The 288,358-nt window shown below is 46.1% G+C and overlaps 3 protein-coding genes across 12 annotated transcripts; 1 reads left to right on the top strand and 2 right to left on the bottom strand.

Annotated features, from left to right (window-relative positions):
- The first annotated feature begins 3,190 nt into the window (after positions 1-3,190).
- On the top strand, positions 3,191-47,173 carry ENO4 (enolase 4). Its single transcript, XM_040361504.1, has 13 exons — positions 3,191-3,587; positions 5,009-5,137; positions 12,642-12,826; positions 15,105-15,241; positions 16,919-17,088; positions 20,991-21,119; positions 27,073-27,141; positions 36,023-36,187; positions 36,334-36,459; positions 39,653-39,839; positions 43,286-43,353; positions 46,107-46,224; positions 46,932-47,173. Exons 1-13 carry the CDS (start codon positions 3,444-3,446, stop codon positions 47,006-47,008), a joined length of 1,704 nt encoding a protein of 567 aa, XP_040217438.1. The 5' UTR covers positions 3,191-3,443; the 3' UTR covers positions 47,009-47,173.
- Positions 47,174-55,329: 8,156 nt separating this feature from the next.
- On the bottom strand, positions 55,330-204,307 carry SHTN1 (shootin 1). 10 transcript variants are annotated; one of them, XM_040361499.1, is made up of 21 exons: positions 204,216-204,307; positions 180,438-180,490; positions 166,397-166,457; positions 140,433-140,527; positions 125,690-125,855; positions 121,791-121,888; positions 119,077-119,158; positions 115,171-115,265; positions 112,810-112,956; positions 111,189-111,342; positions 100,777-100,879; positions 98,890-98,972; positions 84,593-84,699; positions 82,221-82,277; positions 78,247-78,300; positions 78,047-78,167; positions 76,460-76,628; positions 55,677-57,183; positions 55,572-55,616; positions 55,422-55,451; positions 55,330-55,391 (listed from the first exon to the last, which is right to left on the bottom strand). In XM_040361499.1, the coding sequence occupies exons 1-18, from the start codon at positions 204,259-204,261 to the stop codon at positions 57,024-57,026; spliced, it is 1,851 nt and encodes a 616-aa protein (XP_040217433.1). In that variant the 5' UTR covers positions 204,262-204,307; the 3' UTR covers positions 55,330-55,391; positions 55,422-55,451; positions 55,572-55,616; positions 55,677-57,023. The 10 variants fall into 10 exon arrangements, with proteins under 10 accessions (XP_040217433.1, XP_040217430.1, XP_040217432.1 ...); XM_040361496.1 differs by lacking the exon at positions 55,422-55,451 and having other exon boundaries at positions 55,482-55,616; XM_040361498.1 differs by lacking the exon at positions 55,422-55,451 and having other exon boundaries at positions 55,527-55,616.
- A 46,776-nt stretch (positions 204,308-251,083) lies between these two features.
- On the bottom strand, positions 251,084-264,351 carry VAX1 (ventral anterior homeobox 1). The gene is made up of 3 exons (XM_040361492.1): positions 263,060-264,351; positions 259,644-259,831; positions 251,084-251,820 (listed from the first exon to the last, which is right to left on the bottom strand). The coding sequence occupies exons 1-3, from the start codon at positions 263,298-263,300 to the stop codon at positions 251,359-251,361; spliced, it is 891 nt and encodes a 296-aa protein (XP_040217426.1). The 5' UTR covers positions 263,301-264,351; the 3' UTR covers positions 251,084-251,358.
- Positions 264,352-288,358: the final 24,007 nt, after the last annotated feature.

Raw genomic sequence — 288,358 nt, 5'->3', positions numbered from 1 at the left:
GACCGTGCAATTGTCAGTTAAAGCAACGCAGTGCCGAATCGCAAAAACTGCCTAAAGGTCCGGGTCTTAAGTGGTTAACCACTTCAGCCCCGGAAGATTTGGCTGCTCATTGGTTTTTATTTTTTGCGCTATAAACAAAAGAAGAGCGACAATTTTGAAAAAAATGCAATATGTTTTACTTTTTACTATAATATCCCCCCAAAATATATTTAAAAAAAAGTTTTTCTCAGTTTAGGCCGATACGTATTTTTACATATATTTGGTAGAAAAAAATCGCAATAAGTGTATATTGATTGATTGGTTTGCACAAAAGTTATTGGGGTTTTTTTACGAAAGGCAAATCCACTTGGCGCTACAAGTGCAAAGTGCACTTGAAATTGCACTGAAAGACTTGGAAGTGCAGTCGCTGTGGATCCGAGGGGGACATGCAAGGGGTATAAAAGACAGCATTTTAGCTTGCACATGATTGGATAATAAAATCAGCAGAGCTTCCCCTCATTCCAGATCTACCCCTCAGATTTACAGCGACTGCAATTTCCAGTGCACTTTGCACTTGTAGTGCAAAGTGGATTTGCCTTTCGTAAATAACCCCCATAGTGTCTACAAGATAGGGGATAGTTTTATGGATTTTTTTTTAATTTTATAATTTTCTTTAGTAGTAATGGCGGCGATCTGTGATTTTTTTTATCGTGACTGCGACATTATGGCGGACACTTTTGACACTATCCACTATATACAGTCGTCTTCTCTCTCTCTCTCCATCCCATCACTTGCTTGCACTTCCTGGAACAGCTAGCACTGATAAGTAGGCCTGACACTGGATCCTCATTGGATAGATTGATAGCAGTGGGAGCCATTGGCTCCCACTGCAGTCAATCAAATCCAGTGACATGGGGGGCCGAGTCCTGCTGCCTGTGTCAATGGACGCAGCAGCAGGACTCAGAAGTGCGCCCGCACGAGTGACCCCATGGACCCCAGAAAAGGAGGATCGGGGCCACTCTGTGCAAAACCCTTGCACAGACAGAGGAGGTAAGTATAACATGTTTGTAAAGCTTTGTTTGTTCCCAGCACACAACTGGGGGGCGACGGGATGTGACACAATGCCCGTCTTTTGCCCGTGAATGCCGGGCCGGAAGTGGGTGCAAATACCTGTCTTTAGAGGGGGGAGGGTTCCGATCAGCGGGACTTCACTTTAGGGTGGAGAACCGCTTTAATGCTCTATTGGCACTGTAATTTCTGTTTTCAGCCACTAGGTGGGGCTGTATGTTCTCTTTAATGAGTTCTATGCAATTGGAAGCTGTAATTGCCCATTTGTTTTCTACTGTTTTGTACATTGCAACTTTGCATTGTTTTGTGCGCTTTTTTGAAACACATATGCTTAAAGGAACACTAAAGTGGAGCACCAGAGACAGTCGCCGAGGAAGACCAGGATCGGGGCTACACTGTGCAAAACGAACTGCACAATAGAGGTAAGAAAAAAATAAAATTCCTTTAGTAACCCTTTAAGGTGAAAAAACATCTACCTTTACAACCCCTTTAACTGCTTGCCGACCAACCGCTGCAGTTATACGGCGGCAGGTCGGCTCTGCTGGGCGAGATCACGTAGCTATACGTCATCTCGCCGAGCAGCCAATAGAGGCGCGCGTGCCCGGCGGGCACGATCACCGTCGGGCACCCGCGACCGCACTTTACAGAGCGAGAACCGGGAGCTGTGTGTGTAAACACACAGCTCTTGGTCCTGTCAGGGAGAGAAATGCCTGATTGTATGAACAGCGATCAGTCATTTCCCCAAGTCAGTCCCACCCCCTCTTCAGTTAGAACTCACCCAGGGACATACTTAACCCCTTCCCCGCCCCCTAGTGTTAACCCCTTCCCTGCCAGTGGCATTTTTATAGTAATCAATGCATTTTTATAGCACTGATCGCTATAAAAATGCCAATGGTCCCAAAAATGTGTCAAAAGTGTCCGCCATAATGTCGCAGTACCGATAAAAATCGCTGATCGCCGCCATTACTAGTAAAAAAAAAATATTAATAAAAATGCCATAAATATATCCCCTATTTTGTAATAACTATAACTTTTGCGTAAACCAATCAATAAACGCTTATTGCGATTTTTTTTTTTTTTTTTTACGAAAAATATGTAGAATACGTATCGGCCTAAACTGAGGAAAAAAATTTGTTTTTTTTTATATATTTTTGGGGGATATTTATTATAGCAAAAAGTTAAAAATATATTTTTGTTTATAGCGCAAAAACTAAAAACCGCAGAGGTGATCAAATAACACCAAAAGAAAGCTTTTGTGGGGAAAAAAAGGGTGTCAATTTTGTTTGGGAGCCACGTCGCACCACCGCGCAATTGTCAGTTAAAGCGACGCAGTGCCGAATCGCAAAAAGTGGCCTGGTCTTTGACCAGCAATATGGCCTGGTTAAATGTTAAAAATGTTTTTTACTTTATTCTGATATAAAAATAAAGACCAATCCCGGACAGACACATATCTGCTGATCTATTAGTCAGGGCCGTCTTAATAGCATCATGGGCCCCTGGGCAAAGTAATGCTCTGGGGCCCCTACAATGATGACAGTGCAGGTAAACAGACAACAAGTAGGTAGGAGGCAGACTGCCTCCCCTGTGTATCTATCACTCTCAGTGCCATCATGGGGCAGCGTGGGCTCAAGGACCAGCTGCTTTGGGGAAAGTGCAGGGGCCCCCCATGCAGATAGGGCCCCTGGGCAGTGCCCAGGTGTGCCCTCTCATTAAGACTGCCCTGCTATTAGTGTTGGTTCATACTGAGGCGACTTGTCAGGCGATGTAGTTGCTCCATTCAGTGCAGAGGAACCATTCTAATCGGAGTGACTCAAGCCGCTCCGACTTAGAAAACGTTTCTGTACTACTTGCATTGACTTCTATTAAAGAAATCCTTTGCAAGCTGCACTGAAGTCATGCTGTGCGAGGCGACTTTGAAGCCTCCCCACTCCTTATCACCTATAGGGGGCAGTCAGCACTCCGCATTGTGGGTTCAGTGGTGTCAGACCTGCCCATCGTCTTTTGCTTCCCCCTTGTTCTCATAGTATGGGGCAGGACAGCTCTGAATGTCTGGCAGGATCATCAGCTATTGTTATTTTCCCCCACTTATGGAGCAGATATAATGACACTTCTATTGGGGAGACAGACCAGAGGGGAGTAGATATGAGACATTCTATCAGATCATCTTCTCCTGCCTTGCTTGAAGCTGATGAGGAGAAGATCACCCGCAGATCCCATCCCCCTGTCCGTACATGTTTAACAGTGTGACATGGGAGGGGCCTCCCCCGTACAATATACACAGGAGGGGCGGATTGGACGGAGCGGGTGAAGCCGCCATCTTGCTGTAGTCCGGACACTAGAGGTCTCGGTGTGGTGGGGCGGTTTCCATGGTGACGGACCGAGCGTCCTGAGGAGACATGAGCCGCACGGAGGGGAGCCGACACCGGGAGGAGGCCATGAGTGCCGCCCAATACTACCGGAGACTGAACATACCGGAGAGGGTGGAGGAGGCCCTGAACACCGGATACCGGCTCAACCCGCCCGACCTACCCGGGTACCTGGTATGAGCCCGGCACACCTCCCCTCCCCCATATACCCCACTATATACGTCCCCTCCCCCATATACCCCACTATATACGTCCCCTCCCCCATATACCCACTATATACTTCCCCTCCCCCATATACCCCACTATATACTTCCACCTGCCCCATATACCCCACTATATACTTCCACCTCCCCCATATACCCCACTATATAAGTCCCCTCCCCCATATACCCCACTATATACTTCCACCTGCCCCATATACCCCACTATATACTTCCATATACCCCACTATATACGTCCCCTCCCCCATATACCCCACTATATACTTCCACCCCCCCCCCCCCCATATAGCCCACTATATACTTCCCCCCTCCCCCGTATACCCCACTATATACTTCCATATACCCCACTATATACTTCCCCCCCCCCCATATACCCCACTATATACTTCCACCTCCCCGTATACCCCACTATATACTTCCCCCCCCTCCCCCGTATACCCCACTATATACATCCCCTCCCCCGTATACCCCACTATATACATCCCCTCCCCCGTATACCCCACTATATACGTCCCCTCCACCAATATACCCCACTATATACTTCCACCTCCCCCATATACCCCACTATATACCTCCCCTCCCCATATACCCCACTATATATGTGCCCTTCCCCATATACCCCACTATATATGTGCCCTTCCCCATATACTCCACTATATACGTCCCCTTCCCCATATACCCCACTATATACTTCCCCCTCCCCCATATACCCCACTATATACTTCCACCTCCCCCATATACCCCACTATATACTTCCACCTCCCCCATATACCCCACTATATACTTCCATATACCCCACTATATACGTCCCCTCCCCCCATATACCCTCCTATGGAAGGGGTGCCCGGCTTTGAAAACAATCAGTGCTCCCCAGCCGTAGGTCCCCCAGACAACCAACTTTGCTCACTTGTAGATGAGAAATGGGGCTACATGTGTGCCAAGTTCCCGGGGCCAGGGTACCTAGGACCGGCCGCACCGGGTCCCCAAAGACTGGAGAAATGATCGTTTAACATGGGAGTCTATGGAAGGGGTGCCCAGCTTTGAAAAATTGGTGCTTCCCGGCCGTAGACCCTCCGGACAACAAACTTTGCACACCTGTAGAGTGGGGCTACATGTGTGCCAGGTTTGGGGTCCTGAGGACCTACGGCCGTCCAGTACCGGATCCCCAAAGATCAGGTGCAAAAAGGTGACTCAAGTATAAGCCGAGGGGGGTATTTTCAGCACAAAAAAATGTGCTAAAAAACTCGGCTTATACTCGAGTATATACAGTAATTTTAAGGGGGATGATTCTATTCTATACTCATTGTAGTTGTACTGCAGATACTTGTACTATATTCCTTCTCATCCCTCTCCTCACTCTTTTTTTGTTTTCAGTCTAACTACTTTGCCGATCTGTCGAATCCTCCGGTGATCAGCAATATCCATGGAAGGAGAATTCTGGGTGGAGCAGGAAATGCGGCCCTGGAGGTTGAAGTGTTTTGCACAGTGAGGAACAATGACAAGGTACCCCATACCCTGTATACAGTATAACTCTACAGAGCTGATTATCATTGTGTATGGATCTATGGTGGCTGCCATTTTGCCCTCCTCTCTCAGAAAATACCAGTTGCCTGGCAGTTCCACTGACCTGGAACAATTGATGGATCCGGAGTTCTGACTTTTGTTTTTACATGCTTGTTTGGGTCAGTGACTTAGAAATGGAGACAGCCAGGGACACGGCATTCTTTAGAAGCAGGCAGCATTTCTGACAGCTCAGTGTATGTAAACCCGAATAATGAACTTCTCTTATTCTCTCCCCTTTATATCTGTTAGAACAAAACACTTACAATGGTATATTTATCTGTTCAATAAGCACAAAATTCACCTGTGGATCCTGCCAGAACTCTGAGAGCCGATAACTTCCTGTGATGAATCTTATCAGTTACAATGTTCCCAGCTATCTTAGGGAACCCCTCCGCCAGCTTTATGGAGAAGAGGAGAAGGCATGTGTTCTGTGATCCTCCCTTAGGGTGACAACACTGCTTCATTATAAATGAGCGCTGTCATCCTGGGACAGGAAGTGTGTTACTGGCAGGATCATCACATGATTGAAGAAAACAAATGCAGCAATCACATGTAATGGAAAGCTGCAATATATGACATTTATTTACATCTGGATTTAAAATCCCTTTAAAGCAGAACTCCAGGTAATAAAGTAATCATTTCATGAAGCATGATGTACGAATAGAGGGGGCATGATTCCAACATAACAAACCCAAACACACCTCAATGATGACCACTGCCTTGCTAATGAAGCTGAGGGTAAAGGTGATGGACTGGCCAAGCATGTCTCCAGACCTAAACCCTATTGAGCATCTGTGGGGCATCCTAAAATGGAAGGTGGAGGAGCGCAAGGTCTCTAACCTCCACCAGCTCTGTGATGTTGTCATGGAGGAGTGGAAGAGAACTCCAGTGGCAACCTGTGAAGCTCTGGTGAACTCCATGCCCAAGAGGGTTAAGGCAGTGTTGGAAAATAATGGTGGGCACACAAAATATTGTCACTTTGGGCCCAATTTGAACCTTTTCACTTAGGGGTGTACTTACTTTTGTTGCCAGTGGTTTAGACAATAATGGCTGTGTGTTGAGTTATTTTGAGGGGACAGCAAATTTACACTGTTATACAAGCTGCACACTCACTACTTTACATTGTAGAAAAGTGTCATTTCTTCAGTGTTGTCACATGAAAAGATAGAATAAAATATTTACAAAAATGTGAGGGGTGTACTTACTTTTGTGCGATACTGTGTGTCCCTTGTTCTGATTTTTTTTTATTTAGGCTGGATTTAAGCTTTGAAATGCAGAAATATAGACCTATTTTGAAATATTAGTAAAAAAAATGTCAAATACAGGAAAAAGGGAGAATAAACAATTCCAACCCCCATTTGATGGAGAGTAAAGGGGTTATAAAGGTTTTCTTTACATAACAAACATGTCATATTTGCCTCTGCTGTGCAGCTTGTTTTGCACAGATTGGCCCCGATCCTCGTCTTCTGGGGTCCTCGGCTGCTGTCTCGGCTCCTCCCCACATCAGCTAACCCGAGGGGGTTAGCTTGTGGGCGCGCTCCGGAGTCCTGTATTCGGCATCTATAGCCGCCGATTGCAGGACTCGGCCCCGCCCCCCCGGCGCCTGCGTCATTCAGTTTGATTGACAGCAGCGCGAACCAATGGCTGCTATCAATCTATCCAATGAAGAGCCTAGAAGTCAGCACGTTCACGACGCATAAGATGCATTAAGGTGAAGAAACACAAAGCTTTACAGCCCCTTTAAGTGTAGTCAAAGTGGTTATGAACCCCTTCATATACCTGATGAAGTGATTGACCTCAGGTGATGATTTCTGCAGTCTTCTCTTCATTCATTCAAAGTCCAAAATGTATGAAACTTGCCTGAGCTGCCAGTACACGGGGGTGGAGATCTGGAGTTACACACCACAGAGCTCAGCTCTGAGAGCTCTGAGAGCTGAATGGAGGGAAGGGACCCCCCCCCCCCCTTTACACAGCACACAGGACCAGAACTGAGGCTGTCAATCATAGGCTATGTGCTGGAGATCCATCCCCTGTCACTATTTTCTCTGGGTGTCAGGATAACTTGTCAGAAGTGATTCATGCTGATAGCAGAGGAATGAAGCAGCAGAAAGAAATGACATTTAGTGCTCTGGATTGAGAGAAGTACACACTATAGTATTCATATTTCATGTCTGAGGTTTACAACCACTTTAATTCCCAGCACAATTTTTCCCTTGGTGATCTTTCCATGGCGGAATATGTGGCTTGATATGGACAGAGGACTCAGTGCACACCCAATATCATTTGATTTCCCCATCAACACAGTCAGTGTTTATGGGCGAATCTGTCCCATTAAGCTATTGTGTTCTCGGGGCGAGGGAGCAGTCCCTGCCAGGAGAACACACAGTGCTCGCTGCGAGAGGCTATAGCTGCTGGAAATAATTGCATAAAAAAATCCAACAGGCTGGTTGCACCCAAGTTGATCGATCCATTAACTTGGGTACAGTCAGCCTGCCCATACATGGTTCGAATCTGTCAGTCTCTGCTGAACTGGCCGAGGTTTGAACTGTCTATGGCCAGATTAAGAGAACAACTCCCACCTACTGATACTCTCACCCCAGCCCTTCGCCTCAAGCAGTCGGTAATTACCTTCTGGCTCTGGGAAAGCAGGTGACCTCCTATCGGAATGCAGCGCTTGGACATGGGCAGCCAATCATTACACTTAAATACCGTCCTGTGAGAGAGGGGAGCATGATTATTATCCCTGTGTAAGCTCCAACGCAGAGCTTACACAAGGTTAGACTCTAGGAAGGTATCAGCGGATGGGGGGTTGGTCTTTTAAGAGTACCTGTCACTTTTCTCTGAATAGGCTTTTCAAAAATAGTCAGCAGTGTCGACTCCAGTACAGTATTTGACTGACAGGTCCTCTTAGACAGCGAAGGGCGCACCATCCCTGGAAGTGGCTATGAGACTGCTGCGTGTGTGAATTTTTGGGGCCCACATTGTTAGGTGTCCCCGTCACTCTCCTTATGATGTTCTTGTGTTAGATGGCCAGTTGGCACCTCTGCTGATCTCCTAGTTTGACCAGTGACAAGTCTCCCTTTAGCTGGGCTACCAGATACTGAGGGGAAGGCTGTGGTTGCCCCATCCTCCAGATATATGGATTAAACGGGGGAAATATTTTTTTTTTCTTTTCCTAAGATGAGCAGCTGTTATTTCTGTTCTTTGTAAAATGCCTGAAGTGGATTGGGTTGGAAACCTCTGATCTATCTGTCCATTGTTCTATAGAAATGATCACACCTTTGTTTCCATCCTGGATTCAGAGTGTGACAAACGCGTAGGGTGACATTGAAGTTATTAGCGCTCTCCCTTTGTTAATGCTCCCAGATCTGATGAAACAATGATGAGCAAATTTCCATTGTGACTTTTCTTCCATTAATAAGCAGAACACAATGACACAAATCGACATTTTCTCTGTCAATAGCAAAAAAAACGGTGAGCTGAAAGCTCAAGGCCACCCGAGGAAAGGGTTTTACCGTCGTATGCAGATGTCTTCTAAATTCTAATCAGCAAAGACGCTCTCTTTACCGAGAGCCGCGCGTGCCACCTGGAGAGCGCAAAATACTACTGTGTCCTCGCTCCAAGGCCTTGCCATCAAGTCTTCATTCAATCTGATCATTTTAATTGATTTTAAATGATCAATAACAGACAACTGATAGGTTACAATAAATTTCCTGCATTGAGCTGATCCCTTTCATTGACGAAAATTTATCAACATTCATGTGAAAGTGATAATTTGAGCTTATTTGAAGAAATTACACAATTTGTTTTGTCTTTGGTTCTGAAATAGACTGGAGCAGTGATGGGGAACCTTGGCACCCCAGATGTTTCTGAACTACATTTCCCATGATGCTGAACTACATGGCAGAGTGCATGAGCATCATGGGAAATGTAGTTCTAAAACATCTAGGGTGCCAAGGTTTGCCATCACTGGACTAGAGCAACCATTCTCATCCAAAGTTCCATGAAAACTCAAGGAGTTGGTTAGGGGTTCTGTGAGCAATGAGCAGTGGTGTACTGATCCCCTGCCTGATGGTGCCTGCATATCCTTGGCACCGTCACTTGGCAGTATAGCCTTTCCTCTCGTCTCTCAAGCAGGCAGGATCTGACTGGCAACTTTTGGCCCAGGGGGCAAGTACAACTCCGAGGCCCGCGGTGCAGCGACTTGGCCCCCTTCTCCTGCTCTCCCTTTTCTTACCCCATCCTAGGCCCCCACCCACTCCAGGTACTCTCTGCTCACCAGGCAGGTCAGGCTGGACAGCACTTGCAGCACGACTGCAGGTTCCCAAACTGGTCGGCTGGGGGCTGCTGGGGAGGCTCAGTTGGGGCTGGCCAGGGGAGGAGAGCCCCTGACCAGCCACGACCAAGGGTGCTCAACCTGTGGCCTGCTGGCCACTTGTGGCCCTCAGAGCCCTCTGATGTGGCCCTCGACATCAAATCAGGGAAGCGCATGCCTGGAGTCGCCAACTCATTGACCATGTTCTGGGCTTGCCGACCCACCATCCTAGAGCATCAGAGTGCATGGAGCCAACAGCAGAGGAAGCTGGCGGCCATGGAGAGAGCTTCCCAGCTTCTCCTCCTCTCCCTCCCCCCGGCATTCAGTGGCTGCAGGAGGAACATGTTTATTATGCTATTCAAAATAATACAATTTAAATTCTGGACCATTTCATTTCATTGTGGCCCTTGACCACTTACCAAATCACTTAAGTGGCACTTGCTCTTCAAAACCTTGAGCACCACTGGTGTACACCATCCATGCCATCCAGCCTTATCCCACACTCTGTAGGACACCAGCGGGGACTTTTATCTTCTTTTCACTAGAAAGCCTTTAGCATGTCTGCAGCAGAAGCGGTGCAACTTTGTTATAGGGCATCAGAGCGGCCTGGGGGGTAACTGCCTCCCTGCCCAGTCCGCCTCTTCAAGCAGGTGACCACTGATACCAATGGGCATAACGAATGCTTGTAAGAATCCCTTCTACTACTTATCATTTTATCATTCCTCTGACTACAAATGTAAGAAGGCTTCTTTCCCACTGACCATCAAATGTATGGGCTCTCCTCTCCTACTGACCACCAATGTAAAGGGGGCTTCTCTCCCACTGACCGCCAATGTAAAGGGGGCTTCTTTCCCACTGACCATCAAATGTATGGGCTCTCCTCTCCCACTGACCACCAATGTAAAGGGGGCTTCTCTCCCACTGACCACAAATGTATGGGCTCTCCTCTCCCACTGACCACCAATGTAAGAAGGCTTCTTTCCCACTGACCATCAAATGTATGGGCTCTCCTCTCCCACTGACCACCAATGTAAATGTGGCTTCTCTCCCACTGACCACCAATGTAAAGGGGGCATCTTTCCCACTGACCATCAAATGTATGGGCTCTCCTCTCCCACTGACCACCAATGTAAAGGGGGCTTCTCTCCCACTGACCACCAATGTAAAGGGGGCCTCTCTCCCACTGACCATCAAATGTAAGGGGGGTCCTCTGTCACTGGTGAAAGGGGGCTTCTCTCTGACCACAAATGTCTCCTCTCCCAATGAACTCAAATGTAAAGGGGATTATTACACTAGCCACAATTGTATGGAGGCTGCATTTCCACTGACCACAGATGTAGAAGGCTCCTCTCTGGCCGACCGCACATGTAGGAGGGCTCCTCTCTGGCTGACCGCACATGTAGGAGGGCTCCTCTCTGGCTGACCGCACATGTAGGAGGGCTCCTCTCTGGCTGACCGCACATGTAGGAGGGCTCCTCTCTGGCTGACCGCACATGTAGGAGGGCTCCTCTCTGGCTGACCGCACATGTAGGAGGGCTCCTCTCTGGCTGACCGCAGATGTAGGAGGGCTCCTCTCTGGCCGACCGCAGATGTAGGAGGGCTCCTCTCTGGCCGACCGCAGATGTAGGAGGGCTCCTCTCTGGCCGACCGCAGATGTAGGAGGGCTCCTCTCTGGCCGACCGCAGATGTAGGAGGGCTCCTCTCTGGCCGACCGCACATGTAGGAGGGCTCCTCTCTGGCCGACCGCACATGTAGGAGGGCTCCTCTCTGGCCGACCGCACATGTAGGAGGGCTCCTCTCTGGCCGACCGCACATGTAGGAGGGCTCCTCTCTGGCCGACCGCAGATGTAGGAGGGCTCCTCTCTGGCTGGCCGCAGATGTAGGAGGGCTCCTCTCTGGCTGGCCGCAGATGTAGGAGGGCTCCTCTCTGGCTGGCCGCAGATGTAGGAGGGCTCCTCTCTGGCTGACCGCAGATGTAGGAGGGCTCCTCTCTGGCTGACCGCACATGTAGGAGGGCTCCTCTCTGGCTGACCGCAGATGTAGGAGGGCTCCTCTCTGGCTGGCCGCAGATGTAGGAGGGCTCCTCTCTGGCCGACCGCAGATGTAGGAGGGCTCCTCTCTGGCCGACCGCAGATGTAGGAGGGCTCCTCTCTGGCCGACCGCAGATGTAGGAGGGCTCCTCTCTGGCCGACCGCAGATGTAGGAGGGCTCCTCTCTGGCCGACCGCACATGTAGGAGGGCTCCTCTCTGGCCGACCGCACATGTAGGAGGGCTTCTCTCTGGCTGACCGCACATGTAGGAGGGCTCCTCTCTGGCCGACCGCAGATGTAGGAGGTCTCCTCTCTGGCTGACCAGAAATGTGAGGTGGAGCCTCTACTACTGACCATTAAAGTAAAGAATTTTTGCATGCTTGGCCATTGACTTGCCTCAGCTATTGCAATTTCCCTTAATTTGTCTTACCTCTACATGGGCTGTCCCCCTTCAGTGCGGCTGCCAGACTCATCCAGCTTACCAAATACCTAGTGTCTGCAGCCACTCTGTGCTGAACTTTCCATTGGCTTTTGATTGACCAACAAAATTTCACGACCTACAAAGCCACATCACCAGTCTTGTTTCAAACTATCACCCAAACCATCCTCTGCTGGTCCCAAGACCTCGTCTCTCTAGTTCCCTGGTCGCTTCCACCCATGCTGGCTTCCGTGACTTATCCAGAGCCTCTTTCATCCCCTGGAGCTCCCCACCCCAAAAAAAATATAATTTTTGGTGAGATACTCCCCAGGGGAAATAACATCTAAAGGGATGCAGACCCTGACACTTGTTTTCTCATTGGAGCCCTGCAAGTGCAGCAGCTGATCATTATAAAATCACTCCCATACAGATTTATGGATACAGACAAACAAACAGCTATTTCTTCAGAAAAGCAAAAGGTAGGAATCTGCAACAAAGTTTGTAAAAATCCTTGCACTGTACATAGATCACCCAGAGGGGAATGTTTTTTCTCAACAAAAGCGGAGTTAGTCTTTAACATGTAAATTGAGCATCTCAGCTGTTTTATTGCACAGATTCACTGGTTATACAATCAGCTTTGTCCGAGGCTCCAAGTCATCTAGTGCTTTTATTTCTACACAGAAAATTTGCTCAGCAGTGATCCCTGCAGACTCTGCGCCTCCTCTGACCTGTTACACAGCGGAAGTCGAGGAGAAGGAGAAGACGATGTCGGTGGAAACAGCCATTGAATGGATCCGGGAGTCTATAGGACCGATGTTGGGAGGGATACAGCCAAACGATCAGAGTAACATCGATCAATTATTGAGGTGTGTATAGCACAGATATCTGTACAGATCTCCCAGGATTCCCACCCTTCCCTGTATTTTATACTCAGTTTTTTTCCCAGAAATCTGTACAGGACTGGTGGTAAAATATTAGACTTCCCCGGCAGTGTTGTGAGGTTTACTGTAGTGAATGTTTGCTCCTCAGTAAGGTGAGTTTCCACATCTAGAGGGGATCTATAGGAGTGGTGACAGTGGTGGCCCGTCCATTGGGGGCGCACAGGTGCCGCCCCCTCTAGCCTCGTAGCCCCCATATATGAATAATGAGTAGATTCATGCATAGTTGCCGTGGCCACTCCCTATTCAGGTGTCCGGCCCCTTTTTGGATGCCAGGCATCTGAATTCTAGCGGCAGGGGTGTTTTTTTTTTTTTTTATTTTTTTTTTTTTTTAAGCACCTGATTAGAGTGATAGGCTTTAATAGGCTTCAAAATAGATTGGACTCGGAGTGCAGAGCACTGAATATGAGCTTGCAATAGAGGAAATCTGGACAGCCGCACTCCAGTGAAAAATGTCTTTATTGAATAAAATCGGTCCATACAGCAATCGAGGACAGTGAATGAATCAGCTGACGCGTTTTGCACCCCTTACTGGTGCTTAGTCATAGCTGTTGTAACACTGATTCTCAATCCGGCCAATCAAAAGCAGGGTTGTGAGACCCATTTTCTGATTGGCCGAAATGAGAAGACTCCCAATTGGCAACTCCAAGTTTCTATAGTTGAACTTTCTGAAATGTCTGGTTTCCTCAACAAGCCCAGAGCTCTACTTTAACCACTTGCTTACTAGGCACTTAAACCCCCCTCCTGCCCAGGCCAATTTTCAGCTCTCTCACTCTTTGAATGACAATTGCACGGTCATACAACACTGTACCCAAATTCCTTAATACCTCTGCGGTTTTTATTGTTTTGTTAAAATTAAAAAAGACCAAAATAAAAAAAACGTTTTATATTTTGTTGTAAAATTTTGCAAACGGGTAATTGTTCTCCTTCGTTGATGTGCACTGATGAGGCTGCACTGATGGGCTCTGGGCTGCACTGATGGACACCGATAAGGCGGCATTGGTGGGCACTGATAGTTGGCAGTGATGGGCACTTATAGATGGCAGTGATGGGCACTGATCAGCACTGGTAGGTGAGACTGATAGGCAGCACTGCTAGGTGGCACTGATGAGGCATTGATAGGTGGCACTGATGAGGCATTGATAGGTGGGCACTGGCAGGAAGCACTAGCAGGCGGTACTGGTGGGCACTGAGAAGGCGTATGTGCCTCCTTCACTGGGGACCGATGTCCCTTACACGAAAGCCCGTGATCACCTTTTTTTAAACAGTTTTAACGAGTTTTGTTTACATCCCATGATCAGCGGTCATTGGCTGACAGCCGATCACGTGGTAAGGGGCTGGGACCGGCACCTTGCTCAAATCTGTGATCACCCGAGTCTCGGTGACGCAGTGATCACATCGTGTGCCGGGCGCATGCAAAAGGGAGGACGTCTATTGAGGGCCTCCCGGAAATTCAGGCCCGCGCTGTGGCCGTCATTCAGCTATAGCGCGGACGGCAAGTGGTACATTTATGCACAAAGTCATTGATGAAACTCACATACCCGTATCAGCCCTGTCACATCCAAGAAGCTGATATATTGTGAGGGAGGTCAGGAAATGTGAAAGCAATATGAAACCCAAAACCAAGAATGTAAAATATTGCAGCTTACTAATCGTGCAATGTGGTGACTAGATTTGTTTTTATTTTTTAGGGTTTTTTAACTCTTTTTCACCTGGTGATCTGGCCATTAACACAACTTATTAGAGTGCCTCTACTCTGGATGAAGGAGCAACAAAAACTCCTTTTAACAGCAGAATTGTTAGTGTGGGGGGAGGGGGGTTTTTGGATGTACTTGCAGATTTGGCTACACCAACACATTTAAGTCAAAGCGGATTGGCTACAATGCACAGCTGCTCCAATTTTAGTAAATAACCCCACTGGCAGGATCACCAGGTGAAAAGAAAGCCTAAAAAATAAAACAAACACAACCATTACACTATAATGGCGGCAATAAAAGGAAAAGTTCGATTTTTGGGTTTAATACGCTTTAAGAGAATGGAGGATCGGATCACCCGGCTCTGCATTACAAGCTTGGAAGCCCCCAACAGTAAGTGTCATACATTCTATATTTACAGTCGGGTGTAGTAGAGATCTCCATATGTGCGTCCGATGTCTCATGACATGCAATTCAAGGGACTCACAAGTGTTTTTCTTTTCTTTTACAAGTGACTTTTACCAGCCAAAGATGGAGGAATCAAGACGGCAAAGAGAAAGTGAGCTCCAATCGGCAGCCTCCTCTACAAAATCTGTCCCATCCCCCCCAGCCTCACCTGCAGCCACCAAGAAGAAGGGCAGTGGGAAAGGTGACTATATGGAGGGGCATTTGGGGAAACTGACTGTATAGAGGGGCAAATGGAGGAAAGATATATATATATATATATATATATATATCTATCACACACACAGTATAGGGAAACGCTTTTCTTAACCTTTTTACTCTAAACCAGTGGTTCTCAACCTTCTAGTGTCGTGACCCCTTGATAAAATTTCCCAAGTTGTGGGGACCCCTAACAGTAAAATTATTTTTGTAGCGTGGGTTGTCAGCACCCAAGCCATGACAAGTAATTTTTCGCCTAAACCACAGACATTTAGCGCTCCCTGAGTCCTTTTAATGGCAACTATAATCACACTCACTGTGTCTCCGGCTTCACTGTGTCTCTGACTTTGTGGTTTCTCGCAGCAGTGACACCTATGCCGAAATCAGGAGATGGGGTCTCCTCTAGCCCATCCCACTACACATTCCTCACCAGTCAGCTGACCTCAAGTCTCTGCCCCAGCCATGCTGTTAACTGAATGGGAACCTGCGAAGAGGCTGAGTGGGCAGCCGTGGGCTCCAGGAACAACCCAGCTGGGCAGCCACAGGCTCCAGGGACAGCCCAGGTGGGTGGCTGCAAAAAGGCTGGGAGAGTGGTGCGGGCTTCAGGAATAGCCCAGGATTCGGTGACCCCTGGCAAATTATCATTTGACCCCCGAGGGGGTCCCGACCCCCAGGTTGAGAACCACTGCTCTAAAGGAACCCTTAAACTAATTTTCCAGTCCAGATAAAAACCTCCCACTGGGAGTCAATGGGAAAGTGCCCCTTATATTAGTGGTCAGTGGGAGATGGTATCTCTTACAGTGATGGTCAGGATGCCACCCCAACAGACAGCTAAAAAATAATAATTTTGACGTGCCACTGGCTCTGCCAAGTTACGTTAACCCAGAACTATGCAGGCACCATCAAATGGGAAATCAATCGACCACAATTCAAGGAACCCCTAGCAACCTCTGGAGGAACCCTAGGGCTCCATTGAACCCTTGCTGAGAATGGCTGATATAGAGGACATGTCCAGGGGAAAGGTGACTATATTGATCAGTGGTGGCCCTTCGCCTCCATAATCCATGCTTCCCGGGCCCCTATTCTACATGCAGAAGCACATGATTAGAGCCAGAGTGTGGGGCGGCCGACTGGGGGGGGGGGGGGGTTGGTTTTTTGCGACAGGATGTCTTGTTTGCCACCGGCCCCACTATATACAGCACCTGCCGCCACTGATATGGATGGACTATGTGATGTGGAGGGTCATATAGAGGAAAGGTGACTATAAGGAGGGACATGTAGGGGGAAAGTAACTATATTGAAGGGTGGGTATATGTATAGGTGAAAGGGTTCTATATTTTAACAACTACTCAATGGGCATGTTCGTGGGCTTAAAGGGTGAGAATGCAACCATTTGTATAGAGGGGTAGCTGCGTCGCCACTCTTAGAGGAAGTAGCCTTTTCAAAAGACAAGAAACAAAAATTCTGAGGTGGTTCACAGCTCATGGGCAGGGGACCACACTATGACCTTTTTTTCTTGGGCAATAAGGGACCTTGTCCCAGCACTGATCACAATATCTCCCTTTCTGAAGTGCTGACATGATGGATAAGGTACCACAATATCTCCCCATAGACAGTAATGCTGAGATGATGACTACAATGCTGCAATATTCTGTCTCTGCAGGTAAAAAGGCAGCTGCAGCAGAGAAGCCGATTCCTCCTGCTGAGCCTCCTGAGCCGATCGTCAGGGGCAGCCTGGCAGTCAGCGCGGTGTCTTTGGCGGTGGCTACAAGCAGTTCGATCCTCAGAGAAGTCCCACTCTACTCCTATATATCTACATTAAGACATGAAGAGGTCTGTATGTTGTGTGCAGCTTTACTCTCACGGAATCTAATTTTAGAGCATATCATTGCTCTTTTCTGCAGATGTGTGGGTCTAAAGTATAGAAATATGTCATCTGCACGTTCTGGTAGATCATAGACTTAAAGCGGAGTTCCACCCAAAAATGGAACTTCTGCTGTCCGGTCATCCGGTAGCACATTTGGCACCTTTCAGGGGAGAGGAGATACCTGTCTAATATAGGCATTGCTCCCACTTTCAGTAAAAGATCACTGCAGTATCCTTTTTTTCGCCATTTGTGCCCCATTGCAGAGATTTCCCTTCACTTCCTGTCCCATAGTCAAACAGGAAATCCCTGCAAATTAAAGGAATTTCCGCCCTATTACCGTATTTATTCGAGTATAACGCGCAAAATTTTATACCAAAAAAATCAAAGTTTTGGGTGCGCGTTATAAACGAGGACTGGGGTGGGATGGCAGTGGCGGGACCGATACCGAGTATTAGCGGGAGTACTCGTACTCCCGCTAATACCGCCGATACTAGAATAGAATACTTCCGCCGCCACCAACGCCGCTACAACGTTAATCACCGCGGCGCGGGGAACATTACAGACAGCTTTCGTTTGAATAGCTGTTTTCCCCGCCGCGCATAGAGACTCCCCCTTGGACGGATCTGTCCAATCGCGAGCAAGGGGGAGTGTCTATGCGCGGCAGGGAAAACAGCTGTTTAAACGAACGCTGTCTGTAATGTTCCCGCGCCGCGGTGATTAACAGTAGGTGGCTGCATATACAGGGGACATGGCTGCACATACGGGGGACATGGCTGCACATACGGGGGACATGGCTGCACATACGGGGGACATGGCTGCACATACGGGGGACATGGCTGGACATATGGGGGACATGGCTGGACATACGGGGGACATGGCTGGACATACAATAAATACAATAAATGATTTTTGGCAATTACAATGATTTTATACCGATTTTTAATCGAAAATTAGGGGTGCGCGTTATACACGTGTGCGCGTTATACTCGAATAAATACGGTACTTTTCTGGTGACAACCCAAAAATTGGGATTAATTTTCCATTCACTTTCAATTTAAATGGTAAACAGGACAGAAAGAGAGGGGGGATCTCCTTAATGGGGCACTAACAGGGGTTTTAATCAATCCCTCTCCACTCTATCCAAAAGTTAAAAAAAAAAGTTTTGCCTTTACTTTAAACAAAGGTACCCAATGCTAATCTACAGCTCCTAGAGAGCAAGTAAGATGGTTTCCCATTCACCCTGGCCTGCACAGTAAAATTACCATGTGGGCAGCTGTCGGTGTGACGGTCAGTAGGGGGCAGTGTGATGCACATTTCAATGCAGCTGTGTGTGTGTGTGTGTGTGTGTGTGTGTGTGTGTTTTTTCTTTTTTTTTAATTCTAACTTTATTGAAATGTCAACACACACAAACAAATATATTGTCACCATGCTTTTCTTTGTGACCCTGCCCAGCCTCCCCACAACCTTTACAGAATGATGCCCCAGCCATTACTGGCTTCTGCTATGTATGCCCCTCACCCCTTTCATTGCTACAGGGGCCACCACGAGTACACACCGGCATCTCCACCACCTTCCCTACCACTTGGTACAGTTATGCTCATAAGTTGACATACCCTGGCAGAATTGATGATTTCTTGGCCATTTTTCAGAGAATATGAATAACACAAAAACTTTTCTTTCACACATGGTTAGTGTTTGGCTGAAGCCATTTATAATCAATCAACTGTGTTTACTCTTTTAAATCGTAATGGCAACAGAAACTACCCAAATGACCCTGATCAAAAATGTACCCTGGTGAATTGGGCCTGATAACATGCACACAATTTGACACAAAGGGGTTTGAATGGCTAATAAAGGTAACCATCCTCACCTGTGATCTGTTTTCTTGTAATTTAGTGTGTGTGTAAAAGGTCAATGAGTTTCTGGACTCCTGACAGACCCTTGCATCTTTCATACAGTGCTGCACTGAGGTTTCTGGATTCTGAGTCATGGGGAAAGCAAAATAATTTTTAAAGTATCTGCAGAAAAAGGTAGTTGAACTGTATAAAACAGGAAAGGGAAATAAAAAATAATCCAAGGAATTGGGAATGCCAATCAGCAGTGTTTAAACTCTAATCATAAAGTGTGGAAAATGAGGGGTTCTGTTGAAACCAAACCACGGTCAGGTAGACCAACTAAAATTTCAGCCACAACTGCCAGGAACATTTTTGGGATGCAAAGAAAAACCCACAAATAACTTTAGGTGAAATACAGGACTCTCTGAAAACATGTGGTGTGGCTGTTTCAAGATGCACAATAAAGAGGCACTTGAAGAAAGATGGGCTGCATGGTCGAGTCGCCAGGAGAAAGCCATTACTATGCAAATGCCACAAATTATCCCGCTTACAATACGCCAAACAGCACAGAGACAAGCCTCAAACCTTCTGGCACAAAGTCATTTGAAGTTATGAGACTAAAATTTACCTTTTTGGCCACAACCATAAACGCTACATTTGGAGAGGAGTCAACAAGGTCTATGATGAAAGGTACACCATCCCTACTGTGAAACACGGAGGTGGATCTCTAATGTTTTGGGGATGTGTGAGCTACAAAGGCACAGGAAATTTGGTCAAGATTGATGGCAAGATGAATGCAGTATGTTATCGAAAAATACTGGAGGAACATTAGCATTCATCAGCCAGGAAGCTGTGCATGGGATGTACTTGGACATTCCAACATGACAATGTTTCAAAACAAAAGGCCAAGCCGACCTGTCATTGGCTACAGCAGAATAAAGTGAAGGTTCTGGAGTGACCATCTCAGTCTCCTGACCTCAATATCATTGAGCCACTCTGGGGAGATCTCACACGTGCAGTTCATGCAAAACAGCCCAAGAATTTACAGGAAATGGAGGCTTTTGGCCAAGAGGAATGGGCAGCTTTACCATCTGAGAAGATAAAGAGCCTCATCCACAAATACTTTAAACTGTCATTGATGTTAAAGGGGGAAATGCACGGTATTAAGAACGGTATGTAAACTTTTGATCAGGGTCATTTGGATAGTTTCTGGTGCCATTTATGATTTAAAAAGAGTAAACACAGTTGATTGATAATAAATTGCTTCAGCCAAACACTAACCATGAGTGAAAAAAATGTTTTGTGTTATCATTCATATTCTCTGAAAAAGGCCCAAGAAATCATAAATTCTGCAGGGTATGTAAACTTATGAGCACGACTATAAAGCAGCTGCAACTTCCCAGGTAGTAAGTATGATGCTGTGTTGCCTAGAAAAACAGAAGGCAGCAGAGTAATGATCTGCCTTGCAAAGTGTAGTCCTCCTGCTGTAGCCCAGTGTGGCCAACTCAGGTTGCTGCAGCAATGACAGGGGAGTTGTGTGCTCCCCTGTCACAGCACTTGCATCGGCCGATCAACTGAATCAATAACATTATTCCACCTAGACCATGCAGGTACACAAGACTGCTCAACCACTTCCACAGGCTGCCAATAAAGGAATCTTGGTTGGATGCCTGATGATGATGTCAAAAGGCAGAAAAGTATGAATTTCTGAAAAAAAACAGGCATGCAAATATATATATATATATATATATATATATATATATATATATATATATATATATATATATATATATATATAAATATTTATTTATTAAATAATTGTTTTGCATAAGGTTGTAGAGAGAGGGAGGATATTTTTTTACGGAGATCAGATTGAACTTGATGGCCAACTGTGTGACTGTAATTACCTTTCCCTCTCCTCGGCAGCTCTTTGCTTCCTACAGACAAGTGGCAGCGGAGCCAGAGCTAGAAAATGAGCTCCAAATTGTGAGATTAAAATAACATTTCTGTTATCTGTGGTCTTCCTCACACAGCCGCCCAGCAAGATGGCGATACCAACCCCTCTGATTACATTGCTGAGCTACGGCAAGTGTTCTCCAGGAAAGCTGAACCTTATGAAGGAGGTCATGATGGTCCCTCGACCGGGGCTGACGGCTCAGCAGGTTAGACACCACCTCATTTATATGTACATATGACACAAACCTCACTTATATTTACATATAAGTTGCTGCAGTGCAACATGCAGAGTGACATGAATTGTTTGAGGGGGGGGGGGGGGGGGGGATCTCTCACAGTAAGGGATTTGAAAATGGGACTTGATTAGATTGGAAAAGAGACACCCAAGAGATGATCCAGATATATAATATACAGTGGATACACTATGGCACATGTGTCAGACACAAGGCCCATGGGCCAAATCCGACCTGCCAGGTAATTTCCCCCTCATCTCAGCAGGTTGCAGCAGAAAGGTGGACAGAACTCCTCCGCCAGATCCTGCACCTCCTTGTTTCCGCCTCCCCTGGTCTCAGCACACTCCCCCTCTGGTCCTCCTCTATACCTTGTACTTTCTGCTTCCCAGCACAAGTTTAAGTGGGTGCACTGTGATGTAAGGGATGGTGGGGAGCTCTTGACTTCTGATGGGGGGGCTCTTGAGCATCTGATGTAAGGGAGTGTGTGTGGGGGGGGGGGGGGGGTACTCTGAACATCTGCTTATAATTATGAGAATAATAAAATTCTATGCCAAAACTCCTTTTTCAATAAATTGTACAATAGTTGTACACAAAAACCTGGGGAATGCCCAGGGAAAAACCAAGCCTACTTACCGACCAGCTAGCAGACAACCAATTAACCTGTCTAACACTATGCGTTAAAAACAGGGGTTCAGTCCGCACGCATTTGCAAACGCATGCGTGAGCCACAGAGCCGCGCCAAGGCACCCTGTAATATCTGTGGTCCTAACACTAAACAATGAGTGTCCCCACAGTGGAGGCACATGCATTTTAATGGATAGATAGGGGCAGGTGGACTGAAGGGGAGCCACCCCTTCTTAAAGGTACAAGAGCACACCAAACACCCAGCATATAGCACAGTGGCTGCAAAGGTGTTGGTGCACTGCTGGACACTACAAGCACCATAGGTGAAACACAAACATGTCCTCCGCCCCCATCTATAGCTGGCTATCGCAGTAAGTAGCATTGGAAGGCTAAAACAGATAACAACAAAAACCTGGGGAATGCCCAGGGAAAAACTTGAATACCTACTTGCCATTATTTTTTCTAGACTGCTTTCAGAGCTAGTAATACTTAACCACTTCAATAACAGCCCCCCCCCCCTTCCCTCTCCTGCCCAAGTCAATTTTCACTGTCGCTTTTTAAATGACAATTGCGCGGTCATGCTACACTGGAAGCATTAAGCACCTAGGTGCAGGAAGTGGGAAGAATAACTATTCTGCCTAGCAACAACACTTTGAAGGCATCTAAAAAAAATTTTTTTTTTGAAAGGACTAATGACATTTTTTTTAAACTACTGATGTAATGTTATATTTATGGGTGGAACTCCACTTTAATATCTAACATCATAATGATGTATTTTACCAGCAGCACCACATAAAATGATGGATCTTTTCAGGCTAATGAAGAGTTAAAGAGTGCTGTGTGAGAAATCTTCACTTGATGTATATGGAGATCACAGAATGTTCCTTGTATGGCACATTTGCATGTACTGACCTTTCCAAGGAGGATTATTAATGGGGGGAGAGGGAGGATGCCATATGGCGGGGGGTTTCTTTGTCTTTAAAATATCCTTTTTATTTATCTTCTTTATATATTAAAAAGGGATTGTTATACTTGTTACTGAGAAAGGGACCGAGTTTGGCAATAGTATAGAAATGGGAAAGCATGCCAACAATATACGAAGGGGATCTTTACAATATGAGCAATTATTGTGGATCTGAACCCAAAAAGTGAAGACACCATTTTTTCGATGTGATTGGTTGCAATCGTTTTTATTGAAAAGCATTTTCATCAAATACAGAAAATATCCGTCAATCCTGCTAGAAATGCAAGTGTCATTGTTGCTTCTTGTGAGCTGAAAAGAAAGCACATACAGTTTCTCACAAAAGTGAGTACACCCCTCACATTTTTGTAAATATTTTATTCTATCTTTTCATGTGACAACACTGAAGAAATGACACTTTGCTACAATGTAAAGTAGTGAGTGTACAGCTTGTATAACAGTGTAAATTTGCTGTCCCTTCAAAATAACTCAACACACAGCCATTAACGTCTAAACCATTAGCAACAAAAGTGAGTACACCCCTAAGTGAAAATGTCCAAATTGGGCCCAAAGTGTCAATATTTTGTGTGGCCACCATTATTTTCCAGCACCGCCTTAACCCTCTTGGGCATGGAGTTCCCCAGAGCTTCACAGGTCGCCACTGGAGTCCTCTTCCACTCCTCTATGACGACATCACAGAGCTGGTGGATGTTAGGGCACATTCACACTGGGGCTGTGAGAGCGTCGGCGGTAGTTTTAGCTGCGCTTTTTGGCCACTAGCGGGGCGCTTTTAACCCTCGATGGCAGCCGAAGAAGGGGTTAATAGCACCCGCAAAGCGCCCCTGCCGAAACGCTTTGCAGGCTCTTCGGCAGTGGTGCCTATTCATTTCAATGGGCAGGGGTGTTTTAGGAGCGGTGTATTCACCGCTCTAACTGTTCCAAAGATGCTGCTTGCAGGACTTTTTTTAACGTCCTGCAAGCATACCATCCAGTGTGAAAGCACTCAGGCTTTTACATTGGTGTGAGAGGAGAGGCACTTTACAGGCGCTATTTTTAGCGCTAAAATGCCTGTACAGCACCCCAGTGTGAAAGTAGCCTTGGAGACCTTGCGCCTCCTCCGCCTTTTGTTTGAGGATGTCCCACAGATGCTTAATAGGGTTTAGGTCTGGAGACATGCTTGGCCAGTCCATCACCTTTATCCTCGTTCACACTGACTGCGGGAACGAAATTGTGTGAGATCATTCATTCCCGCATGTCAGTCCCAACTTCGGGGGTGATTTAAGAGACATCTGTGCAGGTTTCTGCCCAGATGTCAATAAAAATCGCACTCCGAAATCGCCAAAAGTAGAACAGAAACAAGATGCTACCATTTCCAGCAATTGACGCTATTTTGAATCGCATGCCAATCAATGTGAACCAGGACTTGCCCCCAACTTCTTTAGCAAGGCAGTGGTCGCCTTGGAGGTGTGTTTGGGGTCATTATCATGTTGGAATACTGCCCTGTGGCCCAGTCTCTGAAGGTAGGAGATCATGCTCTGCCATCTTTATGTAGAGCAACAATTCTTTTTTTCAGATCCTCAGAGAGATCTTTGCCATGAGGTGCCATGTTGAACTTCCAGTGACCAGTATGAGAGAGTGAGAGCGATCACACCAAATGTAACACACCTTCTCCCCATTCACACCGGAGACCTTGTAACACTAACGAGTCACATGACACCGGGGAGGGAAAATTGCCTATTTAGTCCCAATTTGGACATTTTCACTTAGGGGTGTACTCACTTTTGATCTTAGCAGTTTAGACATTAATGGCTGTGTGTTGAGTTATTTTGAGGGGACAGCAAATGTACACTGTTATACAAGCTGTACACTCACTACTTTACAATGTAGCAAAGTGTCATTTCTTCAGTGTTGTCACATGAACAGATAGAATAAAATATTAATACAAATTTGAGGGGTGTACTCACTTTTGTTAGATACTGTATATGCTTTTTTAATTGTGTAAATGACTAATCTCAGCAACCCACCATGTAATGCAGATGAACAAAGGCAGGCCTTCTTGAAGCTCAGCCTGTGCTACAAGTAAAGTGTAAAAAAGAAAATACTGCGGTCACATCGAAGGACCGGCAAGCTGCAATATACAACATTTTTTTGTTTGTGGGTTAAGATAAACGTTAAATATGAAGTTTAATCTACATATATTTTGCTCTGTCCGATTCCTCCTTTTCCTCATCTATATGCTAATGAATTTTTTAAATAAAACCTTTATGGTTTTCATTACATACCTTATTTTAGACCGTGTGATGTCATCACTGGGTCTCAGTGCAATGCAGGCAGATCCTGGCTGGTGGGAGGGGCTGGCAAGGTGGCGGACATAGCTTCCTGAACACATCACAGTACTTGTCAAGAGTACTCAGCAGTAATGGAAGCAGTTGGCTGGCTCGTGGGCGGAGTTATGGAATTATAAATGCGTTGATGGGTGGATGTCAGTCTGAAGGAGTGGGTGTTTCCAAAACAGGCTGCATTTGCATGCTGACTGCCCTACGTATCACCCACATGTGATGCTGAGCCTCTGTGATTTACAGAAATACAATTTGATGAAAGGGGTGGTCCAAGGATTGTCAGGCTGGGGAGGAAGAGCTAGGTAATACTGGACATCCTGCAGCTGCCAATGCACATTGTGATATATATATATATATATATCACAAACACTTGGCTACAGTCTGAACCCCATACATGACATTACAAGGCACAGGGGTGTTTTATGAAAACGGTGAGCCTGTGTGCAAGATCGTAAGTTGGGCCCTTCTGTCTGAGAAAAAAGTGTGGCGCACGCAGCAGCCAAAATTGGTTGAAGGTTTTATTGTGCTGAATATTGGCCATGCCTTGAAGGGAAGCAGAGTCACGGGTTCAGTAGTATGTGACAGAGTGCAGAGATTAGTAGAGGTAGTAAGGCAGTCTTTTGCCATCGGGAGTAAGTGATGCAAAAATCCGAGTAGTTACACAGAGTGCACAGGTCAGTAGTAATGCATACTTCAAAGGTCAGGAGTAAGTGGCGCAGAGTTCAGGCGGTCTGGAGTAGGTAGCGCAGAGTTCAGGCGGTCTGGAGTGGGTGGCGCAGAGTTCAGGGGTTCCGGAGTGGGTGGCGCAGAGTTCAGGGGTTCGGGAGTGGGTGTCGCAGAGTTCAAGGGTTCGGGAGTGGGTGTCGCAGAGTCCAGGGGTTCGGGAGTGGGTGTCGCAGAGTCCAGGGGTTTCCGGAGTGGGTGTCGCAGAGTCCAGGGGTTTCCGGAGTGGGTGGCGCAGAGTCCAGGGGTTTCCGGAGTGGGTGGCGCAGAGTCCAGGGGTTTCCGGAGTGGGTGGCGCAGAGTTCAGGGGTTCCGGAGTGGGTGGCGCAGAGTTCAGGGGTTCCGGAGTAGATCCTCTATCTCACAGTACATCCTTCCCCTGCACAGCTTACCTGCAGCAGTAAATTCTGTATCTGGTTAAATTCTGGACCCCTTGTGCCTGCTGCGCATGCAACAATTCGGCAAGTTGCATTTAAGTGATCTGTGATATTGCTGGGGAAGGAGCCGAGTGGGCCACACAACAGTTAATCATACAGCTATGACAGATACTGTTGTCTCTAGGTCCAAAAGTATATTCGGTAATTTATTCCTGCTGGGGAAGGAGTCGAACCCTGCAGCTGCCGGGCATCTATATGTAACCAGTAGGCACTACTGAAGCACCGGCTGGTTACTTGACAACTGTCATTTCATAGGGAGAGGAAGGGAAGTTTCATCCGATTCGCTCCTCCACATCACAAGTGGAGGAAAGAATAGGATGAGACATAGTATAGATGTATGTCAGCTGTGCGGTTCAGCTCCCAATTGACTCCAGCCCCAGATATAAAACAGGCGTTTCCCCGTATTGTGCAATGTGTTGGGCACAGTGGGCCTCCCCACCCTTGGGGTCAGTGTGCGCCACACACATTCCACCTTTGGATGATACACTAAAATTACAAGGAACTTGTGGGGGGCAAGGGGTTTCTCTGCACCAAAACTACTGCAGTTTGTTGAACCTTTTTCAACGTTATTAATGTCATTCTAGAAGAACATGACTTCAATCTTGTGTGTAGAGAGGTCAGTGGGTTACCCATGTGCCCTGCTGGCAGCTTATTCAGGCAACTTTCATGTTTACCTACAACCACCATCATGCAGTGAAGAAGATGATCTGAGGAAATCTATATTCTTATATTCTGCTTCTTTGTAATGCTGGCACTTGTAGGTCGTTCCTCTAGGGCTGTTGGGTTCAGCAAGTCTGGTGTCTTGAATAATGTGCTTCTGACACACTGTGGTCTCTTTGCAGGCCGTGGACCTGGCCTTGTCTCTACAGGCACAGATAATAAAGCAAATAGACGCTGTAGCTAAGAATGCGGTAAGTACACAGGACTCACCTTCTATGAGCTTAGCTTCTCAATTTGCATGAAAGTTATAGCTCCTTCAAACTATGTTCTATATACTAGATTGTTTGTTTGTTTTATTTTCCCCTCCCGTCTTTCAGGACAGCCCACAATTGAGAGATACTCCTCCTCTTCCTCTAGGAAACACTGCGCCAGCCCATAAATTTCTCACTCCCCCTGCCAGACCTCAGTATTAGTGTTTCCTCCGGTGGGGAGACACTGTGCATGGGAACCTAGGCCAATTCAGGCAGAGGACTGAGGCCATCTATTTTACCTTAAGGAAGCAGAGGCTTCCAGGTGAATCCTGGTGCGGTGCAGGCCCACCATTAGCCACCCCTTCCACGCCGAGCGCGGCTCCTGGTTGCGGGGGACCCCTATCTCGTCCAGCGGGGCGCAGCGGGGGGGACATCCAGGCTCGCCCTGTACTACAGGCCGCAAAGAATTTTTTTGAACCGAGCGGGCTGGACGGCGGGTGACGTCATTTCCGGCGTAGAGCGGATGTCTCCCCTTTGAACCGCGACTTCCGGTTCCGGGTCGCGGTGCTGATAGGAGGTCCGGGCGGACGCTGGAGGGAGTCGGATCTCGCACAGGCGAGGAGAAAGCTCTCAGCAAGCAGCCACCTGCAGTCATGTCGGCAGCATCTCCAGAGCCAGCCCTGACAACTGACGCTACCTCCAGCGAGCCTAAGGTAAGAGTACCCTGGGGAGGGGCGCTCTCTAGCTTAGGTTTGCCTCTCCATGTAGGGTTCAATGCATGGGGAGGCAAGCCCCCTGGGTGGCCAGGGGAGGGGGAGTCCTTAGTCCCAGGGTTTATAGGGGGCTAGGTGCACTCCCAGGGTTGTAACTAAATTTTTTAAATTTTTTAAATTTTTTAAAATTTTTTATTTTTATAACTGTTGTTTTCTGCCCTTTCTGTGTTTCAGAAAGCCATTGAAAAAACGGGTAGTGGAAGGCATAGCTCAAAGAGGAAGTGTGCCTCCTGTAGGGATGTCCTTCCAGAAACATGGACTAAGGTCCTATGTAGGGATTGCATTCAATCCCTGGTCAGGGAAAATGAATTAGAACAGGAGTCAGGACTTGCAGCCTCTGTTAAAGAACTGTCATCCACGTTCTCCTCATTCAAATCTCTGTTTGAGAGATTACAGCCTTTGGCTGTCCCTACCCTGGTTACAACCCAGCCACAGGCTCAGGGTCCTGCTCCTGTCATACCCATTGCAGCAGCTATGGCAGATGTTTCCGCAGGCCCTTCCCAAGAGGAACAGGTTCCTCCAGATAGTGCCACCTCTGATTCTCAAGAGGGGTCAGAGGGAGAGGACCAGGACGGGGAGTCCAGGAAGCCCTCTAGGTACAAATTGTCACTGGATGAGGTAGAGGACCTCTTAGGGGCAGTTTACACAACCCTTGGTATCCAAACCGACAAGAAACCTCTTACCCTCCATGATCGAATGTACAGGGGTCTGGAGGAGCAAGAGAAAAAGGTCTTCCCAGTACATGATATACTGGTTGAGACCATTAAGAAGGAGTGGCAGGATCCTGAAAGGAAACCCTTTTTTTCCAGATCCCTAAAGAGGAGATTCCCTTTCTCAGAGGATCCTTTATCTGTTTGGAACAAAAGCCCCAAATTAGACGCCGCCTTCTCCCAAGTGTCCAGGAACACGGATTTAGCGTTCGAGGACATGGGGGTTTTGTCCGATGTTATGGACAAGAGAATGGATTCCCTATTAAAGAAATGTTGGGATTCTACTATGGGGAATCTTAAACCAGAACTTGCCGTCACGGTAATGGCTCGCAATCTGGAGCATTGGCTCTCTAAAATTCAGGAGCACATTGAAGCTGGTACGGATAAGGAAACTATTTTAGCCTCCTTCCCTACTATCCTGCAAGGAGTCGCTTATATAGCGGATGCCTCAGCGGAGTCAGTCCGCATGTCGGCCAGATCGGCGGTTCTGGCTAACTCGGCCAGAAGGGCCCTCTGGCTCAAGACTTGGACTGGCGACAGCGCCTCTAAATCCAAGTTATGTGGTATTCCCTTCACAGGGGACCTGCTTTTTGGCCCAGGCCTTGAAGCAGTACTAGACCGCACGGCGGACAAAAAGAAAGCCTTTCCTCCTAAAAAGAGAGTCACAGTACAGGCAGGAAGGGGGTTTCGTCCGCATAAGCAAAAAGGGGCCAAACCAGCGGGCCAAAAGAGGGTTTGGACCCCCAGGGGCAGAGGCAGAGGTGGAGCGATTTTTCACCCTCCTGTCCAGCCCCCTAAAAACCCATGACTTGTTAGTCAGGGTGGGAGGAAGACTGGGGACTTTTCTCCCACAATGGGAATCAATCTCCCCAAACCAGTTTGTCCTGGCGGTCATAAGAGGGGGATACCGACTGGAATTTTCATCACCTCCCCCCCAGAGATACCTAGTCACCCATCTACCCAGGGACAAGGAGAAATCCGAAGCCTTGTTGGGAGCTCTAAGGGAGCTAGAGGATCAGAGTGTCATCCTCAGAGTTCCAAGGGAAGAGGAAGGAAGGGGATTTTATTCACACATCTTTGTGGTAAAGAAGCCCTCGGGAAAATACAGGTTAATCCTAAACCTAAAACCTCTGAACAGATCCATTTCATACAGGAAATTCCGTATGGAATCAATTTATACAGTCAGAGCCCTCCTTCCCCTCAATTGTTTCATGGTATCTCTGGACCTCAGAGACGCATACTTACACGTCCCGATCGCAGAGAATTCTCAGAGTTATCTGCGATTGGCCGTGGACCTAGAGGGAACGATTGTACACCTCCAGTTCCAGGCTCTGCCATTCGGGCTATCCTCCTCGCCCCGGATTTTTACCAAAATCCTGGCAGAACCCTTAGCGTTTCTGCGACTTCAGGGAATATCCATCATAGCCTATCTGGACGACCTGCTACTTTTCGCAGCCTCGCCAGAGCAGCTATCCAGGGACCTGGAAGTGACCAAGAAGGTTCTAACGGACCTAGGGTGGTTACTGAACCTAGACAAGTCCAGTTTAATTCCATCCCAACAGATCACTTACCTAGGGTACCTGCTGGATTCTACTCTCTCAAGAGTGTTCCTCCCGGTAGAGAAAGTCAAGAAGTTGGACAGAGCAGTAGCTTCCCTCCAAAACAATCAACAGGTGTCACTAAGGTCCCTGATGTCAACGCTAGGTCTGCTGACATCTGCCCTCCCAGCCGTACAGTGGGCAGGGATTCACTTTCGCCCACTGCAGGCCTTCCTACTAAGGGTCTGGGATCACAGCCTAGAAACCCTAGACTCCTTGATTCTAGTACCCCTTCAGGTAAAGAAATCCCTCTGGTGGTGGAGAAAGGCCACCAACATTACCCAAGGACGTCTGTGGATTATCCCGGTGTCTCGGGTGGTAACCACAGACGCAAGCGGCAAGGGCTGGGGAGCGCACCTGGGGTCCCTTCCAGCGCAGGGTACCTGGGGTCTCCAAGATCTAAAAAGATCTTCCAATTGGAAGGAGCTGAGGGCAGTGGGCCTAGCCCTCAGGTTCTTTCAGGAGGAACTCCAGGGACACCACATTCAGGTGAGATCGGACAATTCATCGGCCGTAGCCTATTTAAACAAGCAGGGCGGCACGAGAAGCGAAAGTTTGTCGGTCCTGACAGCAGAGATTCTGGGCTGGGCCGAGATCCACACCCTCTCCCTTTCGGCGGTCTTTCTGAGGGGAGAAAGAAACGTAACAGCAGACTTCCTCAGTCGGAGGCAGCTGAGGGAGGGCGAGTGGACCCTCAACCAGGAGGTCTTTCAGCTCCTGAACAAGAGATGGGGAACTCTGGAGGTGGACCTCTTCGCCTCAAGAGAAAATGCGAAGGCCCCCTGTTTCTTCTCCCTGAACAAGGGAGAAGGAGCAAGGGGAGTGGATGCCCTGTCCCAAAGCTGGAAGTTCGGAAGATGCTATGCATTCCCACCTCCGGTACTTCTTCCAGCAGTACTGAGAAAATTCCAATTAGAGCACACCTCTCTAGTCCTGGTAGCTCCTTACTGGCCCAAGAGGGCTTGGTTCTCAGTCCTCAAACAATTAGCGGCAGAACCACCCTTATTTCTACCTCAGCGGGAGGATCTTCTATCACAGGGCCCAGTCCTATGTCCACAAGTCCACAGGTGGAGGCTAGCAGCGTGGCTACTGAGGAAGCCATACTAAGATCCAAGGGATTTTCCGAAGGTTTAATTGCCACCCTCCTTAATAGTAGAAAAAAGGAGACCCGCAAAATTTACAAGAAGGTTTGGCTTCGTTTCAACGAATGGTGTGTAAATTGCCCCTGTTCTGTACAGAGCCCCACGGCTGTCTTAGAATTTCTTCAGTGTGGGGCAGATAAGGGTCTTTCGGTTAGCACCCTTAAAGGGCAGGTTTCGGCACTTACGGTGTATTTAGAAAAACCTCTGGCCACCAGTCCCTGGATAGTCAGGTTCTTTAAAGCACTATCCAGACAGAGACCAGCTCGAGGGCCACCCTTCCCCAGTTGGGACCTGTCTCTGGTATTGCATACCCTAACGGGTACTCCCTTTGAGCCCTTAGATAATTGTTCTCTAAGGGATTTAACCTTAAAAACAGCTTTTTTGGTTGCAGTGACCACTGCTAGGAGGGTCAGCGAGCTAGAAGCTCTATCGATCAGACCCCCTTTTTGTGTTATTTTCCCGGATCGGGTCGTTTTCAAGACCGATCCAGCCTTTCTTCCTAAAGTGACTTCAAAGTTTCACAGGAGTCAAGATATAGTTTTACCCTCTTTTTGTTCCAACCCTTCGGGGGAAAGGGAACGACGTTTCAGTACGTTAGATGTTAGGAGAAGTATCCTACATTATTTAGAGGTGACTAAACCGTTTAGACGGTCAGACTCACTATTTGTTTTATTTTCTGGAACCAGGAAGGGATGCAAAGCATCCAGGCGCACTATTGCCAGGTGGCTAAGACTAAGCATTGAGCAAGCATACACTTTGGCTGGTAGGGATATCCCTACAGGAATTAAAGCACACTCCACTCGAGCGCTGGCAACCTCTCAAGCAGAAAGAGCGGGAGCAACGCCGGAACAGATTTGCAAAGCAGCAACATGGTCCAGCTACACCACCTTCGTTAAACACTACAGGGTGGACCTGGTTTCGGCAGGTGAGCAAGCCTTTGGACGAAAGGTTTTGCAAGCCATAGTCCCACCCTAGTTGGTAAGTTCTCGGTTATCCTCTCAATTGTGGGCTGTCCTGAAAGACGGGAGGGGAAAAATAGAGTTACGTACCGGTAACGTCTTTTCCAGTAGTCTTTCAGGACAGCCCTGGGTACCCACCCGAATAGAGGAAGTCTGATTTCAAGACCAGGACATGATGTTGATATGTAATTGTATGTTATTAACATGTTCTTGTGTCTCCCCAGCTGACCGGAGGTGCTCGTATAAATACTGAGGTCTGGCAGGGGGAGTGAGAAATTTATGGGCTGGCGCAGTGTTTCCTAGAGGAAGAGGAGGAGTATCTCTCAATTGTGGGCTGTCCTGAAAGACTACTGGAAAAGACGTTACCGGTACGTAACTCTATTTTTTTTTAATACTACTAATGGCGGGGATCAGCGACTTATAATGGGACTGTTCTAGTGTGGTGGGCAATCTGACACTGGGTGAAAACTGACACTAATTCAGTGATAATACTAGACACTGTCACTGTACTAATGACACTGGCTGAGAAAGAGTTAACATCTAGGGCAGATGTGTGTAAAGTGTGTCTCTTTGTTTTTGCAGGGATTCCCTCTGTACAGAGCGCTGTGTTGATTGTTCACACAAGGCTCTGGGCTGTGATTGGACTCAGCCAATCAGGGGGTCCTGGCCATGATTCATTGGCCAGGACCTGCTGACAGACTCCTGCTGTGTAAAATCTCAATGGGTGCGTGTACCCTAAACCTGGATACAGGCAGAAATGTACCAGTACATCACTTTGCCTGTTTACAGTAAATTGTGTAGTAGTTAAATATAAAACTAAGATCAAAAACAGAGACATGACCCCAAACTAGCAGGAGGAAAGTTCTAAACTAACATTATGAAGTATTATTTTACCAAAAGAGTAGTTGATGCTTGGAACACACTTTTAGCACATGTGGCAATTGTAAGGCCCCTTTCATGTGGGCTTTCCGATCCGGTCTGCCTGTCAGTTTTTCAGACGGAACAAATCGGACACTCTTCACTCCTATGGAGCGGCGGATGTCAGCGGTGACATGTCAGCTGACACCCCCTCCTATGCGTGAAATCCAGACAGGTGGTGACCCTATTTTCCATCTGTCTGGCAGATCGGATGAAGACACTGCTATGTTTCATTGTCCCAATCTATACAACGTTGCCCTTGGCGTGTTTTAGGTCTGAAGGTGCAGATGCTTCTCTTGAGCTCGGATTGACGCACACTAATGTAGCGGTAGTGGCAGTAACAGGCCAAGGAGTAGCTTCCTCCAAAGTGACTGCACCTGTCACCCAGTCCACCCGATAAGCACGGGGCGACCCAGTAGGCTGGTCCACTTCGAAAAGGTATTCTCCACAGTGTAGACATCGGCCAAAGGGTCGGATTTGGACCGCCAGTCCCTCACACCTTGGGCAGGACACACCGAGCGCCTCCACGCTGCCACTTGTGTAGAGTACGAAAAGCCCCTGCGGCTTCATCCGGATCCCCGTGTCCGTCAACGAAGCTCCCGTTGGAGCGGAACCTGTACTAACTTCAGCCAAGGACATAGCAGGCCTCAGTCTTTCCGATGGACTTGGATATGCCGACATGACTGCACACGATCTTCTCTCCACGTTCGGGCAATCTACACTTTTTTTTTGCGCCAGACACACTCGCATCTCACGCAGGGGTGGGTAACTCCTCCCACTTTCAGTTCTTTTCTTGGCACGTCGCCTCGGGCATGTCACACTGTTGCACGTGCAGCCAACGCCCTTAGCCAAGCAACCTGACCTTAACCCCTTCTTTTGCCAGCACAGTCCAACACCTCGACAAATTCAGACTCTCAATGGTAAAATGAACTCTTGATTCCGTTGTCAGAGGCAACAGCCAATCCCGGGCGAGCCCCCACGTGTAGCACTACCCCGGAGGAGCTGCATGGTTTTGTTTTGGTGTCATGTTACCTCTATTTTCTCGCCGTCAGATGACAGTTGAGAAAAAGTTCAATGTCCACACTTTGCACTTCTTTTTCTTTGATTTATTTGCTGAACTTGGTAAAAGAATAAAATAAGTAGTTGAAGAGGTGGAAGGGTAATAGGTTCAGGTTCATAAGTTCAATCAGGAAACACTCCTGTTTCCAGTAACACAGCTTTCATTGCCACTCTAGCCAGAGTGGGTTTTGCGCACCCGGATAGGTTTCTCCACTAGCCTAGCAGCCGGGATGGCGCACGGAAAATGGTAGTCTCTGCCACAGACCTTCCCACAGGTGAAGATGTTTTTGGTTCAAAATCCTCGTAGCACAGGATTCAGCACCCAGATCTCTCCAGATTCTTGCAGAACTTATGACTGACAGGCTATCATCATCCAGCTTTTCAATAATGGTGCGTCCTTCGATGAAGTTCAAGGCGTCTCCTAAGATACAAGCCTCGTGCTCGGTGCTCTCCAAGATAGGTTCTTTATCGAGTGGCTTCCTCACTCCAGGATGGAAAGCACAGGACCACTCTGCAAACGTAGACCCAGTCTGACTACTGGGCCCACTTGGGTAAATCACAACTCCGGGCCAACGTGGTCCCGGAGCCAGGAACACGCACCCCCGGCCAGGAGGGCCACACAGGGGGGGTGGTGGGATGACAGACCAGCGATCAATGACCCCGGTCCAATCATGTCTGTCCATTAAGTACTTCCCCCCCCAGCATGACGATCAACTCCCACTGATTGGCTGCCGAGGGTAAACACCCAAAGCACCTTGACCTAACTGCTGCCACCCCTGGCCTGGGGTGGTAACGGCACCCCAGACAAACAATAGTGGTCACTTACAGTAGTACAGCCATGGCTGGAACAGGGGCCCAAATTTGTAAAGATCATAACAGTCTGAGTCAACTAACTCTCATGCCGCGTACACACGATCATTTTTCGGCATGAAAAAAAAACATTGTTTTTCAGCATGTCCAAAAAACAACGTTTTTCCAACTTCATCATTAAAAACGATGTTGCCCACACACCGTCGTTTTTGAAAAATTATGAACAAAGCACGGTGACGTACAACATGTACGACGGCACTATAAAGGGGAAGTTCTATTCGCCTTTGGGCTGCTTTTAGCTGAATTCTTGTTAGTAAAAGACGATTCGCGCTTTTTTGTCTGTTACAGCGTGATGAATGTGCTTACTCCATTATGAACGATAGTTTTACCTGAACGAGCGCTCCCATCTCATAACTTGCTTCTGGCCATGCGCGGGTTTAAAACGTTGTTTTTAACAACACGAAAAACGACGTGAAAAAAAGCAGCATGTTCGAATTTTTTTTTTGTCGTTTTTCAGAAGCTGAAAAACGATGTGAAGCCCACACACGATCATTTTAAATGACGTTTTTAAAATCTTTGTTTTTTTTCATGGCGAAAAATGATCGTGTGTACGCGGTATCAGACTACCCTCTAAATTTAAAGCAGCGCCAGCTCAAAAGGAGCAAGCCACTACACTGATAAAACATTTGGATGAATCTTTCCAAACAATCTAATATTTTCTCTGCTATTCTCGGCTGCAATCCCACATAAGTGAAATCATTGTAGCAGTACTCCATCACCTCGTAGAAGTAAACACATCATTTGTGAAATGTCAAGATGCTGCTGGGCCCTCGGTGGGGGGGGAAGAGGTGATGCACTTTTGTATTTAACAGCTTTTATTTTTTTTTTGTTTTCTCGGCTTAATTCCACCAGTCGGTTTCTAAGAACGTGTCTGCACAGGGCTGTCTGGTATTGGCAGGTGACCGCATAGATCAACCTCTGGATTTATTGCGGGAAGCCTGCGAACAGCTTGGCCTAGAACTGGGAACAGACATCTACTTAGCCATAAATTGCGCAGCCCACGAATTAATGGACTACGTAAGTAGCCGATCACTTTGCCTAATTGAAAGTGTTTGCAGATTTTATTTTTGTTAAGTTTGGCTTCGCTTTTGCGTCGCTGACCTCTGTCCTTATTATACAAATTCTCTGCAAAACCCATTTCTCTCTTTTTCATCTCTTCTTAGAACAAAGGCAAATATGAAATCATAAATGGCACATGGAAGAGCCCCGAGGATATGGTGGATGTATACGCGGATATCATTAGTCGGCACCCGGATGTCATGGCATTGGTGGACCCTCTGAGGATGGAGGTAAGCCTCTCCTAAAACAAACTCTAGAATCATTTCCTTCAGTAAGATGACCAATGCTGACCGACTGGAACATTCCATCACAATACCCGCCCATGTCCCATGTGAACATATTTATGTGAAGAATCCTGAAAGTGATTTTAATGAAAAGACTTTTTATTAAGAAATAACAAACATACTTTACTTACCTGCTCTGTGCAATGGTTTTGGACAGAGCAGCCCTGATCCTCTTCTTTTTGGATCCCCTGACGGCAGTCCTGGCTCGTGCCCCCAAAAGCAAGCCTCTAGCTATGGGGGCACTTAAACAGGCTTGCTGCCGAGTGGTAAGCTGTGTGACCATTAACACACACATAGCACTGTTTGGCCCCGCCCAGCTCCCTCCTCGTTGGCTTACTGGCTGTGATTGAGAGCAGCAGGAGCCATTGAGGAGAGAGACCAGGAAAAGGCGCTGCTCTTGTGCAGATTGCTGGATCGAGATGGGGCTCAGGGAAGTATTAGGGCGCTGAGGGTGGAGCTGCAGCCAGAAGGTTTTTTACTTCAATGCATAGAATGCATTAAGGTAAAAAAAAACAGTGAGTCGTTAGAACCACTTTAATTTTATTCTTAAGTATATCAACCTACAAGATAAACATCCCAATGTAACAAACACGATATAAAGGGAAAAGTCTGTGAACCCCTGGCAATCCACACCTATAGGAGCATGTGACACGCCCCCTTCCAAAACTATGGTCATGGCTATGGAGTTCACACTAGTTATGTCTAAATACAAAGCAGCATCCAGAAGGAACGTTACAGTGGGGATTATTCAACACAGTTGGAGAGTGCAAAATCTGGTGCAACTCTGCATAGAAACCAATCCGCTTCCAGGTTTTATTGTCAAAGCTTAACCACCTAAGGGCCGCCTAACGCCGATATACGTCGGCAGAATAGTACGGCTGGGTACAGGTGCGTTGCCCTTTTAAGTGCTCAGCCGTGACCCGCGCACCCGATCGCTGCCGGTGTCCTGCGATCGGGTCACAGGAGCTGAAGAACGGAGAGAGGTGGCTTGTCACTGATCGTCTGTTTCCTGTCATAGGGAACGACGATCAGTGATGTCACACGTCCAGCCACGCCCCCCTACAGTAAGAATCACTCCCTTAGGGCACACTTAACCCTTTAGCGCCCCCTAGTCGTTAACACCTTCACTGCCATTTTCACAGTAATCCGTGCATTTTTATAGCACTTTTCGCTGTGAAAATGACAATGGTCCCAAAAATGTCTGATGTATCCGCCATAATGTCGCAGTCATGAAATAAAATCACTGATCACCGCCATTACTAGTAAAAAAAAAAAAAAAAAAATGATTAATAAAAATGCCATAAAACGATCCCCTATTTTGTAAACGCTATAACTTTTGCGCAAACCAAACGATAAACGCTTATTTTTTTTTTTTTACCAAAAATATGTAGAAGAATATGTATCGGCCTAAACTGAGGAAAAAAAATTCAATATTTTTTGGGGATATTTATTACAGCAAAAAGTAAAAAATATTGATTTTTTTTTTTCAACATTGTCGCTCTACTTTTGTTTATAGCGCAAAAAATAAAAACCACAGAGGTGATCAAATACCACCAAAAGAAAGCTCTATTTGTGGGGAAGAAAAAGGACACCGATTTTGTTTGGGAGCCACATCGCACAACCGTGCAATCGTCAGTTAAAGCGACACAGTGCGGAATCGCAAAAAGGGGGAAGGTCCTTAACCTGCATAATGGTCGGGGTCTTAAGTGGTTAATGACCAGGCCATTTTTTGTGATAAGGCACTGCAACTGACAATTGCGCGGTCGTGCGACGTTGTACCCAAACAAAATTTACGTATTTTTTTTCACCACAAATAGAGCTTTCTTTTGGTGTATTTGATCACCTCTGCGTTTTTTTATTTTTTGTGCTATAAACAAAAAAAATAGCGACAATTTTGAAAAAAATACATTTTTTTTTACTTTTTGCTATAATACCTATCCAAAAAAATTAAAAATGACTTCATCAGTGTAGGCCGATTATGTATTCTTCTACATATTTTTGATAAAAAAAAATCGCAATAGGCGTTTTGGTTCGCACAACAGTTATGGCGTCTACAAGCTACAGCGTTTTGCGCAGGAGAGCCAACCTGCAGCTGTATAACTACGGCGGCTAGTCAGCAAGTAGTTAATTGAACAAGCTAAAATTAGAAGCTGATTGGCTACAATGCACAGCTGCGTCAGATTGAGTGCACCAGTTTTAGTAAAACTTCCTCATTAAAATCTTCAGAAAGATGCAGTTCTTGGAGTGAGACAACTAGAGGAAGCCATACATTACTTGATTTTCTTCCATTCCACCACGGGTAAGAAGGTAAGGAACTTGCTTGAATCGCCCATTAATAGTGTTGATGGGGGAATGTTTCCCTGTAGCGCCATTGTATTCTGCTGGCGGGAGGTGCGAAAACCTTTCCTGGCTGGCAGAATACAATGAATACTGTTGGCAGTAATCGCATGAAGAAAAAACTCGCAGGCTGATTGTACACAAGTTAATCGATGGATCAGCCTGCCCATACATGGATCGAAATTCACACGGTGCCTGCTGAACCGGCCAAATTTCGATCCATGTATGACCGGCTTAAATCTTTACCATCTTGAGATTCAAAATAGATCGTCATAGCGACCTTGGAGTGCAAACATTACCTCATCAGACACCATAGGAAATGAGGTAATTACATGCTTGTAATATTAGACACCGAAGGTCATCCCTGCCAGTCGGTCCATAGATTATTTTATGTCACAGTGAAGCTGCATGGGTAAAACTTAGTCTTCCATACACAATATAGTTTTCTGTCACTTTGGTAAACTGAACTCCAATAGTACAAATATCATCTTAAACTAAAAAAAAAAAAAGTAACGTAAAATTGCCAGCATACTATACATAAGGTTAGTGCCCAATATGTGTCAATAGCGTGTGAGATCAGTACTCGACAAACTCCGCCCTACATGTTTTGTCAGAAGACTTCCGTCAGATATCTATAGGATGTTTGCTGGAGATGACCTACTTGTCGTTATTATAACAAGTGTTATCCTCATATGGAGTTTCCCCTCTTTGTGGCCTCCACTCCTCCGGAAAATATCGGAGGTGGGTGAAGTTGGCTGATGAAGGTACAGAGTATTCAGATGTGTCTGTGTTGTTTGGTTAGGATGTTGCACAGTGGGAGATTCTGGGGAAAACTGTCGGCTCCAGATGTTATTTAATCGCAGATGTTGCATCAAGAACCAAGCCCAGCCTGCCATGTGGTGACCCCATCCGAACTTCCGGAGCCGTCCTCAAATACACCAACCACACAACAATTACTGACCTACTGATGAAAGTCCGGCTGATGGAAGGTGAGAAGTGAACAAACATGTGGAAATGTGTTTAATGTTGGGTAACTGAATCCCTAGAGATGAGCAGAGCATTGTTTTTCATCCTCCTCCAATACAACTCCATGGCCCAGATTCAGGTAGATCGGTGCAATATTTGCGTGGGCAAAGAGCAAAGATTTTTCTCTGCGCCCACGCAAATATTTCGATTTGCCCGCGATTCACGGAGCAGTAGCTCCGTAAATTGCGCGGGCGCTATGCTAATTAGCCCTGCGTAAGGGCGCCTAATGTAAATGATCCCGCCGGGGGCGGGAATCATTTAAATTAGGCGCGCTCCCGCGCCGAGCGAACAGCGCATGCTCCGTCGGGAAACTTTCCCGACGTGCATTGCGGCAAATGACGTCATTTGCTTCTAAGTGAACGTGAATGGCGTCCAGCGCCATTCACGAATCACTTACGTAAACGACCTGAAATTTAAATTTCACGAGCGGGAAGCGCAGCTATACTTTAGCATTGGTTGCCCCTGCTATTAGCAGGAGCAACCTTGCGCTAAAGTTGCCGTACGGAAACTCCGTACCTTGCGTGCGAAGGGCCCGCGCAACTTTTGTGAATCGGTGGTAGTATGCAATTTGCATACTATACGCTGATCACAATGGCCGCGCCCCCTAGCGGCCAACGCAAGAATGCAGCCTGAGATATGAAGGCATAAGGAGGCTTATGTCTGTCATATCCTAGGCTGCATTCGGTGTAACGAGGTTCCTGAATCAGGAGCACTCGTTACACCGGAGCAAGTAAGCACTTGCGCCGCGCAACCTATGGTTGCGCGGGCGCAAGTGCTTCTTGAATCTACCCCCATGTGTACATTTTTAGGATAGTCATATGACCCCAGGGATAGTTTCCAGCAGACAAGGGTGACCTCACACTGTTTTCAAGACGGGTGCAAAGGAATGTTCAGATGGATAACCTAGGATAGTGAACCTTGGCACCCCAGATGTTTTGGAACTACTTTTCCTATAATGCTCATGCACTCTGCAGTGTAGCTGAGCATCATGGGAAATGTAGTTCCAAAACATCTGGGGTGCCAATGTTCCCCATCACTGACTTAGGGAATAAGAAAATCATTGGATTGGAGACATTGCCACTGACCAAAACTCAGGACAAAAATGCAAATTTTAACCCTCGCGCCAGTTTGATATACTTCATGCCAGCCATATTTATCATGCTTTTAACAGTGCCGTAACCTTTGTCGCATCCTTCGCCTTATGCTACAAATATATGTGGACAGGGCTTCAGAAGAGATTTAGGTATCAGTCAGTTGGGGGCAAAGAAGGGTCACCTATTTGGTAACAATTTTATAAAGGCAGTGAATTCTTATGTTGGGAGAAGAGTAAATGATATGTCCAGTCTGGTAAGAGATAACCAGAAGAAACTGCAATCCACAGAGATAATTGCATGTACATTGCTGAATTACCACAGCTACAACTTATGTTTGTCAATATCATTGGAGTTATTTTTTGAAATCCAATATACGTTTATAGTATGCATTGGTTGTATTAATTGATGCATAATTGTTACAATATAGTGCTTTGATTGTATGCAGTTTGTTATTATGGATTCTTGTATGTGCACATAGCATTTTACTGATTTCTCGGTGCTGATTATTTTCAAGTTTTTTGGTATATACACTGGATTATACGTTACACTAGCAGCGCCAATTCCACTTACCCCCAATGTTTTATTTTATGCAGTTTGCCACCTACCTGCTGGTGGCTGGCTTTACTTGGAGGCAGCAGTTATTATTAATCTAGTCCATAGCGCAGAACGTTATTTATTTTCTTAACTTTATCCTTCAGACAGTGCAAGGCATTCAGTGGTGAATGATAGAGCATGGACAGTTGTCAGTCTGCAGAGGCTCTTTTGCTCCATTTATTTTGTCATCGGTGTATATTTCTATATTTCTGATCAGCCGTACATACCCCCACCATAATATACACCCAAGTGGGGATGGGGGGCACACTGTACACCAGGGGCCCCGCCAGCTGTTGTGGAACTACATGAGATATTGCAAGGCTGGCAGTTACAATTACACCGAGGCATGATGGGACTTGTAGTTCTGCAACAGCTGCCCCATGTTGCCTACCCCTGCTGTACACGGTCTGCAGTTCTTGTGGCACGTGTCCTTTTTCTCTGTAGACTACTAATGATCATTGCCACACTGATAGCCATGTGTGCTGTATAAACACTTCTTCCTCAAACCACACAGAAAAAAAGTATTTTCTATATTTCTTCTCTGAATGGGAAAATACTTCACCCATAGCAAGAGCACAGGCTAGTGTCAGTAAGGCACTCACAGATATGGTCCATGCAATTAATGTACAGTCCAGGCATCAGAACCATGGTCCTTAGGATGGTTATCTGGGTTTCTCCTAATCTCTGTGTGGATGCCTTGCACCTATTTACAAATACACACCACACAGTCATGCTGGCAGTATGTAAAATAACGTTTTAAGTCAAATTTAGGGGTAGAAAGTGGAAATTTCTATTTGCCTGGAGTTCTGCTTTAAACATGTCACAGCTTTATATTTTATAATAAATGACATACATGTGAAGTTCAGTCCGAAAATAGGAAAAATAGTACTTCATATACAAGGCCTAGTCTCATACCTGAGCCCTCCCTGTCCCAAGTCATACAACTAGCCCCTGCTGTCCCCATCTCTTACTCGAGGCCCCTGCTGTCCCCATCTCTTACTCAAGGCCCCTCCAGTATCTGCATGCTCAAGGCCCTTGGTGTCCTCCATCTCCTACTCAAGGCCCTTGGTGTCCTCTATCTCCTGCTCAAGGCCCTTGGTGTCCTCTGTCTCATGCTCAAGGCCCTTGGTGTCCTCTATCTCCTGCTCAAGGCCCTTGGTGTCCTCTGTCTAATGCTCAAGGCCCTTGGTGTCCTCTATCTCATGCTCAAGGCCCTTGGTGTCCTCTATCTCCTACTCAAGGCCCTTGGTGTCCTCTGTCTCCTACTCAAGGCCCTTGGTGTCCTCTGTCTCCTGCTCAAGGCCCTTGGTGTCCTCTGTCTCCTGCTCAAGGCCCTTGGTGTCCTCTGTCTCCTGCTCAAGGCCCTTGGTGTCCTCTGTCTCCTGCTCAAGGCCCTTGGTGTCCTCTGTCTCCTGCTCAAGGCCCTTGGTGTCCTCTATCTCCTGCTCAAGGCCCTTGGTGTCCTCTATCTCCTGCTCAAGGCCCTTGGTGTCCTCTGTCTCATGCTCAAGGCCCTTGGTGTCCTCTGTCTCCTACTCAAGGCCTCTGCTGTCCCCACCTCATACTCAAGTACCCCCCCCCCCCATATGTCTCCATCTCATACATGTAGCCCTCAATGTCCTCATCTCTTACTGCCTAATAAAGTTCACAAAGCACCCCCCTTTTTTTTGCTCCTGACCATGAACTGTACAATTTTTAATGGCTCCTTTTTGTTTTTACAGAAGAGAAACGGGTGATTGTTCTAGGGTGTCCACATGAAGAGTGTTCGGGGAGCAGCGTGGCAGATCTGGTATGGTTCTATACAGAGTATCTGTAGGGGGGAACTCACTGTGTAGGGGGATTTCTGAGCAGAGAGAAAATCATCTTGCATCTTAAGTGCCCTAGAATGTGGCTGGTCCTGAGCTTTACAAATGTTCTGCTCTCCAGGCAGACAAGCAGAACATTTCATAAACTGGTCATTTTCCTCATCACCCTCAACGATCAGAACATTTCTGGCAAGAGGAGTTGACTGCCATGGCATGAGTCCCATCTGTCTGTGTCATGCCAACTCCACTGGGTTTTTCCCTGGAGACAGTACACCAACTCTCGTGTCTGTGTGTTATACATGGGCTGTATACAATGCAGAGGTGTATGCAGCTCTCTCATGTCTGCGTGTTATACACGGGATGTATGGGGTATGTGTCTCTCTCACGTCTATTTATGTTTTATCCAAAGGCTGTAGAGACGCACAGAGGTGGACACAGTTCTCTGTTCTGGCTGTAGAGGTGTATATTAACAGACTTCCAGATAAAAACCTGTCTGAATTAAAAGTCCTTTCCTCTCTCCTTGCTTTGAGTGATAGGTTATTTACATATCTAGCTTGGACATGTTTATCATATGTTATGTTAATCATAATATGAGGTGATCAACAGTTCATTGTATATTACCAGGATGTGTTATGTGGGGGAGGGGTGGATTTCTCACTTTTTATACTGTGGATCACCTCATATTATGATTACCATAACATATGATAAACATGTCCAAGCTAGATATGTAAATAACCTGTCACTCAAAGCAAGGAGAGAGGAAAGGACTTTTTATTTAGACAGGTTTTTATCTGGAAGTCTGTTAATTTTCACTTAACAATAAAAGAGGATTGCTCAGAGCTGGATTAACTCTGTGTGGCAAGACTGGGCACAGATGATAGGAAATCTTATACTCTACATTGTGACATCAAAAATGAATAAATAAAAATGTTGGGTTTACATCCACTTTAAGGTGAAAAAAAGGAACCTTTACAACCCCTTTAAGTGGACCTTCTTCCTATCCCGTTTCCTTCTTTTCCCTTCACTGTTCTCAGCCAAACCTGGCATTGCGTGTATGTAGCTCCTTTTTTGTAACCCAGCCTATTCTAGGCATATTTTATGGAATTTGATCCCTCATATGGCATGGTTACAATGGTGATAGTTGCAAGTGCCTTAATTATCGCATCATTTGGGTAAGGAGCAGGGCTCAAGTCCTGTGGGAATGGAGTTCCTGCACTTTTTTCACAGCAGGAACTCAGTTCCCTTTGCAGGACAAGAGCAGCCGAACCGCCCGAGCCAATCCTTCACTAAGAGGCGATGCCCAGCTCGAGACACTGTCGGGGGCAGGCGAACCTTAGTAATCCTTTATGTTACTGGCCGCTTCCTGTATATGGATTCATCAGGTAGTGTGCGGGTATTCCGTCACTTCCTCGATGCCGCAATGTCTCCTGGGAGCTTTTGTCATTGTTCCCAGGAGACATTGCGGAGGTCTATCGCGAGTTATCGCAGGATTTAGAAAAAACGTGCTTCTTTCTAAATCCCACGATAACTCGCGGCAAACCTCCGCAATTTCTCCTGGGAACAATGACAAAAGCTCCCAGGAGACATTGCGGCATCGAGGAAATGACGGAATACCCGCACACTACCCGATGAATCCATATACAGGAAGTGGGCAGTAACATAAAGGATTACTAAGGTACAGTGGATCGAAAAAAAAAAAAAAACCTGCGGTTTAGTAATTATGCAAATGAGCTATTATTTTTTTTGGGTGGGAGTTCCCACACTTTTTTCCCCAGGACTTGACCCCTGGTAAGGAGCATTATTGCCACTAATACGGTTTCATCAGGGTTAAAGGGGAGGTTCACCCTATAAAAAAACAATTTCTCTAATTACACTGGCCCCCCAAATTACAATACGATTATGCCTGTTATGTTTTTTTTTTATGCTGTACATACCTTCGTACCCGTGGCTTCGGGGTTGCGAGTCCCGCGGGAGTGGGCGTTCCTCACATGCTGGTGATTGACGTTTTGACAAAAAAACAGCTCCCCTCCGTCGCGTAAGCCGCGTCACGATTGGCGAAAGGAGCCGAACGGCGATGCGCAGTATAGCGCCGAATCGCCGTTCGGCTCCTTTCGCCAGTCGTGACGCAGCTTACGCGACGGGGGGGGGAGCTGGTTTTTTTGTCAAAACGTCAATCACCAGCATGTGAGGAACGCCCACTCCCGCGGGACTCGCAACCCCGAAGCCACGGGTGAATAGCTGTACGAAGGTATGTACAGCATCAAAAAAACATAACAGGCATAATCGTATTGTAATGTGGGGGGCCAGTGTAATAAGAGAAAGTGTTTTTTAGGGTGAACCTCCCCTTTAAGTTTACAGCAAGACTAGATTCCCAAGAAGTCCATGATCTTTCGTATGTATAGTTGCTTCATCAAGGGGTTAACCGGATGGTGCAACACAACACAACCTCCTGCGTTTATATTACTAGAAAGCTTGAGTAGTATATAAAAAGTTGATGTCTTCCCTAAACTCCAGTCCTCCCACGTTGGAGGTCCCCATGGCGGTGCTGATCAAGGTGCTATGGTCCTACCTAGCCCTGTGTTGTATGTTTCCCCTTTGTGTGCTGGGAGCAGAAGAGGATTGGTCGCTGCTCCATTATATGATCTCTTTGTTTTTATTTAATCTTGCTTGTTTTCTAAAAAAAAAAACGATTAAAGTGTACATGGTCCCTTCAAGTGTGATTCTCTTCTCTCTGCAGAGCGTGGCGATTGGTGCACAGTTCATCAAGTTGGGAGGTCTTCTCCGAGGAGAGAGGACAGCCAAGTATAACCGTCTACTGGCCATAGAGGAGGAGCTGGCGCAGCGTGGGATGCTGGGTAATAAAAAGTCCCTTTGCACACAGAACAGTCAGTGGGAAACCATCAGGAAAAAGACAACAGTCACTACCCGAGTGTCACAGAGTGCCTAACGGCATAGATTTTATACATTACTGAGACAAAATATTTCCACCCCCCATGTTTGTTTTCATCCTCCTGGGTGCTGTTTTTTTGGGGGGGTTTCGGCAAAAATGTTACTAAAAGTTTTCTCCATCCTAATGCAAATTTTATAGCGGGTTCGATGCGTTTAGAAACACAGATTCGCAGGTCATGTAAAAAGCATAGTTATTCCATGGCTCTGGTTCACATCTATACCTTGCGAGGAACAAAAAGGGTCCTGTGCGTTCGATGCAAATTCATATGGTGCAGTGCGAATCTTCTCTTCATAGGCTTCCAATGAATTTGCAGGAAATTCTCAGCACAAAGTTCACATCTCTGATAATTGGTCACTGTCTGCCTCCTGAACTTCCCGTAAATTTTCACCTGTCCACCTCAAAACGCAAGGCAGATTCGCACCTCACACAGGACACAGATCAAAGTCGCATCGCATCGCATTGTAGTATTTTGTGACTCTAGGCTAAAAGCTGCAACAATCCTCCATTTCCAACCGAGGGAATCTGGAGGCGGATGCAGATTTTTATTTTATTGGTTATAATTGAAAAGGAATTATTTGCTGGTTTATTGTCTGTATTTCTCTCTCTCTCCAGACTCTTTCTCTGCATTTGACTTCCCTGTGATCTGGAGCGAATCTCAGAATTCAGAGGAAACCGGACTATCAATATGACCCCCCCCCCCATCACTGATGTACAGCGCCATGGAGCATGTCGGGATCACACTGTATAAACAATGAAAATAGAACATTGAATTCTGTCTCAATGCCAACCACACATGAAGACGCAGCACAAAACCTTCCCGCCTCTCACTGCACCAATCAAAGGTACTGAAAGGAAGCAATATGATTGGATGGTGGGCCTCCAGAGCAGTGATAATACACTAGATTGTCAAAAGTATTGGGACGCCAGCCTTTACACGCACATGAATTATAATATCATCCCAGTCTTAGTCCGTAGGGTTCAGTATTGAGTTGGCCCACCCTTTGCAGCTATAACAGCTTCAACTCTTCTGGGAAGACTGTCCACAAGGTTTAGGAGTGTGTCTGTGGGAATGTTTGACCATTCTTCCAGAAGCGCATTTGTGAGGTCAGGCACTGATGTTGGACAAGAAGATCTGGCTTGCAATCTAATCTTTAATTCACCCCAAAGGTGTTCTATTGGGTGGAGGTCAGGACTCTGTGCAGGCCAGTCAGGTTCCTCCACCCCAAACTTGCTCATCCATGTCTTTATGGACTTTGCTTTGTGCACTGGTCCCAATCATTTGGTGGAGGGGGGATTATGGTGTGGGGTTGGGTTGGCCCCTTAGTTCCAGTGAAGGAAACTCTTAAGGAGTCAGCATACCAAGACATTGTGGACAATTTCATGCTCCCAACTTTGTGGGAACAGTTTGGGGATGGACCCTTCCTGTTCCAACATGACTGCGCACCAGTGCACAAAGCAAGGTCCATAAAGACATGGATGAGCGAGTTTGGGGAGGAGGAACGTGACTGACCTGCACAGAGTCCTGACCTTGACCCAATAGAACACCTTTGGGATGAATTAGAGCAGAAACTGCAAGCCAGACCTTCTCTCCAACATCAGTGGCTGACCTCACAAATGCACTTCTGGAAGAATGGCCAAACATTCCCATAGACACACTCCTAAACCTTGTGGAAAGCCTTCCCGGAAGAGTAGAAGCTGTTATAGCTGCAAAGGGTGGGCCGACTCAATATTGAACCCTACAGACTAAGACTGGGATGCCATTAACTTTCATGTGTGTGTAAAGGCAGGCGTCCCAATACTTTTGACAACATAGTGCTTATCAGAGTGACCAGATTTTATCACAGCAAATGATTGAGAATATCCCTAATATTACACAGAGTTGTGTCAAATTAAAATGTATCTAAACCCCTATGTAATATACTATTGGTTACCAATCCTTCATGTGGTGTCTGCATTAGTCTTATTTGTTTTACACTTTTTTTCCTTTATCTGGTGATATGGCCATAACACACTTCCTGTCTTAGGGTGTCTCCACTCCATGATGGAACAACCAGCACTGCCAGTCTAGAGAGAGGGTGGTGGGTGTTAAGCTGGCCATTGAACGGTTCAACAGGAAGCAGCTGAATTATCGATCCACCTATCGGCAGGCTGATTGTACTAAAGTCGATCTATCGATAAACTTCAATACAACAAGCCTGTTGGGTGTTTTTCGTACGATCACTGCTGCTGGCTACAGCCGACAGAAGTGATCATTGTATTCTGATGGCTGGGAACCCTCCCGCTGTCAGAACACAATAGCGCAGTGGGAGGGATTCCCCCATCAACACTGACTGTGTAGAGAATGAAGGAATTTTCTTTCCTCTCTCAGTGGTTAAAGAAACACAAATGCAGAACGTATGGCCTGCCTTGGATGCACTAGCAGATTTAGATGGACTTGGCTAACAAAATAAACATCAACTCCAGCTAACACTTCTTAAGCAGTGATAAGGTTTTTAATTAATAAAAGCTGACCATTGCAAGCACCCCTGTCAGTGGTAAATGGTTTGTCTCAACCTTCTGACTGCCTAGTTTGCTGGACAGCTGGGTCTGTTGAAAGCACCAGGTGAAAAATAAAGGATATCTATCTGTATCTGACCCCCAATTGAAGTACAGATCCTCCTCCTTGAATATGTCTGTCTCCCTAGAGCAGTGATGGGGAACATTGGCACCCCAGATGTTTTGGAACTACATTTCCCATGATGCTCCACTACACTGCAGAGTGCATGAGCATCATGGGAAATGTTATTCCAAAACATCTGGGGTGCCAAGGTTCCCCATCACTGCCCTAGTGTGTGAGGGGCCCCTGAATATATATACAACCAAGAGCACTTACCACAGTCACCTACCTGTGTGTGTGTAACAATCCACCACTTCATAGGAAATACTTTATCATTAAAGAAGTCCCCCACTCTCAGGATTGTTTTGGTCTTGCAGGAAACAGAGTCCTTTCAGCCATGACTCTGTCCTCCAACAGAGAGGTTTGCTTCCTCTGCACAGGAAGATGGAGATGGGATGGGGATGACAACTTTGGGAAATTCAAGGTGACAACATTCTTTTATGTAACACAAATGGGTATAGCACAGGGATATGCAAATAGCGGCCCTCCAGCTGTTGCAGAACTACAAGTCCCATGAGGCATAGCAAGACTCTGACAGCCACATGCAAGTCACCCCAGAGGCAGAGGCATGATGGGACTTGTAGTTTTGCAACAGCTGGAGGTCCGCTAATTGCATATCCCTGGTATAGCATCTCCCCTTACACAGTAACAAATATTTACACCATGACATTGTACACTGCACAGAACTTACACATGACAGCATGCCGACCGACATATAACAATACACTGGCACACACATAACATACTGGCACGCAGACAAGACAGCACACTGACCCAACATACCGGCACGCAGACACATGACACACACACACACACACGCAGACACATGACACACACACACAGAACACACACGCAGACAGATGACACACACACACACGCACACACATGACACACACCGGCACGCAGACACATGACGCACGCAGACACATGACGCACGCACGCAGGCACATGACACACACACACACACACACCGGCACGCAGACACATGACACACACACCGGCACGCAGACACATGACACACACCGGCACGCAGACACATGACGCACGCACGCAGGCACATGACGCGCACACACACACCGGCACGCAGACACATGACACACACATGACACACAGACACATGACACACACACCGGCACGCAGACACATGACACAAACACACACACCGGCACGCAGACACATGACACACACAAACACACACACACCGGCACACAGACACATGACACACACACACACCGGCACGCAGACACATGACACACACAAACACACACACACACACCGGCACACAGACACATGACACACACACACACCGGCACGCAGACACATGACACACACACACACACACCGGCACGCAGACACATGACACACACACACCGGCACGCAGACACATGACACACGCACGCAGACACATGACACACACCGGCACGCAGACACATGACGCACGCACGCAGGCACATGACGCGCACACACACACCGGCACGCAGACACATGACACACACAGACACATGACACACACACCGGCACGCAGACACATGACACAAACACACACACCGGCACGCAGACACATGACACACACACACCGGCACGCAGACACATGACACACGCACGCAGACACATGACACACACCGGCACGCAGACACATGACGCACGCACGCAGGCACATGACGCGCACACACACACCGGCACGCAGACACATGACACACACAGACACATGACACACACACCGGCACGCAGACACATGACACAAACACACACACCGGCACGCAGACACATGACACACACAAACACACACACACCGGCACACAGACACATGACACACACACACACCGGCACGCAGACACATGACACACACAAACACACACACACACAGACACATGACACACACACACACACCGGCACGCAGACACATGACACACACACACACACACCGGCACGCAGACACATGACACACACACACCGGCACGCAGACACATGACACACGCACGCAGACACATGACACACACACACGCACGCAGACACATGACACACACAGACACATGACACACGCACGCACGCACGCAGACACATGACACACACACACATGCAGACACATGACACACACACCGGCACGCAGACACATGACGCACGCACGCAGACACATGACACACACACGCACGCAGACGCACGACACACAGAGAGGTTTGCTTCCTCTGCACAGGAAGATGGAGATGGGATGGGGATGACAACTTTGGGAAATTCAAGGTGACAACATTCTTTTATGTAACACAAATGGGTATAGCACAGGGATATGCAAATAGCGGCCCTCCAGCTGTTGCAGAACTACAAGTCCCATGAGGCATAGCAAGACTCTGACAGCCACATGCAAGTCACCCCAGAGGCAGAGGCATGATGGGACTTGTAGTTTTGCAACAGCTGGAGGTCCGCTAATTGCATATCCCTGGTATAGCATCTCCCCTTACACAGTAACAAATATTTACACCATGACATTGTACACTGCACAGAACTTACACATGACAGCATGCCGACCGACATATAACCGACATATAACAATACACTGGCACACACATAACATACTGGCACGCAGACAAGACAGCACACTGACCCAACATACCGGCACGCAGACACATGACACACACACACACGCAGACACATGACACACACACACAGAACACACACGCAGACAGATGACACACACACACACGCACACACATGACACACACCGGCACGCAGACACATGACGCACGCAGACACATGACGCACGCACGCAGGCACATGACACACACACCGGCACGCAGACACATGACACACACACCGGCACGCAGACACATGACACACACCGGCACGCAGACACATGACGCACGCACGCAGGCACATGACGCGCACACACACACCGGCACGCAGACACATGACACACACATGACACACAGACACATGACACACACACCGGCACGCAGACACATGACACAAACACACACACCGGCACGCAGACACATGACACACACAAACACACACACACCGGCACACAGACACATGACACACACACACACCGGCACGCAGACACATGACACACACAAACACACACACACACACCGGCACACAGACACATGACACACACACACACCGGCACGCAGACACATGACACACACACACACACACCGGCACGCAGACACATGACACACACACACCGGCACGCAGACACATGACACACGCACGCAGACACATGACACACACCGGCACGCAGACACATGACGCACGCACGCAGGCACATGACGCGCACACACACACCGGCACGCAGACACATGACACACACATGACACACAGACACATGACACACACACCGGCACGCAGACACATGACACAAACACACACACCGGCACGCAGACACATGACACACACAAACACACACACACCGGCACACAGACACATGACACACACACACACCGGCACGCAGACACATGACACACACAAACACACACACACACACACACACCGGCACACAGACACATGACACACACACACACACCGGCACGCAGACACATGACACACACACACACACACCGGCACGCAGACACATGACACACACACACCGGCACGCAGACACATGACACACGCACGCAGACACATGACACACACACACGCACGCAGACACATGACACACACAGACACATGACACACGCACGCACGCACGCAGACACATGACACACACACACATGCAGACACATGACACACACACCGGCACGCAGACACATGACGCACGCACGCAGACACATGACACACACACGCACGCAGACGCACGACACACACACACAGGCACGCAGACACATGACACACACACACACACGCAGACACATGACACACACACGCAGACAAATGACACACACACACACACACACGCACGCAGACACATGGCACGCACGCAGACACATGACACACACACGCACATGACACACACAACATACCGGCACACATGTCCCAACATGCCGGCACACAGACAAGACACTAACAGCACGGGATCCTTTGACACCAGACATATAAAACTTCCACACAAAGGAAATGATGTCATTGGCAGCGTCCGACTTCCCACCCAATCAAACACAGGTTCACTGCAGCCAGTCAGATCTTAGCTGAGTGCAAACAATTCTGGGTTACATCACTGTGTACAGGAAGAGCGGGCCGCCTCCTCGGAACCAATCAGCCTGTAGACTGGACTTTGAGTTGTATGTATCGGTAGAAAGCTGTGCAGACTGCATAGAATGAGAGCCGAAGCAGATTGATCATTCTGACTTTAATTGTCAAATCACAAGCACCAAATCCATGTGAATGGAACAGATGTAGTATCATCCACAAAATCATCATCGCTAAACAATCAACAATATTCACACACACTGAACGCTGTGGAAAGAGGAATGCTTGGAGCGCACTTGTCATATGGGACAGTGCAGTTTACGGTCACACAACACTAATGACACAAACATACAATAATCCAGTGTATAGAGTGAAACATGTGGCCTGCAATCGCCCTGCTGGGATGAGGCACGCGGCGCATTGCATTAGATCAGAAAACTCACATCCCGTAGTTCCAGGGATGTGGGACAGGCTGATGTCCCTGCGGGAAATGACTATAAATGGCTGTATGTTCTTGTTCAGGTGGGTTGTCAGAGAGCAACAACATTGCGGCTCAACCAACTCCCTTTACTTCCCCTTGGCCGCACATCTGAACAAGCCCCAAGTGAGTTTTCAGAGACGGGGTCAGCTCTGGGCTCAGAAAGCACTCTGTGGTTTTATTAAAGGATAAGTTCACCTTTCATAACATGTTACATCCATATTCAGGGTCCTCTGACAGCTAGTAGGGATCTTCTCCCCCTGTTGTCAAAAAAAATATATACTCAGCTGAGCGGGGCTCCAATCACATCACTCATTCAGTGTTATGTGAATGGAAAACTACAAGTCCTGACAGCTTTGGCAGCTCTCGGCTTGTAGTTCTCAATTAACTACCTGGATGCTGTGAGCACTGTGGTAGTTCATTGCTTTTTTTTTTTCCTGTTAGTGGGTACGAGCAAGAAGAAGATACACCGACAGTCTGCAGGAGTCCTGCATGGCATCTGCTGATCACTGGTGCAATGCTTTACAGGCTCCTGCAACAAAAAATAATAAATGCACTTTTTTTTTTCTACTTGGAAATTAAATGTACATTTATTATTTTTTGGAAAAATGTGAACTTATCCTTTAGCTAAATGCAGAGTCCAGTGCCTGAAGTTCACATTCCAGGCTAGTTCCACATGTCCAGTACAGCAGGGTCCTAGTACAGCCTCCAAAGCTACAAAGAAGACCAGCTCAAGCAGCAGCATAGGGATCTTACTTGAAGTCACAGGAAAAAAATATTCAGGTAAAGGATAGCAAAAAATTAGTTAAAGCGGTTGTAAACCCTTTTAAAAAAAATTTTGTTTTTTTTTCTCCTGCAAGGCAAAAGTCATAATGAGCCAATATGCACCGCATATTAACTCATTATGAAATACTTACCTCGGAACGAGGTGTGTAGAACTTACCTGTCCACGCCGAGCGAGATATCATCTTGACTCGGCGTGTCTTCCGGGTATCGCCGCTCCAACGCTGTGACATCACTCCCGCGCATGAGATTTAAATTCGGCAAGGTCCGGCGGCTTCCGGTCCTTTCGCCGTATATCCCCCCTGCGCATGCGCCGCTGCAATCAGCGGCGCATTGCGAGGGGAATATCGCCTAGGTTTAGGAGATATTCTCCTTACCTACAGGTAAGCCTTGTTATAGGCTTACCTGTAGGTAAAAGTAAAAAAAGTGGGTTTACAACCAGTTTAACTTGTTTCAGCAAACTGTGGACAAATTATATAGGAGCTGCTTTACAACGTTTCGGTTTGCCAGTGTATGAACCTCCTGTAGTCACCAGTATAACCCAACTGTTTCTAAACTTTAGTGTCCCTCAATGAATGATGGAGAAACTATCTGAAACTGCTAACATATCGTATTTCCCTGTATGTCAGACTCAAGTGGTGTGGAAGATGAAGATGTGAATTCCCTCTATGTAGTGCATATGAGGATGTGGGTTACCTGTATATATAGTTACATAGTTAGTCAGTCCATCCAGTTCAACCACAAAATAAAAAACACAGTACAATCCCATACACCCAACTCCATACCCACAGTTGATCCAGAGAATGTGAGATACTTGTAGTATGGAGATGAGGATGTGGGGTACTTGTAGTGTGGAGATGAGGATGTGGGATACCTGTAGCGTGAAGATGAGGGTTATCTGTATATTGGACTCCTGTAGTGTGGAGAGGAGGATGTGGGATACCTGTATGTTGGACTCATGTAGTGTGGAGATGAGGATGTGGGATACCTGTATGTTGGACTCATGTAGTGTGGAGATGAGGATGTGGGATACCTGTAGTGTGGAGATGAGGATGTGGGATACCTGTAGTGTGGAGATGAGGATGTGGGATACCTGTAGTGTGGCGAGGAGGATGTGGGATACCTGTATGTTGGACTCATGTAGTGTGGCGAGGAGGATGTGGGATACCTGTATGTTGGACTCATGTAGTGTGGAGAGGAGGATGTGGGATACCTGTATGTTGGACTCATGTAGTGTGGAGATGAGGATGTGGGATACCTGTAGTGTGGAGATGAGGATGTGGGATACCTGTAGTGTGGAGATGAGGATGTGGGATACCTGTAGTGTGGAGATGAGGATGTGGGGTACTTGTATGATGGACTCGTGTAGTATGAAGAGGAAGATTTCTGGTACGTTGGACTTGTAGTGAGGAGGCTGAAGTTGTGTTCAGCATTTCCCGAGGCAGACAGCTCTGCATTGTCCTCTGTATCCATCACAATGTATACTAACTAACCATGCAATGCAACTAAATCCAAGACTGTGAGAGGATTTAACGAGGGGGTATTACTGCTGTGCGGTGCAGATATGTAGCATGGGGGGCGGGGTGTAAAAGGTTTGTTGCTGCAATCATGTAGTGTACATTATATGAGATCCATGCAGTGCAGTATACAGCGTAATGTATGGCGGAAAGTAAATATATAATCTTCTAAGCAAGAAACCATCTCCGGGAGCAGAAGAGGCTTCTGGGTAAATGACACATTTGGCTGCCAGTTTTTCCGATCTCACAGCAGCGTGTTGCAGGCGGTCTCCATATTTCATCACACAAACAAAAAGGAATATTAAGATTTTCATGTAGAGAATGGCAGTAAATGACACACAGTGAAATCCTGAATATCTGTCCCGTCTATGGAACCCTCCGGAGCCACTCACTCAGCAGAATGACATGATGTGATCGGGGTAACTGACACCCCACCCCATGTCACATGACGAGAGACGCTGTCACCCTAAAACACGGGTCTCTCAATGTAAAATGGCATTTCAGCCCTTTATCTCCATCAATAAAGATTGAGAGCGACAAGCCAAATTCACAAAAGCATGTCAGATCCAACAAATACTAATGGTGGCGATCAGCAAACCAGATATAGAAGACTGACCCGGCCAAGGTGATGGAAGGGCCTTATTGGCTAGTGTGCATTGCATTCTGGGAAATCTTGTATCCCATCCATTTACTCCTCCCCACCTGGCAATCTGCCCACCATGTGCAGTCATTTCTCTGGGGCCCAATCGAAAATGCCCTCATATGATTTAGGATTGGTGGCAGACTGGACTAACCTGTTCTGCCGTACAATAATGAGCCTCCATTAATATTATGTCAGATCAAGCAGAGTATTTGTGAATCTGTCAGGGGGTGTAATGAACACAGACCCAGAAACTGAGATGAAAAAGGCGTCGCAACAAATCAAATCACCACACTCTGTGCTTCTAGACACGCCGCCAATACCAGACAGAGAAAAGTTGGTGCCGGGTGTCAAAGGTGCAGTGCAGGTAGTTGTGCTGTACATTGTGCGTGTGCGGTGACAGGCCCCAGGCGTCGCACGGTTCAGGCACCAGGTGAAAGGGGTGATGTCACCTTCCTGAGGTGGACAAGGAGAAAGTAGACAGAATTTCCGACGTTTATTGTCCTTACTAGCAATTAGAACTGTCCTCATCCTTCCCCCGCGGGTTGGCCAGTTTTTCACCATTAATGGGTCCGGTGTCGCCGTTTTGCGCAGCCCTCAGTGCAATACCCGATGTGCTTCCTGTAGTGTCTGCCTTCTCTATAGAGCTCCGCAGGGCCTCCGCAGACCTGAAAACAGAGAAAAACTTGGTGAGTCCAATTCATCAGTTCTGTAGTGTGAATGAGGCAGAAAACACAAGACCACTTCACAATCATTGACCCACTTATACACCGATCTGCATTCACAGACCTAAAATCTGCAACTAGACTACCTCCCCACACAAACGTCAGCATAAAGATAATCGCCTGCGTCTGCTGAGAAATAAGGCAGGCCATACATGATGCCATTTTCTTTCCTGCACACAAAATCGCTCGATTCCCCCATCAACGCAGTCCGTGTTCATCCCTCCCATGGAGCTATTCTGTTCTTCGGGGAGGGGGCACAGGGCGCTATGGTTATTGCTAGCGGTTATAGCCACTGGCAATAATCACATGTAAAAATCTTAAATACAAAAGTAAGTGCTGTGCTCAAATAAATGTGAAAAAAAATAAAAAAAGGACTTAGGCATATAATGGCCACCCGAAGTGGCAAAGGGTCCCAACTGAACGTGTGATGATCAAAATATTGAATGTATGAACCAATGAAATGGTATTGTAAACAAAAATAGACATAATACACAAGGTGAAAGAAATTTGTGCCTAAAAATGAAATTATGTCACTCAAAATTCATAAATGAATCAACATTCGGTGTATAATAGTCCACTATAGGAAATGAGTCCCATGAGTTGAGAGAAGGTCACTTGTGAAGGGACACAAATACGTCTTCCCTCGTTGTGTGGTCCGTCACCATACAGTAAGATTGGCACACTTACCAGAAGGTGTGGACTCATATGCTGTGTATTAAGTCAATCATGCAGTTAGTGCGGGATATTGTTGAGGTGATGCCTCATATCAGATAGATGGTATGGGAATCACCCCGTCCAAGGCTGGATGGAAAGGATCCACTTTCAAAAGCCAGGCTTCCAGTATAAGGTAGACCACATCAAAATGGGAAGGCAGTTCTTGAACATACGTGTAGGAAACAAACAGCCACACATTGTGTAAAACTTCAGAGCCATGCCGTCAGACTGTGGCTGTTTGTTTCCTACACGTATGTTCTTGAACTGCCTTCCCATTTTGATGTGGTCTACCTTATACTGGGAGCCTGGCTTTTGAAAGTGGATACTTTCCATTCAGCCTTGGACGGGGTGATTCCCATACCATCTGATAGTGCGGGATATTGTTGAGGTGATCCCTCATAACTGCATGATTGACTTAATACACAGCATATGAGTCCACACCTTCTGGTAAGTGTGTCAATCTTACTGTATGGTGACGGACCACACAACGAGGGAAGACGTATTTGTGTCCTTTCACGGGTGACCTTCTCTCAACTCATGGGACTCATTTCCTATAGTGGACTATTATTCACTGAATGTTGATTCATTTATGAATTTTGAGTGACATAATTTAATTTTTAGGCACAAATTTCTTTCACCTTATGTATTATGTGTATTTATTTTTGTTTATGATACCAGTTCATTGGTTCATACATTCAATATTTTAATCATCACAGGTCCGTTGGGACCTTCTGCCACTTCAAGTGGCCATTATATTTGTGGGACATAGGTCCTTTTTTTTCCCCATCTTTTCACATATATTTGAGCTCTGCACAAATTTTTGTACGCAAGTTGTTTGCACTATATATCTAGTGAAGCGACAGCTGCCACATGCAGTCTCTGAGGGCAGTTTTTATATTTCCATCTGCATGTAAAAATCTGGCATGCTGGTTGTCTATCAGGCTGGGTTCACACATAGGCGATGCGGGAACCAGCGCAATTCCTGTGCAAGTTCCCACATCGCATGTCACTTGCAGGCAGTTCACACTGACCTCTGCGAACCGCTGCGGGTGTCAAGAAAGTTAATTACACCCCCAGAGCAGTTCGCAGTGAGAACTGTCAAATGGTAGAGGAATTGGTTAACATGCGTTTGAACACCGATGCGATTCCAGTGTGGACCAAAAAAAAGGGTGCTGCACCATTTTGGTGCGAATGCGATGCAATTTCAGCCAGTTTGCATCGCACGTGATCTGCACAGCAATGCGCAGTTTGCACCAGTGTGAACCCGGCCTCAATCGACTTGGGTACATTCAGCCTTCCCATAGATAGTTCGAATCTTGGTCACTTTCTACTGAACCAGCTGAGATTCGAACCGTCTATGGCCAGCTTTAGTCTTCACAGCACGTGATGAACAAAAAGAAAACAAAACCTACTTCCTTCTTTTTATCGCCACCACACACCATAATGAAAACCTGCAAGCTACAATTAACGTTTCAATTTTAAAACGTCATACACTTATACTTTTATATAGCTCTGACATATTCTTGAGTGCTGTAGAGAGAACACTGAACCATTCACATCAGTCTCTGCACCAGATGAGCTTACACTCTAATGTCCCAACACAGTCACACAATTATTATTATACTTTTATATAGCTCTGACATATTCCATAGTGTTGTACAGACAACATTGAAGCATTTACATCAGTTTCTACACCGGAGAAGCTTACACTCTAATCCCCACAGTATTAATATAATTATACTTTTATAGCTCTGACATATTCCATAGTTTTGTACAGGAAAAAAGTGAACCATTTACATCAGTATCTGCACCAGAGGAGCTTACACTCTGCCTGTGGGTTTATATTGGTTGCGCATTCAGATTGTGCGCACACAGAAGAGCTCTCAGAGGATATTTGCATATTCTGTACCTTATGTACTGAGAGATATATATACCATATATATCCATCTCTCTCTCTCTCTCTCTCTCTATATATATATATTTTATAATGCTGTAACAAGGTTTCCACTTACATAACATATGCAATAAGTTTACCTTCTTTTTTTTTTCCTTCTGTAATTTCTCATAAAAACATTTTCTGTGCAATCTTCTCAGAAGAAATAAATTGTGCATTACACAGAAAATAAATATATTTTTTAGCGTTTTCAGAACAAAAATGGTGGTAGAAAAAAAATAATCAACAAAAGCCTCTTTTTCCTGGTACTTTGGAGGTTGATGATCTTTGAAGCCTCCCCAGCCAGACTATTTAACAAGTCTTGTGAATCGGCGTGCAATTGTATGACGGGCGCACAGTCGGGGGCTTGCATTAGCACGTGGCAACCATCCAAAAGCGGATGAGCGGCCTAAACAATCTGAACTCTGTTTCATTTGCAATAAAAATGGACAAAAACTGCAAATCATATTCACCACCTTCAAGGAGAGAAAAATGAAAAAAATTTACATCTGTCAGAGGAAAGCGGCGTGCTGAGGAGGCAGAAAGGAGGAACGCAGCAGAGACGTCAGCGCCTTTCAATGGAGGGAACGCGGCCAAATCCTCTGGAGTCTTTGTGTTCAACCCCGAGGACATCTGAGAAAATGCAATTCATTCCACGGTGCCTTTTGTCAGTGGCCTGGAGGAGGATTTTACACAATTTCCTCAAAATTGAGCATTTTCCCCTCTTAGTTAACCGAGGCAAAGAAATGAATTTCACTTCTAAGTAACTTGTCACTAAGGCAAGGCGCAGAATTTTCTTCATTTTAGTGAAAATGTAATGCTCCGGGTGCCTAAACTGTATCGTTACATGGCGAGGCGATGAGCGATCGCATGACAGGACACAACAAGGTTTTATCATGTCACTGTATCATCTATACATTTTTACAGTCATCAAAGCTCTGACATCAGCCATCGAAGAAACCTACAGGGTCTTGAAAAAGTATTCATAACGCTTGAAATTTTCCAAATTTTGTCATGTTACAACCAAAAATATAAATGTATTTTATTGGGATTTTATGTGATAGACCGGGCATCACTAAACGGCGGGCCAAATGCGGACCGCCTCACTCTCCTATGCGGCCCACCGCGGCACCGCCATTTAGCAGCCTATTCTTCCCCCTCCTGTCTCTTTAATCCTCACACAGAGCCGACAGCGGGAGTTGGGACAGTTCTGCATGGAGGGCGGAGCTGCCGGAGGTCAACAAGCAGGTGTTTGGCTTCTAGGATGAAGAGCGGTCTTAGCAACCAATCACCATCTTGAGACATGTAATGTGGGGGCAATGAGGACAGTAATGTGAAGGGGGCTGAGGATCGTAATGTGGGGAGATAATGTAAATAGGGGCAAAGGACAGTACTAGCAGGGGGGTTGGTGTCAAGAAAGTGTCAGAACATTACTGTGGAGGGGGGGTGATATAAAGGAGGACCTGAGGACACTCATCAAGAGGGAGAGGACTCTGATGTGCATTGGGGACCGAGGATGCTGAATTAGAAATGGGTTCAGATCTGTACATGTGCATTAGGTGCACACGTCGTGGGTAGGTCAGACCATTTTAATGGGTTGCACTACCTGCAAGAAACACTGAGAAAGACGTCTTTGACGTCTTTTCCAAAATAGTGCGGCAGCAACATGCGGTTTGGCTCATTCGAAAGGGCGCCACGGGTAACGACATGATGTTCGGACCTCTGCTGGAAGAAAGTTTTGCTAACCGGACCTCTTGGAATTTTAATTCATTACCCCTGTGACAGACCAACAGAGAAGCAGCCAAGAGGTAACTCTGGAGGAGCTGCAGAGATCCACAGCTCGGATGGGAGAATCTGTCCACAGGACAACTATTAGTCGTGTACTTCACAAATCTGTCCTTTATGGAAGAGTGGCAAGAAGAAAGCCATTGTTGAAAGAAAACCATAAGAATTCCTGTTTTCAGTTTGCAAGAAGCCATGTGGGGGACACAGCAAACATGTGGAAGAAGGTGCTCTGGTCAGATGAAACCAAAATTTAACTTTTTGGCCAAGAAGCAAAACGCTATTTGTTGTGGAAAACCAACACTGCACATCACCCTGGAAACACCATCCCCACTGCGAAACATGGTGGAGGCAGAATTTTGCTTTTCTTCAGCAGGGATAGGGAATCTGGTCAGATTTGATGGAGCTAAATATGGGACAATGTTAGGAGAAAATCTGTTAGAGTCTGCAAAAGACTTGAGACTGGGGCGGAGGTTCACCTTCCAGCAGGACAACAACCCTAAACATACAGCCAGAGCTACAATGGAATGGTTTAGAGCAAAGCATATTCATGTGTTAGAAAGGCCCAGTCAAAGTCCAGACCTAAATCCAATTGAGAATCTGTGGCAAGACTTGGAAATTGCTATTCACAGATGCTCTCCATCCAATCTGACAGAGCTTGAGCTATTTTGCATGGGCATAGGATGGACATAAATGTCACTAAATAGATGTGCAAAGCTGGTAGAGACATCCCAAAAAAGAGAGACTTGCAGCTGTAATTGCACTGAAAGGAGGTTCTACAAAGTATTGATTTCGGGGGGCTGAATATAAATGCACGCCACACGTTTCACATATTTGTAACAAATTTTGAAAAACATTTATCTTTTTCCTTTCACGTCACAATTACAGTTTGGTCCATATATATTTTACAGATAAATCCAAACATGGGAGGGGACAGTGAGGCACCAATACCCATAAACAATTATATATAAGATTAGAATTTGAACAAAATTAACAGCATCAAAAAAAAGGGAAAATAGGACATGATGTGCACAAAATAAAAGAAAAACTAAACATATGTTACACCGATTCTGCCATAGTTGTGACTCCTACATGTTTCAACTCATACAGTCTTCTTCAGGGGGTTCGTATAGACAGAAATAATCATAAATTCTATAAAACAATAAGCATACTTATAAGCATATAAGGAACACAGAATACCCAAATTGTACATAGCCATAAATAACTACATGCATCTTTAAAATATTGGTTTTACAGTTTCAACTTACAAAAAGTCAAAAGATTAGGCATCCTAAAGTATCGCTGGAGAACGTCCAAATGTCCATATATCAACAGAAGGCACAAGGGACAGGAGCCTGACATACAAAATATCATAAATTCAATGAGTAATTCAGCATAGGGAGAAAAAAATAACCGATGGGGTTATCCTAGAACACCATTGATACTCAGTTAATTGTAAACTAAATTGGGACCAATAAAAATGAAGAAATAGCCAGCGGGTATTGGAAAAGCCTTGTTGCACACAGCTCAACAGAGACAAGTGTATTTCAAAATGGAGGTGTTGTATATTGGATAATCCAGAACAATAATCTCTATAAAAATGAGATCTAGAAAGAAGTTACTAGTTGTAGAATTATTTTAAATGCAAAACAAAAGCCATGTCCAATGAGATACTCAAGAGCAGTACAATTAGAACTATAATAAAAGGATTGTATGACTAATGGATCTAGAGAAAAATGGATTGTATATGACTCAGTAGAGGTAGGTGTGCTTGAAAGGAATATTATATATCATCAAAGCCAACACAAGTATATCTTCAGAAACACATACGGTATACAGTGGGCTACGTTAAGAGGGCATAAATAGTTTGATTTTGTCACATGACCATACAACAAAAATCAAAACACAATCCCCCTAATTAAAGTCTGTAAGCAGGGGGTGGAGATAAGTGTGTACCAATGGCAATCAGATATTCCAATAGGGTCCATATCGTAATAAGAAAAAACAAACAATGAGAAAGGCTCATGGGTTGGAATTAAGCTTATGTAGCTGATGCTAATGTGTTAATTAAAGGTTCCAATAGGCAATGGCAGCGGTAGTAATAGCTCTTACCTGAAACCGCATGTGGCCCACGGAGCCGTCGCCATGTCTTCCCCCACCCTAAAGCCAGCAAAGAGACCACTTTTGGCGTTGGCGCCGATTTCAGCTGGAAATCAGGGTACCCGCACGTGTGCGTGCCAAAGTCCCGCACACATGCGCTGAGACACACAAGGAATGTGCACGTATGGGCACATTCCCGAGCGGGAAGTAGGGACCAGGCATGTCCATTATTCATGGGACAGTACAGTCCCAACCTGTAAATGGAGACTCCCAATATGTCCCAACGGGCAAAGGAAATAACCCCCCCCCCTCTCCTTGGAAAACCAAGCATAGGGGCTTTCCGTGCTAGAAGCCACTGACTATTGCTATTGCCTATTGGAGCATTTAATTAAAACATTAGCATCAGCTGCATCTTCTACATAAGCTTAATTCCAGCCCAATATGAGCCTCATTGTTTTTTTTTTCTTATTACGATATGGACCCTGTTGGGGATACCTGGTCACCATTGGTACACACTTATCTCCACCCCTGCTTACAGGCTTTATTAGGGGGATTTTGGTTGTATTTTTTGTCAGTGGCGATAGTCTGGAGAAGCCGCATATATCACACACAGATTCTGCTAATCTATCTTGTTCTCCCGAGTTCTATATAGAAATATTTGAGCTCCATTACTACCCTTTCGGACTGGGGGACCCCTTTTAGCTTATACTGCTTTTACAGAGGGTGCATATTCCTCTGTCCGCTCAGAATCTGGGAAGGGTTTGTTTTGTCCCCCCCACTATATAACAAACTCAAGGTGACTCTCTTGGTAACTATGCCTTATTTATCTTTGCAGATTTTTTTGTTGTATGGCCATGTGACAAGATCAAACTATTTATTTCCTCCAACGTTAGCCCACTGTATATGTGTTTCTGCAGATATTCTTGTCTTGGCTTTGATGATATATAATATTCCTTTCAAACACACCTACCTCTGCCGAGTCATATACAATCAATTTTTCTCTAGATCCATTAGTCATACAATCCTTTTATTATAGCTGGTCCTTTAAGTACTAATTTTACTGCACTTGCGTATCTCTACTTTTGTTTTGAATTTAAAATAATTCTACAACTAGTGTTCTAGGATAACCCCCTCTGTTATTTTTGCTCCCTATCCTGAATTACTCATTGAATTTATGATATTTTGTATGTTGTCAGGCTCCTATTCCTTGCGCCATCTGTTGATATATGGACATTTGGACGTTCTCCGGCCAGCGATGCTATATGATGCCTAATCTTTTGTCGACGTTTTGCAAGTTAAAACTGTAAAAAAATATATTTTAAAGATGCATGTAGTGATTTATGGCTATGTACAATTTGAGTATTCTGTGTTCCTTATGTATGCTTATTGTTTTATAGAATGTATGATTATTTCTGTCTATACGAACCCCCTGAAGAAGACTGTATGAGTTGAAATGTGTAGGGGGGTCACGACTGGGCTTCACAGCTTCTATGGCAGAATCTGTGTAACATATGCTTTGTTTTTCTTCTATTTTGTACACATGTCCTATTTTCCTTTTTTTTTTTTTGATGCTTTTAAATATGTTCAAATAAAATCTTTCTAATTTTATAAATAATTGTTTATGGTTATTGGTGCCTCAAAGTCCCCTCCCATGTTTGTATTTATCTGTAAATTATCTATTGGGAATGGCACCATATATATATTTGGACATTGGGACAATTTTTTTTCAGGCATTTACCAAAACATATTCAAGCTACATTTATATAATGGATATGGGCTAAAAGTGCACACTCTCAGGTTTAATTTGAGGGTATATATATCCAAATCAGATGAAGGGTTTAGGAATTACAGCGCTTAAGAATAGCCATCCCCCCTTTTTCAAGGGTCCAAAAGTAATTGAACAATTGAATTAAAAGCTGTTTCATAGCCAGGTATGGGCTACTCCATTGTTATTTCTTCATCAATTAATCAGGTAAAAGTAAATTCTAAGTGTGGTATTTGCATTTGTAATCTATTGCTGTGAACCTACATCATGTGTTCAAAGGAGTTGATAGCAGAAACATTAGGAGTGGCCAAATCAACAGTTTGGCACATTCTGAGGAAAGAAGAACGCATAGGTGAGCTCAGCAATATAAAAAGGCCTTGATGTCCACAGAGTAAAAAAAGTGGTGAATGATAGCAAAAGGAACTCAGGAGCTTTTGAAGGAAAAAAAAGTGGAATATTCTGCAATGGCCAAGTCAATCACCTGATCTCAGCCCAATTGAGCATGTGTTTCACATGCTGAAGACAAAAGGAAAGGCAGAAAGACCCACAAAGAACAACTGAAAACAGCTGCAGTAAGAGCCTGGCAAAGCATCAGAAAGGAGGAAACCCAGTCTTTGGTAATGCCCATGGGTTCCAGACTTCAGGCATTCATTGCCAGTAAAAGATTCTCAACAAAAATATTATAAATGAACATTTTATTTAGGATTATATTAAGTTTGTCCAATTACATTTGAGCCCCTGAAAATAGGGGGGGGGGGGGGGGCGTGTATAAAAATGGTTGGCAGTTCCTAAAATTTGTACTTGATATTTATGCTCAACCTCTTAAATCAAAGCTGAAAGTCTGCACTTCAAATTCATTTTGGTTGTGCAGTTTTCATTTTATTCTGGTGGCATACAGAGCCAAAAGTATGAAAATCGTGTCCAAATTATATGGACCCAACTGTATGTGCCACTTTTTGTTGGTCTATCACATAAAATACATGTACGTTTTTGGTTACAACATGACAAAATGTGGAACATTTCAAGGGGTATGAATACTTTTTCAAGGCACTGTACGCATTGTAAAAAAACAAAAAACAGTGGAGAGTCGGATGTCTATTTTTGGGGTGCTGTTTATAGCCCGTGGGCAGGCCAGTGTCCCCGAGTTTCGAACATTCGACTTGCAAGCGACTCCTACTTATGAACGGGAGGCTGCATGGCCACTTTTTGACGGCGGGCACATTCGAAGGAACCTTTTCGACGGCGGGCACATTCGAAGGAACCTTTTCGACGGCGGGCACATTCGAAGGAACCTTTTCGACAGCGGGCACATTCGACGGAATATCAGAAAACTGCATATCTGCCATTCTGTGCATGCTGTTCCAACTTACGAACATATTCGACTTAAGAACAAACCTACAGTCCCTAACCCGCTCAAAACTCGGGGACTGCCTGTAGTGTACAGAGTTGATCTGAGTGGCTTTACAATTATTAGTCCACCCCTTCCATTTACAATGGAGGAAGGTGAAGAAGTAGGAAGAAATAAATGAAGGATCATTTATTAGTACCAGAGAAAAAGAAGCAGCAGATTGAGGGGTGGTTAATAGATTGTGGGATTTTCGTTTATTAAAGCTATGGTTCACACCTATGTGTTTTTGCATGCCGCGTTTGTGCAGGCATGGCAGACCATTCAAATGAATGGGACGCCGTGTCTGCATTAACGCAAAAAAAAAAAAGTGCATGCATCTTTTCAAAAATGCAGCCACAGAGAATTTGCATCGTCTTTTCGACCATGCGATTTCCCTGTGCGGTGATGCCATTCAGAATGAATGGCACCCCCATGCGTTGCCACAGAGCAGTGCGTTTTTACCGCGGGTATCACTGCAATTCCCGCACCCAGAAGGGTGAACTTAGGGTCACTCTTCACCTCCTCGTCTCAGCTGCATGGTTTGTCTAATGACCTGTATATCAGGGTTTGACAAATTTGCTTGGAATCTAGGAGCCAGCTAAAAAAGTTAGGAGCCAGAAAACGCGCCCGTCCCGACGAGCTCGCGCGCAGAATCGAACACATACGCGAGTAGCGCCGGCATATGTAAACGGTATTCAAACCACACATGTGAGGTATCGCTGCGATCGTTGGCGCGAGAGCAATAATTCTAGCTCTAGACCTCCTCTGTAACTCAAAACATGCAGAATTTAGTAGAATTTTTTATACGTCGCCTATGGAGATTTTAAAGGGTAAAAGTTTGTCGGCATTCCACAAGCGGACGCAATTTTGAAGCGTGACATGTTGGGTATCAATTTACTCGGCGTAACATTATCTTTCAAAATGTAAAAAAAAAATTGGGATAACTTTACTGTTGTCTTATTTTTTTATTTAAAAAAGTGTATTTTTTCCCAAAAAAAGTGTGCTTGTAAGATCGCTGCGCAAATACGGTGTGACCGAAAGTATTGCAACGATCGCCAATTTATTCTCTAGGGTGGTAGAATTTAAAATGTATATAATGTTTGGGGGTTCTAATTAGAGGGAAGGAGATGGCAGTGAACATAGCGAAAAATTACATTAGAATTGCTGTTTAACTTGTAATGCCAACGGCCACCACCAGATGGCGCCAGCTCACAGAAGGAAGAGCTTGGGACTTCACAAGGCCGCGGTCTCAATTACCGGCCATCGTGGGCCCGCGGCGGGGGCACACAGAGACACAGGATCCTGTGCCTCCGTGCGCCCCCACCTCCCCCGCCGCACGATTGCGGCGGCCAGTAATTGAGGCCGCGGCTTCGAAGTGGCTGAGTGGGGGCCACGGGCTCCAGGGACTGCCCTGTTGGGTGACCGTGAAAAGGCTGGAAGAGTGGTGTGGGCTTCAGGAACAGCCCAGGATTTGGTGACCCCTGGCAAATCCTCAATTATCGGCGGGAGCGGGTGCCAGGTCACAATTTCTTGACGCAATTGCGACCTGGCGCCCGGTCATTGTTGACCCCTGCTGTATATTAACCCCTCACCTCCCTTATCCCACACACCTGAACATTAACCCTTTCATCATGCTCCCTCTGGGTACGATTTGTACATTATAGTTGGGCATACGTGGCTCAGATTTATTTTTTTTGTTCACTCAGCCGGCTCAACAAAAGAAAAACTAAAACAATTTCCCCATCCAAACATTCAAGGTGGATGGGAAAATCCTCCCTGCGGTTGATGGGGAGACTCTCCCACTGTCAGAATACACTGATCAGCGCTGTAACTGAATGGCCGCATGCGTTGATTGAACAAAAATATACCAACAAGCCTGTTCATGAAAAGTCGATCAATAGATCGACTTCTCATAAACGGGAACGGCGCCCACACATGAGTGGAAACTCGCCTGGTGCCTGTGGAAGTAACCAGATTTTAATCCATGAATGGACAGTTCAACCCCTTCACATCTTTCTCCCACGTGGGTATAAGCTTTACATTTAGTGAATCTAGTGCACTATTACTAAGCTCCATGTTTTAACCCCATAAATACCAGCAGGTTTCTTCATTTCCAAAAAATTGTGGCAAAAAATTAGATTACCTTGAGGTGCCTACTTCCAAAAAAAGGGATCATTCTGGGAGAGGGACAAACCAAAGAATTGAATGTCCGGGGACAGATCCTCTTTACAGACACTATATTGTGGAATATATGGAAGGACGAGGGGGCCTTCAAGAGCCTGAGACTCTTTATAATTATCGGCAATCCTCCAGAGCTGTCGGCACCCACTGTAATTGTTTTATTAAACAGTTCTCATCTGTCACATGAGAGCTGCAGAAGCTTCAGGATAAAACTACAAGTCCCAGCCACCTCGGCAACACTACAAGTCCCAGCCATCTCTGCAACACTACAAGTCCCATCCATCTCTGCAACACTACAAGTCCCAGCCATCTCTGCAACACTACAAGTCCCAGCCACCTCTGCAACACTACAAGTCCCAGCCATCTCTGCAACACTACAAGTCCCAGCCACCTCGGCAACACTACAAGTCCCAGCCACCTCTGCAACACTACAAGTCCCAGCCACCTCTGCAACACTACAAGTCCCAGCCATCTCTGCAACACTACAAGTCCCAGCCACCTCTGCAACACTACAAGTCCCAGCCATCTCTGCAACACTACAAGTCCCAGCCACCTCTGCAACACTACAAGTCCCAGCCACCTCTGCAACACTACAAGTCCCAGCCATCTCTGCAACACTACAAGTCCCAGCCACCTCTGCAACACTACAAGTCCCAGCCATCTCTGCAACACTACAAGTCCCAGCCACCTCTGCAACACTACAAGTCCCAGCCACCTCTGCAACACTACAAGTCCCAGCCATCTCTGCAACACTACAAGTCCCAGCCACCTCTGCAACACTACAAGTCCCAGCCATCTCTGCAACACTACAAGTCCCAGCCACCTCTGCAACACTACAAGTCCCAGCCATCTCTGCAACACTACAAGTCCCAGCCATCTCTGCAACACTACAAGTCCCAGCCACCTCTGCAACACTACAAGTCCCAGCCACCTCTGCAACACTACAAGTCCCAGCCATCTCTGCAACACTAAAAATCCCAGCCATCTCTGCAACACTACAAGTCCCAGCCATCTCTTCTAGGTGTGCAAAGCTACACGTTCCAGAAGACTCGGCCAGGTCTATGGAACTACAAGACCCAGCGAGCTCTGATAGATCCGGGGAACTATGAGTCCCAGCCCACTCTGCCAGGTCTGTTGAACTACAAGTCTCAGCTGGTTGTGGCCTGCATACACCTTCCAGTGACTTTTCCAGCACCTCTTTGTTGCAGAGGAAGGATTCTCCTTTTATTTACAGTTTGTCATCTTCCCTTTAGGTGACAACCTACCCTCACCCATCCCAAACAGGTCTCTTTAAGGCAGTGGCTCTCAACCTGGGGGTCGAATGACGATTTGCCCTATCTCCTGATTTCGGCACAGGTGTCACTGCTGCGAGACACCACAAAGTTGCAAACACAGTGAAGCCGGAGACACAGCGAGTAACACTACCTGTGATTATAGTTGCCATTAAAAGTCCTCACTACAGTTCTCAGATCTGCAGGTGACCTTGTTTAACCACTTAAGGACCCCTTCACGCCGATATACGTCGGCAGAATGGCGCGGCTGGGCACATCCACGTACCTGTACGTGGCCCTTTAAGCCCAGCCGTGGGGTTGCGCGTGCCGCCGGCGTGTGCACGTGACCCGGTCCGAAGCTCCGTGACCGCGGGACCCGCGGACGCGATCGCCGCTGGTGTCCCGCGATCGGTCCCCGGAGCTGAAGAACGGGGAGAGCTGTGTGTAAACACACCTTCCCCGTTCTTCACTGTGGCACTGATCACTGATCGTGTGTTCCCTGATATAGGGAAACACGATCAATGACGTCACACGTCCAGCCCTGCCCCCCTACAGTTAGAAACACATATGAGGTCACACTTAACCCCTTCAGCGCCCCCTAGTGGTTAACTCCCAAACTGCAATTGTCATTTTCACAGTAAACAATGCATTTTCATAGCATTTTTTGCTGTGAAAATTACAATAGTCCCAAAAATGTGTCAAAATTCTCTGATGTGTCCGCCATAATGTCGCAGTCACGAAAAAAAAATCGCTGATCGCCGCCATTAGTATTAAAAAAAAAAAATATTAATAAAAATGCAATAAAACTATCCCCTATTTTGTAAACACTATAAATTTTGCGCAAACCAATCGATAAACGTTTATTGCAATTTTTTTTAGCAAAAATAAGTAGAAGAATACGTATCGGCCTAAACTGAGGAAAAAATATGTTTTTTTATATATTTTTTTGGGATATTTATTATAACAAAAAGTAAAAAATATGGATTTTTTTTTTTTAAATTGTCGCTCTATTTTTGTTTATAGCGCAAAAAATAAAAACCGCAGAGGTGATCAAATACCACCAAAAGAAAGCTCTATTCGTGGGGAAAAAAGGACGCCAATTTTATTTGGGAGCCACGTCGCACGACCGCGCAATTGTCAGTTAAAGCGACGCAGTGCCGAATCGCAAAAACTGGCCAGGTCCTTTACCTGCATAAAGGTCCGGGTCTTAAGTGGTTAAGAGCACCTAAGTTGGCGGATGAGAACTCCGCCCAGCACTGCCACTCATCCCAAGTCCCCCCACCAAGGAGTAAGAGACGGAATATAAATATAGAATACTTGAAAGGGAGAGGAAAAGAGGGAAAGAATAAAGAAAAAGGAAGAGAACAAAATAAGAGAAAGAACAAGAGAGACGGCTAGAGAGAGGGATGGGGGGGGGGAAAAACAAGAAATCAGGATAGAGAGAGAAGGAGAACAAGGAGAAGGAGAGGTAGATCCTAAAATGTACCAGAAGGGGTTTTAAGACTGTACTAGTGGGTTTGTGGGTTAGGGGCACAAATTACTTGTCTTGCCCTGGGTGCTGACAACCCACGCTATGAAAATAATGTTACTGTTAGGGGTCCCCACAACTTAGGAAATGTTACCCGGGGGGGGTCACGGCACTAGAGAGGTGGAGATCCTCTGCTTTAAGGGATAACCCTTCTTCTCCTCCCCTTTACAAGCCCCTTATTGAGTTTGTGCAGAGCAGACAGATTGAGCGCGGCGCCGCCTTTCATCGTCCTAACAACCGTGACAGTCACCAGAAAGATGCTTTTCATGCCAATTCAGCCCGGATCCGGCAGACCTTGGTGTGACAGCTATTTCCCTATCCTTTTCTTCCGCAGCCCGATTCAACTTTCTGCCATTTCCTTTTCTCTGCCGTGTTTGTATTATTAGGCGGAACAAAAAAAACAAAAGAAACACAAAAGGTGATCAGAGGTGCGGCATGGCGGTGTGAAGGTTATCGCTTTTCACAGACACAAAATCCCAGAGAATTCTGAAAAGGTAACAAGGAGCCCCCCCTCCCCCCCCATTCCAGAATCCATCAACAAAGCCAACGCCAGACAGTGGGGGGGGGGGGGGGGGCGCCTAAACTATACAGATATGGCTGGATGTGAGAGCAAGGTCACAGTGTTGTGGAGCAGATGGAGAAAGTTTTAGTATTAGTATTAGACTGCCATTTGCCACACCTTTATTCTCCCCGATAGTCCTCTACAGCAGGGCGTCAAAACACTCCATTATCAGGGATCTCTATGACAGATGGACCCACAGCAGTCCCCATTATCAGGGATCTCTATGACAGATAAATCCACAGCAGTCCCCATTATCAGGGATCTCTATGACAGATGCACCCACAGCAGTCCCCATTATCAGGGATCTCTATGACAGATGGACCCACAGCAGTCCCCATTATCAGGGATCTTTATGACAGATGGACCCACAGCAGTCCCCATTATCAGGGATCTCTATGACAGACGGACCCACAGCAGTCCCCATTATCAGGGATCTCTATGACAGACGGACCCACAGCAGTCCCCATTATCAGGGATCTCTATGACAGATAAATCCACAGCAGTCCCCATTATCAGGGATCTCTATGACAGATAAATCCACAGCAGTCCCCATTATCAGGGATCTCTATGACAAATGAACCCACAGCAGTCCCCATTATCAGGGATCTCTATGACAGATGAATCCACAGCAGTCCCCATTATCAGGGATCTCTATGACAGATGGACCCACAGCAGTCCCCATTATCAGGGAGCTCTTTAACAGAAAGTCCCACAGTCCATATCAATCCCCATGTTCAGGGAGCCAAGGGCATACCGACAGCGTAATGGAAGGCATGATGGATCCTGGATGGCATGATCATAAACCATTATCAAAGGAGGGCAACTGGAGAGGGAATTCTCTGCTAAGGATCAGACCTTTTATTTTATTGTCCCAGTGTTCACCTTGCTCCAGTAGATTTCCCATTAATGGAACGCTATCATTGTACAGGAGGAAGTAAAGGACTCCCATACATGAGACAGCAGAAGCTTCTCATAAAGAAGGACTCATATACAGGAGATGGAGGCTCCCCATACATGGGGCAGCAGAGGTGTCTCACATAGGACTCCTATACAGGAGGAGATGGAGGCTTCCCATACATGGGGCAGCAGAGGTGTCTCACATAGAGGGACTCCTATATAGGAGGTGATGGAGGCTCCCCATACATGGCTCCCCATACATGGGGCAGCAGAGGTGTCTCACATTGGAGGACTCCTATACAGGAGGAGATGGAGGCTCCCCATACATGGGGCAGCAGAGGTGTCTCACATAGGACTCCTATACAGGAGGAGATGGAGGCTCCCCATACATGGGGCAACAGAGGTGTCTCACATAGGAGGACTCCTCTACAGGAGGAGATGGAGGCTCCCCATACATGGGGCAACAGAGGTGTCTCACATAGGAGGATTCCTATACAGGAGGAGATGGAGGCTCCCCATACATGGGGCAACAGAGGTGTCTCACATAGGAGGACTCCTCTACAGGAGGAGATGGAGGCTCCCCATACATGGGGCAGCAGAGGTGTCTCACATAGGAGGACTCTTATACAGGAGGAGGTGGAGGCTCCCCATACATGGGGCAGCAGAGGTGTCTCACATTGGAGGACTCCTATACAGGAGGAGATGGGGGCTCCCCATACATGGGGCAGCAGAGGTGTCTCACATAGGACTCCTATACAGGAGGAGATGGAGGCTCCCCATACATGGGGCAGCAGAGGTGTCTCACATAGGAGGACTCCAATACAGGAGGAGATGGAGGCTCCCCATACATGGGGCAGCAGAGGTGTCTCACATAGGAGGACTCCTATACAGGAGGAGATGGAGGCTCCCCATACATGGGGCAGCAGAGGTGTCTTACATAGGAGGACTCCTCTACAGGAGGAGATGGAGGCTCCCCATACATGGGGCAACAGAGGTGTCTCACATAGGAGGACTCCTCTATAGGAGATGGAGGCTCCCCATACATGGGGCAGCAGAAGTGTCTCACATAGGAGGACTCCTATACAGGAGGAGATGGAGGCTCCCCATACATGGGGCAGCAGAGGTGTCTCACATAGGAGGACTCCTATACAGGAGGAGATGGAGGCTCCCCATACATGGGGCAGCAGAGGTGTCTCACATAGGACTCCTATACAGGAGGAGATGGAGGCTCCCCATACATGGGGCAACAGAGGTGTCTCCCCATACATGGGGCAGCAGAGGTGTCTCACATAGGAGGACTCCTATACAGGAGGAGATGGAGGCTCCCCATACATGGGGCAGAAGAGGTGTCTCACATAGGAGGACTCCTATACAGGAGGAGATGGAGGCTCCCCATACATGGGGCAGAAGAGGTGTCTCACATAGGAGGACTCCTATACAGAAGGAGATGGAGGCCCCCTTACATGGGGCAGCAGAGGTGTCTCACATTGGAGGACTCCTATACAGGAGGAGATGGAGGCTCCCCATACATGAGGCAGCAGAGGTGTCTCACATAGGAGGACTCCATTACAGGAGGAGATGGAGGCTCCCCATAAATGGGGCAGCAGAGGTGTCTCACATAGGAGGACTCCATTACAGGAGGAGATGGAGGCTCCCCATACATGGGGCAGCAGAGGTGTCTCACATAGGAGGACTCCTATACAGGAGGAGATGGAGGCTCCCCATACATGGGGCAGCAGAGGTGTCTAACATAGGAGGACTCCATTACAGGAGGAGATGGAGGCTCCCCATACATGGGGCAGCAGAGGTGTCTCACATAGGAGGACTCCTATACAGGAGGAGATGGAGGCTCCCCATACATGGGGCAGCAGAGGTGTCTCACATAGGAGGACTCCTATACAGGAGGAGATGGAGGCTCCCCATACATGGGACAGCAGAGGTGTCTCACATAGGAGGACTCCACAGGTGTGCGCAGTCTATTGCATTAGGGTGTGCACCCCAAAGCTCAAACACACACTACCGATCACGTACAATGTTCATTTAGAAAGGGAAGGGGCCAGTGAATTACATGTTTACCGGCTCCTTCCCTCACTCATCCTAAAGCATCCCCCGCAGCAACAGCCAGTGGGAGAGGAGAGGAGGGAAGACAGGAGCGATGTGGGGGAAACCAGGAGAGTAGGGGAAATCTGTGCTACACAAGGTGATTAGGGTGTGCCTGGGCACACCTTGTGCGCACGCCTATGGAGGACTCCTATACAGGAGGAGATGGGGGCTCCCCATACATGGGGCAGCAGAGGTGTCTCACATAGGAGGACTCCTATACAGGAGGAGATGGAGGCTCCCCATACATGGGGCAGCAGAGGTGTCTCACATAGGACGACTCCTATACAGGAGGAGATGGGGGCTCCCCATACATGGGGCAGCAGAGGTGTCTCACATAGGAGGACTCCTATACAGGAGGAGATGGAGGCTCCCCATACATGGGGCAGCAGAGGTGTCTCACATAGGAGGACTCCTATACAGGAGGAGATGGGGGCTCCCCATACATGGGGCAGCAGAGGTGTCTCACATAGGAGGACTCCTATACAGGAGGAGATGGAGGCTCCCCATACATGGGGCAGCAGAGGTGTCTCACATAGGACGACTCCTATACAGGAGGAGATGGAGGCTCCCCATACATGGGGCAGCAGAGGTGTCTCACATTGGAGGACTCCTATACAGGAGGAGATGGAGGACCCCCATACATGGGGCTGCAGAGGTGTCTCACATAGGAGGACTCCATTACAGGAGGTGGTGGAGGCTCCCAGCACAGAAGGCAGCAAAAAAAGCTTTCCTCTGTTTTGTCTTCAGCCAGGAAAAGAGGAAATTAGATTTAATGAAGCGATTGTAACGTTGTTCCTTTCCTGAAATGCACACTGCGGGGGGATTAAAGGTGATAATAGATCTGTCCTGTCTCTACACATGGGGATCATCTGTTAGATAATTTGGCACAGACTGACATTCACCACACCCAAGATTTCAATCGTTCTCTTAGCATCTTCAATTCTGGAGGTCACGGCTGGGATTCACAAAGGTGACACACATGGTGGAGTCACTTACTGCGATGTCTGCTTTATGTGGATAGGTTTGTTGGCACCCTGTATCTGTGATGTCGGGTGTCCACACTGCATCTCGGATTCAGCGTTTCTGCCCTTCTGGCGTAGGGGTGAGTTGGTCAAGCAGCCCAGGACTGGCATTGACTTGGATTCGGTGGAGGTCAGGGGTCCCGCTGAAAAAAGGAAAGAAAAAAAAAAAACATTGTCAGTTTAATTCAACCGAACAGGGACAAATTCAATATTTGAAATCAGTGGTGTACAATATATGGGTAGAAGACGGTTACCATCTTTTCTTGGTAAATGCCATTTTTTACACGGCATGCTATATGAACCCCCCACCCAAAGTGCACCTTTCAGAGAAAAAAAACGGGAGCTGGCAGCTCTGCCCTGTGGAATGTCTGGCTTCAGTAATCTCAGTCACTGACCCTGAAACAAGCCAACTTACAGTACAGTCCAGACACCGATTTACAGCATGGCCCCCAGTGGATTCTGACCCCCTATGGAAGTGATGGCAAACCTTGGCATCCCAGATGTTTTGGAACTACATTTCCCATGATGCTCACCTATACTGCAGAGTGCATGAGCATCATGGGAAATGTAGTTCCAAAACATCTGGGGTGCCAAGGTTTGCCAACACTGCCATATGATATTGTTTCTCCCCTCTGAGCCCCTAAGGTATTGTTACTCCCCTCTGAGCCCCTAAGGTATTGTTACTCCCCTCTGACCCCCTAAGGTATTGTTACTCCCCTCTGACCCCCGAAGGTATTGTTACTCCCCTCTGACCCCCATGGTATTGTTACTCCCCTCTGACCCCCATTGGTATTGTTACTCCCCTCTGACCCCCTAAGGTATTTTCTTCCCTCTGACCCCCTAAGGTATTGTTTCTCCCCTCTAACCCCCTAAGGTATTGTTACTCCCCTCTGACCCCCCCATGGTATGGTTTCTCCCCTCTGACCCCCTATGGTATTGATTCTCCTTTCTGTCCCACCATGGTATTGTTACTCCCCTCTGACCCCCATGGTATTGTTACTCCCCTCTGACCCCCTATGGTATTGTTTTTCCCCTCTGACCCTCTATGGTATTGTTACTCCCCTCTCCCCCATGGTATTGTTACTCCCCTCTGACCCCCCATGGTATGGTTTCTCCCCTATGGTATTGATTCTCCTTTCTGACCCACCATGGTATTGTTACTCCCCTCTGACCCCCATCAATGCAGGACAGAGGGGCCAAGTCAGCAGCAATGCATGAGTGACTTCACTGGCATACAAGGGCTGAATAGGCAGACTGCAGGTAATGGCAAACATATGCAGGGGGGAGAAGTGACTCCTAAACCAGCCAATCCACACTGATGAGACTAAACAGGTGGTGCACTCCTCATGGTTCTGGTCCAGCAAAGTTCATAAGATGTTTTACGTATCTAGCAGATGGGGCACTCTTAAGGGCTGCCATAAAATATCGGCAATGACCCAGAAGTTCTTTCTGCCTCTAGAAAGGTTTAGGTGGAACTGGGTAGGGGAGGTCGTCCATCACACCTCCAGACAATCATATATTCTCCTGGGATGGTCTCAGGAAAATATGGCTGCCCACTTACTGGATGCATCTTGATCTGTCGTCACTTTGCGGCGCCGCAGAATCCTCTCAAGTTCTGTTTCGGTGGAGGCTGTGCTGATGGTGCCATGTCTCCTCTGACTGGTTGAAGAGCTGATGGTATTCTGCCACGAGACAGACAATCTATTAACTCCATAATCCACCCATAGAGGAAGCATCAGACTGATAGTCTGGGGTACTTACCAACATACCCCGGAGCTCCTGGACGGCACTGCTCTGAGGTTTCACCTCCGGCTGCTAGAAGAAAGAAACACTGCCCGTTACCACCACTGTGCAAAGATCACGGGAACATGGGAAAAATGCATTGGAATGCATCAAAAATGCACCGGACCCCAGTACAGTGAAAGAGAAAAACAGAAAACTATTCTAAAAAGCATCTGGAATGCATCCAGAAATGCATAAAAAAAACACACATGCAGAAACTCGTCCAGAACGTATCTGTAGTGCGTTTTTGTGGTGTGAACCGGCCCCGAGGGCCACTGCACCCAAAATCGATTTTCACTTCTAAGGGCTCTTTCACACGGAGCGGACCGTTTCTGGGTGCGCTCCGTGTGTCCGCCAAAGCTCAGCGGGGATCCCTGCTGAGCTGTCGCCGGATAGGGCGGTCCCCGCACACAGTGCAGGGACCGCTCTGTCTCTGCTCCGCTGTCCCCTATGGGGGACCGGATGCAGACGGACTGTCTGTCCGTCTGCATCCGGTCCGTTCCGCCGAACGGAAGAAAAATAGGGTTTCTTCCGTTCGGAAAAGCGGATCCCGACTGACGCGGACGCTAGCGGATGCTCCATCCGCTAACGGACACGTTCCCATAGGGATTCATTACAAGTCAGTTAAAAGACTTGTAATGAACGGACGAACGGTCCGCTGGTGTGAAAGGACCCTTAGTCCTTCAGTTTTATAGTCCATATAAAAAGTTTATAGCAATGTGATAGGTTGTGTAACCATAAAATGTCCATCCACAAATGGAAGCCTCCCCAAGGGTAAGCAAAATCCATCAGGAGCTCCAGAGTATAAAAGAGAAGAGAGGCGCCTCTAAGTGTAGCAATATGTTGCTAAATGTTGTACCTTCATTAAATGTAACCATATTGCTACACTTAGAAAATTTACACTGAGTCTCCCCAAAAGTCGTGCTGCCCCTGTGTGAACCGGGTCTTAGAGGCGCCTCTCTTCTCTTTTTTACCCAGTTGTGACCTGACGCTACTTGTATATCAAGTCAAAATGTATTAAAAAAAGTATCTTGGCTTGCAAAATGCTCTCAAACCAAGTTACTCTCAAACCAAGGTTTTACTGTAAATGAATCTCTGAAAACCTCAATATAACTGTCACATTGACAGGGAGTAATGGCTGCCAGCACCTGCGACTTTCCCGGATGGCGGGTCAGACGATCACCCAGCAAGGTTATTCAGATCAGGTTATAAAGAGAGATATAATGAATGAAAGGTGTAATGTCAGATGACAGACAAGTGTCTCTTTTATGGCGTGTACAATGAGCGCTCACACTTCTGTATGTACATAATCTATGCAGTTGTAATAAAATGTACATTAAGCAATCTGTTGTATGTGGAATATTCCCCCCACTAATGTAACAACATCTATAGAGGTTCCTGCATGTACTAAAGTGCCTTTCAGGCCTGAAGACGAGGAGGTGGCTTTCACAGATAAAACACTTCACACCTCGGCCTGTTTTGCTTCCCGGCTCCATTGTGCGCCACACAAAAGCCGCTCTCCAGCGCTGAGAGCCGCGCTCCTCTCTGTACCTCCCCGAGCGCCGCTGCAATGTGCGCCTTCAGCTTACCCACTTGATGCGGTTTACAGCAAATGGCATCTTTGTTAACGTCTCAAGGACGTGCTTTTCACAATGTGCCAACACTTTAGGAGGTGGTCATTTATAGAGTCCTCCACAAAGCCCCAACTTTTCCCATTGTTGGTGTTCAAACAGCTGATGATCCCAACCTCCCAATTACTCACCTATGCACCATGCCTGGCGGGAAAAGGAGATTATTGTACTTACCATAAAATCTCTTTTTTTATTGAAAGACACAGGAATGCTAATGTTGCCACCTACAGGAGCTTGGTGACTAGCAAACAGAAAAGGCCAGCCTCTTCTATAACCTTCCTCTACTCAGCATGCATCAGTTTTGTGAGAAAACAATAGAGGGGGTCAGACAAAACACGGGGGGGGGGGGGGGGGGGCAGGACCTGCGTTCCTCATTGGACTTCAAAATGAGTACGGAACGTTCAGGAATTCAAAAACAGTCAGTATGTCCAAAAGCAGCCCAACTGAGGGATGGTCAACGGGCGCTGATATGCCAATAACATTTTAGAGGACTACCCAACCGCTTCCCTGAACAACTGAATATCCGCTATGCATCCAGCAACCGAGACTGTGGGGTCACACTGTAACGGAACTCTAACAGATCTGAACTTCCGGTCTCGGCCGTGACTGGAAGTGACGTCACCTGGCTCCTTCCAACGCGTTGCGACACTACCACGTGACTTTCTCAAGGGATTGAGCACTGGGCTGCACAACTGTCACTGGATCATCACTGGATTTTGAAGCAATCTTTCAGCACCTCTCTAAGAACTTTATTTATTATTTTGGTGTTCACGTTTTGCACTGGACTCTGGGAACACCCATTGTGGTCATATTGAATAATAAACACAGTGGGGCAGATCCACAAAAGGATTACGCCGGCGTAACTATAGATACGCCGGCGTAATTTTAAATTTCCCGCGTCGTATATTTGTTTTGTATCCACAAAACAAGATACGACGGCATCTGGGATAGATCCGACAGGCGTACGCCTTAGTACTCCGTCGGATCTTAGAAGCAATTTTTCGGCGGCCGCTAGGTGGCGTTTCCGTCGAAATCCGCGTTGAATATGCAAATTAGCTATTTACGGCGATCCACGAACGTACGTCCGGCGCATTTTTTAACGTAGTTTGCGTTCGGCTTTTTCCGGCGTATAGTTAAAGCTGCTATTATGAGGCGTACTCAATGTTAAGTATGGCCGTCTTTCCCGCGTACAATTTTGAATTGTTTGCGTCGTTTGCGTAAGTCGTTCGCGAATAGGAATTTGCGTAGAATGACGTCACCGTCGTAAGCATTGGCTGGTTCCGGTTTAATTTCGAGCATGCGCACTGGGATACCCCCACGGACGGCGCATGCGCAGTTAAAAAAAACGTTGTTTATGTCGGGTCACAACGTATTTACATAAAACACGCCCCCATTACATCTATTTGAATTAGGCACCATTACGCCGGCAAAGATACACTACGCCGCCGTAACTTACGGCGCTGATTCTTTCTGGATTTGGCGGCATAAATGCGCCGCTGTACGAGGATCTGCCCCAGTCTGTTCTTATTTTCGGTTCATCAATTACACTTTTATATTTATGATATAGTGATTTTATTATATATATTTTTTTGGTTTATGGTTATTAGAGCATTATTTTGATGCTTCACTCCAAATATTCTATAAGATTTAGTGCCACTATATATATATATAAAAATATAATTGTTATTTTATTTTATATGTGGTGACACTACAGGTGTTGGCAACTTTATCCACTTAGTACTTGTTACACATCTTGGAATATATTTGTTTTTTTTACATCAATCGATACAAATTTATTTTGTACTTTCTTATTTTACACACAGTGTAGAGCACAAGTTACCCATCTTATTTTATTTGGGGGCTGGCTTACATCATTTGTTTGACAGTACCTTAATCGTCTGTAGGCGGCGCTATAACATTCCTGTGTCCCTCAATGGATAAGATAAAATACCTCTGCAGCAATGCAGTGAGGTGGGCCTTTTACAGAAGACGGAACATTAAAACAAACAATCTGGTCACTAAAAGACGCACACACAGTAATGTGGGAATGATTCATTAAACAGAAGGACGAGATACAACAAGTAACTGAACAGATGGAATACTGAACTGATAATAAAAAAGGTGAATTGTGGGGGTTCAGGATGATGCAAGCAAGGCACTCCCATTGAGAGCTGCGTCTTTAATGTAAACAATTTATCTCTCCTTGTAAAAATAATGGGATAAAAAAAAAAAAAAACCTTCTTTTATTTCTACATTGAATGTGAAATGTGACAAGATAGAGGACACAAACAGCACACATCGCATGCCATGCTAAGATCTTACTGTCATCACTTCCTCCTCACATCCGGCGGGTGGCGCTGCTGCCACTGGAGGCTCCTGCTGAGAACGGTATAAGGGGGAGTGGCAAACTATTATCATTGAGCGTCTTCAGGAAAGAGAAAAAGTGTATGTAAAACCGAACAATGATCTCTTATTTGCTCCCTCTTGGTCTGTTAAGTACACAACTCACAACTGAAAGAGCAAAAAATACCTGTTAATCCCGCCAGAAGTCTTGAGATGATAAATTCCTGTGTTCTCTGCGCATGCTGCATTCTTATCAGTACATTGTTCCCAGTTATCTCTGAGGATCAAGGATCACAGACTACCTCCCTATGCTGATGAGAAGGGTGGGAGTTCTGTAGGCCTCTCCTAGGGGGACAATGCTGGACCTCCGTACATACAGTACCATGTAAGAACTGGCACCCTAGGACAGGGCTAAACTGCATTCCTTTTCTTAGGTTTAAATACACTTTCAGGTGGAATGCGAGTAAAAATCTATTAAATCAGCATCAATAAGGAAGTTCTGTCTGGTTTATATTACCCACTTGGGGAAACTATCCCTTACTTCCTGTCTTGGTGATCACAAAGGCAGTGTGAGGAATCCATGCAAAGGAATTCAATAAAGACGCTCCAATGACAGCCTTACAGAGGTGCCGACTCCTCTGCATGCCATCCAAATTATATATATATTAAAAAAAAGAAGGCATAGAAGCCTGCCTGGATTATTAAGGGTGGAAAGGGAGATGCTGGAGTGCTCAGTATGTGCACATCCACTTCTACTTCTGAGATTTCCCCCCTCTTTAGCCTTCAGAATACCACAGCTCTGACTCTGCAGCTGGAAGTTGGCATTTGTATTTAATTTAGTCCTGGACGGGTCAGATGTGGAAAGGTACATGCATGCTCTGTAAGGCTGCTTTCACACTGAGGCGTGCAGCCGCGGTGACGGTATAGCCGCGCTATTTGTAGCGCGGCTATACCGTCGTATTTACCGTGATATTCGGGCGCTAGCGGTGAGGTTTTAACCCCCGCTAGCGGCCAAAAAAGGGTTAATACCGCCCTTTACCGCGCTTTCCCATTGATTTCAATGGGAAGGCACGGTATAGGAGCAGTGAACACACCGCTCCTATACCGCGGTAAAGATGCGGCTAGCAGGACTTTTGGAGCGCTCCTGCTAGAGCACTGCTTCAATGTGAAAGCCTTCGGGCTTTCACATTGAACACTACAGGGGCATGATTTTTCATGCGGTATAGCAGCGCTATTTTTAGCGCTGTACCGCATGAAAAACGCCCCAGTGTGCAAGGGCCTTAGGTGGCCACTTTACATCCCTATGCTGGTTTGAACATAAACATATAAAAGGTTTACCACTTAGATTCCCCTGGCAAGGCAGGGGCTGCATCAAAACCAATATTTTTCCCGAGACCAGAGGGGAGGGCTTCATAAAACCTGAGCCTTTATCTGAGACCAAAGAGGAGGCCTGAATGAAACCCGAGCGGTTATCTGAGACCAGAGAGGAGGCCTAAATGAAACCCGAGCGTTTATCTGAAACCAGAGAGGAGGCCTGAATGAAAATCCCGAGCCTTTATCTGAGACCAGAGAGGAGGCCTAAATGAAACCCGAGCGGTTATCTGAGACCAGAGAGGAGGCCTGAATGAAACCCGAGCCTATATCTGAGACCAGAGAGGAGGGCTGAATGAAACCCGAGCCTATATCTGAGACCAGAGAGGAGGCCTGAATGAAACCCGAGCCTATATCTGAGACCAGAGAGGAGGGCTGAATGAAACCCAAGTCTTTATCTGAGACCAGAGAGGAGGGCTGAATGAAACCCGAGCCTATATCTGAGACCAGAGAGGAGGGCTGAATGAAACCCAAGCCTTTATCTGAGACCAGAGAGGAGGGCTGAATGAAACCCAAGCCTTTATCTGAGACCAGAGAGGAGGGCTGAATGAAACCCAAGCCTTTATCTGAGACCAGAGAGGAGGGCTGAATGAAACCCAAGCCTTTATCTGAGACCAGAGAGAGGGCTGCATAAAACCTGAGCCTGTATCTGAGAACAGAGAGGAGGCCTGAATGAAACCCAAGCCTTTATCTGAGACCAGAGAGGAGGGCTGAATGAAACCCAAGCCTTTATCTGAGACCAGAGAGGAGGGCTGAATGAAACCCAAGCCTTTATCTGAGACCAGAGAGAGGGCTGCATAAAACCTGAGCCTGTATCTGAGATGTGAAATAGAGCTCAGAAATGTAAAAATAAATCTAGAGGAGCACGGAAGGTGACATCACATGCAGTGTTCTGGAAGGGAGCTGTGGAGCTCTTCTGGGGATATCTTCTGCCTTTTCCTTGTCACATCTTTACCATTATCATGGATGACATGACTCACCTGGCTCTTTATTCGCACCGTCTGCTGGACAGGACGCAAATGGACCCCCCTCTTAATTCGATTCATCATCTCATCCACTGCCAGCCGCTTCAGATCATCAACATTCCCTGCAGAAGAGAAGGTGAATGGTGGCGTTAACAGATGGGCTGGAGAGGAGACCGTGGGAATGCTGATGAAAATCACTATCCAAAAAAGACTGAGGAACAAGCAATTCGGAGTTGTTTTATTTCTTTTGTAGCCTCAAAAAAAAAAAAAAAAAAATTGATCCCCTATGATGTGCAAAAAGCACACCAGTAATTAATTACATGCAACCATCTGATCACATCCAAGTTTGTGTCTCTGCCCCTCCCACAATGGGGAGATTTCCTGCAGTAGTTTGTGTCTCTGCCCCTCCCACAATGGTGAGATTTCCTGCAGTAGTTTGTGTCTCTGCCCCTCCCACAATGGGGAGATTTCCTGCAGTAGTTTGTGTCTCTGCCCCTCCCACAATGGTGAGATTTCCTGCAGTAGTTTGTGTCTCTGCCCCTCCCACAATGGGGAGATTACCTGCAGTAGTTTGTGTCTCTGCCCCTCCCACAATGGTGAGATTTCCTGCAGTAGTTTGTGTCTCTGCCCCTCCTACAATGGGGAGATTTCCTGCAGTAGTTTGTGTCTCTGCCCCTCCCACAATGGGGAGATTTCCTGCAGTAGTTTGTGTCTCTGCCCCTCCCACAATGGGGAGATTTCCTGCAGTAGTTTGTGTCTCTGCCCCTCCCACAATTGGGAGATTTCCTGCAGTAGTTTGTGTCTCTATCCTGCTTAAACCAGGGCAAATGGCTCCAAATGGGAATACTGAGAAAGGGCGCTGTGATGTTTTCAGGAAGCCATGTACAGCACCCTTCTGGCCCCTCCTACTTGCCCCGATATGCTTCCACTGTATAGAGAAGCATTGAGGCCCAGCGATGACATCAATGGGAATAAAATAAGGTATGTAATAAACATGGAAAGGTTAAATTTAACTAGCATGCTCATGAGGGGGAAAGCAAGAACTAGGGAAAGCAAAAACATAAGCACAATAAACTTTAGATTTAAAACGTAACTCCACTTATGTTGAGAAAAGAGCATTCCCCTCTGGGGTGATCGATGTACATCGCAGGGATTTTAACGAACTTTGTTGCAGATTCCTACCTCTTGTTATTCTGAAGAAATCCCTGTGTTACTCTGTTCCCCTGTGCCGTGTGAGTTTAATGGGAGTGGTTTCATAATTATCAATCAGCTGCTGCACCTGCAGGGCTCTAAGAGGAAAGTTGCTTGGCTTGCATACCTTTAGGCTACATGTGTCAAACACAAGGCCCATGGGCCGTATCCGCCCGGCAGGCCATCTCATGTGGCCCATGCACCCCTTTTGTAGCTGCGGCACCCCCCCCCCCTTTGTCTCCGTCCCCACCTTGCCGCAGCAGAGAGGAGAGCCCTCCTCTGGTCTTCCTCCAGACCCTACACTTTGAAAGCAATCATAATGCTGATGTGGCCCGCAATGAAATAAGTGCGACACCCCTGCTTTAGATGCAATTTCCTATTGGGAGTATCTCACCAAAAATGACATTTCTGTTGCAGGGGATGCCTGAAATCTGACTTGTATCTTAGTGCAGACTTCTGGTAAGATCAGTGAGCCAATCACACAAGCAGGAAATGTCATGTCTGGGGGGGGGGGGGGGCGTTCTGTACACATTCTAAGTACAGAACACCTCCAGGTTGCCATTTTGCATTTTCAGAAAATTACAGAGCTGCAGATTAAAAAGGAAAGGTCATATTTAATAACAATCAATTACAATATGACTTGTCGCAATTGTATACACTATGGCCCAGATTCTCGTTTCTGGGCGTAAAACTGCGGCGGCGTAACGTATGTCATTTACGTTACGCCACCGCAAGTTTTACAGGCAAGTGCTTTATTCACAAAGAACTTGCCTGTAAAGTTGCGGCGGCGTAGCGTAAATCCCCCGGTGCAAGCCCGCCTAATTCAAATGAGCCGGGTAGGGGGCGTGGATCATTTAAATTAGGCGCGTTCCCGCGCCGAACGTACTGCGCATGCGCCGTCCCTAAAATTTCCCAACGTGCGTTGCGCTAAATGACGTCGCAAGGACGTCATTGGTTTCGACGTGAACGTAAATGGTGTCCAGCCCCATTCACGGACGACTTACGCAAACGACGTAAATTTTTAAATTTCGACGCGGGAACGACGGCCATACTTAACATTGGTTGCCCCTCATATAGCAGGGGCAACTTTACGCGTCGCAAATCTAACGTAAACGTCGTAACTTCACTGCGTCGACCGCGCGTACGTTCGGGAATTCGCGTATTTTGCTAATTTGCATACTCGATCGGGAAAACGCCGGAGGCGACACCTAGCGGCGAAAAAAAAAAATTGCATATAAGATCCGACAGCGTAAGAGCCTTACGCCTGTCGGATCTAATGGATATCTATGCGTAACTGATTCTAAGAATCAGTCGCATAGATACGACGGCCCAGATTAGGACTTACGACGGCGTACATGGCGTTGCGCCGTCGTAAGCCCTTTGAGAATCTGGGCCTAGATTATTATTATTTTTTCCTATTTTTTTTCCCCATGAAAGTGGAGTTACCCTTTAAGGTCAGTTACAGTGACAAAGGGGGACACGTTGCGTCAGAGACGACCTGAAAAAAAATCAGGTTTCTCCCGAACGCAGAGCACGTTCCATGGAGCAGAGCCGGGCTCCGCAGGACACCAACCGCTGGCTGTATACACGTAAACATCACACAAAGCCCTTGTGGGACATAAAAGCTGGCACTGCAGAATGTAATGGCCCCCATTATCTTATTAATACAATGAGGAATTCAGTTCCACATTCAATGCTTTTCCATTGTTGCCAGTGAATGACTTAAAAGCCAGCGCAACCTGTCAGATAACGGTGAGCGCGACCCGCGGGGGGCTCCTTAATTCCTTCAATAAAAAAAATAAAAAAACGTGCAATTCGAAACGCTTACATTTACACAGAACGCCTGCGGTATAACCGGAGTCATTGTTTAAAAAAAAAAAACGTAGAAAGATGATTTTCAACAAGGATTTAAAAACACATTTCAGATGTTGTGTTAACGAAGCTGCGAGCACCCTTTCATTGCCGAGAGACAGGAGATTCCACAGAACAGAAAAAGGGAGAGCGGACACAGAACTCCTCCCCCGATTAATACCACAGTGAGGGGGAAAAGTATTCGATCTCCTGCTGATTTTGCACATTTGCCCCCTGACAAAGAAATGATCAGGCTAGAATTTTAATGGTCGGGTTATTTTAACAGTGAGAGACAGAATAACAAAAATATCCAGAAAAACGCATTTCAAAAAAGTTGTAAATTGATTTGCAATTTAATAAATGAAATAAGTATTTGATCCCCTATGAATCAGCAAGATTTCTGGCTCCTAGGTGTCTTCTATACAGGTAACGAGCTGAGATTAGGAGCACTCCCTGAGGCTGGGTTCACACTACTACACTACTTTCATCCTACTTTGCTCTGCTACATTGGTCCTACATTTATCCTACATTGGTCCTACATTCATCCTACTTTCATGAACAGGATACTACTTTGGTCCGACTTCAATGATATTCAATGGGTTGAAGTAGGATCAATGTAGGACCAAAAGTAGTACAGGGAGCATTTTCAAAGTCGGACCGACTTGTGTAGGACCAGTTAAGACAGCTCTCATAGGGAAACATTGATTTTCACACGTCATGCTACATGAGCTCCCAATGTAGGACCGTTTGTAGGACAAGTGTGAACCCAGCCTCAAAGGGAGTGCTCCTAATCTCAGCTTGTTACCTGTATAAAGGACACCTGACCACAGAAGCAATCAAATAATCAGATATCAATCTCTCCACCATGGCCAAGACCAAAGGGCTGTCCAAGGATGTCAGGGACAAGATTGTAGACCTACACAAGGCTGGAATGGGCTACAAGACCATCGCCAAGCAGCTTGGTGGGAGGGTGACAACAGTCGGTGCGATTATTCGCAAAATGGAAGAAACACAAAATAACTGTCACTCTCCCTCGGTCTGGGACTCCATACACGATCTCCCCTTGTGGAGTTTCAATGATCATGAGAACGGTGAGCAATCAGCCCAGAACTACACAGGAGAATCTTGTCAATGATCTCAATGCAGCTGGGACCATCGTCACCAAGAAAACAATTGGTAACAAACTACGCCATGAAGGACTGAAATCCTGCAGCACCCGAAAGGTGCCCCTGCTCAAGAAAGCACATGTACAGCCCCTCTGAAGTTTGCTAATGAACATCTGAATGATTCAGAGGAGGATTGGGTGAAAGTGCTGTGGTCAGATGAGACCAAAATCGAGCTCATTGGCATCAACTCAACTTGTTTGGAGGAGGAGGAGGAATGCTGCCTATGACCCCAAGAACACCATCCCCACCGTCATACATGGAGGTGGAAACATTATGCTGTGGGGGTGTTTTTCTGCTAAGAGGACAGGATAACTTCACTGCATCAAAAGGGACAATGGACAGAGCCATGTACCATCAAATCTTGGGTGAGAACCTCCTTCCCTCAGCCAGGACATTGACAATGCGTCGTGGATGTGTATTCCAGCATGACAATGACCCAAAACACATGGCCAAAGCAACAAAGGCGTGGCTCAAGAAGAAGCACATTCAGGTCCTGGAGTGGCCTAGCCAGTCTCCAGACCTTAATCCCATAGAAAATATGTGGAGGGAGCTGAAAGTTCGAGTTACCAAACGTCAGCCTCGTAACCTTAATGACTTGAAGAGGATCTGAAGAGAGGAGTGGGACAAAATCCCTCCTGAGATGTGTGCAAACCTGGTGGCCAACTACAAAAACCTCTGACGTTTGATTGCCAACAAGGGTTTCTCCACCAAGTACCAAGTCATGTTTTGTGAAGGGGTCAAATACTTATTTCACTCATTAAATGCAAGTCAATGTATAACTTTCTTGAAATGTGTTTTTCTGGATATTTTTGTTGTTATTCTGTCTCTCACTGTTACAATAAACCGACCATTGAAATTATAGACTGATCATTTCTTTGTCAGAGGGCAAACGTACAAAATCAGCAGGGGAGCAAATACTTTTTCCTTCCCTGGAAGTGGGGCAGGAGACAATTAAATGAACACCATTAAGCAGGGAGTCCATTCAAATGTTTTACATTGAAAAGAGATGTATGTTTTTTTTTAACTACTTGCCGACCGCCCACCATCGTTTTACGGCGGAAAGTCGGCTCCCCTGCGCGAGAGCACATATTAACAAAATGGCGGGTCTCGCGCAAGCCGCTAGGGGCGCGTGCGCCCCCGACTTCCGTGCGCTTGCCGGCAGGCACGATCGCCGCCGGGCACACGCGATCGCTCGTTACAGAGCGGGGACCGGGAGCTGTGTCTGTAAACACACAGCTCCCGGTCCTGTCAGGGGGAAAAAATGCTGATCTTCTGTTCATACAATGAATGCCATAAAAATACCCCCTATTTTGTAAACGCTATAACTTTTGCGCAATATATAAATATATTAAATATATATATTTATATATATATATATAAATATGTAGAAGAATACGTATCGGCCTAAACTGAGGAAAAAAAAAGTTTTTTATATATTTTTGGGGGATATTTATTATAGCAAACAAAATTGTCGCTCTATTTTTGTTTATAGCGCAAAAACTAAAAACCGCAGAGGTGATCAAATACCACCAAAAAAAAGCTCTATTTGTGGGAAAGAAAGGACGCCAATTTTGTTTGGGAGCCACGTCAGACGACCGCGCAATTGTCAGTTAAAGCGACGCAGTGCCGACTCGCAAAAAAAGAGATTTTTAATACAGCTTACCTGTAAAATCTTTTTCTTGGAGTACATCACGGGACACAGAGCGGCATTCATTACTATATGGGTTATATGGAGTACCTTCAGGTGTAGACACTGGTAATCTCAAACAGGAAATGCCCCTCCCTATATAACCCCCTCCCATAGGAGGAGTACCTCAGTTTTGTAGCAAGCAGTATGCCTCCCAAAATGGTCCTCAAAAAAAGAGGGGTGGGAGCTCTGTGTCCCGTGATGTACTCCAAGAAAAAGATTTTACAGGTAAGCTGTATTAAAAATCTCTTTTTCTTTATCGTACATCACGGGACACAGAGCGGCATTCATTACTATATGGGATGTCCCAAAGCAATGCTTACAATGAGGGGAGGGAGAACATCTCCAAGACAAAAGGATTTAATTTAGAGATATACTCAAATCATAATAAATCCAACTTAGTTGAGAAAAATAAATTTTTTTAAATTTAACTCGAACAAGAGGAGCCCCCGGAATCCGAGGGTCTCAAACTGCAGCCTGCAGCACTGCCTGCCCGAAGGCAGTATCAGTATTCCTTCTTACGTCCAACTTGTAGAATTTTGTAAACGTGTGGACAGAAGACCGGGTTGCCGCCTTGCAAACTTGAGCCATAGAGATCTGGTGGTGTGCTGCCCAGGAGGCGCCCATGGCTCTAGTAGAATGAGCCTTTAATGATACTGGAGGAGGCAACCCTTTCAAGCCGTAGGCCTGAGTGATTAATTGCTTAATCCACCTAGAAATGGTGGACTTTGCAGCTGCCTGCCCCTTCTTGGGCCCCTCCGGTAGAATGAACAGCACATCTGTTTTCCGGATCTTCTTTGTAGCTTTAAGATAGGCCTTCATGGCCCTGACAATATCCAAGGTATGCAGCAACCCTTCCTTTCTGGAAGTAGGTTTAGGGAAGAAGGATGGTAATACCAAATCCTGGTTCAAATGAATACTGGATATGACCTTCGGTAGGAAGGAAGGATGAGGGCGGAGAACGACCCTGTCCTTATGAAAAACAAGATATGGTTCCTTACAGGATAAGGCCGCTAGCTCCGAAACTCTTCTTGCGGAAACTATGGCAACCAAAAATACTAACTTCCTTGTCAGTAGAACCAAAGGAATTTCAGCCAACGGCTCAAACGGTTGTTTCTGTAAACTTGAGAGAACAAGATTTAAATCCCACAGACAAAGCGGGGATTTAACTGGAGGTCTAATACGTAAGACCCCTTGAAGGAAGGTCTTAACCAGCGAGTGGGTGGCCAGCGGCCGCTGAAACCACACTGACAGAGCAGAAATCTGTCCTTTGATTGTGCTTAATGCCAATCCTTTATCCACTCCTAGCTGGAGAAAACTTAATACTCTATCGATGGTAAATTTGCGAGAAAAGCCATCGCTTGGACTCACACCAGCCTACATAGGCCTTCCAGACCCTGTAATAAATCACCCTAGAGACCGGTTTCCTGGCTCTGATTAGGGTAGAGACTACTTTCTGAGACAGACCTCTACCCCTGAGAATCAGGGATTCAGCTTCCAGGCCGTCAAATTTAGATGCCGTAAGGCAGGGTGGAGGATCGGACCTTGCGATAGCAGTACTGGCCGTAGAGGAAGAGTCCAAGGGTCTCCCACTACCATCTTTAGGATGAGTGAGTACCATGCCCTTCTGGGCCATGCTGGAGCTACCAGGATGACTGGTATGTGTTCCACCCGGATCCTGCGCAGCAGGCGGGGTAGTAACTGGAGCGGGGGAAACGCATAAAGAAGTTTGAACTGATGCCAAGGGCAAACCAACGCATCGGTTCCGCAGGCCATCGGATCCCTTGAGCGGGATATGAACCTGTCTAGTTTCTTGTTGAGTCTCGATGCCATGATATCCACGTCCGGCACTCCCCATCTTTGGCAGAGTGCTTGAAAGACTTGTGGATGCAGAGACCATTCCCCCGGCCATAGAGTCTGGCGGCTTAAGAAGTCCGCCTGAAAGTTGTCCACTCCTGGAATGAATATTGCCGATATGCAGGGCACATGCGCCTCTGCCCATAGGAGAATCAAGCTCACCTCTCTCTGAGCGGCTTGACTCCTGGTTCCCCCTTGGTGATTTATGTATGCCACGGCCGTGGCATTGTCTGATTGAATTCTCACCGGGAACCCCTGCAATTTTGACGTCCAAGCCCTGAGGGCTAGTCGAGCAGCTCTGAGCTCCAAGATGTTGATGGGCAACTGCTTCTCTGGCTTTGCCCAAGTACCTTGGCGAGTGCAACCATCCAAAATTGCTCCCCAGCCCGTCAGGCTGGCGTCTGTGGTCACTATCTTCCAAGCCACTGGGCTGAAAGACTTCCCCTTCAGTAGATTCTGAGGGTCTAACCACCAACACAGACTTTGTCGGACTCTTGATAAGAGCGGCAACGGGATATCCAAGGCCTGTGGCCTTCTGCTCCATGCTGACAGGATGGCTGCCTGTAGGATGCGAGTGTGGCTCTGGGCGTATGGTACCGCCTCGAACGTGGCCACCATCTTGCCTAGTAACCTCATACATAGGCGAATAGTCGGTTCTTTCTTGCTTAGAACCAGTAGGATTAATTCCTTGATGGCTTTTACCTTCCTCAGAGGTAGGAACACTCCTTGTTGTTCTGTGTCTAATCTCATGCCGAGATATTCCAACTGCCTTGTGGGCTGGAAAGCTGACTTTTCTCGATTTAGGACCCAGCCGAACCTCTCGAGTTATTGGACCGTGAGGGCCACTGCTCGCTCCAAGCCGGGAGACGAGTGGTCTATGACTAGGAGGTCGTCCAGGTATGCTAGGATCGTGACCCCTTGGATCCTTAGCTTGGCTAGGATCGGAGCTAGGACCTTCGTGAACACCCGGGGGGCCGTAGCCAACCCGAAGGGAAGCGCCACGAATTGGAAGTGACGCGAAGCCACCATGAAGCGTAGATATCTTTGATGTGGCTGATAAATTGGAACATGAAGGTAGGCATCCTTTATGTCTATGGACGCCATGAAGTCGTCCTTCTGGAGTGTGGCAGCTGCTGACCGCACGGATTCCATCCGAAATGAGCGGATCTTTAGATATGCATTTACCATCTTTAGGTCCAAAATTGGCCTGACATCTCCATTGGGGATGATGAATAGGTTGGAGTAGAAACCCAGCCCCTGTTCCAGGACTGGCCGGAATCCGAGGCGGATCGTTTGGAATCCTCGACTCCTGGAAATGAGGAGGAGGAAACCTTAGGAAATCTAATTTGTAGCCTGTGGCCACGGAAGACCGTACCCACTCGTCGGGAATGCTGGCTTCCCAAATCTCTGAAAAGAGTCGCAGCCTTCCCCCCACCTTCGTGGGTGGGGGCGCCCCTTCATAAGGTTGGCTTGGGGGCTGGTTTTGCTGGTTTGCGAAACCACTGCCTTTTGCCTCTAACAGCCTGTCCTTGTGATTTGCTGTTGAAGCCGAAGTTTGCTTTTGCAGGAGGCCGTCGATACTGCTTGGCATTAGAGGGCCCCTGCCCAGGGGAATACTGTCGTTTAAACGCAGGCCCCTGAACCTTCTTCTTAGTTGGCAAGAGAGTACTCTTGCCGTTTGAAATGGTCTGAATGTATTTATCTAGGTCTTCTCCGAAGAGTCGTCCTCCATGGAAGGGGAACCCTACCAGGAGCTTCTTGCATGGGGGCTCAGCCTCCCAGCTTTTTAACCATAAGAGTCTTCTCATATGGATAAGGGATAACGATAAACGTGACGCTTGCTGGATAGAATCCTTGATTGCGTCTACCGTAAAACATATGGCCTTAGGGACATCCGAAAATTCTTCTGCCTGCTGGGCAGGAATAAGTTTAAGCATCTGCTTAAATTGATCCGATAATGCTTGAGCGACCCCAATCGCAGCCACAGCTGGCTGTACTACTGCCCCTGCAGTAGTGAAGGAGTTCTTAAGTAGTGCTTCCAAGCGCTTATCAACTGGATCCTTGAACACCTGTATGTTTTCTACAGGGCATGTTAACGATTTGTTAACACATGAGATGGCTGCGTCCACTGCAGGAGTAGCCCATCTTTTGGAAAATTTTTCTTCCATAGGATATAGGACAGAGAACTTCTTAGGTGGTAAGAAGATCTTATCTGGCTTGTTCCAATCTTGGAACAAAACTCCCTCTAATAGAGGATGGATCGGAAACACAGCATTGCTTTGAGGCGCCCTCAGTGAGCCCAAAGCTGAAACCGTCGATACCTGGAGATCTGGTACTGGCAAGTTGAATGCCCTATGGACCAAGTCCGACAATCCTTGAATCCACCAGCTCTCCCTCAGGGAGACTGCCCCAGACTCCTCTGTATCCGGATCTTCGATCCCTGAACCTACTTGGTCCTTGTCCAAGAGGTCGTCCAATTCCCCTGAGGAAAGGACCTCCTCTTCTGAGGGTCCGCGCTCGGGCGACGGAGATCTATTCCGCTTACTGCCCCGCATAGCTGCGGCTATCATTTTACCCATGCTTTTCTGCATCTCTTTTAAAGAGGTGAGTAATACCTCCTCCGTGACCATCTTAGGGTTGGACTGACCCGCGTCAGCTCCAGCCCCAGATCCCGATGGCCCCAAGGCTCCCTGTGGGGAAAGCAGCGGCATAGCATTGTCCGAGACCTCAGACTCTCTGGGGGAATCCCCACCTCTTGTACCCTTGTTTTTTGATGCCATGGTACAATACCGAGGTACACCTGCTACTTATTGGTACCTGGGACTTATAAATAGTTAAATGCCCAAACACCTGTTTGGGGGATAAAAAATGCTTCCTCTCCCCTAGATGACACTTTTTTTTTTTTTTTTTTTCAAAAAAAAATCTTTTTTTTTTTTTTCAAATCTAGGAAAGAAAAAACATTCTGTCCCCCTGAGTAGTATTGCAAGAAAAACTATGAGATGGAAAAGAAACAGCCTATTCCTAGGCTTGAAAACAGTCTTTCTGAAGACTGCAATATTCTTTCTGGCCACTGTGTGTCCTCGGCGCCCCGTGCTTGCCGTTCTGGTCTTTCCTCCTCAGTTCCAAAGTATTGAATGAGCTATATGGAACAAACAAGGAAGGGCCGCCCCTTCCTTAAGCCACTGACCCGCCCTTCCCCCCCAGCAATCTCAAACAGGAAATGCCCCTCCCGACAGGGGGGGGGTGGGGTTGGGAGGAAGGGACCTCTCTGCTCCAGCAAACTGCAGCCTGCAGCCTGGAACCATGAGGAGGTCGGCGTTTTGCCTGCTTTGCAGGCCGTGAGGAGGAAGACTGAATGGAGCATCGCCTGGAGGCTTGCAGGTAAGCACAGCTCTCTGACACACACATATACTTTTATATCACAGGCCCCACTCAATGCTTTTCCAACACTACAAGGGAGGTCACATCTTATGGGGAATAATACATATAGAGCCATCCTATCTCTATGATATGTGACTAGTTTGCCAGATGCAGTGCATAACTTTAGGCATGTCCCCTGTGACCCCCCAGAAAAAACCTGCTAAGAACCAAGTTCCGCAAGTTTTTCCCCTCACTTACCTGCTCCATGCCGCAGGACTTTGCCAAGCAAGAGGCCCAATCTTCCCCCATCTCGGTGGGGATGTCTAGACCTTCAGGCCCTGGGTTTCTATGAAGGATCCACTGTCCTGGGCCCATATAGCACTCTGGCAACAGAAACATTAGGCACCCAAAGGTTTCTAAGTTCTGGGCCCAGGGTCCAGCTCTCTAAAAAGAAAAGCATTATGGGCTATACCCCAAGGGTTTGGGGTCCGGTTACTGACCACTTTAGCGCTGAGGCTTTTTTGGACAGAACCGGTTAGCTCACCTAATCCCAAGGATGTGGAGGCAAGCTAAACCATGACTAACACCTAAGACACTGGCGGAAAAACTGAGGTACTCCTCCTATGGGAGGGGGTTATATAGGGAGGGGCATTTCCTGTTTGAGATTGCCAGTGTCTACACCTGAAGGTACTCCATATAACCCATATAGTAATGAATGCCGCTCTGTGTCCCGTGATGTACGATAAAGAAAGTGCTCTGGTCTTTGTGCAGCAATATGGTCCGGGGGTTAAGTGGTTAATAATCATACTTACCTAGGTGGATGCTGCATCTGTTCCCCCGGCGCCTCCAACACTGAGAACCGAGTGATTGAACGCCGCCGATCCCTCAGTTCTCGCAGCTCCCTGAGTAGAGAGCTGGTGACTGAAGAAAAAAAAAACTTTTTTCTTCATTTCCGTTATAACATTTTGCACATACAGCAACTAATCTTTCCTCATAAATTTAGGCCAAAATATATTCTGCTACATTTCTTTTGGTGAAAATAACCAAATCAGTGTATATTATTTAGTCAGTAGGAAAGTTAAATAGTCCATAAAATGTGATATATATACCTGAAAATTGATAAATCCTGATGTACTGAGGCCCGAAAACACCAGGACAGTACAAAAATTCCCCAAAATGACCCTTTTTTGGAAACCACAATCCAAGCTATTTAGTAAGAGGCATGGAGAGTTGTAATTTTTTTAACATTTTTGGGGGGAAAAATAAGAAATGGATTTATTTTATTTACATACGGTCACCATTGCAGTACAGAGGCATCATGAAACTGGCGTAGCAGTGATCAGGGACGCATATATATATATATATATTTATATTTTCTTTTCTTTTGTTAAAATTAGTGACTGTGACCAGAGCAATACAGGGTTACCATAGTAACATTGAACTACTACTGGGGAAGTTTCTAGTTTTGTTTTTATTTCACTGGTATAGGTAAAGTAACCATTTTTACTGAATGACAAGGATTATGATGCTGGATGTTCCTCCAGCCATGGATAGAGAAGCTCACGGATTGCAGTGGGAAGGCGGAAGTTCAGCTTGAAAGTGGTTGTAAAGGCAGAAGGTTTTTTATCTTAATGCATTCTGTGCATTAAGATAAAAAGCCCCAGCACCCCCTAATACATACCAGAGGTTCCTCTATGTCCACGAATGTCTCAACCGCCTGCTGTCAATCAAAGTCAGCTAGCGAACCGGGGGAGAGAAGGGGCTGGGGCGGGGCTCCTTGTCTGAATGGACATAGGGAGCTGTGGCTCGGCTCCTGAACAGGAGGGAGGGGCCAGGAGCACCGTAGAGGGACCCGAAAAGAGGAGGATCTGGGCTGCTCTGTGCAAATCCACTACATAGAGCAGCTAAGTATAACATGTTCTTTTTTTTTTTTTGTTTTTTATATAAAAATAACAAAGACTTTACAATCACTTTAAAGCTGAACTCTAGGATAAGCAAACATGATTTAAGTATATTCATCATGTATATTCAACATATGTATTCTTCCTTGAATCCTAGAATACTTTGTCTTCCAGATCTGCCCTGTAGTCCAATGTGAGACTTTTCCTGTAATAAAGACCCCTCACTGCAGCTCTGTCCTTGTGCAGGGTGACTGGTCTTGTCTCCGCCCCCTCCTGTAGCCTAAGAAAAGTGTGTGGGCGGCTCAGGCTCCATAGGGAGGGGGTATGTGGACAGTGCATCCACAGCAGTGGCCATAGTGCTGACAGGGGATGGAGCCCGTCCTGTCTCCTGTAAAGTTCAAGAAAGGAAGGGCCTAAGCTCCGGGGGAGAGTGAAACACGTTGGGGGTGTGGCCTGGTTCGAAGTCCAGGCTGAGGTTGCCACTCTATCCATTGCAGTAGGACACCAAAGATGTGTGACTTCCAAGGATCACCCTTCCTTTCTGTAGGCAGCCTGTAGTTGGTGGAGACTTCTGGGTCCCTCCAACAGCTCTGCTCACCGCACAGACTATGTACAGCTCAGTTTTTACAGGGTAATATCTGGGTTGATCAATGCATTTGGTGCGCACAAAGTGGATTTATATCTTTTGTGGCTATTGAGGAAAATATTTACAAGAGAAATTGTTATTTTTTTTCAAAAATCATACTTACCTAGGTGCTGTACCCTACCGGCTCTAAGACTGAGACCCGAGCTGACTTCTCCATTCTCAGAGCTCTGTGAGCAGAGATCCCCCCCACCCGCGCTCACTGGACTATGGAAGGGATGGGGGCAGCTCAGGCTCTCACTGGCCTGCAGAGAGGCTGAGCCAGGTGCCGGTCCAGGAATTTGGGCAGATCTCGACTTTATTGTTGCAATCTTACCCGAGTCTGGACCGGCTCTGTGACCTGACAGTGGCCTTCAGACCGTTGTCTGCTGAAAACGCATCACAGGAGTGCAGAACGAACTGCTCTCCTGTGATCCACAGGAGAAGTACAGACAAATGAGCTTTAGCTGTACTTCTCCTTTAAGTGAAAGTTTTTATGCTCAGAGTTCAGCTTTAAGTACTTACACACATTATTTCTATCACAGTTTGGCCCTGTATGATGGCCCACGGCAGAATCATTATCTCCTTCCAGAAGGATTATCACTCTGGATTTGGCAGACTAAGTAATTTCCCTGAAAATCTGTTTTCCAAATTCACAGACATAATTCTTTTCTTACCGGACTCTGACTGGGAGGCAATTTCCTTCTTCGCGGCGCTGCTCGCCTGCGAGGGCTTCTTCCGAATAATGGACATGAGGGACCTGGGGGGAGTTGGGGAACAGAGGGTGAGTCAGTGTCACAAAACCCCCCATAATTCCCAACACAGCACATATATACCATCAATCACCGGACATGGGGGGCGCCACATCCCTCATACACATCACTTTTACGCAGGGCATACATGTTTTTTTTTTGTTCAAACTTCGGGTGGATCGATTTCAGTAAAACCAGCCTGCCTATAGACTGCTTGAAATTCGCTCGACTCCTGCTGAGACTGACAAATTTCGATCCATTTATGGCCGGTTTAAGGCTGCTCAAAAATGTGTATTCCAGCTGTCAGCCTGGAGTTCTGCTTAAAGCATTACTAAACCCAGGAGCCTGCATTCACTATATCTGATCTCCCACAGTACACAGAACATAGAAATGCAATTATTTTAGTAAATTTTAACTGCTAAATACTAGGGTTGTTCCGATACCACTTTTTTAGGACCGAGTACAAGTACCGATACTTTTTTTCCAAGTACTCGCCGATACCGAATACCGATACTTTTTTTTAAATGTGTCCCCCAAATGCAGCCATGTCCCCCCACAAATGCAGCCATGTCCCCCCCATATATGCAGCCATGTCCCCCCACATATGCAGCCATGTCCCCCCCATATATGCAGCCATGTCCCCCCACATATGCAGCCATGTCCCCCCCATATATGCAGCCATGTCCCCCCCATATATGCAGCCATGTCGCCCCCATATCCAGCCATGTCGCCCCTGTATGCACCCATGCCCCCCCATATGCAGCCATGCCCCCCCCATATGCAGCCATGTCCCCCCCATATCCAGCCATGTCCCCCCATATGAAGCCATATCCCCCCCATATGCAGCCATGTCCCCCCCATATGCAGCCATGTCCCCCCCATATATGCAGCCATGTCCCCCTTACCGTACATGCTGCAGCGCCGTGCCGCCGCTTGGTTAATACGGGCGGGGAACATTACAGCTTTCATTTGAATAGCTGTAGTCTTTCGCGCCGCGCTGCGTATAGACACTCCCCCTTGCTCGGGATTGGACAGTTCACCCGAGCAAGGGGGAGTGTCTATACGCGGTGCGGCGGGAAACACTACAGCTATTCAAATGAAAGCTGTAATGTTCCCCGCCCGTATTAACCAAGCGGGGATGCGGCGTAGTGGCGGGATGCGTCGGCGGCGGGGGGGAAGTATTCTATTTCGGTATCGGGGGTATTTGCAGGAGTACGAGTACTCCCGCAAATACTCGGAATCGGTCCCGATACCGATACTAGTATCGGTATCAGGACAACCCTACTAAATACCTTTTCTCATCAGCAGTATATAGCAGTCTTGTGACTTCTATCAGTGTCTGGTTAAAGCCTGTAGGAGGAGTTTTCATTTGCCTCTGTCCTATGAGGCTGCAGGACCCCTGACCCTCTGTCTGGACAGTGCTGATTGGCCGATCACCTGCACCCTCCCAATAAAAAAAGAAAAACTCTCTAGCAATACACACTAAACTGAGCATAGGCAGAGTGTCCCCAAGGCTCTGTACTATCAGAAGATGGATTGGGGACTGGGGAAGAAGGGTAACATCAGAGAAGACAGGCTCAAACAGCCCTTTTACACAATGCAGAGGATTAATCCCGTAGGCCCCACAATAAGTATAACAAGCATGCTTTACTGCATATACAGACGGATTTTACGGTTGTGGGTTTAGTAACACTTTAAATAAGATGAAAGGCTATTCTGGGGTACCACCCCTTTCATCATACAGGCACCATCACAGCCAAGTCATTTCTAAAGGTGACGATTGATTTCTGTACATGAAGAAGACAGTCTTACCGGATGGGGTTAACCGGCAGAGGAGGCGGGAGAGGTGGCGGCGGTGGCGGAGGAGGAGGTGCCGGATTCTCAGCCTGATGTACTCGTTTCTGGAGCTCTTGCACTGCTCAGAAAAAGACAGACAATGAGTCATGACCAATAACACTGAAGGCGACCAGATCTTTCCTGTGCGGCATTGAGTCTGCGGAGCCCACTACCCCCAACAGGTTCATACACACCCGCCCAATTCAAACTTTCTCCACCTGCCTACCCATGAACTGATCTAGTCAAGCATTATGGGAAGGAAAGCCGGCTGGTCCTATGCAAGCAGGATTCTGTACTAAGCACCCCTCCTGAAAGCACCGTCTGCCTGGCTGTCATATCAATCCTCTGGCTTCCATCACTGCATTATTGCTCTGGATAAATGATCAGCATGACAGCAATTCTAGTTGTATTTGCCCAAGCAGTGATAAGCAGGAGCAGGCCTTGTATTCTCTCATGGCAGGGAATATTTAAACTGGTAAAAAATGAGGCATACAGATGGAAAAAGGCAAAATAATGGAAGAATAATGAAAAACGTGTCCCTGTTTAGTAACGTTATATTATGCCAGATTCAAGGGATTTCAGTTCTGGTCTTGTGGTGAAAAACACACGCACCTTACTGAAATCTACTGAACTTGCCCTGGAGCAAGAGACCATCAGGGATGAGATCTCTCAGGGAGGAAGGGGTGAGAGTGTCAGGGGTGAGATCTCTCAGGGGGGAAGAGGTGAGAGTGTCAGGGGTGAGATCTCTCAGGGAGGAAGAGGTGAGAGTGTCAGGGGTGAGATCTCTCAGGGAGAAAGAGGGGAGAGTGTCAGGGGTGAGATCTCTCAGGGAGGAAGAGGTGAGAGTGTCAGGGATGAGATTTCTCAGGGAGCAAGAAGTGAGAGTGTCAGGGGTGAGATCTCTCAGGGAGGAAGAGGTGAGAGTGTGTCAGGGGTGAGATCTCTCAGGGAGGAAGAGGTGAGAGTGTCAGGGGTGAGATCTCTCAGGGAGGAAGAGGTGAGAGTGTGTCAGGGGTGAGATCTCTCAGGGAGGAAGAGGTGAGAGTGTCAGGGGTGAGATCTCTCAGGGAGGAAGAGGTCAGAGTGTCAGGGATGAGATCTCTCAGGGAGGAAGAGGTGAGAGTGTCAGGGGTGAGATCTCTCAGGGAGGAAGAGGGGAGAGTACCGGGGTGAGATCTCTCAGGGAGGAAGAAGTGAGTGGGTCAGGGGTGAGATCTCTCAGGGAGGAAAAGGTGAGAGTGTCAGGGGTGAGATCTCTCAGAGAGGAAGAGGTGAGTGGGTCAGGGATGAGATCTCTCAGGGAGGAAGAAGTGAGTGGGTCAGGGGTGAGATCTCTCAGGGAGGAAGAGGTGAGAGTGTCAGGGGTGAGATCTCTCAGGGAGGAAGAGGTGAGAGAGTGTCAGGGGTGAGATCTCTCAGGGAGGAAGAGGTGAGAGTGTCAGGGTGAGATCTCTCAGGGAGGAAGAGGTGAGAGTGTCAGGGGTGAGATCTCTCAGGGAGGAAGAGGTGAGAGAGTGTCAGGGGTGAGATCTCTCAGGGAGGAAGAGGAGAGAGTGTCAAGGGGTGAGATCTCTCAGGGAGGAAGAGGTAAGAGTGTCAGGGGTGGTGTTTCTTAGGGAAGAAGAGGTAAAAATGTCAGGGATGAGATCTGTCAAGGAAGAAGGTAAGAAGGATGAGATCTTTCAGAAAAGAAGAGAGGAGACTGTCAAAGATAGCATCTCTCAGGGAAGAAGAGGTGAGAGTGTCAGGAATGAGGTCTCCCAGGAAAGAAAAGGTAAAAATGTCAGGGATGAGATCTCTCAGGGAAGAAGAGGTGAGATTCTCAGGGGTGAGATCTCTCAGGGAAGAATGGAAGAAGAGCCAATATTATCAAGGATGAGATCTCTCAGGGAGGAAGAGAGGAACCTGTCAAGGATGTCTCTCAACTGCTTCCATACCGCGCCATAGGGAAATGACGGCGGAAGGAACCCCTCGCCGATCCGGGTGGACGTCATATGACGTCCTGTGTTCCCGGCGATCTAGGGCGCCCGCGGCAGCGCTCGTGACCCGGTGCGGGTGCCCACGATTGCCGGTAATCACGGCAGAAGTGTGGATCTGTGTGTGTAAACACACGGATCCACCTCCTGTCAGCGGTGAGGAGACCAATGTGTGTTCCCAGTACAGAGGAACACACATCGGTCTCCTCCCCTTGAGAGTCCCCTCCTCCCCACAGTTAGAACACACCTTAGGGAACATATTAACCCCTTCAACGCCCCCTAGTGGTTAACCCCTTCCCTGCCAGTCACATTTACACAGTAATCAATGCATATTTATAGAATTAATCGCTGTATAAATGTGAATGGTCCCAAAAACGTGTCAAAAGTGTCCGATGTGTTCGCCGCAATGTCACGGTCACAGTAAAAAATTGCAAATCGCCGCCAATACTAGTAAAATTTTTTATAAAAATGCCATAAATCTATCACCTATTTTGTAGACGCTATAACTTTTGCGCAAACCAATCAATATACGATTATTGCGATTTTTTTTACCAAAAATATGTAGAAGAATACGTATCGGCCTAAACTGAGGAAAAAAAATTTTTTTTTTTTTAAATTGCGATATTTATTAAATAAAAAAGTTAAAAATAGTGTTTTTTTTAAAAAATTGTCGCTCTTCTTTTGTTTATAGCGCAAAAAATAAAAACCGCAGAGATGATCAAATACCACCAAACGAAAGCTCTATTTGTGGGGGGGAAAAAACAAAGATTTAGGGCCTGATCCACAAAAACCCGGCGTAACTTAATTTTTCCCGTTTAAGTTACACCGCCGCAAAATCTCTACCTAAGTGCCCGATCCACAAAGCAATTACCTAGAAATTTTGAGTGGTGTAACTTAAATACGTCCGGCGGAAGGCGTTCCTAATCTAATGGGGCGAGTCCCATTTAAATTAGGCGTGCTCCCACGCCGGACGTACTGCGCATGCTCCCGACGCGATTTTTCCGACGTGCATTGCGCGAAATTACGTTACGCCGAGTTTTGTGAATCGCGCCGGGAAAAAAAAGAGATGCAGCGGGGAAAAAAATAAATAAAAATAAAAATTTGACAGCGTCGCGGGAAAGAAGGGTCTACTTTTACATGGTGTACTAACTTTACACTTTGTAAAAGCAGCCCTAATTTTGCGACGGCAAACTAATACTTACGGAGAAAAAACGAAGCGTAAAAGCTTCGTGGATCTCCGTAAGTGCTAATTTGCATACCAGACGCTGGATTTCGACGAGAAATGCCCCCAGCGGCGGCTGCGGTACTGCATCCTAAGATCCGGCAGTGTAAGTCCCTTACACATGTCGGATCTTCTGCCTATCTATGAGAAACTGATTCTGTGGATCAGTTCCATAGATAGAAACAGGGATACGACGGCGTATCCCTTTTGTGGATCAGGCCCTTAGTTTGGGTACAGTGTTGCATGACCACGCAATTGTCATTCAAAGTGCAACAGCGCTGAAAACTAAAAATTGGTCTGGGCAGGAAGGGGGTGAAAATGTCCTGTATGGAAGGGGTTAAGGAATAAGAGGTGAGTCTGTTGGGAATGATATCTCGAAGGAAGAAGGGGTGAGAATGTCAGAGATGAGATCCTTCAGGGAAGAAGAGATGAGTAAATAAAGATTCGATGGTAAACTCCACGGACATAAGAGGACTGTCTCTTCTTCTCATATAGAGTTGATTCAGAGAACAATCCTACAAAGCTTAGCTCCAAACACCACAGACATCCCCTCAGTAGCTGACCTTAGCGTGAGGATCTCCTCTACTTTCCCCAGAAATACGGATGAGACCTGGGATGTGGGGGCAAACAAGGAGGCTCAGCCAGTGCTCCTCGCCTTTGTGCCATGTCATCCTACAGGACGATTGTCCACCAACCACAAGTGAACGCCGTCCTGTGCAGGAGGGACCCTGAATCAGATGCAGAGACTTAATTAGCGCTAATCTGCTGACCTCAATAGCATGAAAAGTTCCAGTTTCTGTCTTTTGACAATGTCATCCTCTCATTGCCGGATAAGAGGGCGTTAAGGGGAGACTTTTCAGATTAGAAAGTTGCGATACAACAAAAGATACAACACTAATTACTTATCTACTGCAATATTGCTTTCTGCTAATGAGACCGCGCTTTTCTCTTTAATGGAGGAGATATTGATTGCCAGAAAAACAGAGAGCCAATATGAAGAGCAGACAAGGCACAGAGGCAGCAGGTTAATGTCCAGTTCTCATCACACACAAATTTCCCCAAACCCTCCTCAGTCCTCCTAATCCCCAGAATTACAATGTAGGGAGATCGGAACAAGGGCGAGAGACAATCTCTGCCCACTGACCTGGCAATGTTGTCTGTAATTACTCAGGAAATCTGAACAAAACATGGAGGAGACACTGCGCAGCTATTGTTGGATTAGCCTGCCTCATTTAATTGAGATAAATAATTATCTTATTATTATTACTACATACTTATTAAAAAATATTTTATATTCTTATTTTTTTTTTTTTTTTTAAGATTTTTATTAGATATTCTTATTCTTAATTACTATACAAAAAATAATTATTACTAAACAATAATTATGTTTTAATGATAATTTATGATATGTATTATTGTCCAACTACTATAATTATTTAATGGTAACTACTATAATGAAAAGAAAAAAAAATATATATGATAAATATTAATTGATATAGATACATAACACATTGTATATATATATATATATATATATATATATACATACACACACACATTATATATATATATATATATATATATATATATATATATATATATGTGTGTGTGTGTGTGTGTGTGTGTGTGTGTGTGTGTGTGTGTGTGTGTGTGTATGTATAATATATATATATATATATATATATATATATATATATATATATATATATATATATATATATATATATATATATAAGAGAGAGAGAGACATATATATATATATATATATATATATATATATATATATATATATATATATATATATTAAAAAAAAAAATGTGTTGTGTATCTATATCAATTAATATTTATCATATACATTTTTTTTTCCTTTTCATTATAGTAGTTACCATTAAATATTTATATATAGTAGTTGGACAATAATAAAATAAATTATCATTAAACATAATTATTGTTTAGTAATAATTATTATTATATAGTAATTAAAAATAAGAATATCTAATAAAAATCTCTTTAAAAAAATAATAAGAATATATATATATATATATATATATATATATATATGTATATATATATATACACACACACACACACACCTCTATGATAAATGACTAATAATATTATATGATACATTTTACTTACTCGCTATTGATAATATTACAGCAATTATTTTTATTATTACATTTTCAATTGTAATAATCATTATTTATTAATTATAGAAATATTATACAATAATGATGATTCTTTATTATATCAATAGACGATAATGATGCCAGTAATGCAATTAAATTATAACTCATTAATTTATCTTGTTGCATTAGTCTGCCTCACTGCCAGGTTAATACAATGGCTTCAATACTTTGAGTCACTGACACAGAATACACACACTGGGGCAGATCCACAAAAGAATTACGCCGGCGTATCTATTGACACGCCCCGTAATTTTAAAGTTCCCGCGTCGTATCTTTGTTTTGTATCTACAAAACAAGATACGACGGCATCTGGGATCGATCCGACAGGCGTACGTCTTAGTACGCCGTCGGATCTTTAGGTGCATTTTGCCGCTAGGTGGCGTTTCCGTCGAATTCCGCGTCGAGTATGCAAATTAGCTAGTTACAGCGATCCACGAACGAACGTACGTCCGGCCGGCGCATTTTTTTACGTCGTTTGCGTTTGGCTTTTTCCGGCGTATAGTTAAAGCTGCTATTATGAGGCGTACTCAATATTAAGTATGGCCGTTGTTCCCGTGTCGAATTTTGAATTTTTTACGTTGTACGTACGTTTACGTTGTTGCATAAGTCGTTCGCGAATAGGGATTTGCATAAAATGACGTCACCGTCGTAAGCATTGGCTTGTTCCGGTTTAATTTCGAGCATGCGCACTGGGATACCCCCACGGACGGCAAATGCGCCGTTCAAAAAAAACTTTGTTTACGTCGGGTCACGACGTATTTACATAAAACACGCCCCCATCACATCCATTTGAATTCCGCGCCCTTACGCCGCCAAAGATACACTACGCCGCAAATTCTTTAAGGATTCGAAAAGAAAAATTAAGTTACGGCGGCGTAGTGTAACTCTACGCCCGGCGGAGAGAAGCGCCGATCTATGTGGATCTGCCCCACTGTATCCAGAATTCACCTGCTAAACAATTGCTTCAGGATGGTGACTCTATGGGGGGGGGGGGGTATATACTAAAACTGGTGCACACAGAATCTGGTACAGTAACCAATCACCTTCCAACTTCAGTTTGTTCAGTTAGGCTTGGTTCACACGAATGTGACTCCAAAGTCACGTGACCTGGAATGCAACTTTACACTATGGCACTCAAGTCACAAGAAAGTTGCATCAAAGTAGTGCAGGAAGCTTTTCAAAGTGGCTGCGGCTTAACTGGCATAGATTGGAATGGGTGCCATTGAAATCAATGGGCTGAGACTTGCCATGCGACTTTATGTGTTTAAAGTCACATGATAAGTTAGTGTAAACAGAGCCTTATGCCTCGTACACACGACCGGTTTTCCCGACGAGAAAACTGCCAGCAAAAAATTAGAACCTGCTCTATTTTTTGCCGTCGTGTTTCCCGTCAGTCCTTTTCTCGTCGCGAAAACCGCTCGTGTGTATGCTTTTCCGAGGGGAAAAAAATGCGCATGCTTAGAATCAAGTATGAAACAGGAGCACTCGTTCTGGTAAAACTAGCGTTCGTAATGGAGATAGCACGCTGTAACGGACTGAAAAGCACAAGACTGAAAAGCGCGAATCGTCTCTCACCAAACTTTTACCAACACAAGGATCAGCAAAAGCAGCCCGAAGGGTGGCGCCGTTTGAATAAAACTTCCTCTGTATAGTGCGGTTGTACGCGTTGGACGTCACTGCGCTTTGGTCGAGCAGTTTTGTAAGTGAACGTGTGTATGCAAGGCAGGCTTGAGAGGAATCACGTCAGGAAAAACGTTGGGTTTTGGCATGTCAGGAAAACTGGTCGTGTGTAAACCCCATTCATGAAATTTGACCTGGGCACATATATCTGCAGTGTTTTCTGATCTCTCTTCAAAGCCCCAAGTCCCCTGGCCTTTCCCTGCTCCGTTCTTCCTTATCAGCATGATAACTTCTGACAAGTTCTCGGTCAACTGTGATAAAACCAGGCTCAATTTTGTGTCGGGTGGGTGCTATAAATAGATTAGCAGAGAGCTGATCTATTCACAGCACAGCTCTGCAAGTCTCTGCCTATGGATCAGAATGGGTCTGACGTCTCCGTTTGGTTTTGGGATCACAGAGAGGTTTGAATAAAAACCTGAACCTTGTTCCCTTAAGGGTACTTCTGTGATCACCCCTTGGGACAGCAAGTGATCCAATCCCTTGAAGAAAGGTGCTCTTTTTAGAGGATCTTTGGAGAGGCCTGAACTTCGGAACTGTGAAGATGGGATCTCTCTGAACTCCATCTTGTACCCTAGGGATACTGTGGATTTCACCCATCTGTCCTGGATCTCCGTTTGCCATACCGCAGAAAACTGACAAAGCCATCCCCCCACTCGGCCGAGTGGGGGCGCCTTTTCATGCTGAGGTTTTGGGGTTCTGCTTGCTAGCCTTAGAACCCCACTGTTTTTTGCCTCTTTAAGGCTGCTCTTCCTTGGCTTTTGAGGCTGGCTGAAGATGCAGTTGCCACTGGCTAGAGATAGCTTTACCAGGAGCCGGGGACAGAGAACGTTTAAAACAAGGTCGCTTGTTTTTCTTCTTCTTCTCTGGTAACAACGTAGACTTCCCGCTGGAAATCTTTTGGATATATTTCTCCAAGTCCTCCCCGAAGAGGCGTTCCCCATGAAAAGGGAAACTTGCTAGAAGCTTCTTGCATGGTACTTCCGCAGACCAATGCTTTAACCAAAGAACTCTGCGCATATGCACCAACTGGAGTGCCAGACGAGATGCTTGCTGGATCAAGTCTCTCATAGCATCTATAGTAAAACACAAGGCCTTGGGAAAATTTTCCCACAACCTGGCCTGTTCTGGAGACAACTCCTTAAGCCCTTCCTTTACCTGGTCATTGAGGACTTGGCACATGCCCACTGCGCTACTGCAGGTTGTGCCACTGCACCTGCCAACATGAAGGAGGATTTCAATAAGGATTCCCACCTTTTTTCTGAAGGGTCTTTAAACACCTGTACGTCATCCACTGGACATTTTCAAAGCAACAAGCCGAGGTACCAATATGCATATACTACTGTGCTCCGTTTAGCAATCTACATAACAGTATGCAACTCAAACACACGGGTTCAATGCAAAGGGTAGGTGTCTCTCTTTAGTCGTGCCCACCAACCACCTTAACTCACATGTCCCCAAGCTGCTGTGTCCCAAGGAGGAGCTGCTGTATGTGCTGGCCTTTTCTGCTGCTGCTGGGCGCCATCTTTAAAAGTTTTGACGTGCCCCTGCGTGCTCCCATGATTTCCTGTGGCTTTAAAAGTGCGTGCACGTGCGCGCATGTGCCCCGCGTGTAATGCCGCTGCTGCGGCTACCTGGAGGCATGGGGAGAACTCCTGTACCCTCTCTTTGGGGCTCTTAAATTTCCCCCTTTTCTTTCCACAGCGCTGGGAAGCAGAGCTCTGCAGGAGAAGCGCGTCACTGGGCTCTGGCACGTGTGAGGTCTGAGGTAAGCAGGTTTAACTCTTTTCTCCCTCCGGTGGCCGTTTTTGAGAAGACACCTCCCTGTAAAAATCTTTTGGAAGAGGTCCTTAGATACACTTAGGCTCCTCCTCCCTTACCTTATCCCCGCCGCAGGGTTACCCAATCTTCACCCCTCTCCGCGGGCTTTGTGTGCCAACCTTCAGGGGTATGGGTTCCTACTTAAAGGATACCTCTTCCCTGGGCCTTGTAAAAGACTCTGACCAGGCCTTTTAGCTGCAATAGTGAAAGTGCTGGAACCTCAGAGCCCAGTCCTCCAAGAGAGACATTACAGGCGACGCCTCCTGAGAGAGGCCCGAATCACATCCAATTTTGGCTTAAATTTAGCGTCCTGGATGGACCCGACGGTCTAGCTCTTCTGTCCCTAAGCAGGGTTTGCTCGAGCTTTCCTTCGCACTTTCCCATGCGTCCAATTCTTAGACACTGGCAAAAAAACTGAGGTGCTCCCCTGATGGGAGGGGCTATATGGAGGGAAACTGTCTCTGATTGGTTGTGCCAGTGTCCAATCACCTCTGGTGTCCATATAACCCATTATGTAATGATTAATGGCTCTGTGTCCCGTGGTGTACAATAAAGAAACAGACACTGATTGGTTACTTTGCACAGTGGCACCAGTTTTAGTAAATCTCCCCCAAAGTATGGAAAATGAGCAGCCAGGCATCTCAGGTTTCCAGGAAAAGTTTGGCAACTGCAACCCGCATGATTCTTTCACTACAGGCTTCTTTTAGGCTGGTTTCACACGGTCATTCTCCGCAGTTCGCATCCCCTATGCAGAGCAGACACCGATACATCCCCGCTGTTCTCCCAGGGGTTGTCAGATGGAAAAGGACAGCCTGTCTGTTTGTTATCCAATCCAATGTTTTTGGCAGACAGGATCTGTCTGCTGACATCCACCGCTCCATAGAGAGCTATGGATAGTGCGATCAGGTCTGCCGGACAGCCCGTGTGAAATATCAGCGGTCTAAACAGATCTCTGATGTTCCACCTTTGAGACAGAGAAAGGAGACTGTGGATGAGAGGGGGCCAGGAGAGATCACATGGGGGAGGGGAGAGCAGAAAAAAGCTGGATAGGAAGAGCAGTGGGGTGGGCTGCAAATAGAGGAACCAATCTCTCCATTTCCTTCCTGCAGCCACTGAATGCCCGCTTCTCCTCCTTTCCCTCCCGCAGACGGTATGTTCCTGGTGCAGCGTGGAGGATTCCATCATCCACCTCAAATGTGTAGATAGGGTTTTTTTTTGATCAGCCAGCTGGCTAATTAAAACAAAAACGATCCATCTATGGCCAACTTTAGAGGTGACTGTAAAAGCTGTGCTCTGCCCAGAAATAGCATTGCTTCCAGGACACCAGCAATTGCCGTAGACACCGGAGACATGTGAAGCCTACAGAGACATTTATGCCAAGAAAAGTGTTTGAACTTGATGGACTTGTGTCTTTTTTCAACCTGACTAACTATGTAACTATGTGTAAAACTAATATTGGGAAACATTTTACTAAAACTAATCATATAAAACAAATCTCCATACCTGAGTGTTTCAGGTCTTTTACTAATGACTCTGAACTGAACAGCTTCACCTCCAGATCCTTCTTTTCCTCCTCCATTATCTCCAGCTGCTTCTTCAGACTCTGAATCTCCTTCCTAAGTCGGTCCTCTGCCAACTGATCCTCCAACTCCTTCACCTTATTATACGGAACAAGGTACAAGATTACATATAATGAAATTCAGTCTCCTGAAATACTCTGCACTGCTGGATGTCACCGATCCTTCCTCTAATTCCCATCTCCTGAAATAATCTGCTCTACTGGAGGGCTCTGTTCCTTCCACTATCTAACTCTCCTCTCCTGAAAAAATCGCATCTGCTGGAGGACTCTGCTCCTTCCTCCATCCAATTCTCCTCTCCTGAAATACTCTGCACCGCTGGAGGTCACTGGTCCTTTCTGTAATTCTCCTCTCCTGAAATACTCTGTTCTGCTGGAGAACTCTGTTGCTTCCGCTATCTAACACTCCTATCCCGAAATCATTTTCTCTGCTGGATAAAACTGCCTCTTTTCTATTAGGTAGATTCAGGTATGGACGCGTAACTTTGCGGCAGCGTATCTTAAGGAATTTAAGCTACGCCACCGTAAGTTAGCGAGGCAAGTACATGATTCACAATGTACTTGCCTGCTAAGTTACGTCGGCGTAGCCTGAATCGGCGGCCGTAAGGGCGCCTAATTCAAATGTGTTGGAGGGGGGCGTGTTTTATGGTAATGAGGCTTGACCTCACGTTTTTGACGTTTTTTTTTTTTACTGCGCATGCGTCGGGCGACTACATTTCCCAGTGTGCATTGCGGCTAAGTACGCCGCACGGGCCTATTGATTTTGACGTGGACGGAAACTACGTAAATCCCGATTCACGGACGACTTACGCAAACGACGTAAAAATTTCAAATTTCGACGCGGAAGCGGCGGCCATACTTGACATTACTATTCCACTAGAGCCTAGCTCTAACTTTACGCGGCCTATCTCTTATGTAAACGGCGTAAGTAAACGGCATAAAAGTACTGCGTCGGCCGGGCGTACATTCGTGAATCGGCGTATCTCCTCATTTACATATTCTATGCCAACCGCAATGGAAGCGCCACCTAGCAGCCATCCAAAATATTGCAATCTAAGATAGGACGGCGCAAGCCGTCGTACCTTAGATATGTTTAAGCGTATCTCTGTTTGAGCATACACTTAAACATAGGTCGGCGTAGATTCTGAGTTAGGCCAGCTTATCTGATAAGCCGGCCTAACTCTTTCTGAATCTACCTATATATATATCTTACTCTCCTCTCCTGAAATACTCGGGTCTCCTGGAGAACTCTTCTCCTTCCTCTACCCAATAAGCATTTCCTGAAATTGTTTGTGCTGCTGGAGGCATTTACTTCTTCCTCTATATAACTCTCCTCTCCAGAATTACTCTGCGAGGGGAAAGGTCTCTTCTCCTCCCTGTATCCACTCTCCACTCCTAAAATTCTTTTCACCTTCCTTTAACTCTTCTGTCATGAAATACTCTGAGCTGTGGGAGTACTCAATCCGGTGAGGCTCAATGGTGTTTTAGTTCAGGAGAAGTCGGGTGGGGTCTATGCAGAAGTGAATAGTCTCGGAGTGGTTGGCTCACCTTTTGCTGATGCTGTGTGCGGCTTTCCTCCAGCAGTCCGGTCAGCCTGGCGTTCTCCTCCAGCGCATTCAGCATCTGCTCGCTCGGGGCGCACTCCTGCAGCAGAAGACAGCTCTGTCGCTTCAGTTTATTCTGTTCGATGATCATCTGGAAAATGAAAAAAAAGCTATTGTGATCTTCATTGAAGACAATACCAAACTACAATTTCTGTGATGTCACGCCCTGCCTCCTCACCTCATCCAATCAGAGAACACTTAGTATTCATTGAGAACATGGGAAGAGTGAGCAGCGCTTGCTGAGCAGATGACCTCATGAATTCACAAACAGCCGCAGCCGCTCAGCAGAGGACCCAGAAGCTAGTTGAGATCACTGTAGTAGCGGTGCATACTACAAGGATTTCCAGGTTCTAGAAGGATTAGTAAGGTATGGTATAGGGTTGTCCCGATACCACTTTTTTAGGACAGAGTACAAGTACCGATACTTTTTTTCAAGTACTCGCCGATACCGAATACCGATACTTTTTTTTAAATGTGTCCCCAAATGCAGCCATGTCCCCCCCATATGCAGCCATGTCCCCCCCATATGCAGCCATGTCCCCCCCATATGCAGCCATGTCCCCCCCCCATATGCAGCCATGTCCCCACACACATGCAGCCATGTCCCCACACACATGCAGCCATGTCCCCCCATATATGCAGCCATGTCCCCCCCCATATGCAGCCATGTCCCCACACACATGCAGCCATGTCCCCCCATATATGCAGCCATGTCCCCCCATATATGCAGCCATGTCCCCCTTAGACGCAGCCATGTCCCCCCATATATGCAGCCATGTCCCCCATATATGCAGCCATGTCCCCCTTAGAAGCAGCCATGTCCCCCTTAGAAGCAGCCATGTCCCCCCCCCCCATACCTGGATGCTGCCACGCCGCTTAGTTAATACGGGCGGGGAACATTACAGCTTTCATTTAAATAGCTGTAGTGTTTCGCGCCGCTCTGCGTATAGACACTCCCCCTTGCTCGGGATTGGACAGATCACCAGAACAAGGGGGAGTGTCTATACGCGGCGGGGGGTGAGTATTCTATTTGGTATCGGGAGTATTCGCGCGAGTACAAGTACTAGCGCAAATACTCGGTGTCGGTACCGATACTAGTATCAGTACAACCCTAGTATGGTACATGCATTTCTCACTTCCTGTTTCTCCTCAGTAAGCTTGCCCTTATCATCTGAGCCGTTCTGCCTGGGGGATAGTCAGCCAGAACAGCTTACTGAACAGCTTACGGAGGAGGAACAGGAAGTGAGAAATTCAGACAAAAAATAAAAAACATTTAGAAGGGAAATCGAAGGAAAAGGTAAGTGAACCAACAATGCACTAGCTTAAAGGAACCCATTTAGAAAATAAAAAAACGAACCTTTACAACAACTTCAAGGCCTTGATGGATCCAAGGGAGCACAAAAGGGCTTCTCTAGAACCCCGCTGAGGAGAAGGTCCGCTTACCGTAGGATAAGCTAGCTGTGCTATCTCAACTGTGTGAAAATGTCCTAAACCTCCAAAAAATTTGAATTTTGTCAGCCTATTCACCTTGGGTTTGGCCCAAACAAAATGGATAATTTTATTTTGTAGCCAAAGTATTCTTTCCTTTCGGGACCACTATGGGAAGTGCTCTAAAAAGTAAAGCAGTCTGGGTAATATATTCATTATAACAGAATGAAATCTCCCACACCAAGAAAGAGGCAAGCTGGACCACCTGTCCAGGTCGGCTATAAATTGTTTGATAAGAGATGGATCATTTTTGGAGTATACAGTTTCTATAGATGGGTTCAGGTTAATCCCCAAATAAGGAATAGACTTAATAGTCTACTAAAAAATTCAATATAGCTAGGTAACAGATTGACCATGGATTGTGGTAAGCTAACATTCAAGGTTATGGCTTTATATTGGATCAATGATAAGCCCGAAAGTTTTGAGAACTTATGTAGTAATTGTAGCAAGTTGGGTATTGCTGCATTTGGAGATGAGGGTCTTAGGTAAGTATTGGGTGGGCTTCTGTATATCTTCATGCATAGGATGCATACAAATAAAAAACCTTGAGCCTTTACAATCACTTCAATTCAAATGTTTGCTGAAAGTATCCAAGACTGTACAGCAGTGTAAAAAGCGTTAATAGAGAAATCCATGTTTTAACATGCGGTCACACCTCTCTTGCACCTCCTATGTATATACGGTATGTAAGCTATTTGGATTTGACCAGACATTCTTTCATTTTTACCGACATTGTAGTTCTAGGACACTCTAGACCACAAATGAAGAAGATGTGGCTCTCAAAAGGTGCAGAAGGGACCCCGGCCTTGTGTCTTACCTCCCGGGCCAGTGTCTCTGCTCTCTCACGCAGGTCCTTCTCCATTTCTAAGCTGTTCTGTAGATCTTCATATTCCTCCACCGCCAGGACAGACACTGCAGGAAAACAGACAACTTTCACACAATCATGAACACTGTACTTCTGAGCGTGGCACTCAGCCCCTGCACATGGCTATACTGATACCCATGTCCCTATGGTTTTTGGTATTTTATATCAAAAGGCTTTAGACCTACAAAGAACCATTGGAGAAAAAAATGCAGTAATTTTGGGTCAATTTAACAAGGATATTATTAAATCAAAAAAAGAATGCCAGAGGCACTTTGAGAAATTAAAAAGCTGGCAAGTTTATTGCTCCTAACAAATGGACAAAGAATCTCCTCCTGAGACCTCCTACTCTACGCGTTTCACCCACAAAACTGGGCTTAATTGCACTTTTGAATCTTATGCAGTACAGCCTGGCCCTTTTTTATGAATGTATTTAGCATACAGGGAACAGGACGAGCCTTGGCCTAGCATTGGGTACCTAGTACCTTCGGTGGGAGACCTGACCTGGCTTGGGAAATACGTATCCCGTTTGTTTAAGAAGTTACCTCCACCATGAGACGACATTCATGATAAAAAGCAATAGGGAAATGTCTGGCCTGAGAATTTGGGCATTCTTCCTCCTGACGGTGATCCCTCTAGTGAGAACCATATCTATAGAAAATAATCAGGACCTCCTCCTTCCTGCTGGTGATCTCTCAAGTGATAACTGTGACCTTCTTCCTACTGCTGGTGATCTCACTACAGAAAGATCTATTATAGGGGACTCAGAACCCTCTTCCTTCTTCTGGTGATCCCACTACATAAAGATCTATTATAGGGGAATCAGAACCTTCTTCCTTCTGCTGATGATCCCACTACATAAAGATCTATTATAGGGGAATTAGAACCTTCTTCCTTCTGCTGGTGATCTCACTACATGAAGATCTATTATAGGGGACTCAGAACCCTCTTCCTTCTTCTGGTGATCCCACTACATAAAGATCTATTATAGGGGAATCAGAACCTTCTTCCTTCTGCTGGTGATCCCACTACATAAAGATCTATTATAGGGGAATCAGAACCTTCTTCCTTCTGCTGGTGATCCCACTACATAAAGATCTATTATAGGGGAATCAGAACCTTCTTCCTTCTGCTGGTGATCCCACTACATAAAGATCTATTATAGGGGAATCAGAACCTTCTTCCTTCTGCTGGTGATCCCACTACATAAAGATCTATTATAGGGGAATCAGAACCTTCTTCCTTCTGCTGGTGATCCCACTACATAAAGATCTATTATAGGGGAATCAGAACCTTCTTCCTTCTTCTGGTGATCCCACTACATAAAGATCTATTATAGGGGAATCAGAACCTTCTTCCTTCTGCTGGTGATCCCACTACATAAAGATCTATTATAGGGGAATCAGAACCTTCTTCCTTCTGCTGGTGATCTCACTACATAAAGATCTATTATAGGGGAATCAGAACATTCTTCCTTCTTCTGGTGATCCCACTACATAAAGATCTATTATAGGGGAATCAGAACATTCTTCCTTCTTGTGGTGATCCCACTACATAAAGATCTATCATATGGGAATCGGAACCTTCTTCTGGTGATCTCACTACATAAATATCTATTATAGGGGAATTAGAACTGTCCTCTGGTGATCTCACTAATAAAGAACAATTATAGTGGAATTAGAACTTTCTTCTTTCTGCTGGTGATCCAACTACATAAAGATCTATTATAGGGGACTCAGAACCTCCTCACTTCTTCTGGTGATCCCACTACATAAAGATCTATTATAGGGGCATCAGAACCCTCTTTCTTCTTCTGGTGATCCCACTACATAAAGGTCTATTATAGGGGAATCAGAACCTTCTTCCTTCTGCTGGTGATCTCACTACATAAAGATCTATTATAGGGGAATCAGAACATTCTTCCTTCTTCTGGTGATCCAACTACATAAAGATCTATTATAGGGGACTCAGAACCTCCTCACTTCTTCTGGTGATCCCACTACATAAAGATCTATTATAGGGGCATCAGAACCATCTTCCTTCTTCTGGTGATCCCACTACATAAATATCTATTATAGGGGAATCAGGACATTTTTCCTCCCGTTGGTGATCCCCCTAAAGAAAGATAGGGGAAACTGGACCTCCTGATTAGCTTGCTAGTGATGTACCTTAAAATTCCATTTGCTTTCCCCACTGTTCTAAACACTGTTATCATAGTGCGATCATAACATGTGTATAAAGCTTGTCGGATTTGCAGCACCGCAAAATGGCTAGATGTGGGAAGGCGGAGGGTCCAAGGTCCACACTCAACAATGCAGGCAAGGAGGATAATGAACAGGGAAATTAGGAGGGTCGTTATAACTCCTCATCGCGTCTGCAATCAACTCTGAAAAGCCAAACATGAGAGGTGGGCAGGAAGTGGCCAATCTCCAGAAACAAAACAATAACACCCTCCTCCCTCCGATGGCTGCAAGGCCACGGAGAGCGCTGTGAAAGCAGCTTCTATCACTTCAGAAAATGTTGGGGCTTGCTGGCTGAAATGTGCAGCAATTAGCCTAAGTTTCTAATCCTATTAACCAATGAGCTGCTCCAGAGTCCAACCACAAACAGCCCCCCCCCACCCCACCTCCCCCGGGCCAACACAGCGAAAACACAGTCATTATAATCAGAGGCCATTGCGAACTGCCAGCGCCTCTGCTTTCCCAACGCAGTGCATTAATATTCATGCCACTTTTCCTTCAAAGGACTTTAATTGCTAATCAAAAGCCGGCAATTATTGAGGCAGAAATTCAGCACAGCAGAAGAGACGTGTTAGCAAACAAGTCAAAAGTGTCATCCAAGCAGTGCCAAGTGTTTAACTGGCGCAGAAACATGCCAACAGGTGGACGAGTCCTGCCCTTTTTTATCGAAATCACAGAGGCAACTAAAAGTCAGGGCTGAAGAATGGAATACACAAATATACAAGGAGGAAAGGAAGGGGACGATGACAGTTATATACTAATAGCCTGGAAATCTCACCATTGTGGGAGGGGCAGAGACACAAACTACTGCAGGGAGATCTCCCCATTGTGGGAGGGGCATAGACACAAACTACTGCAGGGAGATCTCATTATTGTGGGAGGGGCAGAGACACAAACTACTGCAGGGAGATCTCCCCATTGTGGGAGGGGCATAGACACAAACTACTGCAGGAAATCTCATTATTGTGGGAGGGGCAGAGACACAAACTACTGCAGGAAATCTCCCCATTGTGGGAGGGGCAGAGACACAAACTACTGCAGGAAATCTCCCCATTGTGGGAGGGGCAAAGACACAAACTACTGCAGGGAAATGTCACCATTGTGGGAGGGGCAGAGACACAAACTACTGCAGGGAAATCTCGCCATTGTGGGAGGGGCAGAGACACAAACTACTGCAGGGAGATCTCATTATTGTGGGAGGGGCAGAGACACAAACTACTGCAGGAAATCTCCCCATTGTGGGAGGGGCAGAGACACAAACTACTGCAGGGAAATGTCAACATTGTGGGAGAGGCAGAGACACAAACTACTGCAGGAAATCTCACCATTGTGGGAGGGGCAGAGACACAAACTACTGCAAGAAATCTCATCATTGTGGGAGGGGCAGAGACGCAAATTATTGGAAATCTCACCATTGTGGGAGGGGCAGAGACACAAACTACTGCAGGGAATTTTAACATTGTGGGAGGGGCAGAGACAAAAAATATTGCAGAAAATCTCACCATTGTGGGAGGGGCAGAGACACAAACTACTGCAGAAAATCTCACAATTTGAGCCTGAGAAAGATGCTAGCAGGTAAATGAACCCAATGCTATTAAATCAAAAAATCATATCATCTTACCTCTATTGTACTTTTCTAGAAGCTTACGCTGGTCAAATACTTCTTTGGTCAGCATGACATTTTCTTTTTTGGTAGCATTCACCTAAAAAAAAAAAAAAAAAAAAGTTTTAAAATGTGAGCCATGGAATTGGTGTGGGGACCAATTCCTATGTATGAGACACTGCGTGGTCATGTGGGGCCCCTTTCTTTGATATGAGGCAATGTACAGTGGTGTGGTCTGTTTCTCAGTATGATGGAGGGGAGGATGCCTCTCAATTAAATAAAATGCGGCAATTTTAATAGATTTTGTCTAATTTTTGTCCTACCTACACTATATTATCAAAAATATTGGGACGCAGGCCAATCAAGTTCCTCCACCCTAAACGCTCATCCATGTCTTTATGGACCTTGCTTCTTGCACTGGTCCAAATCATTTGGTTTAGGTGGAGATTATGGTGTGGGGTTGTTTTTCAGGGGTTGGGCTTGGCCAGTTCCAGTGGAGGGAACTCTTAAGGCGTCAGCATACCAAGACATTTTGGACAATTTCATGCGCCCAACTTTGTGGGAACAGTTTGGGGATGGCTCCTTCCTGTTTCAAGATGACTGCACACCAAGCAAGGTCCATAAAAGACATGGATGAGCGAGTTTGGGATGGAGAAACTTGACTGGAACATGGTGAAGGCCCCCGACTATTTTTTCAATTGCAGTGACACAATAGAGCTTGTTCACACACCTGCCCCTAATCTGTGATTGGACAGTGAAGGAGCAGAAGGAAACTGAAGAGGTCATCTCTGTGTTCTTTCACCCCCCCACTAGTAAGCATTTTTAAGATGTTGGAGTGACAGCTCTGTGCCATTCTGTGAAGCCCTGACTAGGAGGGCAGCCATTTCCGGGTAGTCTTTTCTTTGTAGGCCCCTCTGGAAAATGGTATGGGTTGGTGGAAGGGATGCAGTATGGAGTACCCATAGAAAATCCAGGCTGTATACCTGGGATGAGAAGAGGATTTATATTGTTTTCTTTCAGAAACCTCATCTATTTGCAGAAGAAAAGCACTGCTGTACATTACCATGTACAACAGTTACAGGACACAGAACTATTTATAATGACAGAAACATGAGAATTACCCAATATTCCACCTATGAACGAATGTGAATGGAAGAGCAGAGTACAGTGTATAATTATCCTATGACTCCCATATACAGCACCTCTTGTATGGTGTATAATTATCATAGGACTCCCATATACAGCACCTCTTGTATGGTATATAATTATCATAGGACTCCCATATACAGCACCTCTTGTATGGTGTATAATTATCATAGGACTCCCATATACAGCACCTCTTGTATGGTGTATAATTATCCTATGACTCCCATATACAGCACTTCTTGTATGGTGTATAATTATCATAGGACTCCCATATACAGCCCCTCTTGTATGGTGTATAATTATCCTATGACTCCCATATACAGCACCTCTTGTATGGTGTATAATTATCCTATGACACCCATATACAGTACCTCTTGTATGGTGTATAATTATCATAGGACTCCCATATACAGCGCCTCTTGTATGGTGTATAATTATCATAGGACTCCCATATACAGCCCCTCTTGTATGGTATATAATTATCATAGGACTCCCATATACAGCACATCTTGTATGGTGTATAATTATCCTATGACTCCCATATACAGCACTTCTTGTATGGTGTATAATTATCCTATGACTCCCATATAAAGCACCTCTTGTATGGTATATAATTATCATAGGACTCCCATATACAGCGCCTCTTGTATGGTGTATAATTATCATAGGACTCCCATATACAGCACCTCTTGTATGGTGTATAATTATCCTATGACTCCCATATACAGCGCCTCTTGTATGGTGTATAATTATCATAGGACTCCCATATACAGCGCCTCTTGTATGGTGTATAATTATCATAGGACTCCCATATACAGCGCCTCTTGTATGGTATATAATTATCATAGGACTCCCATATACAGCACCTCTTGTATGGTGTATAATTATCCTATGACTCCCATATACAGCACCTCTTGTATGGTGTATAATTATCCTATGACTCCCATATACAGCACCTCTTGTATGGTATATAATTATCATAGGACTCCCATATACAGCACCTCTTGTATGGTGTATAATTATCATAGGACTCCCATATACAGCACCTATTGTATGGTGTATAATTATCATAGGACTCCCATATACAGCGCCTCTTGTATGGTGTATAATTATCATAGGACTCCCATATACAGCACTTCTTATATGGTGTATAATTAGCATAGGACTCCCATATACAACGCCTTGTGTATGGTATATAATTAGCATAGGACTCCCATATACAGCACCTCTTGTATGGTGTATAATTATCCTATGACTCCCATATACAGCACCTCTTGTATGGTGTATAATTATCATAGGACTCCCATATACAGCACCTCTTGTATGGTGTATAATTATCCTATGACTCCCATATACAGCACTTCTTATATGGTGTATAATTAGCATAGGACTCCCATATACAGCACCTCTTGTATGGTATGTAATTATCATATGACTCCCATATACAGCACTTCTTATATGGTGTATAATTAGCATAGGACTCCCATATACAGCACTTCTTATATGGTGTATAATTAGCATAGGACTCCCATATACAGCACTTCTTATATGGTGTATAATTAGCATAGGACTCCTATATACAGCACCTCTTGTATGAGGTCCACAAGTCGAGATCGCAGCTCCTCCAGCTCTAGAGAGACGGCCTTCTTCTCCTCCTGGGCAGACAGGACCTGTTCATGGAGACCTGTGATAGAAGAATATTATTACAAGGCTGCCAGGAGCTTGGAGCAGTGTTATTTCATCACCTAATCTAAGAAGAGAGGCTAATCATCATGTGTAGAGCGTCACCCCATCCTTCCATGCATGCCCTGTGTCTCTTTTTTGCCCACAGTAGAGGATGGCATTGGTGGGGAGTATGTTTAGAAGTTACATTTTGTGGCCTGAAGTTGTTTAAATAATTCTGGGTTCCCAAGGTTATCTGTAAGATCGACCAACATGACAGGTATTTTTGGTTCCTTCTATTAAAGGAGAAGTACAGCCAAAGCTCATCTGGGTGTACTTTTCCTGAGGATCACAGGAGTGCAGTTCGTTTTGCACTCCTGTGACCCATGTTCAACAGACAACAGGCTGAAGTTCGCTGTTGGCCGACATCCCAGAGCCGGTCCAGGTTGGGGAAAGATTGCGCCCATATGGTCTGGATCCACCCATGAGCCTGGCCTCGGCACCCAGCTCAGCCTCTCAGCAAGCCGCTGAAAGCCTGAGCTGGCCACTCCCACGCCCTCCACAGCCCAGCACTCCAGTGAGCACAGGGAGGGACAGAGTATAGAGCCCGTGACTGACAATCACCAGCTCTCTGTTCAGGGAGCTGTGACAACCAAACGATCGGCGGTGTTTGATTCTCAGTGTTCAAACCGGCAGGGGACCGGTGCTGCATCTACCTAGGTAAGTATCCAAAATAAAAATACTTTTTTAAATCCTTGTGTCAAGTACATCAAGAAGGGAACCCATTTCCCTGAAGGTGGGTAGTGGGCAGGAGAACCGGTGGCCTCAGAGAGTAGTGCAACTTCACCCAAATTTTACATTCTAGTCTTAGAAATCTACAATCAAGACTAGAATGTAAAATTTGGGTGAAGTGCCCATTACCCACCTTCAGGGAAAGGGGTTCCCTTTTTGATGCTGTACCTGATACAAGGATTTAATAGAAAGAACCCAAAATACCTGGCATGTTGGTCGATCCTACAAAGAACCTTGGGAACCCAGAATAACCAACAGGCCCCAAAATTTTACTTCTAAACACACTCTTGGCCAATGACCTCCTCTACTGTGGGCAAAAACGATTATGGCCAGCATAGTTGCTAGCAATAATGTTTCATTTTTTTTAAAGGCAGGGAAGGCTCACCCCTGAGAGAACACAATGGCTCCGCGAGAGACATTTCCCCACCAACATGGGGAATTGAACGATTTTTCGTTGCTCTGTCTATGGCCGGCTTTAGGGATTCAGGACAATGTCACCTTGACACTTGGAGGTCTAATAAATAAAGACACACAGATGATTTGGGTACCAGAACAATGACACACTGATATTTGGGGTCCCAGAACAATGACTCACTGATATTTGGGGTCCAAGAACAGCGATACACTGACGCTTGGGGTCCTAGAATAATGACACGCTGACGCTTGGGGTCCCAGAACAATGACACACTGACAGTTGGGGGCCCAGAACAACGACACACTGACAGTTGGGGGCCCAGAATAATGACACACTCAAGCTTGGGGTTCAAGAACAATGACACACTGACGCTTGGGGGCGCAGAACAAAGAAAAACTGGCACTTGGGGTCCCAGAACAATGACACACTGACGCTTGGGGGCGCAGAACAAAGAAAAACTGGCACTTGGGGTCCCAGAACAATGACACAGTGACACTTGGGGTCCTAGAATAATGACACACTGACACTTGGGGTTCTGCGTGGCTCTGAAACGTTGCATTTCTTATGTGATGTTCTCATTCTTCAACAAAATTTTGGACGTAATAAAACGATCTGTGGTGTGTTACCAAATAATATGTACCTTTGATCCCAGAACAATGACACACTGAAGCTTGGGGACCCGGAACATTGGCACACTCACACTTGGGGACCCAGAACGTTGGCACACTCACACTTGGGGACCCAGAACGTTGGCACACTCACACTTGGGGACCCAGAACGTTGGCACACTCACACTTGGGGACCCAGAACAATGACACACTGACGCTTGGGAACCTAGAACAATTACACACTGACAGTTGGGGGCCCAGAACAATGACACACTGACAGTTGGGGGCCCAGAACAATGACACACTGACAGTTGGGAACCTAGAACAATTACACACTGACGCTTGGGGACCTAGAACAATGACACACTGACAGTTGGGGGCCCAGAACAATGACACACTGATGCTTGGGGATCCAGAACAATGACACACTGACGCTTGGGGACCCAGAACAATGACACACTGACGCTTGGGGACCCAGAACAATGACACACTGATAGTTGGGGGCCCAGAACAACGACACACTGACAGTTGGGGGCCCAGAACAATGACACACTGACGCTTGGGGACCCAGAACAATGACACACTGACGCTTGGGGACCCAGAACAATGACACACTGATAGTTGGGGGCCCAGAACAACGACACACTGACAGTTGGGGGCCCAGAATAATGACACACTCAAGCTTGGGGTTCAAGAACAATGACACACTGACGCTTGGGGGCGCAGAACAAAGAAAAACTGGCACTTGGGGTCCCAGAACAATGACACACTGACGCTTGGGGGCGCAGAACAAAGAAAAACTGGCACTTGGGGTCCCAGAACAATGACACAGTGACACTTGGGGTCCTAGAATAATGACACACTGACACTTGGGGTTCTGCGTGGCTCTGAAACGTTGCATTTCTTATATGATGTTCTCATTCTTCAACAAAATTTTGGACGTAATAAAACGATCTGTGGTGTGTTACCAAATAATATGTACCTTTGATCCCAGAACAATGACACACTGAAGCTTGGGGACCCAGAACATTGGCACATTCACACTTGAGGACCCAGAACGTTGGGACACTCACACTTGGGGACCCAGAACAATGACACACTGACGCTTGGGGTCCCAGAAAAATGACACACTGAAGCTTGGGGACCCGGAACATTGGCACACTCACACTTGGGGACCCAGAACGTTGGCACACTCACACTTGGGGACCCAGAACGTTGGCACACTCACACTTGGGGACCCAGAACGTTGGCACACTCACACTTGGGGACCCAGAACAATGACACACTGACGCTTGGGGACCTAGAACAATGACACACTGACAGTTGGGGGCCCAGAACAATGACACACTGATGCTTGGGGATCCAGAACAATGACACACTGACGCTTGGGGACCCAGAACAATGACACACTGACAGTTGGGGGCCCAGAACAATGACACACTGACGCTTGGGGACCCAGAACAATGACACACTGACGCTTGGGGACCCAGAACAATGACACACTGATAGTTGGGGGCCCAGAACAATGACACACTGACGCTTGGGGACCCAGAACAATGACAGACTGACGCTTGGGGACCCAGAACAATGACAGACTGATAGTTGGGGGCCCAGAACAACGACACACTGACAGTTGGGGGCCCAGAATAATGACAGACTGACGCTTGGGGTCTTGCGTGGCTCTGAAACGTTGCACTTCCTATGTGATGTTATCATTCTTCAACAAAAATTTGGACTTAATAAAATGATCTGTGGTGTGCTACCAAATAATATGTACCTTTGATCCCAGAACAATGACACACTGACGCTTGGGGACCCAGAACTATGACACACTGACGTTTGGGGACCCAGAACTATGACACACTGATACTTGGAGTCTCAGAACAATACCAGACTGATATTTGGGGGTACCAAAACAATACCAACAGACACATGGGAGGTTTAGAACAATGACATTCTGACATTTGGAGGTACCAAAACAATGACATGCTGACAGTTGCTCCCTCACCTTTTACTTTCTGCTGACAGTCAAGGGACGTGCATACTTCCCCGCTGTCGCTGTCAGAAGGGGTGTCTTCGTCATCCAGGCTGATCTCCTCAGTAATGACCTCTGGACCCAGTTTGGCCATGTACAACATGCTAATCCGTTTCAGATTCTTGTTTTCCTTGTTCAGCTGGAGGGGAAAAAACACAACATTAGATTTATCAACAAAGCTCTGTTCATGGCAGCCGTTCCTCCACACAAAGGGTTCCAGAGGTCCCCGGCAACAAAGAACATTTTATGAAAAGTTTGTGGAAATGAAGACCTCACCTGAAGCTGTGACACTACGGAAGAAGGATCTCATCATAACGAACTACATACCCCTAAGAATGGAGATGGACCCCACAGTCCTAAGGATTAATCCCCAGGCCCGCCATCAGATGACGAAGCAACGAGTGGGAGACACAACATTCTCCGAGCTAGCTGTCCTCCACACAACAATGCCACTTATTAAGCTCTCGGTCCTGCTGCCCACACACACAAATATTGTGACCGGCCTGCCAGCCTGACCAGCCTGACCAGCCAGACCACAGAAGAAATCAATCCATTCACTGCCACTCCATGTGTGCCTACAAGTGGCCCAGAGGTGGGAAATACCTGGAATATATTGTGGAATTATCCTTATTGGGTGATACGATTTATTAATGAAATCTAATGCGACCGACTGCTGATGTGTCAATAGAATGTGAGGCTGAAAATTATACTCTGCCGATGTCTGATGATTGTTTTATGGCTTATTTAACCATTTCCTTACTGGGCACTTAAACCCCCCTCCTGTTCAGACCAATTTTCAGCTTTCAGCGCTCTCACTCTTTGAATGACAATTGCGCGGTCATACAACGCTGTACCCAAATGACATTTTTATATTTTTTTCCCCACAAATAGAGCTTTCTTTTGGTGGTATTTGATCACCTCTGCAGTTTTATTTTTTGTTAAAAAATAAATAAAAAAAAAGACAGATTAAAAAAAAAAAAATGCAAACAGGTATTTTTTGTCCTTCATTGATGTACGCTGATGAGGCTGCACTGATGGGCACTGGTGGGTGGCACTGAAGGGCATTGATAGGTGGCACTGGTGGGCACTGAGAACTGGCACTGATAGGTGGCAGTTATGGGCACTTGTAGGTGACATGGATAGGCAGCACTGATGAAGCACTGATTGGCACCACTGGTGGGCATTGAAAAATTGCGCTTGTAAGACCACTGCGCAAAAACGGTGTGACAAAGTATTGCAAAAAAAAAACGCCATTTTATTCTCTAGGGTTTCTGATTAAAAAAAATGTATAATGTTTGGGGGTTCCAAGTAATATTCTAGCAAAAAAAAAATATTTTAACTTGTAAAACACCAAGTTTTTTTTTTTCCATAGAAGGGGGAGAGGGCGGGGAGTAGGGGCTTCGCCCTCTGTGTCTCTCTCCCTCCTATCTCCCTGCTTCTTTTTGGCCTTCTCTCCGCCATCTCAATCCACTTCTATTTTATCTCCGTCCCCTTTAAATGGTTGTTTAAAAATATAGGGTTGGGCATATTTTATATGGGGTAAAGGGACATCCCAGAAAAAAAGTTGTTATAAATATTAATCAATTTTATGAAGGGGCTATATTGAGACCGTATGTGTTTGTCTACTGTGTGTTTTTTTGTATTGAAATTTATGTAATGTTGGAAAAACACCAAGTTTGAAAAATAGGCCTGGTCCTTAAGTAGTTAAATGAGCTATGAGTACATCTTGGGTGAAGAACTAGAATTCAAAAATTGGTTGTAATTGTCCTCTAAGGCTGCATTCACACCTGAGCGTAGGTCGTTCGGTCGTTTTTTCGTCGTTTTGTTCCGGCGCTTTGTCGTATTCATGCTTATTTGCGCGTTTGCATACAGCGTCGTCCGACGTTTTTGTACTTCAACATTTTTTATTTTAGCCAATAGGAAAAATTATCATCTTTTCATCACTTGTTGGTATGTTGGTAGATTTTTTTTTTTATCTTCTGCCTGGGTGAAATGTTCTATTGATTAAAGCGACAAAACGCCCGTACGAAACGCTCGTTGTCGCGCTAGTCGCTTGAATCGAGCGTTTCCATTACTTTCTATGGGGAAAAAAAAGCTCAAAAACGCCCAAACCGCCCGATTCGCGCGACAAAAAAAGGGTCCGGAACTTGTTTGAGCTTCAGGCGTTCGGCGTCAGGCGTTTTGGAGTGGAGATGTGAACCATCTCCATAGACAATAATGTATTTTTTCCCCTCTAGCGTTTTTGAGCGTCACGCTTCAGGCGACAAAACGCTCAGGTGTGAATGCAGCCTCATGTCAACAAAGGGCATCTAGATCAGTGCTCAGACGATGAGTCAGACTCGCACAGGTGTCAAACTGGCGGCCCTCCAGCTGTTGTGGAACTACAAATTCCCATGAGGCATTGCAAGGCTGACCGTTACAAGCATGACACCCACAGGCAGAGGCATGATGGGACTTGAAGTTCCGCAAACGATAGAGGGCTGCCAGTTTGACACTCCTGGTCACCGTCCGATCAACCACCACAGACACAGACCAATATGTGCTAAAATGAGAAAGTCCCTAAAGTACCAACAGCTCTTAGATGCACAGTCACCAGAAATCATGAAAGAACGTTTTACGTGGCATATATGTAGTATAACACCACCTGTATATCTTTACTAAGCACGTGGATATCACTCATGACAATCCCTTCAGTTCCATTTAACTCAATACAAGTGGAACCTTAAAGTGGAGTTCCACCCATAAATATAACATTACATCAGTAGTTTTAAAAAAATGTCATTAGTCCTTTAAGAATTTTTTTTTTTTTTTTTAGATGCCTTCAAAGTGTTGTTGCTAGGCAGAATAGTTAATCTTCCCACTTCCTGCACCTAGGTGCTTAATGCTTCCTAACCTACACCGCACAGACTCCTGGGAATGTAGTGGGTGTAACTTTCCAGGAGTCTGTGCACTCCCCAGTCTCGAAGAATCATGTGACTTGGACAGTACAGGAGCTGAAACCTGATCTGAAACCTATTACACTGCTTATGCAGCACTGAGCATGTGCGAGATCTGCAAGGCTGAAATCCAGGAAGTCATACAGTCTGGCTTCATGATGCCCACACTTAAGATGGCCCCAGTCAATTTCTATTTTATAAAGTGTCTAAATGCTGTAACAACCTAACAAAACAGACCTTAGTTTACAGACTAACTTTACTAGAATACATTAAGCTTGTATATTACAGGGGTATTTATATTTAAAAAGTGAAATTGTGGCCGGAACTCCGCTTTAAATTATGAGCATAATCCGTTCCAGGAGAATGCTCGTAATCCAAAGCACTCGCATATCAAAGCGAGTTTCCCCACAGAAGTCAATGGAAACGAAAATAATTTGTTCCACGCTGACTTCAATAGCATGCAATACCGCATGTGGCCAGAGGTGGGGGGGCCCTGGAGAGCCTTGGAAATGCTCGGTGACAGCTCGGCTGACCTCGCAAAGGCTTGGAAACACTCGGGAAGAGTATTTCCAAGTGATTCTGAGTAATTCCGAACGGCTCCAAACTGTTCCGAGCGTCGCCTGCGCCCCCCGCACCCCTGGCCAAATGCGGTACTGCACACCCCATTAGCTTGAATTGCGACAACACTTGCAAACCGAGTCAGAATTTTTTTTTAAAAAGTCGCTCGCCTTTCAAAATACTCGTTCTATGCATTACTCGTAAACCAAGGTTCCAACGTATATAGATCAGAGTGTCAGTAGAGAGGGGAAAGAGATCTATCCCACAGACTGCATGGAGCTGTGGCCCTAGAATTAAGCGGAGTGGATGGTTGCCCGGTCAGAGGGCATAGGCATAGATTCGCATTGCCATCTAAAAAAAAACAATGGTCGCTATAAAAGCCATTCATATTTATGCGGTGCGATTCTGATCCATTCAAACAACGGTTCCTGCACGAGTTTAGCGCGGATTTGGTGCAAATTTTATCTGCAGCTGTGCCAAACCCCTACAGAAATCGCAATAATTCGCATTAGAATCGCAGCTGTCACTACAGAAATCGCAATAATTCGCATTAGAATCGCAGCTGTCACTACATAAATCGTATTATTTGCATTAGAATCGCAGCTGTCACTACAGAAATCGCAATAATTCGCATTAGAATCGCAGCTGTCACTACAGAAATCGTATTATTTGCATTAGAATCGCAGCTGTCACTACATAAATCGTATTATTTGCATTAGAATCGCAGCGGTCACTACAGAAATCGCAATAATTTGCATTAGAATCGCAGCTGTCACTACAGAAATCGCAATAATTCGCATTAGAATCGCAGCTGTCACTACATAAATCGTATTATTTGCATTAGAATTGCAGCTGTCACTACAGAAATCGCAATAATTCGCATTAGAATCGCAGCTGTCACTACAGAAATCGCAATAATTTGCATTAGAATCGCAGCTGTCACTACAGAAATCGCATTCGATTTGCACCACATCAGTGTGAAGCAAGACTCGGAGGGTGGTGATCAATGGCATATTTCTATATAACCCCCCCTTCCGAGGTTCATACCCCAAGCCGTGTGCCCTCTCACATTCCCAGAGTAAGTAATCAGCTTTCTCTATAGGAATTCTATAAAAACAACAATAAATGTCTAACATATGAAGAAGAAGAAGGCAGAGCTACGATTCCCTCCCTCCCTGCGCTCGCTATGTCCAGAATCGCTAATGAAATTTGGCTGAAAATTGCTGTAATCTCTTCCCAGATGAAGTGGCCGCAATGCATTTTACACCAGCAAAACAACATAAAAAGAGCGATAAAAACATTCTTTAATAATAATACAAGTCTGATGAGATGGAGGCGAGAAAATGACACACTTGGTAAATTCATCAGCCCCGCGGTAATCAGCGCTACACAGGGAGGTCAGCGCTTCCCTCCGCCTCCTATTTGTTTTCATAAACAATCAGCGGCGAATCTCCGGCTCCTCGCGCTCGATTGAAAACACTGAAATGATGCTTCCCATTCAGCCAGGACTATATTTTCTTTTCTTTTTGTCTTCCTCGCTCTGTGGAGATTGCTGCCCATTTAATCCCGATGCTCAGGAGGTATTAAGTAGGGCAGAACAATGGAAGTAATCTCGCAAGATGACACAGTTTCTGTAGAGTCGCTCGTTATGGCGACAATCACTCTGTGGAGACAAAATGCAGCCCCGGGCAAAGATAGAATTACCGGGGGCCGTTTTCTAAAACAAGGGACCCAATTTAACCCTCGGGGATTTTAGGCTGCCAGTCTAAAAAAATGTTTTTGTTTTTCTGGTTGATTTGGGAACTTTTAGGCAGGCCATAGATTATTGCTAGTGGCTATCTATAGTCTCTGGCAATACTCGTATGTAAAAATCCAATATGCTGGTTGTACCCAAATCGATCGATGGATCAACTTGGGTTCAGTCCATAGATGGTCAGCTGGTCCCTGTTGAACTGGTCAAGATTCAAACCTTTGGTGGTTCATCTATACCACGTTCATCTATACCACCCTGTCCCAAGCAGTGTTCCATGAAACCCTGAGGTTTATCCAGAGGTTGCTAGAGGTTCCCTTGAATGGTAGCATATTGACCTTCCATCTAATGGTGCCAGCATAGTTCTGGAGTCAAAGTCACTTGGCAAAACCAACGGTACAACACCAATGATCTTTTTAGTATTCTTCCCACTGACTACAATGTAAGGGGCATTCCTCCACTCACTGACCACAATATAAGGGGCATTCTTCCTCTCACTGACCACAATGTAAGGGGCATTCCTCCACTCACTGACCACAATGTAAGGGGCATTCCTCCACTCACTGACCACAATGTAAGGGGCATTCTTCCTCTCACTGACCACAATGTAAGGGGCATTCCTCCACTCACTGACCACAATGTAAGGGGCATTCTTCCTCTCACTGACCACAATGTAAGGGGCATTCTTCCTCTCACTGACCACAATGTAAGGGGCATTCCTCCATTCACTGACCACAATATAAGGGGCATTCCTTCACTCACTGACCACAATGTAAGGGGCATTCCTTCACTCACTGACCACAATGTAAGGGGCATTCTTCCTCTCACTGACCACAATGTAAGGGGCATTTCCTCCACTCACTGACCACAATGTAAGGGGCATTCCTCCACTCACTGACCACAATGTAAGGGGCATTCCTCCACTCACTGACCACAATGTAAGGGGCATTTCCTCCACTCACTGACCACAATGTAAGGGGTATTCCTCCACTCACTGACCACAATGTAAGGGGCATTCCTCCACTCACTGACCACAATGTAAGGGGCATTCCTTCACTCACTGACCACAATGTAAGGGGCATTCTTCCTCTCACTGACCACAATGTAAGGGGCATTTCCTCCACTCACTGACCACAATGTAAGGGGCATTCCTCCACTCACTGACCACAATGTAAGGGGCATTCCTCCACTCACTGACCACAATGTAAGGGGCATTTCCTCCACTCACTGACCACAATGTAAGGGGCATTCCTCCACTCACTGACCACAATGTAAGCGGCATTCCTCCACTCACTGACCACAATGTAAGGGGCATCTTCCACTCACTGACCACAACGTAAGGGGCATTCCTTCACTCACTGACCAAAACGTAAGGGGCATTCTTCCTCTCACTGACCACAATGTAAAGGGCATTCCTCCACTCACTGGCCACAATGTAAGGGGCATTCCTCCACTCACTGACCACAATGTAAGGGGCATTCCTCCACTCACTGACCACAATGTAAGGGGCATTCCTCCACTCACTGACCACAATGTAAGGGGCATTCCTCCACTCACTGACCACAATGTAAGGGGCATTCCTCCACTCACTGACCACAATGTAAGGGTATTCCTCCACTCACTGACCTCAATGTAAGGGGCATTCCTCCACTCACTGACCACAATGTAAGGGGCATTCCTCCACTCACTGACCAAAACATAAAGGGCATTCTTCCCCTCACTGACCACAATGTAAGGGGCATTCTTCCTCTCACTGAAAAGAATGTAAGGGGCATTCTTCCTCTCACTGAAAACAATGTAAGGGGCATTCTTCCTCTCACTGACCACAATGTAAGGGGCATTCTTCCTCTCACTGAAAACAATGTAAGGGGCATTCTTCCTCTCACTGAAAACAATGTAAGGGGCATTCCTCCACTCACTGATCACAATGTAAGGGGTATTCTTCCACTCACTGACCACAATGTAAGGGGCATGTTTCCTCTCACTAACCACAATATAAGGGGCATGTTTCCTCTCACTGACCACAATGTAAGGGGCATTCCTCCACTCACTGACCACAATGTAAGGGGCATTCTTCCCCTCACTGACCACAATGTAAGGAGTATTCTTCCTCTCACTGACCACAATGTAAAGGGTATTCTTCCTCTCACTGACCACAATGTAAAGGGTATTCTTCCACTCACTGACCACAATGCAGGGCAGCCCTCAAAATTTCCACTCGTCTGCATTTGGCGAGTGGAAATTAGCTGAGGGCAAGTGCAGAGCAGGGGCGGACAATTTCTTGGCTGATCGCTCTTCTGCCAGAAGTGGTGCAATTGCCTCCCTGCTCCCCCCCCCCCCCTGCCGCTCTAATGTCCCGTAAAGTCTTCTTTTCAAGACTTTATTACGTTTTTACATTTTTTGATTGTTACTGAAAACAGGACCACCAGCAGTGGTCCTCATGTCCTCTCCATCACCTGGAGACTGATGTTATCAGACCGATTGCCACCAGTTAAAGGCTTTTACATTGCGGTTTTCTTTCACGTGCGTGTCACAAGTTTTTAATTCATTCTTTTAATAAACGTATCAAAGGATAATACACAGGGCTGGCGCACCCTCTTTTCTCTATTCTTTTTTTGAAGATATTGAGACCTGACCAAAATAACAGGGGTCTAATGACAGCCCAACGACCCAAATACAATCATTGTCCTTCACTGCACACTGATTGGTGAGCTGCAATAGTTTCTCTTCTCACACACAATCAGAGCTCACATCCACTTATCTAATCAGCAGATGACGTGTTCATACAGCCGATCATTCAGATTGATTAAAGCAGGCAGACTCTGCTGATCATGTAATTGTTTGATGTAAAGCGGAATTCCAGGCCAGATGCAGCGAGAATGGAAAATATGGAGGAAACAAAGCTCTGTTCTATAGTAGAGCGCTCAGAGAGTCATCAAGGGCTGGAATTAAATTAGTACACTAATATTGAAGCATTAGAATCCAAGATTCAGCCTCTAATAGGGATGATACCAGCAAAGAGTTTAACTGCTTGGCCTGCACACCCAATTCATGCAATAAAAAACTAAAATGGGAAAAAAAAAGTCTTTAGGATTAACTTGATTAAACTGAGCACAGCCACTAAATGACTAGACAATGGCTCGATGGCACAAGATTGCCAAAGAGTGGCCAACATTAGGGGTAATGCACCCCTAACTCATCGCCTTGCAAACTTAAAGGAGTACAGCCAAAGCTTGTTTGGCTGTACTTCTCGTATGGATCACAGGAGTGCAGCTCGTTCTGCACTCCTATGACCCATTTTCAGCAGACAGGGGGCTGAAGCCTGCTGGCGGCTAACGTCACAGAGCCAGTGAAGGCTCAGAAAGGATTCGCCCAGAACCCTGGACCGGCACAGCCTCTCAGCAAGTCACTGTCCCCTCCACAGCCCAGCGCTCCAGTAATTGCAGGGGATGGGGATGCAGAGCAGAGAGCTGCTGAATGACAGCCACCAGCTCTCTGCTTGTGGAGCCCTGAGAATCAAGCGATCAGTGGTGTTTGATTGCTCGGTTCTCAGTGTTCGAGTTGGCAGGGGACAGATCCAGCTAGGTAAGTAAGAATAGAAACAAACCACATACTTCTCTTTTAACATCACCTAATACCTACGTTGCAAAATCAAAAAAATGAGGCCATGCTCCACGGACATCGCACTGGCTGCTGACTTTAGGCCCTTAGGCCACACCCCTCTTTCATAGTTTGTTACAAAATTTAGTAAACAGGTAATTTTTCACCTTCACTAATGTGCACCGATGAGGCTGTACTGATGGGCAGTGATAGAGCTGCACTGATGAGGTGGCACTAGTGGGCACTGGGAGTCATGATTGTAACTGTCAGCCTTGCAATGCCTCATGGGACTTGTAGTTCCAAAGCAGCTGGAGGGCCGCCAGTTTGACACCTGTGCTAGAGAAAATTTATGAAGGGAGCTGAAACTTCGAGTTGCCAAGAGACAGCCAAGTAGCCTTAGGCCTCTTGCACACTGGGGCGTTTTTCATGCGGTACAGCGCTAAAAATAGCGCTGCTATACCGCATGAAAAATCATGCCCTGTAATGTTCAATGTGAAAGCCCGAAGGCTTTCACATTGAAGCGGTGCGCTAGCAGGAGCGCACCAAAAGTCCTGCTAGCCGCATCTTTACCGCGGTATAGGAGCGGTGTGTTCACCACTCCTATACCGCGCCTTCCCATTGAAATCAATGGGAAAGCGCGGTATTAACCCTTTTTCGGCCGCTAGCGGGGGTTAAAACCTCACCGCTAGCGCTCGAATATCACAGTAAACACGACGGTATAGCCGCGCTACAAATAGCGCGGCTATACCGTCACCGCGGCTCCACGCTGCAATGTGAAAGCAGCCTAAGTGCCGGTTCACACTGGGGCAACACGACTTCCAGCGCGACTTTACAAGGCAACTTGGAGACGATTTGAGCGCGACTTCATCGCTACTTGTTGCGACTTACAATGCGACTTCAAGTCGCCTCCAGGACAGGCGACTTTGCCAGTAGCCAATCACATAATAATCTGCTCTGTGGGAGGGAGGGGCTTGCCTTAGAAAACGATTTTCACTTCCTGGAAAGTTGCTTCAGTTAAGACAGGGGATCGGACTTGGAGGCGACTTCCATTGAAATCTATGGGTACAAGTCGCCTCGAAGTAGTACAGGAACCTTTTCTGAAGTTGGAGCAACTTCAGTAGTGTACAGTAAGACGGCTCCCATTCACTTCCATGTAATTTGTCATGTCGGGCGACTTGGGGCGACACAAGTCGCCCCCCAGGTCGCGGTAGTGTGAACCGGTTTTTAAGGATTTAGAAAAGATCTGTAAAGAAGAGTGGACCAAAATCCCTCCTGAGATGTGTGCAAGCCTGGTCACCAACTACAAGAAACATCTTACCTCTGCTTTTTCCAACAAGGGTTTCTCTATCAAGTACTAAGTCATGTTTTGCTTGGGGATCAAATACCGTATTTATCGGCGTATAACGCTCACCCCAAACTTAGGAAGGTAGTTTAAGGAAAAAAAGTAGTTTAAAGCGGTGTTTCATACTAGCGCGATCTACAGTACGCCTTTCTTTTATTTTTTGGCGCCGTACTTACGGTTTACCGCCGTAGTGAATTTTCAGACTCCCCGCGGGGAATGGGTGTTCCTATGCACAGGGAAGATGATTGACGGCCGGCTATGGCGCGTCACGCTGCCCAAAGATAGCTGAAATAGGACTTGCCTCTTTACGGCGCTATACGGCGCCTGCGCACAGACATCGGAGCTGACTGCGCAGGCGCCGTGAAGAGGCAAGTCCTATTTTGGCTATCTTCGGGCAGCGTGACGCGCCATAGCCGGCCGTCAATCATCTTCCCTGTGCATAGGAACGCCCATTCCCCGTGGGGAGTCTGAAACTTCACTACGGCGGTAAACCGTAAGTACGGCGCCAAAAAATAAAAGAAAGGCGTACTGTAGATCGCGCTAGTATGCTTGATGGCATGCTAGAAAAAAAAATGATTTTTTTAGGGTGAACCCCCGCTTTAAGGAAAAAAAAAATACATTTTTGTCCATCGGCGGCCTTGTCCGACGTCCGTCTGTGGCCTTGTCTGTCGTCCGTCCAGCCTTGTGGGTGTCCGCCTGCGGCTTCCTTGCGCAGGATCCGTCCAGGTGTCCATCTGCGGCTTGCTCGCGGGGTTTGTCCAGTCCATCCGCACCTTGCCCGGGGTTGCAGCGGTGTTCGTTTTTGAATTAGGCGCCGAGCCGAGAGGAGCCGGATTTCCTGTGTGTTCAGCTTCTTTCGCGTGGCTGCGAGCCGAGTGCGCAGTACACTCGGCTCGGTCTATTTCGGCGGCGCCCGGGAACAGCAGCATCGGCGTATATCACGCACCTACGATTTTCCCCTGATTTTAAGGGGAAAAAAGTGCGCGGTATACGCCTATAAATACGGTACTTATTTTACTCACTGAACTGCAACTCAATTTATAAAATTTGTATCGTGTTTTTTCTGACTTTTTAGTTAATATTCTGTCTCTATCATTTAAAATACACCTATGATAGAAATTATAGACCCTACATCTCTCTGTAAGTGGGCAAACCTACAAACTCTGCAGGGGATCAAATAATTATTTTCTCCATTGTACTTTACGTGTGTCTCTGTGCATCTGCATTATCTAAGCCAGGTGTGGCTGTATCTGCATCGCATTCAGTAAAAAGAAAAATCTATTATATTACTAAACTAACACTGAGAAAAATAGAAAACACCTTACTATTTCCCTGAAAGGTAGTTTGAAATTGAAGGCCCTGGAAAAAGTGAACCCGTCTTTGACCCTTGCAGAAAAACCACCCGGGTCACCTGTACATTGTACGCTCATAATACCTCAAGGAAAAGGGTAGATAAAGACAACTGCGAATCAATGTGACACACGAATAAAATTGCATAAAAATGGGACTTTAAAGGTTCCATACAAATTCCAACATTACAACAAATTTTAAACATTCTGCATGGTTCCTGCCAAGCACAAAAGACACAAGACAATATATAGAGAGACAAAGTCATAGCGCACAATAAAACGCATCATAAACCTCCTAGCCTTGACCCACATTCCTACCTGTAAGTGCTTTCCAAAACAAAATGACGAGAGTCAGGTGACACATTTACATGGATTTATAGCACCATCAAGGTAGCGGCGAGGCGGTGGTAGGAAATAAACCAAAAGGCCGTTTCTAAAGTATCGAGAGATAAAGAATTATCCTAGAAGACCTCTTTCACACTGGGACGGGGGGTGCGTCGGCGGTAAGCGCCACTATTTAGCGGCGCTTTATCATCATTTTCGTAGCGTTATTCGCCCGCCAGAGGGGAGCTTTTAACCCCCGCTAGCAGCCAAAAAAGGGTTAAAACCGTCCACAAAGCGCCGCTTTGCCGGCGCTGCCCATTGATTTCAATGGGCAGGGGCGCTTTAGGAGCGGTGTATTCACCACTCCTACAGCACCTTAAAGATGCGGCTAGCACACTGGATTGAACTGGCTTTGGCCGTGAACTTGTCGGCCAACAAACGCGAAACAATGTGTTTTTTCAGCTCTTTAGGCAACTGGGCCAATGTTGTGTTATGCAAAGATACAAAGGAAACTTGGACAGCTGCACTCCCAAAAATGTTCTATTAATTAAAATCGATCACAAAATGAACATGCCACAGCAAAAATGTTCTTTTAATTAAAATTGATCACAAAATGAACATGCCACAGCAAAAAGATTGGAACAAAAGCCAACGTTTCGCATTGTAGCTTCAGTGCTTAGTCATAGCTATGATGAAGCACTGAAGCTACAGTACTAGAACACTTCATATTCCTGATATGTGCCTGCTGTACCATGTACTTGTATGAAGTATCCTGTTCTCTTTGTATTGCTTCCTTTGTGTGAATGTTCCTGTCAGTCCCTCTGATTTCCTATTTCAAACTGATCATGATAAGCATGAGAGCACATAGATTACAGCAATATCAGTTTTCTGGCTGTGCTGGGAGAATGATCAGACTTGTGCTGACACACCACCTGTACAGTCATTCCCTGAGAAGATCAGTGTCCTGCTGTTTCTCCACCCCCACCTCTCCAAGCCCCTTAAAAAACAAACAAAAATACACACACACACACACACACACACACACACACGTCTTGCCTTGCATTTCTATTTTAACCACTTAAGGACCCCTTCACGCCGATATACGTCGGCAGAATGGCACGGCTGGGCACATCCACGTACCTGTACGTGGCCCTTTAAGCCCAGCTGTGGGGTCGCGGGCGAGCGACCCGGTCTGAAGCTCCGCGCCCGTGGGACCCGATCGCCTCCGTTTTCCCGCGAACGGTCCTCCAGAGCTGAAGAACGGGGAGAGGTGTGTGTAAACACACCTTCCCCGTTCTTTACAGTGGCAGTGTCATTGATCGTCTGTTCCCTGACATAGGAAAACACGATCAATGACGTCACAAGTCCAGCCTCGCCCCCCTACAGTTAGAAACACATATGAGGTCACACTTAACTCCCAAACTGCAATTGTCATTTTCACAGTAAACAGTGCATTTTTATAGCACTTTTTGCTGTGAAAAGGACAATGGTCCCAAAAATGTGTCAAAATTGTCCGATGTGTCTGCCATAATGTCGCGGTCACGGAAAAAAAAAAAAACGCTGATCGCCGCCATTAGTAGTAAAAAAAAAAAAATATTTATAAAAATGCAAGAAAACTATCCCCTATTTTGTAAACGCTATAAATTTTGCGCAAACCAATCGATAAACGCTTATTGCGATTTTCTTTACCAAAAATAGGTAGAAGAATACGTATCGGCCTAAACTGAGAAAAAAAAATTCAAAATTTTCACTCTATTTTTGTTTATAGCGCAAAAAATAAAAACCGCAGAGGTGATCAAATACCACCAAAAGAAAGCTCTATTTGTGGGGAAAAAAGGACGCCAATTTTGTTTGGGAGCCACGTCACACGATGTGTCAGTTAAAGCGTTGCAGTGCAGAATCGCAAAAACTGGCCAGGTCCTTTACTTGCATAATGGTCCGGGTCTTAAGTGGTTAAACTGAACTTTAACTTTCATAGGCTGCTTCCAGACAGAGGATCACACCTACAGCCGTCTGTAGATACAAGGACAATATATATACATGGACATACATGGACAATATATATACCGTATTTATCGGCGTATATATCGCGCACTTTTTTCCCCTTAAAATAAGGGGAAAATCGTGGGTGCGCGATATACGCCGATAGCCGCTTCCCGCGCTCAGTTTGAATTCCTGCGCCGACATATACCGAGTGCAGTACACTCGGCTAGGCTCGGCTTCGCTCGTGCTCACGCATAAACGTCACAGAGCGTGAGCGCGAGCGAAGCCGAGCCTTGCCGAATGTACCCGAGTGTACTGCACTCGGTATATGTCGGCGGAGGCGTTCGAACTGAGTGCGGGAACTCGACTTGAGGCGCGCGCTGGAGAAGCCGGGAGGACACCACCGAAGCCGCAGCTGGACGCCGGACCGGACGATGGACGCTGGGAAGACACCAAAACTGTAAGTAATAAAATCATATAACTTTTTTTTTACAGGAATTTCGGGGTCAACTTTAGGGGTGCGTGGTATACACGGGAGCGCGCTATACCGCGATAAATACGGTACATGGACAATATATATACATGGACATACATGGACAATATATATACATGGACATACATGGACAATATATACACATGGACATACATGGACAATATATACACATGGACATACATGGACAATATATACACATGGACATACATGGACAATATATACACATGGACATACATGGACAATATATACACATGGACATACATGGACAATATATATACACATGGACATACATGGACAATATATACACATGGACAGATGGACACACTGTTCCACTGAAGACCATACCCTTGTCTCTCTTCCCTAGCATATCTGATCACTTACCTTTGACGCCAGGGCCTCTGCGCTTTCCCGGCACGACTTCTCGATCTCCAGATTGTTCTGTATGAAGCCGACCTCCTCGATGACCATATGGGAGACTGCAAGGAAAGAAAAACAAATCAGTGAGAGCTCAGGAGACACCTTCCAATACAACGTTCAGGAGACCTCGCCATCCATCAATATGGACTCACAATTCATCTGTACAATACCAGATGATGGCTTCCAAGAATGGTCACATTCGGTGTGTATGACATGGTTCCCACATCTACACAAAACACGGTTGATTTTTATTAAATATTGAGGCTGCAGAGCCAACAGTCTGGTCATAGAAATATATGAATCCAAGTGAAAAATATGGACTCCACCACAGTACAATAAACATTCACAGCGGAGTGCTGCCATTAGATGGCAATATATGCAGGGCTGAGGGATGGCGCAGACAGTGTTAGCGGTTTCCCATGTGTGATTTGTGATGTCACACAACCAAGTCAATGAGCAGTGTCCCCGTGTATTTCTACAGTAAGGGACCTCAGCTTAGAGCGCCCCTCTTTACACGTGCAGGCACCATGTTCCCTTTTGCACATATTACTGAACATGCATTGGACTTCACTGTGCTGACCACTACCAGCAGTCATATAGAGCTAAAGAAGGCAGAGACTGTTGGCATCATTCAACTACGAGGTTCCTAGACATAAAGTTAGGTGTGTGACAAAAAAAAAAAAATATCTCCCATCAATTCATTTTTATCTCAAACCACCCGATGTGCTCAATGCACAGTATTTTTAAACAACTGACCTGTGAATGTGACCAAACTCTCCTTACAATACCCTGCCATACTCCGCAATATAACCACTTCCCACCCGCCGTCCATCATATGACGTCTTTGACTTTGTGCAGGGATATCTGAATGATGGGTGCAGCTACAGGCATTCAGATATCAGATTTTTCAGCCGGCGATTCCTTACACTATAAGAACAATCATATAGCGGCTGTTCCACCGCTTGATCGTTCTTACGAGAGATAAGAAGGGACGTCCCAACCCTTCTGCCGTCCTCCGGTGCTTCTACCGACTCACCGCTACGATCGAAGACAGGATTGTTTTTTTTTATTTTTTTATTTCAGGCTTCCCAGTCTAGAGGTGAGATGTGAGGTCTTATTGACCCCATATCTCACTGTAAAGGAGGACCTGTCATGCCATATTCATTTTACAAAGGATGTTTACATTCCTTGTAATAGGCATAAAAGTGATCAAAAAATAAATTTTTGCGGAAAAAAGTGTCAAACTAAAATAAAGTAAAATGAACAATACATTTTTATTTATTTTTTAAAGCGCCCCTCTCCCCGTGTGCTCGCATGCAGAAGCGAACGCATACGCAAGTCCCGCCCACATATGAAAACTTTGTTCAAACCACACGTGAGGTATCTCTGCGAACGTTAGAGCGAGAGCAATAATTTTGGCCCTGGACGACCTCTGTAACTAAACATGTAACCAGTAAAAATATTTAAAGCTTCGCCTATGGGGATTTTTTTTAAGTAACGAAGTTTGGCGCCATTCCACGAGCGTGTGCAATTGTGAAGGGTGACATGTTAGGTATCTATTTACTCGGCGTAACTTCATCTTTCACATTATGCAAAAACATTGGGCTAACTGTACCGGGTTTTTTTTTAAGTACAAAACATTTTTTCGTTAAAAAAATTGCTGCGCAAATACAGTGCGAGATAAAAAGTTGCAACGACCACCATTGTATTTTCTAAGGTCTTTGCTGAAAAAACACATATAATGTTTTGGGGTTCTATGTAATTTTCTAGCAAATAAATGATGATTTTTATAGGAGAGAAATGTCAGAATTGGCCTGGGTACTCCAGAACGCCTGAAGGTGCTCCCTGCATGTTGGGCCTCTCTATGTGGCCACGCTGTGTAAAAGTCTCACACATGTGGTATCGCCATACCCGGAAGGAATAGCAGAATGTGTTTCGGGGTGTATTTTGTGGTATGCATATGCTGTGTGTGAGAAATAACTTGCTAATATGACAATTTTGTGGGGGAAAAATTTAAGAAAAAAAAAATCTTGATTTGCAAAGAATTGTGGGGAAAAAATGAGAACTTCAAAAAACTCACAATGCCTCTTTTTAGATACCTTAGAATGTCTTCTTTCCAAAAAGGGGTCATTTGGGGGGTATTTATACTTTTCTGGCATGTTAGGGTCTCAAGAAATGAGATAGGCCGTCAGTACTTCAGCTGTGATCAATTTTCAGATATTGGCACCATAGCTTTTGGACGCTATAACTTTCACAAAGACCAAATAATATCCACCGATTTGTACTTATTTTTACCAAAGATATGTAGCAGCATAAATGTTGCCCAAAATTTATGAAGAAAAAATAGGAATTTGCTACATTTTATAACAGAAACAAAGAAAAATTCATTTTTTTTTTTACAGAATTTTCAGTCTTTTTTCTCTTATAGCGCAAGATAGCTGCTCGAAGGAATCCAGGACAAGCCTGGAGCACAAGCAGCCGGCATTGAGGCCGTTCGTAAGTTGGAGTCGTTTGTAACTCGGGTGTTCGTACACATAACTTAGGCTGCATTCACACCTGAGCGTTTTGTCGCCTGAAGCCCGACGCTCAAAAAAGCTAGGAGGGGAAAAAATACATTATTCCCTATGGAGATGGTTCACATCTCCACTCAAATTCGCCTGACGCCGAACGCCTGAAGCTCAAACAAGTTCCGGATCCTTTTTTGTCGCGTGTATCGGGCGGTTTGGGCGTTTTTGAGCGTTTCCATTTCCCATAGAAAGTAATGGAAACGCTTGATTCAAGCGACTAGCATGACAACGAGCGCTTGCTACGGGCGTTTTGTCGCTTTAATCAATAGAACATTTCACCCAGGCAGAAGATAAAAAAAATCTACCAACATAGCAACAAGTGATGAAAAGATGATAATTTTTCCTATTGGCTAAAATAAAAAACGTCGAAGTACAAAAACGTAAGAACGACGCTGTATGCAAACGCGCAAATAAGCATGAATACGCGCAACAAAATGCCGCAAAAAACGACCGAGCGACCTACGCTCAGGTGTGAATGCAGCCTTACTTTCTGAATGGATTTGTTTTGGTTTCTTTGTATGTATGGATTGCATGGGTTGTTACCGACATTTGGTGAAAATGACATGTCAATAGCGCCTTTAAAAATATATTTATCTAGAAAAAATGGTGACATGTTCAATACTTATTTTACCCGCTGTATATATTTTTATTTCACACAATCATGTGCATCTTCTCTTCAGTCTGCCAATCTATTCTAGCTTCTTCTTTTTTTTGCGCAGATAAAGGCGTGGAACGCTGAATTCGACAGCGCTCCTAGAAGAAAACATCACATCGAGTTCACACAATAACTCCTACATCCTTCTCCCTCCCGAAAATGAGTGTCAAGGTCGGGACTGCTAAAAAAAAAAACATGGCTGCTGTTTTGTGGAATTTCAAAGAACCGTGAGCAGCAAGAACAGAATTACCATTGGGCTAAGCCGTGGAACAATACGGCTTACCACAAAAGACAATGCACAATGGGGAATGCTGAAAAAAAAAAAAAAGCACAGTCTTAAAATACGGCTGTCACTTTTCTGCCACCGGAAACGCAAATTTTAGAACTGTGGAAAGAATATTGCTCAATGCCAAGTTTCTGTGGTCAGCCTGAAGGGGGTCGCAACGGTTAATGGCATGCAAACATTTTTTAGAACATAAACAGTTTCTTCATGACCTTGCTGGACACATTTTATTTCAAGTGACGCTCATCAGACACTTGACATGGCAACATCAAGCATTAGAGGTAATCTCCCTCCACAAACGATGCCATGTGATAAAGACAGGCCGAGAGCCAAGGGCATCACATGACAAGTGTCTTTTATCTTTGCCAACAATAAAAGTCCTGTTATAGGCCGCTCACAGCCTCTTGACATGGCTGCCGTAACAGCTTTTAAACACCTTGGAATACTTGGTGATAATTACAGTTTAATTGTCAGTTGTCTCCTTTATTTGTGCAATACGTGTCATCTGAGAGACGTGATAAAGAAATGCATTGTGTACAGAGAAGAGAAGGGCAGACACACACAATTGTTTCTTTGAAATATCACAATCCGTGCTCAAGGTGTACATCTGCTCATCCACACATCTTCAATTCCAGTGTACAGGGAGGAACAATGTACCAGGTGTAACATTTTCTCTGAGAGGAACACACAGTGACCAAGTAACAGAGTACCAGGTGTGACGTTTTCCAGGAGAGGAACCAACAGAGCAGAATGTCAGATGTGACGTGTTCCAGAAGAGAAACCAACAGTTGCCAGGGAAGGAAATACCCATTGTAATGTTTTACAGGAACTGAACCAGCAGTAGGTAAATATATGAATACCAGATGTGCCGATTTCTGGAAGAAGCACCAAAAGCGGCCAAAGAACAGAGTTCCAGATGTGATGTCATCCAAAAAGGGAGCCAACAGCAGCCAAGGAACCAAGTACTAAATGAGCCAGCTACACGTGATCCACCTAGATCCGACGTGCCCAACCTTTTCAAGAGCGAGGGCCACTTAAGCAACTTGGTAACCGGTCGTGGGCCACAATGAGCGGAGCGGGGGGCGGATGACCGGTCCTTGTCCACTCTGCATATGCAGATTGGTCACAGACACAGCCCACTCTACTCTATGGGCCCTTCGATCCGATCTGCCTAGATAGAAGGGGACAGATCCCCCCCTCAGTTCTATTTTCTTTTTAGCAGATCGGATTGGAGGTGGGTGGATGTAAACTGCTACAAGTCCGTTTACATCTGATGCTCCATAGAGGTGAACAGAGGGTCAGATTGGGTTGGACCGATCGTATCACAGGGGACCAAGGCTGTTTTCACACTGATGCGCTGTGGTTTACCCACACCGAAGGTAGAGCGCAGTGCACCAGTGGCTTTCATGCGGGTTAGCTGCACTTTGCCATAGACTTCAATTATATCCTGCAGGCGTAGTGTACCAAACCCGCGGGAAATAACAGAAGTCTATGGCTCAGTGCGGGTAACCTGTGGGTGTTCTGCGCTAGGCCTGCGGATCAGTTTGAAAGCAGCCCAGTAACCACTGCTGAACAAAGGTTCCAATATATACACTGTGGGCCAGATTCACAAAAGGGATACGACGGCGTATCTCCTGATACGCCGTCGTATCCCTGTTTCTATCTATGCGACTGATTCATAGAATCAGTTACGCATAGATATCCCTAAGATCCGACAGGTGTAATAGTTTTACACTGTCGGATCTTAGGATGCAGTACCGCGGCCGCCGCTGGGGGGAGTTTGCGTCGTAAACCAGCGTCGGGTATGCAAATTAGGAGTTACGGCGGATCACCGATGAATTTTCGCGTTCGCTACGTCGCCGCTAGTCTAGTTTCCTGTCGCAAAGTTAGTCGTCGTTCTAGGTGCCCTAACTTTAGTCAGCAAACGTATTGCTGTCTAAAGTATGGCCATCGCTCCCGCGTTGAAATTTAACGTCGTTTGCGTAACACGGAGAGAGAGAGAGCGTGATGACACCAAATTTAACACACCTGCTCCCCATTCACACCCGAGACCTTGTAACACTAACGAGTCACATGACACGGGGGGGGGGGGGATGGACAATAGCTAAACAGTGGCTAAACAGTGTTGTCACATGAAAAGATATAATAAAATATTTACAAAAATGTGAGGGGTGTACTCAGTACCTACTGTACATTTGGACACAGGCTAAATTTTCATATTTTTGGCTCAGTGTGCCACCAGAATAAAATTAAAAGGAAACAATCTACATGAATTTGAAGTACACATACTTTCAGCTTTAATTCAGGGGGTTGAACAAAAATATCAAGTACTAATTTTAGGAACTGCAACCACTTTTATACACAGCCCCCCCCCCCCCCCCCCATTTTTAGGGGCTCAAATGTAATTGGACAAATGAATATAATCCTAAATAAAATGTTCATTTTTAAATATTGTGTTCTTTACTGGCAATGACTGCCCAAAGTCTGGAACCCATGGACATTACCAAAGACTGGGTTTCCTCCTATCTGATGCTTTGCCAGTCTCTAACCGCTCCTCGGTTGCTTTTGCAGTGCGTTTTGGATCATTGACCATCTTTACTAGGGCTGCGCATCTTCACCGGTCTCACGATTCGATGCGATTACGATTATCAAGTCCACGATTCGATTCGATTTGATTCGGCGATGCATCACGATTGCAGCGCAAGTGCGCATGGCTCTCCCCCCAAAATACTAAAGGAGATGATCAGAGACTGCAGACATGCTACAGGAGATGATTAGAGACTGCAGACATGCTACAGGAGATGATCAGAGACTGCAGACATGCTAGAGGAGATGATCAGAGACTGCAGACATGCTAGAGGAGATGATCAGAGACTGCAGACATGCTACAGGAGATGATCAGTGACTGCAGACATGCTTCAGGAGATGATCAGAGACTGCAGACATGCTTCAGGAGATGATCAGAGACTGCAGACATGCTACAGGAGATGATCAGAGACTGCAGACATGCTACAGGAGATGATCAGAGACTGCAGACATGCTACAGGAGATGATCAGAGACTGCAGACATGCTACAGGAGATGATCAGTGACTGCAGACATGCTTCAGGAGATGATCAGAGACTGCAGACATGCTTCAGGAGATGATCAGAGACTGCAGACATGCTACAGGAGATGATCAGAGACTGCAGACATGCTACAGGAGATGATCAGAGACTGCAGACATAGTACAGGAGATGATCAGAGACTGCAGACATAGTACAGGAGATGATCAGAGACTGCAGACATAGTACAGGAGATGATCAGAGACTGCGGACATAGTACATGAGATGATCAGAGACTGCGGACATAGTACATGAGATGATCAGAGACTGCGGACATAGTACAGGAGATGATCAGAGACTGCGGACATAGTACAGGAGATGATCAGAGACTGCGGACATAGTACAGGAGATGATCAGAGACTGCGGACATAGTACAGGAGATGATCAGAGATTCAGAGATTGTGGACATAGTACAGGAGATGGTCTATATTTCTCCTCCATACAGCCCAGTCCCTGCAGTGACAATGACTTATCACAGGTGACACATCAGATTCCACTACATGCCCGTACCCCCCCTGTGTCCCCGGATAACAGCACCCCCTCCTCCTCAGTACTTACATGCTGTTCTGCGCAGTGCGCACACAGGATGATTGGAGGGAACAATGAGGAAAAATACATGATTTTGCCTGTGCATTTTCAGTGTGTTTTTATGTGCTGACATTGTCATCAATACGCCCTTTAAAAATGCACAGATGACAATGAACCCTCAATAAAAATATCAGTACAGCGAGGACTACCGTGTTATTTATTTTCTATTAAAATTAACACATTCCCAAGTCCTCGCTGTACTGACATTTTTTATTGAGGGTTCATTGTCATCTGTGCATTTTTAAAGGGTGTAAATAGGGTGAAACTCCCCTTTAAAAAGTGCACAGGAATCCACATGGCTGCTGGGAGGGGGGGGGGGGCAGGACTCAGGGATTAGATTTCACAATTGACAAAGCCCTGTGAGTTTCACTGCACTGCACTGTCTGCTGAAATTTCTCTGACTCTTTGCACATTCCAGCACACTAGGAGTTAACACAGTGGAATGTGCAGAGAGTCAGAGAAATGTCAGCACAGGCAGAGCATGTGTAGGAATCAGACTGCTGATAAAATACCTGTGATACTAAATGCTGTTATAGCCAGGGCTGTAATGTGCTTTTTACAACATATGCAGAATCATACCTCATGTCTCTGTGTGTATATTACTTTCCCCTCATGTGACTCCATGCTCAGACCTGCCTCTTTCTCCTCTCATCTCCCCTGATGTCCGTTCTCAGCCCCGCCCATCGTCTATAGCTAAAGTAACAGATCACAAGAGAGGCAGGCGGGGCTGAGATCAGAAGAGACTTTGAGACGAGGGATGTGAGAGGACAGAGGAAGAGAGAGGCGGGCCGGACCATGGATCACATGATCGCATGTACAGTTACTACGGAGCTACGAGGTATGAATCTGCATACATTTTTAAAAAAAGCACACAGAGCGATTGCCACTTAATGGATTACAACGCGCATTTATAAAAAAAAACATTTTAAAAGACCTGCTCGGAGCGATCTCCCGGGAGGGGCGGGGCAAGTCGGGATGACGTCACCCGACATCGATTATTGGGGTCACATGCATCGATGCCGAATCGGGGGGCCCCGAATCGCGATGCATCGATGCATCGATTATATTCAACACCCCTAATCTTTACTGTGAAGCACCGTCAACTTTGCTGAATCTGGGCTGACAGTATATATCTAAATGGGTATGAGCTGAACACCCCCCGGTTTGGTTCGCAGCAGAACATGCGAACAGGCAAAAAATGTGTTCGAACACGTGAACACCGTTAAAGTCTATTCACAAACGTGAAAAATCACGTTGACAGAATGGCACGGCTGGGTAAATTTTTTTTTGGTTCGGGGTTCCCCCTTAATATTCATACCAGACCCAAAGGGCCTGGCAAAGGACTGGGGGGGGGGGGGGGTGAACCATGCTGTTTTTTTCAATTACTTTTATCTGTATTGCCAGGACCCGACAATTCATTATAGCAGCGATCAGTTTCAAATGACTTTTTTCCCTTTAGAAATGTCATTTTGTGCAGGGACAGTTCTAAACACGGGGAAAATGTGCTACTTTACAGGCATACTACAGACACCTCCCAGGTATGAAATTTAAAGGAATATTTTACTTTTATTGTTTCACTTTAAGCATTATTAAAATCACTGCTCCCGAAAAAATGGCAGTTTTTAAAACTTTTTTTTGCATGGATACATGTCCCCTGGGGCGGGACCCGGGTCCCCAAACACTTTTTATGACAATACCATGCATATAATACTTTAAAATTAGCACTTTTGATTTCTCCCATAGACTTTTAAAGGGTGTTCCGTGGCTTTTGAATCTACGACTCGAACATCGGGCTCATCCCTATATCTAAACACAGAATTCATCCGGTTGCTTCTGTCTTATCATCAACAAACACCATGCATGCCCATGCCATCACACTGCCTCCACCGTGTTTTACAGATGATGATGTGTGCTTTGGATCATGAACTGTTCCAATCCTCCTTTTTACTTCCTGATACAGATTATCTGGTACAGATTATTCTCAGTTTCATTCGTCCAAAGAATGCTTTTCTTCAAGAACTGGTCTGGGTTTTTTAGATGTTTTATGGGCAAAGTCTAATCTGGCTTTTCTAACCTTCAGGCTTATGAATGGTTTGCACCTTGTGGTGAAACCTCTGTATTTGCTCTTCTGAAGTCTTCTCTTTATTTATTGACTTATACACCCACCTCCTGGAGAGTCTCTTCATTTGTCTGGATGTTGTGAATAGGTTTTACTTTAACATAGAGAGAATCGTGCGATCATCAACCACTGTTGTCTTCCGTGGACCTCCAGGTCTTTTCATGTTGCTGAGCTCACCAGTGTTCTTCTTTCCTTCAGAATGTACCAAACTGTTGATTTGGTCACTCCTAATGTTGCTGCTATCTCTCTGATGGATTTGTTTCCTTTTTGAAGCCTTAAAATGGGCTGTTTCACTTGCATGGACAGCTCCTTTTGTACACATGATGTAGGTTCACAGCAATAGATTCCAAATGCAAATACCACACTTAGAATAAACTTTAGACCTTTTACCTGTTCAACTGATGAAAAAATAATGAAGGAGTAGCCCACACCTGGCCATGAAACAGCTTTTGATTCAATTGTCCAATTACGGTACTTTTGGTGCCTTGAAAAAAGGAGAATGGCTAGTCTTAAGAGCTGCAATTCCTAAACCCTTCGCCCAGGTTCACACTGGGCTGCGGCAGTGAAGCCGTGCGAGTTCAGCTGAACTCGCATGATTTCACTCCCGCTGGCAGTAATGATTTGGGCCGCGATTTTAGAGACATCTGTGCAGGTTTCTGCACAGATGTCAATGAAAATTGCGGGCGGAAATCGCAAAAAGAAGTACAGAAACTACTTTTTGAAATCGGCGTCGCACCGGTGCCATTGCCGTCAATTTGCGGCAAAAACAGCCATTTTTACATGCCAAATCGCATGTCAAAACGCACCAGTGTGAACCAGGGCTCCCTCTGATTTGGAAGTACATACCCTCAAATTAAACCTGAGATTGTGCACTTTTAGCCCATATCCATTATATAACTAAAGCTTGAATATGTTTTGGTGAATAACTGAAAAAATATAAATTGTGCCTGTGTCCAAATATAACTGTAAATGATTTGTACTCAGAGTCTCTGGTAATCGTGCTGGAAAGGTCTGGGGGGAAACAGGCAGAGTGACCTGGGGTGTGCCAGGGTCACGTGGTCTGTATGCCTAAAAGGGGGCATACCCAACTAGAAGTAAAAAAGAAGAAATTGCAAGAAAAAAGGGGAAGGGTGGGTGGGACACAAGAGAAACCGTCAAAAGCAAGGAGGATAGAGGGCGGGTTTAAATACCTACTGACTCCTCCTACAAATTCAGGCTGACCTGCGGTCAGCCTTCCACTTATGTGGGTGAATTATGGCATCTAACACTTCTCTAGATATCAAATTTAGAAAGCCACTCAAAGCTGGAGACTGATCTCCCACCATCCTCCGGTAAGGGGTGCAGGCTGCCAAGAAGCCCATGTGAGGCAGTACATGCAATAAAAAAGCTGTGCTCTCCCAATCAGCCACCTTAGTATAAGCATCAAAACAGCTTCAGCCTGCGAGTCTCTGCCAAAGGCCACCCCCTACCACCGGACGTGTTTCGCCCCACGCACTGGAGCTTAAATCGTAGGGTATGATTAAGCCCTGATGGGTGAGGAAAAATTCATCAGTGGGCCTGGCCTATGGTGGAAACTCACAGGCTGAAGCCTACCAGCACAGGGATTAACGCAACACTAGTGAATCCCGTGCCAGTAAAAGACGGCCCTACATGCAGCGCACAGCTAATCGCCCCATGTGGATGCAGCCTAAATCTTACAGGTTGTTTCTTAATGATTAGGCAACATTTAACAAGTACAATCAAACCCAGCACTGTGCCCATTTCCCACTCTATGATGGGTCTGCATTTCCCCGAGCACCAATTCCGAAAGGCGCCTTGGTCTTCCATCCAGACCGATGTCACAGAAGTCTGGCTTGGTCCCTGAAGAAAGCAGCAAAGAAAATGCAAATCATGAGGCACCAAGCAATCTCTAAAGACCTGCTCACCCCAACCGCAATCCATTTAGGCAAAATTAGACCTCTGGACACAAAGGAGCACTAGTCACTTCCGCTCCAACCCTCAAACTTTCCTCCACTTCTCCATTGAAATGCATATCGCAGCTGTAAAATGACACAAATGGTAATAACCTTGACATTTTTCTCTCTCTCTCTAGGCAAATACTAATCTACAGCAAACGTAGGCCAAGCGAAAACCACTTAACTAATTAGCAGTTGCGCGCCAAAAGAAAAAAAAAAAAAAAATACAAATCAAAGCTGTTATTAGCCGAAGTGTCACATTGGAAGGGCCACCTAATTACAGCTTGATGAGAGCAGCGCTCGCATTATCAACATTATCGCCACGTCCTGACAGCGGCATTGGACGGCCTTGCTAGTGCCCGCTGTGCGGAAACTCCTCCTCGGTGGCTCGGCTGCACCCGACAATCTCCTCGCCGGCCCCCTTCCTCGCCAAATGACACGTTAAGCGTAATTACGGGTAGACATTGTAAATAAACAGCGCTGGAGGTGACAGTCGCACCAAGTGCATGCGACACAGCGAAAGTGGCAGACTTAATTGAGAGTTCTATTCACCAGCCGAGATCATTTCAAGTGCACGTCTGAAAAGGAGTTATTACGACCGTGGGGACAGCGGCATAATGGTATAAGCGCGGCTGACAGAGCGACAAATTAAATTGTATCTTCTGTTGTGTGAAGGCTTGATGAGGAGTGCAGATGCCTTAGTGGTCTTATCATTAGAACAAAATGGTCATGTTGTTGTCAACCTTGCTGGCTCGAATTGAAAAGAAATTATTGTTGAAAGAAGCCCCCCCCACTCCCCCCCTCTAGGTATCCCCCCCCTTTCCCGTTATATCTCCTGAAAAGAAACAATTTTCAGAAAGCCACAAAATCATCCAATAGGCCCCTAAAAAATGCAGCTGCTTGGCATACAGACGGGGCCCCATTAAGCGAGAATCACGCACAATGCGCTCATGTAGTCAGAGACAAATAGAAGCTGAGCCCCGGCCTCGACAAAGGCGTCTGCCGCTCTTTATCACTATAATTGCCTTTTTTACATTGTCGCCTCCATAATTGCGGCTAATATTTTCTTAAAATCCCGACATATTCAAGGCATTCTATCAGAACAGCCACAAGATAGCTTCTTCGTGCCTGGAAAATAAAGCGCCGTTATGACAAAGGATGAAGAGGATCTGCCATGATTCAGGTAGTCGCTGATGATATCCACAATGAGTTTTCTAGAGAGTAAAAGAAAAAAAAAACGGATTTATTGAGTGACACAAAGCGCCAGGTGGAAAAGAAAACATGATTCCCATAGCTCTGGAGGATGTCTTGCACCGCGCCTTTGTAGTGCTCTCGCAACTTTCACCAATGATCGCCATTATCTCGTTAGGCAATTTAACAATAACCTGCCAGCGATTCATTTACTAATGCGATAAAAGGAATAAACATAAGCAAAGTAAATAAATATCCATTTTCTAAATGCAGAAAAAAATCTCTCAAAGAAACAAATGAGCAAGGCATACACGACGCAGCGCTTAGAATGGCGAGTGTGCGATAATATAGATGCTGACATATGGCGCTCGGGGGAGTCGCATTTATCATTTTGTGGAGTCTCCAGTTCTAGAAAGCAGCAAACGAAATAAGGCAACTTTACTAAATAAAGATTAAATAGCAAAATCGTGTCAATCACTTTCAGTGTCTTAAGGCCCGTACACACGATCGGATATTCCGGCAACAACTGTCCAATGGATGTATTTTGTCGCATAATCCGACCGTCTGTATGATCCACCGGACAACTGTTGTCGGAATTTCCAACAACAAATGTTGGCTGGCCATGCTCTTAAATTGTCCGACAACAAATGTGTTCCGTCGGATTATCTGATCGTCCGTCGGACTAAAATCCAAAGTACAAACACGCATGCTCAGAACCAATGCTAACCATCAGACAACATTAGCAGAAGTTGCCCAAAGGGTGGCGCTAAAGAGCAGAAAACCACGTAGTTTCGTGAATGTTGGCTAAAAAAGTTCTGCCATCTGTATGCAGAACATGCTCATGGCCAACGCCCTTCAAACAAAAATCCACAGATTTATCAGCTGGAAATCTGATCGTGTGTATGAGGCTTAAGGCTCCATTCACACCTGAGTGATCTGCAGCGACAGATAACCTTTTCTTTTTGTTTTTTACTCGAGTGTTTTTGGAGCAGCACCATTCGTTTGAATGGGCCTCCCTCCACTCCAAAAGAAGTTCATGTACCAAATCTTAGCACAGAGCAAGGAGCAGTCATGATTTTTTGCCGCAATCATAGCGCGAGTTGTCACTCAACAATCACGGCAAAAATCAAACCGCGTTTGGGGTGCCATTAGGAAATAATGGCATTGCAAACACATTCTGGAATTGCGTGAAGAATTGCGTCGATTCCACCCACGTTCCTGAACCCCTAGGTGTGAATGGAGCCTAAATGTACCGTTTATTTTATGAAGGTGCAAAATTCATTTACTGTGCACTGTATATGTGCGTATATTTCAAAAGTGGCAGTAAAACCCATACATACCACTTTTACCTACAGGTAAGCCTATAATAAGGCTTACCGGTAGGTACTGGAAATATCTTCTAAACCTACGCGGTTTAGGAAACATTTGCCATATATACGCTTGCGCCAACGTCATTGGCGCATGCGCACTGAAGAAACGGAAGGATTGTGCTGCTTCATCAGCAGCGTGCCTTGGCCATCGGCTCCCGTACACATGCATGGGAGTGGAATCACGCGACTCCGGCCAATCACGGAGCCGGCCGGAGTCCACGACCCTGAAGGCAGAGGGGTGAAGATGGACGTGGCCACCAGCAGGGACATTGTGGGCTTTGTTTGCAGGTAAGTGGCACATAATGGGCTAGTATGAAATGCATATTAGCCCGTTATGCTTTTACTTTGCAGGGAACAAAAGAGGAAGTAAAACTCATTAGGGTTTTACTACCTCTTTGAAGCGGAGCTCCACCCTAAAGTGGAACTCCCGCTGATCGGAACCCTCCCCCCCCCGGTGTCACATTTGACACCTTTCAGGGGGAGGGGGGTGCAGATACCTGTCAAAGACAGGTATTTGCACCCACTTCCGGCCACACAGTCTGCGGGCAGAACGTCAGTCCCCCCCCCGTTGTGTTCTGGGAACACTCAGCCCCCAGAACACAGCGGGAGCCAGTCAGACGGCGCAGCGCGACTCGCGCATGCGCCGTAGGGAACCGGGCAGTGAAGCCGGAGCGCTTCACTTCCTGGTTCCCTCACCGTGGATGGCGGGGGGGGGGCAGCAGAGTGACGAGCAATCGTTCGTCCTCTGCTGCGGACGGCGCTGGACTCCAGGACAGGTAAGTGTCCTAATATTAAAAGTCAGCAGCTGCAGTATTTGTAGCTGCTGGCTTTTAATATATTTTTTTTTCAGCGGAGCTCCGCTTTAAATTAGATATTGGATATCCCCCAATTTGTCACTGAGATTCAAATCTGGGCTTTTACTCAGTCCATACGCCCCAACCCCTCCCCCCACCTTTCTTTGTTTTGAGCTATGGATTTCCTAGTGTATTTCATCATTATCCTATTAAAAGTTCCATTTCTGGTTCAGCTTCAACTTTTGGATGGATTCTCCCCCGATCTCATCATGCATACTTTTATATGATGCAGGATTCATTGATGACTCAATGAGGGAGATTTACAAAAACTGGTGCACAGAGAATCTGATGCACACTGGACAGTGCAAAATCTGATGCAGTTCTGCATAGAAACCAATCAGCTTCCAGGTTTTACTGCCAAAGCTGAATTGAACAAGCTGAGGTTAGAAGCGGATTGGCTACCATGTACAGGTGCACCAGATTCTGAGTGCGCCCGTTTTAGTAAATCTCCCCATTTCAAGAAATACCTGTAGATTCTATGATGACATTGTTCTGTTCTTGGAGACTTCTTCTGGCATCAGACCATCAGTTGTTGTTCTGAATTTGCAGGATCAGCCGATTTTAGACACATTTGCATTCATTTGAAATCCACACCATTTATAGATCAGTGGAATGATCAATTTCACATCATTTGGTGATCATTTTATATCTCTTGACAGACTCGTAGGCATCCACAGCCAGCTTTCCTGAGGTCCTTTGATTTTGACACAATAAAATTAAACACAATGGAAAAGAGAACACCAATCCTAGATATTGGAGGTTTAAGGGTTTGTTTTGATTTGTGTTTGGGGGGGGGGGGTTAGTACACACATGCAGTTGAGCCACGTTTTTACCATCCTCTTCACTGACCCTCCCCTATCAGCAGAAGCAGCTCGTCAATTAAAAGCGCACGAGCGCCACCTCGCCTATTCAAGCCTGCAGCCCCTTTCAGAATGCCAAGCGCATGAATTACAGCAATGTTTTTTTTTTTTAAAGCGGGGGTTCACCCAAAAAAAAAATTTTAACATTAGATTCAGCCGAGTTGTCAGAATGACAATCGGCTGTTTTTTTTTTTTTTTTTATCGCCGTACATACCGTATTTTCACCGCCGATTCCAGGTATGTCTTCTGCGGGACTGGGCGTTCCTAATTGATTGACAGGCTTCCGACCGGCGCATACAGCGCGTCAGGAGTTGCCGAAAGAAGCCGAACGTCGGTGCGCAGGCGCGGTATAGAGCCGACTCGCAGTCCGGCTTCTTTCGGCAACTCCTGACGCGCTTTATGCATTTGAATAATGTCCCGCCTTCCTCCTCCTAGACCAGCTCGTGTGATAGACAGAACACTGGCTCTATCACACGAGCTAGTCTAGGAGGAGGAGGGCGGGACATTTATCACAGCGCGCCCAAACTGTTAACACTGTGATCTCCTAGACACAGTGGGATCACTGTGTTACAACCTGCCGTGTAACCGGCGTTGCCTGTCAGGGTCGGGTGGGCCGGTTAAAAGTCGTCCGCGGGCCGCATGTGGCCCGCGGGCCGTAGTTTGAGGACCCCTGGTTTACACCTTCTACATGAGAAGAAACCATTCCTATCCCAGAATGTATGGGATTTGACTGCTAGGTCTAGGACCTTTTTCACTACCAGATCCCCATGATTAGGGGCCTTCCTGTATATAAACTGTGGTTTTTGGGGTATTATAGGGCCAAGTTTTTTGTCCAATAGTAGGACATGCCAGTGTTGGTTAAAAATGGCCTCTATTTCTTTGTATTGCGCATGGAATTGTGAAATATAGCCCCATTCCTTTGAGTTCTTCACTAGGGGCATGGATTCCGTTTTTTCTTTCTCTTTGAGACATACATCTCTAGATACTGATCCTACTTCTATGATTTTATTCAGAGCTTGTGGATTATAGCCTTTTTCTTTGAATCTTTCTGTCAGAACGCAAGATTGGATGAGGAAGTTGCTAGTCTTGGAGTAATTACGTTTTACCACTGAGGATGATGTCCACTCGTAATTGGTAGATCGCTGTAACGAAGGACATGCGCAGTGCAATGTAACAAGACTAAGACACTTCCGCCCTTACTCTGATACGACAGGCAATCTCGGTCGTAGAAGTGCGATGACGCGGATGACGTACGAACGCGTCCGACGTCTATTAGGGGCGGATGTTGAGTATATTTAAATCCGGTCGTTTAGATGGGGTGTCACACCCTCAGACGAAGTCAGGAAGTGACGAAACGCATCAGGGCGGGACTCCCCATCAACCAAACCGGACGTATCGTGTGCGCTCCACGATGATTAACCAGGAAGACGCTGGGGGAACTGTACAACGGCTGTCTTCAGGGTCAAGTTAGTGAGAGCTAATACAGCACACATCTTTTGCCCGTTTTGATTATCTTTTCGGTACGCACATATGTACAAAGGGGGTATCTTTTTTGGGTTAATTAAAGCTTTAAAAAACGATACTGCTCTATATGGATTTTATTTTTCACATGTGTCCACGGAATTGAATATCAACTATCATTAAAGTGGTATCCATAGACGGTGGATGCTGCGGTGTAATGAATGCTGTTTGAAACCTTACATCTGGTGAGTGTATACCCTGAAGGGGACTATATCCCCCCCCCCCATGTGGTGAACATCCCTTGGTGAAAGGAGCACTCTTGTTAAAGCACAGCCATCCCTGTCATCTGCACTGACTGTTATTCATACAAACGCATTGTTTGCAGCGCTGCTGCAGGGCTATTTGTGGACTCGTTTGGAGTTTGTTCATTATTTCTGCAATTTTGTTAATGTTTGAATGAAGATCTAGTGTTTGCCTGGTAAATTATGTGGGAAAAGTGGTCAAACTGGTTACCATATAGAAGAGTTTATGAATCCACTTCTGGGACATTCCAAACTACAATTACACAAGAATTTACTGGCTGGAATTGCAACAGCCTAACAATGTCACAAAATCAACACTTTACCCAGCAGCTGCCAAGCAAAGTCTAGTAGAGGCAGAAGTTGTTGCGCTTTTTTTCTCAGAAAATAGGTGCAGGAACTCAACCCCGACCCCGTTCAGATTTTACAAACAGTAGAAGGGTCTTAAAGGGGCATTAAATACCAGAATTGCATTACATACAGAGTGCAGAGTTCAGGGGGTTACAAAGCTGTCACTTGTAAACACAGAAACCAGACTTCTGTATTTACAAGTGATTGTGGTGAGCAGACACCAAAGGGTCTGAGCCAAAGGTGGTGGAACTGAGTTCCCCCAAGTTCCCCCTGAAAAAAGGCCCTGGTTGCGCTAATAAATGATTATTTTGCTTGATGAAATGATTAGACCCGAATGCTCGGATCACACTGGGGTGGCTTTAAAAATGTCCGACTTTGAAGCCGCCCCACACAGCGCGACTTCAGTGCAGCTTGCAAAACGACTTCTTTAATAGAAGTCAATGCAAGCCGCTCCGAAGTCGCCCCCACGTAGTGCAGGAACCTTTTTCTAATTCGGAGGGTCTCGAGTCGCCTCGATTAGAACGATTCCATTGCACTGAATGGAGCGTAACTTGTCAGGCGATTCAAGTCGACCCGTCAAGTCGCCCCGGTGTGAACCAAGCCTAATAGTAGGTCCAATAGGATAAAATTGTTACTTTGCCTTTATTAAGTGCCTCAGAAAAAGTTAAAAACAAAAATATTTCACTTAAAGCGGGAGGTTTCGCGGCCAAATCGTTTTTTTTTGTTTTTTTTTTAGCATTCAATGTTTTCTTACACAACAAATTAAAACTCACTTGTTTGGTGTCCTGAAATAGCACCTGTCCTTTTTTCGTGCAAAAGAAGAACTTAAAAAAAACGATATAGTGATTTTCCATTTTGCTTGTGGGCATTGTGAAGCCCACAAGCACTGATTTCCGGGTAGCGGTGAATGCTCATCTCCCAGCATTCACCGCTCTTTCTCGCGAATGTGCAGTGTCTACAGTGAGTAGCCCCGTAAACATCATGGTTGCCATCACAACGGGCGGCGTCATTGAAAGTTCACGCCCCGTTGTGATGGCAATCAAAATCAAAAACTATCACGGCTCAGGGCGTTCCGCATTGTCTCCTGGAAAACATGACACTGCTCCCAGGAGACATTGCAGCAAGCTACCAGGAGACATTGCGGCAAGCTGCCAGATGACATTGCGGCGTCGGGCAAAGGAGTAGGAACACCTACAGTACTCCCGCGGGAGGGAAAGCCCGGAAGTGGCAGCTAAAAATGCAAATATAGGGTATTTACACTATTAAAAAGAAATTGTGCCGGTATATAGTTGTTTTATTGTGTGGAACTCCACTTTAACCACTTAAGCCCTGGAACATTTTGCAGCTAAAGGACCAGGCCACTTTTTGCAATTCGCCACTGCGTCACTTTAACTGACAATTGCGTGGTCGTGTGACGTGGCTCCCAAACAAAATTGATGTCCTTTTTTTCCCCACAAATAGAGCTTTCTTTTGGTGGTATTTGATCACCTCTGCGGTTTTTATTTTTTGGCGCTATAAACAAAAATAGAGCGAAAATTTTGAAAAAAAATCAATATTTTTTTACTTTTTGCTATAATAAATATCCCCCAAAAATATATAAAAAAATCTTTTTTCCTCAGTTTAGGCCGATATGTATTCTTCGACATATTTTTGGTAAAAAAAAACAAAAAACGCAATAAGCGTTTATTAATTGATTTGCGCAAAATTTATAGGCCCAGATTCACGTAGGGCAGCGTTACATTGAGCGGGTGTAGCGTATCGTATTTACGCTACGCCGCCGCAACTTAGAGAGGCAAGTGCTGTATTCACAAAGCACTTGCGTCCTAAGTTACGGCGGTGTTTCGTAAATGTGGCGGCGTAAGCGCGCCCAATTTAAATTGTGAAGAGGTTGGCGTGTTTTATGCTAATGAATCGTGACCCGACGTGATTGACGTTTTGAACGAACGGCGCATGCACCGTCCGTGGACGTATCCAGGGCGCATGCGTCGGATAGAATGCCTAAGATACGTCGAACACTGCCTACGACGTGAACGTAACTTACGCACAGCCCTATTCGCGTACGACTTACATAAACGATGTAAAAAGATACACTTGTTTCGACGTCCATACCTTGCATGGGCTGCGCCACCTAGAGACCAGCTTTAACTTTACGCCAGCGTATGTCTTACGTAAACGGCGTAGCCAATTGCGACGGGCGTACGTACGTTCGTGAATCGGCGTATCTTGCTCATTTTCAACGCAGAAATCAACGGAAGCGCCACCTAGCAGCCAGCGTAAATATGCACCCCACGATACGACGGCGTAGGAGACTTGCGCCGCTCGTATCTTGGCCAAATCCATGCGTAACTGATTCTATGAATCAGCGCATAGATACAATGGCGGCCATTTGGACTTACGACGGCGTATCTGGAGATAGGCCGTCGTAAGTCTTTAAGAATCTGGGCCATAGTTTGATGGCATTTTTATTATTTTTTTACTAGTATTGGCGGCAATCAGTGATTTTTTTCGAGACTGCAACATTATGGCGGACACATCGGACACTTTTTTGGGACCATTGTCATTTTCACAGCGATCAGTGCTATAAGAATGCACTGGTTACTGTGAAAATTAACTGGGCAGTGAAGGGGGTTAACCACTAGGTGGCGCTGTAGGGGTTAAGTGTTCCCTGCATAGTGTTTCTTATGGTAGGGGGGATGGGCTCTGTGTCACATGACACTGATCTCCGCTCCGAGTACACAGAGCCGAGATCAGTGTCATTGTCACTAGTCAGTGCGGGGAGATGCTCGTTTACACAAGCATCTCCCCGCTCTATACTTCCGTGAGACAATCGACTCACGGATAGCGGCAGGGTCGTGAGCGCGACCACACGGACAGGCATTTAAAGGGGACGTCCATGCCATTCTGCTGACGTATATATATAGGGGCTGGTCCTTAAGTGGTTAAAGTGATACTAAAGTCTAATTTTTATTTTTTTTAAATAACAAACATTTTATACATATCTAAGGAATAACATAATGACCGTTGCAATTTTTAATGTCACACGTATTTGCGCAGCAGTATTTATTTGTATTTTTTATTTTTTTTATAAATATAAAAAAAAAACACAATATATACCACAATTTTTATGTTAAGCCGAGTAAATACATACCCAACATGTGGAATGACAACAAATTACGGTACTTAAATATCTCCAACGCTTTAAGCGCCTTTACAGGTTACCTGTTTGGAGTTACAGAAGAGATCTAGTGCTAGAATTATTGCTCTCGCTCTACCTCACTGGTGTGGTGCGAACACCATTTATATATAAGTGCGCGACTTATGTATGCGTTCACTTCTGCGCGAAAGCATGGATGGATCCGGGGGAGCGATATAAAAAAAAAAAATTATATTTCTATTTATTTATTTTATTTTTACACTGTATGAATGGAATGTAAACATCCCTTGGAATAGGGCCATGACAGGTCCTCTATACGGAGAGATCTGGGGTCAAAAAGACCCTAAATATCTTTATTTTAAAAGCAAAAAAAAAAAAGTGATCTTTTGCTTTTATTTTTAAATGGTTTACTTTTACACCCTGGACCAGAAGTGACATCATGACATCGCTCCGGTCCTCCAAAGGCCATAGAAGCGATTAAAGACGATCTAGTGTTTTATAGCCTCTGTGACCAGCCGGTCACATCGTCAGATTGTTTCTCGGGCGAGCCGAAGGAACAGTAAGCCCAGAAGACATCGGTAATCAGCCATAATCCCAGTAAACCACAACGTATATATACACTATCTGGTCAAAAATATTGGGACACCTGCCTTTACACACACATCAACTTTAACGCCATCCCAGTCTTAGTCTGTAGGGTTCAATATTGAGTTGGCCCACCCTTTGCAGCTATAACGGCTTCAACTCTTCTGGGAAGGCCGTCCACAAGGTTTAGGAGTGCGTCTATGGGAAGGTTTGACCATTCTTCCAGAAGCGCATTTGTGAGGTCAGGCACTGATATTGGATGAGGTCTGGCTCGTAGTCTCTGCTCGAATTCATCCCAAAGATGTTCTATCTGGTTGAGGTCAGGACTCTGTGCAGGCCAGTCAAGTTCCTGCACCCCAAACTCGCTCATCCGTGTCTTTATGGACCTTGCTTTGTGCACTGGTCCAAATCATTTGGTGGAGGGGGGATTATAGCGTGGGGTTGTTTTTCAGGGGTTGGGCTCGGCCCCTTAATTCCAGTGAAGGGAACTCTTAAGCCATGTCTTTATGGACCTTTCTTTGTGCACTGGTGCGCAGTCATGTTGAAACAGAAAGGGGGCCGTCCCCAAACTGTTCCCACAAAGTTGGGAGCATGAAATTTTCAAAAATGTCTTGGTATGCTGACGCCTTAGGAGTTCCCTTCACTGGAACTAAGGGGCCTAGCCCAAAAACGAATAACACTAGTGAGTGAGTGAGTGAGTGAGTGAGAAACTTATATAGCGCAAACAAATGCGAACTTAATCGCCTCAAGGCGCTATTAAGCATTCCCACTAATAATATGCAAAGTGTTTGGAGGGAAGCTTCAGAATGGCAAAGACATTTTTATTACAAATGATGTGAGCAGACTGCAGTTCCTCTTTAAGTTGTTTAATATATTTATTTTTGTATGTTTTGATTGATGTATTAAACATGGTGGCATTATATGTTCTACCGTTATTCTGCACAGCCATATTATATGTTTTATTGAAGGCCTGGATCCCGAGAAAGCGACAATATTGCGAAAACGCGACTTTTCACTTTTACTGATTGTTCGACCCTAGTTGAGAAGTAGGCAGAGGAATATCATTAAAAAAAGAAAATAATCCATCGTCTCAAGTCCAGCCTCACTGCTCACAGCCAGTTTAGGAATGTTGACTGAATGGAGGACAAATGCCAGCCATATAACATACAGTACATGGGTTGTAATTAGGCCGGTTTAGCAAGGACCAGCTAAATTTCGTCCCATGCATGTGGTACAGAAGTCCATCTACCAATAGATTTCTGTACAGCAACCATGTCAGGATTTTTCCAAACGATCAGTGGCTATAGTAGGCAACGCTAATCATTCAATGCTAATGGCGGGAAGGGCTCCCCACTGTTAGAACACAATACCATAGCGGTAGGGCTCCCCACCATGAGAACACAAAACCATAGCGGGAGGGCTCCCCACTGTGAGAACACAAAACCATAGCAGGAGGGCTCCCCACCATGAGATCACAAAACCATAGCGGTAGGGCTTCCCACCATGAGAACACAAAACCATAGCGGTAGGGCTTCCCACCATGAGAACACAAAACCATAGCGGTAGGGCTCCCCACCATGAGAACACAAAACCATAGCGGGAGGGCTCCCCACTGTGAGAACACAAAACCATAGCAGGAGGGCTCCCCACCATGAGATCACAAAACCATAGCGGTAGGGCTTCCCACCATGAGAACACAAAACCATAGCGGTAGGGCTTCCCACCGTGAGAACACAAAACCATAGCGGGAGGGCTCCCCACCGTGAGAACACAAAACCATAGCGGTAGGGCTCCCCACCATGAGAACACAATACAATCCTCCAATGTGTGGATGGGGGAATCAGCACAATTTTCTTTTCCCTTTAACCCGCTGGGGCAGCCCGTACAAATGGATAGGATGTACTATGTAAGACACAAGGAATAGCATGAAAATTGCGCACACAAAGTTGCGGGCGGGAAAGCTTGTTCCCGCTATGTGATAAGCGCACAGGACCCAAAAGTGGAAGCTCCGCTTATCTGCTTCCTCCCCCCCCTCCGGTGCCACATTTGGCACCCCTCTGTTTGTTGACAGGTAACCATTCCCACTTCGGGGAGACTGCGTCCCAGCGACGTCCCTTCAAAATTCGGCACCCCTCCTCCGCCACCAGGCCAGTTAGAAAGCGTAGAGCGCATGTACAGTAGGGAACCGGCTGTGAAGCCGAAAGGCTTCACTGCTGGTTTCTCTTACCGCTAATGGCGGCAGCAGCACCCGAGAGCCGATCTGAAAATCGTAGGTAAGTATTTGTGTAACTGCTTGAATTTTTACTTAGGGGGCTCCGCTTTAAGATCTAGGAGACTTGTTTAAAAAGATTTACTTACCCTATCTATGCTGCTAGCCCAGATGCCACAGTGTCTTCTCCCTGCACTCTAAGTCTAAGGTCCCGACATCATCAAGACCAATGCAGGGTCAACTGTTAAATATGGTATAGCACCATCTGCTGGGGGCGGATCAGGTAAGATCAGGTGGTTCTCCTTTTCCCTAGAACAGGGGTCTCCAAATTTTCTAAACTAAGGGCCAGATTACTGCCCTTCAGAATTTAGGGAGGCAAGTGGGAGTAGAAAATGCCTCAGGCTTGGTTGTCAGTGGGAATAAGATTTCTTTTTATAGCACTTGTGATCAGTAGGAGGAGGAATACTGCCCCATTATTGGTACTGATGGGGGAACTATTGCCAATTGTTGGTATCAGAGGGAGGCATTGTGCCCCATCATTGGTTTCAGTGGGAAGAATAATGCCCCATCACTGGTTTCAGTAGGAGGAATAGTGACCCATCATTGGTATCAGTGGGTGGAATAGTGCCCCATCACTGATTTGAGTAGGAAGAATAGTGCCCCATCATTGGTATTGGTGGGGGAAATATTGCCAATTGTTGGTATCAGAGGGGGGCATTGTGCCCCATAACTGGTGTCAGTAGGTGGAATAGTTCCCCAATTCTGGTCAGTAGGAGGAATATCGCCACATTACTGGTGACAGTAGAAGGAATAGTGACCTATTGTTGGTGCCAGCGGGAGGAAAAGTGACCCATCATTGGTGTCAGTGGGAGGGAAAAGTGACCCATCATTGGTGTCAGTGGGAGGAAAAGTGACCCATCATTGGTGTCAGTGGGAGGAAAAGTGACCCATCATTGGTGTCAGTGGGAGGAAAAGTGACCCATCATTGGTGTCAGTGGGAGGAAAAGTGACCCATCATTGGTGTCAGTGGGAGGGAAAAGTGACCCATCATTGGTGTCAGTGGGAGGGAAAAGTGACCCATCATTGGTGTCAGTGGGAGGAAAAAGTGACCCAGCATTGGTGTCAGTGGGAGAAAAAGTGACCCATCATTGGTGTCAGTGGGAGGAAAAGTGTCCCGAAGGGACATATATCTGGCCCGCAGGCCACAGTTTGGGAACCCTGCCCTAGAAGAAACAGCAGTACTGCAAGAAATAACTTTAAAAATGTCATCCATCATCTTTGCAATTGCTAAAAGGAGGAACTAGGGAAGCAGATTAAGCTGCAACCTCAGATTCCCCTGTAACATTCAAAGCTTAAAGCGGGAGTTCACCCAATTCCTTTTTTTTTCCTATTTTTCCCTTAGATTCCTGCTCGTTTTGTCTAGGGGAATCGGCTATTTGTTTTAAAATATGAGCAGTACTTACCCGTTTACGAGATGCATCTTCTTCCGTCGCTTCCGGGTATGGGTCTTCGGGAGCGGGCGTTCCTTCTTGATTGACAGTCTTCCGACAGGCTTCCGACGGTCGCATCCATCGCGTCACTCGTAGCCGAAAGAAGCCGAACGTCGGTGCGGCTCTATACTGCGCCTGCGCACCGACGTTCGGCTTCTTTCGGAAAATCGTGACGCGATGGATGCGACCGTCGGAAGCCTCTCGGAAGACTGTCAATCAAGAAGGAACGCCCAGTCCCGCAGCCCATACCCGGAAGCGGCGGAGAAGATGCGTCTCGTAAACGGTAAGTACGGATCATATTTTAAAACAACTAGCCGATTCCCCTAGACAAAACGAGCAGGAATCTAAGGGGAAAAAGTGTTCTCTATGGGTGAACCTCCGCTTTAAGAATGAAAACATGGGGCAACAATAAATATTTTCTAAGTAATCGGACACAATTCTAATAATTTAGAATGGCCATCAGGATTTCTGTATTTCCCAGAGCTGTGATGGCTTCTTGTTAAACCTCTGAAACATTCAGCAACACAGCTGCTACATACTAACACCGAAATCCCAAATGTTCTAATTAGCGTTCCTCCCTATAGTAGCGCATTATTTGTTCCAGCCGGTCACATGCAGGGTCCTGTAACGCGGCTCCTGCTGAATCGGCGCTCCCGTCTGGGTCTGACATACCGGCTCCAGCTGCCTCCGCTGCATACAATCTGCTCCTTTCTCAGCGTCAGCTTTATTTGCAACACTTTGTACAGCACCACGGGACCCAACCGCGCTATATAAATCTTCAATAATAACACCACCAACCCCGGGGCGGGGGTCTCTTTAAGGACTGTCACTCACTTTTGCTGAATTCCTCCAGCTTTCTGACGGCCTCGTCGCGCTCCTGCTTAACCTTGTCGAACTGCAAAGAGACAAAAAAGGACAAAAACTTAGTGAGTGATTGCGGTGCTTTGTTCAGAATTCCAGAACACAATATGAAAAGGACAGAATATTCGGTGCAGAATAGAGGGCATGGCTGGCAGCCAGGGTCAGGGACAAATACTGTCCATTGCATGGAGCGGAGATATATCTATGGTGATGATGACACACTTAGCACAATGACAGGACAGACAGCACTGCACCACTCTACAGGCACAAGCCTTTTATTCCCACACATGTCGCAGCAATTACATTGGAGAAAGTTTCAAGTGTCGTAGAGGATAAAGCCAACTGAGGTATATCTTGCATTAAAGCGGAGGTTCACCCCTACAATATACTTTTTCCCCTTAGATGGATGCTCGTTTTGTCTAGGGGAATCGGCTAGTTGTTTTAAAATATGAGCAGTACTTACGGTTTACGAGATGCATCTTCTCCGTCGCTTCCGGGTATGGGCTGCGGGAATGGGCGTTCCTATTTTGATTGACAGTCTTCCGAGAGGCTTCCGACTGTCGCATCCATCGCGTCACGATTTTTCGAAAGAAGCCGAACGTCGGTGCGCAGGCGCAGTATAGAGCCGCACTGACGTTCGGCTTCTTTCGGCTACTAGTGACGCGATGGATGCGACCGTCGGAAGCCTCTCGGAAGACTGTCAATCAAGAAGGAACGCCCAGTCCTGAAGACCCATACCCGGAAGCGACGGAGACGATGCAACTCGAAAACGGGTAAGTACAGATCATATTTTAAAACAACTAGCCGATTCCCCTAGACAAAACGAGCAGGAATCTAAGGGGAAAAGAGAAAAAAAATTAATAAATGGGTGAACTCACGCTTTAAATTGCATACTGGAGCTGCAGAGCAATAAGCAGTGGACAATTCACAGAACCATATGACACAGCATCAGGGTTTAGAGACCTGGCCAAGAGACGAAGGGCCAGATTCTCGTAGTTTTGCGTAACTTTGTGCGGGCGTAACGTATCCGATTTACGTTACGCCTCCGCAACTTAGACAGGCAAGTGCTGTATTCTCAAAGCACTTGCTCCGTAAGTTGCGGCGGGGGCGTAAGCCCGCCTAATTCAAATTTGGAACAGGGGGGCGTGTTTTTTGTAAATGTGCTGTGACCCGACATGATTGACGTTTTTCACGCCGTCCGTGGAAATCTCCCAGTGTGCATTGCTCCTAATACGCCGCAAGGACGTATTGGTTTTGACGTGAACGTAAATTACGTCCAGCCCCACTCACGGACGAGTTACGCAAACGACGTAAAATTTAAAAATGTTGTCGCGGGAACGACGGCCATACTTAAGTACGCCGCACTTACGCCACCATATAGCAGGGGTAACTTTACGCCGGGAAAAGCCTAACGTAAACGGCGTATCTGTACTGCGTCGGCCGGGCGTACGTTCGTGAATTCGCGTATCTAGCCGATTTACATATTTTGACGCATAAAACAGCGTACACGCCCCTAGCGGCCAGCGTAAATATGCAGTTACGATCCGACGGCGTAAGAGACTTACGCCGGTCGGATCTAATAGAAATCTATGTGTAACTGATTCTATAAATCAGGCGCATAGATACGACTGGCCGGACTCAGAGATACGACAGCGTATCTGGAGATACGCTGTCGTATCTCCTCTGAGAATCTGGCCCTCGGTCTCTTGGCCAGTTAAGTGGGGTTTTTTGTTTTTTAACTAAAAAGGACACAATCTCAGTAGAAACATTACAGAAATTACATTCCACAACCCCAATTCCCAAAAAGTTGAAACGCTGTGTAAAATCTACATAAAAACAGAATGCAATGATTTGCAAATCTCAAAAACCCATATTTTATTCACAATAGAAAACAAGTCAAATGTTTAACCACTTGCCTACTGGGCACTTTTACCCCCTTCCTGCCCAGGCCAATTTCCAGCTTTCAGCGCTGCTGTACTTTGTATGACAAATGCGCAATCATGCTACAATGTACCATGGACGTGCAGTCAGTGGAGGCAGGCGCAAAGCACTTTCCCCGACTTGTTCATTCCCCGACTTAGTTGGGGTAGGTGGTACACTTTAATGGGGGGATGGGTCAGCCACGCCTCGTGACCTTTGACCTCTGGGAACCCGCCTTGTGACCTTTGAACTCAGGGGGACGTCCCTGTTGTAATTCCTGAGTCCTATCGTTATTCTTCAAGGGAAAACCCTAACCCTACCCCCCCCCCCCAAAAAAAAAGAGATCGAGAGTCGTAGTTTGGCGACCTTGGGTCATAGAGACTTAGCATATGTCCTACCCCACCACTGGTAAAAATGTGGAGCTCTTATGACCTATAGTTTCAGAGATATGGGGCTTCCTGTCAGAAGCTACATACAGAGCAGCCAGTTTAAATACAACCTGGCACACACTGTTTGCAGGGGACTGAGAGGATGAGCTCACAGTGACTCTCCTCACTTCTTGTCAGAGGCACTGAGCTCAATGGACAGCTTGGAGGTAAAGTACCATTGGTCCAAGCTGTCCAATAAAAATGCTGCAGTGGAGGCATGCCTTTCACTGCAGTGTGATAGAAGGGGGTGTGTCTAAAAGACAATTACTCCCTTCCAGCCCAGTCCTCTTACCTACAAAAAGAAAAAACATGTGTTTATGTATATAGGGCCAGATTCACGTATCTGGGCGTATCTTTGTGCGGGCGTAGCGTATCCCATTTACGCTACCCTGCCGCAACTTAGACAGGCAAGTGCAGTATTCACAAAGCACTTGCTCCTTAAGTTGAGGCGGCGTAGCGTAAATTGGCCGGCGTAAGCCTGCGTAATTCAAAGTAGGCTGGCAGGGGCGTGTTGTATGGAAATGAATCGTGACCCCACGTCTAACGAATGGCGCATGCACGCGCATGCTCAGTATCACGTCGAATTTTCTCCCTAAATTACGCCGGCTCAATGCTTAGTCGACGTGAACGTAACCTACGCCAATTCCCATTCACGTACGACTTACGCAAACAACGTAAAATACGACGCTGTTCTGACGTTTCCGACATCCATACCTTAACATGACTTACCCCTGCTTTATGAGGGGTAAAGTTACGCCAGTCGTACGCCTTACGTAAACAGCGAATATTATTACGCCGGGCGCAAGAACGTTTGTGAATCGGCGTATCTAGCTTATTTGCATATTCAACGCGGAAATATACGGAAGCGCCCCTAGCGGCCAGCGTAAATATGCACCCAAGATACGACGGCGTAGTAGACTTACGCAGCTCATAGCTTGGCAACAGTGAGGCGTATCTGATTCTATGAATCACATTCGGACTTACGACAGCGTATCAGGAGATAGTCCTTTGTGAATCTGGGCCAAAATATTTACCCACAATCCCATGTTTTTCTCACACAGTGAAGAGGGAGAATGATCTGCCGCCTGCCATATATCTATATGCTATATACATTATAACATACGTTATTATTTATCCATTTACTGTGATATTACTGGTTGGAAGTTATAACTTCAAACTTCAGTCATTTTTCCTTTAAGCCACCTGCTTGTGTACAGATTTTGAAAATATAGTAAATTACCTTAAAAATAATATATAATAATTATTTGCACATTACTTGGTTATGGTAATTAACCCCTTGCCACCCAGGCCAATTCTGACACTTCTCTCCTACATGTAAAAAAAAATCCGTGACACAGTATTTGCACTGCAATCCTTTTAAATGCGTTTTTTGGGGGGGGAAAAATGTTTCATGAATAAAAATCAACACTAACAATTTGTTTGTATAATGTGAAAGATAATGTTACGCCGAGTAAATAGATACCCAACATGTCGCATTTTAAAGTTGCGCACACTTGTGGAATAGCGCCAAACTTCAGTACTTATAAATCTCCATGTGAGACGGTTTAAAATTGTTTACAGGTTACATGTTTAGAGTTACAGAGGTCTAGTGCTAGAATTTTTGCTCTTGCTGTAACGCGACTTATGTAACCTGTGTGTATCTGACTCTGATACTAGCCAGTGCCTCACCAGCCACTGACCTCACTGCACATCCCTGCAATGTATCCATATGAAATTTTTATATATTTTTTTCACATACCGTATTTATCGGCGTATACCGCGCACTGTTTTGCCCTGAAAATCAGGGCAAAATCGTGGGTGCGCGGATATACGCCGATACCTGCTTCCCGCGCCGTGTTTGAATGCCTGCGCCAACATATACCGAGCGCAGTACACTCGGGTACATTCAGCCAGGCTCGGCTTCGCTCGTAGTCACGCTCTGTGACGTTTATGCGTGAGAAGCCGAGCCTGGCCGAATATACCCCAGTGTACTGCGCTCGGTATACGTCAGCGGAGGCTTCAAACTGAGCGCGGGAAGCGGGGATTCAACATGAAGACAGCGCGGGAGAAGCCGGGAGGACACCACCGAGGCCGCAGACGGACGCCGGACCGGACGAGGCCGCCGATGGACGCCGGGCAAGACACCAAAACTGTAAGTAATAAAATGTTTTTTTTACAGGGTTTTAGGGTCAAAATTAGGGGTGCACGCTATATGCCGGAGCGCGCAATACCCCGATAAATATGGTACATAGAGCTTTCGTTTGGTGGTATTTAAATCACCACTGTTTTTTCTTTTTTTACTAAATAAAACGGAAAAAAAAGACCAAAAAAAAAAAAAAAGGTTTTCATAGCTTGTTATACTATTTTGTAAACAGGTAATTTTTCTCCCTCACTGATGGGCACTGATGAGGTTGCACTGGTGGGCACTGTTGGGACCACACTGATAAGCAGGACACTGCTTATCAGTGTAGATGTCCCTTTCACACAAGCTGATTATCAGCTCTTCTCTCCTCACGCTGTCAGTGTGAGGAAAGGAATGCCGGTAACTGGCTTCTGTTTACAACGTGATCAGCTGTCATTGGACACAGATGATCACGTGGTAAAAGGCCACTGACCCTTTACCATGATCTGTGATCAGCTGCGTCCTAAGGACACACCGGTCACAGGGCGCGCGGGCAGCGTGAACACAGGAGAACGTCCTTAGACACCCTCCCCGCAGTGTGAGCCCATGTGTAGCCGTCTTTCGGCTTTAGCGCGGACGGGAAGAGGTTACACAGAGAAAATTTTTTAAAAAAAAAAGGAAACAATTTTGAAATTGATGGCAGCAACACGTCTCAAAAAAAGTTGGGGTGGGGCCATGTTTATCACAGTGTAGCACCCCCCCCCCTTCTTTTAATAACACTCTGTAAACGTCTGGGAACTGAGACCAGTTGCTGGAGTTTTGGGAGAGGAATGCTGCCAATTTCTTGCCTAATATAGGATTCTAATTGCTTAACAGTCCTGGGTCTTCTTTATTGTATTTTTTAAAGATGTGCCAAATATTTCCAAATGGTGAAAGGTCTGGACTGCAGGCAGGCCAGTTAAGCCAAGCATGGTGGTGAGCTGGAAGTATGCGCAGACAGCGTGCCCACCAGCAATCACAGTTAAGGATCTAGGCTTAAGGTGTGAGCAGTGGTCCACACTGCTGTTTATCGCCTATGACAGGTGGACACCATCGTGGTTTCCTGCCATTACTACCTTGCCTGTTCTCTTAGTGGACCTTCCTCATTAAGGGTACACGGTGACACCCAGATTATATCTGGTCACCATTGATGCTGCTGGCCCATTGGGGACAGAGGAGTCTGTCACTTATCATTTAAAGTCATTAGCAGATACCTACCAAGCTGAAGGCCTATGGTGTGAGCAGACGTCCACACTGTTTGTGTGAATCCAGGCCGACACCACCATGGTTTCTTGCTATTCCACCCTGCCTGGCTCTTTACTGTACATTTATCTGTCCTATGCCTCCGTCTCAGATTGTGGTAAGCATGTGAGGAGTGTTAAGCACCCAGACTCTTCTACTACAAAGCTATGTTGTTGTTATAGATGCTGTATGTGGTTCAGCATTGTCCTGCTTAAAAGCGGAGGTCCGCTTAAAAAAATTAAATATTAAAAGCCAGCAGCTACAAATACTGCAGCTGCTGACTTTTAATAAATGGACACTTACCTGTCCAGGGTGCCCGCGATGTCAGCAACCGAAGCCGAGCAATCGCTTGTCTCTCGGCTGCCCCTGCCACCATCATCGGTGAGGAAATCCGGAAGTGAAGCGTTTACGGCTTCACTTCCCAGTTCCAAACTGCTCATGCGCGAGTCACGCTTCACACCCTCACTGGTCCCTGCTGTCTTCTGGGACCTCTTTCTCCTTGAGCAGCTTGATTTCTTGTCCCTTTCTTGATGGCTGATTTACAATCACTTTAAGGGTTTGATGTGGACATACACATGTAGGCTGGCTACGGATCTGACATGATACTAGACATGATTTAGAACACAGCTGTGGCACTAGCCAACTGCCACCTGACGGGGAGACCCCAAAGGTAGACAGACAACCGTGCAGAGTTAGGGGATGTTGATTGGCAGCTTCTGCTCTTCTTGACAACCACTTTCCCAGCCCAACAGATGCTGAATAATTTAAGGTATTCAGCATCTGAAAGATATCCACCATTCCAGAGCTGACCTGGTCTTGGGAGTTAACAGATTTTCTTGCCAAAAGGATATTGATTTGAAGAGCTCTGTAGTGAATAAAAAAGAACAATAATCGAAGGCATCACCTTCATACAGACCTGAATTGAGGGGGCTTTCCCATGACCTCAGGGGTTCCACCTGGGCTTGAGGAGACAAGTATTTCTTCTGTAGAAACACTGCGAGAAGTAGCCTAGGCACTCCAGACGCTGGGTTGGAACCCAGGCCAACTACTACAGGTTAAGCCACCAACCCAACATTTTCAGGACCTATACTGTCTGCTTGACATTTTACTTCAGCTTCTGAGCCAATTGCTCTCTGAGAAACAGCACATATACTCCACACCGGAAATACCCCAGGTCCCCAACAACCGAGAACCAACAGCTTGGTAAACACTCTGAGGACTGTGGACATCTGTAAGGCAATGCCCCAAAAGAATTGTGGTGATCCTCCACTGTGAAGCCACAGAAATCATTGGTGATGCCAGAAAATTAGGATGTGTTGGTACACATCCTTGCTATCGACTGACACCAGAAAGATCCCTGATGAAGCAAAGCAATCACCATGGATTCCATCCAGAATTTCTTCACTCTCAGGAACTTATTGAGACCCTGGAGGTCCAGAATAGGCCAAGTGTCTTCCTTTGGCTTGGGAAGCATAAACAGGTAGATAGAAGTCATAAGATATTTAGCCCTACAGTTAGGGTGAAATGAACCTCTGGGACAGCAGTCCTTTTACAGTTTCAAAGAAATCTGCGGTGCACCTTTGATCAGCAGGGCATATCCAATACTGTATGGCGTTATGTTATATCCCATTGTTATTATTACCTTGTGTGGAATCAGGACATTGTTTTATTAGACCGGCGGATCTTTTTATAACTTTTTGTAATTAAGGAAAAACAAATGGTGCAACGCTCAAAACAGTGTAACCCTTTTGTAGGTATTAGACGGAAAGCCACAATGGGTGCTCTGGCTCAGATGTTCCCTCTTACATCAGTGAGTAAACACAAATTCAGAAGATAGAGCCGGCAACTCCAATGATTCTTAATCCATTTATTAGTACATGAGAAAGAGTAAAATATACAAAACGGGCTCACGTGCTTTGATTGATAAGCCTTGTTTACAGCACAGTTGTGTTGTGAACAAAAGGTTTATCAGCCGGGAACGCGTGAGCCTGTTTGTACATTTTACTCTCTCTCATATAGTAATAAATGGATTAACCACTTAAGGACCCCTTCACACCGATATACGGCGACAGAATGGCACGGCTGGGCACATCCACGTACCTGTACGTGGCCCTTTAAGCCCAGCCGTGGTGTCGCCGGCGCGTGAACGCGACCCGGTCCGAAGCTCCGTGACCGCGGGACCCGCGCACCCGATCGCCGATTCTTGCTGTGAAAATGACAATGGTCCCAAAAATGTGTCAAAATTGTCCGAAGTGTTCTACCATAATGTTGCAGTGACGAAAGGAGGAAAAAAAAAAAAAAAATCGCTGATTGCCGCCATTAGTGCTAAAAATTTTTTTTATAAAAATGCATTAAAACTATCCCCTATTTTGTAAATGCTATAAATTTGGCGCAATCCAATCGATAAAACGCTTATTGCAATATTTTTTACCAAAAATAGGTAGAAGAATACGTATCGGCCTAAACTGAGGAAAAGAAAAGTTTTTTTATATATTTTTGGGGGATATTATAGCAAAAAGTAAAAAATATTGAATTTTTTTCAAAATTGTCGCTCTATTTTTGTTTATAGCGCAAAAAATAAATACCGCAGGAGGTGATCAAATACCACCAACAGAAAGCTCTATTTGTGGAAAAAAAGGACGCCAATTTTGTTTTGGAGCCACGTCGCATGACCGCGCAATTGTCAGTTAAAGCGACGCAGTGCCGAATCGCAAAAACTGTCCAGGTCCTTTAGCTGCCTAAAGGTCCGGGTTTTAAGTGGTTAAGGATCATTGGAGTTGCCGGCTCTACCTTCTGAAATAGTTTTTGTAATAAGGATTAGCGTTTTTTATATGTTTGTAATTCTGCCTCAGTCCCATAGAGGCCACTTTCTTGTTTTTTCATCTCTTACAGCGGTCGTTCCCCACAGGGCCTCTACACCCTTTCAAGGGGATCACTGCCCTGGACCTGTAAAGTGCCATGCCAATGAGGTCTTCTAGTACATAGTACCCTGGATATCGCTGTTCACAGAATCCAGTGCCGATTAGTAATATTGCAGGAAATCCCCGCTCTTGCATGTGGGATATGGGAATAGTTGTCCTTGGCATTCAAGCTGTAAACAAGTGATCCAGATGAAGCCCATCTACACCCATACCAAGGTATGTAGAATAGGCCATAAAATAGGTAACTAAGCCCTAAAGACAACAGCTAAAAACGAAGGGCTAACTGAGCTGGGAGGGGGTTCGCCTGGCCCAGATTTCTGAATTTTTTAGACCTGGAGTCTACAGCATAATCCAAATAACCATGAATATGAAGAGCCCTGTGATCTTTGATTAAAGCTAAAGATACAAAATTCACTTGGATGTATTGAAATGTGGCTGATCAATCTAAGTGATGTACCAAAGATGGATCGCAGTTTGGCTGGTCCCTGCCATAGGCCATAGATGGGTCAAAATTTGGCCGTCCCTTGCTCAACCAGCTATATTTTGAATTATCCATGGCCAGCTTGGTGCATGGTGCATTTCAACCAGCAAAACGTGTCTCCTAGGCTGCCTTTAATAGCAATAAATATGTACTATTAATAATAGAAGAACTTTGTCTTCAGTACTTACAACATGTAAGATTTTGCTTTGTGTTTTGACACCTTTCTGCATGCTTGTTCAAGGTAATTGAAGAAATTTACTGAAACCAGACACAGCCTTACATTGTTGTTGGGTCCGAGCTTGTATTGCCCATGCAAACCCTAGCTCCAGTGACCGCTGCTTCCAGGTATGTGACCACAGTGGAGACCTCCTACACATATGGTGGACTTCCCCACATTTGATAGGCTTTTGGTCTTGTGTCTTTGGCCTGTTACATACCCCATTTCACCTGTATATCCCCAAGGATTGCTAAATTAGCCTTGTTGCACTGCCCTATCCCGGGCTTCTATGCCAAGAGAACAATTGCCCAGTCTTGGAGGAAGCCTATGGTTCCTTTTTAGGTTGTTAGAGATCTTATGATGGCTCTAATACTCTATGAACAGAAGACTAGCATCCTCAAGGAATCTCACGACAAATTTTTAAAGATTTGGGATCCTTGGCTCCAAAAGGCCTTCCCCTCACTACCTCAAGCTAGGATTGGACGCCTGTGACTGACTCGCCTGACAATCCCGAGTCAATATATCCCCTTCCTCTCCTTTTTCTGTTGGCTTCTCTCTTCTTCCTCCTTTTCTTTCTATTTCTTCGGAGGCTTACGCCCCCTCTTACGTTCTCTACGACTGCCCTACGCTCCCCGAGTATGAAATTATATTGCATCATTCTCAGGGATTTCGTTTATCTAGGTTTGACATTGACATCCTTGCGGATTTTCCTGGACCCCGCCTTAGCTGTCTAGGTTTTTTTTTTTTTTGCATATAACCAGTTTCCTTTTATCTGATTAACAATATGTGAATCACTACTCTGAGTCTATGTTGTCACTCCAAGCCCCTGCGTGGGCAGATTGGATGCTTTTTGCTATTCTTTTAAAATATAAAAAAAATATACAGTACATCCGGAAAGTATTCACAGCACTTCACTTTTTCCATACTTTGTTATGTTACAGCCTTATTCCAAAATAAATTAAATTCATTATTTTCCTTAAATTCTACAAATAATCCCCCATAATGACAATGTGAACGTTTTTTGAAATCTTTGCAAATTTATTAAAAAGAAAAAAATCCCATGTACATACAGTAAGTATTTACCGTCTTAGGCTGGGTTCACACTTGTCCGACAAACGGTCCTACATTGGGAGCCTCATGTAGCATGACGTGTGAAAATCAATGTTTCCCTATGAGAGCTGTCTTAACTGGTCCTACACAAGTCGGTCCGACTTTGAAAATGCTCCCTGTACTACTTTTGGTCCTACATTGATCCTACTTCAACCCATTGAATATCATTGAAGTCGGACCAAAGTAGTATCCTGTTCATGAAAGTAGGATGGATGTAGGACCAATGTAGGATAAATGTAGGACCAATGTAGCAGAGCAAAGTAGGATGAAAGTAGTGTAGTAGTGTGAACCCAGCCTGAGATGTTTCTACAACTTGATTGGAGTCACCCTGTGGTGAATTCAGTGGATTGGACATGATTTGGAAAGGCACACACCTGTCTATATAAAGGTCCCACAGTTAGTGCATGTCAGAGCACAAACCAAGCCATGAAGTCCAAGGAATTGTCTGTAGACCTCCGAGACAGGATTGTATGAAGGCACAGATCTGGGGAAGGGTACAGAAAAATGTCTGCAGCATTGAAGGTCCCAATAAGCACAGTGGCCTCCATCATCTGTAAATGGAAAATGTTTGGAACCACCAGGACTCTTCCTAAAGCGGGCGACCTGGCCAAACTGAGCAATCGGGGGAGAGGGGCCTTAGTCAGGGAGGTGACTAAGAACCCGATGGTCACTATGACAGACTTCCAGCATTTCTCTGTGAAGAGAGGAGAACCTTCCAGAAGAACAACCATCTCTGCAGCACTTCACCAATCAGACCTGTATGGTAGAGTGGCCAGATGGAAGGCACTCCTCAGTAGCACGACAGCCCATATGGAGTTTGCCAAAAGGCACCTGAAGGACGCTCAGACCATGAAAAACAAAATTTTCTGGTTTAATGAAACAAAGATTGAACTCATTGGCATGAATGGCAAGTGTCATGTCTGGAGGAAACCAGGCACTGTTCATCACCTGGCCAACACCATCCATACAGTGAAGCATGGTGGTGGCAGCATCATGCTGTGGGGATGTTTTTCAGTGGTAGGAACAGGGAGACTAGTCAGGATCGAGGTAAAGATGAATGCAACAATGTACCTTGATGAAAACCTGCTCCAGAGCGCTCTGGACTTCAGACTGGGGCGAAGGTTCATCTTCCAAACAGGACAACGACCCCAATCACACAGCCAAGATAACGAAGGAGTGACTACGTGGCAACTCTGTGAATGTCCTTGAGTGGCCCAGACTTGAACATCTATAAAGAGATCTGAAAATGGCTGTGCACCAACTCTCCCCATCCAACCTGATGGAGCTGGGGAGGTCCTGCAAAGAAGAATGGGAGAAACTGCCCAAAAATAGGTGTGCCAAGCTTGTAGCATCATACTCAATAAGACTTGATGCTGTAATTGGTGCCAAAGGAGCTTCAACAGAGTATTGAGCAAAGGCTGTGAATACTTCTGTACATGGCATTTGTCTTCATTTTTTTTTTTTTTAATTTGCAAAGATTTCAAACAAACTTATTCCACATTGTCATTATGGGGTATTGTTTGTAGAGTTTTGAGGCAAATAATGAGTTTTGAAATAGGGCTGTAACATAACAAAATGTGAATAAAGTGAAGCGATGTGAATACTTTCCGGATGCACCGTATTTGTACCAGAAACCAGGCACAGCCTTCAAAAAGAAGGCCAGCAATGACAGTTTGTGTAAGATTTCTTTAATTCTCAGCTTCCTCCGTCCTCTAAACTTGGGCAGAAAAATAAAGTTTCATAAATATTTAACATGAATGACTCCAGAATCCATCTGCATTGTGGGAAGGAGGCCAGAGTGAGAAGTATGTACGTGTGATGACAGTGTGAGGTGCAGGGTGTGTCAGTGTGCACAGTGCGATAAGACAATTCCTGCAGATAAGACACACACACACACACACACACACACACACCTCCTGCCTTTTGTTGATCATCCAACAAGGTCAGTGTGTAGAATTGATCTGTACCAAGCTCTGTACTCCCGGGTGACAAAACAGCGCTGCTGGCATGCCTGCTTGTTTGGCGCTTTCCAGAAGCTGCAACCTCAGGAGTGTATCAAGTCAAATGATGTCATACACGGCAGACACTTGGTATCGTGATCTGTCACATGACTTTCATCTGGCTGTATATGGCTGCCATAACGCACATATAACCCAGCAGAGACACAAACTACTGCAGGGAAATCTCCCCATTGTGGGAGGGGCAGAGACACAAACTACTGCAGGGAAATCTCACCATTGGGGGAGGGGCAGAGACACAAACTACTGCAGGGAAATCTCACCATTGTGGGAGGGGCAGAGACACAAACTACTGCAGGGAAATCTCCCCATTGTGGGAGGGGCAGAGACACAAACGACTGCAGGAAATCTCACCACTGTGGGAGGGGCAGAGACACAAAGTACTGCAGGAAATCTCAGCATTGTGGGAGGAGCAGAGACACAAACTACTGCAGGAAATCTCACCATTGTGGGAGGGGCAGAGACACAAAGTACTGCAGGGAAATCTCCCCATTGTGGGAGGGGCAGAGACACAAACTACTGCAGGAAATCTCACCATTGTGGGAGGGGCAGAGACACAAACTACTGCAGGGAAATCTCACCATTGGGGGAGGGGCAGAGACACAAACGACTGCAGGAAATCTCACCACTGTGGGAGGGGCAGAGACACAAAGTACTGCAGGAAATCTCACCATTGTGGGAGGGGCAGAGACACAAACTACTGCAGGAAATCTCACCATTGTGGGAGGGGCAGAGACACAAACTACTGCAGGGAAATCTCATCATTGTGGGAGGGGCAGAGACACAAACTTCTGCAGGAAATCTCACCATTGTGGGAGGGGCAGAGACACAAACTACTGCAGGGAAATCTCATCATTGTGGGAGGGGCAGAGACACAAACTTCTGCAGGAAATCTCACCATTGTGGGAGGGGCAGAGACACAAACTATTGCAGGGAAATCTCACCATTGTGGGAGGGGCAGAGACACAAACTACTGCAGGAAATATCCCCATTGTGGGAGGGGCAGAGACACAAACTATTGCAGGGAAATCTCACCATTGTGGGAGGGGCAGAGACACAAACTACTGCAGGGAAATCTCACCATTGTGGGAGGGGCAGAGACACAAACTACTGCAGGGAAATGTCACCATTGTGGGAGGGGCAGAGACACAAACTACTGCAGGAAATCTCACCATTGTGGGAGGGGCAGAGACACAAACTACTGCAGGGAAATCTCACCATTGTGGGAGGGGCAGAGACACAAACTACTGAAGGGAAATCTCACCATTGTGGGAGGGGCAGAGACACAAACTACTGAAGGGAAATCTCACCATTGTGGGAGGGGCAGAGGCACAAACTACTGCAGGAAATCTCACCATTGTGGGAGGGGCAGAGACACAAACTACTGCAGGAAAATCTCCCCAGTGTGGGAGGGGCAGAGACACACATACATAACTGAAATATCCCAATCTTGGTAATTCTTGTCCGTTACCATAACAAAACTTCTGTATTTTGTAAAAGTAAAGCAATCACTCACCTCATCTTTGGTTTTCTCATTTTCTGTCCGGAGCTCTTCATATTGTTCGATCACTGCAAAGAAAATACAAAAAGTTTAAAGAGAACTTTTAGCACCAGGTGACCCCCTAAAACACCCCAAGAATGACTGAGTATGGTGGCATAAAGGTCCTCCGGCAGTACAGAGCATTGCTTCTCAACCTTTATTCCGTCAAGGCATCCTTTAATATTATGTGAAGCCCACAAGCACAATCTTCCGAGACACGTGCAGCTGAGCGACCAGCATGCACCGCCCATTCTCCCGCATGCGCAGTATCTACGGCTCGTGGCGCCGCACACTTCAGCCATTGCCTGTCCGTGCTCGCTGGTGCTCCTGGGAGATGTGTGTCATAACTTCCCAGGAGTCAGTGAGCAGCGCCGAGGGCTTTGTTGCCATCACAACGGGGTCTTTCGACAACGCTGTCTGTTGTGATGGCAACAAAGCCCTCGGCGGTGCCCGCTGACTCCTGGGAAGTTATGACACACATCTCCCAGGAGCACCAGCGAGCACGGACAGGCGCCAAGGGAAATGACGTCAGGCGACACAGAGAGGAAGTGGCAGAATACAAAGGACCACATAGCAACAGTGCTGAAGGGGTGAGAAAAAAAAAATCTACATGTTTTAGCTGATGCATAATGCTGTTGATTTCTGCAACGTTTTTTTTTTGGTGGAACTCCGCTTTAACCTTAATTGTAGAGGGTTATATACTGTAAGAGCGGCAAGGATGTAGAATTCCCTTCCACATGCAGTGGTCTCAGCGGGGGGCCTCGATAGCTTCAATTTTTTTTTTTTAGATAAGCACCTGAACGACCACAACATACAGGGATATACAATGTAATACTGACATATAATCACACACATAGGTTGGACTTGATGGACTTGTGTCTTTTTTCAACCTCACCTACTATGCAACTATGCATGTATGATCGCGTCCAAAGCTGTATTTTTGGTCCCATTTTTGGATCGTGTGTAGGGGCCATAAGGAAGGCATATGAAGCCCACAAGCACAATCTTCCGGGACACGGTGCAGCTGAGCGACCAGCATGCACCGCCCATTCTCCCGCATGCGCAGTATCTACGCATCGGTGAACTTTTACTTTAATGCACATATCCCAGCTGGGACACAATTATCTCAACTGTCGGAAATCTCACCATAATGGGAGGAACAAAGAATTATATTTGATAACAACAACAATAATAAAGAATAGGAATATTATTTAGATTGCACCATGCACCGGTTTGGCTTAAAGGGGTTGTAATTGTAAAGGTAAAAAAAATTTTTACCTTAAAGTGGTTGTAAACCCCACTTTATGACTTTTACCTACAGGTAAGCCTATAATAAGGCTTACCTGTAGGTATAAAGAATATCTCCTAAACCTGCACGGTTTAGGAGATATTCCCCTCGCAATGCGCCGCTGACGTCAGCGGCGCATGCGCAGGGGGGATCCTCGGCTAAAGGACCGGCAGCCGCCGGACCTTGCCGAATTTAAATTGCGCAACGCACGGGAGTGACGTCATCGCCGCTCCAGCCAATCACAGCGCTGGATCGGCGATACCCGGAAGACACGCCGGAGCAAGATGATTTCTCACTCGGCGTGAACCAGGTAAGTTTTACACACCTCGTTCCGAGGTAAGTATTTCATAATGAGCTAATATGCAGTGCATATTAGCTCATTATGACTTTTGCCTTGCAGGAGAAAAAAAAATAAAAAATTTAAACGGGTTTACAACCGCTTTAATGCATCCTATGCATTAAGGTAAAAAAACATCTGACAGCACCACCCCCCCCCCCCCCCCGAGCCCCCGTTTTACTTACCTCACCGTTCGAAAGTCCTTGTGCGCGTGCTTGTCATCTTTTTCGGTTCCCAGCCTGGCCGTTGATTGGCTAGGCTGGGCAAATTGATAGCAGCGCAGCCATTGGCTGGCGCTGCTGTCAATCACAGCGGATGACGCAGCGCTTTTGCGAGGAGGAGCCGAGACAGCCGTCGAGGGACCCCAGAAGACAGGATTCGGGGGCACTCCGTGCAAAACAACTGCACAGCGGAGGTAAGTATAACATGTTTGTTATTTAAAAAAAAAAAAAAAAAAATCTGCCTTTAGTGTTCCTTTAATCTGCCAATGTCCAGTAGCCTTTGTTAGGATATGAAGGTGTGGTTTAAAGCCACACTTTTATTTTTTGTGTGTGTGTGTATATGATTGAAAGGTGTAAAGGCCATAGTCGGTTTTTGTTCTTCCTTTTGCCGTCATTAAACATCATATACCGAGAAACCAAAAAGAAGACATTGCAATTAAGACAGTGAAATATACAGTTAAATTGACTAACCCGCAACACACAAATGACATAACATATCATTATAGATCAGGAAAAAAGATCCTGTAAACACATGAGAAGAATTTCAGTCCCTCTGGGCCCACAATTACTAGGAGGGTGGAGGAGGCAGCGTGTTCAGACTCCACGCCTTCTGTAGCCTAAAGCTACTTTGTCAAGAACCGCCAAAAACTGATAATTATGGTTTGAACCTCTGCAATGTTATACACAGAACATTATTTTCATTCATTGGAAGGTCCTGGAACCAGATCCCTCACTCCAAGCTCAGATTGTCTGTGATTATTTGGCGGTATGTAAGGCCCCGTACACACGACCGAACATGTCCGCTGAAACTGGTCCGAGGGACCAGTTTCAGCAGACATGTTCGGTCATGTGTACGGCCGACCGGACAATTGTCCGGCGGATCGGACAGTTTCCAGCGGACAAATGTTTCTAAGCATGCTAAGAAACATGTCTGCTGGAAGCCTGTCCGTCGGACATGTTCGGTCGTCTGTGCAGACTGACCGGACATGTCCGATCGGCCGAAAGCCCTCGCATGCGTCAAAGTGATTCGACACATGCGTGGAAGCATTGACCTTCCAGGGCCGCGCATGTCGCGGCGACGGCGCGGCCACGTCACCGCGTATCAGGGGTGGACTGACAACTCATGGGGCCCCTGGGCAATAGAAGATTATGGGGCCCCTGGGCTTACAGATGGCCACCACGCCAGGAGGCATTGCATAGGCAGGGCAGCTAAAATCTCAGGATTTTCACATCAAAAACATGTCGGTTTTGGACATATCAGGGACAGATGTAAAAAAACAAAACACAGATTTTTACATACTGTCCCTGGTTTTATTGAGCCTGGCAACCCTGATGGGGCCCCCTAGTGGCATGGGGCCCTCGGGCAGTGCCCGAGAGTCCCAATGGTCAGTCCGCCCCTGCCGCGTATCGTGTACGCGCGGATTTCTGTCTGATGGTGTGTACAACCATCAGACAGAAATCTCCGGGCGGACATGTCCGCGGAAAACAGTATGTCCGTGTGTACGAGGCCTTAGGCTGTGTTTGTAGGCCACACCAGCTTGGCTACACTTGGAGAAGTCCAGCGGCCTTGATTAGAGTTGTCTTTTCTACATGCCAGGAGAAGAAAGTATTTAAAGTGGTTGTAAACCTCAGACATGAAATATGAACAAAGCAAATCCCTCTACAGTGTGTGCTTGGCTCAATCCAGAGCACTAAGGCTGGGTTCACACCATTACTGGAGATTGTGACCGGCTCTCAACTCTCAATGGAGCTGGTTCACGGTTCTCCGGGGCGGCTTGCACAGGAGTCATGTGTATATTTGGCTCCTTTTCAGGGCCTAATTCAGGAAAAATTCAGCCCCGATTTGTCCCTCAAATAGAGAACAGGGACGCACCGGACCCATGCTGCAAGCCGCATCTGTCTTAGGTGTTATCCAAGCCTTAGGCCTCATGTATAAGTGTTTTTTTTTTTTTTTTCCTTTAACAAACCCTTCTAGATCATAGTATTTTCTTAAAATGGTTGTACCTCCATGGTTTAGGAGATATTTACAATAGAACTAGGGTTGTCCCGATACCACTTTTTTAGGACTGAGTACAAGTACCGATACTTTTTTTCAAGTCCTCGCCAAAACCGAATACCGATACTTTTTTTTAAATGTGTCCCCAAATGCAGCCATGTCCCCCCACAGATGCAGCCACGTCTCCCCCCATATCCAGCCATGTCTCCCCCCATATCCAGCCATGTCTCCCCCCATATCCAGCCATGTCTCCCCCCATATCCAGCCATGTCTCCCCCCATATCCAGCCATGTCTCCCCCCATATCCAGCCATGTCCCCCCATATCCAGCCATGTCCCCCCATATCCAGCCATGTCCCCCCATATCCAGCCATGTCCCCCCATATCCAGCCATGTCCCCCCATATGCAGCCATGTCCCCCCCCATATCCAGCCATGTCCCCCCCCATATCCAGCCATGTCCCCCCATATATGCAGCCATGTCTCCCCCCATATGCTGCCATGTCCCCCTTACCTGCATGCTGCCGCGCCGCTGCTTGGTTAATACGGGCGGGGAACATTACAGCTTTCATTTGAATAGCTGTAGTGATTCGCGCCACGCCGCGTATAGACACTCCCCCTTGCTTGGGATCGGACAGTTCACCCGAGCAAGGGGGAGTGTCTATACGCAGCGCGGCGGGAAACACTACAGCTATTCAAATGAAAGCTGTAATGTTCCCCGCCCGTATTAACCAGGCGGCGGCAGCAGGGATGCGGCTTAACGGCGGCGGCGGTGTTATCGGATGAGGCATCGGGGGTATTTGCGGGAGTACAAATACTTGGAATCGGTCCCGATACCGATACTAGTATCGGTATCGGGACAACCCTACATAGAGCCATGGGCCGTAGATTGTGGCGCAGGCGCATTTAGATACGGCGATCGTGCCGTTTCTAAAGGAGGTCATGACTGGCAGCATTTGAGGGAGTGACATGACGCGATTCCCACCAGTCACAGAGCCAGAGTTCGTGGGCACGGAAAGAAGAGGGGTGAAGATAGCGGGGACATCGCAGGCTTCGTTTTCAGGTAAGTGACATATAATGGGCTACTATGTGATGCATACTAGCCCATTATGCTTTAACTTTGCAGGGAAATAAAGAGGAAGTAAAACCCATCAGCTTTGACAAAAAAATAATCCTGGAAGCCGATTGGTTTCTATGCAGAGCTGCACCAGATTTTGCGCTCTCCAGTTTTAGTAAATCATCCCCAATATATATAAAAGTTTTTGCTTTGGGTCCAATCTGCTTTACGCTTCAGATATTCTATTTCTATTTGAATGAAATGTAACCTGGGAAAATCTGTCATAACATTTTACCACAAATAAAGATGGATGGAATATCGCACACAGTACACAGCCGCTTGTAACAACACCGCAAATTACCAAGAGGGTAAACGGCGGCCGGCGTCACAAAGTGCGTCTGGAAATAAGTGCTCCATTAACAGGACGCATTGAGTGTGGAGGCGGATTGGAAATCGCTTGTTTATGATCGGGTATCGAGCGGTGGACAGTAAACGCTTCATTACATTATGCGGCACAAATCCTCTTTACCAGGAGAGCGCAAATTGCATAGAAAGCATGTGATTGAATCCTCCACAATACACCTAGCGTCCCACCATCTCCCCTCATTACATCGCGCGGCATTCAGGAAGCGCAGGATCAGGGGAGTAAAGTCCTGAAAACCGCCGCCTATCATCCCGCCGACCGGATGTCATTAACACGCTAAACCCAGAGAGAGCACTTATCTACAACAAGGCTCTCCGGGGACCGCATTTCCTTCCTAACGCGGCAAATACACGTCTCAAGAGGACTGGAGAAAATGCCGAGAGGATTTTCACATCTCCGCATCCGGTTACTATTATTTATTTCCATTATTTTCTGTATTTATGGAGCTCAAACATATTCTGTAGTGCTGCACACATAATTCAGGCAGTGCTCCTGATTAACCCCTTTAATGCCAGATGACCCAGGAGCAACCACATTCATATTATATATACAGTATATATATATATAGCGCTGACATAGTCCATAGTGCTGTACAGACAAAAACTGAGCTCCACTCCAGGCTCAGCACCAGAGAAGCTTACACTCTAATGTCTCTCTACAGTCACACTCAATTATTATACATCGTCCTGTATACGAGGCATAAGAATTGTTTTGCAATCCGGCAGGTCTTTGCACTACATGGTTTTGGTAAATCTGAAGAAAATCTAATAGAGTGTATAGGGTGTAAAGCCTGGTATACATGACCGGTTTTCCCGTCGGGAAAACTGCTACGAGAGCTTTTGGCCGGGAAAACCGGCCGTGTGTATGCTCCACCGCAGTTTTCCCGACAGGAAAACTACAGAAGAAAAAAATCACGCCAGGATTCCCAGTGGTCAGGCCCGCCATCAGGGGTACAGGCAGTACACCTGTAAGGGGCCCGGAGGTCCCCAGGGGCCTGGATGGCAACCCCCCTTTTTTTATAACAAAAAAATTAAATATTTTTTTTATTTTTTATATATATGTATTTTTTTTATTAAAGGGCCCAGAAGTCGCCAGGGCCCCAGATGGCCCCCCTTTTTTTATAAAAAAAAATGTAATCTTTTTGTTATATATTTTTTTTTTTTATTTATGTTTTTTCTTTTTATTTCTTTTTTTTTCATTTTTTTTGTTATATATGTATTTTTTTTTATTAAAGGGCCCAGAGGTCCCCAAAGGCAACCCCACTTTTTTTGTAATTTTTATATATATATATTTATATATATATATTTATTTATATATATATATATATATATATATATATATATATATATATATATATATATATATATATATATATATATATATATATATATATATATATATATATATATATATATATATATATATATATATATATATATATATATATATCCTTATCTCTTGTTTTTGTAAAGGCCCCCCCCCCCCCGCTCTCAATTTTCTCAATTAGCGGCGGAACCCCCCCCCCCTGCTTCTCAAATTCAGGCGGCAGCACACCCCCCCCCCTGCTTGAAGCTGTGTAAGGGGCCCCAAAATTCCTGATGGCTACCCTGCCGGTGGTTAACCCGGCAGTTTTCCTATGGGAAACACTGTGGTGGAGCATACACACGGGCAGGATTCTCATGGCAATTTCCCGGTCGTGTGTAGGTGGAAAAAGTTACAGAGTAGGTTCTCGGTTTTCCTGGCAGTAAAAAGTCAGCCGGGAAACCTGTACGTGTGTACGAGGCTTTAGCTGGTAATTAAACGTACTTTGTGCCCTGTCTGCATTAAATTCACATGTGTTCGGGTTTAAAGGGATGAGGTTACAATCATACCCCTCCATATTGCTGTACAGAGAACACAGGAACACCGAGCCAGTCACATCAGTCTCTGCACCAGAGAAGCTTACACTCTAATGTCCCTCCACACCAGGAGTCACACTCTATTATTATACATCTATATAGCTCTGACATATTCCGGAGTGTTGTACAGAGAACACCGAGACAGTCACCACAGTCACACACACTCTGAATGTTTTGACACACAGGGGGTTTTTTACTATCTGGTGCAACTCTGCATAGAAACCAATCAGCTTGTAGGTTTTTATTGTCAAAGCTTAAAAGGGGTTGTAAAGGTACAATTTTTTTTCCTAAATAGCTTCCTTTACCTTAGTGCAGTCCTCCTTCACTTACCTCATCCTTCCATTTTGCTTTTAAATGTCCTTATTTCTTCTGAGAAATGCTCACTTCCTCTTCTTCTGTCTGTAACGCCACACAGTAATGCAAGGCTTTCTCCCTGGTGTGGAGTGTTGTGCTCGCCCCCTCCCTTGGACTACAGGAGAGTCAGGACGCCCACTAGCACACAGCTCCTTTCTCTATCTGCAACGTAGAGAGCATCCTGACTCTCCTGTAGTCCGAGGGAGGGGGCGAGCATGACACTCCACACCAGGGAGAAAGCCTCCCCTTAGAGCCGGTTCACACTGGGGTGACTTGTCAGGCGACTCAGCCGCCTGACAAGTCGCGTCCCATTCTAGTCAACAGAACCGTTGCAAGTCGCTCCGACTTAGAAAAAGGTTCTTGTACGACTTCGGGGGCGACTCGGGGCGACCTGCATTGACTTCTACACAGAAGTCATTTTGCAAGTCGCCTTGCCGAGTCGCCCCCGAAGTCGTGCCGCCCCAGTGTGAACCGGCTCTATCTGTGTGGAGTTACAGACAGAAGAACAGGAAGTGAGGATTTCTCAGAAGAAATAAGGACATTTAAAAGCAAAATGGAAGGATGAGGTAAGTGAAGGAGGACTGCACTAAGGTAAAGGAAGCTATTTAGGGAAAAAAAGAATTGTACCTCTATAACCCCTTTAACAACTTAAGGACTGCTTAACACTGATATACATCGGCAGAATGGCACAATCATGTATCTGTACATGATTGTTAAATGCCCAGCCGTGGGTCGCAGGTGCGCGCCCGCAACCCGGTCCGAAGCTCCATGACTGTGATCGGTCCCCGGAGCTGAAGAACGGGGAGAGGCGAGTGTAAACACAGCTTCCCCGTTCTTCACAGTGGCTTGTCACTGATGGTCTGTTCCCTGATATAGGGAAACACGATCAATGTTGTCACACGTCCAGCCCCGCCCCCCTACAGTTAGAAACACATATGAGGTCACACTTAAACCCTTCAGTGCCCCCCTAGTGGTCAACTCCCAAACTGCAATTGTCATTTTCACAGTAATCAATGCATTTTTATAGCATTTTTTGCTGTGAAAATGACAATGGTCCCAAAAATGTGTCAAAATTGTCTGATGAGTCCGCCATAATGTCGCAGTCACGAAAAAAATCCCTGATCCCCGGCATTAGTAGTAAAAAAAAAAAAAAAATATTAATAAAAATGCAATAAAACTATCCCATATTTTGTAAACGCTATACATTTTGCGCAAACCAATCGATAAACGCTTACTGCGTTTTTTTTTTTACCAAAAATGGGTAGAAGAATACGTATCGGCCTAAACTGAGGAAAAAAACGTTTTTTTATATATTTTTGGGGGATATTTATTATAGCAAAAAGTAAAAAAGATTGCATTTTTTTTTCAAAATTGTCGCTCTATTTTTGTTTATAGCGCAAAAAAATAAAAACCGCAGAGGTGATCAAATACCACCAAAATAAAGCTCTATTTGTGGGGAAAAAAAGGACGGCAATTTTGTTTGGGAGCCACATCGCACGACCGCGCAATTGTCCGTTAAAGCGACGCAGTGCCGAATCGCAAAAAGGGGCCTGGTCCTTTACCTGCATATTGGTCCGGGTCTTAAGTGGTTACCTGAACAAGCTGAAGTTAGAAGCCAATTGGTTACCATGCAGAGCTGCACCAGATATTGAGTGCTCCAGTTTTAGTAAATCTCCCCCACAGTCTTTAGCGAATGTCACATTTGCTCATTTAGAACCATCTGGGTTTGTGGCAGGTTTAGTTTCAGTACTGGGGGGGGGGGGGCATTTTAGCAATGTGATGAAAGAGGGGTGCTCAGGGGAGAACTCAGAAGTGATATTCTAGGTGGGGTGAGGCGGAAATAACACACACAGTCCCAGTGTGATGATAGAACTTGTATTAAAATAATGCAAAGACAGTTCACATTAAACACATAGGAAAGAAAGCCCACCCGAGAACGTTCACAGATCCAGCAGCATGTGGAGAGCAGGAGTCAGCTGAACTGACAGCGTCTGTCGAGAGGGAAAAACGTGGTCTGACTGACTTGTACCCCAGCAAGAAGATGTTCAGGGAAGTTGGGAGCCCAATGCTTTCAGGAACTTTTCCCTGCCACTAGTTCTGTCCTTACCAGGCAGGGTAGCTGTCCCTACTCTACCAACTTGCAAAATGCATGCCAAACCTGGGAACCAGGGTCTTAAAACGGCTCTGCCTGACCCAAGATGGCTGCTAGCGTCACATGGGGTGGCAGCATCCAATGGGATAGATTCCCCAGTGACCCAGGAAACCATAGAGGAACCATGATCCTCCTGACTTCCTCTCCAAATGCAGTGCCGATGTGGAAGAGCGCCACCTGTCGTGGAGAAAGTAGACTGCACCCATCTACAAAATAATCGTTCTAAAGCATGTGAAAGGGCTACAGATGGTGTGGTGACACAGGAAGTGGGAAATCTGCAGACTTTAAACAGAGTTGTGCCCCCCTCTGTCTATATAATGTGGTGAGGGGATGTGAGTGGCAGGAGTGTGTAAACATAAAAAATCAAATAAAAAAGGGATTACAGAAAACATGGTGGGTACATCTTCTCACATACCGCATTTATCGGCGTATACCGCGCACTATTTTGCCCTGAAAATCAGGGCAAAATCGTGGGTGCGCGATATACGCCGATACCCGCGCCGAGTTTGAACACTGCGCCGGCATATACCGAGCGCAGTACACTCGTGTATAGTCGGGCAGTCTCGGCGTCAGCGTGAGAGGAGCCGAGACTGCCCGACTATACGCGAGTGTACTGCGCTCGGTAAATGCCGGCGCAGTATTCAAACTCGGTGCAGGAAACGAGCGGGGAGGACGCCGGACCCGACGAAGAGGACACCTGAAGCCGCAGACGGACGCCGGACCCGACGAGGCCGCCGCGCAAGACACCAAACTGCAAGTACAAAAATCTTTTTTCCACAGGAATTTCGGGGCAACTTTAGGGGGTGCGCGCTATACACGGGAGCGTGCTATACCCCAATAAATACGGTATATTAATTCAATGCAGGAATTTAGCCGCCTAGCCGACCTCCTGTCCTAAATTAACATGCACTATTGCTACCGACTGCGGTCTAATCACTACTAATGCCTGCCCCCACTATCAGTTGCCGATACTGGGAAGGAACAAATGACTTCTGTAATCTTGTTATTGTATGCAAGCATGGATGGACATGGGAGGGGGAGGGGTGGGGGTCGGTGACTTCATTACGGCAATGTGTTTTTTTCTGCTCAACTCACACAGTTAGATGGACAGCGCAGTCCGCATTGTTGTCAGAAGAAGCTCCCAGAGAGTACAGATGGGAAGGTCATATATTTTTTACAGCAGGTATCTACATAGGGCTTTACATACTGATTATTTCCATCAAACCCTGGCCTGCACAGGAGCTTACAATCTAAGGCCCCCCATTTCACATGCATGGACCAATTTGGACAGGAGCCATTCAACCTATCAGCGTGTCTTTGACCATGGGAGGAAACGAGTACTGGGAGGAAATGCTCACAAGCACAGCAAGAACATTAGGGGATTATGGAAAATTAAGGGGGATTATAACGGTGCTATTTAAACAAGTCGTATATTAAAAAAAACATCAAAATTGTAGATATAAACATTTTATTAACCACTTAAGCCCCGGACCAATATGCTGGCTAAAGACCCAAGGGGTTTTTACAGTTCGGGACTGCGTCGCTTTAACAGACAATTGTGCAGTCGTGCGACGTGGCTCCCAAACAAAATTGGCGTCCTTTTTTCCCCACAAATAGAGCTTTCTTTTGGTGGTATTTGATCACCTCTGCGGTTTTTATTTTTTGCGCTATAAACAAAAATAGAGCGACAATTTTAAAAAAAATGCAATATTTTTTACTTTTTGCTGTAATAAATATCCCCCAAAAACATATATAAAAAAAAAAATTTCCTCAGTTTAGGCCGATACGTATTCTTCTACCTATTTTTGGTAAAAAAAAAAATCGCAATAATCGTTTATCGGTTGGTTTGCGCAAAATTTATAGCGTTTACAAAATAGGGGATAGTTTTTTTGCATTTTTATTTTTTTTATTTTTTTTACTAGTAATGGCGGCGATCAGCGATTTTTTTCGTGACTGCGACATTATGGCGGACACTTCGGACAATTTTGACACATTTTTGGGACCATTGTCATTTTCACAGCAAAAAATGCATTTAAATTGCATTCTTTATTGTGAAAATGACAGTTGCAGTTTGGGAGTTAAACACAGGGGGCGCTGTAACATTTGGGGATTACTTTGTGTGTGTTTACTTGTGTAGGGGGGTGTGGCTGTAGGACTGACACCATCGATCGAGTCTTCCCTATAAAAGGGATCACTCGATTCATGCGCCACCACAGTGAAGCACGGGGAAGCCGTGTTTACATACGGCTCTCCCCGTTCTTCAGCTCCGGGGAGCGATCGCGACGGAGCGGCTATAAACAAATAGCCGCGCCGTCGTCCCGGATCGCTCCCCAAGCGGACCCGACCTCCGCATGTACCGGGGGGGGGGGGGGGTCCCGATCGGACCCCCCACCCACGTCAAGCAGAGGACATACAGGTACGTGCTTGTGCCTGTCCGTGCCATTCTGCTGACATATATGTACATGAGGAGAAAACTTTCTATTAGATTCACAAAATGTATTGATTGACTCATACCCCTGAGGAAGGCAACGTTTTGCCGAAACATGTCGGGAGTTTCTGTAACATCTTTTGTCAATTCTACTGGATCTCAAATGTTTTTATAAGATTTTTTCTACTATTAATAAAATGTTTATATCTACAATTTTGATTGTTTTTTATAACCAACTTGTTTAACCACTTGCCGACCTCCTCATGTACATATACGTCAGCAGAATGGCACGGACAGGCACATGTACGTACCTGTACGTGCTCTGCTTGACGTGGGTCCGATCGGGACCCCCCCTGGTACATGCGGCGGTCGGGTTCCCTCGGGGAGCGATCCGGGACGACGGCGCGGCTATTCGTTTATAGCCGCCCCGTCGCGATCGCTCCCCGGAGCTGAAGAACTGGGAGAGCCGTATGTAAACACGGCTTCCCCGTGCTTCACTGTGGCGGCGCATCGATCGAGTGATCCCTTTTATTAGGGAGACTCGATCGATGATGTCAGACCTACAGCCACACCCCCCTACAGTTGTAAACACACACTAGGTGAACCCTAAATGTTACAGCGCCCCCTGTGGTTAACTCCCAAACTGCAACTGTCATTTTCACAATAAACAATGCAATTTAAATGCATTTTTTGCTGTGAAAATGACAATGGTCCCAAAAATGTGTCAAAATTGTCCGAAGTGTCCGCCATAATGTCGCAGTTACGAAAAAAAAACGCTCATCGCCGCCATTAGTAGTAAAAAAAAAAAAAAAAAAATAAATGCAATAAAACTATCCCCTATTTTGTAAACGCTATAAATTTTGCGCAAACCAACCGATAAACAATTATTGCGTTTTTTTTTACCAAAAATAGGTAGAAGAATACGTATCGCCCTAAACTGAGGGAAAAAAAAAATGTATATATGTTTTTGGGGGATATTTATTATAGCAAAAAGTAAAAAATATTGAATTTTTTTCAAAATTGATGCTCTATTTTTGTTTATAGCGCAAAAACTAAAAACCGCAGAGGTGATCAAATACCACCAAAAGAAAGCTCTATTTGTGGGGAAAAAAAGACGCCAATTTTGTTTGGGAGCCACGTCGCACGACCGCGCAATTGTCTGTTAAAGCGACGCAGTCCCGAACTGTAAAAACACCTTGGGTCTTTAGGCAGCATATTGGTCCGGTCCTTAAGTGGTTAAATGGCACTGTTATAATCCCCCTTAATTTTCCATAATCCCCTAATACTATTTTCAAGGATAGTAGAGTTTCCAGCTCATTTTGGAAGGCAAATAACAGCAACCCCCCCCCCCCCCCCCAGGGAAATCTGCCATGAACGTGCACAGCACCTGCAGCTATATCATTATTGGAATGACAATAGTCTTATGTCTTATGTCTGGGGCGCTTCTACTCATCCCTCCCCATACTTTGTCTTATCTAATGCTGAATATATACGAGGGGGTGACGTGGAGACCCCCCCAACAAAGAGCTCAGCTTCCACATTAGAATTGTATTGGGAGCTGAAGGAAAACAGTCTGGTGATGATTATTCTTATTTTGTGACCACAATCCGATCACAGAGGAGGAGGAGGAGTCATGTAAGCTCATCAAATAGAACAATAGAACGCCAAAAATCAATCAGCTGACCACAGCAATTCTCCAGGCAGGTGATGACCTCATAAAATAATTGGCTTGTATTGATCAGTTATGGGTGGATATCAGGGCACTGAACATACTCAGTGACCACTTCTATTTACTGGGAATTCCAAAATCACAGAGACTCTGCACTGCAGCCCCAGACATGACAGAGGATTTCCCTGTGTACACATCACACAGGACTGGGGAGGAAACGATCAATACAGAAGAAACATATAAAACCAATCAGCACCATGGACAGCTCACACTGCACCATACAGCAATCACAAGGATTCTAAAACCTGCAGCCTATCCAATCACTAGAGACCAGTGACATCACTGAGAATACAGCCTATCCATTCACTAGAGACCAGTGACATCACCAAGAATACAGCCTATTCATTCCCTAGAGACCAGTGACATCACCAAGAATACAGCCTATTCATTCCCTAGAGACCAGTGACATCACTGAGAATGCAGCCTATTCATTCCCTAGAGACCAGTGACATCACTGAGAATGCAGCCTATCCATTCACTAGAGACCAGTGACATCACCGAGAATACAGCCTATCCATTCACTAGAGACCAGTGACATCACCGATAATACAGCCTATCCATTCACTAGAGACCAGTGACATCACTGAGAATACAGCCTATCCATTCACTAGAGACCAGTGACATCACCGATAATACAGCCTATCCATTCACTAGAGACCAGTGACATCACTGAGAATGCAGCCTATCCAATCACTAGAGACCAGTGACATCACTGAGAATACAGCCTATCCAATCACTAGAGACCAGTGACATCACTGAGAATACAGCCTATCCAATCACTAGAGACCAGTGACATCACTGAGAATGCAGCCTATCCATTCACTAGAGACCAGTGACATCACTGAGAATGCAGCCTATCCATTCCCTAGAGACCAGTGACATCACTGAGAATACAGCCTATCCATTCCCTAGAGACCAGTGACATCACTGAGAATGCAGCCTATCCATTCACTAGAGACCAGTGACATCACTAGGGGTGCAACGAATCATCATTGATCCGAACGGGCCGCTGCGTTTCGGATCGGCACACCACGCGATCCGCGGATTGTGGCCATAGGAAAGGCCACGGCTTCGTCCAAGCTCCGGAGCAGAAGCCATCTTGGTACACCCGGCGGCGGCCTAGGTGGGATGTGGGGAGATGTAAACATTACAGGGGGGAGATGACGTGGACATTACAGTGGGGGAGATATATGGTGGTGATCTGAAAAATTATCTGATCCGTGACTCTGATCTGAGGAACGATCCGAACCGTGAGTTTTTTGATCCGTTGCACCCCTAGACATCACTGAGAATGCAGCCTCTCCATTCACTAGAGACCAGTGACATCACTGAGAATGTAGTCTATCCAATCACTAGAGACCAGTGACATCACTGAGAAAGCAGTCTATCCAATCACTAGAGACCAGTGACATCACTGAGAATACAGCCTATCCAATCACTAGAGACCAGTGACATCACTGAGAATGCAGCCTCTCCATTCACTAGAGACCAGTGACATCACTGAGAATGTAGTCTATCCAATCACTAGAGACCAGTGACATCACTGAGAAAGCAGTCTATCCAATCACTAGAGACCAGTGACATCACTGAGAATACAGCCTATCCAATCACTAGAGACCAGTGACATCACTGAGAATACAGCCTATCCAATCACTAGAGACCAGTTTAATCCATGTCTTATGAAGAGATCAAATACATCGCTCTTTCTAGATTTTCTTGCCTAGGCTCCATTGTGGATCTATTATTTTAATTGTTCAGAATTCAGACTCAGCTCAATAATTTAGTAAAAGCAGGAAATAAAATGTGTACAGTACTAGGAAGAGAGAAAACCATTTATAGGCAGAGAGCCTCTTTAGAAGGCATTGTGTGTCTGGGGCTGTATATATGAATGGGTGTTAAAGAAGACCTGTCATCAAACATTAATGTCGTAGGCCAAGCGAAGAGTGACCTGCGGTGTTCGGTTACCTACACACTCCATCCAACACACTGTATCCACCTGAAAATAGAGACCTGAATACAAAGGAAGCCATATGGCCATTCTAGTTACTGTTTCTACATGCATACAGCTTTAACATACCATTACATGAAGGTGACAGGTCCTCTACACCATTACATGAAGGTGACAGGTCCTCTATACCATTACATGAAGGTGACAGGTCCTCTATACCATTACATGAAGGTGACAGGTCCTCTACACCATTACATGAAGGTGACAGGTCCTCTATACCATTACATGAAGGTGACAGGTCCTCTACACCATTACATGAAGGTGACAGGTCCTCTATACCATTACATGAAGGTGACAGGTCCTCTATACCATTACATGAAGGGGACAGGTCCTCTATACCATTACATGGAGGCGACAGGGCCTCTATACCATTACATGAAGGTGACAGGTCCTCTTTACCATTACATGAAGGTGACAGGTCCTATACCATTACATGAAGGTGACAGGTCCTCTATACCATTACATGAAGGTGACAGGTCCTCTATACCATTACATGAAGGTGACAGGTCCTCTATACCATTACATGAAGGTGACAGGTCCTCTTTACCATTACATGAAGGTGACAGGTCCTCTACACCATTACATGGAGGTGACAGGTCCTCTTTACCATTACATGAAGGTGACAGGTCCTCTTTACCATTACATGAAGGTGACAGGTCCTCTATACCATTACATGAAGGTGACAGGTCCTAAACCATTACATGAAGGGGACAGGTCCTCTATACCATTACATGAAGGGGACAGGTCCTCTATACCATTACATGGAGGTGACAGGTCCTCTATACCATTACATGAAGGTGACAGGTCCTCTTTACCATTACATGAAGGTGACAGGTCCTCTATACCATTACATGAAGGTGACAGGTCCTCTACACCATTACATGAAGGCGACAGGGCCTCTATACCATTACATGAAGGTGACAGGTCCTCTATACCATTACATGAAGGTGACAGGTCCTCTTTACCATTACATGAAGGTGACAGGTCCTCTATACCATTACATGAAGGGGACAGGTCCTCTATACCATTACATGAAGGGGACAGGTCCTCTATACCATTACATGAAGGGGACAGGTCCTCTATACCATTACATGGAGGTGACAGGTCCTCTATACCATTACATGAAGGTGACAGGTCCTCTATACCATTACATGAAGGGGACAGGTCCTCTTTACCATTACATGAAGGTGACAGGTCCTCGTTACCATTACATGAAGGGGACAGGTCCTCTTTACCATTACATGAAGGTGACAGGTCCTCGTTACCATTACATGAAGGTGACAGGTCCTCTATACCATTACATGAAGGTGACAGGTCCTCTATACCATTACATGAAGGTGACAGGTCCTCTATACCATTACATGAAGGTGACAGGTCCTCTATACCATTACATGAAGGGGACAGGTCCCCTATACCATTACATGAAGGTGACAGGTCCTCTATACCATTACATGAAGGTGACAGGTCCTCTTTACCATTACATGAAGGGGACAGGTCCTCTACACCATTACATGAAGGTGACAGGTCCTCTATACCATTACATGAAGGTGACAGGTCCTCTATACCATTACATGAAGGTGACAGGTCCTCTTTACCATTACATGAAGGGGACAGGTCCTCTATGTTCTCAACAAAGCCAAATCCTACCACACCTGTGTCACAAAATCTTACCTATACCACCTACGACCTACGTGATAGAAATCACAAAACAAATCTACTCTCAATGAAAGCCTGTATTGACTGACTGACCTGAACTCAAAAATCTACCTTTTGTCTTGAATTCCCCATGAAAAACAGCTGTGCCCTTCCTGTGCCCAGGCACTCCTGATATTAGTGCCCTTCCTGTGCGCAGGCACTCCTGATATCAGTGCCCTTCCTGTGCCCAGGCACTCCTGATATCAGTGCCCTTCCTGTGCCCAGGCACTCCTGATACCAGTGCCCTTCCTGTGCCCAGGCACCCCTGATATCAGTGCACTTCCTGTGCCCAGGCACCCCTGATATCAATGCCCTTCTTGTGCCCAGGCACTCCTTAAATCAGTGTCCCACCTGTGCCCAGGCACTCCTTGAATTAGTGTCCCACCTGTGCCCAGGCACTTCTGATATCAGTGCCATTCCTGTGCCCAGGCACACCTGATATCAGTGCCATTCTTGTGCCCAGGCACTCCTGATATCAGTGCCATTCCTGTGCCCAGGCACCCCTGATATCCGTGCACTTCCTGTGCCCAGGCACCCCTGATATCAATGCCCTTCTTGTGCCCAGGCACTCCTTAAATCAGTGTCCCACCTGTGCCCAGGCACTCCTTGAATTAGTGTCCCACCTGTGCCCAGGCACTCCTGATATCAGTGCCATTCCTGTGCCCAGGCACACCTGATATCAGTGCCATTCCTGTGCCCAGGCACACCCGATATCAGTGCCATTCCTGTGCAAAAGGCACACCCGATATCAGTGCCATTCCTGTGCAAAAGGCACACCCGATATCAGTGCCATTCCTGTGCAAAAGGCACACCCGATATCAGTGCCCTTTCTGTGCCCAGGCACTCCTGATATCAGTGCCCTTCCTGTGCCCAGGCAACTGATAACCTCTCACTGCAAATACACAGCTATCTAAGGCACTGCTGTCTCTGTCACCAGATTTCTAGTGTGATTTGGTGATGTCAGTATTGTGCTGCTCACTGTTCTCCTTGCTGGAGAGGACACTGTACCTGAGGACCTGCATTACAAAGCTCTCCCTGCTTTTGCAGCATTCATTTAGTGGATCTGTGCGCACATCAGCTATTCATACAGAAAAGTTAAGTTGCACATCTTATGGCACAGTTAAATGGGTTGTAATCCTCCTGTTTTTTCACCTTAATGCATTAAGGTGAAAAAAATGCTGGCAGTCACCGGCCCCCCAGTCCCCCCGTTTTACTTACCTAAACCCTGGAATGTCCCACAGCGAGGACGCGCAGTCTCTCTGCCCGGGGTTTTCTGCTCATGATTGGATAGATAGCAGCGCAGCCATTGACACGGAGGCCGGGGGGCGGGGCTGAGTCCTGCATTCAACGGCTATGGATGCCAAATGCTGGACACGGGAGCGTGCCCGCAAAAGGTAACCCCCCAGGAGAGCACTTCTCCTAGGGGATTATCTGGTGCGGGGAGGAGCCGTGAGAGCCACCGGGGGACCCCAGAAGATGGCGTTTGAGGCTACTCTGTGCAAAACAAACTGTAGAGTGGAGGTAAGTATGATATGTTTATTACTAAAAAAAAAAAAAACTTTAGTGTCACTTTAAAGGTCCATGAACACCACAACACCGCACTGCAATGCAAGCAGTGACTCATTGACACAAATTGCACCAAAACAAACGGGCTGAAAGGCACACAAATAGGGCAGGCTGCATTTCAAGGCAGTGCTTTGCATGGGAGGCCATGCGTTGTGCCACACTGCAGTGCACATGCATTTCCGTGGTGTGTTGGGGTGAGGATTATAACGAATGGCGCCGTAGGGCAAGAAAGCATGTAACGTGCGTTGTAACAGCACGTGCTCTTCACCTTATCCTCACAGTGTGAACTTGGAGGATGGAGCACATGTTTCTCACAGCGGATCTATGAACAGGAAAAGGCGCCACAATTCGAAAAATGTTCCCTGGAAAAACAGAAAACGATCATCCTCCTGCCTGTCCAGTTGCAGGTAACACAGGTGATGCATGGGGGCAGCTTTACCGGTTAGACAGGACACATGGCATACCTCCCCAAAGCCTCAGCGTGTCCTCCGGCAAAGGTTCAGTTCAGTGACTCCTGTCATCCAACTGACTGCAGAGCCCTGACTACTCTACTTTCCCTGTATGTTCTACCAACCCACCACCCACTAATGTGGCGCGGGTAAAATGTATTCTGCAGCAGGACAATGACCCAAAACATACAGCCAGTCATTAGGAACTATCTTCAGTGGGCCATATTCTGAGTATAGTTACGATGGAGTATCTCAGGATACTCCATCGTATCTCTCTTTTTTGGGCCGCGTATCTATGCGAGTGATTCCTAGAATCATTTTCGCATAAATACGCTGAAGATCCGACATGTGTAAGTCACTTACACTGTCGGATCTTAAATGTAATTACTCCGCCGGCCGCTAGGTGGCGTTTACGTTCAGGTCTCATTTGTTTATGCAAATGAGCCTGATGCGCCGATTCCCGAACGAAATCGCGTCGCGTAACCGTCGCTAACGTCGTTTGCGTAGGCGTAAGGTTACCCCTGCTATATGAGGGGTAACCTTACGCCAGTCCCACGTAGGCCATGTTAGGTATGGCGTCGGGTCCGCGTCGTGTTTTCCCGTCGGGTACGTCGTTTTACTAAGTCGTCCGCGAATACGACTTTACGTCAATGACGCACACGTCGGCGTCATTGATGTTTTACACCGAGAACTGGAGCATGCGCACTGGGCTATTTTAAGCCCGGCGCATGCGCAGTTCGTTAGAATCGGGGGCGCGCTTAATTTAAATAGAAGCCGCCCCCTTGGAATTACGCGGGGATACGCCGGGCCAAATACACTACGCCGCCCCAAACTACGGAGCAAGTGTTTGGGGAATACAGCACGTGCTCCTGTAGGTTGGGGCGGCGTAGTGTAAATGGCTTACGCGCCGCCCGCCTACAATCTACGGGAATATGGCCCAGTGTAAAGAAGAACAAGAAGTCCTGGAAGTGATGGTTTGGCCCCCGCAGAGCTCTGATCTCAACATCATGGAGTCTGTCTGGGATTACATGAAGAGACAGAAGGATACGAGGCGGCCGACATCCACATAAGATCTGTGGTTACGTCTCCAAGATGATTGGAACAATCTGCAGAGTTACGTCAAAACCTTTGTGAAAGTCTACCGAGAAGAAATGATGTTCATGTGAACTCCAAATATTGATATGATTGGAATTTTTCTTCTGTTTGTTTATTTTTATCAATTTACAAAATGCAAAAAAGCAATGAAAACACCTTTTTGAAAGCATTTTTTTAAAGTGTTATTAAAGCTTTGTTTTATTTTTATTTGGCTCCTCCCCATCAAGCAGTGTCCCCAGAGAAAGCCGCTTGCCATGGGGGCACCGCTGCGTGCTCGCTACCGAGCTGCTGCTCTATGCATCCATAAGAAACAGAGACGTGGCTCAGCACCGCCTCTCAGGTAAGGATAGGGGGGGGGGGGGGGGGGGGGGGGGGGGGACGCTGCACACATGTAAACAATCAGCCTTTAGAATCCTCACACCTGCCTAAAACCTTTGCACATGAGCCATATGCCTGGGGGGGGGGGAGGGGGAACCCTGGTCTGGCACCTGTCATGTGACATATGTCTGGAGAAGAACCCCTGGTCTGGCACCTGTCATGTGACATATGTCTGGAGGAGAACCCCTGGTCTGGCACCTGTCATGTGACATATGCCTGGGGGGGGGGAGCCTTGGTCTGGCACCTGTCATGTGACATATGTCTGGAGGAGAACCCCTGGTCTGGCACCTGTCATGTGACATATGTCTAGGGGAGACCCAGGGTTCAGCACCTGTCACGTGACATATGTCTGGGGGTACATTGGGTCTGGCGTCTGTCAGCGGGTCCAGCTCCTGTCATGTGACATACGTCTGGGGGTACCCCGGGTCCAGCTCCTGTCATGTGACATACGTCTGGGGGTACCCTGGGTCCAGCTCCTGTCATGTGACATACGTCTAGGGGGACCAGCTCGTGTCATGTGACATGTCTGGGGGGACCCCGGGTCCGGCTCCTGTCACGTCTGGGGGGGAACCCGGGTCCAGCTCCTGTCATGTGACATATGTCTGGGGGGACCTCGGGTCCGGCTCCTGTCATGTGACATACGTCTGAGGAGACCCTGCCATGTGAGGCACGTCAGGGGGGACCCCGGGTCAGGCTCCTGTCATGTGACATACGTCTGGGGGGACCAGCTCCTGTCATGTGACATGTGTCTAAGGGAGACCCAGGGATCAGCACCTTTCACGTGACATATGTCTGGGGGTACATTGGGTCTGGTTTCTGTCAGCGGGTCCGGCTCCTGTCATGTGACATACATCTGGGGGGGACCCTGGGTCCGGCTCCTTTCATGTGACATATGTCTGAGGGGAACCTGGGTCCAGCTCCTGTCATGTGACATATGTCTAAGGAGACCCTGCCATGTGAGGCACGTCAGGGGGGACCCCGGGTCCGGCTCCTGTCATGTGACCTACGTCTGGGGGGACAATGGGTCCGGCTCCTGTCATGTGACCTACGTCTGGGGGGACAGCGGGTCCGGCTCCTTTCATGTGACATATGTCTGAGGAGACCCTGCCATGTGAAGCACGTCAGGGGGGACCCCGGCTCCTGTCATGTGACATACGTCTGGGGGGACCAGCTCCTGTCATGTGACATGTGTCTAAGGGAGACCCAGGGTTCAGCACCTGTCACATGACATATGTCTGGGGGTACATTGGGTCCGGCTCCTGTCATGTGACATACCTCTGGGGGGACCCCGGGTCCAGCTCCTGTCTTGTGACCTACGTCTGGGGGGGGACAAAGGGTCCAGCTACTGTCATGTGACATACGTCTGGGGGGACAGCGGGTCCAGCTCCTGTCATGTGACATACGTCTGGGGGGACAGCGGGTCCTGTCATGTGACATACATCTGGGGGGGGGGGGGGACAGCGGGTCCGGGTCCTGTCATGTGACATACGTTTGGGGGGACAGCGGGTCCGGCTCCTGTCATGTGACATACGTCTGGGGGGACAGCGAGTCCGGCTCCTGTCACGTGACATACGTTTGAGGGGACCTCGGGTCCGGCTCCTGTCATGTGACATACGTTTGGGGGGACCTCGGGTCCGGCTCCTGTCATGTGACATACGTTTGGGGGGACAGCGGGTCCGGCTCCTGTCATGTGACATACGTTTGGGGGGACAGCGGGTCCGTCTCCTGTCATGTGACATACGTTTGGGGGGACAGCGGGTCCGGCTCCTTTCATGTGACATACGTTTGGGGGGACAGCGGGTCCGTCTCCTTTCATGTGACATATGTCTGAGGGGACCCTGGGTTCAGCTCCTGTGATGTGACATATGTCTGAGGGGAACTCGGGTCCAGTCATGTGATGTGGCATATGTCTGAGGGGACCCCGGGTCCAGTCATGTGGCATATGTCTGGGGGGACCCCGGGTCCAGTCATGTGGCATATGTCTGAGGGGACCCCGGGTCCAGTCATGTGGCATATGTCTGAGGGGACCCCGGGTCCAGTCATGTGGCATATGTCTGGGGGGACAGCGGGTCCGGCTCCTGTCATGTGACCTATGTCTGAGGGGGGGGGGGGGGGGGGGGGGGGGGGACAGCAGGTCCGGCTCCTTTCATTTGACATATGTCTGAGGAGACCCTGCTATGTGAGGCACATCAGGGGGTCCAGTCATGTGGCATATGTCTGAGGGGACCCTGGGTTCAGCTCCTGTGATGTGACATATGTCTGAGGGGAACTCGGGTCCAGTCATGTGATGTGGCATATGTCTGAGGGGACCCCGGGTCCAGTTATGTGACATATGTCTGAGGGGACCCCGGGTCCAGTCATGTGGCATATTTCACACACTATGACCCCCTTCGCAGAGCCTCCATTGCAGACAGCAGTAACCCATAGCAACCTCCTAGAATCCATTGTTAGCTGACTGCAGCTGGGTGGGGCTGCTGGTTGCCACCGGTTACCACACTGACAGCCCGTATCCATGGAGACCATTGTACTGACATGAGGTAGGGGGAGGGGGGTGACATCATGCATTGCACAGAGCCGTCTACCTGCAGCCCCACCTGCCGGAACCCTCACCGGACCCCTCCCCCACCTCATCCCAGCTCTGTGCATTGTAGTCCGGGGTGACCCGGTTCCGGGTGTCTCACCTCGCTCCTTCAGCCCGCTGATGACCCGCAGCTCCTCCTCCTCCATTGTGGATCGGTGCAGAGATCGGTGTGCGGGATCCGGAAGTGTCGGAGGGGGCGGAGCCTGTGAGATCAGCTGGCGATCCAACCCGAGAGCGGAGTGTATATAATATAATATACTCCCCATAGAGGTCTCCTCTCCCCACCCACCGCTATATCCTTCTATGGACCCATCTCACCCCATAAATATATATATATATATACTCCCCATAGAGGTCTCCTCTCCCCACCCACCACTATATCCTTCTATGGACCCATCGCACCCCATAAATATATATATATATATATATATATATATATACTCCCCATAGAGGTCTCCTCTCCCCACCCACCGCTATATCCTTCTATGGACCCATCGCACCCCATATATATATATATATATATATACTCCCCATAGAGGTCTCCTCTCCCCACCCACCGCTATATCCTTCTATGGACCCATCTCACCCCATATATATATATATATATATATATACTCCCCATAGGTCTCCTCTCCCCACCCACCGCTATATCCTTCTATGGACCCATCGCACCCCATATATATATATATATATATATATATATACTCCCCATAGAGGTCTCCTCTCCCCACCCACCGCTGTATCCTTCTATGGACCCATCTCACCCCATATATATATATATATATACACCCCATCCATTCATTATCCTCCATACACCCCCTATAGAAGACATCACCCCCTCCCCATACAGCTCTCCTATGCTGACCCTCCCCCTCCTATACACCCCTATAGAAGACATCACCCCCCCCCCTCCAGCTCCCCTATGCTGACCCCCCCCTCCTATACACCCCTGAAGAAGACATCACCCCCCCCATACAGCTCCCCTATGCTGACCCTCCCCCTCCTATACACCCCTATAGAAGACATCACCCCCTCCCCATACAGCTCTCCTATGCTGACCCTCCCCCTCCTATACACCCCTATAGAAGACATCCCCCCCCCCCCCTCCAGCTCCCCTATGCTGACCCCCCCCTCCTATACACCCCTGAAGAAGACATCACCCCCCCCCCATACAGCTCCCCTATGCTGACCCTCCCCCTCCTATACACCCCTATAGAAGACATCACCCCCCCCCCATACAGCTCTACTATGCTGACCCTCCCCCTCCTATACACCCCTATAGAAGACATCACCTCTCCCCATACAGCTCCCCTATGCTGACCCTCCTATACACCCCTATAGAAGACATCACCCCCCTCCCCATACAGCTCCCCTATGCTGACCCTCCCCCTCCTATACACCCCTAAAGAAGACATCACCCCCCCCCCCCCCTATACAGCTCTCCTATGCTGACCCTCCCCCTCCTATACACCCCTATAGAAGACATCACCCCCCTCCCCATACAGCTCCCCTATGCTGACCCTCCCCCTCCTATACACCCCTATAGAAGACATCACCCCCCCCCTCTCCCCATACAGCTCTCCTATGCTGACCCTCCGCCTCCTATACACCCCTATAGAAGACATCACCCCCCCTCCCCATACAGCTCCCCTATGCTGACCCTCCCCCTCCTATACACCCCTATAGAAGACATCACCCCCCCCCTCTCCCCATACAGCTCTCCTATGCTGACCCTCCGCCTCCTATACACCCCTATAGAAGACATCACCCCCCTCCCCATACAGCTCTCCTATGCTGACCCTCCCCCTCCCATGCACCCCTATAGAAGACCTCACCCCCCCTCCCCATACAGCTCCCCTATGCTGACCCTTCCCCTCCCATACACCCCTATAGAAGACATCACCCCTCCCCATACAGCTCTCCTATGCTGACCCTCCGCCTCCTATACACCCCTATAGAAGACATCACCCCCCCCCCCCCTCTCCCCATACAGCTCCCCTATGCTGACCCTCACCCTCATATATATATATATATAAAACACAGCCATATACCATTGCAGCACCTTCCCCTTATACTAGGTAAGGGTGAGCTCCAGCGTGTTCGCATGGTACACGTGCAGAGCCCGCCAGGAAGTCTGCACGGCGCTGCGCTAATCACAGCCAGGGAGACATTGTCCCGATGCTCGGCTGCAGAGATCGGCAAATGTCTCCCTGGCTGTGATTAGCGCCATGCACACTTTCTGGCACGTGTACCATGCGAACACGCTGGAGCTCATCCTTAAGGCAAGACACACAGCTGGTATAGGGATTGATGTGACTGGCTCTGTGTTCTCTGTACAGTGCTACAAAATACTGTATGTCAGAACTATATATATATATATGTATAATATTACTTAGAGTGTGTAACACTGCTGAGGTATTAGAGTGTAAGCTCCTTTGGGACAGAGACTGATGTGACTGGCTTAATGCTCTCTGTACAACACTACAGATTATGTCAGAGCTATATAAATGTATAATAATAATAGAAATAACAGTGTGTGGCTCTGGTGGAGACATTAGAGTCAGTGGCGGTGCGTCCATAAAGGGTGCACAGGTGCCGCCCCCTCTCTCCTGCCACCTGTCTATTACCATAGATAGATTCATGTAATGCATGAATCTATCTATGGTCCCCGCTGCCACCCCCTATTCAGGTGCCCGGCCCCTTTTCGGGTGCCGGGCACCTGAATTACAGCGGCGGGGTATTTTTTGGAAGCACCTGATTAGAGCCATAGGCCCAGATTCTTGTCCACTGGGCGTATCTCTGCGGCGGCGTAACGTATCCTATTTATGTTACGCCGCCGCAAGTTTTTCAGGCAAGTGCTTTATTCACAAAGCACTTGCCTGTAAAGTTGCGGCGGCATAGCGTAAATCACCCGGCGGAATTCAAATTTGGCAGGTAGGGGGCGTGTAACATTTAAATGAAGCGCGTCCCCGCGACCGAACGAACTGCGCATGCGCCGTCCGTAAAATATCCCAGTGTGCATTGCTCCAAATGACGTTGCAAGGACGTCATTGGTTTCGACGTGAATGTAAATGACGTCCAGCCCCATTCACGGACGACTTACGCAAACAACGTAACTTTTTAAAATTTTGACGCGGGAACGACGGCCATACTTAACATTGGCTGCGTCTCATAGACCCAGGGGCAACTTTACGCCGGGAAAAGCCTAACGTAAATTTAATGCGTCGGCTGAACGTACGTTTGGGAATTTGCGTATCTAGCTAATTTGCATACTCGACACGGAAATCGACGGAAGCGCCACCTAGCGGACAAAAAAAAAATTGCAGTTTAGATCCGACGGCGTAAGAGACTTACGCCTGTCGGATCTAATGGATATCTATGCATAACTGATTCTAAGAATCAGTCGCATAGATACGACGGCTTAGATTAGGACTTACGACGGCGTACATGGCGCTGCGCCGTCGTAAGGCCTTTGAGAATCTGGGCCATAGGCTCTAGTAGGCGTCCAAAAAAGGTGAACAGCGGGCAACTTGCTGGGCGCTCGCAGTTCACTCAGCGTTGTGTTAGGAAAGCGAATATTCATACACTGAACCGCCTCTCAGCCAATCAGGTGCTCAGGTCTGTTACCTGTCATCTGATTGGCTGAAACAATATGCACTGTGATTGGATGCCTATCGGGCATCCAATCATAGCAGAGGACAGGAGAAGACATCGAGGAGCGTGGAGGACATCGCCACCGTGACTCACTGCCCCATGAGACAGGTAAGTGCCGGGTGGGCGGGGGATGCACACTGGCAGCATTTGATGGGCACAGTAGCGGCAATTGATAGGCACACTTGGCAGCAATTGATGGGCACAGTAGCGGCAATTGATGGGCACAGTGTCAGCAATTGATGGGCACACTGGCAGCAATTGATGGGCATAGTAGTGGCAATTGATGAGCACACTGGCAGCAATTGATGGGCGCAGTAGCTGCAATTGATGGGCGCAGTAGCTGCAATTGATGGGCACACTGGCAGCAATTGATGGGCACACTGGCGGCAAGTAATTGTTCACAGTAGCGGCAATTAATGAGCACACTGGCAGCAATTGATGGACACAGTAGTGGCAATTGATGGGCACACTGTCAGCAATTGATGGGCACACTGGCAGCAATTGATGGGCACAGTAGTGGCAATTGATGAGCACACTGGCAGCAATTGATGGGCACAGTAGCTGCAATTGATAGGCACACTGGCAGCAATTGATGGGCACACTGGCGGTAAGTAATTGTTCACAGTAGCGGCAATTAATGAGCACACTGGCAGCAATTGATGGGCACAGTAGCTGCAATTGATAGGCACACTGGCAACAATTGATGGGCACAGTAGCGATAATTGATGGGCACAGTGTCAGCAATTGATGGGCACACTGGCAGCAATTGATGGGCACAGTAGTGGCAATTGATGAGCACACTTGCAGCAATTGATGAGCACAGTAGCGGCAATTGATGGGCACACTGACAGGATTTGACGGGAACAGTGGCAGCAATTGATGGGTACAGTTGCTGCGTTTGATGGCACAGTGGCGGCAATTTATAAGTACAGTGGCTGCATTTGATGGTACAGTGGCGGCAATTTATAAGTACAGTGGCTGCCTTTGATGGGCAAAGTGGGTGCATTTGATGGCACAGTGGCGGAAATTTATAAGTACAGTGACTGCATTTGATGGCACAGTGGCGGCAATTGATGGCATAGTGGCCGAGTTTGACGGGCACAGTGGATGCGTTTGATGGCGCTCTGTACAGCACTGCAGAATATGTCAGAGCTATATTATCACAGACAAGCATTAAGCGATGGGATAATTTTAGAACATGATGGAGTTAATGTCCTCTCGTCCTGGATTCCTCTGGACCGGTTGGCTGTGAATGGGACTCATTTCCCGATACTCCAGGAAAAGTTTGGCTCGGATTCTTTTCTTCGGATCATCTTGAGAAGATTTCAGCCCAAATAAAGTTTAAAGTGGCATGCACATTACTATTATTCCTTGTGGCGAATTAAAGTCATTATCAGGAGGTTTGATGGCCCCTTTTCTGAGTGGAGGCATTATCTACATTATGATGATTATCAGAGCCTCATTTCACTCTCATCTCAATAAGACCATCAGGAAGGGAAAATTAGTCGCCATGAAAACAGCCCAAATTGAGATGACAGAAGAGAAAGGATAAAGTGGGACTGGGCGCAGGGGGCGGGGCTACCTCACCAAGGGGAAAGAAAGTCTTTTTTTTTTTATATATTATTATATTTTATTACTTTACACAGAAATTACGGAATAACACGATTTGTGTCCCCTACAGCCGCCAAGGAACTACAAGTCCCAGCAAGCCATGAGATTGGTCGATTTTGGAAATTTGGTGAGAAACTGCAGGAAGAAGTTCTTCCCATGATGGGTTTTTTTTCGAATTTAAAGCAGAATTAAAACTTCCTATCCTTTTCAGCCAAGGAAATCGCCATCTCAGCGTCTGTTTGATCTGCAACTGCCATGGTGGTGCTGCACATGTGATCAGTGACGACTCCAGACATTTGATAGTTTGACAAGCAAATGTGACAGTTACCATTCCATTTCCCGGCATGCCTTGTTTTTTGAAACAGTTAAATCAATGGGTTTAGTTCCATTTTTAACCACGGAAGGATTTAACCGCTTCCTGACCAGAGCGTTTTTTGCGGTTTGGCACTGCGTCGCTTTAACTGACAATTGCGCGGTTTTTGCGACGTGGCATCCAAACAAAATTGACGTCCTTTTTTCCCCACAAATAGAGCTTTCTTTTGGTGGTATTTAATCACCTCTGCTGTTTTTTTTTTTTTTGCACTATAAACAAACACTTTTGAAAAAAAATTTTTAACTTTTTGCTATAATAAATATTCCCCAAAAATATATAAAAAAATATATAAAAAAATATATAAAAAATATATAAAAAAACACATTACTTTCTCAAAAAAAGTCAGAAGGGCTTGAGTGTGGTGAAAACACGTTGTGGTGTTAGCAGCAACTGGTATATTTTTGATTTGTATTAATTTATTAGAGTTGGGTTGCGTTAATTGAGAACAGATTTTTCAATACATACCTTTGAGATGTTCTTCTGCCGGCTATTGTTGGGGCCCTTTATGTGAGTTAGTGCACCTAAAGCATTTGTTAACCTGAAAAAATATATAAAACAGATCCGGTCCCCTAAAGCATGTTATACAGCACAATGCTTGTGCTGTGTGATTTGGCCCCCTGTAACACCTACAAAACCTGGCTGATCCTGCCTAGCTATGCCCTCCACCCTGTAAGCTGGTGTATCATGGCTGCTGAGCCCTGACAGTGTGGTCAGCATACCTGTCCCCGTCATCCGCAGCCCTGCTCTGTCCTCCTCCGCCCTCCCCTCCCTGCATGTCTGCTCGTGTCAGCGCCCGCCCCCTCCATTTCTGCTGCTCTCATAATAAATATAAAATGCTCCAATACCCTCTGTATTATAACAATAAGTGCCCCTGTGTTATATAAAAAATATGCCGATCTGTACCTACAGTATGTCACAAAAGTGAGTACACCCCTCACATGTTTGTAAATATTTTATTATATCTTTTCATGTGACAACACTGAAGAAATTACACTTTGCAGGCCAACCCCCAGCTGGCACTGCCTGGGCACACTGGCAAGCATTTGGGGTGCCTTGGAGCAGCTCTGAAGCTTACGCATGTATTTTCAAATGTGTGCAAACTAAACCCCTGTTTTTAACGCAAACTGTTAGACAGGTTTATTCAGTTGGTAAGCAAACTGGTTGGCGATTAGAGCGTTGAATTTTCTCTGGTTTTGTTATGTCACCAGAAATATATGACCTACTCTTTTAATGCAGGTTAAACTAACTAACTAACAAGAGGACTTACGTTAAAACATTAGTTTGACCTGAGTCAGTCATATACACTGGGCTGGATTCAGAAAGATCAGCGGATCTTTCTGCTGGCGTAACGTATCTCTGATACGTTACGCCGCTGTAACTTTGGGCGCAAGTTCTGTATTCAGAAAGAACTTGCGCCCTTAGTTACGGCGGCATATCGTATGTGTGGCGACGTAAGCCCACCTAATTCAAATGGGGATGTTGGGGGCGTGTTTTATTTAAATTTTACTTACTTTACTTTTTTTTTAACGCCAATGTAATCAGCACATGCGCACCTATGTGCCATTGCTTTCAGTTGCCCGGGACATTACCAGCGGGTCCCGCGCGCATGCGAGGGAGTGATGTCATTGCGGCTTCGGCCAATCAGAGCGCCGGAGCCACGATACCCGGAAGTGACTCCGGGATGACATGTCGCGGGCCGGTGCTGTGTCAGGCAACGCAGCAGGGGCTTTGATCCCAGATGAGTATTACATAATGAGCTAGTATGAATGCTTTTTTTTTTTTTGCAAAGTGGTTTTATAACCACTTTAAGGGGGAGTTGCAGGGGGTGTGTCCTATGACTACGTTCTTTTGCTATTAGGTGTCCCTCGTTCCTATTTAAATAAGTTGGGAAGTATGTTTAATGGCATCCCAGTCTTAGGGTTTTATTTACTAAAGCTGGAGAGTGCAAAATCAGGCTCACTTCTGCATAGAAACCAATCGACTTCCAGGTCTCATTGCCAAAGCTTAATTGAGCAAGCTGATTGGCTACCATGCACAGCTGCACCAGATTCTAAGTGCTCCAGCTTTAGTAAATCTACCCCTATGTCCAAAGGGTTCAATATTGAGTTGGGCTCATCCCTAAGATGTTGTCACGTACCTGGCGGAAGAGCCTGATATGCAGAGGACGGCCTCTCTTACAGCTCTGACTCCGGGCCCCTGGTAGAGCAGACAGGAGGAGCAAGAGTGCAGAGTCGCACGAGTGCCTGGCAGGATCGCTGATAATTAGAGTTGAGCGAACTGTAAAGTTCGGGTTCGGTACGGACTTTGGGTTTTTCCCGGACCCGAACCCGAATAATTGGAAAAAGTTCGGGTCCGGGAAAAAAAAATGCGCGGAGGTCCCCGCAAATTCAATAACCAGACCCTTTAGGTCTGGTATGGATATTAAGGGGAACCCCGCCGTCAATTTAAAAAAAAAATGACGTGCGGTTCCCCCTAAATATCCATAACCAGACCTTTCAGGTCTGGTATGGATATTAAGGGGAACCCCACCGTCAATTTAAAAAAAAAATTACGTGCGGTTCCCCCTAAATATCCATAACCAGACCCGTTATCCGAGCACGTTGACCTGGCCGGCCGCAGAAAAGAGGGGGGGACAGAGTGCAGCCCCCCCTCTCCTGAACCGCACCAGGCCACATGCCCTCAACATGGGGAGGATGTCCCCATGTTGATGGGGACAAGGGTCTCATCCCCACAACCCTTGCCCGGTGGTTGTGGGGGTATGCGGGTGGGAGGCTTATCAGAATCTGGAAGACCTCTTTAACAAAGGGGACCCCCAGATCCTGACCCCCTCCCCTGTGTGAAATGGTAATGGGGTACACTGTACCCCTACCATTTCACGAAGGAAGTGTAAATTCTTGTAAAAAAAACACACACACACACACCGTAGAATAAAGTCCTTTATTAATAATAAAAAAAAAAAGTCCAGCGGTGATAATCCACTCGATCCCGGCTTCCTGCTCCAACGTTGTCCTGATCCAGCGACGAGTGCGGGTGATCTCCAGCGATGAGAAGATCCATCCGTCCGGAGCGCAGCATCGCCGACCTCCTCTCATCGCTGGACACAGCCCAGCGAATGACGCGCTGGAGCTGTGACATTACTTATATAGGGGAGGCAGGGCCCCCCGTCACGTGACCCTGCACCCTCTGACGTACCCTCTGCTACGTCACTGGGGAAGCCCAGAGTCTTCCCTCTTCCTGGGCTTCCCCAGTGACGTAGCAGAGGGTACGTCAGAGGGTGCGGGGTCACGTGACGGATGGCCCTGCCTCCCCTATATAAGTAATGTCAGACTTCTGAGGCAACTTCCATTGAAATCAATGGGTACAAGTTGCCTACAAGTCGCCTAGAAGTCGGATTGAAGTAGTACAGGAACCTTTTCTGAAGTCGGAGCGACTTCAGTAGTGTGTATTAAGATGGCTCCATTCACTTCCATTGATTTTCCTGACACAGCATGACAGCATATACGTATGGGAAGGCTCCGCCTCCCTGCCCAATCAGGACTGGTTATACTGTAAAAGTAGGTCTCCTCCCTTACCACAGCATTCTCTTTTTTTTTCTCACTGCTACAGGCGGTTATGCTACTGCTAGAAAGCGGGAATTTTTTTTTTCCCTCACCTTGCCGGACACTTCCGGCCAAGCCGCACAGGTTCATGTCTCTCCTTTGACGAAGCTCCCCGCTGTACAGGTAGACCTGAACGCCTATATGGGGGAGACCTCACTCGCAGATACGGTACGACTTCCGGGTACAGCAAGATGGCGGAAACAGGACTTCCGGTGACATACAAACCTATGGATGGCCGCCCGGGTGAAGCAAGATGGCGGCTGAAGAACTTCCGGTCAGGTGAGACGCTGGGGGTGTCTCAGGAAGAGGAGTGCACAAGATAAAACTTTAAAACAGCTTGCGCACAGAGTGCAGCACAAGGTTAGTGCACCAGCAGCAGCTACCAGGCTCTACAACACGCAAATCGGGATCCAGGTAGGAAACTTACACACTAACGTTTCTTGTATCAATGATATAACAAGTGAACTAAGTGGGACTATCTGTGAATTTCAGAATCATGAGCTCTCCTAGAGACCAGCCACGTATCTTAAGGTGAGGGCAGGTAGGTATGTGTGTCTGCATGACATATCCCTTAAAAGAGTGCACTTACTAATTGGCTGTAAATCTGTTTCAGCCCGCAGTTGCCACACTATTCCTCCAAGAGCAAGGAGACACAGCACAGACATGCCTCAAGCTCTGAGAGATCAGCAACACACTCTAAAGCCCGCGATCAAAGCCGGCACAGAGTGGAACACACTCAGCATGGAGATGAGAACAGAGACGATCTCTGTGTAGGATGTGGAAGAGTGGCCCTTAGGCCTCGTACAGACGGGCAAACATGTATGATGAAAACGGTCCGCCGGACCGTTTTCAGCGTACATGTCTGCCCGGAGATTTCTGTATGATGGCTTTACACACCATCATACAGAAATCCACGCGTACTCGATACGCGGCGACGAGGCCGCGGCGACGTGCGCGGCCCTGGCAGTTCAATGCGTCCACGCATGCGTCGAAGTCATTTGACGCATGCGAGGAATGGCGGCCGCTCGGACATGTACTGTAGGTCTGTACAGACGACCGAACATGTCCGACGGACAGGATTCCAGCGGGCATGTTTCTAAACATGTTTAGAAATATTTGCCCGCTCGAAAAAGGCCCGGCGGGCAAATGTACGTTGGAATCCTGTCCGCTCGGCTGTACAGACGACCGAACATGTCTGCTGAAACTGGTCCGCGTTTCAGCAGACATGTTCGGTCGTCTGTACGGGGCCTTAGAGGAATAATTTTGTGTAAAGCCTGTTTGCGTGAAACAGCAATTGATAAAGAGGCCGAGAAGGTTGGAATGATCCAAATAATAAAGTAAACCGTTAAAGAATCTATACATGATTCAAAGCCAACACCCAGTGAACCCAAAGGTACCAGCAAGGGTCAAGAATCGACCCAGAGACCAAGAGACCCGTCCCCAGGGTTGGATTCCGGAGAGGATTCCCAGCTGGATGACACAAAACTAAGTTTTAGATACTCTGCAGTGCAACCTTTAATAAAAGCTGTGAGAGAGGCACTTCAGTGGGAGGAAGAAGTGGCTCAACCCGCGAATGCCAGAAAATATTACCCACAGTTAAAGAAGACAACGCTATCGTTCCCTCTCATAGAGGAGGTAAAGGAAGTGATTCAGGAGGAATGGGAAAGGGTGGACAGGAAGGGGTCACCTGTCAATAGATTTATGTGTACGTATCCCTTTAAGACAGAGGACATGCATAACTTGGAAACTCCTCCACTGGTAGATGCCGCAGTCATGAGACTGGCTCGTCACGTAACGCTTCCGATGGACGACGCATTGTCCTTCAAGGATCTCTTAGATAGAAGGATGGACGCAGACATGAAGAGAACCTATCTAGCTGCAGGCAATGCATGCAGACCAGTCCTAGCACTTGCGGAATTGGCAAAAGCCATCACAGCATGGGCAGAATACATAAAAGGGGAGATACAGTCGGGTGCAGACATGGCGGCATCCCTCGAATTTATAGACAATATCATACAGTCTGGTGACAACATTGTGGAGGCAGTTATTGATTCACTGCGTTGCTCAGCAAGGGCCATGCAGTCTTCGGTCATGGCAAGAAGAGCTCTATGGCTTAAGCCATGGGCATCAGATACCTCATCAAAAATAAATTGGTGTCGCATCCCCTTTAACGGGACTGCTCTATCTGGAAACATGATAGACTTGGCAATATCAAAGGTGACAGGGGGCAAATCAGGGATGCTCCCACAAGATGTAAAACCGAGGCAAAGACGCTTTCCGGGGAGAAAGCAATACACTAACAAAGTAAGGGAATTCAGACCATTTAGGCCTCTCAAAGAGTACAGAAAAGGCACAAAGCCACCCCAGTCAACAGTGGCACGGATGCCAAAGTCTGGCGCAACTTCGGAACAGCAGAAACCCTTTTGAAGGTTTCTCCATCCAGACAGGAGCAATGGAGGCCAGACTACGCAGGTATGCTCGTGTCTGGACGGATCAAATCAAGGAGTCTTGGGTGACAGAGGTTGTTCAAGCAGGATACCGCTGGAGATTTCTGTCACCTCCCGTGACCCCACATTTTTGCCCCACACGTTTACCTCAAGACAGATGGAAACGTCAGTTAATATTTGAATATGTGCGAACACTACTTCACAAGGGTGCAGTGGAACCAGTGGCAGTACAAGAACAAGGGCAAGGTTTCTATTCACCACTTTTCTTAATTCAGAAAAAGACAGGCGACTTTAGACCCGTATTAGATCTGAGAGAACTCAACAAGACGATCTCGGTTCAGACTTTCAGGATGGAGTCGTTGCAGTCGGTAACGCAAGCCCTCACAAAGAACGAGTGGATGCTATCCCTCGACCTGAAGGATGCATACTTGCATGTCCCAGTGCATGCACAACTGCACAAATACCTAAGGTTCGCGGTGGCGGATCAGCATTTTCAATTCATGTGCCTACCATTTGGCCTAGCAAATTCACCCAGAACCTTCTCCAAGGTTCTACTCCCGATAATAGCAATTCTACGCATGAAGCCTACAAGCGTTTCATTATTTGGACGACATTCTATTAACAGCAAAGGACCAACAAGTCCTTTTGAACCACCGTCAAACGTTAATAGACACACTGCAGGAATTCGGGTGGCTTATCAATTGGGAGAAAAGCCAGTTGGAACCGTCTCAGAGAATACTGTTTCTAGGGGCGATCCTGGACACCCACAAAAACACAGTGGAACTTCCCAAACAAAAGATGATAACCCTACAGAACAGGTTAGAAAGTGCATCCAGGAAGCAATACCTGTCGACGTCAAGTTGCCTCAGTATCCTGGGGACGCTCTCCTCAACAATCCCAATGGTGAAGTGGGCACATTGGAGGATGAGAATATTTTAGAAAGGTCTCCTCAAACAATGGCAAAGACGATCAATCAGACAAAAAATGTGTCTAACCTGGGAAATGAAGAGGTCCCTGGACTGGTGGAGAGATCTTCAAAACCTTCACAAGTGTCACCAATTAGTAACAGATCCTCCTCACGTAATAACTTCGGATGCCTCAGCATCAGGGTGGGGAGCACACCACGAAGGGCTATTGGCCCAAGGCAAGTGGAGGTGCAGACGGAAGGAAGTCTCCAATGTCATAGAGTTGAGAGCAGCCTTGTGTGCATTGAAAGCATTCCAGACACAGATACAGGGGAAGAGAGTAACAATACAAATGGACAACAGGGCAGCAGTCACCTACATAAAGAGACAAGGTGGAACGCGAAGCCAGTCACTGCTGAAGGAGGTGACACCCATAATGGAATGGGCACAACAAAACCTAGCTGATCTATCAGGAGTCTACATCCCAGTCCTGCAGAACTTTGTGGCGGACACACTGAGCAGGCAGACCCTAGACCGAGTGGGCACTGAAACATTCAGTATTTCATTGGATATGCAAACAATGGGGATATCCAGACTTGGATCTGATGGCGACTGCAACCAATACGAAGTGCAGACGTTTCTTAGCAAGGGCAAGGTTCCAGGAAGGGAAAGCAATAGACGCTCTCAACGCCAGATGGATCTGCGAGCTAGCTTATGTGTTTCCTCCGATCCCCATAATCTTCAGATTACTCAACAGAGTAAGAACACATTCAGGGACAGTCATAGCAATAATCCCGATGTGGTCACGCAGACCGTGGTTCCCACTGCTGCAGTCATTGGCAGTAGACCCACCCATACCTCTCCCGAATATTCCGGACCTATTACAACAGGGTCAGGTAATGCATACAGACTCGGGAGCCCTACACTTAGCTGCCTGTAGGCTGAAGGGAGAAGGCTAACAGAAGCAGGGTTTACCACAGAGGTGGTGAAAACATTATTGAAGGCAAGAGCATCCACCACTAACCAAACCTATTCGAGAATATGGAAAGTATTCAAATGCTTTGCAGAGACACAACAGTTTAACCCCAGAACACCTTCAGAACCACAAGTTCTAAGTTTCCTTCAGATGGGTTTAGACAAAGGTTTCAGTGTCAGCACACTGAGAGTACAGGTCTCAGCCCTATCGGCACTATCGGGAGTAAGATGGGCATCGCAGTGTCTGATCCGTCAATTTCTAAGAGCATGCAGGGGAATTCGTCCTGTGAAAAGATCGTATGTCCCACCATGGGACCTTCAATTAGTCTTAGACCTTCTATCACAAGAACCCTTTTACAAAGGACAGTCTACAGCGCTAAGAAACATCTCAGCAAAGGCAGTGTTTCTTACGGCGATAACCTCCGGCAGGAGGGTGCCGGACTTGCAGGCCCTAGGCTGCAAACCACCATACTTTTGTCTAATGGCGGACAGGGTAGTGTTACAAACTCTACCACACTGTATACCGAAGGTCAATACATCATTCCATATAAACCAAGAGATGGTGCTTCCAACATTTGGGACGGACACAGCAGGGACACCCCATAGTTTGGATGTTGGATCTGTCCTAGAAACCTACATAGAGATTACGGAGAACATTTAGAAAGACGGAAAACCTATTTGTCATATATGATGGTCACAGAAAAAGGCTGGCAGCATCTAAAAGGACGCTGGCGTCATGGCTAGTTAAGGTCATAAGGAGAGCTTATGTGGCGAAACATCTAGATCCTCCAGCGGGGCTTAGAGCGCACTCTGCGCGTGCGATGGCAGCATCATGGGCGAATTTCAGGAGAGTCACCCCCGAACTCATCTGTAGGTTGACCTTTAAGGCCCCCGTACACACGGTCGGTTTGGTCCGATGAGAATGAACCGAAGTTCATTTTCATCGGACCAAACCGACCGTGTGTATAGGCCATCGGTCTGTTTTCCTTCGGTCCAAAATTTTAAAACATGCTTCAAAACCGAATCGATGGACCGCTGCCCGATCGGACCAAACCGATGGTTAGTACAGAAAAGCATTGGTTCAAAAGCCGGCGCGTCGGTTCAAAACCCGCGCATGCTCAGACTAAATGAGGGGACGGGAGCGCTCGTTCTTGTAAACCTCGCATTCGTTTTTGAGATGGCACATTCTACATTTTTCAAAGGTAGTGTTCCGTTTCTTGCTGAGCATTTGTTTCTTCGCTCTATTGCTAGAATGAACACGTTGTTTAGCTGATGCTATTTAGCCAGCGTTCTTCCATACAGAATTCTTTTGTTTTTTGCTTCTGATCTCCTTTTTTGTAATCATTTTTCCCTAGCCAGATCTCAAAAATATTTCTTTGTACTACACAATATTTTTTTGCTGTTTTGTGCCAAGTTATCACACCGATGTTTTATATACTTTATAATTTTTGTTTTCATTAGCTTTTTTTTGGAGTTTAGCCTGTTTTTTAGTTTTTTATGCCAAGTTATCACACCAATGTCCCCCCCCCCCCCCTTCAAGGAGTTTGTGTCCTTTGTTAATTACACATTGTATTTTTGAAATGTTTGATGGCTATTCACCAGAAAAACACAATAGACAAGGTTGTAACGTAGAATAAATTTCCATTTATTCTGGAAAAAGCTAATAATAAAAAGAATGGAAACACTCAACCAATTTACAACATACATGCAGACTTGTACTTGAATACCAAAGGCACAGTCCACCATGATCAGGGACAAAATAAACAACATCAGGGGTCACAATGTGCAACACAAACCACAGAACTCAAAAGCAGCAGCAAATGCCATAACAGACCCCAAGCTGTGGTACTACACTAAGCTCAGTTTTTTTAAAAAATCAGCAGGAAGGCAGGGATTCACTTTCTGGTCTTCTTTCCAGCCTTCCCTCCAGGCTGCCTTGCAGCAGAACTTCCACGGCCCCTTGCAGGTGGTGAAGGTGGGGCAGCAGGAGTCACAAGATGACTAGCAGGCCGGGCCGGGTCACTCAGTTCAGTGTCCCTGGTCAGCCAGTCCCTTCTGGCCCACCACATGACCTAGTTTATCATATCCTTAGCCAGGCCACGTTGCACCTCTCCCAATTCCTGCAGGTGATGGGACATGGAAGCACTGAAGCTCTCCACGGGGTTCAGGGAGGCCCTCATTAATTCAGCTGCCTCCCTCATGACCTGCATGCTCTCCTCCTCCATCTGCCTCAAGCGCCTCCTTTGGCCTGGTGGGCGCATCTGGAGGGGAGGCACTTGGGAGATGGTGCTGAGCCTGGGGACTGGCTGACATCCACTGGGCCCGGCCTCCTCCTGGCTGCCACTCACCCCTTCCGCCTGGCTGACATTTTGGGTATCTGCCGCCTCCTGGCTGGTCTCCTCCTGTGTAGTAAAAAGGGACATGTTTTAATATTTTGCACAATCAATCACACACATTTCCATGCTCTTGACATTTTTATTTGTACGAATAGAAATTGAACAGACTCTCATTCTGGAACCCTGCATTTGGCATCCCTGACACAATTGTTTGTGCCCCCAACTTTTGGTTGTGTTTACAAGCTTTCCTTGTTGCTATCAAATTAATCTCAATAAACCCACAAGATTTTGCAGCCAAGAAATATGTTGTAAACTACTATACCTCACTGAAGCCCGGCAGATCTGCGTCCTCCATGTCAGCCAGCTCCTGATCACACTCTGCATGGGTGGGGGGAACCGTGGAAGTTCTGGTGGAAGGCCGCCTGGAAGGAAGGGTGGAAGGAAGACTGGAAAGTGAATCCCGGCCATCCATTTGATCCTCCAAAAAACTGAGCTCTGTGTAGTACCACAGCTTGGGTTCCTTTGCAGCATGTGCTGCTGCTCCTGACCTCTGTGGTATGTGTTGTTTGCGATAGGCCTTTCTGTATGTGCCCCTGATGCTGTTTATTTTTTCCCGGATCATGATGCCTGTGCACTCCGGTATCCAAGTATGCATGTATGTTGCAATTTGGTTGAGTGCTTCCGTTCTCATATCGGTCCTATGATCACCGCTGGTCAGGAAGTAAGTGCTTGTGTGCTTCACATGCCCACAAGCAAAATGACAACTTCAGCAACGATTTTATATAAGTCACTTTATTGAAAAACTCGGGCGATCTGCTGCGATTTTGGACACAGTGGGCCGGATTCATGTAGATCTGCGGATCTTTAGATCCGCTAGATCTACCTGGTTTACGATCCGCCGGTGCAATTTAGCGAGGCTAGTGCATGATTCACCAAGCACTTACCTCGCAAACTGCACCGTCGGATCCTAACTCCCCCCGGCGGAATGCAAATTCCGCGGCTAGGGGAGTGTACAATTTAAATCAGGCGCGTTCCCGCGCCGATTTAACTGCGCATGAGCCGCCGCGAAAAAGTCCAGTGCGCATGCTCCAAATGACGTCGCTAGGACGTCATTTTTAGCGGCGGGTACGTCAATTGCGGCCATCGGGATTCCCGACGGACTTACGCAAACGACGTAAAAATTTTGAATCTCGGCGCGGGAATGGCGGCCATACTTAACATTAGCTACCCCTCATATTAGCAGGGGTAGCTATCCGCCGGGAAAAAGCCGAACGCAAACGACGTAGAAAAAGAGCGACGGGCGGGCGTATGGACGTGAATCGGCGGTTTTCCTCATTTGCATATGCGACGTGTAAAAAATAGCGACGACACCTAGCGGCCGGCGGGAGATTTCAGCCTAAGATTCGACTGGTGTAAGTCACTTACACCAGTCGGATCTAAGGGAGATCTATGCGGAACTGATTCTTATGAATCAGTCGCATAGCTCCGACCGTCGGATCTCACAGATCCGACCGTCGGGTCTCACAGATACGACGGCGGATCAGGAGATCCGCCGGCGTATCTATTGATGAATCTGCCCCAGTGTTTTTTTTTACATTGCAGTATCTGCCGGCGCGGCGTAACGTATGTCAGATACGGTACGCCGCCGTAACTTTGGGCGCAAGTTACGTATGCAGAAAGATTTTGCGCCCTTAGTTACGGCGGCGTAACGTATGTGTGGCGGCGTAAGCCCGCCTAATTCAAATGGGGATGTTGTGGGCGTGTTTTATTTAAATTTAAGATGACCCCGCGTATTTTACGTTTTTTGTGAACGGCGCATGTGCCGTTCGTGAAAGAATCCCAGTGCGCATGCTCGAAATTATGCCGCAAAGCCTCATTGGTTTCGACGTGAACGTAACTTACGCAAAGCCCTATTCGCGAACGACTTACGCAAACGACATAACATTTTCAAAACTCGTCGCGGGAACGACGTCCATACTTAACATTAGCTACGCCTCATATAGCAGGGGTAACTTCACGCCAGAAAAAGCCTAACGTAAACGACGTAAAAAAATGCGCCGGTGGGACGTACGTTTCTGAATCGGCGTAAATACCTAATTAGCATATTCCTTGCGTAACTATACGGAAGCGCCACCTAGCGGCCAGCGTAAATATGCAGCCTAAGATACGACGGTGTAAGACACTTACGCCGGTCGGATCTTAGGGAAATCTATGTGTAACTGATTCTCTGAATCAGGCGCATAGATACGACGGCCCGCACTCAGAGATACGACGGCGTATCTGGAGATACGCCGTCGTATCTCGTATCTGAATCCGGCCCACTAAGTCTAATTATTTGTAATATAGAATTGACTGATGAAAGAGATTATTTTTAAAAATTGCAAAATGTGATTGGAACCCCACTTTAACCACTTGCCGACCTCCTCATGTACATACAGTTGTGTTCAAAATTATTCAACCCCCCAATGCTGTAAAGGGTTTTAGGGAATTTAGTGTACATTTGTAATTGTATTCAAAATTAAATCCTACAAGGACTTCTTAAAGAACCATATGCAACTAAAATGACATCAATTGGTTTTGTAATACAGTAGTAAATGTTTATTTTGTGAATTCTTCATTTACACAATTATCCAACCCCTTAAAGACTACCACTCTGAAGAACAGAGGTTCATTGAAGTGTTTTCAATCAGGTATTGAAAACACCTGTGGATGTCAGGGAGCAGCAATAAAGCCTAATAAGCACCAATCAGGCAGCTTTAAAATGACTGTGATACTCAGCTCCTTCTAGACATTTACTGGTGTGGTTACAAACATGGTGAAGTCAAGAGAATGGTCCAGGAAGACAAGAGAAGAGGTGATTACTCTTCACAGGAAGGGCAATGGCTATAAGAAGATTGCAAAGATGTTAAACATACCAAGAGACACCATAGGAAGCATCATTCGCAAATTCAAGGCAAAGGGCACTGTTGAAACGCTACCTGCTCCTGGCAGAAAGAAGATGCTGACTTCGACTGCTGAGCGCTACCTGAAGCGTAGAGTGGAGAAAAGTCCCCTTGTGACTGCTGAGGAACTGACAAAAGATTTGTCAGATGTGGGTACTGAAGTTTCTGCTCAGACAATATGGCGCACACTGCGTAATGAAGGCCTCCATGCCAGAACTCCCAGGCGCACCCCCTTGCTGTCTCCAAAGAATAAGAAGAGTCGACTGCAGTATGCAAAAATCATGTGGACAAACCACAGAAGTTTTGGGATTGTGTTCTGTGGACTGATGAAACAAAATTAGAAGTGTTTGGGCCCATGGATCAACGCTATGTTTGGAGGAGGAAGAACAAGGCCTATGATGAAAAGAACACCTTGCCTACTGTGAAGCATGGTGGGGGGTCAATCATGCTTTGGGGCTGTTTTGCTTCTGCAGGCACAGGGAAGCTTCAGCGTGTGCAAGGTACCATGAATTCTCTTCAGTACCAGGAGATAGTGGATAACAATGTGATGCAGTCCGTCACAAACCTGAGGCTTGGGAGACGTTGGACCTTTCAACAGGACAATGATCCCAAGCATACCTCCAAGTCCACTAGAGCATGGTTGCAGATTAAAGGCTGGAACATTTTGGAGTGGCCATCGCAGTCACCAGACTTAAATCCGATTGAGAACCTCTGGTGGGACTTAAAGAAAGCAGTTGCAGTGCGCAAGCCTAAGAATGTGACTGAACTGGAGGCTTTTGCCCATGACGAATGGGCGAAGATACCCGTAGATCGCTGCAAGACACTTGTGTCAAGCTATGCTTCACGTTTAAAAGCTGTTATAACTGTAAAAGGATGTTGTACTAAGATTGAATGTCAATTGGGGGTTGAATAAAACTGATAATGATGTGAGCACAGAAAAGACATTTGTGGTTATTTCATTATAAATGTTATGTTATATTTGTCTGACCTGCACGTGCCTCTTTGATTTAATTGTAAGCAGGATGACTGAATGATCAAAATCAATGTCAAACTGGCCAAACAATCAATTTCAGTGGGGGTTGAATAATTTTGAATACAACTGTATATGTTGGCAGAATGGCACAGACAGGCAAAGCAACGTACAGGTATGTTGCTTTGAATCTGCCGCCATAAATCTATCCCTTATTTTGTAGACGCTATAACTTTTGCGCAAACCAATCAATTTACGCTTATTGCGATTTTTTTTTCTACCAAAAATATGTAGAAGAATACATATCGGTCTAAACTGAGGGAAAACATTTTTTTATATGTTTTTGGGGGATGTTTATTAAAGCAAAAAGTAAAAAATATTGCTTTTTTTCAAAATTGTCGCTCTTTTCTTGTTTATAGCGCAAAAAATAAAAACCCGCCGAGGTTATCAAATACCACCAAAAGAAAGCTCTATTTGTGGGAAAAAAATTACATCAATTTTGTTTGTCAGTTAAAGCGACGCAGTCCTGAATCGCAAAAAATGGCACGGTCATTGGGCAGCCAAATCTTCCGGGGCTGAAGTGGTTAAACAGCGGTAAAGCGCAGCTAAAACTAGCTGCGCTTTACCGCTAACTCGGGTCTAAAGGGAAGACAAGAGGATGAATTGGAACGTCCATGGGGGTCGGATCGCTGTGTGCTGAGGGACGCTCACCCTCGCCAGGGGAAGTTCGGGAGAGCTCTCAGGGAGACATGTCGGGATGCTGGGAGGTTAATGAAGAAGATACAGCAGTCAGGTGGAGGAGGAATAATGAGCAAAGAGATTTGCAGTCCATTAGCCGGCCCGTCTGATGCGTTGCGCACCCCGAGACGTGTTAAAGTATCCGCCACGCAGACGGACAAATGCTTTTAAAATCATTAATGAGGATCTTGGAGTGAGGACGAAGGCGAGAAGTATGCCGGGATTGGGAGGGGGGAGGCGCGGCGTACCGTCACCTCTGCCTGCTAATGGTCTAATATTAATGTGGATGGAGCTGCAAGTGCCAATCAGTTCAATTATCTGCAGACTTCCGCACACACGGCTCCATCCACAGATGGTTTTTGGGGGAATATTTAGAGACGAACTTCACACCAACAAAATGCGCTAATTATAAATATTTCCTCTGCATGCTTTCCTTACCAAAAGACGGCAAAGCATTGCCAAGCTTAAAGGGTAAGTTTTACTTTTTCACAGGAAATAAAAAGGTTTAGTGTTCCATCTTGGTTCGGGGAGGAGAAAATCTGAAATAAATATCCGCACAAGGCACGATTGTTCGATTATTGGATAGTGTGTACACAACTTTCGACACCCATTTCCGACTTAATTGGCAAATTAAAATTTCTGAAGGGACAAACTCCACAAAATCTCTTGCACGTAAACAGAACAGACACTTTTCGTTTAATGTGTACCGTTTTCGTACGAGAAATATCACAAATAAAAGACTGCGCAAGATCAGAAACAACCCTTTTTTTTTTTTTCGTTTTTTTTTTTATTGTGCAATATTCCATTGAACGTCACTTTATAACCATAAACTTTGTATCATTTTTATCAATATCAATATTATTTTCTTTTGTGATTATTTACAGAAAATTTAAATAGATTTATCATTTTTTTTTTTTTATTCTGTTATTATTTTTTTATTAAAATGTTCTATTATTATTATTAATAATAATTGTATTATTGTTGTTGTTATTTTTACACTTGAATTACAAGTGTCAATTCTGTCAATATTATTGCTATTATGATTTGATGGTATATTCAATTCATACCAGGGGCAGACTGACCATTCGGGCGCTCGGCACTGCCAGAGTGCCCCATACCACTAGGGGGCCCCATCAGGGTTGCCAGCCTCAGTAAAACCAGGGACAGTATGTAAAAATCTGTGTTTTTTTTTTTTTTTTACATCTGTCACTGAAATGTCCCTTACCGACATCCTTTTGGTCTAATAATGCCAAGATTATAGCTGCCCCATCTCTCCAGTACCTTTTCAGTGTGTGTGTGTGTGTATTCTGTGTGTATGTGTACTGTGTGTGTATACTGTGTATGCATACTGTATGTGTGTGTGTATACTGTGTGGCCCCATAATCTCCTATTGCCCGGGGGCCCCATAATCTCCTATTGCCTGTGGGCCCCATGAGTTGTCAGTCTGCCCCCGATTCATACACACACTACATTGCCAAAAGCACTGGGACGCCCGCCTCCACACGCACACGAACGCCAACAACATCCCAGTCCCAGAAACAGCAAATAACCCAAAAATATATTTTAGTCGTAAGAAAAATTTCAAACAGTTTTTCTATCCTTGATTCTGACCTGCTGTGAAACATTGAGGAAAATCGGCCAATCATTCGCCTGGTTTTCTTATAGCGTGTACCCCACTTTAGCCATGGCATACTAAAGAGAAGGGGAGGAAACCTACACAGCTCCATATCGATAAAGAATAGGAATTATTATATGATTTTCGAATGAATAAATGGCAATATTACAAGTGGCCATTCAAAGTCTGGACTATTTGTTATCGAACTGATAAGGTGTTCCAAAAGAACAGAAATTAATGTCTCTTGATGCGTTTCTTGTGAAAAATTTAAAATTAGCGTTCCAGCTTTAATATCCTTTTTGGGCCAAGCTAGCCCAAACAATGACTACTACAGAAATAATATGGCTTATACTGAACTGTTTCCAGGTATAGTCACTGTGACCAGCATTGCTAATAACCCCCCCCCCCCCATAGACCCTGATCACTTGTTTCATCTCAGTTTTCTATCCAAAGGGTAAAACACCACTTTTCACTTGTGGAGTCTGCTTCCTGATTGGATAGCCCGCTACTCATATTGCAGGCATTATTGGTTTTCTTTACAGTCTAGACACCAACCTAATAAACATTTGCGCCACCTGGTGGAAACAGTGGCTGATCGAGTCCCCATGATGAAACTTTTCCTGATTTACATCCTCCATTTATTGGATAATACTGGGATTACCAGAAATAATTCACGAAGTGCGGACGGGTAGATGGCTTCTCACAGCCAGACCTGGCCTTCCATTCTGGGATTGGGCACCCTGTGAATCACCCTGGCACTCTGTGAATCACCCTGGCACCCTGTGAATCGCTGCCAATGTAGCATCCCTTTCTGCTTTGCAAAATATGTCAGGTCACCCTGGAAGTTAGGTCACTGTTAAAACAACTGGCTTTCTAAGAGGCCAGGAGGTTTTTATAGAGAACCTACTTGTTTCCTTTCAGGAAGGCTGTCTCTGATTGAAAACCTCTGTTGGAGCCATACAATGGGAGGAGTCAGAGTCACTGCTCTGTAGGAGAAGTCATTGCTGTACAGGTGAAGAGTGATTACTTTGGGGGGGGGGCACTGCTCTGTAGGAGGAGGAGGAGGAGTCACTACTCTGGAGGAGTCATTGCTCTAGAGGTGGAGAGTGATTACCTTGGGGGGGGGGGGGCACTGCTCTGTAGGAAGAGTCACTGCTATGGAGGAGTCACTACTCTAGGAGGAGGAGGAGTCATTGCTCTAGAGGTGGAGAGTGATTACTTTGGGGGAGCACTGCTCTGGAGAAGGAGGAGGAGTCACTGATATGGAGGAGGAGCCACTACTCTAGGAGGAGGAGGAGTCACTACTCTGGTGGAGTCATTGCTCTAGAGGTGGAGCGTGATTACTTTGGGGGGCACTGCTTTGGAGGAGGAGGAGGAGTCACTGCTCTGGAGGCGGAGTCACTAATCCAGGAGGAGGAGTCACTGCTCTGGAGGAGTCAATTCTCTAGAGGTGGAGAGTGATTTCTTTGGGGGAGCACTGCTCTGGAGAAGGAGGCGGAGTCACTTATATGGAGGAGGAGCCACTACTCTAGGAGGAGGAGGAGTCACTACTCTGGTGGAGTCATTGCTCTAGAGGTGGAGAGTGATTACTTGGGGGAATTGGGCACTGCTCTGTAGGAGGATAAGTCATTGCTCTGGAGGAGGAGTCACTACTCTAGAAGGAGGAGGAGTCACTGCTATGGAGGAGTCATTGCTCTAGAGGTGGAGAGTGCTAACTTTGGGGGGTATTGCTTTGTAGGAGGAGGAGGAGTCACTGCTCTGGAGGCGGAGTCACTAATCCAGGAGGAGGAGTCACTGCTCTGGAGGAGTCATTGCTCTAAAGGTGGAGAGTGATTACTTTGGGGGAGCACTGCTCTGGAGAAGGAGGCGGAGTCACTTATATGGAGGAGGAGCCACTACTCTAGGAGGAGGAGGAGTCACTACTCTGGTGGAGTCATTGCTCTAGAGGTGGAGAGTGATTACTTGGGGGAATTGGGCACTGCTCTGTAGGAGGATAAGTCATTGCTCTGGAGGAGGAGTCACTACTCTAGAAGGAGGAGGAGTCACTTCTATGGAGGAGTCATTGCTCTAGAGGTGGAGAGTGCTAACTTTGGGGGGCATTGCTTTGTAGGAGGAGGAGGAGTCACTGCTCTGGAGGCGGAGTCACTAATCCAGGAGGAGGAGTCACTGCTCTGGAGGAGTCATTGCTCTAAAGGTGGAGAGTGATTACTTTGGGGGAGCACTGCTCTGGAGAAGGAGGCGAAGTCACTGATATGGAGGAGGAGCCACTACTCTAGGAGGAGGAGGAGTCACTACTCTGGTGGAGTCATTGCTCTAGAGGTGGAGAGTGATTACTTGGGGGAATTGGGCACTGCTCTGTAGGAGAAGTCATTGCTCTGGAGGAGGAGTCACTACTCTAGGAGGAGGAGGAGTCACTACTCTGGTGGAGTCATTGCTCTAGAGGTGGAGCGTGATTACTTTGGGGGGCACTGCTTTGGAGGAGGAGGAGGAGTCACTGCTCTGGAGGCGGAGTCACTAATCCAGGAGGAGGAGTCACTGCTCTGGAGGAGTCAATTCTCTAGAGGTGGAGAGTGATTTCTTTGGGGGGGCACTGCTCTGGAGAAGGAGGCGGAGTCACTGATATGGAGGAGGAGCCACTACTCTAGGAGGAGGAGTCACTACTCTGGTGGAGTCATTGCTCTAGAGGTGGAGAGTGATTACTTGGGGGAATTGGGCACTGCTCTGTAGGAGGATAAGTCATTGCTCTGGAGGAGGAGTCACTACTCTAGAAGGAGGAGAAGTCACTGCTATGGAGGAGTCATTGCTCTAGAGGTGGAGAGTGCTAACTTTGGGGGGCATTGCTTTGTAGGAGGAGGAGGAGTCACTGCTCTGGAGGCAGAGTCACTAATCCAGGAGGAGGAGTCACTGCTCTGGAGGAGTCATTGCTCTAGAGGTGGAGAGTGATTACTTTGGGGGAGCATTGCTCTGGAGAAGGAGGCGGGGTCACTGATATGGAGAAGGAGGAGTCACTACTCTGGTGGAGTCATTGCTCTAGAGGTGGAGAGTGATTACTTTGGTGGAATTGGGCACTGCTCTGTAGGAGGAGGAGAAGTCATTGCTCTGGAGGAGGAGTCACTACTCTAGGAGGAGGAGGAGTCACTGCTATGGAGGAGTCATTGATCTAGAGGTGGAGAGTGATAACTTTGGGGGGCACTGCTTTGTAGGAGGAGGAGGAGTCACTGCTCTGGAGGCGGAATCACTAATCCAGGAGGAGGAGTCACTGCTCTGGAGGAGTCAATTCTCTACAGGTGGAGAGTGATTTCTTTGGGGGGCACTGCTCTGTAGTAGGAGGAGTCACTGCTCTGGAGGAGGAGTCACTGCTCTGGAGGAGGATTCGCTACTCTAGGAGGAGGAGGAGTCACTACTCTGTAGGAGGAGGAGGAGGAGTCACTGCTCTGGAGGAGTCATTGCTCTAGAAGTGGCAAGTGATTACTTTGGGGGGGATGCTCTGGATGGGGTAAAATCCCTTAGGGTAGGCTGAGTCATTGCTCTGACCCTTGTCTATGTCAATTTCATCTTGAACAACAGGTGATATAGCGCAACATGTGATAAGGATCAATAACTCCCCCTGGTGGCTAGAATTGAACTTCCACTTGGATCAAGTGGAGTAAGTTCTTGTCAGAAATTGAAAAAAAAAAACTCCAAGGCCCAGATTCACGAAGCTCAGCGCATCAATAGGCGGGCGTATCGCAATGCAGATACACTAGACCGTCGAAACTTAGAGAGGCAAGCAGCCTATTCAGCAAGCAAATGCGCGCTGCGATGCGCCATCGTAATGTAATTTTGATGGCGTAACCCGACGTAATTCAAATTGGGAAGGAGGTGGGCATGATCCATTTAAATGAATCGTGACCCCATGCAAATTAAGGTCCGAACGAACGGCGCATGCGCCGTCACGTGATCGCATCCCCCGCGTCCCACTGCGCATGCGCCCCAATTCGCCGATCGTATTCCCCCCCACGATAACCCAGCCCACCGTTTCCGCCCAGGGCATAAATCCGCCCGGACATGCGCCAGTCAAGTGCAAAAGTACACCTGCTGGTTTTGGTCGTTTGGTGTGGCTACTTTTGCTTTGTTCAGATCAAAAAAGATGTCTGAGGCTGGCACGAAAGATAGGAGGGAAAAAAACTTTCTTATTGAGGAGAAGGCGGTGATTATAGATGCCATGAGGAAGTATAACAAGTTCCTCCACGGCAAGGAAAGTGGCTCGACCAGCAAGGTCCGTAAGGATCAAATCTTGGCACAGATTGCTGCGGAGGTGAGTGCCCTTGGCTATGCCAACCGGACCCCAGACAAGATCGCCAAGAAGATCAACGACCTGCGGCGTCTTGTGAAGGAGAAGGTGGCCAAGATAAAAAAACACAGTAGGGGCACCGGAGGTGGACCAGCCCTGAAACTAAGACTGACACCTGATGAGGAGGTCATTGCCAGGTGCCTGGAGAAGGAGCAGGTGGAGGGCCTGGAGGGCTTCGAGTCAGTTGATCAGCCCTTGAGGACAGGTGAGTGTGTTTTTTCTTTTATCTGGTGTATAGCATGTGGGGGGGGGGGGGGGGGAGTGAATATGTGACAAGTGTGTGGGTCCACCAACATGTTACTGTTTTGTGTCATCCACAGATGTGCAGGATGAAGCGGGCCCATCCTCGGCTGCTGGCCAACCAAGCCCATCCCAGGATACCAGTGTCCACACCTCTCCATTAGAGGAAGTGGAGGAGGAGCACGGGCACCTGGATGATGGCATATATCTGGGGGATGAGACCACCGTCGCTGGACCCTCCCATACCTCCATAGGGGATACCCCCCCAAGGGACTCCAACTTTATTGTAACCCCCCCAAGGGCCTCCACCCTTTTGGGAAGCCTCCGACCTTTTGGGAAGCCCATCCTCCCTAAGGGAAGTTCCCTCAGGGTCCTCCCCATACATTCGTCCCCAAGCCTCACCTGCACCCAGGAAGGCAATTAGGAAGACGAGGGGTGATCCTGATGCCTTAGAAGCCACTTTGGCTATGGACCTGGCCAGGCAGACCCAACATGTGGGTTCTGTTGCATGTGATATGCGCCGGGTGGCAGCCAGCCTGGCCTCCATGCAGCAGACCCAGGCTGCTTTCACTGCCACCATTAGTGAAAATGTGCAGGAGGTCAGTGCCAACAGCACTGCGTTGGTGACCTGCGTTAGGGACCTGGATGACACTAATTCAGGCCTTGTGGCAGAGGTGAGGAGCCTGGGAGTGGCCATACAGGCCAATACAGCAGCCATTGAGGCGGTGGGGAATCAGACCACTGCGGTCCTCACCCGCATAGCCCTGGCTTTAGAGGGTATCCAGGCAGCCAGGGAGAGACCGGGGGATGTTCCTCCTCCCAATGACCCACCCCCCCCACCCGCGGCTGCCCCCAGGCAACAGAGGGCACGGAGCCTTGGCACTAGGCGTAGTACACGTCGGGCCAGATGAGTGCCATTTATATTATTTTATTTTTATATTCTATTTGATTTTTGGTTATTAATTGATACTCATGATATGAGTGATATTTGTTTATTATGATACTCGATTGGAGTTGTATTTATTTTATTTTTATTTGGGATATATATATTGACAAATATTTTCTGAAAAACATACAGCAACATAATTGGAGCCTTGACGTGGCGTTGCTGCTCCCAAGTACCGCACGGTGTACTTCGGTCTAATCCAATTTATTGGTGTTTGGGGGGGGGGTGTGTTAGGGACCACAGTGGGGTGCATGCGTGCATTAGCATTGTGACATGTTTCATGTGCGTGTTGCACGTGAAAATAAGCCTTCCACGAGGCATCTCCTGACTGCTCTTCCCTCTGCAGACGGGGGACCCTCGGGTGGGGGGGGAATGTCTGGTTCGGGGGTCAGGTCATGACGGACTTCAATCTGCAGGCCCCTTCTCATTGCGAAATTGTGCAAAATGCAACATGCCCCGATTATCTGGCACACAAAGTCTGGGGCATACAACAGTGTACCCCCAGACCTATCTAGGCATCGGAAACGTGACTTCAGGAGGCCAAACGTGCGCTCCACCACTCCCCGGGTACGTATATGAGCCTCATTGTAGCTTCTTTCTCCTGGTGTTTGTGGGTTCCGGAATGGAGTCATGAGATGGGGTCCCAGGGCATATCCAGAGTCACCTGTAAGGGAAAAGACAGGAGGATGTTAGTCATGCATGTGCCCCTCGTGATGTCAGCATCATGGGGGGGGGACAGTAATGCCTGACACCCATGTCACTCACCAACCAGCCAGCTGTCCCCATACACGTTCTCTTCAAATTGTCTTGGGATGTCGCTTTGCCGGTAGATAAAGCTGTCATGGGTGGCTCCAGGGTGTTTAGCACAGACGTGCCATATGAGGCCTTGAGCATCGGTTATTACTTGTACATTAATGGAATGCCAATTCTTCCTGTTACGGTACATATGCTCAGCGTCACGGGGGGCCTGGAGTGCCACGTGAGAACAATCAATGGCCCCCACAGTGCGTGGAAATCTGGCTATTTTATAGAAATCGGTTCTTGCCTTCATCTGCTGGACCTCCTGGGTGGGTCTCACAATGTGGTGGGACATCCGTCTCAGGATGGCGGGTACAACTTGGTGCACGCACCTACTCATTGTGGATTGGGACATCCCAGCCAAATTTCCACTGGTTCTTTGAAATGATCCACTGGCCAAAAAATGCAGGGTTGCCATGACCTTGAGCAGTGGCGGCACTGCTTGTGATCGATGTGTTGGGTTGGTGAGGTCATCCTGCAGGGATCGTACTATTTCCATGATGGCTTCAGTGTCAAATCTCAACAAGCGAAACACCTCCGATTCCACCATGCCAAAGAGGTCCATGCGATCTCGGGGTACCCTCTCCTGTGCCCTCCTCCTCCTCCTGCGTGCTCGTAGACGCCGTAGTACTATGACCACGGCTGCCCCTGACATGTTGGCACACAGATGTGTTGTCCTGCAAGTGTTGTTGCTCAGCTCCTCTGTCACGCTGCTGCTGTTGCTGCTCTCCAGCTGACCTGTGCAAGTCCGTTGCAAAGTTACCCCTGCTTTTATGAAGGGTAACTTTAGATCGGGCTAGCAGCTTACGCGCACCGCGCGTAGCCTACGACGGACAATCGTACGCATGTGAATCGGCATTTCGCCCTCATTTGCATAATTGAATAGCTAATCAATGGGAACGAAGAATACGCCTAGCCTAAATATGCGCCTAAGTTTCGCCGGCGGAGGACAGTTGCGTTGGACGGGTGAAGCCTAAGTTCACGTGTATGTGCTTCTGTGGGTACCGCGCATCGATACGACGGCGCACATCTACACTTACGCCGCGTATCTCGAGATACACCGTCGTATCTGCTTCGTGAATCTAGGCCCAAAAGTGTTAAAGGAGAGGGGTGGAGGGGAAAAGCAGAACTTTTTTAGGTGAAGTTCTGCTTTAAATGAGGAGAGCAGCCACCAGCATAAGGGACACTTCTCATTCAATGTAAGCACTGTCCTTCGTGCTAAAAAAAAAAAATACACTTCAGGGCCGATTCCCACTGGTGCGATGTCCGAGATGGGATGTCATTTGCGTCGCACTGTAGTGCAAATCACATGCAATGTCTGCGCAATGCGATTTCAGCCATACAGATAGTATTGCTGAATTTGCATTTAAAGTTTTGCTTTAAAGGATCCCCCCCCAGTGGCGTCGGGATGGGGGGCTGAGAGGGGCTGGAGCCCCAGGTGGGTCCCCAAAAAGTCCCGGGTCTCGGGCTTTCACAATTTTATTATTAGCCCCGAGCCTGAGAAGGGATCAATCTGACCCCAAGCGCAGCCGAGTGACATAGCGGGTCCCGCCTTCTGGAGCCTGTTGCGCCTATGATGAACGTCCCACTGGTCCAATGCCGGGACCGCGGGACGTGTGACGTCCATCATAGGTGCTACAGGCTCTAGAAGGTGGGAATTAGAATGCGGCCATCGCCAGCAAAAGTCCGATGGGGCCTACACACGGTCGGAATTTAGGACCAAAAGCTCACATCGGACTTTTCTTGTCGGAATTTCCGATCGTGTGTACGGGGCATAAGCCACAAAGAAGAAAAAATGGCACATTCAAGAATACTCCTAGCCGGATTCAGGTAGGGGCGCGTATCTTTAAGGCGGCGCAGCGTATCGTATTTACGCTACGCCGCCTTAAGTCAGAGAGGCAAGTACTGTATTCACAAAGCACTTGCCTCCTAACTTACGGCGGCGTAGCGTAAATGGGGCCGGCGTAAGCGCACCTAATTCAAATGAGGATGGGGGGGCGTTTTTCATGTTAATTACTCGTGACCCGCCGTGATTGAAGTTTTTTGAAGTTTTTTACGAACGGCGCATGCGCCGTCCGTGTACATATCCCAGTGTGCATTGCTCCAAAGTACGCCGCAAGGACGTATTGGTTTTGACGTGAACGTAAATTACATCCAGCCCCGTTCACGGACGACTTACGCAAACGATGTAAAATTTTAAAATTTCGACGCGGGAACGACGGTCATACATAACATTGACTACGCCTCCTAGGGGGCAGCTTTATCTTTACGCGCCGTATCTCTTACGGAAACGGCGTATCTTTACTGCGACGGGCGCACGTACGTTCGTGACTCGGCGTATCTAGTCATTTACATACTCTACGCCGAACTCAACGAAAGCGCCACCTAGCGGCCAGCCTAAAAATTACACTTTAAGATACGACGGCGTAGGAGACTTACGCCGCTCGTATCTTAGCCTAATTTAAACGTATCTGGTTTCCAGAATACGCTTAAATTAACGCCGGCGTAGATTCAGAGTTACGACGGCGTAACTCTCTATGAATCCGGCTATCCGTGTCTATCTGAGTCACGTGGACTTTTTCCTCATTGAGTGTCGCAGTGTGACTTGTTCTATAATGATCCTGCCTTTTCTTTGTATACTTTTGCGTCACTTGAAATATTCACGGTAACTCGTGTCTTAAAGCGGCCCTCCCTGTCCTGCAGGGGCCCGGGTATACCCGTACAGCAGGGCAGTCACTCAGCGGTTAATCAGCCACCTATACAGAGCCCTCTCCTCCTCAGACACTTCACCCGCCGCACACACAAGGCTCTCATTTAGGATGCGGCCCCCGTGCAGGTCAGGAGACCGCCTGTTCATCTGCCAGTGGTTTTTGTGTCCGCTGCCGTTAATTGGTCCTAATCCCCTCCTGAGATGTGTTCTGCTACCCTGACCCGGCACCCTATAGGAGCCTTCACTGGAGGAGGTGGCCCATTCATCGCCCCCTGAAAAGCCGCCCTGACCATTCCAACACTTTTCAGTTCTGGAATGAGCGAAGTGAAGGACTGGGGGGGGGGGGGTTGGGTTACCCCCATTCTTCATTCACTGTCAACAAAGACCCCAACGTGTACAATGAGAGTGAGAGAGCGAGAGAGAGAGAGAGGCCTGCCAATCAGAGCCGGGACACAGCACTCTAGAAGTAGGAGAGGCCCCCAAATACTCCTTATGGCCGAATCCATTGTGATGCCTACAGCAGAGAGATTGTCCTGAGATCAGATCTGTGCAATCGGCAAAATTCATCGGCTTTATAATGCGAGGGCTGCCTGACAGGAACTGATTGCAGTGTTTAGATAGGACCCCGCGGCTTGCCAGGGCAAGGTGCTCTGGTGATGTCCAGGAACTCAATGCAGGGATGGTGGGAACCCCTCATAATGGGCACAGCAGGTGTACAGACCCCGGGAAAACAGTGCAGGGATGGTGGGAATATCTCATAATGGGCACAGCAGATGTATCGATCCTGGGAAAACAGTGCAGGGATGGTGGGAACACCTCATAATGGGCACAGCAGGTGTACAGACTCTGGGAAAACAGTGCAGGGATGGTGGGAACCCCTCATAATGGGCACAGCAGGTGTACAGACCCAGGAAATTAGTGCAGGGATGGTGGGAATATCTCATAATGAGCACAGCAGATGTATCGATCCTGGGAAAACAGTGCAGGGATGGTGGGAACACCTCATAATGGGCACAGCAGGTGTACCGACCTAAGAAGTTAATGCAGGGATGGTGGGAACTTCCAATAATTGATCCAGCAGGAGGGCAGACCCAAGAACTCAGTGAAGGGATGGTGGGAACCCCTCATAGTGAACACACTAGATGCACAGACGTGGCAAGTCAATACAGGGATGGTGGGAACCCCTGATAATGGGCACAGTGGGTGTACAGACACTGGAAATCAGTCCAGGGAAGGTGGGAACCCCTGATAATGGGCACAGTGGGTGTACAGACACTGAAAATCAATCCAGGGATGGTGGGAACCCCTGATACTGGGCACAGTAGGTGTACAGACACTGGAAATCAATGCAGGGATGGTGGGAACCCCTGATAATGGGCACAGTAGGTGTACAGACACTGGAAATCAATCCAGGGATGGTGGGAACCCCTGATAATGGGCACAGTAGGTGTACAGACCTAAAAAATTAATGCAGGAAGCATGGGAACTTCCAATAATGGGTACAGCAGGAGTGCAGACTCAGGAACCAGTGGCTGACGCTAATGCAGGATGCACGGGCGCCATCCCCCTAATCCATGCGCCCGGCCCCCTAATCTACATGCAGGGTGCCAGACGCATGGAATCGAATGGCGGTTTTTTTCTTTAAGCACATGATTAGAGTCTGAGGCTCTAATTGGCTTCAAGAAAGGTTGGGCTCGGCTTGGGGAGCAGAGCACTTCACCCTAAGCCACACTAGTTGTGTGACAATAGTGAAGTTATATTTGCTATTGTCTTTCTGCTTCTCCTCCTAGTCCAATCGGGAATTGGGTCCTGAGACCCGATTAGCCGAGAGGAGAAGCCATCGGATTGGCTAGAGCAGAAGCAGGGAGGAAGAGGAGGAGACGCAGGGGAAAGCCACCGAAGCTGCCTGGGACCTGATGGGGTAAGTGTGGAGCAGATGGAATGAACGGACGGGCGAGCGCCCTGAGGGGCGTGTGGGGGCATTGACTGACCGACCAACCGATCAGGGGGGCGGCCGGGTGGCTTTTTTGCCGCCCCCCCAAATTATGGAGCACTGGCTGCCACTGGTGGGAACCTCTCATAATGGACACAGCAGGAGCAAGGACATGGGAAGTCAATGCAGGGATGGTGGGAACTTCTAATTGTGGGCACAGCAGACACTGGAACTTAGTGCAGGGATGGTGGGAACCCCCTTATAATAGGAATGGCAAGTGTGCAAACCTAGGAAGTCAGTGCAGAGATGGTGGGAACTTCTAAAAATGGGCACAGCAGGTGTACAGACCTGGAAACTCAGCAGATGGATGGTGGGAACCCCCCATAATGGACACAGTAGATGCACAGACTTGGAAAGTCAATGCAGGGATGGTGGTAACTTCCAATAGTGGGCACAACAGGAGTGCAGACACTGGAACTCAGTGCAAGGATGGTGGGAACCCCTGATAATGGGCACAGCAGCTATGCAGAGACAGGCATTCAGCACAGGGATTGTGTGAACCCCTCATAATGGGCACTGACCCAGGAAATGAGTGCAGAGGTGATAGAAAAAAACTCTTATAATGGGCACAGCAGCAGTGCAAACCCAGGAACTTGTTGCAGCAATGGTGGGAAACCCTCATAACGGGCACCGTAGATGTGCAGACTCAGGATCTCAGTGCAGGGATTGGGGGGGGGGACTCCTGATAATGGGCACAGGTATACAGACCTGGGTAGTCAATGCAGGGATGATGGGAACCCATTATAATGGACACAGCAGGTGTGTGCCAATCTGTAACTGTGTGGCACAATTGGGGTGTTTCGTACTCCTAAATCCTAAAGCTGAACTCTGGGCAGATATAAAAGACAAACTACTGCCACTCTGTATTCATTACTACGTCATTAAATGTAAATATTTTGATACAACAGGAAGTTTTGAATCAAAATAAAAAATCAATGTTTCTTCAATTTTGCATTTCATTAAAACTTTGGTGAAAAAGCACAACAAACCCTTCCCTTCCCGCGCATCCCAAAACACCCTTCATTCATTTGTGCAGTTAAAACGCTTTTTTGTAAGCAAACCTTTTTTTTCTTTCTTGATCTTCCAGGTTTCCAATAGGCACTGTAAACCACGTCAGATCCAATAGGGTAATTATGCGAGATCTTCCTGGAAGGCACTGGTGACGTAGCCTTCCCAGGGGGCAGCTGTGAGCCCCTGGCTGTGTTACCTGTGGCTTCCTGGGAGATCTTACCCAGGCCCTATTGAAACTGGCATGGTTTAGTATTACAGCGGAACCTTGGATTACAAGCATAATCTGTTCCAGGAGAATGCTCGTAATTCAAAGCGAGTTTCCCCATAGAAGTCAATGGAAACGAAAATAATTTGTTCTGCCTTGACTTCTATGACATGCAATACCGCTTGTGGCCAGAGTAGGGGGGCACCGAAGAGCCTCAGAAAGGCTCAGGCACAGCTCAGCTGAACTCGGAAAACCTTGGAAAGGCTTGGGAACTGAGCTTTTCCGAGTATTTACGAACGGCTCTGCTTGGCTCCGGCGCCCCCGCACCTCTGGTCAAACGCGGTACTGCATACTGCTGTGGCTTGAATCCTGCTCGTTTTGTGAGACAACACTTGCAAACTGAGTCAGGATTTAAAACAAAAAAACAGTGCTCGTATTGCGAAACGCTCATTAACCGCTTTACTCGCAATCCGAGGTTTCACTGTATTCTATACCAAGTGGCACCAAATCTCATATGGTGCATGAGCCAATCTTACACATGTGTCTTATGGGACATGGCATACAGCATATGGATGAATAGACATGTGCAATTTGTTTAGTTTCTAATTCGTTGTTTAACGGAAATTCGGAAATTTTTTATTTCCGAATTTTCGGACTTCCGTAAATTTTGAATTATCGAATATCCGAATTTTCGGATTTCCGAAAATTAAAATTTTCGTATTTCCGAAATTTTCGTTTTTCCGAATTTTTCAATTTCCGAATTTTCTGACTTCAGAAATTTCGAATTTCCGAATTTTTTCATTTGAGAGTTACCGAATTTTTAATTTCCGAATTTTCGTATTTCCGAATTTTTTCATTTCCGAATTTTCGTATTTTCGAATTTCAGAAATTCGGATTTTCGGAAATTCTTAAATTACGAGTTTTTTCTTTTTTTTTATTCTCTAATTTTAGAATTTTAGAAATTCCGAATTTTAGAAATTTCAAATTTTCCATTTTTTATTTTCGAATTTAGATTTTTCTATTTTTCGAATTTTTGAATATTCGAATTTTCGAATTTTTGAATATTCGAATTTTCGAATTTTTGAATATTCGAATTTTCGAATTTTTGAATATTCGAATTTTCGAATTTTCACATTTCAAATTTCGAATTTTCAAATTTCGAATATTCGAATTTTCAAATTTCGAATATTCGAATTTTCAAATTTCGAATATTCGAATTTTCAAATTTCGAATATTCGAATTTTCAAATTTCGAATATTCGAATTTTCAAATTTCGAATATTCGAATTTTCGAATTTTTTATTTTTCGAATTTTTCTATTTTCGAATTTTTATTTTCGAATTTTCGAATTTCGAATATTCTAATTTGCAATTTTTTTATTTTTCAAATTTTCGAATTTTTCATTTTCGATTTTCAAAATTTCGAATTTTTCATTTTCGAATTTTCAAATTTCGAATTTTTCAATTTTCGAAAATTAGAATTTTTTCTTTTTCGAATTTTCGAATTTTTCTTTTTCGAATTTTCAAATTTCGAATATTCGAATTTTCGAATTTTTTTTTCAAATTTTTTCAATTTTAAACTTTCGAATTTCGAAATTTTCAATTTTCGATTTTTCGAATTTTCGAATTTTTCATTTTCGAATTTTCGAAAAATAAAGACATTAAAAATTCGAAAATTAAAAAATCGAAAATTCGAATTTCTACTGATCTTGAGGGGGAACTCCACGCCAAATTTTAACAAAAAAACGGCATTGTTCCCCTCCAAGAGCATACCAGGCCCATATGTCTGGTGTAGATTTAAAGGGGAACCACCTACGCCGAAAAAACGGCGTGTGGGTCCCCCCCAAAATCCATACTAGACCCGTATCCGAGCAGCAGCCCGGCAGGTCAGGAAGGGGGGTGGGTACGAGCGAGCGCCCCCCCTCCTTAACCGTGCCAGGCCGCATTCCCTCAACATGGGAAGGTAGGTGCTCTGGGGCAGGGGGGCGCCCTGCGGCCTCTCCACCCCAAAGCACCCTGCGCCCATGTTGATGAGGACAGGGCCTCTTCCCGACAACCCTGGCCGTTGGTTGTCGGGGTATGCGGGCAGGGGGCTTATCGGAATCTGGAAGCCCCCTTTGACAAGGGGGCCCCCAGATACCGGCCCCCCACCCTAGGTGAATGAGTATGGGGTACATCGTACCCCTACCCATTCACCTGGAGGAAAAGTGTAAAAAAAAATAAACACACTACACAGGGTTTTAAAATATTTTATTAGTCAGCTCCGGGGGTCTTCTCCGACTTCTCCGCTCTCCGGGGGTCTTCTTCTGACTTCGGGGGTCTTCTTCTGACTTCGGGGGTCTTCTTCCGTCTTCTCCGCTCTCTTCTTCTGCTCTCCACACTCCCCGGTTCTTCTCCCGCTCTCCGGTGCCTTCTGCCAGGCTGCGCCGCCGCTATCTTCTTTGTAGCTCTCTCACTAGCGGTGGCCAGCCCGGTCTTCTTCTGTCGCCTTCTTCTTCCCTCTTCTTTTCTTCCGGTGTTGACTCAACGCTCTCTCCCGCTGTAATGCTGGGTGCATGGTGCGCGGCGATTTATATAGGCCTCTTATGACGTCACAGTCCCAGAATGCTCCGGGTGGTGACGTCACCACCCGGAGCATGCTTTAAATCCGCACCAGACCCATGGGCCTGGTATGCTCCTGGAGGGGGAACCCATGCCGTTTTTTTTTTTGTTAAAATTTGGCGTGGAGTACCCCCTCAAGATCAGCAGAGTACAAGTCGCATGCCAAAGTCGGAGCGTGCAAGACTGCGTTCCGACTTTGATCCGACTTCAATGATATTCAATGGAGTGAAGTAGGATCAAAGTCGGACCAAAGTAGTATAGGGAGCGTTTGCAAAGTCGCTCCGACATATGTTGGACCAGTTAAGACGGCTCTCATAGGGAAACATTGATTTTCACACGTCATGCGACATGAGCTCCCAATGTCGGAGCGTTTGTCGGACCAGTGTGAACCCAGCCTTACTCAATGAGAGCTCCACAAGGTCCTCAAGAATAAACAATTATAATCTGGATCAGATCTGTTGTGAAATTTTATTGTTTATTCTCAAATCAAAAAAGCACATGAAGGGGTAGGAGCACGGCGGGTCCAGCAGTCACTTAGTAATTCAGTTTTAAAAAATTGAACTATTCTCAATGGAAAGTCACAGTTACATTGCCAGGCTACACAACACTTTTTGAGAATTATTATTACCTCACTATTTTTGTGAAAATTGGGACATTAGTTTGTCTCATCCATGTAAACAGATACATTCTGCTGGAGAGCTTGTGCTTTGTGAAAATTGGGACATTGGTTTGTCTCATCCATGTAAACAGATACATTCTGCTGGAGAGCTTGTGCTTTGTGAAAATTGGGACATTGGTTTGTCTCATCAATGTAAACAGATACATTCTGCTGGAGAGCTTGTGCTTTTGGAAACATAGCAGACTTGCTGGCTAGATCACCAGATGAAAATAGAAGAAAGAATGCCTAAAAAAGGAAAACGAATGCAGGCATCACATGTAAGGATTGGCAATGTAAGAAATGTTTGCATTTGGGTTTAATACTGCTTTCATTTACCACAGAAATACACAATGCAGCAAAATCAACGGAAAGGTGAGAATTGGCGGAACAAAAAGAAAGCATTTCCCCTTTTCACAGCTTCAATATGAGAACCTTCAATCTCCCAACAGACACAAGAAAGCGTTTGGCAGCTCTGCAGACAATCATCCCCTTAACTCTACAGAGCGTTGCATGAACAGGCTCTTGTGTGACTAGATGGAAACCTAACCTGAATGACATTGCCTTTTCTTTGTGCTCTTTGTATTGTAAACAACTGTCACGCTTGTAATAAAATACTGGCTACTTTGTTCCACCACAGTGCAGCTTATCTCCCGCAGCCTCTTTGCAGCCACTTCCTTTCTGTATGCGATCCAGGGATGGATGTGTGGCATTTCTCAGGGCAGGTTTGCTGATAGTGACAACAGTGGACCATGTCTGCATAATGTGTTTTGAATTGACCACCTGTAGTCTCCACTGGAATTCTGTGGGACACAGTGACAACGCATGAGTGCAATTGGGAGGCAGTGACAGGTCGTTGTCACCTAGGTATGGTATACAACATTTTGGTCATGTAGAGTTTGACCCAAAATTTACAAATTTACAGTCCACTGAACACTGAACAGGCGACCTAAATGGCCAGTCCGCTGACCCTCCAGCTGCTGCAGACAGAAGTCATTCATTTAATGGTGATATCACCCATTTATTAAGGGTCTGGTATGGATTGTGGGGGTAACCAAAAACCATACCAGACCTGCATCAAATATAAGGGTCTGGTATGGATTTTGCATGGGGTACTCCCTTAAAACCCATATCAGACCTGCATCAAATATAAGGGGTTGGTATGGATTTTGCATGGGGTACTTCCTTAAAAACCCTACCAGACCTGCATCAAGGATAAGGGTCTGGTATGGATTTTGCATGGGGCACTCCCTTAAAAACCATACCAGTCCTGCATCAAATATAAGGGTTTGGTATGGATTTTGCATGGGGTACTCCCTTAAAAACCATACCGGACCTGCATCAAGGATAAGGGTCTGGTATGGATTTTGCATGGGGTACTCCCTTAAAAACCATACCAAACCTGCATCAAATATAAGGGTCTGGTATGGATTTTGCATGGGGTACTTCCTTAAAAACCATACCAGACCTGCATCAAATATAAGGGTTTGGTATGGATTTTGCATGGGGTACTCCCTTAAAAACCATACCAGACCTGCATCAAGGATAAGGGTCTGGTATGGATTTTGCATGGGGTACTCCCTTAAAAACCATACCAGACCTGCATCAAGGATAAGGGTCTGGTATGGATTTTGCATGGGGTACTCCATTAAAAACCATACCAGACCTGCATCAAATATAAGGGTCTGGTATGGATTTTGCATGGGGTACTCCCTTAAAAACCATACCAGACCTGCATTAAGGATAAGGGTCTGGTATGGATTTTGCATGCGGTACTCCCTTAACCACTTAAGGACCCCTTCACGCCGATATACATCGGCAGAAGGGCACGGCTGGGCACAAGCACGTACCTGTACGTCCTCTTTAAGAGCCCAGCCGTTGGGTCGCGAGGGCGCCTGCCGGCAGCGCGCTCGTGACCCGGTCCGAAGCTCCGTGACCGCACCCGCGGGACCCGCAGACCCGATCGCCGCCGGTGTCCCGCGATCGGTCACAGGAGCTGAAGAACGGGGAGAGGTGTGTGTAAGATCGTCTGTTCCCTGATATAGGGAAAGACGATCACTGAGGTCACACGTCCAGACCCGCCCCCCTACAGTTAGAAACACATATGAGGTCACACTTAATCCTTACAGCGTCCGCCAGTGGTAAACTCCTTCACTGCATTGTCATTTTAACAGTAATAAGTGCATTTGTATAGCACTTTTCGCTGTGAAAATGACAATGGTCCCAAAAATGTGTAAAAATTTTCCGATGTGTCCACCATAATGTTGCAGTCAGGAAAAAAATCGCTGATCGCCGCCATTAGTAGTAAAAAAAAAAAATTAATAAAAATGCCATAAAACTATCCCCTATTTTGTAAACGCTATACAGTTTGCGCAAATCAATCGATAAACGCTTATTGCGTTTTTTTTTTTTTTTTACCAAAAATAGGTAGAAGAATACATATCAGCCTAAACTGAGAAAAAAACATATTTTTATATCTTTTTTGGGGATATTTATTATAGCAAAAAGTAAAAAATATTTTCAAAATTGTCGCTCTATTTTTGTTTATAGCGCAAAAAATAAAAACCGCAGAGGTTATCAAATACCACCAAAAGAAAGCTCTATTTGTGGGGAAAAAAGGACGCCAATTTTGTTTGGGAGCCACGTCGCACGACCGCGCAATTGTCAGTTAAAGCGACGCAGTGCCGAATCGCAAAAGGGGCAAGGTCCTTAACCTGCATAATGGTCCGGGTCTTAAGTGGTTAAAAATCATACCAGACCTGCATCAAGGATAAGGGTCTGGTATGGATTTTGCATGGGGTACTCCCTTAAAAATCAAACCAGACCTGCATCAAGGATAAGGGTCTGGTATGGATTTTGCATGGGGTACTTAAAACCTTACCAGACCTGCATCAATTATAAGGGTCTGGTATGGATTTTTCATGGGGTACTCCCTTAAAACCCTACCAGACCTACATCAAGGATAATGGTCTGGTATGGATTTTTAGAGGGAACCAAAGGACTTTTTCTTTTTGAGGGGTGACCCTTATAATTCATTGTTGTATGGTAAATTAAATGTTTTTTTTTCTTTGTATAAGAAAGTGCGTCACTTCATGGGCAGGTTTAAAGAGTGCCCCACATATGTTAATTAATGGATTTGTGTATTTTTGCTTTTTTAAATACATTTTTTTTTTTTGCATTGGTACATGTCTCTTACGGCAGAGCCACCAAATAAATATTTGTAAGCTGCAATATAATACATTTTTAATTTAAGGTTTAATACTGCTTTTAAAAAAATTACTTTTTCTTTTATTTGTTGTTTTGGTTCTGTTAGTTTGTATAATGTATTTGTAGGATGTTTTGATTATGCCATTAATTAGTATGTATATTTGTCTATTTGTACAATAATTTTCCAATAAAACTAAGGTTGAATAAGAAAATGACTAAGACCCCTTTTTACACTGAGGCAGTTTTCAGGCGTTTTAGCGCTAGAAATAGTGCCTGTAAAGCGCCTGAAATCTGCCTCCCATTCATTACAATTGGTGCTTTCATACTGGGTGGTGTGCTTGCGGGACTTTCAAAACGCCCCTGCCCATGGCTATGAATGGGCAGCGCTTTCAAAACGCCTGAAAAGCGATTCTGAAGCGCCGCAACATGGGAGTTTTTAACCCCTTTTTTGGGGGTTAAAAGTGCCCCATTAGCGACCAAAAAGTGGTGCAAAAGTGCTGCTTAAACAGCAGTAAAGCTTCGCTAAAACGGGCGGCGCTTTACTGCTAGCGGCCGACGCTTTCAGTGTGTAAGGGGTCTTAAAGAGGAAGTAAAACTATTCCGTAGACTTGTACCTACAGGTAAGTCTATAATAAGGCTTACTTGTAGGTACTATGAATATCTTCTACCTTCACGGTTTAGAAGATATTCACACTTCATGCAACTGGTGATGTTACCGGCGTATGCGCTCTATAGGGACGGTATACATGTGACGTCCCTTCAGAGCTCCGTCCCGTGATCCCTGACTCACGTGCGCATGCCAATCAGACGGCTGGAGGACGCAAACCCGGATAGAAAGACAGGGTGAACATGGAAGTTTTTGTAACAGCTCACAGCGCGGCGGTGCAGGGCTTCGTTGTAAGGTAAGTATTTCATATTGTGCTAGTATGCAATGCTAGTATGCAATGCATACTAGCACATAATGGGCTAGATTCAGTAACACTTACGACGGGCGTATCAGTAGATACGCCATGGTAAGTCCAAATCCGCGCCGTCGCAACTTTAAGCGTATGCTCAAATTGAGATACGCTTAAATGTTGCTAAGATACGACCGGCGTAAGTCTCCTACGCCGTCGTATCTTAGGGTGCATATTTTCGCTAGCCGCTAGGTGGCGCTTCCGTTGATTTCAGCGTAGAATATGCAAATGAGCTAGATTTGCCGATTCAGAAACGTACGTGCGCCCGTTGGATTTTTTTACGTCGTTTGCGTAAGGCTTTTTCCGGCGTAAAGTTACTCCTGCTATATGAGGCATAGCCAATGTTAAGTATGGACGTCGGGACAGCGTCGAATTTTACGTTGTTTACGTCGTTTGCGTAAGTCGTTTGCGAAAAGGGTTTAGCTTAAATTACGTTCACGTCGAAAGCATTGACTATTTGCGACGTGATTAGGAGCATGCGCACTGGGATACGTTCACGGACGGCGCATGCGCCGTTCGTTAGAAACGTCATTTACGTGGGGTCATGTTTTATTTACATAAAACACGCCCACCTCTTCAGAATTTGAATTAGGCGCGCTTACGCCGGCAGATTTACGCTACGCCACCGTAACTTAGGGCGCAGGTTCTGAATCTAGCCCTATGCCTTTACTTTGCAGAAAAATTGGCACGCTTTACTTCCTCTTTAAGAATTGGCATTAACCATTTAGCGACCACCCATCCGATATGTACTGCGAACGAGCGGCCGCTGTAGGCAAAGTGACATACTCATGCATCGCTGCCTAATTCCAGGTTTAGGACGCACGCATGTGTGTCCCGCCCGGCACACACTGTGATTGTACACAGCAGGAGCCTGTTAGCAAGTCCTGACCAATGATTCACATACAGAACCAGCTGCTGGTGTGCAATCACAGCCCAGAGCTCTGTGTTGGTAAACAACACAGAGCTCTGTACAGAGGGAGCGATCTGTCAGTTTCTCATCCCTGTAAAGCAGGTAATATAAAACTTGGAGATCTCTTAGTAAAACCAGCACACATTACACATAGTTAGGCACATAGTTAACCCTTTGATCACCCTAGATGTTAACCCCTTCCCAGTCTGTATCATTGGTACAGTGACAGTGTTATAGTATTATCACTGTAATAATGTCACTGGTGATGTCAGTGGCAGTTACTTAGTCAGTTCCCCCCAGCGTAACTATCACAGTCCCATTATAAGTCACTGATCACCACCATTAGTAGTATAAAAAAATCCAATATATATATATATACCATAGTTTGTAGGAGCTATAATTTTCACGCAAACCAATCAATATACACTTATTAGGATTTTTTTGCGAAAACATGTAGCAGAATACATTTTGGCCAAAATTTAGGAATAAATTATATTTTTTAACATTTTTCATTGGATGTGTTTTATAGCAGATGTTCTGTCTTTTTTTTTGTTGTTTATATTGCAAAAAATTAAAAAACACAGAGGTGATCAAATACCACCAAAAGAAAGCTCTGTTTGTGGGAAAAAAATGATATAAATGTTGCTTGTGTAGAGTGTTGCATGGCCACGCAATCACCAATTTAAGTAGCGCAGTGCGGAATAGCAAAGAAATGACATGCTCGGGACGAGGGTAAAATCTTCTGGAGCTGAAGTGGTTAAAAAATGAAAGATTCTGGGCCAGATTCTCAGAAGAGTTACGACGGTGTATCTCAGGAAACACCATTGTATCTCTGTTTTTGGCCCAGGGTATCTATGCGAGTGATTCATAGAATCATTTTCGCATTGATACGGCCAAGATCCGACAGGTGTAAGTCACTTAGATGTAATTCGACGCCGGCCGCTAGGTGGCGTTTACGTTCAGTTCTCATTTGACTATGCAAATGAGCCTGATACGCCGATTCCCGAACGAATTTGCGTCGCCGTAAGCGTAAGGTTATCCCTGCTATATGAGGGGTAACCTTACGCCAGTCCGCCGTATGCCATGTTAAGTATGGCGTCGGGTCAGCGTCGTCTTTTTCCGTCGGTTACATCGTTTTACTAAGTCGTCCGCGAATACGACTTTACGTCAATGACGCTCACGTCGGCGTCATTGACGTTTTCCGTCGTGAGCTGGAGCATGCGCATTGGGCTATTTTTCCGCCCGGCGCATGCGCAGTTCGATCGGCGCGGGGGCGCGCTTAATTTGAATACAAGCCGCCCCCTTTGAATTACGCGGCCATACGCCGGGCCATTTACACTACGCCGCCGCAAATTACGGAGCAAGTGCTTGGAGAATACGGCACTTGCTCCAGTAAGTTGCGGTGGCGTGGTGTAAATGGCTTACACTACGCCAATGCCGATTCTTTGAGAATCTGGCCCTCTATAATTAAGTTTAGTGATTGGGTTTACATCCACTTTGAAATGACAATGCAAAAAAAAAAAAAAAACATTTTAGCTTCAAGTCCAGCTATTATTCCTTAGACTGCTGTCTTACGTCTGTTTTTTATTTTTTATTTTTTTTTAGCCGTGATAAAAAGTTGCCCAATGCAACCCTCCCACGATACAGAAAAAAACTTTACACAAAGCGCTTGTTTCTATTATTACACAGACGCCCCGGGGCCCATCGGTGGAGCCATGGGTCCTCAGCACACACAGAAAAGAACAGACACAAGTCACCGGTCCACGCACATCGCCTCATTTCCATTTAATTGCGGATCCAGATAGCCAGAAACACATGAAATCTTCCCACATATCAAATAATAATAATTTGGTGTTTAAATAGAATGTGAAAATACATTAAATTTTTTATATATAGTTTTTCTTTCATATATAGAGATGTCAAGTCACTCGCACAACATTAACACAAAACAAACCTTGGACATCCAGAACAAAAAAAAACAGAAAAAAAATTTGGCGGTAAATTTCAGGTGTTGAAATTTTCCTCAATCCAGCTACGTTCCCTTCACTTAAATAGTTTACAATAAAAATATTAGAATAAGATTATGGCGCCGAACAAGGCCGTCCTTCAGCTGCACGGAGGCGCGCGGCTTCTCTGGCTCAGGAGCAGGTGACGCAGGTCCGCGGGGCGCGAGCGCCAGGTCAGCTGATCAGAGTCTGTCATTGTGTAAGGCGCCCCAAGACGCATTCAAGTACTAAGTGACAATTGCTGGTGTAACGTCAGTAAACTGACACCTCCGCTTTTTGGACGCGGAGAATACGTGAAAGTGAGCGCAGCATAAGGTTCCTTAAGACTCTCCCCCAACGTTGGCTTGTGTGCGATTGGCTCTTTGGTGGGACTGGACAGAGTTAATTAGTTGTAATGCTAATTTTTTTTTAATCAGTCACATATTAAAACCAGTGAGTCAATCTTTTATTCTTAACGCAGCATATTCTGCAAAACTTTTTTTATGAAAAAAAATTTGCCCAGAACTAGGGGTTGAGGGACAGTAATGGGAACGTGGAAGGGGTCAAAGAGTGCTGCCAATGCTGGGAAAGGGAAGGGGTGGACTACAGATAATGGGTTCATTTGGGACTCTTTCTGGCACGTTGCTGCGTTATTATCCGTAACACACGACTGGAAAAAGAAGTACAAATAATTCATTCAGGGATGACAGATGGAGATTGAACTTCCTAGAACAACCGATTGTTAGGCCTCGTACACACGACCAAGTTTCTCAGCAAAAACCAGCAAAAAACTTGCTGGGAGATATTTTTTTGCAAGGAAACCGCTCGTGTGTACATTTTCGTTGAGGAAACTGTCGAGAAACTCGACGAGCCAAAAAGAAAGCAAGTTCTCCATTTCCTTGACGGGAATGGAGAAAATTGGCTTATCGAGTTCCTCGACAGCCTAACAAGGAACTCGACGAGGAAAACGATGTGTTTCGCCCGTCGAGTTCCTCGGTCGTGTGTACGAGGCTTCATCCAATTTTCATTTTCACTTTCCGAACATTCCAATTCTGGGCATTGACAGGGGTGATGGATGCAAAAAACGGTTTAGCTGCTCTAAAATGTGAAGACCATAATGGCGTTTGATGGAAGTTCAGACTGGAATTGTGATGAAAACTCAATTCTGCTGTCATATTACACCTTGTGTATTCTGTAGGTCCTTCCAGCTGAGCTGAGTTCCGGGTTTATGGTCAATATTTGGTGGCTGGTTGGGGGTTAGGGGTACAGCGCTTGGAGAAAGGAAACTATGGTAGAGTCCCTCCCTTCGAAATGGGGAGACAGGCAAAAGTAACTTCTACACTCCTAGGAGGTCTGACATTGGGGTGTCTGTGGGTACAATTCCCAAAGTTTGCAACTGGGAGTTGGCGAGGGGCTTAAAGCTCCTGTTTCTGGGAACAACTGAGTGTTGGGGGAAGTTTGCTAGAGCTGAAGAAGTTTTGGGGGTGAAATTATTGGATTGGAAGTCTGTGTTTGAGAGGACAGAATTAAGGTATAGGCCTTTACTTTTGGGGGTCAGTGGTCTCAAGTTGAACTATTCTGAGGTTTTGGGCATCAGTGGCAATAACGATAGAGTGTCTGAGGTTTGGGGGTCACTGGCACTAATTTAAAGTATTTTGAAGTTTGAGGATTGGTGGTATTGGGTTACAGTATTCTGAAGATTGGAGATTACTGGCTTTAAATTTTAATATTCTGGGGTTTGGGGATTGGTGGTAATAAGTTATAACAGTGGTCATCAACCCTGTCCTTAGGGCCCACTAACATGCCAGCTTGTATGTATTACCTCGGGGAGATGCAGACTAGAATACTGCAATCACTGAGCAGCAAATGATATCACCTGTGATGTATTTCAGTTATCTTGCAAAACTGGCCTGTTATTGGGCTCTGAGGACAGGGTTGATGACCACTGAGTTATAATATTGTGAGGTTTTGGTTGATGGCATTGAAGGGGAAAGTACCCCGAGGTTTGAGGGTCAATGGCATTAGTTTACAGCATTCTGAAGTTTGGAGATCTCCGTCAATAAGTTATAACATTCTGAAGCCTCGTACACACGACCGAGGAACTCGACGGGCGAAACACATCGTTTTGCTCGTCGAGTTCCTTGTTAGGCTGTCAAGGAACATGCTCTCTTTTTGGCTCGACGAGTTCCTCAACAGTTTCCTCGTCGAAAAATGTACACACGACCGGTTTCCTCTGCAAAAAAAAAAAACAGCAAGTTTCTTGCTGGTTTTTGCCGAGAAACTCGGTCGTGTGTACGAGGCCTGAGGTTTGGGGATTGGTGAAAGTGAGTTTAAATATTTTGAGGTTTAGGTTGATGGCATTAAGGGGGAAAGTACTGAGAAGTTTGGCAGTCAATGGCATTAATGGTAGAGTATTCTGAGGTTGGGGATTGGTGGCATCAGGTGGTAGAGAATTCTGAGAATTTCAAGGTCAGCGGCATCACATGCCTGATACATTTAGTCGGAGAGGGTCGCCCCACATTAGGAATAGTCAGTCCAGAGATTTCTTCTCTAGAACGTCTTTAGATGCATTTCTAGAGTAGGGTTCAAAGGCTGAGGAGCTGAGGTACCTGGCGGAGAGTTCCTGGAGGTTCCCTGCCATTGTCAGTGGGTTAGAGGATAACCGGTTGGCCACAGTGCCCAGTAAAGATGGCACAGGCATGCTGAAGATGCTGTGCCCTGAAGAGTGCAGTCCAGGTTGGTGAGGGGGGGCATTGGTGACTTCAGGGATGGATGGACCCCCGGGTCCAGAATTGTTGGTGGCCCGCAGTGCTCCTGCGGCACAGGCTGGCAATAGTCCAGGCAGACCAGGAGGGGACAGGAGGCGGCCTTGTTCCAATAGCCGTAGAACGCTGCAGGTGGCTGCAGTTTCTGAGACAACTGACCGCAGCTCAGAGTCCTTACCCTGGTCCTTTTTTTGCTTTGTCCTGCGATTCTGGAACCACACTTTTACCTGTCAAGACAAAAAACAGAACCATATGAGCTAAATTGGAGGAGAGAGAGAAAAGTGGTTGTTCTAGAGAGAAGGGAGAGATAAAGGAGAAAAAGAGACAGAGAAAGTTGAAAGGGAGGGGGGAAGCATAGCTCCCAACTGTCCCTGATTTGAGGGACTGTCCCTGATTTGTCCTTCTGTCCCTCTTTCCTCCTCATTTCTCCCTCATTTGGGTCTGATCTATATAGATGTATATAAAATGCACTTTTTATCTATCAAAAAGTGATTCCCAGTGCTGAACCTTTAATCTGATTTCTAAATTGCTGCATTTGTAAAATCCTAAAGACAGTATAAAGGAACAGTAGTGGTAAAAAAAAAACACTTGTGGGTTTAACCAATCTTGCTTTTTGTACAAGTCTCCTTTAAGGGGGGCGTGGCAAGGGGTGTGTCCTATGCCTGCATACTTTTGCTGATAGGTGTCCCTCATTCCCATCGCAAAAAACTGTGAGGTATGGAAAAGGGAGAGGTAAAAATGGGGAGGGGGGGGGGGGCAGGTTTGAAAGAAATGTGGGTTAGAGATAGAAGACAAACAAGGAAGAGACAGAAAAGGGTGAGATTAAAGAAGGGATAGAGGGAAGAGGCAATGGGTATGGAGATAAGGAGAGAGAGGTGTGGAGGGGGGATAGAGGGAGTGAGAGAGAGACATAGAGGAAGGGCAAGATAGAGAGTGAGAGAGAAAGCTAGGAATAGACTGAGAAGAAAAGTAAATAGAGGGACAAGGGAAAGGGAAGAAGTGTATGGAGGTACTAGAGAGAAGGGTAAAGTGGGGTATAGAGTAGTTGGGGAAGGGTAAGCAGTTTCAGGGGAGAAGGGTATAGTCGGGTATGGAGGAGTATGAGGAGGGGTATGGAGAAAGGAGTGGGGGTAATGGGCGGAATGGTATAGTGGGGAATGGAGGGGTATGGAGGAGTATGAGGAGGGGTATGGAGAAAGGAGTGGGGGTAATGGGCGGAATGGTATAGTGGGGAATGGAGGGGTATGGAGGAGTATGAGGAGGGGTATGGAGAAAGGAGTGGGGGTAATGGGCGGAATGGTATAGTGGGGAATGGAGGGGTATGGAGGAGTATGAGGAGGGGTATGGAGAAAGGAGTGGGGGTAATGGGCGGAATGGTATAGTGGGGTATGGAGGGGTATGGAGTTACTGGGGAGAAGGGTATAATGCGGTATGGAGAAGGGTATGGAATTACTGAAGAGAGGTATAGAGAGGTATGGAGGAGCATAGGGAGAGGTATGGAGGAGAATGAGGAGGGGTATGAAGAAGGGTATGGTGTTACTGGGAGGAGGTATGGTGGTGTATAAGGAAGAGTATGGGGGGGGAGGTATGGAGGTACTGGGGAAAGGTATGGGGGTTTATGAGGAAGAGTATGGGGAGAGGTATAGAGGAAATGGGGAGAGGTATGGGGAGGGGTATGGAGGAGTATGGGGAGAGGTATGGAGGTAATGGGGAGAGGTATGGGGAGGGGTATGGAGGTATGGGGGAGAAGGGTATAGTGGGTTATGGAGGGGTACAGAGGGGTATGGAGGGGTATAGAGGGGTATGAAGGAATATCAGGATGGGCATAAAGGGGTATGGGGAGGGGTATAGGAAGGAGTATAGAGGAGTATGGTAGGAGTATGGGGAGAGGTATGGAGGGGTATGGGAAGGAGTATGGAATGGTATAGAGGGGTATGGAGGGGTATGGGAAGGGGTATGGAGGGGTATAGTGGAGTATGGGGAGGGTTATGGAGGGGTATAGTGGGGTATGGAGGGGCATGGGGAGGGGTATGGAGGGGTATTGTGGGGTTTGGAGAGGTATGGGGAGGAGTATAGATGGGTATGGAGGAGTATAGAGGGGTAAGGAGGAGTATGGGGAGGGCTATGGAGAAGTATGGGGAGGAGTATGGTGGAGTATGGCGGGGTATGGGAGGAGTATGGAGGGGTTATAGAGGGTATGGAGGAGTATGGGGAGGGGTATGTTGAGGGGTATGAAGTAGTATAAAGGTATGGAGGGGTATAGAGGGCTATAAAGGGGTATAGTGGGGTATGGAGGAGTATAGAGGGATATAGAGGAGTATGGGGAGGGGTATAGTTTAGTATAGTGGGGTATGGAGGGGTATAAGGAAAAATATGTAGGGGTATGGAGGAGTATAGAGGAGTATGGGGGAATATGGGGAAGTATAGAGGAGTATGGAGGAGTATAGAGGAGTATGCGGAGGGGTTTAGTTTAGTATAGTGGGGTATGGAGGAGTATAGAGGAGTATGGGGGAGTATGGGGAAATATAGAAGAGTATGGGGAAGTATGGTGGAGTATGGGGATGTATAGAGGAGTATGGAGGAGTATAGAGGAGTATGGTGGAGTATGGGGTAGTATAGAGGAGTATGGAAAAGTATGAAGGAGTATAGAGGAGTATGGCGGAGTATAGAGGAGTATGGAGGAGTATGGGGGTGTATAGAGGAATATAGAGGAGTATGGTGGAGTATGGGGAAGTATAGAGGAGTATGGTGAAGTATAGAGGAGTATGAGGAAGTATGGAGGAGTATGTGGAAGTATAGAGGAGTATGGTGAAGTATAGAGGAGTATGGTGGAGTATGGTGGAGTATGGTGGAGTATAGAGGAGTATGGAGGAGTATAGAGGAGTATGGAGGAGTGTGGAGGAGTATAGAGGAGTATAGAGGAGTATAGAGGGGTATGGAGGAGTATAGAGGAGTATGGAGGAGTGTGGAGGAGTATAGAGGAGTATAAAGGAGTGTGGAGGAGTATGGAGGAGTGTGGAGGAGTACAGAGGAGTATAGAGGAGTACAGAGGAGTATGGAGGAGTATAGAGGAGTATGGAGGAGTATAGAGGAGTATAGAGGAGTATGGAGGAGTATAGAGGAGTATGGAGGAGTATAGAGGAGTACGAAGGAGTGCAGAGGAGTATAGAGGAGTATGGAGGAGTATAGAGGAGTATGGAGGAGTACAGAGGAGTATAGAGGAGTATGGAGGAGTATAGAGGAGTATAGAGGAGTATGGAGGAGTACAGAGGAGTATGGAGGAGTACAGAGGAGTACGGAGGAGTATAGAGGAGTACAGAGGAGTATAGAGGAGTACGGAGGAGTATAGAGGAGTATGGAGGAGTATAGAGGAGTATGGAGGAGTGTGGAGGAGTATAGAGAAGTATGGAGGAGCATGGGGAAATATAGAGGAGTATGGGGAAGTATGGAGGAGTATGGTGGAGTGTGGTGGAGTGTGGAGGAGTATGGAGGAGTGTGGAGGAGTATGGAGGAGTGTGGAGGAGTATGGGGGAGTACAGAGGAGTATAGAGGAGTATGGAGGAGTATAGAGGAGTATGGGGAGAGGTATGGAGGAGTATGGAGGAGTGTGGAGGAGTATAGAGGAGTATGGAGGAGTATAGAGGAGTATGGAGGAGTATAGAGGAGTATAGAGGAGTGTGGAGGAGTATAGAGGAGTGTGGATGAGTATGGAGGAGTGTGGAGGAGTATAGAGGAGTATGGAGGAGTATGGATGAGTATAGAGGAGTATGGAGGAGTATAGAGGAGTATGGAGGAGTATAGAGGAGTATGGAGGAGTATAGAGGAGTATGGAGGAGTATGGAGGAGTATAGAGGAGTATGGAGGAGTATAGAGGAGTATGGAGGAGTATAGAGGAGTATAGAGGAGTATGGGGAGAGGTATGGAGAGCATTAGAGATATAAGCAGTGAGAGAAGATCGGGTGTTGAAGAAATAAATGAAATCGGACATGGAGGAGGCGGACATTGGGGGATAGAATGATATCACAAGGTACTCTCGGGTGGGATATTCATACTGTCGGTGCCTCATTGATCGATCTAAATCGTATGACAATTTGTCCCGGCAGTATAGAATCTGCTACATGTGCCCAGATCGGGGATAGTCCCGGAGATCTCACCCGGAGAACAGATGGAGATGATGGGATCTGTCATCCGATTCGGAGTTACATTGTACAATGTTATATCCCAATCCAGTGAGCAGACAAGTCCCAACTGTACACAGAATATACTGGACATAGACGGAGCGATATCCCCTGTGTATAAACACTCAATATATCCCTATACATCCGAGAATGCATCGCCCGATAATTCTATCTTCTCAGATTCCGGGGAAGTGCCCATACACTACATTTTACTGGAGCCAAACCGGATCCCTCCGACTCCCCACACAAACAGCCGACCGATTTTTAGTATAACATAATAATAAGGAGAATAACTAACGAAATTTTAAAATATGATGATTTACTAATAGAGATTATGTAATGTATTATTATTATTATTATTATTATTATTATTAGTATTATTATTATTATTATGATTATGATTATTTTGTTGTTGTTATTAATACAAATATATTTAAAAAAGTTATGAGAGCTGCATAACAATAATAATGATAAGTGTAAAATGATCAACAAAAGTCGCAGTAGCAAGATTTTAATAATGATCATTATTATTGTTACTTTGTATTTAAATATAAGTATAAATATAATATCCTCACATTTTCTTACTGCTGCTAATAATATTAATAACGACAACAGAAATAATTATAATAATGATCATGATGATAATCAGAATTATAATATTATTATATTTGTGTTTCTTTTATTTATTTATTATTTCGTTATTGATACCAATGATGATGATATTATTATTATTATTATTATTATTATTATTATTATTATTATTATTATTATTATTATTAGAGGAATTGGTACATCAGGTCGGATTATGGATCGCAGTGTGTACATCCCTCCCTTTCTATTTGTATTATATAAATAGTTATAATAATATCATGGTAATATAGAAACAATCGGCGGTGTAATGTGAGGACAGTGCAGATTATAATCGGGAAATAGATGATTCACATATAAGAGAATATGGAGGGAAATAATTAATAGGAAATAAATGATGTAAGTGATGTAGAATATAGAAGACAGAAAAAAAAATACATATTGGGAAATAATTCTGTACATTATGTACATTAGTTAATGCAGCAGAGAGAATACAGAAGAGCCGATATGTCCCACCTGGATATATTATAATATAAAATAATATAATATAATATAAAATAATATAATATAATATAATATAAAATAATATAATATAATATAATATAACATAATATAATATAAAATAATATAATATAATATAAAATAATATAATATAACATAATATAATATAAAATAATATAATATAATATAAAATAATATAATATAGTATAATATAATAAAATAAAGAGGGATCTATATAGGTGAGTGGGGGACTGTACATCGCACTGCCATAGGATGTCATCTATACATTTCTATATTTACTATACTATAAATACTATACTATATACTATACTATATTATATACTATACTATATATTCTATATACTATACTATACATACTATATTATATACTATACTATACATATTATACATTTCAGATATATGAAGAATAATAGACTCCAGGAAGGGGGTTTCACAAAATTCCCCCAGAACTGGACTCGCTCAGGGTCTACGAATATTCTGATATTGGTGTTCTAAAGGTCGGAGGAGAAGAATAAAACCTGACAAACGAATTTTAGGATCCTCCAGAAAGAAATGCAATATAATATAACCCTATGGTATCAATAGACTACAGTGTGTAGATATATATTACATGAATTTTATTATTATTATTATTATTATTATTATTTATTATTATTATTATTATTATTATTATTTTGTTAATGGGGATCATTATAAGAAATTATTACATTTGAATTATTTTATAAATAATATATTGCGTATATCACTATCAGCTATGTCCTTCAGTCTGCCACCCTCAGCAATTGATCAGGACAATTTGATCGGGTGCTGGTCTGTCAGGATAATCGCGCAGATTTTTACACTGATAGTCCCAACAATTATGGGTGGAGAATAAGATGTGTATCTGTATATTAAAGTCCAGGCTCTGTATAATAAAGCCCAGGCTCTGTATATTAAAGCTCAGGCTCTGTATAATAAAGTCCAGGCTCTGTATATTAAAGCCCAGGCTCTGTATATTAAAGCCCAGGCTCTGTATATTAAAGCCCAGGCTCTGTATATTAAAGCCCAGGCTCTGTATATTAAAGCCCAGGCTCTGTATATTAAAGCCCAGGCTCTGTATATTAAAGCCCAGGCTCTGTATATTAAAGCCCAGGCTCTGTATATTAAAGCCCAGGCTCTGTATATTAAAGCCCAGGCTCTGTATGGTGTGGTAAATGCCTTTGAATTATAAGGTTGAGTCTCTGTACGATGTGATAGAAGCTCTGTATAATAAAGTGGAGGCTTTAGTGGAGGTTCTGTATAATAAGAGTATGTTTATAATACGTTGTAAGCTCTGTATTTTATATAGTGGATGTTTTGTATTGTAAGTTACAACTTCTGTATGTTATGATAGGATCTGTATGGGTCTGTATAGTAAGGTGAAGGCTCTGTGTAGTGGAGGTTCTTAGCTGTCTGGTATGATATAGAGGCTGTGTATAGTGAAGGTTCTGTGTAATGAGGTGAAGGCTCTCTGCAGTGTGATGGAGGTTCTGTATAAAAAGGTGGAGGTTCTGTATAAAAAGGTGGATGTTCTGTATAATAAGGTGGAGGTTCTGTATAAAAAGGTGGATGTTCTGTATAATAAGGTGGAGGTTCTGGATAAAAAGGTGGAGGTTCTGGATAGTCGATGGGTGCTCTGGGCAGTGAAGGTTCTGCATAACTGTGTGGACTTTGTGTTGTGTGCTGCAAGTTCTGTATATTAAAGTGAAAGCTCTGTACAGTGGAGGTCTCGGTATGCTATCATAGGGGCTATGTACAGTGGAGGGTCTCTCTGTCTGGTGTCATAGAAGCTCTGTGCAGTGGAGGGTCTCTGGTTTCATAGAGGCTCTGTATGGTGTCATAGAGGCTCTGTACATGGAGGGTCTCTGGTGTCAGAGGCTCTGTACAGTAGAGGGTCTCTGTATGGTGTCATAGAGGCTCTGTACATGGAGGGTCTCTGGTGTCAGAGGCTCTGTACAGTGGAGGGTCTCTGTATGGTGTCATAGAGGCTCTGTATAGTGGAGGGTCTCTGTATGGTGTCATAGAGGCTCTGTACAGTAGAGGGTCTCTGTATGGTGTCATAGAGGCTCTGTACAGTGGAGGTCTCGGTATGTTATCATAGAGGCTCTGTACAGTGGAGGGTCTCTGTATGGTGTCAAAGAGGCCATGTACATGGAGGGTCTCTGGTGTCAGAGGCTCTGTACAGTAGAGGGTCTCTGTATGGTGTCATAGAGGCTCTGTACAGTGGAGGGTCTCTGTGTGGTGTCATAGAGGCTCTGTACAGTGGAATGTCTCTGTATGGTGTCATAGAGGAGGCTTTGAGGTAGGAGGTATTTGAGGTATGGGGTAGAGGAGGTACAGTGGAGGCTTTGCGGGTATGACAGGCTCTGTACAGTGGAGGCTTTGTATGGTATGACTGGCTCTGTACAGTGGAGGCTTTGTGGGGTATGACAGGCTCTGTACAGTGGAGGCTTTGTATGGTATGACAGGCTCTGTACAGTGGAGGCTTTGCGGGGTATGACAGGCTCTGTACAGTGGAGGCTTTGTATGGTATGACAGGCTCTGTACAGTGGAGGCTTTGCGGGGTATGCCAGTCTCTGTACAGTGGAGGCTTTGCGGGGTATGACAGGCTCTGTACAGTGGAGGCTTTGTATGGTATGACAGGCTCTGTACAGTGGAGGCTTTGTATGGTATGTCAGGCTCTGTACAGTGGAGGTTCTGTGGAGGCACTTTGAGGAGGTTGAGCCTCCAGTGGAACCTCATACCTGGGTCTCTGAGAGGTTGAGTTGCCGGGCCAGTTCTGTCCTCTCTCGGCCCACCACGTACTGGCACCTCTGGAACTCCATCTCCAGCCTGTACAGCTGCTCCGCGGTGAAGGAGGTTCGTGTCCGCTTGGGCCGATCCAGGTCCAGCCCCTTCGGAAGGATGATCTCCCGGATGGAGCCCTTGGCATCTGAGGGGGCAGAGAAGGATATCAATTAGTTCCAAAAAAGTTTCATTACTCCACCCCTAATCCCAACAATCCCTACCAGGAGGGACCCCGGAGTCACTTCACTAAATCCCCAATTCTACAAACCATCCATCACAGGGACCCCTGAAGAGTTCTGCTGGGGCCCCCAAAACTCCTCCTGCCGGACCCCAGCAGCCCAGACACTCTGGAATCAGATCATTTTCTCTTTTATACTTCCTCTGAAAACTAATTATTAAATTAAATAAATCAGAAGAATATCGGACATTTCTGTTTATTTATAAAGAGAAAGAAAAATAGAAAGAATTTCCCATCCGATACTCTGTATAAAGAAATCATTTCTAAAATATAAGGCTGGACACTGAACCTTCCCGTACATTTTCTGGATCGACCCGATTAGTATTGATTATTTGACTGCTTCCCGCAATTTACAACCGATTTGTATCATCCTTATAAGCACCAAAATTAGAAAAATCACAGAAAAAATAAGGGGGGAAAAATATAATTTTATAATATATATTATAATTATTTGTATTATTTGTCAGGTGTTGTGGAGGGACGATTATTATTAAAGTTATTATTATTATTAAACTGTCTACAACTATATATTTAAAAGAATAATAAACTTTATATTTGTGGTAGTATTAGCATTGTTATTACATCATCAGAATATCAAAAAATATAATTACATATTATATAATATAATATATATAATCTAATACATAAAAATTGTAATAATAATTATATACTGATAATAATAACAATGAAATAATATTATTAACAATAAAAATAACAATCAAGCAACCACAATAAAATAATAATACACAAGAATAAAGCAATAATAAAAACATAATAATAAGAAAAATACTAGTACTACTACTACTACTGTACTACTATTAATAATAATAATAATAATAATAATAATAATAATAATAATAACAATAATAATAATAATAATAATAATAATAGTACTACTATATAATAAGTAAGTATAAAAGAAATAATAATAACAACAACAACAATAATAATAACCATAATATTAGAAAATCTACTGCTACTACTGCAAATAATAATACTATTACTACTACTACTAATACTACTACTAATAATACTATTACTACTACTACTACTAATAATAATAATACTATTACGACTACTACTACTACTAATAATAATAATACTATTACTGTTAATAATAATACTATTACTACTACTACTACTAATGCTAATAATACTATTACTACTACTACTACTACTACTAATACTACTACTAATAATACCATTATTACTACTACTACTAATAATAATAATAATACTATTACTACTACTAATAATAAAAATAATAATAATACTATTACTGTTAATAATAATACTATTACTACTACTACTAATGCTAATAATACTATTACTCTTACTACTACTGATATTAATAATAATAGTGGTGCTCTGTAGTAGTTTCTCTCTGTATTTTTCCTTCATAAAGAACATTTATCTTTCTCAGGGAGCTCAGGGGATTGAAGTAGACTTCTCTCTGGGAGCTGGAGGCAGATTTTATTGAAGTTATCGAGATTTTTTCCCCAGAATTCAGGTCCACTGTGGGAATATTTCTCATTAGGGCACTAATTAAGCTAATGAAATAAAAGATGTGATTATTGTCTATTATTAGGAGATGTACAGGAAGCCTCCAAAAGAGTCACTGAGAAGAATGCTGGGAGGCAATGCAGGAATTCTGTCCCTGGGGGAGGCTTGGAGGGAGGAAAGTGTGAGTAGATACTACCACTGCTGTACACAGACCAGTATGGGGACAAAGCATGGGCTTCTACCTACCCTGTCTGCTACAGAGGATACAGAGGCTGGTATGGTGGGTAGGATGCTTCTAAACAGGATTAGAGTCCGGTAAGGTGGAGAACATGCTAGCGAACAAGAGGATTAGAGTCCGGTAAGGTGGAGAACATGCTAGCGAACAAGACTAGAGGCTGGCATGGTGGATGGGAGGCTGGTGGTCAGGACAAGGGGCTGTTGGAGGCTGCTTTGGAGAGATAATAGAGAGGGTAAATGATTGATATGAAGGGATAGAGGCTGTATAGTTGGTGGGAGACTGACAGCCAATAGGCAGTGTTTGATATACTGTTTTAGGAGGCTGCTATGGGGGGACAGAGGCTTTCCATGGTGGGTATTAGGTTGGTATGAAAGGACAGACCTTAATATGGGAGTTAGGAGGCTGCTATGGAGGGGCAGAGGCTGGTATGCTGGTTGGGAGGCTAATATTGTGGGACAGAGACTAGTATGGTGGTTAGGAGGCTAGTATGGAGGGGCAGAGGCTGGTATGGTGGTTAGGAGGCTAATATTGTGGGACAGAGACTAGTATGGTCGTTAGGAGGCTAGTATGGAGGGGCAGAGGCTGGTATGGTGGTTAGGAGGCTAATATTGTGGGACAGAGACTAGTATGGTGGTTAGGAGGCTAGTATGGAAGGGCAGAGGTTGGTATGGTGGGTAGAAGGCTGCTATAGTAAAAAATAGGCTAGTGAAAGGTGTAAGAGGTTGGCATGGAGTGACAGAGATTCTGTGTGGGGCTTAGAAGGCTACTATGGAAAGACAGAGGCTGGTATGGTGGGTAGAAGTTGCTATGGAGGCAAAAGCCTGGTACAATTTGTAGGAGATTGGTATGGTGGAACGGGATATGGTATGAGGTTTCTATGGAGGGCAGAGGTTGGTATGGTGGGTAGAAGGCTACTATGGAGGCAATAGGCTGGTATCATTTGCAGGAGCCTGGTATGGAGGAGCAGAAGCTGCTATGGGGATTATGGGGCTTCTATGGAGGGCAGATGTTGGTATTTTTGAGTTGGAATCCAGAAGTCTAAGACTTAATGGTACAAAGGCTGGACTAGGGGAATGGACACCAGAATAGGTACAATGAGTCCAATATTTTAGGCACACAGTCTCACTAGTTGTCAGAATTTAACAAGTAGGTTAATATTCCTCCAGTACAGGTAAAATATTTGATTTATGATGGCCTGTATAGGACACACTGGTTGGTGTGAAGGTGCAGAGGTTGGCATATGAACAAATGATGTGTATGGAGGCATAGGATCTGGTATGTGATATTATGGCATGTAGAACAGAGGTTAGGGAGAAGATGGAGGCAGTCTGGCACTGGGACATACACGCTGGTATTGAGTGACTGATATATGGAGACAGAAGTTGGCACGTTACCTCGGACCAGAATTCTCCTGCAGTAGTCTGGGTCAGTTGCTCCACCGTTCTTGGACTTTACACAGTTGTCGGAGGCTCCAGGAGTTGAGTATGTGGCTTGCTGCTCCTTGAGGTAAGAGTCCCCAAGGCTGCTTTGGCTGTCCCTGGAGTCTTTGCCTTCCTTGTGCCCAGGTTTGGTGATTCGGGGCTCCTCTGTGCCAGGGTTGCACCTAATGTCCATACTGCGCGTTTTCTCAAACATATATGGAGAAGAATTCCCTTTGCCGCCAGGAAAAGGGTCCAAGGCTGAAACTGTGGGCGCTGGGGTAACCTGGTAATAAAGAGGGTCCCCAGCTGGTACCGGTGGGAACTCTGGTGTTGATTTGGGCAATGGGTCCCCAACTAGTATTGAGGTATCCTGGTGTTGATTTGGGAAATGGGTCCCTAGCTGGTACCTTGGGCACTTAGGTACGCTGTTGCAGTTTGGGCACAGGGTCACCAGGTATTACCCCAGGCAGGGGGTCTCCGTGTGCTGGTCTGGGGTCTGGAGGATGATCAGGCTCCTGAGGTGCACGCAGGCTCTTGTATCTGGTGTTGCTCGTGTCCAGTGATTGAGGAAAAGCAGTAAAAAGCTCTCATGCCTCCTTATTAGACACACTCATCATACAAGGGGTCGCTGACTAGATGCTGCCACTGATTACGGGTAATTTTCAAGCCTCCACTTTGAGGTTACCTCATGAATACACTAAATTGTTTGGCTAATATATTAGATCACAAATGGACGGTTCCTGAGCTTGTCCCCAATCAAGTCCAGCTTATCCAGAGGCGCACACACAAGTGATTGGTCTGCTGGAGTCAATCACCATCTCCAGGAATGACACAAACAAACAACAACTTTCCTTTTGTGTGAGAAGATTCCCCGTAGATTGTCAGCCCCTGGGTATAATCACCCGCGCTGCCCTTCAGGACTCCCCAATCATCCTCCTCCTCCTCTTCTGCTGCTGCTGCTGAGCAATTTTCTTTAGAGAGAGCAAAATCAGCTCTTGTTGTGTCCTCCAGTTCCCATCCCCGGCCCTCCTGGACTGGCAAGAAAACTCTTTCTGGGGGCTGCGAAGGGTCCTCACCCATCCAGCTGGGCTCCGAGGTGCAGAGGGAAGTGAGCCTGCCCCATTCACACCCCTCCAGCATGGAGCAGAAAGTTGCCTATTATCCCACCAGAGCACCTCACACACAACGCGCTCTAATCCAATAAAACCATTGATTAGGCCACAATGCCTCATTTCAAACCACTGCCCCCGTGCACAGAGTCCTTGTCACCTTGCGAAAGGCCCCTCCTCGCAGACCTGCTCATTCATGGCTTTTATGAGGAATGTGAGGGAGAAGAATGGCCCGAGAGTTGCTAATTATCTAATAGGAGCTTGTATTATCGCACAGCCCAGGGAGGGTGTCTGCTGGGCCCTTGGGGCAGGGTGAGAGGCTACACACAGCAAATGTTGTATAGGGGCTGATAGTACTGGACCAGTAGAACTCAGAGGGTTCTTGTAGTGACTGCAATGAATGGCGCCGTGCAAAACCCAATAGTAAAGGATAGGAAGTCATCAGCACTCCATAGTGGCCTTTCCGAGGTGTGTTGTAAAAACACATCGGGGTTGATTTACTAAAACTGGAGAGTGCGAAATCTGGCGCAGCAAACCAATCGGCTTCCAGGTTTTATTGTCAAAGTTTAATTGAACAAGCAGAAGTTATGGCCGATCCGAATATCGCACAACAGAACTTTTTTCGCTTAATAGTAGAAATTGAATAGTTAACTAAAGTCACGAAAATTCACGTACGACAAAAAATAAAATCAGAAGTGATGTCACGTGTTGTAATGTATTTTCAGATCACAACTATACTGACTGAACGAAAATCGTACGAGGAAAATTTTCGCGCTTGTCCGATCGAATAATATCGGATGAACTGTCGTGAATGGCTCTCAAAAGTAGTGTACACACGATCTGAAAATTGTCCGATTCTTCCTGGGACCACCGTTTTCATACGATTTTCGGATCGTGTGTACGGCCCATTAGAAGCTCATTGGCTACCATGCACCAGATTCTGAGTTCTCCAATTTTAGGAAATCTCCTCCATAATGCCATATAGGCCAACCAGACAATGGTTCAATGTTGCAAGGCAAGCATCGGCATTTTGATTTATGTGACATTATGGGCAGGAATTAACATTTTTATTTACGCCAGAATTTATTAATAGAAACTAAGATTGGAACTGTGCATCACATTATAAAATGATATAAGCCTATTGGAAAGAATGGGCACCACTTGTGCGCCAATTAAAACCAAAAATTTTGTATACAGTACTTTACATGACTGGATTATACTTCTGAAACTCAATAAAAACGTAATGCTGTAAAAAAAAAAAAAAAAAAAAAAACGGCTTGACTGCCCGTTTCCTACTGCGCATGTGTGAGTCGCGCTGCGCTTTATGAATGAGTGGCTGCTCTCTGGGATACACACACGCGAGGAGGAAGACCAGCCGCGGACTAGGAAGAGACAGATTAGGAAGATCTGCCTAGCAACCGCCATTTCTGGTAAGTAAAAAAAAAAAAAAAAGTTTCATTTTTTTTTATTTTTATCTTTTTGGACCTCCGCTTTAAGGTTTGACCTTATATTACAGTGGAACCTCGGATTACGAGCATAATCCGTTCCAGGAGAATGCTCGTAATCCAAAGCACTCGCATATCAAAATCGAGTTTTCCCATAGAAGTCAATGGAAATGAAAATAATTTGTTCCACATTGACTTCAATGTCATGCAATACCGCATGTAGCCAGAGGTGGGGGGGGGGGGCGCCGGAGAGCCTTGGAAATACTCGGGGACAGCTCGGCTGAACTCGGGAACAAAGTATTTCAGAGTATTTCTGAACAGTTCCGAAAGGCTCCGCTCGGCTCCAATCAGCTCTAGCGCCCCCGCACCTCTGGCCGAATGCGGCACTGCACACCGTATAGGCTTAAAGCGGGGGTTCACCCTGAAAAAAATGTTTTCTTCATCTACCATACAAACGAGCATACTAGCGTCAGCTACAGTATGCCTTTTCTTTTTGAGCTGTACTTACGGTTTAATCCGTAACTTTCGTTTCAGACTCCGGCCGGGAAATGGGCGTTCCTATGAAGAGGGGTAAATGATTGACGTCCAGCTATGGCGCGTCATGCCTTCCGAAAAAAGCCGAAATAGGACGCCGACATATACGGCGCCTGCACAGTCAGCTTCTAGTCTGATGCGCAAGCGCCGTATAGCGCCGCGAAGAGCCGAGTCCTACTCCGGCTATTTTCGGAACGTGGGACGCGCCATAGCCGGCCGTCAATCATGTTCCACTCTTCATAGGAACGCCCATTCCCCGCGGGTGTCTGAAATGAAACTTACGGATTAAACCGTAAGTACAGCGCATAAAAAAAAAAAAGGCATACTTTAGCTGATGCTAGTATGCTAGTTTGGATGGTCCAAAGTTATGTTTTTGGGTGAACCTCCGCTTTAAATCCTGCTCGTTTTGCGAGACAACACTCGCAAACCGAGTCAGGATTAAAAAAAAAAAAATGCTTGTATTGCGAAACGCTCGTTAACCGCGTTACTCGCAATCCGAGGTTTCATGGTTTTGGCAAATCCGCAGAAAATCTAATAGTGTGTATGGGGGTCTAAAAAAAGAAAATGAACAAAGCCATCACATCTATAATTCTTTTCGAAATGGTAACAAAGAATTTTCGTTGGAATTTCGCACACCATTAGTGGGCCAATTTTTGTGCGGCCATCAAATTTGAGTGATCGGGCATGTTGTAAATTTTTTGAAGAACAAACGAATCAATGATGGGAGAATCATTAGAATTATTAATCTAATAAGAAATGTGCATGAGCGGTGTCCTATTTTATGTAGCAAAATTAGGTAAAAATTGAGGGCTTGGTTGGTCGAATTTTCGGATTACATCGGATTACAAAACTCATGAAATTTCAGATTTTTGAAAGAAAATTTGATCAGAACTCGGCCCATGAGAATTGTTAGGCTGCAATTTAACAAATGTTTGCTTTTGGGGTTAATAAAGCTTGAAGTCAGTTTCTAAAAGTTTCGCGTTTTTCACACCAAAAACAAAAGTCATGCATGGGATTTCTATCTAAAAATTAGAAGTTGGGAGTTTCGATTTTTCATTTTGAATAAATGATAAATGAGAGCTTGTTCACACGCCCGTACATTGGGCATATGGCGGCACAAAGTAAAAGACACGTATTGTTGTGGCGCACCCGGGAGTAACAGCTGCAGTTTATTTTAACCCAACAGGATGCATTACAGAATATATTACATTTATTTTTGAAAAGTACGCCCGCGCATGCGCATGTGTAAATGTGAGTTCCAGCGGTTCTATGCGTGTAGACATGTGCAGCGTCTTTTGTAATGCATCTCAATGGACAAAAAAAAAGCTGCAGATGCCACAACAAGTGAATTTTACTCTATGCTGTCATACACCTAATGTCTGGCCATGTGAAAGACACCTAAAGAAGATCCATCCAAATATGCAAATGAAAAGGATGGAAAGTCAAATTTAAATGAAAATAGACTTATATATTTAAGTTAATTTTATATAAATATATATAGGAAATATTTATAATACATAAAATATATATTAATTCATTTATTACTTAATTAATAAATTAACATCTAAAACATTTAAAAAAAATTAGTTGTGATGTAACTATTTAGGGTTAAATTTATATATATATAAATATTTATAATATATAAAATATATATTAATTCATTAATTACTTAATGAATTAATATATAAAACATTTAAAAATAATTGAGTTGTGAAGTAACTATTTAGGGTAAATTTTATATATATATTAAAAAAAATTTAGTTTTTTTTATATATTCATAATATATACATTTTTATTAATTAATTACCTAAAAAAAAAAAAGGCATACTTTAGCTGATGCTATTATGCTAGTTTGGATGGTCCAAAGTTGTGTTTTTGGGTGAACCTCCGCTTTAAATCCTGCTCGTTTTGCGAGACAACACTCGCAAACCGAGTCAGGATTAAAAAAAAAAAAATGCTTGTATTGCGAAACGCTCGTTAACCGCGTTACTCGCAATCCGAGGTTTCATGGTTTTGGCAAATCCGCAGAAAATCTAGTGTGTATGGGGGTCTAAAAAAAGAAAATGAACAAAGCCATCACAACTTTTAGAAATTGGGGAATTAGTCAACTGACTTCAAGCTTTATTAACCCCAAAAGCAAACATTTGTTAAATTGCAGCCTAACAATTCTCATGGGTCGAGTTCTGATCAAATTTTCTTTCAAAAATCTGAAATTTCATGAGTTTTGTAATCCGATGTAATCCGAAAATTCGACCAACCAAGCCCTCAATTTTTACCTAATTTTGCTACATAAAATAGGACACCGCTCATGCACATTTCTTATTAGATTAATAATTCTAATGATTCTCCCATCATTGATTCGTTTGTTCTTCAAAAAATTTACAACATGCCCGATCACTCAAATTTGATGGCCGCACAAAAATTGGCCCACTAATGGTGTGCGAAATTCCAACGAAAATTCTTTGTTACCATTTCGAAAAGAATTATAGATGTGATGGCTTTGTTCATTTTCTTTTTTTAGACCCCCATACACACTATTAGATTTTCTGCGGATTTGCCAAAACCATGAAACCTCGGATTGCGAGTAACGCGGTTAACGAGCGTTTCGCATTAGGTAATTAATTCGCATAATTAGGTAATTAATTACCTAATTAATTAATATATTAAACATTTAAAAAAAATGAGTTGTGAAGTAACTATTTTGGGTTACATTTATATATATATACATATATATATATATATATATATATATATATATATATATATATATATATATATATATTTATTTATAATATATACATTTTTATTAATTAATTAATTACTTAATTAATATATAAAGCATTTAAAAAAAATTGAGTTGTGAAGTAACTATTTGGGTTAATTATATATATATATGTGTATATATATAAAAATATATAAAAATGTAACCCAAAATAGTTACTTCACAACTCATTTTTTTTAAATGTTTAATATATTAATTAATTAGGTAATTAATTAATTTATATATATTTTATATATTATAAAATTTGTATATATATATATATATATATATATATATATATATATATATATATATATATATATATATATATATATATATATATATATATATATATATATATATATATATATGTATATATATATATATATATATATTTATATATAATATATAAAATATATATTAATTAATTAATTAATATATAAAACATTAAAAAAACTGAGTTGTGAAGTAACTATTTTGGGTTAATTTTATATAAATATATATATATATAATATATATCTATATATACACATAGATATATCATATATCTATATATATATATATATATATATATATATATATATATATATATATAAAATAGTTATAATATATGAAATGTATTTTAATTAATTAATTACTTAATTAATTAATTAATAATAATTTAAAAATAAATGTTAAAATATTTCTAATATATAAAATATATATTAATTAATTAATTACTTAATTGGTTAATATATAAAACATTAAAAAAATGAGTTGTGAAGTAACTATTTTGGGGTAATTTTATATATATTTATATATATAAATATTTATAATATATAATTTGTATTACTTAATTAATTACTTAATTAATATATAAAACATAAAAAAAAATAGTTGTAAAGTAACATTGTGCATTTATACCTCTAGCCTTCATATGATCAATATTGTAAACATGTGACAATATGTACGATATATTGTAGCAACTATATATTTTTGTTAAAGCGTTTGTTACCCCAACACTTCTCATTTCTGATATTTGCCTGCTGTACTTGTATGCAAAAGTCTGCTGTTCTCTTTATTGCTTCCTTTATGTGAAATCCCTAGTGTGCCTGCTTGTCTCCTTGATTTCCTTTTAAAAAAAACTGACCACACTAAGCAGGAGAACACACCGTGGTCAGTTCTCTAGCTATGCTGGGAACTCAGTATGCTCTCTTCCAGTAATCAGACTTGTCCTGACACCCCCCCGCTGTACAGCCATTCACTGGCAAGCTCAGTGTGCTGCTGCTTTATCTCCCCCTAGCTCAGATGCAGCTGAAAGAAGATGAAATGAAATCACTTTAAAAAAAAAAGGGAAAAAAGGGATTTTAAATGTTTTTTATATCCATACTAAAATGTTTTGCCTTTAATTTCTATTTTCAACTGAATGGGTTGTTTTACAAGGTGGTCGTTTACAATCACTTTAACAAATAAAATACCACTGGGTCTGGCTGCATCCATTTTAACTGTGGTCATCTGAAGCTGCTGTCTGTTCATTTCCTGGATTTACACAGACACACAGAGGCACACCTCCAACCTTGCAGATTTTGTTGGCCCTCTTATGACTCATTCCCGGCAAACTGTCACTAGAGTGAGAGAGAGGGAGAGAGCTGTACATGATGTCATAAGCCTAGGCTAATGACCAGACAAGAAACAGGAAGTGGGCTGTATAAAGTATTTACTGGCAGGAAAAATTTTGTTTTTTAACTATCCAAAATTAAAACAACACGGGCAAAAAATGTAATAGATGGAAAGATGAAAAAATGACTAAAGGTCCACGTTACTTTAAAACCCTCAGACGTCTTACATTGTCAGCCATGGCTGTAATATGTCACGCCTGCACCAGGCTCATCTATAGAGGATAACGGCTCCTCCTCTATGGTCAGTGTCAGCGCAGATGTCACATGATCAGAAGTCCTCCAAGTACGGCCCGGCCATGGGCACTCTATGGTCTGTAAATGGAGGATGTCTACCGCTGGCAGCTTTGATGAAGAGGCTGATGGGTGTTTTTGGCAGAAGCACAAGTCGCCTTCAAACAGGGGAGTGGCTAATTTATAATACATTTAGCAGCCAATTGTCTGTTTTATTTGCTTAATTCTGGAAACAGAAGCAGGAATTTGGTTTTGTGGAACTGATACTTTCCTTCCGCTGAGTTTTTAGTAATCAGGTTTAGCATGGATGAGCGGAGGAGACAGCAGGACACACAGCGAGATATCCTACTGATATATACCCGAAACGTGTCGGGAGATCCTACAACAGAGGGAGGGGCAGAGACACAAACTACTGCAGGGAAATCTCAGCATTGTGGGAGGGGCAGAGACACAAACTACTGCAGGAAATCTCACCATTGTGGGAGGGGCAGAGACACAAACTACTGCAGGAAATCTCATCATTGTGGGAGGGGCAGAGACACAAACTACTGCAGGAAATCTCACCATTGTGGGAGGGGCAGAGACACAAACTACTGCAGGGAAATCTCAGCATTGTGGGAGGGGCAGAGACACAAACTACTGCAGGAAATCTCATCATTGTGGGAGGGGCAGAGACACAAACTACTGCAGGAAATCTCACCATTGTGGGAGGGGCAGAGACACCATTTATCATTTTCCTTCCAATTCACAATTATGTGCCAATTTGTGTTGGTCTGTCACATGCAATCCCAATAAAATACATTTACATTTTTGGTTGTAACATGATAACATGTGGAACATTTCAAGGGGTATGAATACTTTTTCAAGGCACTGTAAAAGTTGATCACCTTTAGCCCAAGGGAACTGGATAGTGACATTCAGAAAACCTAGAATTCAGAAAACTCAGATCTGCAATATTGATCTTTATCCACGTTGGACATACAAGGTACGCCCCAAAAACTTCCATCCAATTTTCTAGAGCGTACCTCGTAAGCTCTGGTCCCTTTTCACAGGCTGTTGTGCTGCTATTTTCAGCAAGATTACCGCACGTTCCTCCTGATCGCTTATATGCCGATCAAAGGAGTGATATTTGTTCTGCAGATGATGACAGTTTTGAAGGAAAGACAATTACACAATTAATACAAAATGTACCTATTTAGCCTCTATTATCCCTTCGTTACCTATAATCAGCTCTAGTTAACTCCTTCCTTACCCTGGGCATTTATGCTGGGCTTTCTCCCCTAGTCATTTATGCTGGGCTCTCTCCCCTAGTCATTTATGCTGGGCTTTCTCCCCTAGTCATTTATGCTGGGCTCTCTCCCCTAGTCATTTATGCTGGGCTTTCTCCCCTAGTCATTTATGCTGGGCTCTCTCCCCTAGTCATTTATGCTGGGCTTTCTCCCCTAGTCATTTATGCTGGGCTCTCTCCCCTAGTCATTTATGCTGGGCTCTCTCCCCTAGTCATTTATGCTGGGCTCTCTCCCCTAGTCATTTATGCTGGGCTCTCTCCCCTAGTCATTTATGCTGGGCTCTCTCCCCTAGTCATTTATGCTGGGCTTTCTCCCCTAGTCATTTATGCTGGGCTTTCTCCCCTAGTCATTTATGCTGGGCTCTCTCCCCTAGTCATTTATGCTGGGCTTTCTCCCCTAGTCATTTATGCTGGGCTCTCTCCCCTAGTCATTTATGCTGGGCTCTCTCCCCTAGGCATTTATGCTGGGCTCTCTCCCCTAGTCATTTATGCTGGGCTCTCTCCCCTAGTCATTTATGCTGGGCTCTCTCCCCTAGTCATTTATGCTGGGCTCTCTCCCCTAGTCATTTATGCTGGGCTTTCTCCCCTAGTCATTTATGCTGGGCTCTCTCCCCTAGTCATTTATGCTGGGCTCTCTCCCCTAGTCATTTATGCTGGGCTTTCTCCCCTAGTCATTTATGCTGGGCTCTCTCCCCTAGTCATTTATGCTGGGCTTTCTCCCCTAGTCATTTATGCTGGGCTTTCTCCCCTAGTCATTTATGCTGGGCTCTCTCCCCTAGTCATTTATGCTGGGCTTTCTCCCCTAGTCATTTATGCTGGGCTCTCTCCCCTAGTCATTTATGCTGGGCTCTCTCCCCTAGTCATGTATGCTGGGCTCTCTCCCCTAGTCATTTATGCTGGGCTCTCTCCCCTAGTCATGTATGCTGGGCTCTCTCCCCTAGTCATTTATGCTGGGCTCTCTCCCCTAGTCATGTATGCTGGGCTCTCTCCCCTAGTCATTTATGCTGGGATTTCTCTCCTTGGTTCTTGAATGTCTATACTGGGCCTTCTCTCCCTGGACAAAGATACTGGACTCTCCCTCCCTGGTAACTGGACATTTAAATGGAGCTTTCTCTCCATGGTTCCTGGAGATTTACACTGGGCTTTACCCCCCTGGTCCCTAGACATTTATACTGGACTTTCTCTCCCTGGTCCCTGGGCATATATACTGGACTCTCTCTCCCCGGTCCCTAGACATTTATACTAGATTTTCTCTCCCTGGTCCCTGAAAATATATACTGGACTTTCTCTCCGGGTTCTTGGACATTTATGCTGGGCTTTCTCTTGTGGTTCCTGGACATATAAACTGGACTTTCCTTCCCTGGTCCCTAGACATTTATACTGGACTTTCTTTCCCTGGAAATTTATACTGGGCTTTCTCTATCTGGTCCCTGGACATCTATACTGAGCTTCTTCCCCTTGGTCCATGGACATTTATACTGGACCTTCTCTCCCTGGTCCCTGGACGTTTGTACTGGGCTTTCTCTCCTTGGTCCTTGGACATTTTACTCTGTTTTCTTTCCTTGCTCCTTGGACGTTTATAATGGGCTTTCTTTCCTGGGTCCCTGGGTGTTTACATTGGGCTTTCTCTCCCTGGTTTCTGGACATTTATACTGGGCTTTCTATCCTTGGTCCTTTATATTGAGCTTTCTCTCCTTGGTCCTTGGATGTTTATACTGGGCTTTCTCTCCCTGGTCCTTTATATTGCGCTTTCTCTCCTTGGTCCTTTATATTGAGCTTTCTCTCCTTGGTCCTTGGATGTTTACACTGGGCTTTCTCTCCCTGATCCTTGGATGTTTATACTGGGCTTTCTCTCCCTGATCCTTGGATGTTTATACTGGGCTTTCTCTCCCTGATCCTTGGATGTTTATACTGGGCTTTCTCTCCCTGATCCTTGGATGTTTATACTGGGCTTTCTCTCCTAGGTCCTTTATATTCAGCTTTCTCTCCTTGGTCCTTGGATGTTTATACTGGGCTTTCTCTCCCTGATCCTTGGATGTTTATACTGGGCTTTCTCTCCCTGATCCTTGGATGTTTATACTGGGCTTTCTCTCCTAGGTCCTTTATATTCAGCTTTCTCTCCTTGGTCCTTGGATGTTTATACTGGGCTTTCTCTCCCTGGTCCTTTATATTGCGCTTTCTCTCCCTGGTCCTTGGATGTTTATACTGGGCTTTCTCTCCCTTCAGCAGTGGTTGGGGGAGCAAGGGAAGTTGCTTTGAAGGAGCCAAGTAAACCTTTTAGCTCACCCTGCAAAGCCGGAGGAAAGTGTCACTAAACTTTTTTCATTTTTTGTCCTTTTGTTTACAAATTTCCTTTTGTGAATTTAAAGAAAAACTGACATTATTTTCTTTTGTAAATAACTTCATTATGCTTTGCAGCATTAGGTGTCATTCTGAATGGGACACATTTTAGAATACAGTTTGCACTTCTTATGTACAGTAATATTAGTTGTTTTAAAATTATCATTGGTCAACCATTTTTCTTAAATTTGTTACATATTTTAATACGAAGATTGCAATATATATATATTGTCTGCAATCTCTTACCATCTCTTACTATCATGTCTGCGTTCTCTGACCATCTCTTGTATCATGTCTGCAGTCTCTTACCATATATTTTATCATGTCTGTGGTCTCTGATGATCTGTTGTATAATGTCTGCAGTCTCTGACCATCTCCAGGTTCATGTCTGCAGTCTCTTACCATATCTTGTATCATGTCTATGGTCTCTGACCACCTCTTGTATCAGGTCTGCAGTCTCTGACCATCTCTTGTATTATGTCTGTGGTCTCTGATGATCTCTAGTATCATGTCTGAAGTCTCTGACCATGTCTTGTATCACATCTGTGGTCTCTGATGATCTCTTGTATAACGTCTGCAGTCTCTGACCAGCTCTTGTATCATATCTGCAGTCTCTGACCATATATTTTTATCATGTCTGCACTCTCTGACCATCAATTGTATCATGTCTTTGATCTCTGACCATATCTTGTATCATGTCTGCAATCTCTGACCATCTCTTTCTATCATGTCTGCAGTCTCTGACCATGTCTTGTATCACATCTGTGGTCTCTGATGATCTCTTGTATAACGTCTGCAGTCTCTGACCAGCTCTTGTATCATATCTGCAGTCTCTGACCATATATTTCTATCATGTCTGCACTCGCTGACCATCTCTTTTATCATGACTTTGGTCTCTGACCATATCTTGTGTTATGTCTATAGTCTTTTACCATCTCTTGTATCATGTCTGCGGTCTCTGGCCATCTCTTGTATCATATCTGTAGTCTCTGACCACCTCTTGCATCATGTCTGCAGTCTCTAACACCATCTCTTGTATCATGTCTGTAGACTCTGACCATCTCCTGTTTCATGTCTGCAGTCTCTGACCATCTCTTGTATCAGGTCTATAGTCTGTGGCTATCTCTTGTATCATGTCTGAGGTCTCTGGCCATCTCTTGTATCATGTCTGCAATCTCTGACCATATATTTCTATCATGTCTGCACTCTCTGACCATCTCTTTTATCATGACTTTGGTCTCTGACCATATCTTGTATTATGTCTATAGTCTTTTACCATCTCTTGTATCATGTCTGCAGTCTCTGACCATCTCTTGTTTCATGTCTGTAGCCTCTGGCCATCTCTTGTATCATGTCTGTAGTCTCTGACCACCTCTTGCATCATGTCTGCAGTCTCTAACACCATCTCTTGTATCATGTCTGTAGACTCTGACCATCTCCTGTTTCATGTCTGCAGTCTCTGACCATCTCTTGTATCAGGTCTGTAGTCTGTGGCTATCTCTTGTATCATGTCTGAGGTCTCTGGCCATCTCTTGTATCATGTCTGTAGACTCTGACCATCTCCTGTTTCATGTCTGCAGCCTCTGACCATCTCTTGTATCATGTCTGCAGACTCTGACCATCTCTTGTATCATGTCTGCAGACTCTGACCATCTCCTCTATGATGTCTGCAGTCTCTGACCACCTCTAGTATAATTTTTGTGGTCTCTGACCACCTGTTGTATCAGGTCTGCAGTCTCTGACCATATATTTCTATAATTTCTGCACTTAATCAGATATTTTTTATTACAGATTTTTCAGTCATTACCAGGACAACCAACAAAAATTCTTCCCCTTGGCTTCCCACCCACCCTGCTGCACAAAAAAAAAAATAGCACAGTGCTAACAATCAGATTTCTCTGACTCGGAATATAGTAGAATGAGGTTTAGGTTCTTACAAAAATTGTTCTCCTTGGCTTCCAACCCACCCCATTGCACACAAATACAATCAGATTTCTCTGATTAATAGGTTTAGGTTCTTACAAAGCATAAACATTTGGTGAAATAGGTAAAATAAATAAAGAAAATAAATCAGGTTCTGTGAGGTGAAGCGATTGAAAAGGAGTTATGTGTTGCTTCAGTATAGTAATGGCGGAATAATATGAGCTGGAATTAAGGTTAAAGAATTGTTCAAATAAACAGCCAACTTTTGTATTTTCTAGCTTTATTTAGTACATATACTTATAGCAATGTCTAAAAAGGAAAAAAGTGTGACCTGGCATGTCCGCAGTGACAGCATCGTCTGTTTATACAGCACTTTACATATTATACATTCACCTCAGTCCCTGACCTCAAGGAGCTTACAATGTAAAGTGTACTGTAGGTCTTTCACTGTTACTTTCTTAGTTTGTCCTGCAGACTGAATGAAAAAAATTAAATAGATTCCTCCATCCCTGCTACATCCACTCAGCTATTGTGTTCTGACAGCCGCCATACCTGAATAAGGTTGGATGCAACCGCTGTTCCTCCAACAATTTTAAGTAGGGTTGTCCCGATACCACTTTTTTAAGACCGAGTACAAGTACCGATACTTTTTTTAAGTATTCACCGATACCGATTACCGATACTTTTTTTTTAATGTCTTGTGATGTGACAGTATTTTTTTATTTATTTTTTTACAATTTTTTTTAAAAAACATTTTTTTTACAGTGATTTTTTTTTTGTGTGTGTTTTTAGGGGGGGGTGGATTGTCAGTGTGTTTTTTTTTTTTTTTACATTTTATTTTTATTTATTTAAAAAAAAAAATATTTATTGCAATTTTTTTTTTTTAATCAGCCCTGTTGGGGGTCTTTGGAGAGATATCAGGGGTCTTAACAGACCTCTGACATCTCCCCTTTAAGACAGAGAAAGGGACTAAGGACACAGATTCCCCAGTCCCTTTCTCAGCAGCGTCAGCTAAAATAAATGGAGAGAAGCTCCTCTCCATTCATAAACTGGAGCATCGTAAACACAGGAGTCAGTGATCACTCTGAAAAGGTAGGAGCCGGCTCCTAACCTCCGCTCTACATCCTGACAGATTGACAGATTGAGGGGGGAGAGCGGACAGTACTGAACACGGAGGGAGAGAGCGGACAGTACTGAACACGGGGGGAGAGAGAGGACAGCACTGAACACGAGGGGGGAAGAGCACAGTACAGAACACGTGGGAAAGAGCACAGCACGGAACATGGGGGAAAGAGCACAGCACGGAACACGGGGGAAAGAGCACAGTACGGAACACGGGGGAAAGAGCACAGCACGGAACACAGGGGAAAGAGCACAGCACGGAACGGAACGGGGGAAAGAGCACAGCACGGAACGGAACGGGGGAAAGAGCACAGCACGGAACACGGGGGAAAGAGCACAGCACGGAACACAGGGGAAAGAGCACAGCACGGAACACGGGGGAAAGAGCACAGCATGGAACACGGGGGAAAGAGCACAGCACGGAACACGAGGGGGGAAGAGCACAGTACAGAACACGGGGGAAAGAGCACAGCACGGAACATGGGGGAAAGAGCACAGCACGGAACACGAGGGAAAGAGCACAGTACGGAACACGGGGGAAAGAGCACAGCACGGAACACAGGGGAAAGAGCACAGCACGGAACGGAACGGGGGAAAGAGCACAGCACGGAACGGGGGAAAGAGCACAGCACGGAACACGGGGGAAAGAGCACAGCACGGAACACGAGGGGGGAAGAGCACAGTACAGAACACGGGGGAAAGAGCACAGCACGGAACACGGGGGAAAGAGCACAGCACGGAACACGAGGGGGGAAGAGCACAGTACAGAACACGGGGGAAAGAGCACAGCACGGAACATGGGGGAAAGAGCACAGCACGGAACACGGGGGAAAGAGCACAGTACGGAACACGGGGGAAAGAGCACAGCACGGAACACAGGGGAAAGAGCACAGCACGGAACGGAACGGGGGAAAGAGCACAGCACGGAACGGAACGGGGGAAAGAGCACAGCACGGAACACGGGGGAAAGAGCACAGCACGGAACACAGGGGAAAGAGCACAGCACGGAACACGGGGGAAAGAGCACAGCACGGAACACGGGGGAAAGAGCACAGCACGGAACACGAGGGGGGAAGAGCACAGTACAGAACACGGGGGAAAGAGCACAGCACGGAACATGGGGGAAAGAGCACAGCACGGAACACGAGGGAAAGAGCACAGTACGGAACACGGGGGAAAGAGCACAGCACGGAACACAGGGGAAAGAGCACAGCACGGAACGGAACGGGGGAAAGAGCACAGCACGGAACGGAACGGGGGAAAGAGCACAGCACGGAACACGGGGGAAAGAGCACAGCACGGAACACGAGGGGGGAATTGCACAGTACAGAACACGGGGGAAAGAGCACAGCACGGAACACGGGGGAAAGAGCACAGCACGGAACACGAGGGGGGAAGAGCACAGTACAGAACACGGGGGAAAGAGCACAGCACGGAACATGGGGGAAAGAGCACAGCACGGAACACGGGGGAAAGAGCACAGTACGGAACACGGGGGAAAGAGCACAGCACGGAACACAGGGGAAAGAGCACAGCACGGAACGGAACGGGGGAAAGAGCACAGCACGGAACGGAACGGGGGAAAGAGCACAGCACGGAACACGGGGGAAAGAGCACAGCACGGAACACAGGGGAAAGAGCACAGCACGGAACACGGGGGAAAGAGCACAGCACGGAACACGGGGGAAAGAGCACAGCACGGAACACGGGGGAAAGAGCACAGCACGGAACACGAGGGGGGAAGAGCACAGTACAGAACACGGGGGAAAGAGCACAGCACGGAACACGGGGGAAAGAGCACAGCACGGAACACGAGGGGGGAAGAGCACAGTACAGAACACGGGGGAAAGAGCACAGCACGGAACATGGGGGAAAGAGCACAGCACGGAACACGGGGGAAAGAGCACAGTACGGAACACGGGGGAAAGAGCACAGCACGGAACACAGGGGAAAGAGCACAGCACGGAACGGAACGGGGGAAAGAGCACAGCACGGAACGGAACGGGGGAAAGAGCACAGCACGGAACACGGGGGAAAGAGCACAGCACGGAACACAGGGGAAAGAGCACAGCACGGAACACGGGGGAAAGAGCACAGCACGGAACACGGGGGAAAGAGCACAGCACGGAACATGGGGGAAAGAGCACAGCACGGAACACGAGGGGGGAAGAGCACAGTACAGAACACGGGGGAAAGAGCACAGCACGGAACACGGGGGAAAGAGCACAGCACGGAACACGAGGGGGGAAGAGCACAGTACAGAACACGGGGGAAAGAGCACAGCACGGAACATGGGGGAAAGAGCACAGCACGGAACACGGGGGAAAGAGCACAGTACGGAACACGGGGGAAAGAGCACAGCACGGAACACAGGGGAAAGAGCACAGCACGGAACGGAACGGGGGAAGGAGCACAGCACGGAACGGAACGGGGGAAAGAGCACAGCACGGAACACGGGGGAAAGAGCACAGCACGGAACGGAACGGGGGAAAGAGCACAGAACGGAACGGGGGAAAGAGCACAGCACGGAACACGGGGGAAAGAGCACAGCACGGAACACAGGGGAAAGAGCACAGCACGGAACGGGGGAAAGAGCACAGCACGGAACACGGGGGAAAGAGCACAGCACGGAACACAGGGGAAAGAGCACAGCACGGAACGGGGGAAAGAGCACAGCACGGAACACGGGGGAAAGAGCACAGCACGGAACACAGGGGAAAGAGCACAGCACGGAACGGGGGAAAGAGCACAGCACGGAACACGGGGGAAAGAGCACAGCACGGAACACAGGGGAAAGAGCACAGCACGGAACGGGGGAAAGAGCACAGCACGGAACACGGGGGAAAGAGCACAGCACGGAACACAGGGGAAAGAGCACAGCACGGAACGGAACGGGGGAAAGAGCACAGCACGGAACGGAACGGGGGAAAGAGCACAGCACGGAACACGGGGGAAAGAGCACAGCACGGAACGGAACGGGGGAAAGAGCACAGAACGGAACGGGGGAAAGAGCACAGCACGGAACACGGGGGAAAGAGCACAGCACGGAACACAGGGGAAAGAGCACAGCACGGAACGGGGGAAAGAGCACAGCACGGAACACGGGGGAAAGAGCACAGCACGGAACGGGGGAAAGAGCACAGCACGGAACACGGGGGAAAGAGCACAGCACGGAACACAGGGGAAAGAGCACAGCACGGAACGGGGGAAAGAGCACAGCACGGAACACGGGGGAAAGAGCACAGCACGGAACACAGGGGAAAGAGCACAGCACGGAACGGGGGAAAGAGCACAGCACGGAACACGGGGGAAAGAGCACAGCACGGAACACAGGGGAAAGAGCACAGCACGGAACGGAACGGGGGAAAGAGCACAGAACGGAACGGGGGAAAGAGCACAGCACGGAACACGGGGGAAAGAGCACAGCACGGAACACAGGGGAAAGAGCACAGCACGGAACGGGGGAAAGAGCACAGCACGGAACACGGGGGAAAGAGCACAGCACGGAACACAGGGGAAAGAGCACAGCACGGAACGGGGGAAAGAGCACAGCACGGAACACGGGGGAAAGAGCACAGCACGGAACACAGGGGAAAGAGCACAGCACGGAACGGGGGAAAGAGCACAGCATGGAACACGGGGGGAAAGAGCACAGCACGGAACACAGGGGAAAGAGCACAGCACGGAACACGGGGGAAAGAGCACAGCATGGAACACGGGGGAAAGAGCACAGCACGGAACGGGGGAAAGAGCACAGCACGGAACACGGGGGAAAGAGCACAGCACGGAACACAGGGGAAAGAGCACAGCACGGAACACGGGGGAAAGAGCACAGCATGGGGAAAGATAGCACGGGGGGAGAAGACTTGCAACTCCCCTGCCTGCCCAGGTATCGGCTGAGGCATCGGCTCGGAGCATTTCCCCGAGTACAAATACTCGGGGAAATGCTTGGTATCGGTCCAGATACCGATACTAGTATCGGTAGCGGGACATCCCTAATTTTAAGCATGCCTTCTTCAATCAAAAGATGTCAGGCAGGAGGGGGCCAACTTTAACCACACGCTAGTTCATATCTCCCAACTGTAGCAAAACAAATACCCTTGCGCACAAATGTGTTGACCAGGCGATCCAAAGTTCAGAGTGGATAATATCTCAGGCCTTGCTGCCCTCCAGGATAGGGGTATCCTAGCAGTCAAAAAAGAAAACTGCTGGCTGATGAGTTTCAAAGAAGTAGGTAATCACTCGAAACACGTCAGCCAGCGTTGCGCCTGAGCAGGGCACGCAGTTTGGAGCTACAGCTGATTCCATGTCACAGGAAGTGACGTGGGTGGCACATTCTGCCAGGTTGGTCATTTTGGCACAACACCGACAATCAGTCTGTGCTCTGCGCCCGGAGCCCACCCTTTTTTGATCAGGCTCAAATCTCGACGCCACTCTAGGCGTTTGGTGGTAGTATGTATCAAGGAGTTATAGTAGGTGGGAACGAGTTTAGAGTGGTCCGACTGAGATAGCATCTGCTCAAGTCTTGAAACTCGAAATTAGATATTAGTCAATCCAAACTGAGCAGCCGCCACGTGCCAAATGTGCAAGTATCTAAAATACGCAGTGCCAGGTATACCATAAACGCGTTGAAAATCCACAAAATATTTTAATGAACCCCCTCCATAAAATTTGGCAACAGTCTTAACCCCATATCTGGCCCAGAACAGGCCATCTTCCCGAGAGCGGACATCGCATTGACGTGGGTTATGCCACAGATGAGCATTAGGGGAGACAGTACCAGCATCCCCAGTCGGAATTAAATAAGAGGTCTTAAAAAGTCATGGCAAGAACTTTGGTGCCCTCCTGTTTTTGCTTAGACTGCCAAAATATTGACCAATGCTAAACTTTTCATCCAATTTCTAAGTTGCTGCATTTGTAAGTTTCCAAAGCCAATATAAAGGAATAGTAGTGGAAAAGCACATTTGGGTTAAACACATTTTTTTTGGTATAATTATATTTTTAAGGGTGTGGCGGGTGTGTCCTATGCCTGCATACTTTTGCTAATAGGTGTCCCTTTTTCCCTTCTCAAAAAGTTGGGAGGTATCCTAGCAGAAACTAAATTTAAGCAATGTATTGCAATCTTTAGACAGGAGCCAATTATCCAACCAGCATGAAACCAGAGTGCCTGGAGGAAACCCAAACAAGCGCATGCAAATTCAATGCAGATGGTGTCCTAGCCAGGATTTGAACCCCAGGTCCCCAGTGCTACAAGGAAAAAAGGCTAACCCATAACCGGTTGGACTTACTAGCTCCCTAAAAAAATTGGGTTGAAATGGGCTCACCATTGGAACTGATGGGAGCCTATTCCGGTGTGGCCATCTTCTATGCTTGGAGGTTTCTTTTTCTCCTACTCATAGGTGTGCGCAGCCTATTGCATTAGGGTGTGCACCCCAAAGCCCAAACACACTCTACTAATCACTCACAATGTTCATTCAGAAAGGGGAGGGGTCGGTAAATTACATATTTACTGGCCCCTTCCCTGCTTCTAAAACATTCCAGCAGCAACAGCCCATAGGAGAGAAAGGAAGCTGGCAGCGCTGCGGCGGGAAAGATGGGAGCCAGGGCAGTAGGGGGAATCTGTGCTGCTCAGGGCGATTAGGGTGTGCCTGGGCACACCTGGCACACCCTGTGCGCACACCTATGCTCCTACTAGAGTCATACTGACAAGATGCAATAATCCCAGAAGTCATATCTGAAGGTCTAGGGCAGGGTTTCTCAATTAGGGTTGCACCAGAGGTTGCAAGGGGTTTCCGTGATCAATGAGCAATTTCTGCCTCTCAAATAACTGGCACAGCTGATCTTTTTAGCTATCTGTAAGGGGGTAATTCTTCCCAATGACCACAAGTGTAAGGAGTTTTCTTCCCACTGATGAAAAAACAACTTGCAGTGGCCGGCCCCCCAGCCCCCTGTTTTACTTACATGAGCCACGAATTTCCGTGGGCATGATCCCACGTTGCTCTCTCGGCTCTTCATTGGATAGATTAATAGCAGCGCAGCCATTGGCTCCCGCTGCTGTCAATCAAATCCAATCACCTGGGCGCTGGGGGCGGGGCAGAGTCATAAACTCAGAGGCTATGGATGCCGAGTATATGACACGGGAGCACGCCCTCAAGGTAACTCTTCAGTAGAGAGCTTCTCAGAGGGGGTTATCTATTGCAGGGGAGGAGCCGTGAGAGCCGCCGTAGGACCCCAGAACAAAAACTGAACCTTTAGTGTCACTTTTAAGCGGAGGCAGGGCCCCTGGGCAAAGTAATGCTCTGGGGCCCCTACAATGGAGACAGTGCAGGTAAACAGACATCAAGTAGGTAGGAGGCAGACAAGCAGAGCTTCCCCTTTCGGGTGGAGCTCCACATTAACTACATGAACAATCATTATGTACAGCAAAGAAACAGTGGGAAAATACTACATACTTAAAGTAACAAAGCTATCCTGTGCATATACAGTTGAACCTCGGATTACGAGTATAATCCGTTCCAGGAGAATGCCCGTAATCCAAAGTACTCGCATATCAAAGCGAGTTTTCCCATTGAAGTACATGGATACGAAAATAATTTGATCCGCATTGACTTCAATGGGATGCAATACCGAATGCTGCCAGAAGGGGTGCTGGAGAGCACCGAAAACGGCCGAAAAAGGCCCGAGGACACTTTGCCTTGTTTCCTGCGCCCCCGTACCTCAGGTCAAATGAGGTACTGCAGGCCAATGTTCTGCTTTTCTTGGCTCCTGCGCCCCCGTACCTCAGGCCAAATTAGGAACTACAGGCCTCTTTTCGGCTCTGCTCGGCTTCTGTGCCCCCCGTACCTCAGGTCAAATGAGGTACTGCAGGCCAATGTTTGGCTTTCTCGACTCCTGCGCCCCCGTATCTCAGGCCAAATGAGGTACTACAGGCCTATTTTGGGCTCTGCTCGGCTTCTGCGCCCCCTGTACCTCAGGCCAAATGAGGTACTGCAGGCCTATTTAGCTTGAATTCTGCTCGTCTTGCGAGTCAACACTCGCAAACCGAGTCAGAATTAAAAAAAAAGTTGCTCGCAAATCAAAACGCTCTCAAGTTACTCTTAAACCGAGGTTCCACTGTAATATATCTGCTAGATTGATGCCTCCCCAGCACTATGGCCCCTCTACTCCCTAGATATCCTCCCAGCACTCTGACCCCTCTACACCCCAGACATCCCCCCAGCACTCTGACCCCTCCACACCCCAAATGTCAGTGGGGTGGGACGGAAAGGGGCGTAAGGAGCCTATGCACGGAGGTGGGTGCAGATACCTGTATTATGCAGGTATCTGCACCGTCCTCCCCTCTCAAAGGTGTCAAATGTGACACCGGAGGGGGGGGGGAGGTTTCGTAAAGCAGAGGTTCCATTTTTGTGTGGACCTCCGTTTTAACTGAACAAGCTGAAGTTAAAAGCTAATTGGCTACCATGCACTATTGCACCAGATTTTGCACTCTCCAGTCTTCAGTTTTAGTAGATCAAACCTACTGTCAGCTGCAACCAGACACTATTCTGACACAGAGCCACCTAGTGGCGAACTAACTAACTGCACCTGCTTACATGTATGCTTGTGTATTTAGGGTGCTTAGATTGTAAGCTCCTTGAGGGCAGATATGTAAAGCACTGAGTAACTTGCTGGCTCTATATAAATACCTATAATTATTAAATACATTTCCTTTTCACATTGAATGCTAGTAAATTAGGTGAAGCTGTGTTCACTTCAATCATCCAATCAACTGCCAGCAAAATCCTTGTTCTTTTCATTTCCCTCACTCATGATTGGGTGGTCAAAGTGAACGCAGGCTCACCTTATTTACTATCATTCACGTTTAAAAGTGAACAGCCTCTACAGTTTTGGCAACACCCTAAAGTGGATGTGAAAGCAACTAAAGGCTCAGAAATCATTTTGTATCAGATCCAAATCCCAAATACACAATATGTGAAAAAAAAATCCCACCATCTGGTCACATGTCTGCGTCTCGCTCTCCTCCAACAAACAAGTTTATGTTGTATTAGATGGCCAGATATTCTTCTCCTGCTCTCTTCTGGTGGTAGGAGGGGGTGATACGGGAGTCCATCATTGCCGCGTCATGTCTGCTCTTTCAATACTTCTGGGTGGTGAAGGACCCGTAAACACCGGTAAATTTTAGATGTTTTAGGTGCGGTGTGTTAAAATGTGTTCACTTCAGATCCACGTACCTTGTCGCATTTATACGTCCGGCGTAGCGTATCTCAGATACACTACGCCGCCGTAACTTACAGCGTATTTTCCGTATCCTCAAAGAATTTGCGCCGTAAGTTACGGCGGCGTAGTGTAACTGTGTCGGCGTAAGGGCGCGCAATTCAAATGGATGAGATGGGGGCGTGTTTTATGTTAATACGTCTTGACCCGACGTAAATGACGTTTTTTTTTAACGGCGCACACGCCGTCCGTGGGGGTATCCCAGTGCGCATGCTCCAAATTAACCCGCAACAAGCCAATGCTTTCGACGTGAACGTCATTCTACGCAAAGCCCTATTCGCGAACGACTTACGCAAACAACGTAAAATGTTCAAAATTCGACACGGGAACGCGTATAGCAGGGGTAACTTTACGCCGGAAAAAGCCTTACGGAAACGACGTAAAAAAAATGCGCCGGCCGGACGTACGTTTGTGAATTACACCGCCGTTACGCCACAAGAGATAGACTACGCCGAGCGAACTGTGCATGCGCCGTCCCTATATTTTCCGCCGTGCATTGCGCTAATTGACGTCGCAAGGACGTCATTTTTTTTAACATAGACGTGAATTACGTCCATCCAGATTCACGGACGACTTACGCAAAAAAAATAAAAAATTAAAATTAAACGCGGGAACGACGGCCATACTTAACATAGCAGGTTTAACTATACGCCACGAAATAGCAGCTTTAACTATACGCCAAAAAAAGCCGACTAGAGACGACGTAAAAAAATGCGACGGCCGCTCGTACGTTCGTGGATCGTCAGAAATAGCTAATTTGCATACTCGACGCGGAAAACTACGGGAACGCCACCCAGCAGACGCCGAAGAATTGCATCTTAGATCCGAAGGCGTACGAAGACGTAAGCCTGTCGGATCTAACCCAGATGCCGTCGTATCTTGGTTTGAGGATTCAAAACAAAGATACGACGCGGGAAATTTGAAAGTACGCCGGCGTATCAGTAGATACGCCGGCGTACTCGCTCTGTGGATCTGCCCCAAGATATATATATATGTGTGTATTTTATTTTTCCCAGATTCAGGACGTGGGTGGCAGGGTGGACTTTTCAGTCCATCGGTCACTTTGTCGGGGGCTGTGATCCCAGACCTCCGGACCTCCCTGTAGAAGCACCTGAGTCCTCCTGCCAAGCATGAAGCATTTTGCAGAAAATTAGAGCTAATTAGAGGCTGCTGGTGGGATAAGCTGACAGAGCAAGGAAAATGCAATGGGACCCCCAGGGGGCTCATTCACCTCGCTGGAGGGAGAAAACTGCAGTCATTGTAACTGTGAGGAGGACAGAGGACACTAAATGGCCCATTCTTCCCCTAAAACAAAAGGCCATGTGAGATGTTTACCCAAGGATGGGAGCGGCTGTCCGCCATGTCAGGGGGAGCCGTGTTCCCGGGATAGAAGCCCCCCCATACATTACATACATTATATTATTATTTCCACAGCCTGCCCCCCCCGCATCTTTCAGACAATGAAGAGTTTCCTGGGACTGGAGGGCCCGGGGCTCCGGGTGTAACCTGAATAGAAAGTCTGACACTGTGAATAGAGCTGTAATTACATAGTAGACAAATCCTGGAGGGGCAGAACTTTCCCTTCTTCTCTCACTGGCAGGGAGGACGGGAGGGACCCCATTTATGAACATCGTCTATATACCCACCACATGGCATAATGTGCATCACACAGCGCAGACACCGACAGCACGCCATAATGTGCATCACACAGCGCAGACACTGACAACACGGCATACTGTACATCACACAGCGCAGACACTGACAACACGGCATAATGTGCATCACACAGTGCAGACACTGACAACACGGCATAATGTGCATCACACAGCGCAGACACTGACAACACGGCATAATGTGCATCACACAGCGCAGACACTGACAACACGGCATAATGTGCATCACACAGCGCAGACACTGACAACACGGCATAATGTGCATCACACAGCGCAGACACTGACAACACGCCATAATGTGCATCACACAGCGCAGACACTGACAACACGGCATAATGTGCATCACACAGCGCAGACACTGACAACACGATATAATGTACATCACACAGTGCAGACACTGACAACACGACATAATGTGCATCACACAGCGCAGACACTGACAACACGGCATAATGTACATAACACAGCGCAGACACTGACAACACGGCATAATGTGCATCACACAGTGCAGACACTGACAACACGGCATAATGTGCATCACACAGCGCAGACACCGACAACACGCCATAATGTGCATCACACAGCGCAGACACTGACAACACGCCATAATGTGCATCACACAGCGCAGACACTGACAACACGGCATAATGTGCATCACACAGCGCAGACACTGACAACACGGCATAATGTACATCACGCAGCGCAGACACTGACAACACGGCATAATGTACATCACATCACACAGTGCAGACACTGACAACACCGGGGTACCCTGAGATCATAGCACCAAAAATAACGAACAAAACTGTATTATTAACCTCCCTGGCGGTATGATTCTGTCTGGAATTACGTACCAAAAGCGGTACAATTATTTTGCAAGGAAATTTGGCGTTTTATACTGTAGGCCTGTAATT

This window comes from Rana temporaria, chromosome 8, assembly GCF_905171775.1.
Source record: "Rana temporaria chromosome 8, aRanTem1.1, whole genome shotgun sequence".
NCBI classification, from domain to species: domain Eukaryota; kingdom Metazoa; phylum Chordata; class Amphibia; order Anura; family Ranidae; genus Rana; species Rana temporaria.
This window is presented reverse-complemented; position numbering and strand designations above follow the sequence as displayed.

Excerpts from the sequence above, each read along its gene's own strand:
- ENO4 (XM_040361504.1), top strand. The coding sequence starts at position 3,444 with ATGAGCCGCACGGAGGGGAGCCGACACCGGGAGGAGGCCATGAGTGCC. Across the intron at positions 39,840-43,285 it reads GAAAGTCCGGCTGATGGAAG|AAGAGAAACGGGTGATTGTT; the intron begins GTGAGAAGTGAA and ends TTGTTTTTACAG. Across the intron at positions 46,225-46,931 it reads GGCGCAGCGTGGGATGCTGG|ACTCTTTCTCTGCATTTGAC; the intron begins GTAATAAAAAGT and ends CTCTCTCTCCAG.
- SHTN1 (XM_040361496.1), bottom strand. The coding sequence starts at position 204,261 with ATGGAGGAGGAGGAGCTGCGGGTCATCAGCGGGCTGAAGGAGCGAG. Across the intron at positions 100,880-111,188 it reads AAAAGACCTGAAACACTCAG|TGCAAGAGCTCCAGAAACGA; the intron begins GTATGGAGATTT and ends TTTTCTGAGCAG. Across the intron at positions 82,278-84,592 it reads CGGTGCGAATAAAGAGCCAG|CAGGAGCCTCCAGTGGCAGC; the intron begins GTGAGTCATGTC and ends TACCGTTCTCAG.
- VAX1 (XM_040361492.1), bottom strand. The coding sequence starts at position 263,300 with ATGTTTGAGAAAACGCGCAGTATGGACATTAGGTGCAACCCTGGCACA. Across the intron at positions 259,832-263,059 it reads CAGGAGAATTCTGGTCCGAG|ATGCCAAGGGCTCCATCCGG; the intron begins GTAACGTGCCAA and ends CTGCCCCCTCAG. Across the intron at positions 251,821-259,643 it reads TCAACCTCTCAGAGACCCAG|GTAAAAGTGTGGTTCCAGAA; the intron begins GTATGAGGTTCC and ends TTGTCTTGACAG.